This window comes from Manis javanica, chromosome 5 (genome assembly GCF_040802235.1).
Source record: "Manis javanica isolate MJ-LG chromosome 5, MJ_LKY, whole genome shotgun sequence".
NCBI classification, from domain to species: domain Eukaryota; kingdom Metazoa; phylum Chordata; class Mammalia; order Pholidota; family Manidae; genus Manis; species Manis javanica.
The window spans coordinates 141,149,706-141,406,655 of NC_133160.1; the positions used below are offsets into that span (position 1 = coordinate 141,149,706).

Below are 256,950 nucleotides of genomic sequence, written 5' to 3' on the forward strand. Positions count from 1 at the left end.
CTATGTCATTGAAAGACCCACAATTCTTGAATATTGCTGTCCAAGAACTATTCTTTTGCTTATTCGGATTAGAATTAATCAACACAATTCTCCTATCTCTTCCAAGCAAACAGATGTGATATTTCCTGGGATTTGAGGCTCATGACAGGGCAGTTAGCCAGGCTGCCAAGCCTATATCCTTCAGTAGAGATTTAAGCACTCACTTAATGCCAGAGCTCATGCTGAAGTACTGTTTCTTGTACCAAATCCCTAAGCAGAAAGAACCAGACTCTACTCTCCCTCACTCCCTCATTCAAAAGCAACAGAGATGACTTACTATTTAGTGAGAGTATTGATCAGAACCCCACAGGAAGCCAAATTTATTCCCGATGGTTCAGGTGATATCATCTGAATGAAGATTCTACTTGCAGAGGTCTGAGTGAAGGGAACACATGAGAGATGTTTCTGCTTCTGAGTCTAGCACCAGCAGGAAGCCATTACCAACTCTAGGACTGAGGGGCCACTGTCCCAGGTGCGGGAGGGGAAGCAGGGTGCAGTCTGGAGCCCAGTGAAAGGTGGATACATGGAGGAGAAGCAGTCCTGCAGGAGCTGTAGCCATGGAAGAACTCACATCTGTTGACAGTAAGCATCACAAAGCAGGAAAGGAGTAGGAAAAAAACACCCAACTAGTCCCTCCTCTTACCATCTGGCTTCCAGCCAGTCTCCCACTGGCTGTACCTAAGTGGAAGCCAACCAGGAAGAGATTCTAGGGCTGCCATCCACCACATTAGCCTCCTATGCACAGAGGGGGCAGTGAAGGGCAGAAAATGGAAATGGGGGGCACAGGGACAGCCAGCAGAGACTACCAGGACAGGGGGATATGAACCACCTGAAACATTTTCCCAGGAACCATGACAAAGGAAGCTCACACAGGAAGGCTGCTGAACCCTAAACACAGTGTGCCAGGGACCATTCTCACCATCTCAGCTAAATTAGCAAGCGTAATTGACATTAAATATAATTCATACCATTTTTAGCTGGTCAATTTAATTACACCAAATTATATGGTAAAACTGGGACATTTTGCAAAGTAACTGTATGAGGGAAATACCTACATATATCTGTCTGAGCCAAATAATATCTACCTTATGGTTATGTTTGAGGATTAAATGAGGTGATGTGTGTAAAGTGCCTACCTCAGGCCTGGAACCTATAAGCACTCAAATATACTTATTGTTATTATCAATGTGTGGCATTTTACTCATCTTATTCTATTTAACATTGCTACAAATGGCTCCTGTTTTGGTGTGGCTTTCCCATCATTTGGCCCACTAATGACAAGTTCTAGAATATTCTAATCTGATCTAGAATATTCAGCCTCTGTATCTGCATTGGGATCCACCAAAAACATAATGATACCACCATCTAAACAACAATTTACAGATATAAAGCGCTTCCACCATCATTATTGCACTAATTCTTAAAGTAAATCAGAAATTAGTATCTGTTTAAAGATAGGGAAATTGAGGCTTAATGACATATGACCCAGGCTTCCTGACTCCAGAATTATGTCACAACTGTCTGGTCTCCTATTCCTTTATTACTAAGTATCAAGTTCCATGTCAGGGTATATTTTAGAATCAACCAAAAAAGTTAATGTGGACTTTAGGTTACATCAGGAACTTTTTGTGAACTTACATTGCAGTAACTTCTATTGCTTATTTGACCTTTTCTAAGGAAAACCGCTTGAGATCTTGGCCAATGATCGTGGTTTTTTTTGTCTCTTTGAGATACTGAGCCTGGGTAAAAATAAGGCCCTACCCTTGAGTTGCTCTGATCTGACTCAACCCATAGGACTGCCTCCGGTATTGGGGATGAACACTCACAGATGCCCTGTCCCCTCTGTTGTATCACAACCTTACAGAGCTCATGCTGAAGGACCCTTTCTTGTACCAAATCCCTAAGCAGAAAGAACCAGGCTCTCCTCTCCCTCACTCCCTCATTCAAAGGCAATACCTGAACACTTGAGGGATAGAAAAGTGAGACAAGAAAAAGAATTTTTTCCAAGCTTTTTAAAGCATCAAATCATGAAGTATTTCATCTCTGCCAATTCATATGCAATCAATTTATGAAATTATACTTAAAAGCCAAGGGTTAGAGCAGGGACCTTTGCAAACAACAGTGACTTAGGAGGGTCCTGTTCTCACTGCCAGAAAGAAAAATAAAAAGGGAGGATTAGCATCAGACTTGGAATATTTTATTAAAACTAACTTTTAAAATGTAGGCCGCTTGACTGGAGGAGGGGGTTGCATATAAGGCTACATGAGATCAGATGTGGCATAGCCACAGCCAGGCTGCTCAGGGAGGAAGTGGGGCATAGCTGTTCGGAGCAGAGCTCTGGAGTCGGACAGAACTGTTTGAGACTCCGGTGCTGCCACTCACTTGCTTCAAGGCCTTGGACTTGTCACTCAACATGCCAAGCCTCAGTTTCCTCATGTAAGATGGCAGTTACGATAGTGTGGCCACCTGCACACGTGTGGTAAAGTAACGCACACACAAGTGCTCAGCACAGTGCCTGGCAGAGCTGAAGAGCTCGACAAACTTTGCCCATTAGGATGTTTTCAGCTTTCTTGTCACTCAGCCTAATTACATCACACTAGATTCTGCTGCCCCATGTAGTTTAGTATAAAGTAAAACAGAATAGGATGAATTATTCAACCACTCAAATTGACTCTTAGATAAACAAGAGTATATTTAATGTCACAACTTGGAATAATTAAGAATCGATATACAATTGTCTACAAAAAGGTACAACAAGTTTGGAGGTGTAAGAAACATATGCCTGAGTCTAGGCAGGCAAAATAAGTATCCACTCATCAACTCATGTCACGCATCCATTGCATGGATTCCAATAAAGTGACCTATTTTCACTTTTTACCCTGCAAGGCTGACCAGGGACTCCTTCCTTCCCAAAACCGCTTTGTGGCACAGCAGCCCAGTTTCAGTTTTTCTCTCTCCAGTTCAATTCAACACAACTTTGTTTAGCTATGGTTCCTTCCCAGTGCTGGGCCTGGGCACACTGAGACACATGAGAGGTGGCCCTGCCCTCAAGACCTCATTGTCTGGTAGTGGGACAAACATTGACTGGCCTCAATTTCTACCAGATTCCTGGAAAGAGTTTACATATGAGTTCCTGTTCTCAGATGTGAGGGCTCCCAGAGGAGCCTGTAAGCTTGGCTCTGCCGAGAGACAGGCTCATCTGTGTGTCTTTCCAGGTGAATGCAAAGCTCTTTGTACCCTCTCTGGCCTTCCTTTCTTCCTCCCTACCCACCACAGAATTAACTTCTCTTCCCTCACCTGGAATTAGATATCTGGGCCCTTCCCATTTTCAGACACTGCTCCCCCAACCCCCACAATCTCCTTTCAACAAGAAGACAAAAACCTGGGAACAGCCAATTTAGTGAGTAGAAATTCATTCCTGCTAATTTTAAATACACTCCACCCTATAGACAGGCCCTGTGGGAAAATCTGCATGAATTATTTACAGCTGTTTGCATGTTGGAGGAGAGGCTGAGAATCAACAGGGATATCAGAGGAGGTGAGCTCACATCAAGCCTGCCAACCCTCTGGATGCACAGTGAAGAGAGCTGGATATCGGGGCTCTCGAGTCCAGGGACACGGGTGACACGGAGGCAAGGACAAACCACAGGACTAAAGGGCTGGAGATGTCTCAGTGAAGGCAGATACAGCCCCAGGGAATTGAGGGAACCCCAGAGACTAAAATCCAGGTCCCAAGCTTTTTAGGCAATTGAATGAGAGAAGAGAAGGAAAAAGCAGTGTGAGGATGAGCATGAATTTGATTTTGATGCTGATTATAGCTCCTAAGAATTGACCACATAAGGAAACTGAAAAATTGGTTTGGTTATGTCAGCGTAAGTCTAATGCAGTCATTTATGCCAACTGCCTTACCATCTGTATGAAATGGCCATGGTATACCATAACAAAGATGCTCTGTAATCAGTGTGGCTCAGAGTGGTTCTAAGTTTTATTTGATTAGGTGAGTACATGATATACCTGGGTGCCAGCCTTCACAATTTCTTCCTCAAATGCATAGTCCTCTGTTCTCAACTTCAACAGATGACCAATACCATTGCTTTTAACTATTAGAATGGGCTTTGGGGTGTGGGTCCTTCTTTATTCAATATTTCCCCTGATAACTTTTTATTATCTGAGCAATTGCTATATGGTACAGTTTCTCTGCTCCCTGTGCTTGGAATGTGTGATTTTTTTTCATTGAAGTATATTATATTCATGAAATAGTAAAAGCTATAAATTCCACCTTTCCCCTCCTCCCCCACACATACGTAGACACCTTCCCAGTCATTCTGATCAGATCCTACAATTAATAATGTTGCCAAGTCAGCTCACTTTAGGCTCAAATAACAAATTCACAAAATTACCATCAAACAGAACGGTAAGCCTCCTCTCTTTCATAAGACCTACCCCCGACGAGGAACACCTGTGTCAGAAGAAGCAGGCGAGGGGCAACAGCTCCTGAAATGGAAGTGAGCCTTCCTTGTTTCTGTGCGAAGTTCTGCTGCTGTTACTTGGAGTTGGTTTCCACCTGAAAGGTTTTCCCTGTTTGGTGAAGAGAGGAGTACTTAGGGCATCCTGAGAGTTCTTTGGGGGAAAGGTAATAACATAAATAAATGTGTTTTTTTAAATAATTACAGAGAAATACAGTGATAGCTGTTTAAAATCATTAGGCACTGTTGAAGTATCTTATGTTATTAAACTATTTCATATATGACTGAATAGCAGGTGGGTAGAAATTTATTGCAAGGCTCAGCTTATGGCCACTTTAAAATTTGACTGCCTAGAAAATCTAGCAGGCAAGTAGTCTCAACAAAGTTACTACTTCAGGTGAAAATAATAACACTACAAACAAATGGCACAGCCCTGTAAGTTTATTTCACTCATACAGCAGTTTGTGCTTATGAACATATAGGAAAGGTATCAAAACTAATCATATGCAAGAGCTGTACATTTTGTTATTATTTAAATAAAATGTGTCTTTAAATATGGAATCCTCTGTCCAAAATTGCAGAGACGATTTTGGTTTTTTAATCGAAGATGTAATATTCATTACAGCTTCCCAAGGGATCTTCTGTTGGACTGGGCAAGGAGTCCATTTGTAGAGTGTATCTAGTGGTCAGGTCTCAACTTGTAGCAACAACTGTATCTGAAAGGAATCACAGCTCGGGGTTCCCCAGAAAGAGCATCAGTCCTTGTTGGCTTGCCTGCTCTCCCTGCCCCTATTCATCTTTGCAGTGAGTAAATGAGTACTCACTGAAGTCTCTCGGGGCTTAGAAGATCTTGCACTCATTAATAGAGAAGAACCTCCTCCTTCTGCGTCTCCTGGCTTGGTTGACAGCAGTTCGGACGGCACACTCAAACACCTGCTGTACCCCCCGGTTGCTGAGGGCTGAGCACTCCAGGTAGCCCTTTGCTCTCACTTCCTGGGCCAGTCTCTTTCCATCTATGGCACTGATGCAGGAGGCTCTGTGGGGCCCCACCTCCCGCTGGTCAGTCTGGGTGGCCACCACCAGCACAGGGGTGCAGGGCAAGTTGCTCCTGATTTCACCAATCCACTTGCTCTTCAGGTTCAGGAAGGAGTTATGGTTGGCCACGGAGTAGCACATTAGCACCACGTCTGCCTGCTGGTAGGACAGTGGGCGAATGCTTCTGAAGGCATCGTTGCCGGCCGTATCCCAGAGGCCCAGGCTGATCTGGATGCCATCCATGAAGACATCCACACCTGTGTTCTCATACACCGTGGGCTTGTAGGCCTCCGGGAAGGTCTCTGAGGTGAAGCGCACCAACAGAGAGGTCTTCCCCACGGCAGAGTCTCCCACCAGCACACACTTGATGGAACTCAACATCTTCCCAGCCTGGATTCCTAGTTACAAGTTCAGAATCCAAGAAAAAGAGCCCTCAGTGGGCTGTCGCAGCAAATGCCATTCAACACAGGGAATGAAAACCAAATAGATGGGTTTGTGTTCTCAGGACCTCTGATGGCAATTTGCAGAATGTTACTTTTCCCTGTCCATCCAAAGGAGACTCACTATTTGCTTGGAAAACCTCCAAAGGCCTGTCTTCAGCTGGAAGAGAAAGAGAAGGGGAATGACTGAGGCTTTTATTTTCCTATTTTGATGGCAGGGAGCATCCTCATTGGCAAACTGATTAAATGTGGGACCCACAGCAGTGTAGCTGTCCAACCCACTCTTCCCTTCCACAAGGAAGCCCAGGTCTGTTAACATGCACCCACAACTCCACCCAGTCAACGAGCAGGAGCTAATTTTATCTCTAACATCAGCTTAGCAATAGAAACACAAGCAACTGCTCTGATGGCAACATGAAAAAGATGTCAACAGCAACCTGATATGTGAAGGAGACGTTTTCAAACAGCTCTCCACTGGTTCCTGCTCCACGAAGGGGGGAAGGGAGCTGTCCGCACTCTCCACAGTTTCAGTTTCTAATAGATCCCTGCCATGGTGGGAACTGAAAGAAAGAGAGATGTAATGAGTGACAGATGCCATAAGCACTTCCTTTCATTTACTGATTAACCAGCCAGTCCTTGGTTTATGTGTGAATTCAGACTGAGATTAGAGAAAAGAAAGCACCAGAACTGTAAAACTTTGCTGTGGTTTTTTTCCCTGGAGGTTTTTCCAAAACCTGGCTGTGATGTACTGGAAAGGGCACTGTCCTTGGAGTTTTCTGCATCTCAAGTCAGGTTCCATTAACAATACAGAGACACGGTTTTGGGGACCTTGCTTGATCTCCCAGCCTCTGCTTATACATCTGCAAGATTGCAATAAATTTCAGAGCCACTTCTCAGAGACATTGTGAGGATTAAATTATTTCTGTCTGTCAAATATTTCTGGACAGCTATCTGTGTATCACAAATACTGCTAGGCCCCTCATTAAACAAAATAACTTGTTTAAAAGCAAACATATTCAGTGCCTGTCACTTAAACAGTGCTGCATAAATATGACAGAATCTGAATTTCATGAGAGGATCAAATAAATTCTCATTCATTGCAGGTAAGAGATCTCTAGATGATGAGATCAGCCTTGGAGACAGTGTTCTGTCTGCCAAGGGATGTCATCACAGGGCCAGCCCATCTTCAGACAAAGGTCTTTCAAACCAAAATTCAGAGTAAAGGTTATTACTACAATTTGGGCTTATAACCTCCCCCACTGGCGATCTTCCTGACATATTACATGTGATGCAATAAAAAGCAGAGTTACAGAACTGCTTCAAAAAACAATTTTTAAAATTCACTCCTCTAAATCCTGACATTCCCTTCCAAGAAATTTTTATCCTTGTCAACCCACAGTCTCTTTTTGTTTAGTTAGACATAAGAGCCTTTGCGAATGAGTTAATCAAATAAATAACACATAATTTTCACATATTCATTTTTTACACAGAACCTGGCACAAGGGACTTCTAGGGAGCCATCATCTATTTCCACTGTTATTTATTTAAGATGCCAAATATTCAAGGTCCATAGCCCAGGGGCTGGGATGTCAAATGTTCTGCTGGACATTATCTGAGAACTCACACTGGGTCGCTCATGCATCATGAGCCTGAATGCCTCTTTGTCCCCAGAACTGTGAGAAAGGTCTCCATCAGGTCTCAGGCTTTAGCTCCTTAGATCTACAGATGACTTATATATATCCATTTGCAACCCCCTGGTTACTTGGTCAAGAGCCAAGACCTCTTAAGACATTTTTAAGTTTTATTCTGATACCAGTGCAGCAGGACTAGAGGGTAGGAAATACATGCATGTGTCAGGCCTTTTTATTAAATAAAATCTTTCTAACTGATTGAGTAAAGGGCAGATTTCTTGAGTAAATACCTGCAAAAGAAGTCGATGTGGCAAAATTGTTAAGAACCCACCTTCAAAGTTGGGCATATCTGCAATTGAATCTGGGCTGCCCAACTGACCACCTGTGCAACTACCTTAGAAGAGTTGCTTGATCTCCATAAGCCTCAGTTTCCTTCTCTGTAAACCAATGTAGTAATATCTACATCATAGAGTCATTGAGAATATTGTGTGCTTAGATGTATAAAATCTTTAGCATAGCGCGTAATGTAAATGTACTATATGTACTTAGTCAATACATAGCAAATACACAATAGTCCTTATTATTATTAGTATCAATTACTAAATATAATGATGAACAATTACAAATTATAAGTGAGGTATTTGAAGTAGGACTAAAGAGGCTTCTCTGGCTGAGAGCTCTGTTTATCTTACACCCAGCTATGACATCAAAAAGGGGCAGAGGGGGGGATCTCTTCTTGCACCATAAAAATAAAAATATGATGTGGACAAAGAAATTCCTGTCTGAGCTTTGCCACCTAGAGAGCTCCAACGACTCAGCGCCCTTCATTCCCCAGCCAGTTCTGGTGCCAAGAGGCTAACAGGTTAGATTTCAGGGCTTCAGTTTACCAAACTGTAAAGTAGTTAGACAAGATTAGATTTGTTTTTGCTGTGATTCAACTAAAACCGAGGCCAACGGAGAAACCTTTGTTATCTGCCACAGCAAATACAAAAACAGGAGCCACTGCCTCATTCCATAGAGTAAACCTCAGTGGCATGGGTAGCCTTCAGATGACAGCTAAATATGGAGCTGGGAGAGGAGGGAAGGGGAGGAGCTGCAGGCCAGCTTAGGGCACTACCCTATATAGACATGAAAGATCATCTTCAGGCAGTGTGCCACATGTGCTCACGAGAGAGCTGCTCTGGGTTACATGGTCAGTGTAACCCAGAGGATGATGGGCTTGTTTTCAAGAGAATGGCTCCGAAAGGGAGAAATTCTTCCTAAAAGGGCATCAGAGTGAAAAACCAAAGCAGGTTCACAGTGGCGCTTCACAAGTGGCTAACTGGCAGGGGTCCCCGAACTCTATGTGTCTGAATACAGAAGAGTTGCCAAGAGTAACTGCAGGTAGCATAATGAGTAATGCCCCTGAGTGGCCCTTTTAGGATCTAAATCAGGCTGGAATTCATGAACATTCAATACCAGAACCTCTCAGGTCTCAATAACTTGATTTCTCTTCCCCTTTCTCCTCATTACCATTTTCACAGAAAGGAACACCTTCAACAGGCCCATGGTTTACACACAGACAGGAGGCAGGGAGGGAGGCCCCGTCTTGCAAAGGCAAGGGTGTCGGCCATTGCTGCCCACTCCAAGAAAGGGACAACAGCGAGGAAAGGAAGGGCAGGAAAGCGGCATCCTAACCACGTTCATCGTCTGGATGGCTGAGGGCTGTCCAGCTGGAAATCCTGGTTTCCTTTAGCCATGATTCTCTTCCCAATTAACAGATACCTGCTCTTCATTATCCCCTTTCTTCAGACACATTCTGCTCCCCTATTTGCCACCATCACCCTCAGCTGAAATGGCTGGTCCTCTTGTGCTTATTCTCTATCTGGACTTGGAATAAGGCCTGCCATACCTGCCCCCTGGGAGTTTATAAGGATCAAGTGGAAATGATAGTAATACGGCAATAACTCGTGATTGTATTTTACAAGTCTGCATACGTTTGGAAGGACTCTCTTGTTTGTTCTGTGAGAAAGCCCCTTCAGAACAACAGAGCACAATAGAAAACTAAGCTGAAATGACAACCATTATTAATTAATTGTCGTTATTGCAAGTTTTCAACTCCCTGGGCTTTGACTGAGATGGCTTACCTCTAAATGCTGATGGAATGAATCTTCAGCTATCTTTTTTCAAAAAATTCAAACTGATGGCTATTAGCCAGGGAAGGTCTGTCAATTACAGAGAATACATCTAAATATCATCCTCCCCAAAAGAGCTTTGGCCAAAGGACCTATGCTGGCAGCAGCCAATTCATTCACTAAGGAAATTGCCACCAATCTAACACACTAAGATGATTGGGAAATCATCATGCTCCTCATCTGCCAGCACCTTCCACCTGCCTAGCAGGGACATCACAGCAAGAGAAAGCCCTGCTTGGGACGGGAAACCCACGGAAAGCTCCCCGTCTGACAAGGGGCCGGGTGCTTCATTTCCTTCTTTTCTTTTTGGGGAAAGAAAATGGGTTCAAAAAATCTTAAGCAAGTTAATAGAAATAAAGCACAACCATCTCTAAATTTTGGCACTCCAAATTCAATTTAGATTTCATTCTCTAATAAATATCCACTTGTATATGTCACCTGAACATTTTTTCAGATTTTAAAACATTTTTATTTTCAACGTAGTCTGCACACTTGCCAGGTTTTATCGAAATAGCTTTTCATTGTTTCAACAACTTATAAATGTACAGCTATTCCCCAATGTCAGCAGCCTTTGAGTTAGTTTCATTATTTCACCACAGTCAACAACTGCACTGTTTTACATATAAAATACTTATGCATATATACATACATCAAATTACTTTTATGCGGGATGATTTTCTTGGGAGATATATTCACAAATGTGGCATTATTGGGTCAATGGGTCATTCTGTGACTTTCATTTACATTATTCAACCATCTTCTGGGGACTGGTCCAAATACTTTGTATATATTATTCATTAGTTTTATTCATTTGAAAAAACGTTTGTTTAGGGTTTCCTGTGTGGCGAGCCCTGAGAGCGTACTAGCTAACAAGAGAGTTGCTGTCTTTCTGAGAAGGCCACCATTTCACAACTACAAAGACGTTAGGAGGCTGAGAATCTCACCTACAGTCACACAGTGAGTAAAGGGCAGAGGCAAAGTTAGGCCTAAAGAGAGTGAACCCAACCCTGTGGCAGGGGTGCATGCCCATCATTTCGGTTAGCCCTAGATGAGGCATCACGGATAACACTATGCCTCCTGCTCAAACCCAGCTTCAAGAAACTTTTAGCCAAGCTAAGGTCCCTAGCCCTATTCTCCTCCTACAAATAAACCAGTTCTTGCCATTACACTAGAAGTATGCTATTTCTTGATCTGGAAGCTGGTTCCACAAGTTCAGTTTGTGAAAATTCATCAACTGTCGACCTGTGGTGTGTTCGCTTTTCTGCATGCAGATTATTACCTTCAGTAAAAGTATTTTTAAAAATCAAGTTACTGCTTTTGCAGTGAAGATCTTCTAAAGTAGTATTTTACCTTAAGTTTCATCTTGCTAGACTTCATTTTACTAAGTCTCAACCCTGCTTTAGTAACTCCCCTTAGCATGTTTCTAATGGCCACAAATAATGATTAAATTCCTCCCCAAAATCACAAAAGGAAATCACTTTATTTTTAGCACCATCACATCTATTCTAAATGGCAGTTGTTCTGAAAGTCTGTTTTCAAGATACCAGTTTACAACTTTTAATACACATGATGGCCAGAATCAAGGTTCTAAGCACTATTTATGTTCCTAAGACTAAAGCCTACTAGTTCCACCATGGTTGAATTAAAAGGGAACATCACCAAGCCCTGAGGCTGCCCAGTATCTCAGCACCCTGAGACACAAAGCCTCTCTGAGCCGTGAGCTCTGCCCCGCTGACCCACAGGGACAGTGCACCCTTCCCCTCCTCGGTTCCTGACACGCCATCCCGACTGGTCCCTTTCACTCCCAGGAGCACAATAATCAAATGGTCACCACTGGTCTAGAGTTCCCAGCTTGGTCCAAGGAGGGTCAAAAACAAGGCTAGTCAGCTAGGCAATTGACCAGAGCATCAGTAAGAGACAGCAGAACCTCATCTCAGAGTTAAGGTTATGGGAAAATGTGGTTATCACAATTTCTCTCCAAGTAATGGAAGGATTATTTTGAAAAACGGCTTGGAGTTGAGGGTATAATCCCCAAGGGGCATGCTCTAGGAAGGTCACATGGTCTCTGGACAGTCTAAGGAATGTGAATTTCATTTACCAAAGGACTCACATTTTCTCAACTGGGCATGCATGTTTGGGGCCAAAGATGAACTGTTCTAGGAAAGAGAGAGCTCTGTAGAACGAATAAGCTTTTGACATACAAAGAAGAAGAAAGGGCCTGGGAAGGGAGGGGAAGCATGTGCAAAGTGGCATGGAGGTACATATTTGGTTTGGGGTAGTGGGAAGTTGTGCAGGGAGGCCACGTTCCAGGATGTGTGGTGGGGATGGAATTATGGGGAATGAGCCTGTATTTGTTTTCATATAATCTAAAATTGCTTTAGGCATGGCAGCACCCACAGCATACTATTAGCTCTGCTACAAGTGAGAATCTCTGGGTCTTTTGCCTATATACTCTACCAGTCCATTCTCTTTTAACTTAAATAGTACCTATGCACTAGACTTCTTGAGCACCTATTATGCGTCAGACATCATGCTATACAAGGGAGCTGATACCAAGTTGAATAAGACACAGTCCCTTCTCTCCAGAAATGTAGAGTCTAAAGGAAAATATAAACCATAAACCTTTACAAGTGTCTAAAGGAGGAACAACAACAAAAAAAAGTGCCAACAAAGGAAAAATGTGCAGCTTGCAACAGGCAGGAACCAAGGAAGGCTTTGTGGAGTTTGGCACATTAGAGCACGTCTCTTAAAACAGCTGAGCTTGAGATACGCAGAGAGGAAGGAGGAAAAATATAAGCAATGACTATTTCAAGTATTTGAAGGAATGTTGGTGCATCAAATAACAACTGGTCTAAGGGTAGTCAGAGTGAGGAAAGGCTGATAGCTTGCCTCCCAGTGGAAGGGATGTGGATGAGGAACAGCCACAGCCCTGGGTAACAATCCCCAGGCAAGTCAGAAGAAGAAGAGAAACTTGAACTTCAAGTATAAGCTCTACCTGCATCCCAAAAGACATCACCATCTGTCCGTGGGAAGCAAGGGACACTTCTAGAAAATGTTCTAACTACAGGATGCTTCTGAAGTTACTTTGAGATGACCAGCTCTTAACTTCCTAACAGGTATAATTACATTCACTAACTTCCCTTGGCCCTCCTTCCCCCAGTTCTGCAGAATTAGCTTTTTGCACAAGAGCGAAAAGTCATAATGAGAATCACTTAAAGAGAAACGAAAAGAAACTCAAGAGTGATACCCATACAAAACCCGATCACAAATGAAAGCATAACTGAGAATCGGGAGGCCCTCTGCCCTGGGGATCTTTTTTGTCTACAAAGGTGAGGGGGCAATGAAAAGTTTCTGCTTTAGAATTTTACGTTTTCCCCTAGAACTTAAAGTAGCTCCCTATCTGATGTTTACTTATTGTGAAAACATGAAATCAGCCTTATGTCTGGACAGAACTCCACCAAGCCCAAGAGTCCTCTCAGCTCAGAAGACCCATCTGTGATGAAGAAAGCCATCACATGCCAGAGTTCCCTCAAGCCTCTCATGGGGAACCACCACCATCATTCAACACAAAGATTTAAGCCATTGGCGGTGAGTGATCCTGTTTGCTGATCTAATCAGAATGATGATGGCCTCCTCATTCTGGCTAACCTCTTCCTCTGGATCATTTCTACATACCCTTTGTGTCTGATTATAAAAGTAGTACATATACATTATGGAATATTTTGAAAATACTGACTGATCTAAAGGACCTAAAGGAGAAAACCAGCTGACACCTAGGACCAAGAGCTGCAAGGTTGTAGTGGACCCTGTCTTCTTCTTTTCCTTTGTGCATTTTTTAAAAAAAGAATGCCATACTTTGTATGTAGTTTGGCATCTTGATTTTTTAATTTAACATTTACATCATAAATATTTCCTATATCATTAAGATTCTTCAAACATACTTTAATGACTGTGTAATATTTTATTATATGAATGTAGTATTATTTATCTAGCCAATTACCTATTGTTGGGCATTTAAATTGTTTCTAATTTTTACTATAATAATATTGAGTGAACACTTAAAAATAAATTTGTATAAATATATGTGATTATTTCTTGGGTATAAATAGATATGAGTGCAATTACTGGAACAAAGGAGATGAAAAAATTGGACAGATTTATACTCCATAAGTAGTATGTGAGAGTATTCATTCCATCACACTACCAACTATCACTGGGTATATTTGCCAGTTTGATTCATTTTCATTTGCATTTCATTTTGATTAGTGAAAATGAAAATTCTCTCATCTGTTTTTTGGCCACATATTTTTTATTTTCTAAGTCATCTGTTTATCAATTTCTCTAGCAAGGTGGTCATGAATTCTTAATGTCTTTTGTTTCATCTTTTTAGAGATTAAGACTATTAATCCTTTCTTGGTTAAATATGTATGTTGCAAACTTTTATATATATATAGTGTGTGTGTGTGCCATTGAATTCTGGGAATCCCCCAGATTCCTTACACTCCCCCATCATTGAGCAACTCTTCAACAGCATGTAAAATAGCATGGGCCCTGACATGGAAAGAAACTTAGTATGATAAGATGCCTGAAAGGTCATCTAGTTCAACCCACTCGTTTCCCCCTGAGGAAACCAATGCTGAGAGAGAAGTGGTTTAGCTACTGGGCTGCCCAGAAGCCCAGAAAGTGGGTTGGCTGAGTCAGCACTCTTCTCATCTGCACAGGGTTTTCTAAAAATGTATGTTATGTCTACATCTTTCTCCCATACTTAATTTCCCTAACATTTTAAATGGGAAGCTTAGCTTGCTTATTCCAAATTGGTGGCTTTTTACTCAAAAGATCGCTCCCAGCTTTAATATAAAAATCCTTTTCAAACAGATGCTCCCTTTCTCATTAACTTCCTTTGAGATAGATCATCTCTCTTTAGGGGCATTAGTAAGCTTTCCAACATTCTCTAGGAATGACCTTTAATTTACAAATTGCTCATACTGTAAAGAAGTCAAGGTATTTTGTTCTGCATATTTAGACCAGAGCACTGAATGGAGAGAGGTGATCTCATTTCAGTTATGACATATAAAATTACCAATTTTCTATATTTTGCAAGGAGCCCAGGTTGGATAGTTGGGGTCTTGATGATATTCTCATCACTGATTACCAGTATAAACTTGGGCAAATACATAACCAGAACTGCAAAATGTAGACAATGATGCAGTGTGTGGGATTTTTAAGGCAATTAAAAAGGATCTATATCTCAATCTTAGTGAAGTGTCTGACCCTTTGTAGAAAAGGAGAATAAACACTCACATGGTACTTATCACTGGTCAAGCACTACTTGAAGTGCTTTATGAAAATTAGCTCATTTGGCCATCCTGCCTAAAGCAATGTACAGATTCAACGCCATCCCTATCAAAATACTTACATCATTCTTCAACGAACTGAACAAATAGTTCTTAAATTCATATGGAACCACAAAAGACCCCGAATAGCCAAAGCAATCCGGGGAAGAATAAAGCAGGGAGGATCTCACATCCCAACTTCAAGCTCTACTACAAAGCCACAGTAATCAAGACAATTTGGTACTGGCACAAGAACAGACCAGTGGAACAGAATAGGGAGTTCAGATATTGACCCAAGAATATATGGTCAATTAATATATGATAAAGGAGCCATGGATATGCAATGGGGAAATGATGGCCTCTTCAAAAGCTGGTGTTGGCAAAACTGAACATCTACATGTAAGAGAATAAAACTGGATTACCGTCTAACTCCATACACAAAAGTAAACTCAAAATGGAACAAAGACCTGAATGAAAGTCATGAAACCATAAAACTCTTGGAAAAAAAGTAGGCAAAAATCTCTTGACTATAAACATGAGCAACTTTTTCATGAACATATCTCCCTGGGCAAGGGAAACAAAAGAAAAAATGAACAAGTGAGACTATATCAAACTAAAAAGCTTCTGTGCAGCAAAGGACACACCATCAGTAGAACAAAAAGGCATCCTACAGTATGGGAAAATATATTCATAAATGACATACTGACAAGGGGTTGACATCCAAAATATGTAAACATCTCACGCACCTCAACAAATAAAAAGCAAATAATCCAATTAAAAAATGGGCAGAGGAGCTGAACAGACACTTTCCAAAGAAGAAATTCAGATGGTCAACAGACACATGAAAAGATGCTCCACATCACTAATCATCAGAGAAATGCAAATTAAAACCACAATGAGATATCACCTCACACCAGTTAGCATGACCACCATTCAAAAGACAGACAACAAATGCTGGCGATGATGTGGAGAAAGGGGAACCTTCCTACACTGCTGGAGGGAATGTAAATTAGTTCAACCATTGTGGAAAGTAGTATGGAGGTTCCTCAAAAAGCTCAAAATAGAAATATCATTTAAACCAGGAATTCCACTCCTATGAATTTACCCTAAGAATGCAGCAGCCCAGTTTCAAAGGACATATGCACCCCTATGTTTATCACAGCACTATTTACAATAGCCAAGAAATGGAAGCAACCTAAGTGTCCATCAGTAGATGAATGGATAAAGAAGATGTGGTACATATACACAATGGAATATTATTCAGCCATAAGAAGAAAACAAATCCTATCATTTTCAACAACATGGATGGAGATAGAGGGTATTATACTCAGTGAAATAAGCCAAGCAGAGAAAGACAAGTACCAAATGATTTCACTCATTTGTGGAACATAAGAACAAAGCAAAAACTGAAGGAACAAAACAGCAGCAGACCCACAGAACCCAAGAATGGACTAACAGTTACCAAAGGGAAAGGGACTGGGGAGAATGGGTGAGAAGGTAGGGAGAAGGGGAATAAGGGGCATTATGATTAGCACACATAATGTAGGGGAGGGCACAAGGATGGCAGTATAGCACGGAGAAGACAAGTAGTGACTCTATAGCATCTTACTACCCTGATGGACAGTGACTGCAATCGAGTATGTTGTGGGGACTTGATAATGGGGGAATCTAGTAACCACAATGTTGCTCATGTGATTGTATATTAATGATACCAAATTTTTTTTTAAATTAGCTTCTTAATCAGTATGACAATGTTGTCTCATCTTACAACTGGGGAAACTAAGGGATGGAAAAGTAAAGTAACTTACCCCAAATGACAAGCTCTTGGGAGAGCTGCTGGGCTTTCAACCTGGCCAACTGGTCTCTGAGCCCATTTGTGGCACTGTGTCACCTCCCCTCCACTGGCTTTCATTTGGGGGAAGCCTACTAACCTTTGCAACCTTGATGAAACTAAGCAATCTGCTGTGGTCTGCATCTTTGCATCCTCCTAAAATTGATATGCTGTAACCTAACCCTCAAGGTGTTGGTATTAAGAAGTAGGGCCTTTAGGAGGTGATTAAGTCACAACAATGGAGTTGTCTTCAATGGGATTAGTGCCCTTGTGAAAAAGACCCCAGAGAGCTCCTTCACCCCTTCTGCCAAGTAAGGACACAGTGCAAAGATGACTTCTAGGAACTAGGAAGCAGGCCCTCACCAGACACTGAACCTGCTAGCACCAGAATCTTGGACTTACCAGCCTCCAGAGCTGCAAGAAATAAAATATTGTGGAATTTTGTTATGCCAACCCAAAAGACTAAGACACAATCCTAAAATAAATATAGGCAGTGAGGAGGTAGAGCTGGAAAGACTCAGCTACTGGGTGATTTCTTTCTTAATACAATCCTGATTTCTAACATTTGAAAGAGTTCTCCCTAAAGTAAACATTGTCACCATTGACAGATATGGAAAAGAGTAATGTCTTTGTAGAGGGCAATTTGACAGAATCCAGCGGCATACTTAGTGTATTTGACACCTGGAGCCCATCATTTCTTAACCTCCCTAGTCTATATGACAAAATTAGTTTCAGTAATAATTTGGAAGAGTCAGGAACAATCATTATTTTCTTGATTCATTCATTAGCTTTAAAACAAACAACTGCAATTTACCAAAAAAAGTTAATTTCAATTTTTAAAGTACTGTTCAAATGTAGTAAAATATTTCACGTATGACCTAAAAGTTGCAGTTACACTTTGCAGTTTGTCCTCTGCTTCATGCTCATTCTCTATTTCTAATATACTGTTTAAACTCAAGAGTATCTAGAATCTAAAAGAGTATCTAAGAGTATTCCATGCCACTGGGGCAGGAATCTCAATCTGCCCCCAAAGTCATGGAATCCATACACACCACTGCCAACTTACTCTGACTTCATCACTGCCTCACTCTGTGATTATGAAAAGCACACCCACTTTGATTTCATTATCATTTTTTTTTAATTTTTATTAAGGTATGATTGATATACACTCTTATGAAGGTTTCACATGAACAAGCAATGTGGTTACTACATTTACATATATTATCAAGTCCCCACCCATACCCCAATGCAGTCACTGTCCATCAGTGCAAGTTACCAGAGATCCACCATGTCCCTTCTCTGTGCTACACTATTCTCCCCGTGATCCCCCACACCATGTGTACTAAACATAATACCCCTCAGTCCCCTTCTCCCTCCCTCCCCACCTGACCTCCCACACCCCTCTCCTTTGGTAAGCACTAGTTCATTCATGGAGTCTCTGAGTCTGCTGCCATTTTGTTCCTTCAGTTTTGCCTCATTGTTATACTCCACAAATGAGGGAAATCATTTGGCATTTGTCTTTCTCTGCCTGGTTTATTTCACTGAGCATAATGTCCTCCAGCTCCATCCATGTTGTTGCAAATGGGAGGATTTGTTTCTTTCTTATGGCTGAATAATATTCCATTGTATATATGTACCACATCTTCTTTATCCATTCATCTACAGATGGACACTTAGGTTGCTTCCATATCTTGGCTATTGTAAAAAGTGCTGCGATGAACATAGGGGTGCATATTTCTTTTTGAATCTGAGAAGTTGTATTCTTTGGGTATATTCCAAGGAGTGGAATTCCAGGGTCAAATGGTATTTCTATTTTTAGTTTTTTGAGGAACCTCCATATTGCTTTCCACAATGGTTGAACTAGCTTACATTTCCACCAGCAGTGTAGGAGGGTTCCCCTTTCTTCACATCCTCGCCAACATCTGTTGTTCTTAGTCTTTTCGATGCTGGCCATCCTTACTGGTGTGAGGTGATATCTCATTGTGGTTTTAATTTGCATTTCCCTGATGATTAGTGATATGGAGCATCTTTTCATGTGTCTGTTGGCCATCTGAATTTCTTCTTTGGAGAACCGTCTCTTCATATCCTCTGCCCATTTGTTAATCGGGTTATTTGCTTTTGGGGTGCTGAGGTGTGTAAGTTCTTTATATATTTTGGATGTTAACCCCTTGTCGGATATGTCATTTACAAATATATTCTCCCATACTGTAGAATACCTTCATTATCGTTTTTAAATTCTCTTCAGGTGGTGCACCCCTTGATTGCCTGTATCTGAGATGGACCCCTTCCAGCACCCTGCCCTTGGCATGCCCTTTGACCTTGCCATTTACTGTCAAAATTTTCAGCATACCTTTTAAGCCAGCAATGCCAATTTTGTAAACACATTGTCCTGTCATACCTGCACAACTAGTCGTGACTAATGTGCAAGAACTTCCATGCTGCATTATTCACACCAGCAAAAAAAGAACTGGGAATGACTGAAAGGTCCATCACATGGCAGTAGTTAAATTAATTCTGCCCTAGCCATACAGTGGAATCCACTACAGCATTAAAAAGAATTAGGTCTATATCTGTTGCCCAGGAAGGGAGCCCATGATATATAGGTAACTCAAAAAAGCAAGCAGTTGAACAATTTGGTAAAGGATCCCATTTAGGTAAAAAATAGATTTACAAACCTGGTCAGTTGCCCCAGAACCATCAGAATGGTCAGAAGGGTGCTGATGCAGGTAAAGGCAAGGTGCCTGTGCAATGGTGGGCTAGCCCAGGCTCACTGGGAATTCTCAGCTCATTTTATACACGTCCCTCGATAGATAGAATGCACTGGGGAACAGCAATTATTCCCCAAATGGTCTAAAGATGAAGAGAAACAAAGAGGAATAAACTAAGAACACAAATTTGTACAGCTTTTCTACGTTTTTTTAAACCTCTTTTTGGATTATAGCTGTGTGTACTTTCCATATTGATTACATTGCAAATTTGATACACAGCAGTGGGATTAAATACCTCTCTAGATGCTCAACTCCTGTTGAAGTACATACAGAAACTGGAAAAAAACAAGTTCATGAGGACCCTGAAGCCACCAGGACACTCCAGAGCAAAAATTTTCTTAACTGTTTAATTCATTGAGTATGCATGCATAATATTACATTAAGTTGAAAATTCATGGACATCTGAAAAAAATGACAGAATATCTGGTTTTAATTGGCTTTAAACTAGGCCTACTTTTATAGAGCCTAATGGGGACAGAAGATAATAAAGAAAATGTTAATATAGTTTAGACTAGGCCTAGAGGTTTTGTTAGAAAAAAGTTTCTTGCTTAGTAATCTCTCTGACCCTCACTTTTTTTTTTTATTTTTTTTTGCTGCCTACAGAAGAAATGACTTCGTAGAGGGAGTTAATATGATGGCTGTACTTCATCACAGTAAGGTTCCACATAGCTGGGACCCAAGAGAATAAAATCCTAAATTGAAATGAAAAGAAGCGACATTCTGCATATAAATGACCTCTTACTCAGCTTCATTCTACAACAAATTAAAATGTAAGAGGACAAATACTGTAATAAAAGTAAATGCAAAATGCCAAGAGAACACTGAAGATAGAGTGTTTAAATCTTCCAGGCAGGTGGAGGTGGAGGGGTGGAAAGGAATGACATTTGAAATGGGTCTTGGTGGAGGGAAATAAAATGGGATTGGTGGGTCTCATCCAGACAGAGGAAGTGGCCGGGGCCCAGGTGTGCATGTGGGAAAAGCTGCGTATTTAGAGGGTAGAGAGAGTTGCCTATTTTTTCTGAAGCCCAGATGGGAAATGACGTTGGAAGGGGACACAGGCCAATCTGGAAAAAGGACTTTTCTCCACATTACGTATAAAATGACCTCCATCCAGCTGTCTCTCTAATTACCTTTCCCCTCTTCCATGTCACCACTTCACCTATTGTCTGTTCCCATTACCACAATCTTCCAAACTATATAACATTCCCAAATTCTCCCTGCCTTTCCTGCCTCAATAACCTTAAGCATGCTCTTTTCCCTGCTCTGACTCTTCCTGGTAAATACCTACCTGTCCCAGAGCCCAGCTCGAAGGCCACCTCCTCCATGAGGCCTTCTAGAAACCCCCAGTAAGCATTAGTTTTCTCCTTTATGTGGGCCCATGTGTCATCCTAATGGTCTAACACTTTTTTGAATAGTTAACACATGACTTTAGTAAAATTCAAGGAGCACGAAAGTGAATGCCTCCCTCCCATGCCTGCCCTCCATGGCCCAGGCATTTCCCAGAGGCAGCCATTGTATTGTTTCTCATACATTCTTCCAAAACTTTGACATTATGACATGCATTCATGGGCACATATGCATGAATGCATATGTGTAACTACCATACAACACATTCTTTTTTTTATATGCAAACTATACCATTACTCTAACAGATTCCCCAGTACTTTCCTCAAGTCGCAATATATCATGAAACCTTTTCCTCATTGGTAGATTTTGAGTTGCCTCATTTTAAACTCCTTTGGTAAGTAGACTAAGCAATTGTCGTCAGTTACAGATAAATCTCAAAATACAACTATAATGCTAAATATAAATGGAGAATCAGTGTAGTGGTTTAGGCTTTTCCTCACTGTATTATATGTAGAGGCAGCTTGCAGTAGACATACCCTGGACTGAAAGTCAGGCTTGAATCCTGGCTCTACCACTGTGTGACTGTGCTATGACATTAGCCTCTCCAGAATTCTATTTCCTCATTTGTAAACTCAGGCACTAAACTCTAAGGGCTGCTCCATTGCTGATATTTCATGTTTCTATGAAAGCACTGATACGTGCTGTTTTGAAAGCAGATGTTAACAGAGAAGAGGCTGACAGCAATAAGTACCTGCGGCTGGTGATCTTTCCCTGCACACAGGCTTTCCCTCTTGCCTTCTTTGCTTGCCCTTCCTTCTTCGCCTCCAGTCTTGACCTGGAGGCATACATGCTAAAAAGCCCTCGGCATGAATGCATCAACCAGACTAAGTAAGCCCCCAGCAGGTGTCTGACTTCAAGACTGTTCAGGAGCAACCATCTTTGATATACACACAATAGAACCAGAATTTGGACCTCTTCCTGGAAACATGTCCCAGTCCAGTTTGGAGTTCATGGGTCTAATTTGTGACAGAGAGCTTACAAATGCTGAGTGCCTTAGAGAGTTTTTCAGAGACCGATTGGGAAAACACAACCCATTTATAGACCTCGGCAGCAGCACAACTAGGTGGCCAAGGGGCCGAGAGGTCCAAAGGTGAGTGTCAGGCCCCACAAAACCCCTTAGTTTTCTAAGGCATCCTCATGGCTTCTCAGGACAAAAAAAGCAGCTATTGGCCACATCACTCATTTGCCTCCCGAATGTCCACACCAAGGACAAAAGTTCTCAGACCTTGACTAATGAAATGACTCTGAACAAGTCCCAGACCCGTTCCCACCCCAGTCACCTCTTCTGTCAGATGAGAGGTCTTACTGGGCCTATGTGTGTCCCTTTCTTGCTCAGTCTGGAACTCCTCACAGCAGGTAGGACACCACTTTCAGACACCACTCAAGTCAAAACAAACAAACGAACCTTGAAATGTTCCAGTGATATGGTTGCACCCAGGCCACCCTGTTCAGCATGCTAGAAAAATTCCTGGGATAACTGAGATCCTGAGAAAAGATGTTTCTTGTGTGATAGAAATGGATGCCACTGTTAGGATTTATGGTAACAGCTTTCCTTTTGCCACTGCATACAGAATGGTCAAGAACATGATTAAGTCTATGGCTCATTTCCTCCTTATGGTCTTATGAATGTGACCAAAACACAGAAGTTCATCAGCCAAGGTTCTCTCTCTACTGACAATGCATGGATGGACTTTGCCAAGGTATGATTCTCACACTTGCTTGTTTTCTATGCTTCTGTGGATAACCAACCTTCTTCCTTCTGATTAACATCTTTTCATATAAATGCAACTTCTCTAGTCACCTTCATGTACTAGGCTACTTTAGTCTTGCCTCAGTGGCATAAGACCACCTGAAATTACTTTCAAGGAATGATAGTAAGACTCCCAAAGGAACCACCCCAGACATCAGCATTAGCCAACCTTCTTAAATCTCTAAGCCCACAGGGAACTGAAAGGCACCAGAAGATGATCCCCTCACTTCATTCCATTCTTCTCTAACCACCTCTTCACTTGTACACTGTGTCAATATCTTGTAACACTCACATAACACTCACCATGCAGATGACCATCAAAAAGCTTCCTTCTGTTTTGTCATCTGCAAAATGCTTACATAGTAATATTAAATTTGAAAACCTCCCAGTGAACTCTTCAGTGTTCCATTTCCCTTGAAGCCTTACTAGCCTGGACCAAGAGGGTGTGTGTGTATGTGTGTATGTGTGTGTACAATCAGGAAGTAGAAGAGTGAGACCCACACTTGCTTTTTTTCGAAAATAAGGTCCCAGCACAACATGGATGGACTTAGAGGGATTATGCTAAATGAAATAAGCTAGGTGAGAAAGACAAATACATATGATTTCACTTACATGTGGAATCTAAAAACAAAACAAAACAAAATGAACAAAATAGCAATAGACTCATAGACACTGAGAAGTGACTGGTGGTTACCATGGGGGAGGAATTGGGTTGGGTGGGTAAGATAGGTGAAGGGAATAAAGAGGCACAAATTCTCAACCATGGTATACATTAGTCACAGGGATGAAAGTATAGCATAGAGAATACAGTCAATACTTCTGTAGCATCTTTCTATGTTGACAGATAGTAACTACACTATGAGCATTTAATAATGTATTTAATTGTTGAATCACTGTGTTGTATACTTGAAACCAACATAACATTGTATATCAACTATACTTCAATAAAATAAATATATAAAGTAAGTTCTCTGGAAACTTCACTATCATAGAGACAACTCAAAGTGGGCAAACTCTGTCCCCTCCTTTTTGCTTCACTTTTGGACACATAATGAGATAGAAGTCTTCCTTTCTTTATCACATGAAAAGTCTATTATCTCCTCTTCTCCCTTCAATGATATTTTGGCTGAATTCCAGTGTTTTGTCAACTATGAGTCATCACTGCTACTGTTGCATAGAACTAAGTATTCTGGGATCCTCATTTTGAAGGACTGTAATTCAGAAGCATCTGATTAAGATCCCCACAACACAATTCTTTATCTGGGATCATCAAGAGGTCCACCTCATCAGCAGCTGCCCTCCCTGCAAGAAAGTCTGATCCCCAGGGTCTCCAGCCCACTGGCACAGCAGTCACCCAGCACCAGCACGTCCCATCCGGGGATTAGTGAAGGTACCCGCCTATGTGGGGTGACATCACGGGGGGTGGGAAATCCCCTCCCTACCAAACTCATTCCTACCCTCATGACAGCCCTTTCTCTGGAGGCTTGGTGCTTCACTGAAATGTGAATACCCTTGGAAGGTAAAGCCCTTTTTACCATTTGCCCATTTATATGAATGTGCTTCTAGTCTCATTCTTTCCTTAAAGCCAGTTTTGAGTGAAGGAGGAGAAAGTTTCACAAAAAACAAAAACTGTAAACAAAGAGAGGTGAAAAGACAAACACTAATGATTTCACTTAAATGTGGAATCTAAAAAATAAAAGACATGAACAACCAAACAGAACAGAGAAGTAGATTCACAAATTCAGAGAACAAACTGGTTGCCATAGGGGCAGGGGGTGGGGTGGCGGGTCGTGCTAGAGGAGAGATCGGCAAAACAGGGGAAGGAGATAAAGGAGTACAAAATTCCAACTATAAAATAAGTCATGGGGATGAAATGCACAGCTTAAGGAATACAGTCAATAATATTGTAATTACATGGTGACAAATGGTAACTATACTTACTATGACAAGCATTTCATAATGTCTATAATTGTTGAATCACTATGTTGTATACTGAAGCCAATCCAATACTGTATATCAACTATACTTCAATGAAATATACACATATGTATTTTTATAAAAGAAAAAATACAAAAAGAGGTGACACATTGGAAGGTATATTTTATTGGGTATTAATCCCATCGTCTGGGCCATTCCCATCTAAATCTGGGCCTCTCCTAAATTAGAATAGCACTGGTGGCTGACCAGTTTCCTTTATTGTTTGTAGATTGTAATCTGAAGTGTTATTGATCTGAATTCTCAATAAAATCATTCATGTCTTCATTCCTCCAATGTGTACTGCATTTTGATTACATGCTGGGTACTACAGTAGATGTTATAATAGAAGATGAAATAAACTGAGGCATTCTAACCCACCCTGAAGTCAAGTGTTCAGATTATGGATGAGGCTCATAATACTCATCACGACTAAGGTGTTTAGAAAGCATTTGGTATTCATTGCATTTGCTACCCAACCCACAACACTGTGAAGTACCATTAGCCCTGGGGAGTATTATTATTCACAATTTATAGATAAAGTGATTGAAGTCGATGATCTCCAAATTTAATCATCATCAGAATAACCCTGGGAGGTTGCTTCACATGTTTTCCTGGGCCCCTCATGGAGACATTCTCATTCAGTAGTAGGTCTGGGAAGAATCTGAGAAACTATATTCAAAACACTGGATGACTCAGCAGCACAGTGAAATTGGAGAAACGCTGTTATACAGCTAAGCACAGCTTTCTCAGACAGATTCACATTTGACCTTCACAATCTGAGAAATATGGATTATTATATTATCATCCTCATTTTACATGGGAAGCAGCTTTAGCACAAAAAAAATCAGCAACAAAACAAAATCTCTACCCATTTTCTCTCTTTTTCATCTGCTATAAACAAAGCAATGGAACTACTATAATTGATCATCTTATAAATGATCATTTATGACATTGCTGTTTGCAAAGGCTCTTTTGGTCTTTGAACCATATACATAAGAGCAATCAAACAGCTTGTTAAGAACCTAATAAAGCTACCCCAAGACATCAACCAACATTTTTCTTCATCACTTCATTTTTGCCATTAAAAGTAATCAACATTAGGGATACTTAAGAGAGATAACAACCATATCGGGGATGGGCTTTGGATACTGAATTGAATAAAACAACTATTAAATGTTTTTCTTTTTTTGAGACACTCAGGGAAATATAATTATGGATTGGGTATTAGAAGGTTCCAAAAGATTACTGCTAATTTTGTTAGGTGGGATAATAACAGCATGGTAGTATAAGAAAACATTCTTACAAAGGTAAACTTGAAATGGATTAAAGACCTACATGTAAGACATGAAACCATAAAACTCTTAGAAGAAAACATAGGCAAAAATCTCTTGAATATAAGCATGAGTAATTTTTTTTCTGGACACATCTCCTTGGGCAAGGGAAGCAAAAGCAAAAATGAACAAACGGGACTACTTCAAACTAAAAAGCTTCTGTATAGCAAAAGACACCATCAGCAGAACAAAATGGTATCCTATAGTACAGGAGAATATATTCATAAATGATTTATCCAATAAGGGTTTAACACCCAAAATACATAAAGAACTTATATGCCTCAACACTCAAAAAACAAATAATGGGCAGAGGACCTGAACAGACATTTCTCCAAAGAAGAAATACAGGTGGCCAATAGGCACATGAAGAGATGTTCCACATCACTAATCATCAGGGAAATGCAAATCAAAACCACAATGAGATATCACCTCATACCAGTTAGATGGCCACTATCCAAAAGACAAGAAATAACAAGTGTTGGCAAGGACGTGGAGAAAAGGAAACCCTCCTACGCTGTTGGTAGGAATGTCAATTGGTGAAGCCACGGTGGAAAGCAGTATGGAGGTTTCTCAAAAAAAATTAAAATAGAAATAACCATTTGATTCAGTAACTGCACTTCTAGGAATTTACCTGAAGAAAACAAAATCCCTGATTTGAAAAGATACATGCATGCTATATTTATCACCACATTATTTACAATAGCCAACACATGGAAGCAACCAAAGTGTCCATCAATAAATAAATGGATAAAGAAGATGTGGTACATATATACAATGGAGTATTATTCAGCCATAAAAATGAAAGAAATCATACCATTTGTGACAACATGGATGGACCTAGAGGGAATTATGCTAAGTCAAATAAGCCAGGTAGAGAAAGACAAATACCATATCATTTCACTTATTAGCGGAATCTAAAAACAAAACAAAACAAAATGAACAAAACAGCAATAGACTCAGAGACACTGAAAAGTGACTGGTGGTTACCATGGAGGAAGGGGTTGGGATGGGTGTTGGAGAGGGGAAGGGGGATAAGAAGGCACAAAAATCTCAACCATAATATAGGATGGTGGTGGGGATGGAAGTGCAACATGGAGAATATGTTGACAGATAGTAACTGCACTAGTTGGGGTAAGGATTTAATAATGCATATAATTTTTGAATCACTGTGTTGTATACTTGAAACCAGTACATTGTGTATCAACTATACTTCAATTAAAAAAATACACTTTAAGAAAATATTCTTGACTTTAAAGATGCATAGCATATATAGGTAAAGTGACATGATATCTGAGATTTACTTTAAGCAACTTCAGCTAAAGGCAAAAAAAAAAGATGAAACATTTATGGCAATATCTTGACAATTGCTGAATTTGGTTGATGGGTTACAGGGACTTTTAGATATGTTTGAAATTTTTATAATAAAATAACTTAAAAAAAATCAACAACCTCACTTCCCCAAAGTGCCATTTTTCCCTTGTATAGCCAACTTCTAATGCCTATCAAACAGCTTGCTAATAAGCATACTTATGTATCAGATATCCCCTACACATGTATTTTTTTCTAATTCATTCTCCAAACAGATTTTTTTCCCCTTAACTAATAGCCATAGAACATACTTACACTAAAAATTGTTTATCTGAAATTCAAAATCTAACTGGCACCCCATTTTATCTGCTAAAACTAGCAACCCTAGATAAGGAAAAGAAGACCTAATCAGGAGTCAGGATATCTGGATTCAGTTTCACCTCTGCCACTTGCCTTGTAACCAGGAACAAGCTATTCACTTTCTCTGGTCATTTCTTTCATCATCTGAAAAACAGGAGGCTTTCATTCCACGTCAAAATGTTATGAAATGTGGATACTACTCCCATTCCAACTCCTTGGATAGAAATACCTTTTACATAAGTACACCTAAGTGGAATGTTGAGAGGGAAATTCAGTGAAATAAAGGTATACTGCCCCCAAAACATCAGGTGATAAACCAAGCCATCCACAGCACATAGACTGAGAGCCTACAGGTGTCAGATCCTGAAGCAGGCCCTTTCTCATATGACCACATTTCATCCTCACAACAGTCCCACATGGTACATAATATGCTCCCTGTTTTACAGATGTGATGACTGAGACCCAGTGAAATTAAATAACTTGTCCCAGGTTAACTTTAATGCCCTGAGCTGTATATACCACAGCTCCATGCCTTCAGTTCTCCCATGCAGGAAGGACCAGAAAAGGGAAGGCAGAAGAGAGCTAGTGGACAGCATCTAGCTCCTGAGGCGGACCTTGAGATTTTCCCTTGTGAGTGAATCCCCGTGATGCTGGGTATAGCTATGTTAAAGCAAATACAATGGATTCTAGAACTGCAAAGCAAACAGAATTTCCAGCTACTTATTGGCTCTCATTTTTTTCTATTGATATTTACCAATTTTATCTATATCTAACCAGCTTTTATTAATCGCTTCCTAGATGCCCAGCAGTACACTGAGTACACTGGACATTGTGGGAGATTCCCTGTTCTTCTGAAATTTAGCCCATTATGGAGACAAAATACTGTTGCTTGAATCAGGCATCTCACAAGTAAAGACATTAGGTACACCTAATCACTTAATTAAGTACACCAAAGAATAAAGCAGACCAGAAACACGGTAGAATTTAAAGATGGCAACACACAGTCTGGGGACACTGAAAGAGCTTATGGAGGAAGCAGGACTGAAAGTAGGCTACGAAGGGAAGGATTTGAAAAGGTTGGAGAGGAAGGAAAAGGTCTTCTAGACAAGTGGAACCACTGGAGGACTTCCAGAGGAAGTAACTTTGAATAGTCTGGAGGGCAAAGGAGTTTGAAGGGTAACAAGTGCATGTGCAAAAGCACAAAGGATTGAGACCAAAGGTATGTTTAGGGACCAAGTAGATCAGTGTGCCTGGACCCCAGACTACGGTTGAGGAAGGGGTAGGAAATAAGAATGAGAAGTTGGGCCTTGTACCTGTAAGGAATTGGAAGCACTGAAGGCTTTTGGATAGGAAGAATGTTCAAATTAATGTTTGGGAGTAACTGATCCAGCTGGAAACATTAAGTAAACTGTCCCATGCAACCTACAAAATACATACATTGAGGGCCTAGTGTACTAATATACAAAGATGAATAGGACATGGTTCCTAGTCTTAAGAAGTTCACAGTCCAATGAGAGAAGACCACCAACTATGAGATAGTGTTAACTGTTCATTAATTTATGACATTATCTGTAGCAGGCATCATTAGTTTTCTACTCAATATCTGTTCTCTCTTTGACATTAGTAATAGGATCTAATTTTGTTTGTAAAACAATGTGCAAAGCTTCAGGCAATGGATCTTCCTCGGTCTGGACCACATTTTTTAACATTCTTTTCCATTTTCATAGTCCTAAGAGCATTCTAGCCACTTTTTTCCTAATTGCCCTCTCATGAAATTTTAATATGTCTGTTTATGTACTGCGTACATATCTGTGCTTTATACATAAAAAGAGTAAGATTTTTTTCTGCCTCTCTTCCCCCTTATAAGATCCTCCTTTTCAGAGATGGTATCAAGAGCACCATCCTCACCCACCTTCATCCTATCCCCCATGCCCCCCAGCCCCCTCCTCACCCACTCTCCCCTTTAAGAATGCATGATCTAAGGCAACTATGACAGTTCTATTTCCTGTTTCTCCAATTTCCTCACAGCTAGCCTGGCCATGGAACCCAGTTCTGGCAGTGACACAGAAGCTGATACCTGTTTGAGAGGTCTCTGGGAAAATTCTCATTTTCCTAGAAAAAGAGAGCCTCTGCCAAGCAGCCTCCTTTCCACCTCCACCCAGCCCTACACCTCTCCACGGATGCACAAGGCTTATGCAGCAGCCATCTTGCAACCATGATAAAGGTCAAGAGAATTGCAGAGACAGTATCACTGAGTCACTGGACTGGTGACAGAAACACAGACCTCCGGACTTCTTGCTACACGGGAGAAATGAATCTAGGTCTTTTTTAAAGTTACTATTAGACAAGTATCATATAACTTGCAGCTAAAAGCATTACTAATTGATATGATGTTTGTCTCAATGAACATTAGCAGCCCTGACATGATCATGAGTTATTATTAAACCAAAGCCAGAGGGAAGCACACACAAAAACAAACAAAAAATGTAATCAGGGATATTACACAAACCAAACACAAAATTTCACCCATGTTTAAAAGGAAAAATTTCTCCTTCACTAAACTATTAAATTTTCCAAATAATTGTAAAATATTCCAACTAATATTTGGCACTTGAAACTAACAAATGTTTTAATATGATATTCTATGTAGAAAAATAGCTAAAAGGTAAGTTAAACCTCTTAGGTGCATAAGGAAAATGTGCTTCTTAAAGGATCCTTATAGGAATCTTTTTTCCCAATGTTAAAAATTTTTAAATAGTCATCTGTATTCACCACTTGAATATTTTATATTTTGACTAAGTTCTAATACTATCTAAAGCTAATTCTCTCTTACTTTAAAAAACATAAAGCACTATAAACCTATGTGATAATTCCAACATCTCTTGTTAAAGGTGACTTTCTGTGGTTATCAAAGTTCAGGATATAAGAGACTCAAGATCCATTTAAATCTAAAGATTCTCTAACTCTCAAAAGATAAAATTTAATTATAGGCTTAGGGTTTCAAACCTTTACTTTTCCTTCAAAATATAATTTTCTTATCAAAGTCATTTGACTAGTTTCATTATTATCCTAATACCACAAATCGACTTTTTTAAATAAGGATTTTTGGCCTTTTTATTATAAAAATAACACATGCTTGTAAATTACAGAAAATACAGGGAAAATTTAGAACATTTAAAAATCATATATAATCTTATATACTAGTTGATAACTTTTACCATATTAGTTTATCTACAGATTCTAAATTGATGCATAAAAAATATACAGAATATACAGATCTTTTTAAACAAAAATATATAATTTTATACTTTGATTTTTTTCACATGTCATTAACTATTCTTCAAAAAATATTTTAGTGAATATTTAACAGGCTGAAATATAATATTTTAATCATATCTTTTTGTTGGACATTTTAGGTAATTTTTAGGTTTCTCTATTATAAAAAATTTTGTGTTGAAAAGCTTTGCTCTTATAATAAAACATTTATTGTTTTAGGAATAATTCTCAGAAATGGTCAAAGACTATGAACATTTTAAGGCTATTTATTCATACTGCCCATTCATAATTGCAGTTTTTCTGGAAAGAGGCCTTTCTAAAGCCATCTAAAAGAGTTCAAAGTAATAATTTAGAACAGAGCACATGAAGTGGTGAGAACAAGTTTCCATTCAACTTTTTCCCTGTCTGGCTGGTGATATTGTTTTTAAATTGTACTTTGGCCAATATTTTATAGGAAAAGGAAAACATGATAACAATTTAAAATGTTCTAATCAAACAAGACTGCAAAGGCAACTGAATTTGTTTTGTTATTTGACCTGCATTTTTAACCTAGTAATTAATTTGTTAAAGATTTAGTATTTCTAGGTAAAAATAGGTGAGGTGTATTAAGAGGTACAAACTTCTAATTATGAAACAAATAAGTTACAGGGACAAAAAGTATAGCATAGGAAATAGAGTCAATAATATTACAATAAATTTGTATGGCAAAAGATGGAAACTACACTTACCTTGGTGAGCATTTTGAAATGTATGTAATTGTTGAATCACTATGTTGGACACCCGAAACTAGCACTGTATGTCAACTATACTTCAATTAAAAAAAAGAAGTTTTTTAAAATAAGAAATGCAGGCAAAACAGAAACCGTAGGAAGAAAAAGAATCAAGTACTCAAGAATTGTTTAACACTCTCAAAATTGTAAAAAGAAACAAAAAGTTAATTATAACTGGTAAATAAAATAATGAGCTACATACCTGTTGAGAAATAAAACCAGTCATAATCAAACATATAAAGAAAGGAAGACGAATGTTTAAGCTCCAAGTAGTGTGAATGAATGTAGGGAAACTTTTAAAGTATGACCATTTCAGCCCTCTAAAGAAAGGACCAGTAAATCAGAGGAAGTTTAAAGATAATATAACTTCATGAGATTGGCTGGTCACAAGACAAAAAAAAAATTGAACATGAATTTAAGCTGAAAACACGGCGATTTTTTTTTTCATGAGCATGATTGCACTATCTAGTTTCTAAACTGAAAACCACAAAAGTCTAGCCCCTGCTGGAAAAAAAATTTTATTTTTCCTTCCATATATGTGTATATTGGGTCTTTACTGAATGAAATGTCAAATGGGAAGCCCTTGGGGAAATCCAAAACTATTGGTTTGGGTTTTGAACTTTTGATCCAAATTTTACTTAGAACTACCCTCACACCATACAAAAACTGTAAATGTACTGTCATGGCTCTAGAATTTAGTAGAAAAATGGCCACAATCTACATTTTGCAATTGCTTTTCCTGAGATGGATAGCTATAAGACCCAGAAACATACCACAGTTGCTTACCCTTCATTAGTTCAAGTGTTCCATTTAAGCATCAGCTGTATTTCTGTTAGATTAGGAAGTATGTTTACTTTAAGCTTCTTTCTATAGATTCTGCACATTTAGAGAGAAAACACTAGCATTTGGTGTTTATAATACATAAAAGCTTAATTAAATACTTACAAATAAAATGTATACACATGCCTCTAGCCCAACTTATTAAGAGAAAAAGAGAGTCAACACAAATCAACATAATCAGAAATGAGAATGGAAAAATCACGACAGACTCCACAGAAATACAAAGAATTATTAAAGACTACTATGAAAACCTATATGCCAACAAGCTGGAAAACTTAGAAGAAATGGACAACTTCCTAGAAAAATACAACCTCCCAAGACTGACCAAGGAAGAAACACAAAAGTTAAACAAACCAATTACAAGCAAAGAAATTGAAACAGTAATCAAAAAACTACCCAAGAACAAAACCCCGGGGCCGGACGGATTTACCTCGGAATTTTATCAGACACACAGAGAAGACATAATACCCATTCTCCTTAAAGTGTTCCACAAAATAGAAGAAGAGGGAATACTCCCAAACTCATTCTATGAGGCCAACATCACCCTAATACCAAAACCAGGAAAAGACCCCACCAAAAAAGAAAATTACAGACCAATATCCCTGATGAATGTAGATGCAAAAATACTCAATAAAATATTAGCAAACAGAATTCAACAGTATATCAAAAGGATCATACACCATGACCAAGTGGGGTTCATCCCAGGGATGCAAGGATGGTACAACATTCGAAAATCCATCAACATCATCCACCACATCAACAAAAAGAAAGACAAAAACCACATGATCATCTCCATAGATGCTGAAAAAGCATTTGACAAAATTCAACATCCATTCATGATAAAAACTCTCAGCAAAATGGGAATAGAGGGCAAGTACCTCAACATAATAAAGGCCATATATGATAAACCCACAGCCAGCATTATACTGAACAGCGAGAAGCTGAAAGCATTTCCACTGAGATCGGGAACCAGACAGGGATGCCCACTCTCCCCACTGTTATTTAACATAGTACTGGAGGTCCTAGCCACGGCAATCAGACAAAACAAAGAAATACAAGGAATCCAGATTGGTAAAGAAGAAGTTAAACTGTCACTATTTGCAGATGATATGATACTGTACATAAAAAACCCTAAAGACTCCACTCCAAAACTACTAGAACTGATATCGGAATACAGCAAAGTTGCAGGATACAAAATTAACACACAGAAATCTGTAGCTTTCCTATACACTAACAACGAATCAATAGAAAGAGAAATCAGGAAAACAATTCCATTCACCATTGCATCAAAAAGAATAAAATACCTAGGAATAAACCTAACCAAAGAAGTGAAAGACTTATACTCTGAAAACTACAAGTCACTCTTAAGAGAAATTAAAGGGGACACTAATAAATGGAAACTCATCCCATGCTCATGGCTAGGAAGAATTAATATCGTCAAAATGGCCATCCTGCCCAAAGCAATATACAGATTTGATGCAATCCCTCTCAAATTACCAGCAACATTCTTCAATGAATTGGAACAAATAATTCAAAAATTCATATGGAAACACCAAAGACCCCGAATAGCCAAAGCAATCCTGAAAAAGAAGAATAAAGTAGGGGGGATCTCACTCCCCAACTTCAAGCTCTACTACAAAGCCATAGTAATCAAGACAATTTGGTACTGGCACAAGAACAGAGCCACAGACCAGTGGAACAGATTAGAGACCCCAGAAATTAACCCAAACATATATGGTCAATTAATATTTGATAAAGGAGCCATGGACATACAATGGCAAAATGACAGTCTCTTCAACAGATGGTGCTGGCAAAACTGGACAGCTACATGTAGGAGAATGAAACTGGACCATTGTCTAACCCCATATACAAAGGTAAACTCAAATGGATCAAAGACCTGAATGTAAGGCATGAAACCATTAAACTCTTGGAAAAAAACATAGGCAAAAACCTCTTAGACATAAACATAAGTGATCTCTTCTTGAACATATCTCCCCGGGCAAGGAAAACAACAGCAAAAATGAGCAAGTGGGACTACATTAAGCTGAAAAGCTTCTGTACAGCGAAAAACACCATCAATAGAACAAAAAGGAACCCTACAGTATGGGAGAATATATTTGAAAATGACAGATCCGATAAAGGCTTGACGTCCAGAATATATAAAGAGCTCACACGCCTCAACAAACAAAAAACAAATAACCCAATTAAAAAATGGGCAGAGGAACTGAACAGACAGTTCTCCAAAAAAGAAATACAGACGGCCAAGAGACACATGAAAAGATGCTCCACATCGTTAATTATCAGAGAAATGCAAATTAAAACTACAATGAGGTATCACCTCACACCAGTAAGGATAGCTGCCATCCAAAAGACAAACAACAACAAATGTTGGCGAGGCTGTGGAGAAAGGGGAACCCTCCTACACTGCTGGTGGGAATGTAAATTAGTTCAACCATTGTGGAAAGCAGTATGGAGGTGCATCAAAATGCTCAAAACAGACCTACCATTTGACCCAGGAATTCCACTCCTAGGAATTTACCCTAAGAATGCAGCAATCAAGTTTGAGAAAGACAGATGCACTCCTATGTTTATCGCAGCACTATTTACAATAGCCAAGAATTGGAAGCAACCTAAATGTCCATCGGTAGATGAATGGATAAAGAAGATGTGGTACATATACACAATGGAATACTACTCAGCCATAAGATGTGGAAAAATCCAACCATTTGCAGCAACATGGATGGAGCTGGAGAGTATTATGCTCAGTGAAATAAGCCAAGCGGAGAAAGAGAAATACCAAATGATTTCACTCATCTGAGGAGTATAGGAACAAAGGAAAAACTGAAGGAACAAAACAGCAGTGGAATTACAGAACCCAAAAATGGACTAACAGGTACCAAAGGGAAAGGAACTGGGGAGGATGGGTGGGCAGGGAGGGATAAGTGGGGGGAAGAAGAAGGGGGGTATTAAGATTAGCATGCATGGGGGGGAGGGAGCAAGGGGAGGGTGGGCTGCACAACACAGAGAGGACAAGTAGTGACTCTACAACATTTTGCTAAGCTGGTGGACAGTAACCGTAATGTGGTTGTTAGGGGGGACCTGATATAGGGGAGAGCATAGTAAACATAGTATTCTTCATGTAAGTGTACATTAAGAATTAAAAAAAAGAAAGAAAGAAAGAAAGAAAGAAAAGGGGGATTACTCCTTAACAGGATAAAACTTTGGTAAATCAAAGATCAACGCATGCTTTAAATATCCTTAATGTTGATCACTTAAAGGGTGTCAGATGATCAGCTATGGAGGTACTCTTTTCTGATAATATTCCTTTCTCTTAATTTAAAAAAAAAAAAAAAGCAGTTACTGTGTGCTGACCTCCAATGAGTTCTGCACAGTGGTATAGAGGGCATGTCAAAGTGTGGGCAAAGGGTCTGTTTGTTTCTATGCAGAAGATCAAGGCCTAGCTTGGATACCCAGAAAATGAACTAAGATACGATATGAGGAGGAGCTTCCGGCATCAGCACTCTCTGGAGGACTTGTGCCGGGGGATGATCATCAAAAAGCCTCCACAGGGATCCGGACGATGCTGCGGTTGTGGCTGCATCCAGCCCACCGTCTCCTGGACTTGCCATAAGAATGAGGAGGGAGATGTCTAGGCTGGCATGTGCATACAGTGAGACAACGAATTTGACCGGATCTGTACTGTTGGAACTCAACCAGGAGTTGGGAGGGGTGCAAGTTGTAGCACTCCAAAATCTCATGACTATAGACTATCTATGGTTAAAAGAACATATGGGATGTGAACAGATCCCAGAAATGGGCTGCTTTAATTTGTCTGATGGTTCAAGTACAGTTGGACAATATCCATCATATCATAGATAAATTTTCACAAATGCCTAGGGTGCCTAAATGGTTTACTTGGCTTCACTGGAGATGGATGGTAATTATAGATTTGCTTTGTTTAAGTCACCGTATTCCTATTATGTTAATATGTGTGTGCAAATTAGTTAGTAGTTTAAAACCTACACATACTTAAGGTACTATACAAGAAGATATGTCAAAGAAATAATCAATCCTCCCAAGTTTCCCTCATATGCTACATCTATAGCTTTTCTTCTTCCTTCCTAATTACAACCCTTAAATAGAATTCGTGCCTCATATCGAATTTACCGAGTATCATAATTCCTCCAGGTGGTAAAGATACCTTGAGACAAGTGCTGGGCATAGAAGCCACAGGGCATAAATCTGCAAAGAAGTAAAAAGCTAACCTTTGCAAACAATATGGCTTCTCTCTCACTTACCAACTTTACATTTCCCTGTATGGCCCCGGAAGATGACTGGTTAGCCAGAGACGGGTAAGATTCCTCAAGGGAGGAACAACCTAAGACAGGCACAGTCGCAGGGGGGCCATCAGGTGAGAATTTGGGGATCAACAGAGGTGAGGCTCAGAACCTCACCCCCCCTGCTTTGAGAGAAATCTTCTGCATCCGTGGATGTCTTGCTGCCCTTGTCTAGCCTGGATTAATACTTAGTCCATAGGCACACACCTGATCATCTGATCATCTACATTTGCCCTCTTACAGCACTAAACTATGTTTTCTACCTTTATCTTGCATCTACCTACCACTTCAGCATTTTATTAAAAATAAAAATAATAATAATAATAGGAGAAATGTGGGATCAACATATAAATCAAGTACAAAAATCAAACGAATATTTATATTTGACCTGATTGTTTATAGGTCATATTGCATGATCAAAACCGAAAGTTTCTGTGATGACTGCCCTTGTACTGTTCACCATGTAAGAATTTATTCACTATGTAAGAATTCGTTCACCATGTAAGAACTTGTTCGTTATGCTTCAGAAGATTGGAGACTGACGAGAATTAGGCTTGAGATGGATTAATGATTGTACATTGAGCGTTGACCCCCCTATACTGAATTTTATTGTTGTTAACAACCATTTGATCAATAAATATGAGAGATGCCCTCTCAAAAAAAAAAAAAATGTATACACATATATTCAAAGTTAAAATGCATATGCCACATTTGCTACAATGAACGTGGATGGATTACTGTTATAATTTTAAAGTCAACATTATTACAGATATTTCTCTGATATTACCAGATATTCTGTGTATAAGAATATAATAACAATATTATTTCAGAAGATGTAGGAAATTGTGGTACTGTCAACATGTAAGCTTTTTCTGCCTTTTCCGCTATTTCCTGTATACACGTCCAACACCCTCTCCTATTCCTTTATTACAACCAGAGTAAGAGAGAGAGAGACTGTTTATATAAATTTCAGCAAGTTACTGCCTTAAGATATTGGAGCTTGAGGAAACTCAGGTCTTATCCAAAAAAAAGTATATCAATTTCTCGACCCTTTAAGAGTTTTTATAATAGATGGCAGTGATTTTACATCATTTCATTTTGAATCCAAATACATGGCTTTCCTTTTCCTTATTAGAAGGAATAATAACAAGCATTCTTACACTTCCCAATCATGGTTAAGATCATTTACAGCTCACAATTGAAATAAAGATGGGCAGAATTTGTTGTGCAACTGAGAAAAAGTTACCTGATAAGATATGTATACTTAGAGGTCCTCAAGAAAGCAACAGTTAGACTAGCAATGGGGGAAAGCAAAGGGAAAGTACAGATCCTGCCCAAAAGAAAGGATCCTCTGAAAGGAAGTAAAAGCATCCAGGAAGAGACACATGCTAGTCAGTTCCCTGCATCAGCACCTGGGTTGCTAGACCTAATGATGAAGTGGGTGAAGCAATCTTCAGGAGACAAGGGGCAGAGTTTGTTGCTGGCCTTTGGTAAACAAGAATGTTTCCCTTTTGAGGTTGTAACTGAGGATTCTATGTGCAGTATTATTATTAAATGCATGAAATATCTTAAATTAAAATACATTGAAAAATATAATGAATACATTGAACTGAAATAGGCAGAAGGCCAAGCCGTGGGTGTGCAATAATTAAAATTGTTGAACTTGAGGTGCACTAATTGCTTGAATATGTTTGTCATAGATTTTCCTTTTCTATATCAAGAAAGATGTGTAATCCTTACACCATTCCTGGCCAAGAGAATCTGACTCGTTTTCATAACTTATTTAGCCAACTGCACATGCTTTTTCTCTGGAGGGTTGATGATGGGGCACATGTCCTCTCCCCATCCTGTATCTCCCCACTCTGCTAACAAACATGACATGATAATACAGTCTTATCACTTTCAAAAGAGTTGGCTAATTAAAACAGATGGGTTTAGGGTAAATCTCCATACTCTGCCTGAGCCCCTATCACAGTTCAAGTGGACAGTAGATTAACAAACGCACAAGCTTTCAACAAAAAACACCCAGTTCCCCAAATTGCAAGTCAGGTACCACTAACAGAAGATGGCATAGCCCAAACAGTTCACAGAAAAAGGACTATCTCCAAAGTCATCCGGGCTCAAGCAGATGCTCAGTGTCAGATAGGAAAGCCTTTATTTTACACTCGGAAGCAAGCACATTATACACTGACTGATGCCTTTCTCCCCTAAAAGCAGCCTGACTGGGCATCCAGTATGTCCTGAGGGGCATCAGTTCACCCCACATCAGTCACCAGACTCTGGAGTTGGCCAGACAGGCATCTGCACCCTGCCTGCCCTTCGGGTACCAACTAAGGTACTGCATGACAGTAAATCAGACATTAAACTAGAATTTTGAGAGACTGCTTTCCCACATGGGAACTGACCCCAGCCGTACATTAGGGAATTCAGAATTAAGGATTTGGAACATCAGTCTTGTACACTCTGAAATGAACCAACTCCAGCCCCACATGTTTACTCAACTTAAGGATTCAGAGCTAGACACACATCTGTCATCTTGTCCTCATTATATCCATCAACTGGAGAGTTGGCATTTCTCTATAGCAGCTAATTCTGACATCAGCAGTAATCAGAACGTTCTCAGCCTCTGCAAGGCCTCCTCTGTCATACTGACAGCTTGTGAGCAGGAGTTCTTCATATGAGGCCTCTGCACTACTGGGAATCTATGAATGGGTTTTAGAGGGTCCCTGAACCCCCTAAAATTGTATGGCAAACATGCATGTTCCTATATTTATGTTTTTCTCAAGGTCTTTGGCTCTCATCAGAGTCTCAAAGGAATATGTGAGCAAAAAAGTGATTAGGAAACATTGCTCTAAAGCATGAGCCAATCAGTCCATGAACACTCCTGTTGAGTGGGGAACAGGACAGTGAGCAGGCGCCTGTGGAAGGAGGCCTGACTTCACGTGTCAGATCCTTCCATATCCAACAGACCCTGAGCTGTGCACCGGTGCCGAGAAGGGTTGTTGATTTATCCTTGGTTTATCATGCCAGGTCTCAAGAGACTAGTGACTCTGATGATAAAGAATTGGAAACTTTTTTAAGGTGAAAGAATCACCTCAATGTTAAGTTGGAAGAACCCAGATATTAAAGGCTATTTGCAAGCTTTGTAACAATCGCTAAAGTTCTTCTAAACCAGGCGAAGCACATAATCTCAGAACCTTGGCTTCTGTTACTGCAATGTCATTACTCTTGATATGTTTGCTTTGTGATATTTTGTCATTATGACATATGTCTAATTATTATTACTATTTTGAATGCTTAAATTTTAACGTTTCTCTCCATACCACCCCCTGTAGTTCCCTTGTTCATAGTTATTTTCAGTTGGTCCAAACGCCTGACCAAAGGTGTATATAACTGCGGAAGAGAATTTGGTGGTACAAACTGTTTCCTCCTGTTTTTAATTTGTTTCTACACTTCAATACAGTAACTTGCCTCTTGTGGGCTTTCTCTGCTGTCACACCACTTTTACATCAGAAGCCCTTATCCTAAGCTTCAGGGTAACAGCCTTACCCCCAATACACACACACACACACACACACAGATACACATTCTCTTGGCCAATCCAAACTATTACCTTAAATCTGTTAGTATTTCTCAAAGTTTGATCTGCAGAACATATTTTTGGAGATCTTTATGATGCAGGAGGGCTTGATAAAAATGCAAATTCCCACCAACCCCCACAGACCAGCTGAATCAGAACACCATGGAGATGGAATGTAGGAAGCTGCATTTGTTAGCATGTCCCACAGCCTCCAGGTGACTCTCAAACACACTAAAAATTCAGAGCCATGATATAGAGGAACTATTTCCCCTCTGGCTTGAGCCCTATTATTTTTGGACCTAAATGTGATTAGTTGCACATTCATCTTGCTTATTTCTGAGATTAGCATCTCCCCAGTCTCTTCTTAAGTGTCCTCTCCTCTTCTTCTGGCCTTTGCCAGTTGCTTTTCTCTGGGCTCTTTCTCATTAGTACCCAGCCTGTCACTTCTTTCCCGAGCTGCCCTAAATAAACTGCCTTAGCATTCACCACTCCAGACTCCAGACTGCCTGGATCCATACCACTGTTACATACCCTGCCCAGGATGCAGAGTACACAACTGCATGTCAAAGGCAAACCTCATCTGGTCCACAGAACTCCTCATAGGCTTCCCCTTCAATATTAACACTGCTTAAGACCACTTATTTACAGGCCTTCTCCACATTTTTTAATGCATACATGTACTACTACAATAAATGAAATAAACACAAAATTCTACCATTTCACCCCATTTCTAACACAACAAATGCTTTCATTTTTTTACACTCATATTTAATCTTCACTCATTACAAAATCAGAATGTAAGTGAAATTTTTAATCCTGTTTTTCTAATTTAATACCATGTCAAATATATTTTCATAGGTACTGTACCTATTACCTTTAATGACTACAAAATATTCCATAGACTTAATGCTGCCAGAACCCCTTTGCTTAAAAGATTTTCAGATTTTCTGTTACAAATGATAATACAGTGAGTGTGTTCATGTATGTTACTTTTTCCTTTTTTGAATTATTTATTTAGAATAAGTTCCCAGGGTAAAATTAATGGATCACAGTGTATGAGCCTTTTAATGGATCTTGACACATATTGCCAAGTTGCCGTATTTGTGTTTTACGCAGTTCCTTATGCGGTACTTGGAAAAATGTTTAACAGGCTCTCCTCAAAAAAACTGGGGGAGCCCTGATTTGCCATTTCCATGGTGTAAATACTCCTACGACGGGCAGTTTCAAGCTGTGAACATGACATTACTGAATGCAGAGTTGGAAAGAGATGCTCCGTAGTACACCATATTATGACATTCCTATCATACAGATACATTGAAATAAATAACTTCAAGGGCACAGATAATAGTAGAATGTAGGAAATAATTAGGAATTAATGAGGTTTGAGTATTACCTTTCTTTTTAATACAACTTACTTAACTTTGAGTTTTAAAATTTGATTTTTCAGGGTGGCTTTATTTAATGATTGGCTTGCAAAATTTCTGGAAATACTACTATCAGTTCTTGCAAGCAAGGCGGGTTCCCACATACCACTGCAGATAGCTCACTTGGTATTTTGCAAGAGCATGTCTTATTTTATTTTTAATTAAGCCATTGCAAATTCACCTGATTCCCATCTGTGTCACAAACAATAACCATGCTTTTAAGTTAGCAGATTATGCAAAGTACATAATTAATAAAACATAATGCAAAAGAGAGAGAGCAGGAGCTCTAGCTAGGTCAATAAATTCTGCCTACCTTCTCCCAACACTCTCATCATGCATTCATTTAAGTAGCATTTTTCCACCAGGTCATCCATAAAAACTACTCAATCATTTATTTACTCAAACGGTAATACACGTGGACCTCATGGCAACTGTGGTGAGAACAATACTGCAAGTGACTTAACCACTCTCTTCCTTGGTGTTCTTTTCTACGAAATGGGGAAGAGGTCACTGCTGACTTCAGTTTTACAAGAAACTCCATGTAGAGATAACAAGACTCAAACTTGTGCTTTAAGGAGCAACTGAGCATTCCTTTTGTAATGTTTTGAAATTTTCTTTCAAAAGTAATTCATTAGTATTCTGTCTTGTAGGAAGGAGAAATGGGAGGGTGATTAGGCACTTTCATTCTTGAGAGAAATTTCTTTTCTTGAGGCTTTTCCTGAGTAATGATGAATAGCCTCTCTGTGCATATAATACTTGAGGATTTTTCCCATGACAATGCTCTACACATCCTCACACCTTTGACTCAGTCATCCCACTCCCAGGAATTCTTCTAAGAAATAAATTCAAAACAAAGGGAAATACTTTTGTGTGATAATATTAATCACAATAAAGGGAAGATAGTTTTGCTTCATTTCAGCACTTACTCAATTTACCATTTCAGTGCTTGAGGCCCTGGTAGGAGAGTTCTGAATAAGTGGCTCCCAAATGCTCAGCTGTAGAACAACTGCCTCCAAGCCTTCTGGAGGGGAAGGGTTTGCATTTATTATCACACAGATTCCTGAACCCCACTCCAAGGCTGGGGTGCGATACATGAGAATTGCTAGTTTCAAAAATCTCAAGGGGTTTTAATCTCCAGCCAGCTTTAGGAACTACATTTTCAGGCCAGAACCAGACCAATCAAATCATCCCTGAACAACTGTCCACATCCAAGGAACACTATGACATCTTATGTCAAAAATTTACTCAGGACTTTCAAGCAGCTGCTAGATTCAAATGCTAAGAGCCCCATGGAAGGAGCCTTTGTTTCTGGCACCCTTCCTCCTCTTATTCCCCCTTTCCATCTCTGACCCCCTCCTTGCTCTCATTGCCCCCCACCCAGCACCCAATACCATCACATTGTCTTCCAGCAAGCTCCACTCTGGCACTCCATTCTGACTTGTGTCCAACCCTTTCCACACACACAGCCCCAAACCTTCCTCCCTATGTCATTAATGGGGCTCTAAAAGGAACCGAATATTATTATTTGACCAAAGTAATTTGCACATATAATTGAGAATCCCCTGCATAATGAACAAACCAGTTTTATTCGCATTTTTTAAGGGGGCCTTACTAACTGAAAAGAATTTCCAGCCTCGGAGGTGGAACAGGAAAGAAGGATGCTTTTTAATCTTAGCTTTCACTCAGATCCAAGCCTCTAAGAGCCCAAATGGGCCCTTTGGGCACTCGTTGTCAAAATGGTCCCAACTCCTGATTTTTAGGTATGCCTTGCTAGCATAAGACTAAAATATCATAAAAGTAATCATTTAATTTAAGCTAGCCAAGGAAGAAGGGTCACTCTCTCTGCCTCTAATGCCGTGTACCTCTATAATTCTACCCAGAACATTCAGAGAGAAACATCAGCCACAGATGCCCACAAACAACACAGCAGCCACTCTGAGTGTTGTCTTCTAAGTCTGAGAATTTGATGCGGAATGGCTTCAAATGTCAATTTCTAATCTTATTTTCCTTTTTTCACATACATTATCACTACAAAACATCCAACCTTGGGCTTATTTCACATTTGGTGCTCAAAAAATACTAATTTCGAGCCTCCACATATCAGCCCCATTTTCCTTTGAAAACAATATTGGCGTCAAAAAGGAGACTTTACAGATGTCTTGTTCCCGAGGCAGAAACCATATCATCCTCCCTCTAGTGTCCCCAGCCAAGTCCTTAGTAAAAATCATAACAACTACATTTATTGAGAGTTTACTTTTGCTAGGCACTAGGCCACAAGCTTTACATCTTTTCATCTCATTTTATCCCTACAACTTGCTGAAGGAGGTATTTTCAGTTGTTATTAGAGCTACTTTACAGACGTTTTAAAATCAGAGGATTGAGGAAGCTCTGCTCCCGGGTTCCCACAGCTCAGAAGCAATAGCATGAGGATTCAGCATGAGGCAATCTGACCCTAAAGTCTAGGTTCTTATTCAGTATTTTATTATATGTATTTTTACTATCATATAGATGCAGATATTTCACCATCCAGAAAAAAAAAGTGCTCTGAATCATCAGAGAGAAAACAGCAGCAAATCTAATGCCTCATTCAGACCTGCAAAGTGAGTAACGTACTTCATGGAATCTTTGGACTGGCTCTTGAAGAACAGAGACCTACATATAGTTGGTCAACCAATTTATCCACCCAAGAGGAAGACCGCTTTAATTACCAGATGATTAAAGCACCTCCTCAAACATAAAGGACTTTCTTAAAAAGAAATGGGGGTCTTACAGGTACCCCAAGCCACACAAACCTTTCTCTGCATAAATGGTAAACTGAGGGAAGACAGCAGAGGGATGGCAAGCGGAGGCTCAGGGTCACAGACATGGAGATGCACAGAGCAGACCCCAGGATGAGGAGGCGAGGAGCTCTAGGCACCCTCTCACAGGGAGTCTTGCTGGCGCTGTGAAAGCTGAGGAAAGGGGGCCCAGTGGCACAAGAAGACTAGGACAACTGGAGTCTATTCTCAGCAGCCTCTCAAGGTCCCTCGTAACAGCCTAATTTCCCAGGCGTAGTTCCTGCCGATGTGTGAAAGAAACTTTCGCCGTTTCGCACACTGGGCTCCTCAGATGGGTGGGCCATCTCCTGGTCGGTCTCCCTTGAGCCTTTGCCCACACACCTGCCAGTGTGAAGTACCCTCCAATTCTCTATCCACTCCAATCTTGTATCTTTCCAAGGCCCATGTCTTCCAGATTACTGGGTCTCCTAGCCCTTACAGCCTTTGTCACCCCATTCATAACTTTTGAACTGTCTTCCAAATTTTGCTTCTCACCACAACTACTAGATTACAAGGTCCTTCAAGTAGAAAATTATATTTCTTTTATATTCTCTACAGAACAAACTTAGGATCAATAAATTATTATCAACTCCTTGTTGCTTGCTTATTTTGATGGCACCTTTAGTAAAGCACTTAAAACTAGTGAGTTCCCAAACTTTATTTAATTACAACCCAGGCTACTCAAAAACGAAATTTAATTTATTTTTTAAAAATATACTTAGGCATCATGCACCACTTTCAGAAACAGGACTTCAGCACTGGCAATAGGTGAACAAAGAAGCTAGGAATGCCAGAGCCAAATCAACATCATTTGGATTTTGGCCTATTTCTTTTCTGAATTAGAAAATCTTAAAACTCCTACTTGTACAACTTATAGGATCTTTAGGTTTACTTCATCAAATATAGGGTGATAAACCCAAATATTCGAGCTGAGTCATCGTCAATCACAAGCATATGAATTCTCCAGGAGAATATATGGAAAACCAAAAGCCAACTATTAGAACTTTTAATGTTGTAAAAACTACATGAATCTTGTTAGGACTTGGGGAAGGGGTAGTTGGATATCAGAGCAACTTCCAGAGTAACATGGTTCCATACTTTACAACAGGTAGAACAAAGTAATTACTGTGTTTAGACTAGAGTTAAAGCTAAATAAGTTAGAAAGAGCTCTCTTGACACTGAAGAAATATTATTTAAAAAAGCAAGAGTCTTACCTGTTGTAGAATGCCAAAGAAATTTTTTTGACACCAAAATGACTGACTCCGGAAGTCAAATTTGTTTCGTGCAGGTAGGTAAGAACAAAAGGAGTCCAAGTCCTTTCAGAGTTCTGGTTTCCTTCTACCACCAACCTCTCCTTCCTCCCCAAGAATGTAACTGATTCACATCTGAAGAGCTAGAAATGTAAGAGGAGCTGGTAGAGAGTCCAGCCCAGGATGGTGGTGTTTAGTGTGCAGGATGACTGAGGCAGCAGGAACAATCCGAATATGACAAAAGAGATTAGCAAGTTCCTGTACATAAGTCAATTTCCTGTAGCTGGCTTCTCTGAAGAGGGGGTTTCATCTATGTAGTTTTAGACTTGTGTGTGTGTGTGTGTGTGTGTGTGTGTGTGTGTGTGTGTGTGTGTGTGTCTGTGTACGTGCTCGCGCAAGAATGTGTTTCTCTCCATGACAATATGAAAACTTCCCCACATAAGAGGCAGAGTAATGCCTTTGCTGCACGGCTGGATTTGTGTGTACCAAAACTCCTGGGCCATTTCCCTCTTCGTTTCCCATCAATAAATCACCTACGTGAAACTGAGGAAGGGAGGAGTGAAAAAACAAGATGATTCTTTAAGGAAGTGAAATAAAGCAGAAAAAAGAGAAAAAATGTCCACTGCCCTGACTGGTCTTGGTTAATTTAAGCTTAGGAAAAAGCACCTAAGAACTTACACATCAGCTTGTGAACATACTAACTGGGGGAGGGGAAAACAGTAGGCGGGAGGTTTGCTTTGCTTTGCTTTATTGATAACTACCAAATAAGAATTTGGAAAGAACTGACTCAGCCATAGGGAGAGTTCAAGCAGCACCCTGTGCATTCACCCTTTCACGGATGGGCACCTGCATTATGAGGTTCATGACTATGAGCCATTTTCAGACTCCTATTTCATTATTTGTCTCCAAACACAAATATGCTTATTTTGTCCTGGGCAATCCAGGTATAGAGACCATCTGCATTTAAATTATGTTTAAGTTGCCTACATTAAAATATGTAACTTTCATGATGTGGTCACAATCCCCTATGCCTCAAATTCCTGAATAACTGTAAATATTACTGCCCAGGGTGAAATCTTGGTCAACATACCTATGTGCCATAAGGATAAAGTCAAAAGCATTCAAGTCAACAAAAGCCCCATACTGTGTGTAAGATCCAAGGCTGGGTGCTAGGGTTGGGGGTGGGAACACAAAGATGAACAAGATGGACTCCCTCACTCATAGCAGTCAAAAGCAAGTGAAGGAGAAAGACATGGCTGTAAGGGAGATGCCGTGACTCAGAATCTATTCACAGATTTCATGAAAAATCCTGGGACACAAGTCAGATAAAGGGAAAGTGCGTGCAACCATTTGCCAGTTAAAATAGCTACTGGACATCGACACAGATTCCCTTGTAATATTCCAGGGAGCACCGGCTGGCTTCCAGGAGGCCTCACAGAGCAGTACGCCTCATTTGAGGGCCATCCTTATCACTGCAGACTCAGAACCCTGTCATGAGCCTGATCGGTGCCCTAAAGTAAAGCACAAAGACCAAGACAGACATGTTCCCTGTCCTCACAGTACCTACATCCTAATGAGGAGGGAGACAAACAAAAAGTTTCAAATAAATGCCATAATTACAAATTGTAGTGATTATCACAAAGGAAAGAAGAAGCTAAGCCAGAGAGCAAGACAGTATCTGTGTCCTAGATGCAGTGAAAGACAAACTCTGTGAGCAGCTGACATTTGAGCTGAGACCTAAAGCCATGACTCTCAGCCCTGGCTGAAAATTAGAATCATTTGAAAAACTTAAAAAAAAATAACAGTCCTTATGCTCCACCCCCAGAGACTAGTTTGTCTGGGCTGGGGGGCCTGGGCATCAATATAAACTCCCCCCATCATTCTAATGTGCCACTACCACTCTAATGGTAGCGTGGGGAGAACAGGTGGAAGGGCTTTCCAAGCAAAAGCAATAGTATGTGCAAGAGCCCTGAGGTGGGAAAGCACTTGGTATGTTCCAGAGATCAAAAGAGGATTAACATGTCTGGTGTGCAGTGGTGGCAAGGATAAACAGTGCAAGATGAGCATTCTTAGAGATGGACACACAGTTACCAAGCCCACAGGAGACTCTTACATGAACCCAAGTGTCAAATGTTAATGTGCAGTAAGAACTCCACCTGCCAGGTAAGATCCTTAAGCCCTCTGACAAGCACATTATCTCTTTCTAGAAAAGTCTCCTTGGAAAGCCAGATCACCAGCCTGATATTATCAGGTAAGCAGAGTAACTTACCTAAGCATATGATGTTTTGAAACTTTATTTACCACTGGCTTTGTTCACCAAAGGATTTAAGGCATCTTATAAAGATACATACATCTTAGCAAGATTAAATTAAAGACAAGAAATGAAAAGATGAGGCCAAGAGAAATGAAGGAAAAAATTAAGCCAAAACCAGGGATGAGGCTGATACAGAAAATGTATGCCAAGTGGTTGTAAGCTTGTAAGCAGCTAGTGTGATGTGACAAATGCTACTACCATCTAAAACACTGAGTGCCACTGAATAAAAATTAATGTATGGCTCAGGATGGTGAGACCTTCCTGGCTTCCCAGTGCCAAGACTAAAGAGAAAGCTGGCCCCTGGATTCTCATAAGGAAGACATCTTGACTGAAGTGAAACAACATCCTTAGACTGAACACAGCCGATAACAAGTTTCATTAAATGGTTTCTTACATTTTTCCTCAGTGTAGGCTGATTTCAACTCACAAAAGAGTTGACTGAAAGCAATCCCAGCGTATGTTTAGTGGAGGCTCTGGGGGGAATTAATACAATGCGGGCTACACCAAGACACTGCTTTGATGTGCCAATTTAATGCAGAGATAAAGATGTTGGGTATGCTTCAGGAAATTCAGGATAAAAGGGTTTTCTCATCCAAGTTGCTAAAAGATTTGGGACAGCAGAGTTCAAAACTGGTTGTATTTCCAGCATAGATCCAGTGGTTTCTTAGTGTCCCAGTGTCCTTGGGAAAGCAGAGGAGGCAAGGACAGCTGCCTGCACGGACAGCCCCCTCCCCCTCCAGCAGATAATGAGACAAGATTCTGCCCTTTGAGAAATGAAGCAAGAGGTGCCACAAGCATGACCTATACGTGCAAAGGCTCAGGCCTTGTGCATCTTCTCCACAAAAAGATATGTATCGAGAGTCAGGACAGATGGGCTGAGTCCCCAGGCCCAAGCGCTCAGGCCATCCTGGACGGTGGTGAGGACACTGCTGTGTCCAGCTGCAAGCTTCCCTTCTCCCTCGGGGCTCCCCGGCTGACCCCTTTCCCCTTCTGATGGGCTTGCTCTCCTGCGTGTGTAACTGTAGCTTCAGATGTTCTCACGGAATCAGGTTCTGGGCTTCCTCCTGCTCCTAACAGCGAGAAACAGTTCTTTTCCTATTGCCTCTTAGAATCTCTAATCTTCACATATAATTTAATCTCAGAGAGGATTTTCTTGGTTGGGAGGTGCACAGGGGCGGGGAGCAGCTATCTAAATACCTTCCTTTCCTGGAAGTCTTTCTCTTTTGGTTCTCTCTCCGTCTCCTGCTCCCTCCGTCTTCCTCTCAGTAACCCCCAAGTCATTCTTGTAACCAACAGGGTAGTGGTGAGGGGAGGAAGCAAAAGAGTCAAAATACCAGTACCCACTACATGCTTACACACACACACACACACACACACACACACACACACACACACACACACACACACGCACCCGCACCCCCACCCCCACCCCCAGTGTGTCGGTTCTGATGCCATGTAGTCCCACCTTAAGACAGAGGTGGGGAAAATCCTGGGGAATTTAGAGTGGAGGGAAAGAGGAAACTCCTGGTATGGAGTTCCTGGGAGGAAACAGACTTTTGTTTTAAGGCATATTCCGGGAAGTCTTCCCTGACCACCACACAGCCACCAGCCGGACTAGACATCCTCTCGTGAGCTCCCCGGCAGCTTTTGTCTGCACCACCAGAGCGCTCACCAAACTGTCCCGCAGCAGCCGGTTCAGAGGCCCTCAGAGGCCTAGGCAGATCTCTATATAGGCACCCTGTAGCCACCAAGGAACAATAGATTGCTGAACAGTAGATTGGTTCTCATCTAATCCTCACAGTAGCCTTACATGGTATACATTTTTAAATATATTTTACACCCAAGGAAAACTCAGCTGGTTAAATGAAACCACATGAGCTATGAAAAGCAGCACAAACATTCACCGTCCGTCTGTCCTGGCTCTTCACACCCGTTTCCCAGTGGAGAGAGCTGGCCCACACAGTCGGAGCCCCGAGCACTCCTCCTCTGAGATTCTCAGTCAAAAACAATCCCAAAAGGTTAACACTTGCTTTCTCAAAACATCTTTGTTTGAAATGTCCTCTGATATGGCATGAAAACAGTCTGTTTTTTCTTTAACAGTGTTCTAAGAACAAGGACCATTTTTATTGAGGATTTTTAAATCAGAGGACATGTGTGTCCCCTGAACTCATGCCTAAGTGGTATTCTTGCTCGTTGCAAAGATGCTCTGACATTACACCAGAGAGAACTCTGAATGACAGCGGTAACTGTAATGAACAGCAAATCTTGGAAACCTCGAGACATCAATCATTTCCTAAAGTCTTTCTACCCTGGGTTATTAAGATGTGTCACATTCCTCTTATTATTAGTTTATTAACTGAAATGAATTAGATCTAGTGGGCAATTTTTAATGTTTACACAGACTCCTATTTGTGATACGCCACCTAATAAAATGAAATGTTTCAGTGGGTTCTGAAGATGAAAAATATGTACTAAACCCTTGTCTGAATGCTTTGAATTTCAAACCCAGGGCATTAGTCATACTATATTCTTACCCAGCTCCCCACCAAGTAATAAACAACTGTATCAAACCAAACCATGCATTCTTTCTGTTGGAGAGCTTTCGTGATGGGGATTATAAAATATTAGCTCTTCATGAGACAAAAAGCTTAATTCTTCTGTATAATACATCAGTGTAAAATGCATTCATATAAAATACCCTTTAAATTCTAAATACCAAAATATCGTAGGTATGCCACAGGCTAGAAATCACATGAATGATTTCCTCCTTGGGCATTTTAGTTCATTATAAACAACAGCCTCCCTAACTAGATAAGAATATCATTTTAAACATCTTTAGCTTCCCTCTTAGAGCCATAAACATAAAAACATTATTTCCCCCTGCTGTTATTCTCATCATCTATTTCTCTTGAACTGTTTTAATGTAACATAACATACTGCTTTTTGTTTCAGTGAATATTAGGTTCTCTGGATTCTCAACTGACATTTTTATCCTGGTTTGCTTGCCCTGTATAACTGTTTACTGAGCAAACATTTACATCCTGCTTCTTTTTATTGCAGAGCCATAATTCATAACAGTGGGGGGTCTTGTTGCAAAAGATGACAGCACCCAAAGTAATTATTTAAACTCAAAGTAATCATTCAAGCTATGGCTCCAATGTTATTTACGGTACAACCTTTTTTAATTGTCAGAGCAGAGCTAATATATAGTTAAATGACCATTACCCTTCAAAGCAGTGCCTTGGTAGTTGATGCACTTTTCTAACACTGCAGACCTTAGTCAAAGCACTTTTAGAAACTTTTTACAATATCCTTTTTGACATCCTTTAATAAACTACGGAAGAAAACCACTATCACTGCCCTCTACTCACAACTTGTTTTTGACTCAGAATATCACCTGGCTTGGTCACCCACCTTGTTCAGTGGATGTTGCTCCAAAGTGCTGCCTCCCAAAATCAAATCCACCCCAAAAGGACAAAAACTTGCAAGGATGTGCTCAGGCTCTGACAGCAAATCGAGAGAAGTTTGAAGCATGATGTGCCTAAGAGCAGTGTCTTTGGGTCAAGTGAACAAACTTCCAGGGGACTCTTGCAAAGTGTACAGCATTCGCTATGATGTAGAAATTCTGGTTTGCTTAAAAAAGAGGAAGAAGGCCATCACTGCTTTTCTTGCATTTGTATTTTACTCTGCCTTGATAGGGATCTTAGGTTTGGGCACAAACATCACAGGGTAACTGCAACTCAGCGCACCTGCTCAGAGCAGTTGGTTGCAAACGTTTCAGTTATAAGGCAAAGCCCAGTGAGTGCTCACCTGCCATCACTTCGAAACAACAGATCTCCTGCACAGTTCTGGAGGGCACAGGTTGAAGCCTGAGCCCAAAGGCAATGTGTCAATTTGGATCCAGAGAAAGAAAGAAAGATTCAAATCCAGCTCCACTTATTAGCAAGGAAGAGGCCCTGATCTTCCCATCTGGAAAACAGGTATAACAATATCTACCTTGGAAGGGTTTTGTAAAAAAAAAAAAAACAGAATGGTATAGTCCTTAGAATATAGGAGACACCCAAGACATGATGGCTATTATTAAGCACTCCAGTTATAGATTTTTGCCTTTAGAGATTTTTCCCTCCATCCCTACCACCTCTTTGAATAACAAATGTTGAATTTTAGAAATTGAGAAGCTTTGCCAGTGCCCAAATTCTGCTCTAAAATGAAGTTGTACAAGCTTATATATCATGCACAGGATTCTAATTTTAATGTGTTTATTATCCCAACAGTTTAAAAGTATCTAGAAATTTTAAAACCAAGTTGTTGATACTTTATTCCTTATGTATAATCTGAACAATCACAGAATCTTCAGAAATGCCTTCTGAAGTCATGTGCTCACCACATTACATATGAGAATCTATCCTTTCCTTTCTCATTCAACAAATATTTACTGAACACTTCATATAATATTTATTTAGCACTGCGCTAGGCACAGTGAATAATAACAACCACGAGAATAAAATAGCCTGCTCTCATGAGCTTACATCTACTGGAGAAATAAGCAATGAACCTGATAACTTAAGAATATAGTATGTTATAGTGTGCTAATTACTTAAAAGGAAAATAAAATACGGAGGAGGCATAGGAAGCTTGGGTGGAGTTCATGTTTAAATAGGATGGTTAGTATAGTCCTCAGAGAGAAGATGAGGGAGGTAAAGTCGTTTTTAAAAATATCCAATAGCCATTTTAATGTTAGTCAGCCTATGTCCTCAATTTAATGAGCACTTACTCGCCTTCTCCTCGCTGATGGAAGGTCTGCTTCCTCTTCTGCCCGTACCTGGGAGAGACAGGAGCCTACTGCTCAGCTCTGCACAGCAGCCTCCCCTTCAGAAGGGGGTCTTCTGGGTGCTCACCTCCTAGCCCCAGCCCTCCACTCAGCCGCTCACTCCCCCACCTGTCTGGTCCTTTCTGAGTGTCTTCTCTGAATCTTTGTTAAGTCATTTTCATGATGGACTGCTGGCCCCTAGAGAGAAATATATGACCAGAGTTAAGTGTCTAATGGAAAATCCCAGGATAGTAGGAGTTGCCTTGTTTTTCAGCTTGCTATTCTCTACTCCTTTATCTTTTTAACAAAGTCATAATAAGTTAGTAATAATAGTCACAGTGGCCTACCATTTATTGAGCATTTAACATATGTCAGTAAAGCACTTTATATGCATTTTCTTACTTAACTAGACCAACAAGTATAAGTAAGGTAGGTACCATTGTTATGTTTGCAAAAGAAGAAACTGAAGCACAGAGAGCTTAAGTGTCTTGCTCAAAATCAGGCAGGCAAAAAATAGCACAGCCTGATTCCACAGCCCATCTTCTAATTTCTTTATGATAGTAGTCAGTTGAATTTTGCCAGTATATTTGATACCCTTGACTATGGGATACAGCTGTATTATTTAAATACTATTTATTAGGTCTCTCATACCAGGTGGAATTCCAACCTCCCAGTCTATTTGCCTGAATTCCACATGGGTTATTGATGAAGACTGACTTTAATCTTAAAAAAAAACAAATATTTTCCTTTGCCGTCTCCCTGCTCCTTGTGTTTTTAAAGAACAGTTCTTTGCCTGTTTTTGTCTTTTTATCGTATCTAAGATGCCTTTCATTTCCATGCTTTAGTTTTAAGCATGAATTTTAGAAACATTTGATTTTAGACACTATTTTTATTGGCTACTGCCACTTTACAAAGAGACGAGAAGAATTTAACCCACTACTGTATTGCTGACAATGTGAAGAACATGGAAAAATGTCTTCATAGGCATCCCTCTTGATGGTGTTCACTTGAATAGAAATATCATATTTGGCTCGTTGGCAAATCTGGAATAACTTGGCCAGAGCTTTGCAAAGCCAGGTACTCAGATTAGCTCATCCCTTCTTCCTTAGCAATTAACTTCTCTGGAAATATCCACTTGTTCAAATGATAAATGTTGAGTTGACTAAGTAGAATTGTGAATGCCACATACTTTATTACTCATGCAACCTTTATGAAGAGACCTAGCTTGAAACAACTGTGTGAATGTTTGTACTTACTTATAAACTGTAATTAGGTCCACAGACAAAAACAAGACATCGTTTCATCCATCTGAAACTTGACACATACTATTGGCATTACTCATCCAGGAAAATAGTTATGGGCTCAATGAGAGACAGGTGTGGGCAGTACAGGTAATCACTTTTTAAGGCACTGATTTCATCTCTGCTGCTGGTGCTCAATTCTAAGAAGCAGGCAACTTCAGCTCACTATAAATAAATAAAAAATTTAATGATGTGGGAACATGCTCACAATATACTGTTAAGTGAAAAAAGCAGAATACAAATCTTGAATTTGATTTCAAGTTGTTATTATATATACATATGTAAATATTAATGGAGGTAACCTTTAGGGGACAGGATATGAGTGATTTTTATGTTTTCCTTTTCCCTTTTCTAGATTTCCCGTTTTCTGTAATAAACATCTATTAATTATATGAGCCAGATGGGGGGAAATTATTTCTCTTTAACTGTGTTCAAGTTTACCTAAGTTTTCTCCATAACCCTTATCGCTGCTTCAGTCGCAATACATTTCGTGTAATAACCAGTGATTTTTATAGCAGTTGATTCTCAGAGGAGAATCACTGAACCACAGCTGAACCTTGCAAAGTCACCTTCCTCATCACTCAGACTATGTGGGGTCACATTTAGATGATTCTGACCAGATGCAAATTCCACTTCCATATTGACTCCAAAAGCAAGGCATTCCAGAGACTTCTGCATTAAACCTTTTAGAAGTCGTGCTTTAAATTTCTCTTAAAATGGAAATCATAGCTGGGAAGACATCCTAGGCTACCTAGTAGCTTTATCTGCTCATGGGAAAGATAAAGAAGTACTCAGAAATAAAGAGTGAGGTTTCCGGGAAACTTATTCAGTGTCTGAGCTCAAAAAGAAAGAGGTAGTGGGAAATGCTTGATGCTTATTAGAGGAAAACATGTTTGTAACAAGTGCAGTCAACGATTGCAAGATCTGGTTTCAAACTAAGCCTGCTGTTTTGTTATTATTGTTACCTAAATTATTATAGCTGTGCATTTTTTTTTAAATCATTTTGGAGAAGGGGGATTTTTTTTTCTGTATATCTTCTTTAATGAGCAACTTCTGTTTAAGTGACATTTTAAATTACACATAAAAATGTCAAGATTAGTCATAAATATCTATTCTTTTACTTTTTTTTAAAAACACATCTTTTAAAAAAGCAAAATTTCTATTAAGACATTTTTTTGCAAATAAATTTTAAGGTCTCAAAAATTTATCAAAAACAAAATGGTTTTTATAATTTTGAGCAAATCTATCTCTATAACATTTATTTAAAATATAAAATAAGATTGTTTTTCTCCCTATGCAATTACCGTCTTTTAAATTAATCTTCTAAATATAAAATAATGATTTTTTAAAGTGTTTTGGAAGAAAAAGATTAAATTTTAAGATTTCTTTTAGCTTTTAATTTTTGTTCATACTCAATTTACAACTTCTAAATACTTAATGTATGTTATATTTGATCCTCACAAGATCACTATAAAATAGAAAAAACCAGTATTATTATTCTCAGCAACTTCATTTTATAAATGAGAAAACTGAAGCTCAGAAAGGTTAAGCACCTTATATGGGGCCCTACAGCCAGTTAGTGAGTATAGATCCATTTACTTCTATAGCATTTCCCTACCAGAAAACAAATTACTTTTCCCTAATTGATTCATTAAAAGATTATAAGAGGTACACATTGAAGTGAGACATGTGAGAAAATCTGTTATTTTAAAAGGGTCATATATTTATAAATATAAAAAAGTGAGATGCAAAACTAAAGTGTACAGTAAAACCCTAATTTTACATAAAAAATTTTATTCATATCTGAAAGACTAAAATAATTATATCAAATAATAATAGTGATTATCTCTGAACAATGAAATTGGAGATGATTTTTTCACTTATTTTTCTTTAATTTTATACTTTGTTTAACAATCAGTAAAGATTAATTGTATAATCAGAAAAATAAACATTACAAACTTTTTAATAAAGTGCTATAAACATACAGTTCATTCTCTTCAGTAATTCTCTAATGTATTTGGTTTCACTTCAGTTTTTTGGTTTGCTGCTGGGAATTTTTTATTTTTTAATAAAAGGCAGATGTGGTTTCAACGTAATTACAAAAAAAGTAATGTGAAATCACAACGCTGAATTTTGAGGGCTTGGTTCTCGATTCTCACCCCTGTAGCAACATAGAGCAGGTTTTGAGAACTTAACCTGAGAAACCATTTCTATAGTTTCGTCTCCACAATAAATTCCAATCTTTAACTGTTCCCTTGGATGACTATCTGCCCCATAGCCATTTCTCCTTCCTTGCTAAAAGAACCTCTGTTTGGGGATGGGCAAAGTATGCCAAATCAAGAAAAGAATCATGATGTCTGGTCTAAGACAATGGAAGAGAATCTTCTGGTTCCTGGTTTCCCAGCTTCCTTTGCAGCTATGGGTACCATGTGATCCATTTTACTCAGTGAAATATTCAGAAGTCTTCTTGGGTGCTCCTGGGAAAGGTGTTCCTCACCCATTAGATCAAGGAGACAAGTCAGAAAGCATCTGTCTTCCTTTCATGCTTTGGGTGTTGTCATACCAGACTGTGATGCTCTGAGATCTCCATCAGCTATCTCAGGACAAGTGGGAAAGCCAAAGAAACTGCAGAGACATGGAGCCAGAACATTGTTGATCCATTCACCACCTCTTAATTTTTATTATGTGATATAATTAAATGTACTATCTAAGCCACAGTTCATTATTCTAATACTTGCAACCGAGCATCTTCTAATGATGGAGTAACAAAAAAAATTTGAAGTTGAAGCTATCAACATTTTACAGAATGTAAAAAAGTTAACTGATACCCAACCTACATGGCCAACAGTGTAGAATGTCATATAGAAATAGTTAGGTGCATACAGTATTATATATCAAATATATCTCAATAAAGCTGAAAAATAAAAAGAAATGATTTGGTAGGTTATTTTATTGGGAAATTTCCAGTTATTTAAAAGTAGTATTTAGGAAGACCATGGGGCCACATAAGGAGATGCTCATGATAAAAGATTATATGGGGGAAAAAGGAAAACAGGAGTTGGGATTATACATGTATTATAATTACAATAATGTTTTCAAAGTCTGTGAGGAAACTAACCAAACCACTAACAAAAATTTTCTTGGTGTTACGGAGTCCAAGCTGGTGCCTTTCACCACACAACATGCCAATTAGTCAGGAGACAAATTGTTGGGCAAGGAAAGCATCTTTATTCAGAAAGCCAACAGACCAATAAGATGGTGCACTAATGTCCTAAAGCACCATCTTAACTTAGTGTTGATTTTAAACTTTTTTTATATTAGGGAAGGGGAGAGCAGGAGGTGATGATAGATCTCAGACATCGGACATCAGAAACGGTCTGAGGAGGGCTGTGAAACTCCTTGTCCTCGGCTGGCTGACTCCAGTCATGTTGATGACATGGGTCTGGCGGTGATGTTCCTGTAAGGCCTGTCACTTTTGTACATACTTTATCTTCTCAGGGAAGTTAACTTTCAGGTAATGGGAAGGTTGTATCGATCTTAAGTCACGAGCAGAATTCCTTTTGATGATTAGCAAGCATATGTGCAGGGCTTTGGGCTGAGCAGAAGCTTTTTGACCAAAAGATTTAGGCAGCAAAGGAGACAGATACAATATGAAGGCAGAGATGCCAACTTTTTCACTCTGTTACATTGGGGTATAGGATTGCCAATAGATTGTTTTATCCATTCCTCTATTTTCTGATTATTGGGCCTCATCGGATACAATTTTTATATTAAAAATATAAAATAAAGTAACTCCTATAGACAAGCAATATAAATCCCTGAAAGAATTCATATCAAATGTAAGAAAATATTTGGCTCCCTATTGTCAAACTCAAATTTCCCAGCTGGACTTTCAAAGCCCTTCCTAATATGGCCCCTGCCCACCTTTGTAGCCCCATCTCCCACCACACACCCTGTTCCAGCCACAGTGAATACTCTTTCATGCCTTCATGCATATTCTTGCCTCAGCCTGAAAAGCCTTTCTTTACGTGCAAGGTAAACATTGGTGGTTGTGGCTGAGACTGCTGGTTATTCTCCAAAACCTCTTTCCTCAGTAATAGAAAATAATTTTCAACTTAAGTTGAAATTTTAAGCCCAGGTTAAGGGTTACATGTCTCAGCCTCCCTTTCAGTTGGATGTAGACATGAGGCTTTGTTCTGGCTGCTGAGGTGTGGGCAACATCGAAGAATAGAGGAAGAAGTGCTCTCTTTGTCCATTTCTTCTGAGATGCTTAAGTTGGAGCAACCAATCTGGACCATGAAATGAAAGCCAAGAGTTGAGCTTGGAAGAACAAGTTAGAAGAAGGCTGAGTCCCTGAAGATTGTGTTGTTGCCTCACAAGCCCTGGAGCACCTACCACAGGGTTTCATCTATGTGGAAGAGAGAAATAGACCCCTATCTTGCACATTCCACTGTTGTTTTGGGGTTTTCTGTCACATACAATCTAACCTAATCCTAACTAATATATTAATTTGTGACAGAGGCTAGTAGAAAAACGCTTTCAGAAGAGGCATGACAACAGTATGACTGAATTGCTATCTAGAAGAAATGAACAGAAAGTTGGGAATTTGGGGCTGGCATGCACAGGAAAACAGGCTGAAGAAGAGAGAGGAGGTTAGCAATGATAATCCAGGGCCACCAATGACTATTTGGGAGAGAGGATGGGGGAAAGATTTGGCCAAAGAAGTTTTAAGATGAAAGATGACTACAATTAAATATTAAGTCACCTACAGTACTTGGTTACAATGTAATTCTCTAATGTAACCACCGAATTTTAAATATGTTTAATATACACAACACCCTGGCATGAGCAGATGTTTTGGAAAATCAACAAAAAGGGGTCAAAGCAGAGTAAAACAACTGTAGAAGTAAAATGTCAAAAGGCTAGACACTGGAAATCAGAGCTTATAATAAACATAAGCTTCCCCAAATCTCCATAAAAATGGGTAGAAATGCTGAATTTCCCACTCAATATGGAATTTTTAGAGCCAATGTGGTACATATATTAGCATGTTTAATGACAGATACATATATATTTGCACCTCTTTTTTTGTTTACAGAATGTGTCATGCTAGACATATTTCTTTGCAGTTTACTTTTGTTTTGGTTTAATCAATCAATATGCCATGGACATCTTTCCAAATAGGTTAACTTCACCTTTTAATAACAGCATAGTATTCCATTAGATGGAAGTACTCTGATCAATTTAACTAGTCTATATTGATGTAAATTCATTTTTTTTCTATTGCAGAAAGTGCTATACTTGTCCAAACAATGTAACACTTGAATGCAATTGTGCATGACCAATTAAGTACTCCTGTGGATAAATGACAGGTCAGGAGACTGCACAATTTTGGAGTAGATGTATTTTTTATTGCAATAGCTATTACTGAATTACATTCCAGAGAAGCCCACCAATGATGTATGAGAGCATCTATTTGCCTGTACTCTCACCACTAAATACTACAAATCTTTTTCTTTTTGTTAGCTGAAAAGTGGTAACACACTAATTATTAGTGAGCTTGAACATCTTTTCACCATATTTGCTCTATTTGTATTTCTCTGAAATGCATGTTTATATCCTGTGTCTATTTTTTCTATTGCATTCTTTATTATTTTCATATTAACTTAGAAAAATTGTTTATAAATTAAAGATATCAATAATCTATGTATATTTCACAAAAAATATCTCTCGGTCTGTCGTTCATCTTTTAATTTTCTTCATAGTGTCTTTGGCCATGCCCAAGATTTTAATTTTAGACATTGTTTAGAAAGACTTTACCACTCTAAAATGTAAACGATATTTTCCTATATTTTATGATCATTTTTTTCAAAATTACATGGCAATAATGTAACAGTTAAAAGTACAACTTCTCCCACCAACCTGCCTGAGTTCAAGTCTTAACTATGCTGTGTAACTTCAGGAAAGTTTCTTTGTGCCTTGGTTGACTCAGCTTTAACTGGGGATATTAATAGCATCTAAACTTCATAGGACTGTTATGAGGATTAAAGAGTTAGTACATACAAGATGCTTAGAACATGCCTTGCAACCCAGAAAGTTTCAGTGAATATTAGCTACTATTATTTTGCTGTGTCTTAATGACAGTAGTTTCCCAAAATATTTTAATACCTAATATGACCCATAAATAAACACTCCAGAAATACATCCTATCCTTACAAATGATCTTAATCTTCCTGCCACCTGCCTATACCAGTAAAAATGAAACTGTAACTGAAGGCAGAAGGAATGAGAGGGGCAGGGTGCCATGCAAATCAAATAGAAATACCAGCTGCAAACACTCAACAAGCTATAAGCAAATAGAAAAACATATGGTAGCAACTATATGTTTCAGCTGTGGGTCTTGCCCTGACACCTCCAATTTGGGGAGGTTGGAGGCCTGGGTAGTGCTTAGCTGAAGCTAAGCTAAGCACAAACAGCAGCTACGCAAACCTGTCTTATCCCAGCTGAGACAAATGTGCCTTTCACATTCAAAAGAAGCTTGTCTTGTATATAGTTAGCCGACAGAGTTAGCAACTCTAAGGCATAGTCCTGGGCAACTTTACATTGCTATTCAGACAGCCTGATGGATGTCCTTGTTAGACATTGAACCTGAGAGACCAAGATTGTTCATTGTTTTTACAGGGCTAACATGTGTGCCCATGTTTTGTTTATCATCACTGAAATCTACCAGAAAGGCACATGCTGCCCCAGTATAGCCAGTTCTTCTTATGATTCTTTTTTCTCTTCCATATCTATGAGTACCTTTTTTGGCCTAAAAAATAATTTTTTTTCTTTTTCTTGGTGAGTCTTACAAGAGTTTTCTCTCTAACATTTATATATCTTGAGGAACAGCTTTTGGCTTTACGTATCAACTCTTGTTATATTTTACTTTCTAATTTATTTTATCTATTTCTGATTCTTACCTATCTCATTTGCATTGACACTGACAGGAAACAGAATGGTAAAGATGGCTTTTAGATTGTCCTCATTTCTGAGCAAACAATCTCCGTTACTTTCTTTGATTTATTTTGTTGTTTTCTGGTTGCTCAAGTTAAATATTCAGTCTTTTTCTTTTCAGCTACTCTCATTTCATAATAAAAGCATTTAGTTGTGGCTTTTTTTTTTAAATTTCCAAGGACAGGTGACCAGAGCAGACAGCAAGGCTACAAATGATGTATAAACTTAGAGTTGTTCTCTCAAAAAAAGGCCTGTGTGCCAGATAACTGCAGAGAAAATGGTAGACTGTTAATATTGAGAACAACCTTAAGGAGAGTCAAAGTCCTATGCTGTTCAAATGAGAAATCTGATGCAGATAATGATATAATATGTCTGATATTAAAAAGCCAGACATCCTCACACTAGGTCTCCGCTCTAGTTGAGCAAGAAGTATTAAAAAACAACGTAATGGAGAACTACTTCTTTCCCTATTTCCTTTCTCTCTGCATGATAGTACATCACCTAGTATCCCACAAAGAATCTAGTAAACTTTCCTTTCATAATCAACCCAAGCTCAAAATACTGTGCAAATTCTGTTTTCAAAGTTGAGCTTCAGCTAAGCACTATCCAGGCCTCCAACCTCCCCAAATTGGAGGAAAATTCTGGAAAGCAGAAAAACAAAGTCTACTGTTGGTGACATCTACTTTGTGAATTCTAGATGCAAGCACAGGGAGCTTTAATAATTAATGAACTCAGTGGGAAAAAGTATGTAACAATTATTTGGGCATTTATTACGGTTCTGATCCTTCTGTTTTCTCCCAGTAACCACAGAGTGACCTTATGGCCTTAATTTAATCCTGCAGTTCTTAACCAGAGCTTGGGGAGAGGTGGAGTAAGCCTATCTGCACCACCTTGGGAGTTTTTGTCAATATTATACACTCTCCACTCCTGGAATGATTTACAGTGATCTAATCAAAGAAGAGGGAAGACAACAAGAGACGAAAAGGAATCTAGGAATCTAGTTTGAAAACAATTCAAAATGAGGACAGATGTTCTGTGAGGAAAATTTTGATTAGCATGAATGTCCAACAACAGAAAAATAAATTATATTACAGGCATCCATATTGTGGAGTATGTTTATAACTATTATAATTACTTTTAATAACATGAGGAAAGATGTGTAGTTTAACTTTCATTGCAAAGTGCAGGATACAAAAATATATACATAATATCTCAACTATTTAAATGTTTATGTACACAACAAAAAGGTTGAATGGGAAAGTCATCAAAATGTTAACAGATTTTTGTTTTGAATGGGATTAGTGAAGAGTTTTTAAATTCTTTTCTCTTTATACCTGTCTTTGTATTTCCAGTGTTTTTCTCAGAAGCATTATTGCTTTTACAATCAGAAATAGATCAAGAAAGGTTTTATAGGTAAAAACTTCAAATCTGTGCTTTCTCTTTTTTAAAAATCAGTTCCAGAGAGAGAAAAGAAATAAGAAAAGGAAAATAGAGAAGGAAAGGGAGGGGAGGAGAAGAGAAAGTTATAACTTAGAGAAAAGGAAATGTTGGTTTACCAGTAGGGGTGATACTCAAAATCTTTAATGCGAGTCTGGTCCAGGCTCCAGAGCAAGAACAATTTGACTACAGCTAACTGGTTCACTTACGCCGGTGTACTCCCACTGCATGTCAGATTGTTTTCAGGCTCCCTTTAGAAGGGAGGTGTTGCTGGGAATATCCTGACCATCACTTTGAACCTTTGAATACACTGTCTCCTTGCACAGAGCGCATTTCCCTCTATCTGCCTCTGTCAAAACCCTGCTCAGGTGTTTTGTCTTCCATGAAGTCTTTCCTGGCTATCCCAGTCAAAATACACTTCCTTCTCTGTTCCCCACACCTCTAATGCAGTACTTACAATAAACACTTCCTCAGGGAATAGTAATTATGTGTCCTATTATCTTATCTGCTAGTCTATACAGCCCCAGCAGGGCAGGGGCTGTATCTCACAGGACCTAACATGGTAGAAATCACATTTGAATCCTCATCCAGCTATTTTAGCAAGGATGATATTATTATTGACTCTTTGTCATCACAGGGTACCTTCCAAAAAGTTCGTGGGGTTAGGGTAGCCAATTGCCTTTTGCAACTTTGGGTTGCAGATTTGCTCACATACAGGACCTGAACAGCTTACTGAGGTGGTAAAACAGACAGGTTTCCTAAGTCAGCCCCTCTGAAAAGAGAGGGGAGCTGGCCTAATTGCAATGGAATTCCTTCTACTGATGGTGAGAGTAGAACTAGATATACATGAAAATGCTCCTTTTTTTCTGGGGGCGAGGGAGAGAGCAGGAGGGAATGGGGAAGCAAAAAGGCTACATCAGGGAGGTGTCATCTGGATGTACTCTCAGAGGTACCTATAGGGAATACTGGGTGATGCTTTTGCAAAAAGACAAAAAGGTTGCAGTGAAATAGTCAGTCACAGACTTAAGCACAAAATCAAACCCACTACATTAGTTTGCTAGGGCTTCTGTAACCAAGTACCACAGACAGGGTGGCTTTAAGTTCAAGGTCAGGGTGGTGGTAGGGCTGGTTCCTTCTGCGGCCTGTGAGGGAAAGGTCTGTTCCAGGCCTTTCTCCTTGGCTTGTGGATGGCTGTCTTCTGTGGTCTCTTCATATCATTTTCCCTCTATGCATTTATCTCGCTATCTAAATTTCCCTTTTTTATAAGGATACCAACCAGTGTATTAGATTAAGGCTCACCCATATGATCCCATTTTAACCTGATCACCTCTGTAAAGAGCTGAATAAGATCACATCTGGTAGTGTTGGGGATTAGGACTTCAACAAATGAATTGGCAGCAAGGGGGCCGGGAGACAAAATTCAACCTATAATACCTACTCCCAGTTTAGGGGATAATCCAAAACCAAACCTAGACATCATCAGACAGGCTTGAACTGCTTCTCTGGCCATACTGCATGGGAACTGCCGCCCAGCATTATCCCTGGGAGCAAAGGTAGCAGAAACACAAATCATAGCAGCAGTAGGTGAGGTACAAGACAGCACTCATGTTGCCAAGGAGGCTGGCGATCTTCTGGAGCTTGGCTTCTGTTTTTCTGTCTAGCTTCTGGCAGCAGGGATAGGCCTGCCACAAACAGTGACAATGACATATGTCCTGGTACTTCAGTCTGGAGGGCTTTGCATGGGCAGAAGAGAGCCTGAGAAAAGTAGAAGTACAGTCCTTTAAATATGCAACCCAGCAAGATAGGCTAAACATATCTAAATGTCTCTACCCAACCCCAACATAACTGATTAAATCATAAAACTGGACACCACTGAGTAAAATACACTAATCTGCTTTCACCGCAATTAAAATTGAAGTCTCAAATATGTTTCAAAAAATAATTAAATATCTCAACTGTAAACATGTGATAAATATATTTTACATCACTATTCCCTAGTTTCAATCCTTTTCCAAAATACCAAAGAACTGACATACAAAAGACATCACAGAATAAAATGAGGATATTTTAAATATAGTTACACTGTCTTAAATGGCCCATGACACATTAACACAATCATTTAAATTAATGCATAACTTGATGTAGTGAACAGGAAATTATCTCATTTGGAAGTATCTCGCCGAAACGATAGACCACAGAAAATATATATAGTCAACAATTTCCAGTTAGAGCACAAAAATGGATGAGGACTGCTGAGCTCATATATGTATCCTTACTAGAAGTCTACATAGTTCATTTTGTTTTATTTGTAATCTTTAAATATATTACCACAATGAACAATTACATTGAGATGGTAAGTGTGTATAAGTGTGTACAGTGGGTAAGGAAGAAAAAAATCAATTTAGAGATTAATGATTGAGGGTGGATTGCAGTGAAGATTCCAAGTAATCCAGTTGCTAAAATTTGGTGTAAAAAAGAAAAAGTGGTTCCCTTTAAACCTCAAAGGTATCTGGTTAATGTTCTGAAAAATACATAAAACTTTTATCTACTACACTCTCTCAATGTTAGTTGTGCAGGATTCATGTGCTGGTTTCTGACCTCTAGTGGTAAAGTTGTAATAAGGTCCTCAAATATACTCAGTTCTGAATTACTGCTCCCACTGGGGAGAGAATCCATCTATAAAGGATTAAAAGGAGGGTAGTTATCCACAGTTACAGATGGCATTGGTCTCTTTGACCCTTGGTGGTTCTGGGATATTAGTGAACTCATTGGCTGACTTCCACGTAAACACTGATTTTAAGCCTATTCCAGCAAGCCTTATTCAAGAACTCCAGACAAAGCAATAGTCCTTGGGTTTGCGTTCAGACTCTTTTCTTTTCCTCTCTCCAACTTCTTCAGAGTACTGGTGATAATAAGAAAACCCAAAAACAAGCAAGCAAAGAAAGGAAAGGATAATCAGTGCCCATATAAGGTGCTAACAAAGGCAAACATCCAAAAACAAAAAGCAATACCGATACACCAAGGGGAATGATTTGGACATCAGAAAAAAGTCCTTCCACTATCACTGATAACTAGCCTTAAAATTCTGAAACCATAAAATGGATATAACCATTGCCCCCATAGGTCAGACATTACACTTCTAAAGAGAAAGTTTGCCAACACAGTATTTTTTTTTTTAATAACAGCAGAGCAAATATAAAATTTGGGGATAAGCATCTTTTTCAAGAAAAACAAAATTATTTCCCTGATGATAACAGGGCCATAATTTGATTCAAGTCTATTTCTGATAACGTAGGCGATGAAATTGGAAATTCTTCCATCTTAATTATAAGAGCTCCATAAAGATAGTGCTGCTTCTGAAGCTCACTACCTATGGTTCATATGATATCCCTTTCCATTGTTCTAAATTTTGTCCTCCAGAATCCACATACACATGCAGTATTACCATACCCACTCTCCATACTTTTATCTCTGCTACTAGCACTTTCTTGTATTTGTAAGTATGCAGGTAAGTATGCCTATACTTTTATCATTGTTTACCTCTGTTCTCCATCTAGTCCTTCAACCAAAGTACCTGTTTATCTTTGCATAACCTTCTTCCTGTTCATAAAATCATAAATACATATATCAGAGTTGTCATTAAGGTGCTATAAAAATAGAATTATATTGTATACACTTTTCTGATTTTATTGTTTGTTTGCTTAACAAAAATACATTGTGAAATGCCCTCAAAGTTAACTGGTATGGATCTGTGGCAAATTGTATTTTCCAAAAATAGCCACAACAATATGTCCTGTTGCTCTTCCAAAACTTCCTTCTCTATATAAAAATCTGTAGTCTAGTCCTACTTCTTGAACCTGGGTGGGTCTGCAACTGTCTTGAAAAACAGAAGAGTGGCAGAAGTGATGCTATTGAGTTCTAAGACTACGTCAGAGAGGATGGTACAGTTTCCACTATTCCTCTCCTCTTCTCCTCTCCCTCCTACTACTTCCTCATTTTCTCCTCCTCCTCCTCCGTTTTCATTTCTGTCTCCTTCTCCTTCCCTCCCTCCCTCCTCTCCCCTGGCCTCTCTCTCTCCCCCTGCCACCACTCTCTCCAAGCTGCCATGTTGGGAGGGAGCCCAGGTTACATTGGGAGTCCAAATGTAGACGTTCTGGCAGACATTTCTAGTTAAGTTTTCAACCAACAGCCAGACTGCTGAACATGTGAGTGAATGAGCCTTCAGATAACTCCAGATCCTTTCCATCAAGTCCCCCTCAGCTTTCTTGTCTTCCAAATTAAGCCTCAGACACCATGGAGAAGACAATCCATTTCCATGGTGCCTATAGTCTCTGCTGAGCCTTGTCCAAATCTCTGACCCCCAGAATGCATGAGCATGGTAAAATTGTTTTCTATGTCAGTAAGTTTTGGGGAAATTTTGTTACATGGCATAGATAACTGAAACAGGATTAACTCGTCCTTTCTAATGGCTATATCATGTTTCAAAGTATGGCTATAACACACTTTAATCATTACCTTTGCAAGGAAATTCACCTGTTTTCAGTTTTTTGCCACTATGAACATTACCACAATAAATATTCTTGAATATATATTTGAGGTTTATGCTTTTATTTCCCTAAGAATTATAGAGTAGAATTGCTGGATTAAATATGTATTTTGATTTTTACCTATTTTTTCAACCCTCTGATTCACAAGGGGTTTGTCTTTTGGGGGTAGGGAGATTTATCTTTTCTATTTTCTACATTTCATTAATATAAACCTTTCTTATTATAATTCTCTTCTACTGTCTTTTATGGTTCCTTTTCTGATTATTTAAGGTGAACATTGAGTTCTTGTATTTCTAATCTTTGTCTAACCCTAACCCTAACCCTGTCTGCACACAGCTTTCATTAGATCTTGTAAGTTTGGTTATGTTGGGTTTCCCTTTTTTGTTTTAAAGATCTTACAATTTCAATTTTAGTTTCTAATTTGATTCAAGGATTATTTAGGAGGATAGTCTTTAAGTTTCAAATAATTGGTTAAATTATCTTTTAAATTTTATTTGTAATTTCATCAATTTACTTCTAATTTTAACAGATAATGTGACCTAGAAAAGTCTCTACTTTTATTTTTATGTGTGCGGCAAAAATATTTTTGTGTATACCTGCATATATATGTAGTCTGTTTGAAGAATGCAAGATTCTGTGTATAATTATTTAAGCATATGTGTTGGTTACATTAGCCTTTGTATGTTCTTTGTTATTTTTTTAGATCTGCCTAGTTTTGAAAGATGTAGAGGAAAAATCTGCTGTAATTTCATTAAGATAGCCTTACATTGTTAATAATCTTTTGGTTTATATATATTTAGCTATTATGTTGTTTGGTACATATCTTCATACATTATGACTTTTATAAGCAATGTTCTTCTTCATTCTGTTCATTAATAGTTCCACCTGTCTAATGTTAATATTCTCTCTCCTAGTTTTAATTTCTTTACTTGCATTTGTGTGATATTGCTTTTCCAATCTCTTTATTTTAGGATATTTCTTTATTAAGTGTGCTTCCTATGGACAACATATAGGTGGGTATGCTTTTAATCTAATGTGACAGTCTCTTTCGATAGAAAATTTGAGCTCATTTACATTTAATACAATCACTGATATTCTTGATTTTACCCCTTCTCTTTTGCTTATGCTTACAATTGAACTTATTCTTATTTCATTTAATTTATATTTACCATATAATTATAATTCATTTTTCCCCACTTTCAAGATATGCTTTTCCATTCCACTAGTTATCTTTTATAGCATACATCATCAAACATGTATTTTACTACTATTCTGTGAAAAGATACTATTTCCTCACTCTGTTATTCTACTTTATGATACTTTCCCTCCACCTCAATAAAATAATACTTCTGAAATGCTTTTACTTTCCACTTCCCTTCTCCCAATTCCACCTCTTGGATTTTGCTGAAAAATTTTGCAGCTTTACTTCCAGGCTCTCATTAGGTATTATTTTTCTTAGGAGTCTTTTATGGTGCACGTCCCTAGGCCCATGTATATCACGGGGCTTATTGGTCATTCACCACTTTTTCCTTTCCACTTCACCTTCTCCCTTCTTAAGATCTCTATTCCCATCAATTTGGTGTTTTGAGTCCTCTTTTCATAGTTTCCTTGGATGGACTATATGGATGACATGTTCTTAGAATCCTTACATTTTTGTGTTCCTTTCACCCTGGCTTGTTGCTAGGCTGGAAAAATACCTCTCAGGTTGTGTTCCTTTTCTTTCAATAGGTATAGATATTATTCCTCTGTCTGATGCAAGTCTGATTCTTTTTCCTTTTTAAATAATTTCTTCTTTCTGTCTAGAAATGTATAAGATTTTTCTCTTCAGTCTTGGGATTCAGGAATTCCATCAGGATATGTTTAAGTGTGTACCTTTTCTTATCAATCCTGCCTAGAACTTAACAAGCACTTTTAAATGGAAATACAAGTCTTCGTTAGCTCAGGAAATAAGTTTGGCTTTTCTCTTGTAATTCACTCTGGAGTTCCTATTACACACATATGTGTCCTATATCTCTCCTGCCTTCTTCCAATAGTTAAAGTAGTCACTTCTGGGTTTGAAAAGGTATATTAGTGCTTTTCCTGATAATAGTGAATCATTACATATATGAGCTAAATTATCTGATTACATTTGGACTAGAAAGCAGCCCCAAGTGAAGTATAATAATACAACTTGCACATGATAATTCAATCAAGCATGATACTTTTCACTGTATTTTAAAATATGAACTTATTAATCTATTTCCATTTTAAAAAAATATTCTAAAAGCAATACATACTGCTTTTTAAAAAATCTGTTCATACAATGAAAGCAAAATCTTCCTCTACTACCCCACGCCCAACCCTAAAGTAACTTGCTCTTCATAGTTTCTTAAAGAACCTTTCAGAAATTCTTCCTGTAACAGGGGTAAAAATTATTACTATATTCACAGCCTCTTTCCATCATCCTACCTACTATCAAAAAATTCTGACATTTACACCCTGACACCTTCCCACCTTCTACATGCTTACTTCCTACTGCCTTACTATGCAGTTAGGACAAATTGGGGTTGGGGTGGGACTTACAGGTGAAGATCCAAAGGTGAGGTAACCTAAAGGCCCAGGCCTATTCACTACAGGTAGAAAAAAAATGGAAAGAAAGAGGCAGGGGGTGTTAGATAAAGCCTAGCAGTGCAGAATTTTGGTGAAAGGGGGAGAGTAAGAAATGTGGAAGATACAGAGTCTTTCTGGTATCTATGGGATATGAAAGAGTGAGACACAGAAAAACTATGTGGGAATGCAGATTTAAGAGGTATTCATACAAGTTGTTTTATATAGCTAGTGTTATATAAAATACAAGTGTTTCATATACTTTTCTTGAGGAATACAAATAAAGATTAGAATTACTTTTATTGAATCTATTCTGCTCACTTCATGTGTGCATTTGCATTCGTGTTGGTGTGTATGTGTATGTGTAGAAAGATGTATGGTATTTAAGTAGATTTATCTACACACTTTAAAAAAATGGGATCATATTGTAAGTACCCTTTTGCACCTTGCTTTTTTCCCTTAAACATGTAAGATTGATTTATTTATATCCTGCCTACTTTTTACAGTGAAATCACAGGCACATGACCTAAAATTGTTTACTTGATTTCAAGGACAAGAACCAAGAAATGTTAAGTGCCAAGGGAGAAACTATATTCATAAAATCAAGCTAATAATTTTATTTCATGAGTGTAATAAAAAGAAATTGATAAGGTACTTTAAAAGTAGATTCTTAAGTAACCAAATGCCAGATACTACTTTTGAAGGGAAGAAATTAATGTTAATTTTTTAGAAGAACAATGAAAAGAAAACTTAGGCCAGAGCTTAAAATGACAGTGCTTCTTAACATACAGAATATTCACAATCTTAGCAGAAATTCAAGAGAGTGCTGTCAACTCTCAGTTGTTTATATAAATGGAGAAACTGAGATAACCAAAAATAGTAATTTTTAAAGTAGATTTCATTGGTTTTCATATATTTAGATGGATAAATGATCAGGAAAGAACTGACTTCAAACAAAGCAGTTTAGTTCCACTGCAAAGAATTTTTCTGTAATGACTGATAAACTGTCCATTTCCCACAATACTCTCAGCTCTTCCAATGACCCCATCCATCTCATCCCTTCACTGGTGCAAAATAGTAGATTACAGCAGAGTAATTCTTATAAATCTTCCCTCAAAGTAGGGCTATGTGGAGTCAGATCCTATCAGTGTGAAGGATGAGGACCATGCAAATAAAGAAAACACTTTCTGATCCATCCATACTTTCTTCATCAGACTGGCTTCCAATCTTCCTCTCCACTCTTGTATCTGTCACCTTCCTGGACAATAAGTACGTAAGGATGATCCAGAAATTGGTATCAGTTCTGACCTCCACTCTGATCTCCATGCTCAGCCACAAATCAAACTCTGCTGGGAATAAATATCCACATCCCTAATATCTTGAATTACGAATCCTCTATTCCTATAATCTTACACTTTCCCACTCCCCCCACCCCCACTTTCTGAATCTGTTCTTTACTTCTACTGTAACTTCACTATTCACCACCATTTCCCCAGTTTATCAGTCCCCTCTGGATTCCACTTGACTATACCTCAGAGTCAACCTTTTCAGTTTTATACATACAGAACTCTATAAATTCCTTCTCCCCACCTTCTCTCATTGAACCCTTGCCAATAATTAACTTGCTTAACCCAACTGATGTCTCTGCTTTTCCTCCCTGACTCCTGAGAATTGCGTGAAAAAATCACTTAATTGATGCAATAAACAAGTATCAGGTGTTTAGAATATACAGCTCTCAATCTGAAACCTGGCTCTGGGTTTTGTTCTGAAACAAATCCTGGTTTAGTTTTCACAGGTCTGCTTCTGTTCTTTGCCCCTGCCAGTTACCACTCTTGGTGAAGCAATTCCTTGTATGCTTGGTTATTTGTTACTATAAACTGGTTTCCTTGGAAGTAATTTGCAGGATTTTTTTTTTAATCCTCCCAAATTTAAGGGTATTCTCCTTGAGATTTGCATTTGCCTCTGTCAAGCAGCTAATATTGGCATTATCAGGCTGGGACTTTAAACTGAATTCATAGGACTTTGGGCTGCTAATGTGTGAGGGCCAGTGCTGGTTGTAGCTTTTTAATTTGTTTTCTCTCCTGACAAGTCAACACTCCTTGCATTCTTCTGGGAGTGGGAAGGAGAGCAAAATTACTTCTGATTCATCCACACTGAGTATGAAACCCTTTAGGGTGCTGTCTTTATGGTTGTCTCTTACCAGTCTCCAGGTTAGCTGGCCATCATCTTCTGTTGCTACTACAAAAGACTGAAAACTGAAGCCAAAGGTGAGCCAGGATCATAGGTACCTTTTATAAATTCTCCTCAAAATGCTTTCTCTTATTGTCCAAGCCCTTATTATCTCATCAACTCTGCAATGCTTTTAGAGTATTTTTAGTTATTTTCATCCAGAATGTCCAGTCTCTCCCACCCCCCCAGTGGGAGCGCCACTGTATCTAACTACAAAACATATACACACATACAAGATATATATATCTGACACTCTGCAGGGAAGGCTGATGTAGCAGTGCCCAAACAGGCTTTGACTAACATACTTCTTTCCATAAGCACTGAAAGAGCTAGTCTGTTACTTGGTTTCTTTCCTAATTAAGAATTGAACAGTACAGATGACCCTCCCAAAAGAAATTTTCATCTTCACCCCCTGTCTGCTGCAGGTGTGACTGTCTCAAATCCAGTGGTTACACTGATGCTACTGGTGCATCTTGCTTTCCTTAGAGAGAACCCCAGACTTCTCAAAATTTTAGTCAAAACAACATTCTGGGGCCTCACCTGATTTATTATATACCATTGGTATAATAAAACACAATCTACATACTGAACTATTAAAGTCAAATAAAGGTTATTTATGCACACTTCCACAGTTTCCTGTATAAGAGTATTTTCATCTGATGCCTTTAAATTTGGAGAAGGAAAGCATATTCATTCATTATTTACTGCTTTGTTATCTTCTAAATTAATGATACAACATGTTCCAGTGCACTCCCAACCCACAGGTGAATGTCTTTCCTTACCAGATTCAGTCCATAAAGTTCAGAAGGGGTGACTGCTTCTCCAAATGTGTAAACCCTACTCAAGGCTACAGGGATAAGAATTAGAGAGACAAGATGTCACCAAAGACACAAGTAAATTTCCAGTAACCTACTCAAAGAAAGAGAGAACATAATTGCCCAACAAATAATTCAAAATAGTTCTTTTAAAGATGTTCAGAGAGCTTTAAGAGAGCACACATAAACAATTTAACAAAATCAGGAAAACAACACAAGACCAAGCTCAACAGAAATGTTAAGAGCTGAAGAACACAATGACTAACCTGAAGAATCAATAGAGAGCTTCAACAGCAGACTAGAGCAAGTAGAAGAAAAAAAAATCACTGAGCTTGAAGACATATCATTGAAATTATTCAGTCAGAGGAACAAAAAAAGAATGAAAGGGACTGAAGAAAGCCTATGGGACATACAGGACACCACTAAGAGAAAATCTATGCATCACTGGAGTCCCAGAAGAAGGGACTTTACAAGTGTGTTTTAAGTTTTTGGATGTAAATTTTAACTACCTTAAATGTAAATATTTTAAAGGCATAGCATGGCAATAAATGCCTTCATTTAAAAAAAACGTCTTAAATAAACAACCTTACACCTACAGTAACTATAAAAACTAAGTCTAAAGTCAGCAGAAGGAGGAAAAAAAAAAAAAAGCAGAAATAAGTGAAAGAGAACAGAAAAACTTAAGAAAGGATCAACAAAACTTAAGTTTGTTTGAAAAGAAAGCAAAATTGACAAACCCTTACCTTGACTCACCAAGCGAGAACTCAAAATTATTAACAAAAGAGGACATTACACCTACTATGAACAATTATGTGTCAAGAAATAGAATGGATTAATTCCAAATCAGAGATGGATAAATTCCTAAAAACATACAACCTACCAAATCTGAATCATGAAGAAATGGAAAATATAAACAGAACAAAAAGGAGATTGAGCCATTAATCAGAAACCCCTTGACAACAACAAAAAAACAGGACCACATGACTTCATGGGTGAATTCTACCAAACATTTGAAGAATGAATGCAAATTCTTCCTACACTCTTCCAAAAATTTAAAAAGGGAACTCCCAAACTCATTCAATAAGGCCAGCATCACTCTGATACCAAAGCTAGATAACAACTACAAGAAAAGAAAACTACAGGCCAAATCCCTGATGATTGTACATGAAAAATTCTCAACAAAATACCAGCAAATCAAATTCAGTAGTATATTAAAAAGATCATACCCCATGATCAAATGGAATTTTTCCTTGGCATGCAAGGATGACTCAAATCAATAAATTTGATAAACTAAATTAATAGAATGAAAGACAAAAATTGTATGTTCATCTTAAGAGAATTAGACAAAATTCAACATTCTCAGGATAAGAACTCTCAACAAAATAGGTACAGAAGGAACATACCTCAACATAATAAAGGCCATATATGACAAACTCACAATTAACATCATACTCAATGGTGAAAAGTTGCTTTTCCTCTAACATTGGTAACATGACGAGGTCCCACTCTTATCACTCCTATTGAACATAGTAATGCACTGAAGTCCTTAGAACAATTAGGCAAAAAAAAGAAGAGCATCCAGATCAGAAAGAAAGAAGTCAAAATATCTCTGCAAATGCAATGATCTTACATATAAGAAGTCCTAAAGACTCCACCAAAAACAATGTTAGAATTCAGTAAAGTTGCAGGATACAAAAATCAACATACAAAGCTGTTGTGTTTATACACCCACAATGAAATATCTAACAAAGATAAAAAACAGTCCCATTGACAAGTATCAAAATAACTTTGTATTTTTATATTTTAACCAAGGAAGTGAAAGATATATATACTAAAAACTGTAAGGCATTGATAAAAGAAAATGAAGACACAAATAAACTGATCAGAAGAGTTAATATTGTTAAAATGTCCACACTACCCAAAGCCTTCTATAGATTTAATGCAATCCCAATGATCACATTCTGTTATTTCTCCACCCCAAAATATAGTCATTCCTTGCATTAATTTATGCACATTTTGAAACTTTATTAAAATACTAACATTAAATCAATTAAAATAATTATGCCTATATAAACCTTTATTAAAAATTAAATAAACCTCTAGCAAATTGAATTCAAATTGAGATTACCTGGAAAAATGCCTCAGAACCTAAGAAAGGTATTATTGTACCTTTATAGTACATACACACAGAAGCTGGAATTTGAACCGTTTACTCTTTTTCTTACAGAAAGTCATTTAAACATTTTCATCAGGAGAGCAAAATTCAAATTCACCACCTTATCTACCCTGTCCCCAGCCCCATGTTTTCATGGTTCTCCTTTATGCAGTTTCTAGTCCTTAAGGTATTTACATCTCCCTACCTCAGTTTACTTGGCTTTAAATCACTTGTGTCAAGTTCTGAGCCTTCACACATGGATGTAATTCGTAAGTTACGTAATTCATAAGTTAAGAAAACACAAGTCAATATGCAAATATACTAAGCAGTATCACTAGAAATAACTTACATACCTAATCTAGTAGCCACACTGAGTTATCAGATCAAAAGTGATCCCATTAGCAGTTAACTCATCAACTGAAAGCCCATTCCATTAGCCATGTTGGTTAGTATCAGATGAATATTTAAGTTAAACTACAACTGTTTCCTTTTTATTATTCCCAGCATATAGTAGTCATCAACAAAGATCTGTTGAAGTAATGTATCAAAAGCCAATTTTCACATTATATGCATCTAATAAAAATTATGTGGCAGACTGCTATTCGTTCCCCTAACATCCATCTCTTTCTAAAGAACGCCGAATTTTAGCTGAACATATGGCAGTCTGACATAAAGTCACTTTTTCAGCCTTTCTTGCAGCTAGATGTGACCACATGACTAATTTCTTAACAGTAAGATGTAAGTGGAAGTGTCCTGTGGCAACTTCCAAAAATCTGTATCCCTGGCATTTGCCTGTTGCTCCCTTCTCCTTTGTCCTCCCTCCATAGTATGTAGATATGATGACTAGAGCTCTAGCCAACCACCCTAAGTTTAGGAAAATGGGGGCCATGTCTTAGGTATGATAGTGAGCTAAAACAATCCTAGATCCCCAAAAACTTCATGAAAGAGAGCATGCTCGTCAGTCCTGGATGCTATCTGTCTCTGGAATTTACTTTAATTCTTTGTCTTGGAAAACCCATAAAATCAACTTCTTTTGGATAAAGGACAGCAGATTTATAAATGGGAGACTTTCACAGACATATGCTGTGGGAGCACATCTCTCTCAGGGAAAACAGGATGATCTTTGTTTAAGTAATTATGTTTACTCTTATGATAGATGCTATTGCTCTTTACTAGGAGTCAGAATACCTAGGTTTAATTCTTACCTCTGCCACTAACTAGCAAACCAGTCTACTTCTTTAAGCTTTTTTAGACACCTATGTAATTAGATTTCTTTGAGTCTTAAAATACAATGTATATGAATGTGTTCCACAGTATAAATTACTATACACAAAATGGTTGATGAGAATAATTATAAGATACCTGTAGATAGAAGCTCTGTCTTATATTGTGTCCCCAGTAACAAGTATTCAAAAAATATTAGCTGAGTAATAATTTTTAAGTATGTGCTAAATAAGTGAGTTACTCTGCTTTGGAGTGGAATAAAATCCAAAGATCTTTGGCATTAATTAAACTAATACTTGAGTCCCTTAGGGATGCAATTCTTAATTTTCTTATCAGTCAAAAAGATACACGGGTGTGAAGAAATAAGCCTAGCTAATGCATTTATCTGGTTCAAAAGCAGACCCCTATTTGCTATAGCAAATGATTTAAACTAGAACAAAAGTGTGGTATAGAAATGAAATTTTTATGACACTTTTCCCTTGAAATTGTAAAATTACACATAAAAAAAGTTTTAATATTTAAAGTACTAACCCTAACATAGCAAATGAAGGATTTCTCCACACTGGACTGTGGCTAAAGTGTTTTATTAAATTAAGTACGTCATTTGCAAATGGTTTCATAAGAAATTTTAAAAGCAAAGTTATAAAACATTTTCAATAAAAAAGTACAGAGTCAACAGCAAAATTACATTTTCTTTATAGTACAAATAAAAACATTTTGTTTCTGATATATTGTCTGAAAATTTTATAATATATTTTCCAACTGATAGCTGCAATACTGTATTTTAATGAGAAGCCTTACAGTTAATTCAATCATCTGTTAATAACAGGTTCATCATTTGGACCATAAAAGTCAATTGCTCAACTTTTAGGAAAACAACAGTTTGTCATCCTATAATGGTGAAGTTATAAAAGGCTTTTCAGGATGTGGATGTATTCTAGCCTTGTTTTTCTATTAAATTCTGTAAAGAGGCATTAGTACTGTAAACTTGAATTACATTTTAAAAATAAGCACCATTAACATATACATTCTACATAAACTTACTTTTAAATGACATTTTTTTGGGCCACACAAACACTTAAATCTGTTTTCTTTACCATGTAAATAAATATAAGCAATATTTAACCACAACACAGAAAAATCATCAAACTTCACCTCATTGCACAGTGGAAAAGCACTTAGAAAAAGCACTTGGAAAAAAGCAGCACACATTTTGTGTCTTTTTTACACATTTTGTTATTTCCTTAAATTGAGAGCAGTTAAAACATTGTCAGAGCAATTTCCTGAGTTACAAAGTTTCCAATTTTCAGCTCAGAAATAACCAATCTTGCTATTATGTTTCCTTTTTCTAAGTATAAAAACACTTGAATTTAAAAAGAAGATGAAAATAAAAGACTAGAAACAATCCAACAAACTGTTTAGTTTTTCTTCTCAAAGTGTTTTATAAGTCAAGATTTCTACTATATAATATGTCCTGTATTTAAAGGCCATACAATTGCAAATAGTAAGGAAACACTAATAAATTGAAAAAATCTGAACTTGAAAATAATAGAGAGATATATGAACAGCCAATAAATGTAAGACCGCATTCTTCCATGACTCACACTGATAAGGAAGTAGATGGTTGAAAATACTGTTAAGAGTCTCCTCAGTCCAGCCCCACTTCCCCTGTGGTTTCCGCATTTGTTCTTTTTCCCCTGGTGAATACTGGTAAGAGACTACTGAAAGGATACAGTTGTTACTAAAACCATCCAAACTACAGAACTGCTGTACTTGCAATATATTAATATGTTTGCAAAGAGCTATTCTAATGCCTCATGTATAAGCACAAAATATACCAATACATGAAAACTTTGATAATCCCCACTATCATTACTTTTGATACACAGAATTAGAAATGGGCAGAAGAGAAAAAACTGATAATCCTTAAACTATGTTTCCTTTTGGCATACAGAATTTAGAAATGGGCAAAACAAGAAAAGAGCAATTATAAAATTTTCTTCCATAATTCTGTGTTGCTAGATTGCGGTAGAAAGTTTAGGATTAAACAACTTCATAAAAACATGTATGACACTCAAAATTTGCCTATATATTTATGAATGAATGATGATTAAGAAGAAATGCCCTTATCAAAATAAAGCATAAAATTAAAGTGAATACAGTATAAAATATAGATTCTTCATTTGGTTTCTGCCCACAAAATACATCCTCTTATTCTTTTTGACTGCTCCCTCCCACATTAACCATAATTATAGTAATACTGAAATAAGTCTAGCTGCAGTGCTCAAAAGCGATGTTTTTTTTCAATTGGGTGAGGAAATATAAAAACACAGAAAATGAGTATGCAGCTGTACACATTCAAACAATTCCAGTTTTAGCATTATTACATTTCTAATTGTTACATATTAACTTATAGATAGAAATATTACAATTGTAGTTTTATAATATGTTGTCAAAATGAACTGCTTTATTTTTAATGTGTATCACATTCTTCTAGATATCACAAGAAAGTATGCTAAACTGTTGGCATTTTTTAAACAAATTATTACAAACATAAGCATATGAATACTTCAATGCCAGTCACTAGCTATTTCTAAATAATAAACACATTTTTATTTTTGTGGAAATAAATTCAGTGATACAACTCTTATTTTAAAAGCATGCTTTCATGATATACAAAAACGTGTTTCTGAGTTTTATTTTCATTAGAATGTCTGTCCTTTTGGGAAACCATTCTCTAATTCAGGATTCTCTCAGTAATAGTTCAATCCTGTAATTCTTGATCCAGATGACTTTTTAAGCTTATCAAAAAGCAACATTGTTGTTTGCTAAAACTGTATTTATTGAAAATATTTTCCACATCCAAAGTTTAATTTGTTTAATCTACTGTCTTATACTGGAAAATTATACTTTACTACTGTAAGGTTGGAGGCACTGTAGGGAGGGGTGAGCACGTTGGACACTGATGACGTGTCAAAGTCCCCGGCTGCTGCCCCCTCCCAACCTGAAAAATGTGCCTTAGGCTAGCCAATCCTCAGGCTGCTATAAATCTAAGCTCTGCCTCCCCCTATCTTCTTTAAAAACTCCCCACCTGTCTAGTTGCACACGACTTCACCGGCCTGTAACTAGCCAGACCGGGGAACATCGCTCAGGATTGGGCTCAAATAAACTGCCTGGCCCTTTGTTGCCTCTCGTCGCCTGCTTATTTCGGTTAGAATTAATCTTACAACTACATTAAATTTGTGTAAAGGAAATTATAATGGACATACTAACAGAACTTTTTAGCTCACCAAAAAACAAGTCAATGGAAGTTTCCTTTCAGAAAGTTGGCTTTTTAAAAATAAAGGTAAAAAACTTAAACTGTAAGGATTCCTTTTATAATCACTATCAAAATTGTTTTTTTTAATTAATAGGATTTTTACCTACTGCAGCTTAGAACTTTCATGCCTCAAATATATGAGATAGCTCTTTAGTACTCTCCTAAATATCACTTACACAGATAGTTCTAGAAGCAGTTCCTATGAGACTGTAACACTTAATAGATATCTAACCATTTCCCGTTTGAAAACTTTTCTACCTTTGGAAAGGTATAAAACTGCAATGTAATATCAGACCCCAATACAATCTGAGATCTCCTAGAAAATGCATACATGGAGAACAAAGGAACAAAAGATTAAGAGATCAGGATCATTTACAAAGCAAAAGAAAAGTGCAACAGCCTAGCATGTCTTCCTGTAGGATATGGCAAAATGAAATAAAAAAGTATTCAAGTGTTTTTGTTAGATCTCCTTTGATTCATTACTACTAGGACTACTGCTTCTTTTTTCAGTATAAGCTATTCTAATGCCTCATGTATTAGCACAAAGTATACCAATCCATGACCCAGATCTCAAAGCACTCAAAAGCACCTCTCATAACATTTTTAGGACTTACTAAATGTCAAACAATTAGTACAAGTAACATTTCTCTCTAAGAAAGAATCAGAGTACTTCACACTTTAAAACTGCAGCTAATAATTTTCTTAGACATTTTGTAATCAATAAAAATTCTCAATATTTTTAACAGATAATGTATTTGGCATTTTGATTCAGTAAAAAATTAAACTCTTGAATTTTGTCAAATTCAAAAAATAAAACATCATCATAATGTTTTCCTGTTTTTTAAGTGGACATTTTTAATAAAACACATGTTTACAGTAAAACTAATCGCAAATAAAACTATTATTAACCTACAAATCTTCACACTTCTAAGTCAAGGTTGTTTATTTTATTTTAGCATGACTTTCAAGCACCCTGGTTTAATTTCAGAGAACCTGCAGAAATGAGAAAGAGAGTTATTTTAAAGATAAAAATTTCAAACTCATTAAGGAATATATCTTGTAATCAATTACAAGTGCCTGTGCTAAATATAATAGTTACTATCAAAGCACTCTCCTTTATTACATCAATATCCAAGACCAATATTTATGCTTATGCTCTTTTCTATTGTCAAAACAAATACAATTCTAAGGCTTGGGGCTAGCTACTCCTAACTTACTAGAATTTAAGATTTTTCAAAACTCTCAAGCCTGAATTTGACCTTCATGAAGAAAGTGTTGTATGATGGCTATGGTGATGTCTACATTACATTATTTCTATGCATTATGTCAGCACCAAAAAATCTCTAATATAATAGGTTAGTCTGACTCATCAGGCCATGAAATGCTTTCAGCTCCCTCAGGATAGAATTTACACACTAGTCTCTAAAATAGATCATTAATCCCAAAATGATAATGTTCTGGTCTAACTACTCCCTTTGTAAAAGTAATTCTAACATGTCATCTGTTTTCATGCTCAGAATTAATGCTACCATTTTCTATAACATAGCCAAACAACATTTTATTACATGGCATAAACAAAATATGCTATACTAATTGAACTACAAGCAGGAAGGGAAGTACTTAATGTCATGTACATCCTCAGGAAATCTATCCATCAATAGATCTTTATTCTAGGACTTTTCTTGCCATTTTATGTTATTGCATAATAATCTCTTAATGAAAAAGGACATTTCATGTTTGTCAACTGAGATCATTAATAGCATTTAACTTACAAAGATGTATAAATTCATATTAATGGAGTGTTTTCTGCTAAAGTTTAAACATATCCAAATTATAACTATATTTCAGCAGAAGCCCCAATTCCTTCAAAAATCCACAAATATTACCAAAGGAATAATTAAAGAGCAACCTTACACTCTGGAATGTATAATCTAATTATCTTGGATAACACATTATCAAAAAATGCAAATACACTTAATTTTAGATTTTAAATTTATGATAGAAATAGTTTTGTCAGATGATTACTTCAACAACAACCATATTTTTCTTTCATTTTTAGATTACTGGACATCATAAATCCAGCAAGGAATGTTATATCATAATTCAAGCATGAATTTAGGGCTAAAATCACATGGTTAAATTTACTTAACCATTTTAAGAAGTCATTCTGAGTATACTATTAATTTTACTATCTGTGTACAGGCTATTGCCATTATCAACAACAGAAATCTTTACTCACCTGAAGCTATGGCTTGTGAGGTATTTAATGACAGCTGGTTTGATTCTAGCAACTCCCCCCTGGCTGTGGTTTCCTCTCCCCGTAATCACAGAGAGATAGGGCTTACCACCACACTGCTTAAATTCTGTTATGATAGGAATTGGAACAGTTACAATTCATTTATCTTATATTCTCAATAGAAAACAAACTTCAATTATTCAAACATATATGAAATATTTGCATGGAGATTTAGAGATTTATTATTTCAAAAAGCCCTAGAATTAATGTTTTTGATGTATGTAAGTATGCAGGCATCATAACAAGTCACCCACCTAAAGATTTAAGTAGGATTTCTTCCCCTATGGGGAAAGGAGATTTCCATGTGCTACCAGAATTTTTCTCTGAAATAATGACAAAAGTAATATTAATGATACCTAACAATTATTACACACATGGCATCAGGCTTTACTTTTAAGTAACATTTATTAACTAAGAATCTTCACAACCCTTTTAATTAATAGCTCTGCTACTAATTGACTACATGATAGGACCATGGACAAGTTACTTAGCCTATCTCCGTTTCCTTGTCAGTAAAATGGGATATAAATCAACTACTTTACAGAATATCACCCTCAGGAATAGCTATTAGCAAAACCACTAATTATATCATGGACTGGGTCATACTGTTAATCAATTGTTAATTTAAGGAACTCTTCCAAATAGATGATTTTTAAATATTGAATGACCCTGAGCCTCCTAAAAGACTGCAGCTCTTGCTTTGGATATGACCTTGTGAGAGTCAAAATATCTGGAATAAAATGACCCAAGAAATTGTTAATAGTTAAGAATTTATTTAATGAATTTAATAAATACTTGTTCCTCATTTATAAATAGCACAAGTTTTGATCTTTAGCATAAAATACATATACACATAATAAAAAATTCCATATTCTACTCATAAAGTTACCCTAAGACTCTAGCATATACACAAATAGATGGTTTTTCAAGTCTAGTATCTCTAGGGCAATATCTAGCTTGGAATTTTTAGAGGATATGATGCTGTTGCATTTGTAATTCCTTTTTGCTTAAGATCTCCATTTCTATTCTAGTACATATCCATTATTTCAAGCACTATTTTGTTTAAACTTCAACTATTCTGGGCACTGGCTAAACAAGGGTATTCACTTTGTAAAAGATTTTATACTATATTATACAATCATTATTTGTGCATTGTTTCTTTATGGATGTGATGTCACAAAGCTTACTTAGAAAAAGACAAATGTCTTAACTAACCATAATTCACTCTCATCATTCATTCACTATTGCTTCCCTTACCAATTAGATCATTTATACCATCTCACCTTTCAATTGTTCACTTACTCTGAAGATGTTCTCTAGTTGAATCACACGCCTCAAATAAAGTAGGTATTCAAAAGATGTTTGCTGATGAATTAATGTATATGTTTAGGTTCTCAAATTTCAGGCTATTACTGTTTACGACCTTTAGAAAATCTCTTTAACTCATTTTTAAGCATAACCCAATTTCTTATCATGTCAACTGTAAATTTTCAAAATGTATCTCAAAAAGCTCTTTTAAAAAATCTAACAATGTCACCCTCATATCTTACAAAATTAAAAGCAGTTTCTTAATTTCTGAATGTAGATAAAAATTTTTCCCAACAGTCTCAAGAAAAACAATTTTATAGTGATTTGTTTGAAACAGAGTTGAAATAAGTCCACACATTATATTTGGTTGATATATTTCTTAAACAACTTTTAATGTCAAGATTCTCTCTCTCCTTGTGTTTTTCTTTAAAATTTATTGAAAAACTGGATCATTTATCCTAGGTTTTCACTGTCTGAATGTTGCTGATTGTATTCCCATGGTGCCATTTAACATGTTCCTCTGTTCCCTGTAAATCCCTATAATGTAGTCATCAGATCTAAAGGCTTTTCTTTTTAGATCTAGTTTATTTGGGAGCAAAAAAAAACTTCATAGGTGCTGTTGGTATGTATTTCAATCAGAAGGCACATAAGATTTTTTTTTTAATTCATCCCCAATTTTGAAAATTATCTTTTATGACTAAAAGTAATTCAGGGCTGAGCCACAGTTTCCCTTGGACACATTTCTATTCAACAATACTACCATCTGGTGGTAACTGACAGTAACTACAGATGTGGAACATCAACTGGAACATGCGATGTTTAACCGGATTCTGGATTGAGAATGGGCAGGGGGGTGGGTAGGGTAGCAGAGTGGGTAGCACAGCTATACGTGACATTTCCATACAACTGGAGAAATCTGAATATGGTCTGTATATTAGGCAATAATGTTGTAACAATGTTAAATGTCTTAAAAATGATAATGGTATTGTGATTACATAGGAAAATTAATTTTTTGTCAAGAGATAAACATGACAAAATATTTAAAGGTGAAGCACAAAATGTTTAACAACTAATGTTCAAATGGTTCAGGAAAAGAAATTTTTGAGAGATTAAGCAAATGTGGCCAAATGTTAACAACTGAACAATCTAGGCAAAGGATATATGGATCTTTATTATATAATTCTTTCAACTTCTCTGTAGGTTTAAAATTTTTTCAATATAAAATGCTAGGAAAAAAGATACTGTGATAGGAGTTCACATGGTGATATGCAAAATAAAGTTCACTGCAACATTGCAACTAAATGTCCATCAACAGAGGAATGGATACAGAATGATACATTAACAGAATACTATGCAGCAGTTACAATAAAGATAAGGAGATCTTATGAACTGTATTGAATGAAAATAAACACTTGGCTGATGACATAATATGACACTACATATGTTCATTTTTTAAAACTCACAAAGGGAATATTATAGGCTGATTATGGATGAATGTACACACAGTAAAGGTATTTTTAAAACTGGATAGGAAGAATGTAGACCAAAACTGAAGTATGTTTATTTACATTAGAAAGGAGGCAAGAAATAGAAAAGGACTGAGAAGAATACAAAGGGAGGGGGGGAAAAAAGGAAGCATACATGGTAAAATGTTACCACTTGTTACTTGGAGTCATGTGTACAGTAGATGTTTACTATATTACTCTGTGACCTTTCAACATGGTTTTCATGATAAGTGAATTTTCAACCTTTTATATCAATCACATTTAATCAAGTATTTAACTGCAAGTGATATGTGTTGAATTGATAAATGTGTATACAGTATAAAGCTTTAAAAATGTATACAAATCAATGAACTAGTACAATACAGCTATCAAAGACAGGGCAGGGCTATGGAGATATGAAGTAATAGCTGAGTCATGACCCTCCATATTTCCACAAAAAAATGGAAAGTGAAGTTCAAAACTCAAAAATATTCTAATAGGGGTGAAAGGAGAAGTTATCTAGTAGTAGAGTCTGGGGTAACTAAAATAGTTTGAATTTTTCTAAGTGTTACCATCTGGTGATGAAAAGGAAACTACATACTCAATCAAAAAGCTACGTTAATATATGGGAAGTACATGATATTGAATGGAAGCATGAAAAAGATTCTTATCCAAAGCTCTGGGAAGAAGTAGAACTTAGAAAAGATCTTATTGATCTGCAAAGAAAAATACAAGCAGAAAGGGAGAAGGGTGCACCACCATAATGCAAAGACTCAAAAATCCTATCTTTTGTAATAATTCTGTAGAAATCCTATCACCTTATTTACTTTAACTGACACTTAATAAATATCTATCAACTTTAATAAATGTCTATTGAACAAATATGTGCAATATTCCCAAAAGTTACCATCTATAAGTCACAGATGATACTCAGGTTACACCATGTCCTCCCTTTAATAAATATAAATATAACTGAATACAAATATAACTGAAACAGGGAAATATAAAAGAAAATGTAATGGCCATGCCAGTGAAACCAAGAAGGTTCTCTTGAAGAATGAACCCAGCACAAACATGTATAAATGAACAGATACCCTCAGCCTGCACATTCTAACTCTCCAGAATTTTTACATTTTACCAATATAAGCAAAGACATAATTTCAATCGAAAATCTGTCATCACCACAATCCTACCTTCAGTTTTCTGCTGTAAAACTGTCATCAAATGTTCTATAGCTTCATCCACATGCAGCCCATGAAGATCTAAAACATTCTGTGGCAAAAGGGAGGCATTGACTTTCTCAAAGATCTCCACAGCAGCAAGGTGATTGGCTTCTTTCATCTTCTGCTCATGGAGACTACCCTTTAATTATAAACATCACCAGGAAACACTATGTTACTCAATAGGCAATGAGGAAACAGTGCCCCAAATAAAAGACAGAAAAAAGGGAACAAATCTAAAATTTTAAATAAAGCAATGGGCTAATATACAAGAATGAACCAAAATTTAGATGAATTTCAGTGGATTAATAATGTCTCTCTTAAACTACTAATTCATCTTCCTAACATATTTCTTGATCCAAAAGTCATAGAAGAGGGAAATGTAAATAAACACTACCCACCCAACTCAAGAAGGAATCCACTGGTTTATCCTTTGATAATCTTGGGTCTCACCCCTTTCAACACCTTGTATACCTCAGAAGCCATCACCCAAGGTTTGCTATTAGGGCTTACAGAGTTACACCAGTATGGTATCTTTCTCTGCTCAACCACGAAAATGTTGGCCATATGGAACCACAAAAATAAAGATTAATCAGGCAGGGATCTTATAATACCATGTCAAATGAGACCAGGTAGAAAATTTTACCTCCTCAAAAGATACAATTCTAACTTTGTTTTTCTGACTATAAAAGTTATACATTAGGGGGAATCACAGGAAGATGGCAGCGTGAGTAGTTCAGAGGAAATCTCCTCCCCAAAACATACGTATTTATGAAAATACAATAAATACAACTGTTCCTAAAAGACACACCAGTGGATGCATTACAACAGCCAGGATACATCTACATCTGTGAGAACTCAACATCACACAAAGGGGGTAAGATACAAGCGGCGGCCAGGTGAGACCTGAATGCTCCCTAACCCCAAAACCCGGTGGGAAGAAAGGAGTTGGAACGAGGAGGGAGTGAAAGCCCAGGACTGCTAAACAACCAGCTCTAGAAATCTGCACCTAGAACACAGACACAAGGTGCACGGGGTGCTGGATATTAGAGAAATGGAAAAGCAAAACCTGAGGGCAGGTCCCCGCAACCGGCGCCCCTGAGACAGAAGAAAAGCGAGTGCTTTCTACAAGTCTTAAAGAGATAGGGACCCCATAGCTGGACGAAGTTGTCCCGGCAGCTGGGAATACTGGGTAAACTTAGGCGCCTTAAACCCTGGGGAGGCAGTTCAGCTCTGAAGCCCCTCACGGCACTAAGCAGCCTGCCAGTCGTTCCTCCAGCTGGCGCGGACCCCGACACACCGGCTCAGTAGCAGGAGAGTGGCAGTGCGTGCTGGGAACAGCAGCAAGGGAAGGGACCAAGAGCAGATCTGTGCGCCACAGGAGAGGCTTGTGCTAGCCCACAGCAGCGAGACTGAACAGCGCGGGCGCGGCTCGCGCACACCGTCAGCAGCGAAGCCAGAGGAGCCTGGTAGAAGCCTGTGCCAAAGAGCCCTGTGTGCACCTGCAGCAGAGCCGGAGGGAGCAGACGCACTCCCAGCAGCTGACCAGAATCCCAGCCCAATGCACAGCCGCCCGGGCCAGACCCAAAGGCCACTGTTGTTACACAGCCGCCCGGCAGGGTCGCTGCTAGCATGGAGGAGCCCACCTGGCGTGCCTGCCACTCCCCACAGGGCTCCGCACTGCTCTGACGGACACCCCACCGAGAGCAGCTTAGGGGACTAACCCGGTGGCTGCTCCAGGAGTGTGAGTAACCGTCACAGGCAGCAGAGAAGGGCAAAGCATCCAGCAAGCAGGAAAGGACTTTCTTCTCCCAGCTGACACACCTGCAACCTGCCTAGAGCCGCTGCTATCACCATGAAAAGGCAAAAAAATCTGGTCCAGTCCAAGATAGTTACACCAGAGAAAGGATCTGCAGAGGCAGACCTAACCAGTCTCCCTGAAAAAGAATTCAAAATAAAAATCATAAACATGCTGACAGAGCTGCAGAAAAATATGCAAGAGCTAAGGGATGAAGTCCGGAGGGAGATTACAGACGTCCGGAGGGACATTACAGAGGTGAAACAAACTCTGGAAGGATTTATAAGCAGAATGGATAAGATGCAAGAGGCCACTGATGGAATAGAAACCAGAGAAGAGGAACACATAGAAGCTGATGCAGAGAGAGATAAAAGGATCTCCAGGAATGAAACAATCTTAAGAGAACTATGTGACTAATCCAAAAGGAACAATATCCACATTATAGGGGTACAAGAGGAAGAAGAGAGAGAAAAAGGGATAGAAAGTGTCTTTGAAGAAATAATTGCTGAGAACTTCCCCAAACTGGGGGAGGAAATAGTTGCTCAGACTATGGAGGCACACAGAACTCCCGAGAGATGGGATCCAAAGAGGACAACATGAAGACACATAATAATTAAACTGGCAAAGATCAAGGACAAGGACAGACTATTAAAGGCAGCCAGAGAGAGAGAAAAGGTCACCTACAAAGGAAAACCCATCAGTCTATCATCAGACTTCTCAACAGAAACCTTACAGGCCAGAAGAGGATGGCATCATATATTTAATGCAATGAAACAGAAGGGCCTTGAAGCAAGGATACTGTATCCAGCACGATTATCATTTAAATATGAAGGAGGGATTAAACAATTCCCAGACTAGCAAAAGTTGAGGGAATTTGCCTCCCACAAACCACTTCTACAGGGTATCTTAGAGGGACTGCTCTAGATGGGAGCACTCCTAAAAAGAGCAGAGAAAAAAACACCCAACATATGAAGAATGGAGGAGGAGGAAAAAGAAGGGAAAGAAATAATCATCAGACTGTGTTTATAACAGCTCAATAAGTGAGTGAGGACAGACAGTAAGGAAGTAAACAAGCTAACCTTGAACCTTTGGTAATGACAAATCTAAAGCCTGCAATGGCAATAAGTACATATCTTTCAATTATCACCCTAAATGTAAATGGACTGAAAGCACCAACCAAAAGACAGAGTAATAGAATTGATAAAGCAAGACCCATCCATATGCTGCTAACAAGAGACTCACCTCAACCCCAAAGACATGCACAGATTAAAAGTCAAGGGATGGAGAAACATATTTCATGCAAACAACAGAGACAAAAAAGCAGGTGTTGCAATACTAGTATCAGACAAAATAGACTTCAAAATAAAGAAAGTAACAAGAGATAAAGAAGGACATTACATAATGATAAAGGGCTCAGTCCAACAAGAGGATATAACCATTATAAACATATATGCACCCAATACAGGAGCACCAACGTATGTGAAACAAATACTAACAGAATTAAAGGAGGAAACAGAATGCAATGCATTCATTTTGGGAGACTTTAACATACCACTCACTCCAAAGGACAGATCCACAGACAGAAAATAAGTAAGGACATAGAGGCACTGAACAACACACTAGAACAGATGGACCTAATAGACATCAACAGAACTCTACATCCAAAAGCAACAGGATACACATTCTTCTCAAGTGCACATGGAACATTCTCCAGAACAGACCACATACTAGGCCACAAAAAGAGCCTCAGTAAATTCCAGAAGACTGAACTCCTACCAACCAACTTTTCAGACCACAAAGGTATAAAACTAGAAATAAATTGTACAAAGAAAGCAAAAAGGCTCACAAACACATGGAGGCTTAACAACATGCTCCTAAATAATCAATGAATCAATGACCAAATTAAAACGGAGATCCAGCAATATATGGAAACAAATTACAACAACAACACAAAGCCCCAAATTCTGTGGGACACAGCAAAAGCAGTCTTAAGAGGAAAGTATATAGCAATCCAGGCATATTTAAAGAATGAAGAACAACCCCAAATGAATAGTCTAATGTCACAGTTATAGAAACTGGAAAAAGAAGAACAAATGAGCCCTAAGGTCAGCAGAAGGAGGGACATAATAAAGATCAGAGAAGAAATAAATAAAATTGAGAAGAATAAAACAATAGAAAAAAAATCAATGAAACCAAGAGCTGGTTTTTCGACAAAATAAACAAAATACATAAGTCTCTAGCCAGACTTATTAAGAGAAAAAGAGAGTCAACACACATCAACAGAATCAGAAACAAGAAAGGAAAAATCACGACAGACCCCACAGAAATACAAAGAATTATTAGAGAATACTATGAAAACCTATATGCTAACAAGCTGGAAAACCTAGGAGAAATGGACAACTTCCTAGAAAAATAAACCTTCTAAGACTAACCCAGAAAGAAACAGACAATCTAAACAGACCAATTACCAGCAAAGAAACTGAATCGGTAATCAAAAAACTACCCAAGAACAAAACTCTCGGGCCAGATTGATTTACCTCAGAATTTTATCAGACATACAGAGAAGACATAACACCCATTCTCCTTAAAGTTTTCAAAAATATAGACCAGAAGGGAATACTCCCAAACTCATTCTATGAAGCCAACATCACCCTAATACCAAAACCAGGCAAAGACTCCACCAAAAAAGAAAACTACAGACCAATATCCCTGATGAACGTAGATGCAAAAATACTCAACAAAATATTAGCAAACCAAATTCAAAAATACATCAAGAGGATCATACACCATGACCAAGTGGGATGCATCCCAGGGATGCAAGGATGGTACAACATTCGAAAATCCATCAACATCATCCACCACATAGACAAAAAGAAGGACAAAAACCACATGATCATCTCCATAGGTGCTGAAAAAGCATTCAACAAAATTCAACATCCATTCATAATAAAAACTCTCAACAAAATGGGTATAGAGGGCAAGTACCTCAACATAATAAAGGCCATATATGATAAACCCACAGCTAACATCATACTGAGCAGCGAGAGGCTGAAACCTTTTCCTCTGAGATTGGGAACAAGACAGGGATGCCCACTCTTCCCACTGTTATTCAATGTGGTACTGGAGGTCCTAGCCACGGCAATCAGACAAAACAAATACAAGGAGTCCAGATTGGTAAAGAAGTCAAACTGTCACTATTTGCAGATGACATGATAATGTACATAAAAAACCGTAAAGATTCCACTCCAAAACTATTAGAACTAATATCAGAATTCAGCAAAGTTGCAAGATACAAAATTAACACACAGAAATCTGTAGCTTTCCTATACACTAACAATGAACTAATAGAGAAATCAGGAAAACAATTCCTTTCACAATAGCATCAAAAATTATAAAATACCTAGGAATAAACCTAACCAAGGAAGTGAAAGACCTATACCCTGAAAACTACAAGATACTCTTAAGAGAAATTAAAGAGGTCACTAACAAATGGAAACTCATCCCATGCTCCTGGATAGGAAGAATTAATATTGTCAAAATGGCCATCCTGCCCAAAGCAATACACAGATTCTATGCAATCCCATCATATTACCAATAGCATTCTTCAATGAACTGTAACAAATAGTTCAAAAATTCATATGGAACCGTCAAAGACCCCGAATAGCCAACACAATCCTGAGAAGGAAGAATAAAGTGGGGGGGATCCTGCTCCCCAACTTCAAGCTCTACTACAAAGCCACAGTAATCAAGACAATTTGGTCCTGGCACAAGAACAGAGCCACAGACCAGTGGAACAGAACAGAGACTCCAGACATTAACCCAAACATATATCGTCAATTAATATATGATAAAGGAGTCATGGACATACAAAGGGGAAATGACAGCCTCTTCAACAGTTGGTGCTGGCAAAACTGGACAGCTACATGTAAGAGAATGAAACTGGATCATTGTATCCCATACACAAAAGTAAATTCGAAATGGATCAAAGACCTGAATGTAAGTCATAAAACCATAAAACTCTTAGAAAAAAACATAGGCAAAAATCTTTTGGACATAAAGATGAGCGACTTCTTCATGAACATATCTCCCCGGGCAAGGGAAACAAAAGCCAAAATGAACAAGTGGGACTATGTCAAGCTGAAAAGCTTCTGGACAGCAAAGGATACCACCAATAGAACAAAAAGGTATCCTACAGTATGGGAGAATATATTCATAAATGACAGATCTGATAAAGGGTTTACATCCAAAATATATAAAGAACTCACACACACCTCAACAAAAAGAAAAGCAAATAATCCAATTAAAAAATGGGCAGAGGAGCTGAACAGACACTTCTCCAAAGAAGAAATTCAGATGGCGAACAGACACATGAAAAGATGCTCCACATCGCTTGTCATCAGAGAAATGCAAATTAAAACCACAATGAGATATCACCTCACACCAGTAAGGATGGCCATCATCGAAAAGACAAACAACAACAAATGTTGGCGACGTTGTGGAGAAAGGGGAATCCTCCTACACTGCTGGTGGGAATGTAAACTAGTTCGACCATGTGGAAAGCAGTATGGAGGTTCCTCAGAATGCTCAAAATAGAAATACCATGTAACCCAGGAATTCCACTTCTAGGAATTTACCCTAAGAATGCAGCACTCCAGTTTGATCGCTGCACTATTTACAACAGCCAAGATATGGAAGCAACCTAAATGTCCATCAGTAGATGAATGGATAAAGAAGATGTGGTACATAGACACAATGGAATATTACGCAGCCATAAGAAAAAACAGATCCTACCATTCACAACAACATGGATGGAGCTAGAAGGTATTATGCTCATGAAATAAGCCAAGTGGAGAAGGACAAGTACCAAATGATTTCACTCATATATGGAGTATAAGAACAAAGAAAAAACTGAAGGAACAAAACAGCAGCAGAATCACAAAACCCAAGAATGGACTAATAGTTACCAAAGGGAAAGGGACTGGGGACGATGGGTTGGAAGGGAGGGATAAGGGCAGGGAAATAGAAGGAGGGCATTACGATTAGCATGTATAATGAGTGGGTGCCATGGGGAAGGCTATGTAACACAGAAAAGACAAGTAGTGATTTTACAGCATCTTACTATGTTGATGGACAGTGACTGTGAAGGGGTATGTGGGGGGTACTTAGTGAAGGGGGGAACCTAGTAAACATAATGTTCTTTCTGCAACTGTAGGTTAATGATACCAAAAAAAAAAAAAAACGTGATACATGACTAAAAATTCAAACATGTTAGCAATCACAGGCCCCTGTAATCCCACCAAGATGGCCAGTATTAACATTCTATTGTCTTTCTACCAGAAACCTTTTATCTGTTTAGTAGTAGTACTGAATGAGAGAATGTAACCTAAAAGAAAAAAATACGGATTTTCAGAAGAACCTGAAATTCATGTAAGCTGTAAATGCAAAAGCAACCATAGAAATTGAGCATTTCAAGAGATGAAATTCTCAGAATCATACATTCATTTTTTTTTTATTAAGGTATAATTAATATACACTCTATGAAGGTTTCACAAGAAAAACAATGTGGTTACTACATTCACCCTTATTATCGAGTCCCCCCGAATACCCTATTGCAGTCACTGTGCATCAGTGTAGTAAGATGCCATAGAGTCACCACTTGTCTTTTCTGTGCTACACTTTCTTCCCCATGACCCCACACACACCATGTGCACTAATCATGATACCCAACAATCCCCTTCTCCCTCTCTCCCCACCCACCCTTCCCCACCCCTCCCCTTTGGTAACCACTAGTCCCTTCTTGGAGTCTGTGAGTCTGCTGCTATTTTGTTCCTTCAGTTTTGCTTCATTGTTATACTCCACAAATGAGGGAAATCGTTTGATACTTGTCTTTCTCCACCTAGCTTATTTCACTGAGCATAATACCCTCTAGCTCCATCCATGTTGTTGCAAATGGTAGGATGTTTCTTTCTTATGGCTGAATAGTATTCCATTGTGTATGTAGCACATCTTTAGCCATTCACCTACTGATGGACACTTACTCAGATTACTTACATATCTTGGTCACTGTAAATAGTGCTGCAATAAACATAGGGGTGCATATGTCTTCTTGAATCTGAGAACTTGTTTTCTTTGGGCAAATTCCTAGGAGTGGAATTCCTGGGTCACATGGTATTTCTACTTTTAGTTTCTTGAGGAACCTCCATATTGCTTTCCACAATGGCTGAACTAGTTTACATTCCCACCAGCAGTATAGAAGGGTTCCCCTTTCTCTGCATCCTCACCAGCATTTGCTGTTCCTTGTCTTTTCAATGTTGGCCATCCTAAGTGGTGTGAAGTGATATCTCATTGTGGTTTTAATTTACATTTCCCTGATAATTAGCGATGTGGAGTATATTTCTATGTGCCTGTTAGTCATCTGAATTTCTTCTTTGGGGAAATCTCTGTTCATATCCTCTGCCCATTTTTTAATAGGGTTATTTGCCTTTTGGATGTTGAGGAATGTGAGTTCTTTACATATTTTGGATGTTTTTACATTTAGGGTTATTATCAATAGGTATGTACTCATTGCCGCAGGCTTTAGATTCATGGTTACCAAAGGTTCAAGGGTAATTCCCTTATTATCTAACAGTCTAATCTAACTCATTTAGTATGTTTTTACAAACACAACCTAAAGGTTCTTTTTTTTTCCTTCCTTTTTCTTCTTCCTCCATTGTTTATAGTTAGGTATCATATTCTGTACTCTTTGTCTATCCCTTGACTGACTTTGGGGGTAGTTGATTTGATTTCACATTTGCTTAGTAATTAGTTGTTCTCCCTTCTTTACTGTGGTTTTATTTCCTCTCGTGACAGCTATTTAGCCTTAGGAGCACTTCCATCTATAGCAGTCTCTCCAAAATACACTGCAGAGATGGTTTGTGGAAGGTAAATTCTCTCAGCTTTTGCTTATCTGAAAATTGTTTAATCCCTCCTTCAAATTTAAATGATAATCTTGCTGGGTAGAGTATTCTTGGCTCGAGGGCATCATACATTTATTTTATATTAAAATATAAATTCCCAGAATAACTCAATCTAGTCACAACACAGTATTTATCTGTTTCAAGATTATTCAGACATTGTGACAAAGGAAAAAAAATGCAGGTATCCCCCCTTTTTGAAAGTTTCTGTTACACCCATTTGTTTTTATGAAAGACCTATATTAGTACCTGTTTTCACTAACCAAAAAAACACAGAGAGGATTTTTGCCTTTATGAAAAAAGGTGAAAAGCAAAAATAGCATTCAGCATTTGTTTTACAACAAGCCATTACAGAGACATCAACACACCCAAGCAGTGAGAGTGGCACTGCCAAGCTCCTTCCCTGGGAACTACACTCAGCATCTCAGCTCAGCATCAGGCAGCCATGGCTTTGAACTGCATCTGTGAGTGTCTGCTTTAACTCAATTTATTTTGTGTATCCATTAGCAAAATGTGTCCTGAGGTATCAGAAAAGTCTAAGAGAGGTTACTTTTTAGGTCTAGGAATACTAAAATTTTCCATATAAAATAATGGTAATTGATTCTTCTTTTTATGCCATTTTGGCCTACAAAAGTTTTCTTAGGAATACTCTACTTTCAGTTATCAGGGTAACCTGTAATCAGTTTTCCTCTTTACCTGCTGGGCATAAAATGTGGCAACATTTTTTTTCCCCATCCGATAAGCTTCTTTGGCCTTGCTGTAGCATTCCATCCTCTTTTGTTGGTGCAGAAAAGCCTCTGCCCTATAGTCATTGTACTCTGGGTACTCAAAATCCTGGAAAGATGGTTCACTTGGTGTATCTTCAGTCTCTTTCAATTTCTTTGCCTATAGATGTTACACAAAAGTAAAATACAAAAAAGTAGAAAACAAAAGCTTTATTTTCAGAAAATGTATATGAAAATTGGCTCTACTATTTATCTTTCTTCTTAGAAAACAGACTCTCCCCAGTGTCTACCTAGTAAGTCATGCACTTAGAACTATCAGTAACTTTTTCATGCCACAAATGTACCCCCTTTTAAACTACTCTTTGTTAGAGCATGTTGAAAGTTCTGTAAAATGATCAAAATGTAATTAATTAAAAAATCAAGCCAAAAGACAGACTCAAAGATATTCAAAGAATGCAACTCATTTATGTAATGTAAAATCTTCCAAATTTTAGTTTGTAAATCCACTCAAAAGGTCCAGTCATTGAAGGTAGTAATGGAATATTTTAGTTTATATTTTTTAAAAAACAGTCAATAAAATAATTCAATAATATTCTTTGTACAGCAGAAGGCCATGTGGAGTGGAGGGCCTGGTAGTTAATAAAAATTAGAAGTAGGTTTATAGGGCAGTTCTCAGTCAGTTGGCTACCAACTAGCACTATGGTAGTGTTGACTTTTTGAAAAATTATCTATCAAGTAATTGTTACCCAAAATGGACCTATAAATTAAAGTAAAAGCAACTCTACTAAAACACAAGGTGATGAAAATAATAATCATGTAAATTTGCCTCAATGCTATCCACCAGATAGAAAATTATATTTTTCTGAAGAAACTTCTTAGATAGTACATCCACATATCTCTAAAATACCAAAAGTCAGTGTTAAAAAAAAAACTACAAATAAAATGACTTCTATATCCCACTTGGTTTTTCATTTATTCCATTCTCCAAAGTGTTATTTGCAGAAAACTACTTGCAAACAGCAACCTGATATTTCTTAGCATGTCATGGCAGGGGGAGGGATGGGAGATTAATTACTGTGATTTAAGTTGATTTTTTAAAAGCTTAAAAGAATTCCAAGTATCAGGTGCCATAACAAGTAATTTAATGAACATTTTATGAACATTCAACCAATAATCACCCTGAAAATATCATCTTCAATTTTTTAAACAAATCATGCTTTTCTTATATGATTAACTAAATTAAACAGTGTTGTTACTTGTTTAATTTATAAATGCTGAAAACTCATTACATTAGAAATATTATCAGACTGTAATTACAATATACTCTATAACAATCTTTAAATGCTAAATTTTTATGTAATATCATTTAATATATTAAATGCTACATAAACATATGTATTTTATATATTATTAATTGACAAAAATAATTTTTTAATTTCATGTCTGTGAATGAAGTTCAGAAGCCAAGAAACATTGGCCTAATATATAATAGTGATTGGTTGTATAATTTCTTCGCTCACTATTACATTTTGCTTACTTAGCCCTTAGAATTTAAGAGGTTTAAAAGAGTTAAAGAACAGAAAAGAATAAAGACATCACTCCTAACTCATTACCAGAGTCAAAAATCTGTAAATACACGTCAATTTATATTTGCAAAAACTACCCAGCTTATTTTTATGAAAGAATAAAAAGCTCTCACATAAGACTATTCATAGGAACTACATCCTTATGTCACTCTAGCCAGTACTTAATCAGTTTGTTTTCATACTAATGTTTAAATATTAAGCATATGGCTTGCATCCCTGTTAAAAATCAAAGATTTGAGGAAAAAGGATAATAAAAATGCTGTCTCTACTTTTGAAAAGCCCATAAATACCACACAGTATGAACAAAAACATTTCATACCATCAGTGTTAGTTTTCATTCTAAAAAATATAAATCATATTTGGTTCTCTGGGAAGACACCCTTAATTTCTTTTTCTTAAAAAAGAAAAAACAGTACATAATTAGAGAGTTACTTTTCTTTAAAATAAAACTAAAATTTATTTTTACATCTATTTCATAGTGATATGGTTTACTATAGCTTCATTAACAAGGGCCAAATAAAATATATGCTTACTAAGAATTCACCTAATTAGTGCCGTCTATTCTCTTGAAAGCTTGATGTACTGTAATAACCAAAACCATTTCCTATGGCTTAAAAAAACCTGTAAATTTTATTAGAAGCTAAAGGGAAAAAGCAGTAATATTAATAAAACACAGTTTTAAGTGTTTGTTTCTTGAAAACAGATAAACCAAAATGTTACTGGTATCATGATACTCCCCTTTAGTATTTGTGGTCCCTTAGGGTTCTGGGATATCAAAGACAGACTATTCTGCTCACAAATCTTAAATGATTTTTTTTTATCAGTGTTGTGAGACTTGTCTATACTTTGTGTGGAAGGCTAAGAAAAATCTCCAGAATAACTTCAAGCTCACATTTTAGCCAACATTTACATAACTCACAAAATCTTTTCTGATTCCAACATTTTCCAACCATCTCCCACTTTGAGCAAGCACACCTTCTCCCCATTGCCTCCTCTATTAACCTGATGACCCACAGTGCCTTGCTTTATTATCAGGAGAGAGAAGTAATCTTCATCCCCACTTGAGCCTTAAAGGTCTTATTATCATCTTGCATATTCTGTTTCTTACAATATACTGTACCTATCTATCCATGATGAACACAGGCATTAGTGGTATCACTTGGTTCCTATCTCATATACAGCACTAAAAGATCACATGAATACCAAAATTACATACACACACATAGGTCACACATATATATCAACTTAGTGACAGTAAAATATTAAAGAAAAAAGGGAGACACAATTTATCCCTGAGTGGTCTTATTAATTAGTATGAATAGCAGGGTGATAGAAGTCTGTTAAAAAAAAAGCTTACAGCTAATTCAAGATCAATCGTGTTTTTATGCATTTGCAAAGTATAATCCAAAAATAAACAATTCCATTTGCAGGAGCATCAAAAAGAATAAAATACTTATAAACAAATTTAACAAAAGACATAAACCTTATACTCAAAACTGCAACACACTAAAATTAAGACCCAAATAAATTGAAAGATACCTTATTTCATGGATTAGAATATAATATTGTTAAGATAGTGATACACCTCAAATTAATCTACAGACTCAACACAATCCCCATGAAAATTCCAGCTGGCTTCTTTGCAGTAACTGACAAGCTAATCATAATTGACAAGCTAATTCACATGGAAATCCAAGGGGACCAAAAAACGATCTTGAAAGAACATAGTCGGAAACCCACTCCCAACTTCAAAAATTTCAGTGCTACAGTAATCAAGACAGTGTGGTACTGGCATAAAGATAGACACACTGATCAATGAGATAGAACTGAGTCTAGCAATAAACTTAGTCACTTCATTTTTGACAAGAGTGCTAAGAAAATTCGATAAAGAAATAACAGTCTTTACAATAAGTGGTGTTTTGACAGACAACTGGATATCCACATGCAGAAGAATGAACTTAGACCCTATCTCATGCCACATATAAAAATTAATTCAAAATGGGTCAAAGATCTAAATGTAAGCACTGAAACTATAAAACTCTTAAAAGATAGGTGTAAATCCTCATAAACTTGGATTAGGCAATGGTTTCTTAGATGACACGAAATGTACAAGCAACGAAAGAAAAGACTGCAGACTATCAGAATTAAAAACTTTCACTGCTTCAAAGGATACCATCAAAAAAGTGAAGACAACCCTCAAAATGGGAGGAACTTTACAAATCTTATTTCTAATAAGGAACTTGTATCTTTATAAAATATATAAAGAACTCATACAACTCAAGAACAAAAAAAATAATAATTTTAACAGGCAAAGGATATAAATTCATTTCTTCAAAGAAGATACACAAATGGTCATTAAGCACATGAAAATTTGCTCAACATCACCAGTGGTAAGGGAAAAGCAAATCAAAACTGCAAAGCGATACCACCTCTGTATTAATCATGTCTTTTAATTGCTATATTCTGATGATTTGACATCTGTGGCATTGCTCACCCCTAGAAAGACAGCCCCTCACCCCTCTAATTCCTAGAGATAGCCAAACAACTCACCTGCCAGTGCACTTTACATATGCAAACCAACCAGTCTAGAGCCCATGCCCCCAAGCACCTCCTTACTGGGGTTCTCACTCTCCAGGCCACCATCCATACACCTGCATCACTCAAGCCTCACTCAAGCCAGGTACCAGAAAACTAGAGACAGTTTCTATGCCTTGGAGCTTGCTGAAATTATGTAAACTAGCCAATCAAAGTCTGTTACCTTGCCTCAGAATGTCTTCCCACAGAAACCACAAAAAAGGCTCCTACCCACATTTCTCGTGACTCTCTCTGCCCCACTGACCAACCCTGGTGCTTCCCCATTTGTCCCTGGGTGGCAGGCAATGCCTCCTGTTTCTAGGGCCCTGGGAGTACAATGAACTTCTTCCTTCATGACATTTTCAAGCCTGGGTACTTGCCATTCCTGATTAAAACAAATCCCAGGTACCCTTAGAATAACTTTATACTCACTAAAATGGCTATAATCAAAAAAACAGATAATAACAAGTGTCAGAGAGGACATTCAAAAACTAACAAACATAAAATGGTATGGCCACTTTGGAAGAATGTTTAGGAGCTTCTCAATGGTTAAATATTTCTGGCGAATATTTATACCTAAGACTCATCATATTACCACCCCACTGCTACTCATTTAAGTCTCATGCTCTACTGTGTATAGTCTACACAGAAAAAGCAACAGGAAACTTAACTGCTTGTCCTACACAATGATACTGAAGAAAACCAACTATAAATTATTTTAAGCAAACAGATATTAGAAACCAAATATGTTATTAGCAGTTAAATTCTCAGTCTAGTCAAAATGATGAAAAATAGTTATTAATTGTCAACAAACATTTTCATACACAGTTATTTACCATTAAAGTAAAAAATAAGTAACTCTATACCTTTTTCTCCTTAGACTTCTGTGCAGTCTGAGAAGTGACATTCTCATTTTGGTGAACAAACTCTTGCGCTACAACTGTTTTTACAGGGTCTCCTTCAAGAACACAGTTTAGAAATTGTACTGTGTGTTCTAATGAATAGCTGTAGAGAGTTTAAGTACAAATATGATGTCAATAAATAAAAATAAAATTTACATGGTAACATTAACATAAGTAATCCTTCAAGTATATTAGAAGAATATGAAAAATTAGCTTACTTCTAAGTTTTAAATATCAAAATTAAGTGCTCATTATGTATCTCAAGGCTAAAGAGTGACCAGAGAGAAACTGTCAAGTAATAGGCTCTCAAAACTAATTCTTTAAAATGAATACCAAAAGGAAACATATTAATAAGTAATTCACTTCCCAATCTTTTATTCCAGGTAGATTATCCACATTAAATCTTTCTTCCATGTTAATACCTATACTCCTTAAGTCCTTTGTTGGATTCACACATGGTTTAAGTTTCCTTTAAACATCAAACAATTATCTTTAAACTGACATTTTTATTGTGTCAAATTTCACTTTTTACTTACACCATGGAGTTCTTGTCAACAAAAATCTAAGCAGGGATACAGAAAAGAAAAAGTAAAACACTACCCCTACCTTCCACCTCTATATTATTCAGATATATTTTCATGGTGATACTCTACAAATTGACAACACTCATGTTCCAATATCTAAAGAAACTCATTCCAATGGAAATCACACTTGACCCTTGAACAACACAAGGGTTAGGGGTGCCAACTCCCCATGCAGTCCAAAATCTGCATATAACTTACGATTCCCCAAAAACTTAACTACAAACAGTCTACTGTTGACCGGAAGCCTTACCAATAATAATCAAGTAACACATATTTTGTATGTTATACGTATTATAAACTGCATTCTTTCAATAAAGTAAGCTAGAGAAAATTCTTTTTCAAATTGTCACAAATATCCAAATTTTCCACACATTTATTGAAGAAAATCTGTATCTAAGTAGACCCATGCAGTTCAAGCCTGTGTTGTTCAAGAGTCAACTGTACAAATGATTTTATACTGCTCATTATTTCAGACTATTTATGCCTCTGATCATTCCAATGGCCAGATGATTAAGAGCCACAAAGGAGTATTGTTGAAATGTAATAAATAGTTATTCATATAGTGTGATATTTTGCTATTCTTCAATTTATTAAAGACAACCCTTGAAGGGGAACCATTTGGGACTGCCAATTCCACTTTAGTCCTTTCATCATGTTGCCTCAGATACACTCAATAAATAGGGGTTTTAGGGTTTAGAAGCCACCAGCAATTACCACATCCTAAGTAGCCCATAATAATTGCCTGACTTGCCCACTCATGGAACTGGAAGCCACTGGTGGTGTTACGAGGAGTATGGCCCTGGAAGATTATACCACAGACATATACTGCAGTAACTGAACTCACCTACCCTTCTTACCAGGATGAAGCTGAAATTACCGCTAACTGAGAAACTATCCAGTTGCTGGCAGACAGATGGAGGCAATCAACAGACCCAACTAACCAATCACTCTGGGCACCCACCCCCAGGAAGGAGTCATTCAGTCCCCTTACCTTGTGTCTGGGTTTCATATCAGATCATCTTGCCCTGGGTCCCCAATAGAAAAGGGTTGTCATATGCCAGCACCACTCCCTTAACCCCTATCCCCTTAGGAGATTTTAACACATAACTCTACGAAAATTGTAGATAAGGCAGCAAAACTAAACAGGGACATTGTGAACTGGAATAATACCATTAAAAACCTGATTCAAATGACATATTTAGAACTCCACATACTCTGAAGAGAATACTCTTTTTCAAAAGCACTACCATGTAAAATTTATTTTTAAAAGCTGGTCATGTATTATTAAACCACAAAGAAAATCTCAAATTCTAAAAAGCAGAACTCTTCCAAGACACATCCTTGTACCCCAACACAAACAAAACATAATAAACAATAACCTTCCCCTCACCACAACCACTACCAAAGCCATTTACTAAATTCAAAACACTTGGGTAAATGAGGAAATCAAACTGAAATAGAGATTATTTAGAAAATAATTAAAATTAAAATACTATATATCACAATCAAAACATTACATACGTATTTAAAACACTATACAGAGAAAAATTCATACCCTTTAGTGTATTTAATCATTGAAAGGAAACTAACTAAAGAGTTGAAAACAACAAATTTTAAGAGAAAGGAACCATCAAAAACAGAAGGGAATCACCAAAAACAAATGATTTTTTTTCTCTAAATCATTAGATAAAGTAAAATAATGGACTTTAATCAATAAACCAAAAGCTGTTCTTTAAAAGGGCCAATCAGATAAAAAGCAAAAACAAAGATAAAACAGTAAAAAAAAATTAGGAAAGGAATAAGGAATATGATCAAATACAAAATAATGTTTCTACTTACCAAAGAATATTACATACTACTTAACAAAAATAAACCTGAAAACCAAGGTAAAATTGATGATTTTCTGGAAAAGAAACCACCAGAAAAGACTCATGAAAAACACAAACAGCTGAATAAAGCAATAAATAATCTTAAAAAGATAGTGAAAGGTTCTAAAGACCTCCTCCCTGAAAAGACACAACCTCAAAACCTTCAAGGTATTAATTTATTTAAATTTCCCAGAGCATAAAGAAAAACAGCAGTTTTACCAGGTTATTTTATTAAGCCTCATATGGAAAAAAAACCCCTAAAACCAAAATCTGAACAAAGATAGCATAGGAACAGAAAATCACAGACCAATCTCATTTAATAACTGTTGTAAAATTCCTGAAATCAATTCCTACACTCCATTAAAGGAAAAAAAAACAAAACAAAAATCTGAAGGTAAAGTAGGTTTTATTCCAGAAATCTATTATTGTGGCTGATATGAAATATACTAATAAAGAAAAAAATCTGTTTTAGATTCCCAAAAATTTTTTAAAGGATCTATTTAAAACAACTCTGGCTATATTAGGAATTTATGAAATACATAAAATCAAAAGTATGTATTCTTCAAATCAGAAGCTCTCCTACCATATCAAACATCCAATCACACCATAACATTTAATAATTTTTAAAATATGGTGGAAACCCAGGAACAAACAAATAGCTCAATGGAACTGAAGTCTTTAAAAGGAAATGTGTACTTGGGAATGTAGTAAATGCTAGGGATTATATTTTATATCAGTGGATAAAGATGATCTATCCATCCAGTTAATCATTTGGAAGAACAATTAAGTTAAATGTCTACCTCATATCATACACATAAAAAGGCTAGACAAATTAAAAATTGTTAACCACTAAAAATAGTCAAGAAAATATTTTTACAATATTGGGGTAGGACAGACTTCCTAAAAAAGTAAAGAACACATAAAACTTGGAAACAATAAAGGAAAATATTTTCTCATAAAACATATAAATTAAAGCATGTATATGACCAAGGAGATTGAGAGAAGTATAACAGCAGGAAAAATAATTATAATCCAAATTAGCAAAGATAACTATACATAATATATAAAGAGCTCTCACATAACTAGAAAGAAATACAAACCACCAAAGGAAAACAGGCAAAAAATAAGCAATTAACAGAAAAAGAAATTAATAAAAAAAAAAGATCAACCTTACTAGTATTCAGGACAATAAAAATTTAAACAATAATAAAACCTTTTCCCATCAAATTGGCAAAAGTTTTAGAGAATCTTAATAACCAGAGTGGGTTACACTATCAGTGCACATAACTAATAATGAAAATGTTTTACCATCTGAGGAAATTTGGCATTCATTGTAAAAATGTTAAATGCACACACTCTGAGCCAGCATTTCTTTGAGGAGCTAGCCTATACTAGCATTCACCCATGTACACAAAAATGTATGTTCAAGGATGCTTACTGCCAACCTGGTTTCCAATTTTTCTAATAGTCAAAAAGCTCATAAGTAGGAACATGTTAAAATAAATTACAGGACATTAAGAATACTATGGAATACTCTGTAGACTTTAAAAGGAAAAGAGCAGATCACTAAGTATGGACAGGGAAAATAAGTAACAGCGAATCAACACAACCATACATAAAATACAATCTATTTTGGTGAAATATGTATTTATATATAGACAAAAAAGCAAATAGGTACACATGTATGTAGGTACACATCACTATATGAGAAAAAAATGAGGAATATGAACCAATTGCCAGAAACTGCTCACTTTCTACATTATATACATTGCATTTAACTTGTTTAAAATATAACATTATCTTTATGAGAAAAATTAAACTAAGAGATTAAAATGCAGGACATATACTTCCAATGGCTTAACAGAAGAACCCACAGACAATCCTTCTAACACTCACTTGTGGTCCTTGAAAATGTCTACCAGAAAATTTTGGTTAATGGCCGGAAATATCTTAAAAAGCTGCTTCTCTTTTAGTTTAGTGGCACAATCTTTTTCAAACATAAGTGGCTCCCTTTTCTAAAACAAACAACAACAACAAAAAGACAAAAGTTATCCTTAAGATGGAGTTCATAATACTAATTGTGCTGACCCAAAAGCATGGTTATTTTGTTGCTAATAATTTATGACTAATAATTTAAAAGCAATCACAGACTTTCTTCACTGATTAAAGGCTGAAATTAGTAATATAAGCATTCTTGCATTATTTATTTATATCCCATTTTTTCAAAGTATTTGAAGCTGCTTCTTAATACACACTCATACATACACATGTATGTGTGCATGTGTATATAAATATATACATTCATACTCTCACATATATACACCCAACACATTCAATCATATGTAAAAAAGGATGAAGGTACATATATATACACATAAAAACAGGATATAAATAAATGAAGAAGTCAGAAAGTAGAGAAAAGTTAAGAATACAGGATGATAAAGCTAGCAAGTAAAATTAGTAATATAAACGCATGCCACAATATCCTGTACAATTGCTAAAGGTGGGCCATAAATTCAGTTCTGAGCTTCTTAGTGGCCAAAGCAAAGGGGGAAACAAAGATTCTCAGTGTCCATAAAATAAAAACAAACCAGTTACTCAGGAGAAGTACAGCTTTTTCTGGTACTGAGACCTGAGAGAAATTTCTCCCATGGGTCCTCATAAAAGGGACACTGTGTGATGCTCTGAACAACGTCCTCAAAAACATATTCTCCTCAATGAGCAGAAACTACAATGTACAAATAAGTTGCAAATTCAGGTTGACAGAATATCTTAAAATTCACAATTTAAAAAATTTTCACAAACATGTATTATTCCAAAATAACTATATGAGAATTTTTACTAATTGTTATGTTTTACAAGTCATATTTGGATCTGATTAAATTGCCAGAACAAAAGAACTTTCCTAAAATGTGCTTTTTTAATTCTAACAGTGGATTATGGTAAACATTCTTAAGTGATTTTTAACTCTAGGATAGTTTGTTAACCTGTGATATTGCTAAATACTTCTGATGCTACAAAAATCCTAATATCAGAAAAAAACTTCCTATAAAATTTCAAAGGTGATTCTGAAAATATAAAAATTACACTTAATCTAAGACAATCCTAGATTACTGGTTTTTCAAGTCTAACCATAGGCCATTTGTAACATCAACAACAATAAAAAAAGAACTACAATAGGTAACAATCCGATCAGTGAAATGAACTGGTAAAGCTAAACATATCACACATCACAAGAGTGACATAAACAAACCATCTCAAGAAATTAAAAATATTTCCCATTTTAGGATACCCATTATAACCTGAACTTACTAAAAAATTTTTGTGATCAGATTTATTAGCAATCTAACAGATCAGATTCTAAACTACAAATTCTAAGTTCTCATTAATAAACTGAAATCCATGACCTTTAACATCTTACTATAAATTCTTCTATTCATATATTATGCATAAAGTATATTTCATATTCTTTGCTTTAAAATATATATAGTGTATTTTTCTTCTGGGGACAAAGAGTGAGGAGAAAGCATCAAGAAATTCTCTTCCTGAAGCTCTACCTAAGGGGGGGTATCATTGGGACCAAAAGAGGACAGCTTCTATTACCCAACCCTTAGAAAGACAAGCAAAAATCACTGATAGAAAAAAAATGCATTAAGTTGGGACGTCAAAGATACTCATTTATTCACTACTACACTGAGAAATTAAAAGTCAGGTTAGAATCATAAAGATAAGTTTCAGTAGTGGAAAATGACATTTAAACAAAAAAATGTCACATCATTTGGATGTAAGTCCTAGGCTTTCCTTATTTTTTAAGAAAATCCATTTCTCCAATTTATTATACATATAAATTGAAGAGGATGTCTGGAACAAACTAAACTCCAAGATCCTAGTGCAGAGATTGTTCCTTGGATTATGTAAACATGCAAAGATGGGAATGGTAGCATACTTCCAATTTAGTTAACAAGATAACTAGGGAAAATAAATATGAAGGTGGGGGTGTCCCATCATTTCTCCTATGTCCCAATTATACATATATTAGCCAAGTATGAAGGTATTCCTGTGAGCACTCAAATGGGTAAGAAAGAGAATAAAATGACTTAAGATCACCAAGGATTATTTTTTTCTTGAGAATTGGACTAAATAACCTCTAAGGTCTTTTTCCTTTTGCTTTTGAAATTTTCTAATACTAATTTTCAAATTTTCAAAAAAGGCCAAGAAGAAGAAATGCAAAAGAAACTAAATTATGGTTTCATATAATTAGGTATGTTGATTAAGGAACAGAAAATATAAAAAGTTCAAAGTAAGGTGACATTTCTGTTTGAATTTGTTTAAAAGAAGTGGATAGAAAAAGGGTACTTAATTCTTAATTCAAATTCATAAGTTTCAAAAATATTTCTTTAAAAAATAGTTTCAAAGATGGACATTTCTTTAATAGCAAGACAGACATTTCTTATTACTAATTTATAAATGAAATTATCTTTAAGTGAGTTCTTTCATAATCTTTCAGAATCAAAAAATTAGAGGTAAATGCTAAAAATCAGGAAATATGCACCTCAATCACCAGCAAAATTAAATCTAGAACAACATATTTCACATAGATTGGCTTACTGTTATAGATACCGCAGAAGCAAAACCTCCACCTTCAAAATATATTTAACACATTTGTTAATTTTAACACTAACTTCAATCAGTTAAATAAAGTTCATTTTGCAGACTAGGAAATGCAGAATCAAATGAAAATCACAAAATAAGGACTAATCATACAATCAACCTAGAGTCAGAGACAAAGACTTAATTTTTTACTAACTCATACCAAATCATTTTTTTCCTGTAAGGCAATTTCTTCTGACATTATTTCTCTGAGTGATACTTTTTTAGTTTGAATATTCCAATGATCCAATAAGGGTAGCATTTCAGGTGCTGCTAAAGTCTTCAGTAATTTTTTGCCTGTTCTCTGAGATGATTTTTGTTCAGGATTATCAAAACCAATAGGCCCAACTAGGGAAGGATCTACAAAAGCATATAAATAAGTATCAGATCTTCCACAATAATGTACAAATTAAGCATTATTCACATCTAACTCAGTGACCCAGGAAACATGATTTTTTACTTTTAGCTTATCAATACCACACAACTTCAAAGCTTCAAGATACATTACATAATTGCAAACAAAAAAATACATATATATATATATGTAGGAATATTTCAAATGAGCAATGATCTGGGTATCACTGTCAAACAACTCAATACCTCCCATTCTTTTTCATATCATACAGACACACAGAAAATAGTGATACATGTATACTGGTAAGTGGAGGAAGCTGGGACCAGCCGGAAGTGACCAGCTAGAACATATTTGATTGTCAGCTTTGTTCAGCCACTCCAAGGGCTGAAAGGATCATTTTGGCAAACCTCTAACCTACTGGAGGCACACAATAAATTTTGAACAAATGATATTCAACATAAGGACAGAATTAAACATTCTAAGAAGCTCACAATAATAATATTTAATATATAGTACTTCCACATCTCTAATGGATATCAACACATTTTCTTATGTTCCTTTGCTTTCCTTGAGAGTGAAGAAACAGCAGATACTATCATCCACTTAACTCTGATACCCTTTAGGCACCTCTAGCCCTCAAACAGCTCTAGCTTTTAAAGCTACAACATAAGCACAGGTCTGAACTAAGCACACCCTAAGAATGTCCAACCTGAATTCCTAGTGTGAAATAAACAAAGGAGGTATCTGGAAGAACTCATGCACAAAAGGAGGACCTTATTAACAGGTATGCCACCCTGCATTAATCACTGAGGACAATGCTATCAAAGAAGTCTTTTGGTATCAAATATTTTCAATTTGGCAGATTGAAATTTATTTTTGGTATCAAAAAAGCTCTAACAATACTGACATCAATGAAATTGTGAACAATCAAATAGTATTTCAACAGTGTTCTCAATCAAACACATGAACACGTTACTGCTCTCAAATCAGGTTTCTTTCATTCAAAGCAAAATCTTAAAACAGGAAACCTTTTAACAATATGTATTACAGGACACCTTAGGTGTTTCCATGGCAGTCATTAAAGTTAAATAAAATAGAGGGGCTTTTATCTTCTTTAAGTTTTACTTTATTTTATGTCAATATTAAATTTCATATACTTTTCCAAGAACTTTTATTTGCAAATCAAAATTCTTGGGTAACATTTTGTGGAAGTATATTTAAAATGAGTTGAAATTTAGACACATACAACAAGTTTCAAAATCAAGACAAAAACATTGTAAGTAAAAATATGTGCTTTACCTTGCATAAACTTGCCACAGGAGACCTCTTCTTGTCTTTGTCGCTCCTAAACACAAATGCAAAACAGGGAATTGGCAAAGGAAGGTGCATTAGAAAACAAGACTGTATTTTTTTTCTCTAGAAATCATCTCCCCTTGTAAAACTATCAATCCTTCTTGCTAAATCTAAGTGAAACAAAATTAGACAAATAAAATTATAAAGTATGACTAATAGTTTTCCACTTACAGAGCTCTTATGCTCTGTTTTTTTAAAGTATTTTTGAAATTTAATCAATCAGTACTCCAAGTCTTTAGGAAGGAAAAAATTATGATTTTTTTTTCCTTAAAAAAAAAAAATCAACAATCATGGAGCTTCATTGTTAATCACATAGTTTGACCACTCTGGAAATCATCTAAAATACAGGAAAGATAAAAAAAAAATCAGTCATTTGTTAACTGGTAAAAGTTCACTCTCTCTCAACATCAAAATTAAATGGAACTGTTTCATATAACAGATTTTACTGAAAAGCAAAGGTGACAAAATGGGCACAGGAGGAGCTCTTTATAAAAAGAAGCCTACCAACCATTACAGATTCTTTCCATTTCTCATGAATCACTTTAGCCAGATTCAGATCTATATGAACCACACAATCCTCAACTGTTAGAGACCCTTGTGAAGGGGAAGAAAGAGAAGAAAATATATTCATTACTCATTAAACATTTGCAGAAAACATATTCAACCACCTTACACACCAGAAAATTAATTTGTATTAGGAATTACTAACCTATAGTCCTCATTCTAAATCTCTTGGAATATTTTTCTTTATGTAATATGTTACTGTCTTAACACTTCTTAGTATGTGCAATTATACAATGCTTCATATGTTTAAGTTATTCATGTCCATAAGTCTCAATATATTCAATTTAGCCATTTCCATTAGTCAAGAATTTTCAGTAAGAGTAGCCTAAGAAATTAGTCTTGCCTTAAATGTATCTGGAGTAGAACCAGATGATTTTTAAAAAGTCATCTGTGCAAATAACTCTAAGGCAAATGCTGGAGAAAACTTCTAAAATGCATGGGATGAACATAAACTCCATATAAATTCTATTTCTTCAAATTATATATATTTTTAATTCTCAACAAACACATTGTATCAAAAATGAGGTAGGCAATACAAATTACTTTGACATTTCAGTGAACATATGAACATTTTTAAATTGAAACAGAACCCTCCATCTATATCCAATTCACAGAAAGACACATACAGGTAATTTACTTTTTCCCTACCTGAATCAATACCAACAGGGCCAAATAATTCATTGAGCTGAAAAGCCAGTTCAGGAGGTAAAGCCAATTCCAGACAGTCTATCGTCAGAGATTTGGCCATCACTGGTGTAGGATTCAACATCTCACTTTTGTCTTCATTAATTCCAGCTGACAAAGTACTCCCTGCCATTAGAATTTTTTCCATTTCTTGTTCATCCTCATTCATAAATTCTTCTGTGTTTGGAAATTTCACATAATCCCTTGAGAGATTTTCATTTTTCTTTATTTCAAAAGAGTCAGTAAAATCAATTTCTTCATTTAATTCAAGATTTGAAGTGCTTGATACAGAATTTAAAATACCAGACAAATTCAAAGACGAATGTACACTGTCTCTAATCTCCATGACTTCTACATTCTTCTCCATTTCATTCACATCCTTAGCAATAGTAGCTTTTAGACTACCTGGAAAAAACTGCTTAATGTTATATAAACCTGAAAGTTCTGTTTGAGAATTAGGAAGTACATCATTAGTATTCTTTAGATCTACAGTGGCATTGGGAAATATAGTTGTTATTAATCCAGGTTTTTCAGTATTTATAGCTCTTACTTCTTCCTGCTCTGAGTTTCCCTTTTCTGAATCACAGGGAGACTGCACGTCAATGTTAGTGATGCCAATTCCATGGCTAAATTCTGGCAGAGAAGAATTAGAATCCTCTAAGGTACCTCTTTGGCTAATAATTTCCTTCAAATTCAGTCCCAGAGAAAATGGCCCAATTTGTGCTTCACCATATGATCTTTGGATATTCTCAAATTCAGTATCTTCACATAATTTAGTTTCAGAATCCAACAAAAGGCTTGTGGCCCAAATAATATCTTTGTTACACCTCTCATATAAGTCTTTTAGGGCTTCTAATGAAAAGGATCCAAACAGTTTACAAAGAATGTTAAGATTTTCAGATTCATCAGCACTGGTAAGCTCACTTTCTTCAACATATGTGCTTTTATCATACATTACCCTATATGGAATTGTTTCTTGAACATCTAATTTTGTGTTAATATTGAAAGTTTTTGGTTTAAATCCATCTAATCTTCCTGTTAATACTCTCACAGAATCTGAAACATTAATATTATTCTTTTCTATTTTCCATAAGAGAGCAAAATCCTGTGGTTCAGTCTGGGTACACATTCCTACTTCTATTCCAGGGAATTCTTGAGGCTCTCCTGGAAATTCAGCTAAAGACTGTGGTCCTACTACTCCAGGAATAGTTGGTACACTATTTGTAAGAGACAGTGTGCATTGCCTATAAATCTTTTCACTTGGACAAGTTTTATCCTCCTGGGCCATTTCATTGGATAGCATTTCAGAACTTTCAAGAGTGGAACTACCCAATGTTTTTAGTTCTTCAGGGCTTGTGCCCCAACAGGCCTCATGTGCCTTATATAAGGATATTTCATTCATACTGTCATTAGTTCCAAATTCTAGCTTGGGTTCATTTAAACCTGCTTTTGGCATTCTTGATTTGTGCTCTCTCTGAGCTAAAGAATCAGATGATGGCCAGTCACCCACGATGTCAAATAATTTTTTTTCAGTATTTTTGCAAGTATTATATTTACAGCTATTGAAAGATTCTGAAGTGTCATCACCCTGTGTCATCTTGTCATCCTCTACACTTCCAGGTGGAGATCCTCGTTGCTGGATATGATCTATACTTGCACATAGGCTATTATCTAATACTTTGTGTGACTGAGTGCGATTATACTTTTTGTCACTTTGTATAGATGAAGCTTTTTCAGTTTTCCGGTTCCTTTTTGTCCTTTGACCAATAGTCTTATCAACTGGCCAGTCACCAACAAAATTTGTTAACTCGTGTCTTGGGAACTTTTCCAAAGGTGATTTGCTCTTTTGTTTTCCAAAGGCTTTTTTCTTTACTGTTGTTCTATCTTCCAACATTTCACCAGGTGAAGATTTTTCATTTTGAAGAGGTACAGTATTTGAAAGATCACAGACTGCTTGGTTATTTTCATCACAGAAAATACTTGGTGACTCTCTCTCTACACAATCTACATTGGTTTTACTACATTCTTTTTCAGAAGACATTTCTACTTGCTCTTCTTTTTCACTTTTGTCTGTTACTTGTACTTGGCTTTCAGATTCAGAAAAATATATGTCTGGAACTTCCTGAATGAAAGCACTCTGAATGTTAGGATTCATACCACCAATTTCTTTTCTTCCTGGGCTTAAATCTGCACTGGGGAGATATGTACTCTGAGGTACCATAGTTTCTTTGGTCATTACAAGTTTCTTCTCTTCAGTTAACTCTACATGCTTCAAAGATGAGGATAAAACATTTTCTTCTTTTTCAAAGGAAATATCTTCATTGTCCTTTGGGCTGTAAGATTTTTTAAAAAGTATTATAAGGAAGTCTCAATGTTGCCATTAGTATTATGATTTAAATTAAAGCATTCAACTGAAATACAGGGCACTTAACATTTATTTATTATAAAAATTCCATAAAAGCTAATCTTGATCTTTCCATAATACACTCTGAACACATTCCTTTACTGTAACTCCAACACTTATTGGCATATAAGAAGCAAACTTTTTTTTATCCATTAGATATTAAATTAAGGTTCTAAATTTGTTCCCAGAAGAGGACACGACCTCCCTGGCTTCTTTCTGACCTATTTAAGCTTAATATGGTGAACTGAAAGTCTGCTTCTTTACCACCTGACATTTGTTACAGAGGCAAAAGTTTAAGCTTCATTTACAAAGTTGCAAAGAATCAACCAACATGACCTGCACAATTAAGAGAGGTTAAAGGGAGGAGAGCTCTCCTTAACATGTTACTTGTTAAATTTTTTAAAAGACATCCTTGGTATTAATTTCAGACTCAGAACATTTTTGCCTAATCATTACACTCATATAAACTTCAGTGCTTTTTCCTTATTCAATTTGTTGACTCATCTTCCTTTCTTTCTTTATTCCAGGAGCTCTCAATGTCCCATCTCTCCCATGAAGAATTCCTAAGTGAACTCACATCTATCACTGAGTTTCCTAAACGCCATATGCTATTCTAAGTCCTTTGTAAGTATTAATTCATAATCCTTATGACAACTTCATGATCAAAGTGTTATTAATGCCATTTTAGAAATGAGGAACTGAAGTTATAGGAGAGATTTTAATCAAAGATTACAAAGCTTTCAGATTCGAAGCCAGGAAATACAGTTCAGGAGCCCATGCTCTTAACCACATTGCAAAACTGCTCTTCAATAAAAAAGCATTTATGAATATCATCTCCCAACTCCAGCTCCTTTTAACAGAGGCTCTCCATCCTTTACCATCAAAAAATGTGGGTGATTCACACCTCTTCATATGCTTAAGGTTCTTTATTTACTCACTTATTTATTCAACTGTTTACATGTCCTAAATGTATACCACCATCAGTACTATTCTGAACTGCTAAATTTCAAAAGGCTGTGGCTTGTACTACTTAGTCAAAGTATACCATTCATAATTAACTTTTATGATACTAGCTTGAAAGTGACTCTTACTAATACCTAAGGAAATTAAGAAGTGATATGACTATATACAAAATAATAACAGAGCAGAGATAACAGATAAATAATGAAGAGCAGTATAAAGAAGGCAGGAGTATTCAAGTATAAACATGGATCCACAAAACGCTGAGGACAATGAAAAAACTCCCATGCCATCGCTCATAACTTCTACTTCTCTTGCTAACCATATATATCCTGCTTTAGGAAAGACTACATACTTAAACCCTACAAATAACAAGTGAGTGTTATTGTTATTTGTAGGGTTTGGTATGTCTAAGAGACACAAAGGTCTAATATATATCTAATCTAAGTCGCAGAAAGAGAAAAGAAAGTACATGGGACAGAGAGAGCACAGACCTTATTTTAGTTATTTGGCAGTGATTTCACAAGTTCCACATTTTTTCAGTTATGCTTCAAATTGAGTTTTTGTACATAGGGACTTCAACCTACCTAGTAATTCTGTCCTCACATGAATATGCACACATCTCAATACGTTCAATTTTCTCTGGAACCGAAGAACTCATGATTATTGGCACTGAAACAAAACGTTGGTAGTGTTCCAACATTCTTGTTATTTTATCTTTGCTTACCCCATGAATATTACGCCTAAAAATTCCACAGGAGAAAACAGTAGAAGAGATATTGGTAATTAAGTTTAGAAAATAATTGGAAACAAAATGTCAAAAAACACTGATATATTTTTCTAATACATAAAAATATAAAAGCTAGTTTGTTATGACATAACATATACTATTTGATTCCAATTTTCATTTTATTCAGTATGTCTTACATTATCAGTGTCTCAATCATTCCAAACAAACCTTTATCAACCTGAAAAAACTAGATTCAGTAACTTTAAAAGATGTTATTATAAAGCTCTGCAAAAAAAAACAATCTCAAAAGAATATAGCCATGATTTCAAGGTTTTAATTGTTGACTAGTAAGTAAAGAAATTCCACTACAGAGGCTTACATTTGTGCCAGTAAGGCCAACCAGATGTCTCAGAAGGCCCTCCTTTTGTAATAAAACTGGATCACAAGTGAATTAAAGCAAACATACATTTTAACACATTTTAAGATGAAAAGAGAAGAAAAAAATTCCTTAGTATTTGAAGTTTCTGGATGTCCAAATGTGAAGTTTGTTACATTGTGCTTTCACTCAAGCTGGCATATTTCTTTGGGTTTGGTTTATGAGCTCATACTTAGTTTAATCTAAAATCCTTAGGTCTTAAAATTGAGGCTCGTTTCATTTATACAACATCTGGATTTATATCTGCCAAGAACCAGATGGTGTGCTTTAGTCCCTCAAGAGTCCTGCCTTAATGAAAACATCTCATTGCAACTCTCCTATCTTGGGTTGGATCCTGGGTTGGATCCAAGACTTAGTGCCAAGATCCCAGGGCTAACATTCGCATTAGCCACCCAGGCAAATCTAACTTCTGTATTTACCTACCTCAGTCTTGTCTGGTTTCAGATCACAGAGAAGCAGAGATAGAAATATGAAAGACAGGTTAAGAGACATGGACATTGAAGACAGCAAGAAGGTCTAGTAAACATCTAATATAAGTCCCAGAAAGAGAAAACAGAGTACATGGGACAAAAGTAGTTTAAAGAAAATGGCTGAGAATTTTCCAGAACTGATGAAAGACATCAATACCCTGATCTTGACTCCAAACAAATCCCAACCCAGATACATAAAATCCACAGCTAGAAACATAATACTGAAATTGTCACTCATTCACCAAAGATAGAGATGATATTAAAAGCAATCAGAAATTTTTTTAAAAAGTCATCTACAGGGGAGGGGCCAAGATGGCGGCATGAGTAGAGCAGCAGAAATCTCCTCCCAAAACCATATACATTTTTGAAAATATAAAAAATACAACTATTCCGAAAAGAGAGACCAGAAGATACAGTGCAACAGCCAAACTACATCTACATCTGAGAGAACCCAGCGCCTCACGAAGGGGGTAAGATACAAGCCATGGCCCGGTGGGACCTGAGTATCCCTCATCCCAGCTCCCAGTGGGAGGAGAGGAGTCAGAGCAGGAAGGGAGAGGGAGCCCAGGACTGCTAAATACCCAGCCCTAACCAACCGTGCACTGGGAGCACAGACACACAGTGCATGGTATGCTGGATACTAGGGAAACAGGACAGTAAAACCTGAAAGCGGGTCCCCGCAGCCGGCGCCCCTGGGACAAAGAAAAGTGAGTGCTTTTTGAAAGTCTTAAAGGGACAGGGACCTCACAGCTGGATGGAAGTGTCCTGGCACACTTAGCCCAGCAGCTCAGAATCCCAGGGAACTCCAGGCGCCCTAACACCGTGAGCAACAGGGCAGCTTGGAGGCCCCTCACAGCGATAAACAGGCTCCCGTCCATTCCACCTCTGACGGCCCCTCCATAGCGGAGCAGCAGCCTGAGGCCAGGCACACCCACAGCAACCATGCGGCGCTTACTCCACATCGGCCGGGCAAGAATCAGAGACCCCATCTGCGCACAGCTGCCCAACACAAGCTGCTACCAGTCCCCGGACTCACAGGAGAGGAAGGCCACAAACTAGCAAGAAGGGACATTCTCCCAGCTGCCACACATGCCAACTCCCCACAACTATGTCTATCACCATGAAAAGGCAGAATTTGATCCAGACCAGAATCATACAAACATCCTCTCCTAAGAGGAAACCTGGGGAGATAGACCTAACCAACCTTCCTGAAAAAGAATTCAAAATAAAGGTCATAACCATGCTGATGGAGCTACAGAGAAAAATGCAAGAGATAACTGACAAAGTAGGGAGGGAGACTACAGAAATAAAACAGTCTCTGGAAGGACATAAAAGCAGAATGGATGAGATGTAAGGGGTCATTAATGGAACAGAAACCAGAGAACAGGAACGCATAGAAGCTGACGCAGAGAGAGATAAAAGGATCTCCAGGAATGAAACAATATTAAAAGAACTGTGTGACCAATCCAAAAGGAACAATATCCACATTATATGGGTACCAGAAGAAGATGAGAGAGAAAAAGGGATAGAATGTGTATTTCAAGAAATAATTGCTGAAAACTTCCCCAAACTGGGGGAGGAAATAGTCGCTCAGACCAGAGAAGCACACAGAACTCCCAACAGAAGGGACCCAAAGAGGATAACACAAAGACACATAATAATTAAAATGGCAAAGATGAAGGACAAGGACAGAGTTTTAAAGGCAGCTAGAGAGAAGAAGAAGGTCACCTACAAAGGAAAACCTATCAGGTTATCATCAGACTTCTCAACAGAAACCTTACAGGCCAGAAGAGAATGGCATGATATATTCAATGCAATGAAACAGAAGGGCCTTGAACCAAGGATACTGTATCCAGCACGATTATCATTTAAATATGAAGGAGGGATTAAACAATTCCCAGACAAGCAAAAGTTCAGGGAATTTGCCTCCCACATACCACCTCTACAGTGTATTTTAGAGGAACTGCTCTAAATGGGAGCACTCCTAAGGCTAAATAGATGTTACCAGAGAAAATAAAATCACAGCAAATAAAGCAAACCAACCAAATACTAACTAAAGGCAAAAAAATAAAATCAACTACTCACAAAGCAGTCAAAGGAAACACAAAATAACACAGAATAAAACATCCAGCATTTAAAGAATGGAGGAGGAGTAATAAGAAGGGAGAGATATAAAGAAACATCAGTGTTTATAATAGCTCAATAAGTAAGTTAAGTTACACAGTAAGATAGTAAAGAAGCTAACCTTGAACCTTTGGTAACCACAAATCTAAAGCCTGCAATGGCAATAAGTACATATCTTTCGGTAATCACCCTGAATGTAAATGGACTGAATGCACCAATCAAAAGACAGAGTAATAGAATGGATAAAGAGGCAAGACCCATCTATATGCTGCTTACAAAAGACTCACCTCAAACCCAAAGACATGCAGACTAAAAGTCAAGGGATGGAAAAAAATATTTCATGCAAACAACAGGGAGAAAAAAGCAGGTGCTGCAGTACTAGTACTAAACAAAATAGACTTCAAAACAAGAAAGTAACAAGAGATAAAGAAGGACATTACATAATGATAAAGAGCTCAGTCCAACAAGAGGATATAACCATTATGAATATATATGCACACAATATAGGATCACAAAATATGTGAAACAAATACTAACAGAATTAAAGGAGGAAATAGAATGCAATGCATTCATTTTAGGAGACTTCAACACACCACTCACTCCAAAGGATAGATACACCAGACAGAAAATAAGTAAGGACACAGAGGCACTAAACAACACACTAGAACAGATGCACCTAATAGACATCTAAAGAACTCTACATCCACAATCAACAGGATACACATTCTTCTCAAGTGCACATGAACACTCTCCAGAATAGAGCACATACTAGGCCACAAAAGGAGCCTCAGTAAATTCAAAAAGACTGAAATTCTACCAACCAACTTTTCAGACCACAAAGGTATAAAACTAGAAATAAATTGTACAAAGAAAACAAAAGGGCTTACAAACACATGGAGGCTTAAAAACATGGTCCTAAATAATTAATGGAAAAACTACCAAATTATAATAGAGATCAAGCAATACATGGAAACAAATGACAACAACACAAAGCCCCAACTTCTGCGGGATACAGCAAAAACAGTCTTAAGAGCAAAGTATATAGCAATCCAGGCATATTTAAAGAAGGAAAAACAATCCCAAATGAATAGTCTAACATCACAATTATTGAAATTGGAAAAAGAACAAATGAGGCCTAAAATCAGCAGAAGGAGGGACATAATAAAGATGAGAAGAAATAAATAAAATTGAGAAGAATAAAATAAGAGAAAAAAACAAACGAAACCAAGAGCTGGTTCTTTGAGAAAATAAACAAAATAGCTAAGCCTCTAGACAGACTTACTAAAAGAAAAAGAGAATCAACACACATCAACAGAACCAGAAATGAGAAAGGAAAACTCACGACGGACCACATAGAAATACAAAGAATTATTAGAGAATACTATGAAAACCTACAGGCTAACAAGCTGGAAAACCTAGAAGACATGGACAACTTCCTAGAAAAATACAACCTTCCAAGACTGACCCAGAAAAAACAGAAAATCTAAACAGACCAATTACGAGCAACGAAATTAAAGCAGTAATAAAAAAATTACCCAAGAACAAAACTCCCAGGCCAGATGGATTTACTTCAGAATTTTATCAGACATACAGAGAGGACATAACACCCATTCTCCTTAAAGTTTTCAAAAATATAGACCAGAAGGGAATACTCCCAAACTCATTCTATGAAGCCAACATCACCCTAATACCAAAACCAGGCAAAGTCTCCACCAAAAAAGAAAACTACAGACTAATATCCCTGATGAACGTAGATGCAAAAATACTCAACAAAATATTAGCAAACCGAATTCAAAAATACATCAAGAGGATCATACACCATGACCAAGTGGGATGCATCCCAGGGATGCAAGGATGGTACAACATTCGAAAATCCATCAACATCATCCACCACATAGACAAAAAGAAGGACAAAAACCACATGATCATCTCCATAGGTGCTGAAAAAGCATTCAACAAAATTCAACATCCATTCATGATAAAAACTCTCAACAAAATGGGTATAGAGGGCAAGTACCTCAACATAATAAAGGCCATATATGATAAAGCCACAGTCAACATCATACTGAACAGAGAGAAGTTGAAAGATTTCCCTCTGAGATCGGGAACAAGACAGGGATGCCCACTCTTCCCACTGTTATTCAACATAATACTGGAGGCCCTAGCCACTGCAATTAGACAAAACAAAGAAATACAAGGAATCCAGATTGGTAAAGAAGCAGTTAAACTGTCACTATTTGCAGATGGCATGATATTGTACAAAAAAACCCATAAAGATTCCACTCCAAATCTATTAGAACTAATATCAGAATTCAGCAAAGTTGCAGGATACAAAATTAACACACAGAAATCTGCTGCTTTCCTATACACTAACAATGAACTAATATAAAGAGAAATCAGGAAAACAATGCCATTCACAATTGCATCAAAAAGAATAAAATACCTAGGAATAAACCCCACCTAGGAAGTGAAAGACCAATACCCTGAAAACTACAAGACACTCTTAAGAGAAATTAAAGAAGACACTAACAAATGGAAACCCATCCCACGCTCTTGGTTAGGAAGAATTAATATTGTCAAAATGGTCATCCCGCCCAAACCAATATACAGATTCAATGCAAACCCTATCAAATTATCATCAGCATTCTTCAACAAACTGGAACAAATAGTTCAAAAATTCCTATGGAACCACCAAAAACCTGGAATAGTCAAAGCAATCCTGAGAAGGAAGAATAAAGTGGGGGGGATCCTGCTCCCCAACTTCAAGCTCTACTACAAAGCCACAGTAATCAAGACAATTTGGTCCTGGCACAAGAACAGAGCCACAGACCAGTGGAACAGAACAGAGACTCCAGACATTAACCCAAACATATATCGTCAATTAATATATGATAAAGGAGTCATGGACATACAAAGGGGAAATGACAGCCTCTTCAACAGTTGGTGCTGGCAAAACTGGACAGCTACATGTAAGAGAATGAAACTGGATCATTGTATAACCCCATACACAAAAGTAAATTCGAAATGGATCAAAGACCTGAATGTAAGTCATAAAACCATAAAACTCTTAGAAAAAAACATAGGCAAAAATCTTTTGGACATAAAGATGAGCGACTTCTTCATGAACATATCTCCCCGGGCAAGGGAAACAAAAGCCAAAATGAACAAGTGGGACTATGTCAAGCTGAAAAGCTTCTGGACAGCAAAGGATACCACCAATAGAACAAAAAGGTATCCTACAGTATGGGAGAATATATTCATAAATGACAGATCTGATAAAGAGTTTACATCCAAAATATATAAAGAACTCACACACACCTCAACAAAAAAAAAAGCAAATAATCCAATTAAAAAATGGGCAGAGGAGCTGAACAGACACTTCTCCAAAGAAGAAATTCAGATGGCGAACAGACACATGAAAAGATGCTCCACATCGCTTGTCATCAGAGAAATGCAAATTAAAACCACAATGAGATATCACCTCACACCAGTAAGGATGGCTACCATCCAAAAGACAAACAACAACAAATGTTGGCAAGGTTGTGGAGAAAGGGGAACCCTCCTCCACTGCCGGTGGGAATGTAAAACAGTTCAACCATTGTGGAAAGCAGTATGGAGGTTCCTCAAAAAACTAAAAATAGAAATACCATTTGACCCAGGAATTCCCTCCTAGGTATTTACCCTAAGAATGCAGCAGCCCAGTCTGAGCAAGACATATGCACCCCTATGTTTATCACAGCACTATTTACAATAGCCAAGAAATGGAAGCAACCCAAGTGTCCATCAGTAGATGAATGGATAAAGAAGATGTGGTACATATACACAATGGAATATTATTCATCCATAAGAAGAAAACAAATCCTACCATTTGCAACAACATGGATGGAACTGGAGGGTATTATGCTCAGTGAAATAAACCAGGCGGAGAAAGACAAATACCAAATGATTTCACTCATATGTGGAGTATAAGAACAAAGAAAAACTGAAGGAACAAAACAGCAGCAGAATCACAGAACCCAAGAATGGACTAACAGTTACCAAAGGGAAAGGGACTGGGGAGAATGGGAGGGAAGGGAGGGATAAGGGTGGGGAAAAAGAAAGGGGGCATTATGATTAGCATGTATAATGTGGGGTGGGGCATGGGGAGGGCTGTACAATGCAGAGAAGACAAGTACTGATTCTACAGCATGTTACTATGCTGATGGACAGTGACTTTAATGGGGTTTGTGGGGGGGGGGACTTGGTGAAGGGGGGAACCTAGTAAAAATAATGTGCTTCATGTAATTGTAGATTAATGATATCAAAATAAAATAAATAAATAAATAAAAAGGGGAAAAAAAAGTAAGGCAAATAAAAAGTCATCTACAAAGAAACCAAGTATTAGAATAACAGCTGATTTAACAACAATAATGGATGTCAGAAGAGAGATAAATGTTATCTTCAGTAATGGAAACTGTCAATTTAGAATATACATATCTAGCAAATGTATGTCACAAGAATGAGAAGAATTTTAATCTGAAAAATTGTTAAAAAGAGTTTGATATGAAGCAGGCCTACACCATAAATAAAATCCTAAAAGATGAATGTCAGGAAGAGGGAAATTCCCAGATGAAAGGTCTATAATGAAAGAAAAATTAAGCACAAAGCAATAGCTACATGAATGAAAACAAACACTGCTTGTACATTCTGGACAATCATAGAATGTTAAGTTGGAAGGGTATTAAGTATCAAAGTTAAAATGTTTCAGAGTCCTTGTGTCTGTGAGAAGAAAGCCTAGGAAAATGGTTTAACTTTAACTTTAAAGTGTGCATGATAAAATATTTAATGTAACCACTAAAAGAATAAAAATGTGTGCACAGTTTCCAAATTGGTAGAGAAGGTTAAAATTAATTTAAAAAACTTTCATTCAATCAAAAAAATCCAAAATAAGGCACATAAAAGGGAAAAACCATCATATATATAATTTTCTGTGATAGGAGAAAAAAAATCACAGAAAAGGTGACATAAATAGAAATCACATAGCGACTGTAAGAAACAAGACCACTTATAGGAATAACTAAAATAACTGTAGAAGAACTAAGCTTATCAGTTACAGCCAAAGAGAGCAGACTGGACTTTTAAAAACCTAGCCACACTGGCTATGAGAGATACACCAAACAGAAAGCAACTGAAGGGCTGAAAGTAAAAGTACAGGAAAAGAAATGCCACTCAAATACTAACTAAAAGAAAGCTGGTGTAGTTCACTAATATTAGACAAATTAGACTTTATGACAAAAATTAATATTAAGGATAAAAGAAAATCACTAGATAAGGATAAAGGTTATTAGGGATTCATTATTAAAAATTAAGTAGTGATATAAAAATCTTAAGCATTTACTATGCACTTCAAAAAATATCCTCAGAATATATAAAGCAAAAATAGGCAGAATTGTAAGGAGAATCAGACATAGTCAATGTAATAGAGGGAAATTTCAGCACACCTCTCCAAGTTTTTCTCATCCCCTTCCTAAACATTAATCCATCAAGCAAATTTTTTTTAAAAAGTAAAGCTATAGGAGATGTGAACAACAGAGTTAATAAGCATGACTTAATGATCTATTAATACACTGGAACCAGTAAACATTCCTATCAAACTGACAATGAACCAGGCCACAAAATGCATCTTTAAAAATATCATATAATTAGTATCACACAAACTGCACAATCTTACCTACTGTTGTTAAGTTGAAAAATAATTTTGAAAAATATAAACTTAAAAACCATCTGTTCAAAAATTTAAAAACACAGCTCTGAGTTAAGGAATAAAATTAATCATAATATAAATTAGAAAATAAGTGAAAAGAAGAAACTATTATATGTTAAAATTCTAGGAGCAGCTAAAATACTACTTAGGGAAATATATGGCATCAGATGCTTTCAGGTAAAGCCTTTTAAAAAAAAAGAACTAAACAAAATAGATTTTTTTAAAAAACAAAGACAGTAAAAGAAATGTAGAAGTGAATTAAACATAAAACAAACTTATAATAGAAAGACCATCAAGCAAGAGATGTTTATTTGAAAAGGCTAATAAAAAATCTGACCTCTGAGAATAATCAAGAAAAAAAGGAAGATACACATAAACATATTAGGACTAAAAAGGGGAACTTAAGTTTAGATGCAGCAGAGATATAAACTAGTAAGAGAATACTGTAATTGTTTTAATAAAGTGTTCATACATTTGAAATCTTCAGCATAATGGACAAATTCCACCTGAACATTCTCACAAAGATAACACCAGATCCAGTTTCATAAGTAAATTCTATCAAACATTCAAACTTGCATAAACTCAGAAAAGAGAAAAAGAAATACTTCCCAACTACTTTTATGAACCAAAAATCATAACATGAAAGCCAGGCAAGGTAGGGCAAGGAAGAAAAAAACCACAGGTCAATACCACTCATTTATACAGATGCAAAAATTCTAAACAAAATATTGGAATGTACCAAAAGGATAATAAAAAGAAATCAAGTACTGATATATGCTACAAAATGGATGAACCTGGAAACATGATGCTAAGTGAAAGATGCTAGATATTAAGGTCACATATTGTATGATTCCATGTTTATGCAATGTCCAGAATAGGCAATAAGTTCCCGGAAAAGGACTTAGTAATTGCCAAGGTGAGGGCAGAATTAGAAGTGACTAATAAAAGGTTTGAGGCTTCTTTTTGAAAGGTGATGGAAATGCCTTTTAATTAGACAGTGGTGATAGTTGCACAACATAGGGAATATACTAAAATTACTTGTCTTTTACTTAGTATTGAAATTGGTTAAAATTACCAAGAAGAAAATACCCTGACCAAAATTAAGTTATGGCTATCTCTATGGGAATACAAAACGTGCCCTAAGTAATATTTCTATTCAAATCAAACAATCAAATTTTTAAAAAGAAGTATAACTTTCTCGGGGAGGGCAGGGAAGAAGGTAGTGAAATACCCAGACAGCTAGACATTTGCTACCATAACCTCCTCAAATCCTTTCAGGATTCTAAATCTCTAGGCAGCTCCAATAATTTATTCTTTCCAGTAGCACAAGGTTTAGGTATGCCAAACCCTATGGTCTGTTCTACTTTCAGAGAGTGACATTATATTATTAATAAGTAATAAGAACTGACTATGTAAGACAAATGGAATATTTCTGTTGATTCAATTTTAGGAACAAAAGACACAAACTCTTCATAAACTGAAAAAGAAATCCTTTAAACAATACAAAATTTGTTTTCAATTTTTAAGTGGCAAAGCTTCAGTCTAATCCATTTTGTTCTGTTCATTACTTACAAGGGTGAAAAACCCAGATGGACTTTCTGTCACTGTCATGAAATTAAAAACATGTTAGATAACTTCGAAGTTTTACCTTGCAAGTTCCTTTGGTTTAAACTTCCACCATGTATCTGGTTCCCGGAAAAGGACTTTATATTTATGTTTCTGAGACTACATACAAAAAAGACAAACATATTTAAAAATAATTACTTCCATGAAATTAAATTGATTGTTTCCAAATTCATAGTATTTTAAAATTTAAAGAACCTAAAACATACTAACACACTTGATGAGTGTTTATTAAAATTGAAAAAAGCACAATCTCTTTGACATAGCAATTAACTTCTAGAAATCTATGCTACTGATAAATACTTATGTAAGAGTGCAAAAATATACACCAGGATATCAGGTTCATCATTATTTGCAATTGCAAAAAAATACAAACAACTCAGTAGCTATTAATATGGAACTGGTTAAATAAATGAAGGTACAACCATACAATGAAAATATATACAGTAATTTTTTAAATTCTGTTATTGAAAAAGTCCTTAGTATAAATTGTTAAGAAAGTAAGAAACAGAATTTCCACTTGGGTTTAAAAAAAAAGAATTATTCACACATTTATATATTCACAGAAAACTTCTGGAAAGAGTCTCAAAAATACTACTAAAACAACATAGAAAATATAGTTAATAATATGTAACAATTTTATACGGTGACATATGGTAATGAGATTTGTTGTGATTATCACTTTTTTATGTATATAAATGTTGAATCACTATGTTGTACACCTGAAACTGATATTATACTGTATGTCAGTTTTTTTCAATAAAAAGTTAATTGTTCAAAAAAGCAAGATGTACTCTTCCTGTCCTTTATCCCTCTACCAAAATGATGCTCTAAAAGAAAAAAAAACTACTCTTCAAAGCATCTACTTCAAGGGAGAACTTTAGGCATTCTTTTTTATGGTTTGTGTATTTATCATATACATGCATGACTTTTGTAATTTTAAAATTATTTTAAGTAATAGCTCATTCTATTTTTCAAAATTCTAGTATGGCTATAATCTAAAGGCCAAGCCCTACACTTGTACAGTAATCCATCCTCTCTCCACCTCAAGAATAACTGAGTGCGGCAATTCTCCCCTAACTTTGAAGCATCATTAATTTTTCCCTCCCTCCTGAATCAATCCCATCATATTCACTTATTTCTCCCATCTTACTTTTAACCTCACCTTCCAGTTTTCTTCTCATTTTCCTGCTACCATTTACATTCTCTTCTCCAATTCCTTTCCTTCTAGCCTCTCTTAAACCCACCCCAGATGGCTACTCTGCTGAAACTGGGCATCAAAACCATAAGTCACTTCCAAACTGAAAAATGCTGTGGTTAACTCTGAGTCCTCTTACTTGCCTCTCAACACGTATCAGTTCATCACTCCCTTCTCCTTACACTGTCTTCATTACACACTATTGCTTTTCCTCCTACTCCACTGGGTGGTGGTCTTAGTCTTTTTTGATAGTCCGTCCTTTCCACGCAGACCTCTTCTCACAATGGAACACCCGAAGACTGTTGGTCCTCTACTCTTGATCTACATTCACTTTCTTGGTAATGTGATTTCATTCCCTGGCTTTGAACAGCATCCAAATGGTAATGACTCTCAAATATATGTCTTTAGCCCTGAATTCACTCCCGAACTCCAAACCTGTAGGTCTATCTATTCAACAAACTTAATATATCAAAACCTAAACTTTTGAGATGCTTTATTCCACACAACACTTCTACCTGAACTTTTCTCCATCTCAGATGATGACACCCTCCAGTTACACAGGCCAAAAACCAACCTTAATGACATACGTTTAACTCCTCTCTTTTTCACATTCATATCAATCCAACAAGAAATTTCAGCAAGTTGTCTCTATTTTCAAAATATACCCAGAACCCAATCACGATTTATTGTTACTGTAAGTGTTACCAGGTTGATCTGAGCCACATAACCTCTTATAATAACCACCATTGCCCTCTCTAAGTCTCCCTGCTTCCATCCTTGCCACCCCCAGCCAAATCTATTCTTAACACTGCACTTTGGTGATTCTGTTAAGAATTCTGCTCAAAATCTCCTGTTACAAACTCAATGTCTGTTGTCTGTATCCCCTCAAACCCCATGACCTTGAAACCCCAATCACACCATATAACTATGTTTGGACATAGAGCTTTTATGGAGGTAATTTTGGTTAACTGAGATCACAGGATGGGGCCCTGATCTGTTAAGTGTCCTCGTAAGAAGAAACACCAGAGAACTCTCTGCACCATGTGAGAAGCAGCTATCGCACTGCTTCCCACCGTCAAAAAAATGCAGATGGCCTAGAGCCTAATTCAGCCCAACAACCAGTAGCCTAGGAGCTAAAGACAGTTTTTGGAAGTTAAAGGGTTGTTTTAAAAGAAAAAGAAAAAAAAAATATGCAACAGGGACTGTATGTGGCCCCACAAAACCTAAAATATTTACTATCTGGTGCATAAGGAAAATGTTAGCCAGCCCATGGCCAACATAAAAACAGTGTGTTCAATGCTGTGAAGAAGTAAGCCAGGGCACCAAGAATGCAGAAAGAGTCCCAACTTAGCTTTTTAGTAAATTAATGAATGCTAACTTCCTGAAAAGGTGACATCAAGATGAGCAAAAAAGGAATATGGCAAATTTGGAGAACTGAAAATAGTTGTTTACAGGATTCTGAATTTCTCAGAATAGCAAAATATCAGGACTAACAAAGGACAAACAAATTTTGATTCTGCCAAGTAAAAGCAATAAGAAAAAAAATTGTATATGTACATACACACACACACAAACATAAGATTATAACCTGTGTATACACACACAATTTAATACCACCTTTTCATAGAAGACATTTAAAAAATCTCATATTTTAAAAATATCAGCATTTAAAAATTTAATAAATTTAGATTTATGAAAAAAACTATTCCTATTTTTCTTATTTTGCTGAAGATAAAATGGGAGAAAGCTCAGTTAGACAATCCAAGGACTAACTGAGATTCATTTGTGTAATTAACATCCCCTAGTAATTTCAACCCCATTATTATAGATAGGACGATTTATGGTACAAACCAAAGCAACATATGGCTTCATTTCCCATGCCTGTAGGTTTGTATTATCTATTATTATAGGAGAAACCTTCTTCTCAAATGCTTCTTTTGCTGAAAAACACAAACAGCAAATGACAAATCACTTTTAATAATGACCTTGATATTTTAAAAATCTGATCTTGTTTTCATAATTTGAAAATCATAAATATGTGCTGATTTTACTCACTACTGTACTTCTAAGTACAGTATAGGTCACTGTTCACTAATACTGTTGATTAATAAATACTAAATAAATACCAAAGTTATAATCAGAGAAAATTATTAAAAAGTCTGATTTAAGTTTTATGTGGGTGTTACATTTATAAACAGCATAAATGTGGGAAAAAAGGTATCATTAAAAACAAGCAACATGGTATCCTAAATAAGATTCTGGATTGGAAAAGAACTTCAGTAGGAAAACTAAAATCCAAATAAAGTCTGCAGTTTAGTTAATGGTAATATACCAATGTTAATTTCTTAGTTTTGACAAGTGTACCATGGTTATACAGATGTTATATTAGAAGAAAATAGGGGAGGGGTACACAGAAACTGTAGTACTTTTGCAACCTTTCCATAAATCTAACATTTTTCCAAAATAAAGTTTAAAAACAAACAAGCCAAAAATAAATAAAAACACCAAAAAGAAAGGAAAAGTAATGATTTGAAATAAAGAAAATATATACTGTCATGCAAGAGATTTTCTTATAAAACTACCTTTCTTCCTAAGGAATTAGAACATTCAGAAAATTAATGATGAACCATGATAAATAAGCCTTGCAAGGAAATTATTCGGATGCTTTTAAAGTTCTGTATATGCTCTTACAACTCAATAACAAAAAAGACAAATAGTCCAATTTAAAAAACAGCAAAGAATTGAATAGACAATTCTCCAAAGAATCAAATGGCTGATAAACACATAAAAAATGCTCAACATCATTAGCCATCAGGGAACTACAAATCAAATCCATATGAGATACTACTTGAAATCCACCAGGATAGCCATAATCAAAAAGACAGATAATTACAACTGTTGGTGATAATGTGGAGAAACTGGAACCCTCATAAACTACTAGTAGAAATGGAAAATGGAAAATGGAAAACAGGCTTGCCAGTTCAAAAAAAGGTTAGACATAGACATATTTTCACAGCAACATTATTTATAATAGCCAGTAAGTGGAAACAACCCAAATGTCCATCAACTGATGAATGGATTAACAAAATGTGGCATAGCCAAACAATGGAATAGTATTTACCTATAAAAAATAATGACATACTGATACATACATGGATGAACCTTGAAAACAATATGCTAAGTGAAAGGAAAGCCATTTACAAAAGATCACATTATATGACTCATTTAGATGAAATGCCCAGAATAGGCAAACCCTGTAGAAACAGAAAGTAAATTAGTGGTTGCCATGGGCTGGGAGAGGTTGGGGAGAAATGAAGAGTGACTTACTAATGGGCACAGGACCTTTTGGGGGTGATAAATATGTTTAAAACTGATTATGGTGATGGCTGCACAACTCTGATATGCTAAATGCCTTGATTTGTATCTCCAGAAAGTTGTTTAAAAAAAAGAGTTCTGCTATTAACTTAATATTATTGCTGTCATTGTTGCTGCTATAAGGGTATGTTGAACCATTGCTAAGCACTTTTCATTTTCATTTAACCTTTACAATACTCCTGAGAGGTAAATATTATAAAGCCCTTTTATAGATTATGACATGGGGCCTTGGAGAATGTAATTGCACAAGATCACAAAGCTAATCACTGGCAAATCCAATATTGCTCTTTACCACATCATACTGTTCCCTTTATTTTCATTTGTGTTGGTATCTTCATATTTCTGAGTTCTTACTTTAATAATTAGTTCAAGAAAGAATATAGAAAAATTTAACCATGTCTGCAGATGGCAAGCTCAAGAATTGCCCTCATGGTGCACTTATCAAAAAAAGGCTAAATATTGTTTATGTCTATCAGGAAGAATTGCCCATATAAAATTCAAACTATTCATAAATAAATATTTCTTGATAAAACCATCTTCAGTGAATAGTTGCACTGATAAAGAAATGAAGGTTTTACCTATGCTGCCCCTGCAGATTCAGTTTGTGGAGACCCATTTTTACTTTCACACTATCCTCCATAAAAATTTAACCAATCTGGGAAGACTGGTGGTTAACAGTGCAAATTCCATTTTAGGAAACAGGAACCACAGCATACCAGACAACTCTAACCATCCTGAGCTATTCTGAGACCCACATAGAAAATCTGATCTACTTCTGATAAGATCTCCACTGATTAAATAAGATGTAAACGTGCCATGCAATGTTATAAGCATTTTACAAAAATTAACTCATTTAATCCTCATAACAATTCTATATGACTACCTCTTTTACCTCTAACTATGTAATGTAAGAATTGTTTTAATTTTATATATACTTATACAACTACAGTGAATTATAACTTTTAAAAAGTTGTATGTCTCCCAAAATACAAATACTAAGTGGATTTTTTTTATATTGCTCTTAGTATTACCCAGAATCTGATGTCAATTCTTACCACGATTCTGGTTCCATTCATGTGCTTCTCCTAAGTACTTTACATCAAATTGGTACTGTCCATTTATGTAGAAATAGTCATCAGTACTAAGAATGACTCCACTTGGATTATCCTCTTGCAAAGTCCTGCAAATGACAAATGGAATTATTTTCATTATCTTTTCTTCTAAATTCTCTCTTAAATTTTACAAGGTCATAGTCCAAATAAAAAACACAAAGAAGAGATTTTATAATCTAAATAAATCATATTGGAAACCCTCAAACAGTTTGACTCTCAAGAAACGTGACCTAAGGCAAGTCTATTTTACTTTATTAAGTTATTATTTCAGAAACTTTTTTAATGTTATGAAGTCCATTAGCCTTAACTATAAATGTTTGCAGATTAACAAATTTTTAATTATCAAGAACACCTGGTAACTGAAAATGCTGAAGAACTCTAATCAGTCACAGGCATCTCCCTGACCTGACCATTTGATAAAAACTGATCTACTTCACCAGATCTAAATTAAAGGCCACGTTCAGATAGGCAAATACCTTGATATTTAACAAATCTTCTCAAGTAGATATGCAGATCTTTGTATATGGCATTATAAATTCAGTGAGTATGTCAAAAACACCCAGAAATATAATGTTAGTAGACTGTTTTTTGTTTTTCTTTTAATTTTCCCTATTTATTTTTACATTGTTGAGTGGAAGAAAAAATTTAAAACATAATCTTCAATTTGTTTTTTTGTTTTTTTGGTATCATTAATGTACAATTACATGAGCAACATTATGGTTACTAGACTCCCCTTATTATCAAGTCCCCATCACATACCCCATTACAGTCACTGTCCATCAGCATAGTAAGATGCTATAGAATCACTACTTGTCTTCTCTGTGTTATACTGCCTTCCCCATCTCTCACCCCTATATTATGTGTGCTAATTGTAATGCCCCTTTTTCCCCCTTATCCCTCTCTTCCCACCCTTCCTCCCCAGTCCCTTTCCCTTTGGTAACTGTTAGTCCATTCTTAGGTTCTGTGAGTCTGCTGCTGTTTCGTTCTTTCAGTTTTTTCTTTGTTCTTAGACTCCACAGATGAGTGAAATCATCTGATACTTGTCTTTCTCCACCTGGCTTATTTCACTGAGCATAATACCTTCTAGCTCCATCCATGTTGTTGCAAATGGTAGGATGTTTTCTTCTTACGGCTGAATAATATTCCATTGTGTATATGTACCACATCTTCTTTATCCATTCATCTACTGATGGACACTTAGGTTGTTTCCATTTCTTGCCTATTGTAAACAGTGCTGCAATAAACATAGGGGTGCATATGTGTTTTTCAAACTGGGCTGCTGCATTCTTAGGGTAAATTCCTAGGAGTGGAATTTCTGGGTCAAATGGTATTTCTATTTTGAGTTTTTTGAGGAACCTCCATATTGCTTTCCACAATGGTTGAACTAATTTACATTCCCACCAGCAGTGGAGGAGGGTTTCCCTTTCTCCACATCCACACCAACATTTGTTGTTGTTTGTCTTTTGGATGGTAGCCATCCTTACTGGTGTGAGGTGATATCTCATTGTGGTTTTAATTTGCATTTCTCTGATGATTAGCGATGTGGAGCATCTTTTCATGTGCCTGTTGGCCATCTGAATTTCTTCTTTGGAGAAGTGTCTGTTCAGCTCCTCTGTCCATTTTTTAATTGGATTATTTTTGCTTTTCGTTTGTGGAGGTGCGTGAGCTCTTTATATGATTTGGATGTCAACCCCTTATCTGATATGTCATTTATGAATATATTCTCTCATACTGTAGGATGTCTTTTTGTTCTACTGATGGTGTCCTTTGCTGTACAGAAACTTTTTAGTTTGATATAGTCCCACTTGTTCATTTTTGCTTTTGTTTCCCTTGTTCAGGGAGATATGTTCATGAAAGAGTTGCTCGTGTTTATGTTGAAGAGATTTTTGCCTATGTTTTTTTCTAAGAGTTTTATGGTTTCATGACTTACATTCAGGTCTTTGATCCATTTTGAGTTTACTTTTCTGTATGGGGTTAGACAATAATCCAGTTTCATTCTCTAACATGTAGCTGTCCAGTTCTGCAAACACGAGCTGTTGAAGAGGATGTCATTTCCCCATTGTATATCCATGGCTCTTTATCACATATTAATTGACGATATATGCTTGGGTTTATATCTGGGCTCTCTAGTCTGTTCCATTGGTTTATGGGTCTGTTCTTGTGCCAGGACCAAATTGTCTTGATTACTGTTGCTTTGTAGTAGAGCTTAAAGTCAGGGAGTGTTAATTCCCCCTACTTTATTCTTCCTTCTCAGGATTGCTTTGGCTATTCGGGGCCTTTTGTTGTTCCACATGAATTTTAGAACTATTTGCTCTAGTTCATTGAAGAATGCTGTTGGTATTTTGATAGGGATGGCATTGAATCTATAGATTGCTTTAGGCAGGAAGGCCATTTTAACAATATTAATTCTTCCTATCCATGAGCATGGGATGTGTTTCCATTTACTGCTATCTTCTTTTAATTTCTCTCATGAGCATCTTGTAGTTTTCAGAATATAGGTCTTTCACTTCCTTGGTTAGGTTTATTCCTAGGTATTTTACTCTTTTTGATGCAATTGTGAATGGAATTGTTTTCCTCATTTTTCTTTCTGCTAGTTCATTGTTAGTGTATAGGAATGCAACATATTTTTGTGTATTAATTTTGTATCCTGCAACTTTGCTGAATTCATATATTAGATCTAGTAGTTTTGGAGTGGAATCTTTTGGGTTTTTTATGTACAGTATCATGTCATCTGCAAACAGGGACAGTTTGACTTCTTCCTTATCAATCTGGATGCCTTGTATTTCTTTGCATTGTCTGACTACCGTGGCTATGACCTCCAGAACTATGTTGAATAAAAATGGGAGAGTGGGTATCCTTGTCTTGTTCCCAACCTTAAAGGAAAAGCTTTAAGCTTCTCACTGTTAAGTATGATGTTGGCTGTGGATCTATCATATATGGCCTTTATTATGTTGAGGTACTTGCCCTGTATACCCATTTTGTTTAGTTTTTATCATGAATGGATGTTGAATTTTGTCAAATGATTTTTTGGCATCTATGGAGATAATCATGTGGTTTTTGTCCTTCTTTTTGTTGATGTGCTGGATGATGTTGTTGGATTTTCTAATGTTCTACCATCCTTGCATCCCTGGGATGAATGCCACTTATCATTATAGATGATCTTTTTGATGTATTTTTGAACTCAGTTTGCCAATATTTTGTTTAGTATTTTGCATCTATGTTCATCAGGGATATTGGTCTGTAATTTTCTTTTTTTGTGGTGTGTCTGCCTGGTTTTGGTATGAGTGATGTTGGCCTCATATTCCCTCCTCTTCAACATTTTGGAAAACATTAAGGAGGATGGGTATTAGGTCTTCACTAAATGTTTGATAAAATTTAGGAGTGAAACCATCTGGTCCAAGTGTTTTGTTCTTAGGTAGGTTTTTGATTACCAATTCCATTTCCTTGCTGGCAATTTGTTCAGATTTTCTGTTTCTTCCTGGGTCAGCCTTGGAAGGTTGTATTTTTCTAGAAAGTTGTCCATTTTTTCTAGGTTATCCAGAGATTGTTAGCATATAATTTTTCATTCTTTGTATTTCTGTCATGTCTGTAATGATCTGTCCTTTCTCATTTCTGATTCTGTTTGTATGTGTAGACTCTCTTTTTTTCTTGATAAGTCTGGCTAGGGGTTTATTTATTTTGTTTATTTTCTCAAGACCCAACTCTTGCTTTCATTGATTCTTTCTATTGTTTTATTCTTCTCAATTTTATTTATTTCTGCTTTAATCTTTATTATGTCCTCCTTCTACTGACTTTGGGCCTCATTTTTTCTTCCTTTTCTAGTTTCATTAATTGTGAGTTTAGACTGTTCATTTGGGATTGTTCTTCTTTCCTGAGGTAGGCCTCTATCGCAATATATTTCCTTCTTAGCACTGCCTTCGCTCGTCCCACAGATTTTGCAGTGTTGAATTATTATTGTCATTTGTCTCCATATATTGCTTGATCTCTGTTTTTATTTGGTCATTGATCCATTGATTATTTAGGAGCATGTTATTAAGCCTCCATGTGTTTGTGGGCTTTTTCATTTTCTTGGTGTAATTTATTTCTAGTTTCATACCTTTGTGATCTGAGAAGCTGTTTGGTACAATTTCAATCTTTTTAAATTTACTGAGGCTCTTTTTGTGGCCTAGTATATGATATATACTAGGCCACAAATGGATATATGAGATAAAATATTAAGCACTGAGCATACATAAATGAACAAAAAAGACAAAAATTCTTGCACTACATTCTAGTGAATGTTCACTTGGTCTTACCTTTTATTACTTCTACATTTATCCTCTCTTTCATCACTAAGTTTTCCCTTCTCTGTCACTTCTTCCTTTCCCTTTAAATACATACCTATCTCAGCTATCTTCAAAATTTTTAACCACACTCTAAGGACCCCTTTCAGCGATTACTCGACTTCTCTCCTTCCCTTAACTGCTTTATTATCAATGCTTTCTTAACCATTTGTATTCCACCTTTGTAAAAACAAAGCTGTTTTTAAGATCGCCATTCGTGACCTTATTTTCAGTAAATCCAAAGCCTTTTTTCATAGCTTTTGTCCTTGGGTTGGCACACTAGCTTAATACTGTGGGCCATTCTCTCTGAGAAAACTCAGCTTCTATGTCTCTACACTTCGCAGTTATTTCTCTCTATTCATTCAAAAAATACATGTAAGTTTCTAGTGTGTGACAAGCACTTCTTTCTCTTCCCATTCTCTAAATGTACTTACTGCCTTTGGCTCCAAGGTCCCTGAATCCTAGTTTCTCAAATCTCTGTCACAGCTATATTACCTTTTAAGATATACTCCCCTTTCATTCCAATCTCTTTCACAAAATGCAGCACCATGACTGATTGTAATATCCATGATATTACACTAAAACATTTTATTATTGTTGGTGTTATTAAATCAATTGAGAAAGCCTGTAATATGTCTATAGAATATGCTTATAAGTATATGATTAGAGTATGTGTAAATTTATTGGAAGATAAATCCAGACAAAGAAAATCAGGAAAACAACTAAAAATGAGCTCATCAAAGACATTCCCAAGTATATGCATACTCACTAATTCTAGATGCACCCAGGATCAAAGAGAAAAGACCCAGCTAAGAATAAAATAGGGCAAAGAGTTAAAATTTGGAAGAAAAAGGGAAAAAAAAAAAAAGAACTGGCAAGTAAAAGATATTAGATGTAAATCTTCTGGAATTTAAAAAGGTGGGTAGGAAAGACTTTGGAAACAATACTCTTAAAAGTGCCACTGGAAAACACAATAAGGCTGCCTCTAACCCCAACTCCATTTTCCCAGACCAAGGTAGGCACAACCCACCTTACCTACAAAAGAGACACAAATGGATATATGAGATAAAATAATCGAGGGTGCTTTTGCAACAAATGAATCATTGAAAATTTGAAATTCTCTGACTACCAGTGATTCATCCCATGCTTTCTTCCTTCAAATCACACATACCTAAAAGCATTATTTAACAGCATGTCACAATAACAAATTTCTAACTCAGTAGAACTCATATTTAAAACATCTTTGAATTTAAAATCAATTATGGACCTTAACTCTATAATGAAAGTTGAATTCATCTTTCTCCCACTCAAATTAGTTCTCTTCCACATGAAGCTATTTCTGTTGATTTCAAAAGCTTACAAATTGGAATCATCTTTTTTTCATCTGTCTCTCAAAATAATATTCTGAGATGAAAGAATTCAATAAAAATTTCTGGAGAAAACATTGGTGTTAGTTATAAAGATTTAAAAAAATCAGTAAAAAGAAAATATTTTATGGGTTACTAAACATCTCTATTAAGCATTTCACCTATCCATACTCTGTTATAAATGTTTAAGTTCATGCATTATATATTTTTTAAAACTCAATTAAATCTCATACCTTGCCAGAAAAGATTTTCCTGATCCCGGAAGCCCTCTGAGAAGAACAAGAACTAGTCCAATATAAGATGATGTCTTCTTTCTTACAACCTGAGAAACTGAAGTTTCTTGTACTTGATAAGCATTTGTTCCCTCTTTATTTCTCCATACCTTTGTTGGAGAAGTGTGAGAAATAACTGGGGGAGGAAACGTATAGTTGACAGGTCTCCAGTGTGTAGTTGTGGTTACAACAGGAGATACAAAGCCATGGTTTCCTTGAAAGAGGTCAAAAGCAGGAATCATTGGATTCCACAATGGTGGAGGTGGAGGAGGAGGCAGCAGGAGAGGGAGAGGGGTAAGTACTGGGCAGTAATTCACATCCTTCCCCTTTGGTAGCAGTTCATTATGTTTGTGTGGCTTGAAACTGAATTCTTCAGAAGGCACAAACACATCAGGGACAGAAGGAGATTGCTGATCCCCCCCTATATCTAGCAAACCATGCCCCGGATTTTGCACAATAAGGTTTAAAGGAGCCTGAGGTTCACTGGCATCCAAATTTACATGGGCTTGAGAGACCTGAGTCTCAACACACTCAGATTCTAAAAGCTCTTTCTCTCTTTGATTGAGACTGCTACAACCCACTATACTGTCATTTGCTACATTTAAAGAACTGCTGAGAAGGCAATCTTCCAGTGCCAATGTGTTATCCTTTATAAAACTTTTGGACTCATTCAAAACTGACTGTGACATTAAGGGGTCTGAACTTAACAGAGAGGCTGAATTCTCTGAATTTTCACTGCTCAGATCTATGTTTTGTGTAGAAAGAATGGGAGTCGTAATACTTGAATCTGAATTTATAAATGCACTTGGGTCACTAAAACTGTTAACATCTTGCAAAGGCAAAAATGGGTATACTTGGTCATTAGGAGAAGAGTTCAGTTTCTCAAAAGCATTCTGTATTAAGGAATCCAAGTCTTCAGTTAGCTGCATATCCAAAAATGAATCCATTTTTGAATCTTCATTCTCTTCTTCAGGACACTTTTCCATTATTTCACGTCCTACAGCACTTACTCGGTTCTCAGAAGCAATGAAGCTTTTTGAAGATGATTCTTCTATCGTGGCATCAGTAGCAGATAATTCTAATAAACAATCCATGGCATTTTCAACTGTATAATAACAAGAACAATAACAACAATAAAATATATATTTATGTACTGAAAATAGTAAAATATGTTTGATTAAAATCCACTTAAAATTATGCTGGATTTTACAGTGAATGAAATACAGAGAAATTTATAAATATTGAACTCATTTTTTAAAGGTTAATCTTTTACTAATATACCAGCCTGTTTTAGTGAAGGGCTAGATGATGGAAACATGCAATGTGTTAGTTTCAGATAATGTTAGTTTCAGGCACATAAACCACCATCAAGTAGATATTCTCTGATGAATTTATTGAGTAAATGCAAATATATCTGTAATTGTATATATTAGGTTTTATTTATAAAGATCCTAAAACCAGCTGATTTATTAAACAAATACCTACTGCATGTCCTTTTCCTTTTAAGTATTAAGTGTTTTAAGTACTCTCTTAGTAAATCTAATCTGTCAATATGGTCCATGCTATGAATTTCACTTAATACAAACAAAATAAGTATGAGCATGTACTATTATTTATCAGGCATACTCTGTGCAAAGATGAGTAAGACACAGTTTTTACTACACTCAAAGGATTTTTTCAATCTAATGGAAGTAATTAAAGATAATTAAATTAGATGACAATTAGATATAATAATATATTAAATGCACACTTTTAGTACTATACATATGCCATAGCAGCCATATATAGGAGAGCAAGGAACATTTCACATAAGTTGATATGTGAACTGGGACTTAAATATTAAAAAGAAACTTGTCAGACACAGAAGGGAAAGACAAAGCCAGTCTTTAAAACACAAAGGATGTCTTAATACAGAGAAACTGGTTGGAGTGTGGGCACACAATAATATAGTGGGGATAAGAGAACAAATTGGACAGGGATATTAAGTGAAATTGGGTAAGATCCTGTATGTCATGGTGAGAAATATCAACTTTATTTTTTAATGGAAATTGAAGGAAAACTACCAGTCATAGATAGCAATTGGGCTAGAAGCCATATACATATCACCTTGCTGAATCCTCAAGTAATACTAGGAGGTATAATATTCCTAGCAAATAGTTGAAGAAAATTAAGTTCAAAAAGTTCATTCACTTGGCCCAAGTCACACAAATAAGTAACAGAGCCAGGACTGGTATGTCTGACTCCAATGCTGAGCTCTTTCTTTTATAACAAACAGGAAGTCATTAGAATTGTTAAACATTTGAAGTTTGGTTTGTTTTTGTGTTTTGTCATGTTTTATTTTAAGGAAGATAAATATGGAAAGCATAGCACAGTAGGTTAACAGCTCTGGTCTGGAGTCAGAACACTGACATTTAAATCTCTACTTGCTGGCTATGACACTCTGCACAAGTTACTTAACTTTCCTAAGCCTTGATTTTCTCCTATGCAGTATAGGGATAATAAAAATACCTACCTCATAGGGTTGCTGTGAGGATTAAATGAGATAATCCATGAAAAAGTGATGTACACAAGGAATGGCACCTAGTAAGCACCCAATTAATGTTCCCTTAAGAAGAAAAAAAAAGAGGGATTGAAGGGGGCATGCCTGGCAGAGAGACCAGTTAGGAGACTATAGCAATATTACAAAGGCCAGAAACCCTAAATATGGAAAAAAGAAAAAAGAAAAGCAAATATAAGATGTATTTCTATGAAGAAAAATTGTATGATAGAAAACCACAAGAGAAAAGATCAACCAAAAAAAATTTGTGTATATAATGAAAAATAGTATTAAGTAAATATAAGTGAACGATCAAGATGTATGTATGTGCATGTATGTATGGATATGTGTGTATACATACATACACACATATGTGAATATGTGTGTATGAATATGATATATATATATCACACAAATGTCCTTACAAAGTGTTGGAAAAAATTAGATGGTATAAAATGGTATGAAACAATGAAAAACAGAAGAAACATTAATAAAAATTATTTACAAAATGCTCAAAATTTCTTTTTATTTAGAAAAACACAAATTAAGGAAAGGTGAAATTTTATTCCTATTAAATTCTTAAAATACTACTTAATGCTATGGTTAAACCATTATACTTATACAGTGCTGGTGGTTTACCAATCACCACACTTCTTTGGTAAGCAATTTAGCAGTGTTTCCAAGAGGTGAAAACTGTTCTTACCCTGTGACACAAGAAAATAAAACTCTGGGTCTAAGAAAAAAAGCCAAAGAAGGAAAAGAATATATATACCAAGATACCCTCTGCAATTTTAGTTATCATGAAACATTTAGATATAATTAAATAAATTAGAGCACAACTCAGTGGAATATTAGAAAGCTTTAAAAAATAAATTTAAAGATTACAGCAACACTGAAAAAATGCCTCTTAAGTTTAAAAACCAGAATATAAAATTTCATCAATGCTATTATTCAAACTATTCAAGATATCAGTATTTATGAACAAGGTGTAGAGAAGATCCTGGAAAAAAGAAATGTTTTTTATTAGGATGTAAGGGTAATATATTTTTTTTGCAATTCCTCATGGCTGTTTGTATATGTGCAACAAATTTTAAACACATCAAAATTAGGAAATAGATGTTGAAGTCATAGATAGAATTCTATATACTATCATCTCTGAGCATCACATGGACTGCTGAAAACTGATTTTCTGCATACATATCAAAGCAGATAGATAAGATATGATCACATCAGAGACCACATAATGAATAAAAATGGAAGCTTATCACACATTACCAGAACGTCCCACGTCTAGAATAATTTTATCATATACTAATCAAGGTTAACAGCAATACTAAGAATCAACATTTAATTTACTCAGGCAGTCAACTTTTGACAGTTCCCCCTCTGAAGAACATACTTTAAAAGAATTCAACAATTCTTTTAACTGAACAATTCTTTTAATTGAAAACTTTACCAAAAAAAAAGATCACTCAATCCTCACCGAAAAAATCCTATGAGTTACATATACTATTATTTTCCTCATTAACGGAGAAGAAAACTGAGACCCAGAGAGGTTAAGTGGCAGAACTGGACATCCAACCTAGGTTTTCTGACTCTAAAGCCAATGTTTTGAAACCACTCTACTTTACTAGCCTCAACTCTTTATCAGCTCTCATTCCCACAATTATAGTTACCTTTTCACTCAATAAATATTTACTGAAGTCCTACTGTGAGTCATTTGACAAAGCAGTTTTTAAAATTTCTGTGTTTCTGGAGCTTATATTCTAGACAGTGGTTCTCAACTGGGGATGACTCCGCCCCCCAAGAGACACATGACAATATATAGAGGCCTTTTCAATTGTCACAACTGGAGGGGGTGCGGAGACTGTGTGCTACTGGCATCTGCCAGGTACAGGCCAGGCATGCTGAACATCCTATGAGGCACAGGAAAGCCACGCACAACAAAGGATTATCCAGTCCAAAATGTTAAAAGTGCCAATCTGTTCTAGAGGGAAGATAAAAAGAAATAACATAGAATATGATATCTATACATACATCTTACATCTAGTACTGTATATTTCTTGAAAGTAAAAACCATGCTTTATTCTCCTTCATATCCCTCATAATGCCAAACTTAGTACCTTGCCCATAAGAGATGTTTAATAAATGATGAACAAAATAGAAATAAAGCAGTTGTTTTTCTGTATTACTACAGTCATGGCATAATACATGAAGTCTTCTTGTAAGATGCAAAGGGTTCAAACTAAACTTTTTCTCACCTTTGAAATCACATTCAGAAAGCATCAAATACACTACATCGGGATCCAGAGCAGAAAACATCTCTGACATACTGGTGAAGAGTTCTTCCTGATCAACTTTTGTCTCACACATGGAAAGAAGAGTAGTGGGTGGCTCCTCATGACTAGCAACACTGGATACAACAACTTCCTTAGAGTTTGCAGTCTTCTGAAAAGGATTTCCCCCAAGGCTTTTCCTTCTCCTTGGCATTTTGACTTCCAAAACTAAAATGTTTCCCCTTTCTTACTTAAGATGTTTGATATTTAAGTCATACCTCAAATAAAACAGGGTTAATTATCTTGCACAGTCCAGCAGTAATAGGACCTAAAATAGAAAGTAGAAACACTCAGACTATATAGTTATAGTTCCATCTAAAATTGGAGTAGCATCTTTATTTAACTCTAAGAGAATACCATCTACTCTGGCAGCAAAGCCAAAAAGCAGTCAAAATATTTCTCTCTCCAAAATATTCAAGTTTTGCCAGAATTGAACATGTTAAAAATTAGGATATTAAAAATGTATTTCCAGAGCAGTGCATATACTGCTTTAATATCATTACTTTATTTTTTTTAAACATAAAACAGTATTCATAATAAGAACATGACTGAACACCAACATCTGATGTCTAACAGGCATCATAAAATTAACATGTCCAAAACTGAGCTCCTGATCCTTCGTACCTGCTCTTCCCAGGCTTTCTCATCAATTAATGCAATCTTTCTAACTGCTCAGGTCAAAATCTTATAATAATTCTTGACTCCTCTTACCCCACATAAAATTAGTAAGCCAATTCTGTCAATGCAACCCTCAAAATGTAACCAGAATATGATCATTCTTTACCATCTCCACTGCCACCACAGCCTCTTACCTGGATTACTGTTAAGTCTCCTACCCAATGTCCCTGCTTCTGCCTTTGCCCCTTCAGTCTATGGAGCACAGCAATCAGAGTGACTAAGCTAAACCACAGGTCAGATCATGCTTCTGTTCAGCTAAACTATCCACTAGTTTCCCACCTCACTCAGGGTAAAGACCAGCGCCCTTAAAATGACTTATAACCCAGACACGTGTTGCTTCAGTGCTGCCACCCCAATCCTCTTTCCCTTGCTCGCATCACTCCAGCCACACATCACCTCCTTGTTCTTCAAACACACCAGCCATGCTCCCACCTGGGAACATTTATATTTTGTTCTATCTAAATCACTATTCTCCCAGGTATCTAGATTTATTTCATATCATTACTTGTGTGTTTCCTTCTCAGGAAATCAGCCCACTAACACCACTTATCCTTTCCTTACTTGAATTTTCTCCATTAAAGACTCACCATCTTCTAACATAGTATATCTGTGTATGTTTGACTGTTTGTTGCTTATTTATTTACTATCAGTTGACTGCCTGATTAACTGTATTTACTACTCATATTCTAAATAAATAAAGTGTAAGCTCCACAAGGGCAGGAACTCATAGATCTGGAAAATACTAAACAATCTATTTGGTTACTTTTCTTGGATATGTTTAATAAACATTTCAAACTTAACATTTCTTCAACTAAATGTTTCTCCCAAATTTGATCTAACCATATGGTCTGGCTACCATCATCTTTCACCTGTATTTGTCTCCTAAATGGTCTCCCTGCTTCCCAACCTTGTTCCAACAGTCTATTTTCAACATGCCAGTCACCAAGATCTTCATACAATATAATTCAAAATGAATCAGGGTCTGCTCTACATCTTCAAGTGGTTCTCCACGTCACTCAGAGTAAAAGCTAAAGTTCTTACAAGAGCCCACCTGTCTGCTGGTCTTTGACATTCTCTTCCCTAAGTCTGCATTGTTAATACTCTTTTTTAAATTATTATTCAAGTGTCACATTCGATTTCTTCCTTGATTACCCAATTTAAAATCATATTCCCCACTCCCTCTGTCCCATCCTCCCTCTCCTATTGATAACCACCCACTGCCCTTAACAATTTCTTACATACTACATAATTTACCTTTTAATTTAATTTATTATGTCATAGCTCTCTCCAACTTCCAGAACTGCAGTCAATATGGCAGCCACCAGCCACTTGTGCCTATTTAAACTTAATTAAAATTAAACAAAATTACATTTTTATATATTAATATCAAAGAAAGTAGAATTTCGGGCAGAACAGATTGCCAGAGACAGAGAAGTACATTATATAATCATAAAGGATCAGTCCACCGACGTGACATAGTAACACTTATGTGTATTCATCAAACAGAGCCATCAAATAAACAAAGCAAAACTGACAGAATTGAAAAAAGAAATAGACAAATCCACAATTATAGTTAGCGACTTCAATACCCCTCTCAACAATTGATAGAAGAGAGAAAAAGATGACAAAGTAGGAAGGCAAAGCAGAACCCTCCTCCCAGGGTACAACCAAAGCAACTACAGCAAATACAACTAACCCTAAAAATGACTTGCAGATTGCAAAACAAGCCACCTACATCTGGGGAAGAAGAGAAGATAACACTGAGAAGGGTAAAGTGGCAGAATCACAATCAATCAGAACCCAAGCCCTTTCCTCCATCCCAGACCACAAGAAGGAGGGAGAAGAACAAAATGGGGAGAGGATAAGTGCTCAGGAATCCTGCACACCAGGCCCTGGAGATCCGCTCTGGGAACACAAGTCCACAGTGCATTGGGATTTGGTGATTAATGGGGCTAGACACCAGGCAAAGTAACAGTCATAAAGATGCTAACTGACCTGGAAAAAAAAAATAGAGGTGATCTCAGTGAGAACTTCAACAAAGAGATAGAAAATATGAAAAAAAGTCACTCAGAGCTAAAGAATACAATAACCATAATTAAAAATATAATGAAGGGAAGGAAAAGTAGATTGCTACCTATAGTGAAAAGAATCAATAAGATGGAAAAATAGAGAACAGGAAAACAACTAAGATGAGGAACAGAAAACTAAAAGAATTTCTAAGAATGAGAGGATGCTAAAAGAGCTGTGTGACAAATCACAACAAAACAATATTCATATTAACAGAAGTACCAGAAAGAGAAGAGAGAGAGAGAGAAAGAAGTAGAAAGTCTCTTTGAAGACATAATTGCTGAAAACTTCCAATCTGAAGAAGGAAACAGACACCCATGTCCTGGAAGAACAGAGAGCCCCTAACAAAAGGAACCAAGAAAGATACCACCAAGACATATAGTAATGAAGAAGGCAAAGATTAAAGATAAAAAGAATTTTAAAAGCAGCAAGAGAGAGGCAGGCAGTTACCTAAAAAGGCAATCCCATAAGGCTATCAGCAGATTTCTCAGCAGAAACTTTACAGGCCAGAAGGGAGTGGCATGAAATATTTAATGTATTAAAACAGAAGGACCTTCAACCAAGAATCCTCTACCCAGCCAGCTTATCATTCAGAATTGAAGGAAAGATTAAGTTTCCTGATAAACCAAAGTTAAAGAATTCACCATCACTAAACCAGCCTTACAGAGTATGTTAAAGGGATTTCTGTAGCTGGAAACATTCTTCAGCCTGAATACTTTTCATCAGTTAAAATAAACACACCGTAAAGGCAGTAAACCAATTCCTTACTAAGCAACTATGAAGTTAAAAAAAAAAAGAAAGTAGTAAAATCAACCATCCACAAAATCAGTCAAAGAATACACAAATAGTGCAGATTATAACATTTACTACATAAAGTGTGGAGGAAGAAAAAAAATAAGAAAGAAGTACTTTTAGACTGTGTTTGAAATAGAGCAGCCATCAACTTAATATAGACAGATATACAGGAAACTATGAACCTTATAGTAAACACAAACCTAAATACTATAATAAATACACAAAAAAATTTTTTAAATCCAAGCATAACACTAAAGAAAACCATCAAATAACAAGAGAAGAGTATAAGTGAGGAAGGAACAGAGAGAAACTATAAAAACAACCAGAAAACAATTAATAAAGTGACTATAAGTACATACCTATCAATAACTGCCTTACATGTAAATGGACCAAATGGACCAAAAGACATAGGGTGGAGGAATGAATATAGGCTGCCTACAAGGAACTCATTTCAGACCTAAAGACATATACAGACTGAAAGTGAAGAGATGGAAAAAGATATTTCATACAAATAAAAGGGAGAAAAAAGCAGGAATAGCAGTACTTATATTAGGCAAAGTAGACTTCAAAACAAAGAAAGTAACAAGAGACAAAAATGGACATTACATAATGATAAAGGGATCAGCCTACCAAGAGGATGTAACAATTGTAAACATGTATGCACCCAACTCAGAGCACTAAAACATATAAAACAATATATACTAACGGACCTAAAGGGGGAAAGAGACAACAACACAATCATATTAGGAGACTTTAACACTCCACTTACATCAAAGGACAGATAATTCAGACAGAAAATAAAGAAGCTGAGGCACTGAATGACATATTAGAACAGATGGACTTAACAGATATATACAAGACTTCCACCCGAAAACAGCAGGATACACAGTTTTCTCAGGTGCACATATAACATTCTCCAGAATAGACCACACAGGATACAAAAACAGCACCAATAAATTCAAAAAGTTTGATGTAACAAGAATCTTTTCAGATCACAATGGTATGAATCTAGAAATCAATTACATGAAGAAAACAAAAAAAAAACCCCATTAACACATGGAGGCTAAACAGTATGCTTCTAACCTCCACAAATGGATCAACAAACAAATCAAACAGGAAAGTAAGGAAGAAAGGAACAGACAGAAACTACAAAAACAACCAGAAAACAATTAATAAAGTGGGTATAAGTACATACCTACCAATAACTGCCTTACATGTAAATGGACCAAATGGACCAAAAGACATAGGGTGGAGGAATGAATTTAGGCTGCCTACAAGGAACTCATTTCAGACCTAAAGACATATACAGACTGAAAGTGAAGAGAATGAAATGAAATGAAATGAAATGAAAACACTGTTTACAATAGCCAATGGAAACAAATGAAAACAAAATTACAACAGTTCAAAATATGTGGGTTTTGCCCCAAAAGTGGTCCTCAGAGGCATGCACATATGCATAAAAGCCTACCTCAAGAAACAAGAACACTCCCAAATAATGTCTAAACTCACAATTAATTAAACTGGAAAAGAACAAATGAAACACACAGTTAGTAGGAGGGACATAATAAAGATCAGAGCAGAAATAAAGAAAATAGAGAAGATTAAAACAATAGAGAAATTCAACAACCAAGAGCTGGTTCTCACAGAAAATAAAGAAAATAGATAAACCCATAGCCAGACTTATCAAGAAAAAGAGAGTACACAAACAAAATCAGAAATGAGGAAATAGTTGAAACAGATACCACAGAAATACAGAAGAAATTATTAGAGAATTCTATGGAAAATTCATATGCTAATAAACTGAACAACTAGACAAACTGGACCAATATTCCAGAAAACTGTAATCTTCCAAGACAGACCCAGTAAGAAACAGAAAATCTGAACAGACCAGTTACCAATAACAAAATTGAACTGGTAATCAAAAACTCTCAAGAAAAACACACCTCAACAAACAAAAAGCAAATAATCCAATTAAAAAATGGTCAGAGGACCTGAACAGACACTTCTTCAAAGAAGAAATTCAGATGACCAACAGACACATGAAAAGATGCTCCACGTTGCTAGTCATCAGAGAAATGCAAATTAAAACCACAATGAGATATCACCTCACACCAGTAAGGATTGCCACCATCCAAAAGACAAACAACAACAAATGTTGGTGAGGTTGTGGAGAAAGGGGAACCCTCCTACACTGCTGGTGGGAATGTAAATTAGTTCAACCATTGTGGAAAGCAGTATGGAGGGTCCTCAAAAAACTCAAAGTAGAAATACCATTTGACCCAGGAATTCCACTCCTAGGAATTCACCTTAAGAATGCAGAAGCCCACTTTGAAAAAGACATATGCACCCCTATGTTTATCGCAGCACTGTTCACAACAGCCAAGAAATGGAAGCAACCTAAGTGTCCATCAGTAGATGAATGGATAAAGAAGATGTGGTACATATATACAATGGAATGTTACTCAGCCATAAGAAGAAAACAAATCCTATCATTTGCAACAACATGGATGGAGTTAGAGGGTATTACGCTCAGTGAAATAAGCCAGGCGGAGAAAGACAAGTATCAAATGATTTCACTCATCTGTGGAGTATAAGAACAAAGCAAAAACTGAAGGAAGGAACAAAACAGCAGAGGACTCAAAGAACCCAAGAATGGACTAACAGTTACCAAAGAGAAAGGGACTAGGGAGGATGGGTGGGGAGGGAGGGATAAGGGGGGTAAAAAGAAAGGGGGCATTATGATTAGCATATATAATGTGAATGTGGGGGGGCACAGGAAGGGCTGTACAACACAGAGAAGACAAATAGTAATTCTGCAGCATGTTACTACCCTAATGGACAGTGACTGTAATGGGGTATGTGGGGGGGAATGGTGATGGGGGGAGTCTAGTAAACATAATGCTCCTCATGTAATTGTAGATTAATGATACCAAAAAAAATGCAAAGTACAATATTGTCAAGAAATGTGAGTTGGAGCTTAAGTTTGGTGTAGGATTATCTTCTGGTAGTAGAGCTGAAATGACAAAAAAGCAGTCTTAGGTAGTTATACAGATTAAGGAATTCATGCCATGAAATACATTAACACACTGGTTCATCAATGAAGTCTTGTTATTAAAAGACAAAACAAAACTACCAAATGAACTTAACAGTGTGTATAGTGATGTAGTAAGAATTTTCAATTATGTAAAGGTTAATGTATTAAATTTGGGTTATTCATTTCATTTTATGATAGTATGGAACTGATAATTAACAACTGTTATGACATTCTGAAAATGCTTAGAGGGGAAAGTGCTATCAAAAATGGTTGAACTACAAAGAGGCAGTTTGATCTCAATGTCTTAATGATTTTTTAAGCAGGCTTCATTAAAAACAAAAATGGCCATAAAATTAACATTTAATAAAGAGAAATAAATGGTTAAAAAAAAACTCTCAACAAATAAAATCTAGGACCAGATGACTTCACAGCTGAATTCTACCAAACATTTAATGAAGAGCTAATACCCTTCCTTTTTAAAGTATTCCAAAAAGTAGAAGAGGGGAGAATACTTCCAAACATATTCTATTAGGCCAGAATCACTCTAATACCAAAACCAGTAAAAGCACTACCAAAACCAGATAAAAGCACTACAAAAAAAGAAAATTTTACACTAATTTCCTGATGACCATAGAGGCAAAACTCCTCCTCAGCAAAATATTAGCAAACCAAATTCAAAAAGACATAAAAAGGATCATCCTTCTGACCAAGTGGGATTTATTACAGGGATGCAAGGATGGTGTAATATTTCAAAATCAATCAATACCATAAACCACATTAACAAAAAGAAAGATAAAAACCACATGGTCATCTTAATACATGCTGAAAGGGCATTTGACAAAATTTAACATACATTCATGATAAAAACTTTCAACAAAATGGGTATAGAGGGCACATACCCTAACATAATAAAGGCCATATATGACAAACTCATAGCCAACATCATACTCAATGGCAAAAAGCTGAAAGCTTTTCCTTTAAGATTGGGAACAAGACAAGGATGCCCACTCTCACTACTTTTATTCAACACAGTAGTAGAGGTCCTAGCTAAAGGAATTAAACAACACAAACAGATAAAAGGTATCCAAAATGGTTAAGGAAAAGTCAAACAATCACTATGTAGATGACATGATATATTATACATGAAAAACCCTAGAGACACCACCAAAAACCTAACAGAACTAATAGCTGAATTCAGTAAAATTGCAGGATACAAAGTTAATATGCAGAAATCTGTTCCATTCCTATATACTAACAACAAACTAGCAGAAAGAGGTATCAGGAAAACAATTTCATTTACAATTGCACAAAAACATTAAATACCTAGGAATAAACCTAACTAAGGAAGTGAAAGACCTATATTCTGAAAACTCATGGGAGAAATTAAATAAGACATAAATGGAAAACTATCAAATGCTCATGAATAGGAAGAATTAATATTGTCAGAATGGCCACCTGCCCAAAGCATTTTACAGATTCAATGCACTCCCTATCAAAATACCAACAGCGTTTTTCAATGAAATGGAACAAATAGTTCTAAAATCAATACAGAAGCACAAAAGACCACGAATAGCCACAGCCCTCTTGAGAAAGAAGAACAAAGTTGGGGGGAATACACTCCCTAACTGCAAGCTATACTACAAACATACAATAATCAAAACAATATATTACTGCAACAACATAGATGGAGCTAGAGGGTATTATTCTCAGTGAAATAAGCCAGGCGGAGAAAGACAAGTACCAAATGATTTCACTCATCTGATGGAGTATAAGAACAAAGCAAAAACTGAAGGAACAAAACAGCAACAGACTCACAGAACCCAAGAATGGAACTAACAGTTACTAAAAGGAAAGGGATTGGGGACGATGGGTGGGAAGGGAGGGATAAGGGGGGTAAAGGGAGCATTACGATTAGCACACATAATGTAGCAGGGAGGCACGGGGAAGGCAGTACAACACAGAGAGGACAAGTAGTGATTCTATAGCATCTTAGTACGCTGATACACAGTGACTGTAATGGGGTATGTGGTGGGGACGTGATAATGGGGGGAGTCTAGTAACCATAAGGTTGCTCATGTAATTGTAGATTAATGATACCAAAATAAAATAAAACAAAATATAGTACTGGCACAAGAACAGGCCCATAGATCAATGGAGCAGATTAGAAAGCCAAGATAGAAACCCACACATATAGGGTCAATTAATATATGATAAGGTAGCCATGAATATACAATGGGGAAAAGGCAGCCTCTTCAGCAACTGGTGTTGGGAAAACTGGACAGCTACAAGTAAGGGAACGAAACTGGATTACTGTCTAACTCCATACACAAAAGTAAACTCAACATGGATTAAAGACCTGAATGTAATACATGAACCCATAAAACTCTTAGAAGAAAACATAGGCAAAATTCTCTTGAATATAAACATGAACAAGTTCTTCATGAACATATCTCCACGGACAAGGGAAACAAAATAAAAAATGAACAAATGGGACTACATCAAACTAAAAAGCTTCTGTACAACAAAGGACACCATCAGCAGAAAAAAAGGCAGCCTACAGTATGGGAGAATATATTCATAAATGACATCCAATAAAGAGTTAACATCCAAAATATATAAAGAATTCACATGCCTCAACACCCAAAAAGCAAATAACCCAATTAAAAAATGAACAGAGGATCTGAACAGACACTTATCCAAAGAAGAAATTCAAATGGCCAACAGGAACATGGAAAGATGCTCCACATCGCTAACTTTCAGGGAAATGCAAATTAAAACCACAATGAGATATCACCTCATACCAGTTAGGATGGCCACCATCCAAAAGACAAGGCACAACAAATACTGGTGAGGATGCAGAGAAAGAGGAGCCCTCCTACACTGTTGATGGGAGTGTAAATTATTTCAACCATTGTGGAAAGCAATATGGAGGTTCCTCAAAAAACTAAAAACAGAAATAACATTTGACCCAGGAATTCCACTCCTAGGAATTCACCCAAAGAATGCAGGAGCCCAGTTTCAAAAAGACATATGCACCCCTATGTTTATCACTGCACTATTTACAATAGCCAAGATATGGAAGCAACCTAAGTGTCCATCAGTAGATGAATGGATAAAGAAGATGTGGTACATATACACAATGGAATGTTATTCAGCCATAAGAAGGAAACAAATCCTACCATTTGCAACAACATGGATGGAGCTAGAGGGTATAATGCTCAGTGAAATAAGCCAGGCAGAGAAAGACAAGTACCAAATGATCTCACTCATTTGTGGAGTATATCAACAAAGCAAAACTGAAGGAACAAAACAGCAGAAGACTTGCAGACTTCAAGAAAGGACTAGTGGTTACCAAAAGGAAGGGGGGTACGGAGGGGCTGAGAAGGGAATTAAGGGGCATTATGAGTGACACACATGGTGTGGGTACGTCACGGGGAAGACAGTGTAGCACAGAGAAGACAAGTAGTGACTCTGTGGCATCTTGCTACACTGATGGACAATGACTGCAATGGGGTGGGGGTGGGGGACTTGATAATATGGTGAGTTAGTAACCACAATTGTTGCTCATGTGAAACCTTCATAAGATTGTATATCAATAATACCTTAATAAAAATAAAATTAAATTAAAATTAAAAAGTGATAAAATTCTTGGGAAGAGTGATCTAAAAAATCAACAGAAGACACTAATAACTGATACCAGAAATGAAAAAGCATACCTCATATGAAGCCTGCAGAAATATTAAAAGAGAACTAAGAGGATATCATAAACAATTTTATGTCACTAAATTTTAAACTTTACATAAAATGCACATATTTTTTAAAAACATATCTCATTCCAAATTTGATATAAGAAACAAGATCTGATAGTCCTTTATCTATTAAAGAAGTAGAATTTGTAACTTAAAACCTTCCCACAAAGAGAACCTCAGTCTAGATGGCTTCATCCCCTAAATAGCTTCTAAAATCAATCTTACACAAACTCTTTCAAAGAATAGAAACAGATGAACTACAACTCATTTTATGAGGCTATCATAACGGATACCAAAACTTGGCAAGGATATTAAAAGAAAGAAAAAGTACTGGCCTATTTCACACATAAATATAGATTTAATTCCTAGACAAAATATCAAAGTAGTAATGCATACATTATATGAGTAATAATGGTAACATAAAAACTGTATTATATAAGAATGTATATATATAAGAATAATGCATAAAACTAACCTGGATTTATCTTAAGAATATAAGATTGTTGTGGAGTGTAACAACGAGGCAAAACTGAAGGAACAAAACAGTAGCAGACTCACAGACTCCAAGAAGGGACTAGCAGTTAACAAAGGGGAGAGGTGGTGGAAGACAGGTAGGAAGGGAGGGAGAAGGGGATTGAGGGGTATTATAATTAGTATACACGGAGTGTGCGAGGGTCACAGGGAAGACAGGGTAGCACAGAGAAGACAAGTAGTGACTCAGTCATCTTACTACACTGATGGACAGTGACTTCAATGGGGTATGGGGGGGACTTGATAATATGGGTGAATGTAGTAACCACAATGCTCTTCATGTAAAAGCTTCATAAGAGTGTCTATCAATGATAGCTTAATTTAAAAATTTAATTTAATTTAAAAAACACAAAAAAAAAGAATATAAGGTTGCTTTGATATATGAAAATATCAATGCAATTTCTGACATTAACAAAATGAAGAAAAATTACATAATCAACTCAATATATGTAAAAAATACATTTGAAAAAGTCAGCATTTACTCATGATTAAAAATTAGAAACAGAAGGTAATTAATAAAGGATCCAATCATTTTTAGACACACCTGGTTTGAAATGTCTATTAGATAGATACACAAAGTGAGTATGTTTAATGGGTAGTTTGATGTGGGTCTGGAGTCAGGGAAGATGCAGGTCTTTACCCAAAAAAAACACCTTGTACTTAATCAAGAAATGCTGAAAGCTTTTTCTCTGCAATCAGAAATTAGATAAGAATGACTGCTATTATGACTTCTATTCTATATGGCTAAGTGTACCTGAGGACATAGCCAGAGCATTAAGACTTGAGAAGGAAATAGAAGTTACAGGGATTGGAAAAGAAGAAATGAAACTATTATTATTCACAGAAAATACAACTGAATGCATATGAAATTCAAAAGAATTTACTGATTATCTGTTGGATTACCCAGATTAATTTATCAAGGTTGCTGGACTGTATTTCTAGATACACCAGTGATTAGAAAATAAAATTAAATCTAATGGTGTAGACCTATATAGCAGCAGTTACATAACTGGTAAATCCCTCCTCCAAAGAACATCCTAAAAACATAATTTTTTTCTAAGGACATTGCCACTCTAAGGATTTTCTCATTACTCAACTTGGAAACAATGGAGTGCTCAGGGCTTAGCCCTAGGTTTTCTTCTTTTGCCTGACTTACTCCCTTTGGTGATCTCACCCAGTTTCATGACTTATATCACTAACAAAATGTCAACTCACTTACATGTCAACCTGCATCTTCCCTGACTCAGACCCACTTCAAACTACCCATTAAACATACTCACTTTGTGTATCTATCTAATAGACATTTCAAACCAGGTGTGTCTAAAATGATTTGATCCTCCACTGCAGACCTGCCCTAAACACAGTCCTCTCAATCTCAGCTAATGGCAATTCCCAATTGCTGAGGTCAAAAAACTAAGAGTCATTTTTGCCTCCTCCTCTCCCTCATACGGTCTGATCATTCAGCAAATCTTGCCGGATCTAAATTAAAATTTTATTCAGGTCATATGGCAACTCAACGTTTAAACTTCAGAGAAACTGCCAAAGTGTTTTCCAAAGTGACTGCACCATTTTCAATTTCCACCAGCAAAGTATGCGGTTTGCTACTTTTCTACATTTTCATCAACACCTGTTATTGTCTGTCCACCTTTTTTATTATGGCCTAATGGCCACTGTGATTTTTTTTTTTTTTTTTTGAGAGGGCATCTCTCATATTTATTGATCAAATGGTTGTTAACAACAATAAAATTCAGTATAGGGGGGTCAATGCTCAATGTACAATCATTAATCCATCTCAAGCCTAATTCTCGTCAGTCTCCAATCTTCTGAAGCATAACGAACAAGTTCTTACATGGTGAACGAATTCTTACATAGTGAATAAATTCTTACATGGTGAACAGTACAAGGGCAGTCACCACAGAAACTTTCGGTTTTGATCATGCAATATGACCTATAAACAATCAGGTCAAATATGAATATTTGTTTGATTTTTGTACTTGATTTATATGTTGATCCCACATTTCTATTATTATTATTATTTTTATTTTTAATAAAATGGTGAAGTGGTAGGTAGATGCAAGATAAAGGTAGAAAACATAGTTTAGTGCTGTAAGAAGGCAAATGTAGATGATCAGATGATCAGGTGTGTGCCTATGGACTAAGTATTAATCCAGGCTAGACAAGGGCAGCAAGACATCCACGGATGCAGAAGATTTCTCAAAGCAGGGGGGGTGAGGTTCTGAGCCTCACCTCTGTTGATCCCCAAATTCTCACCTGATGGCCCCCCTGCGACTGTGCCTGTCTTAGGTTGTTCCTCCCTTGAGCAATCTTACCCGTCTCTGGCTAACCAGTCATCTTCCGGGGCCATACAGGGAAATGTAAAGTTGGTAAGTGAGAGAGAAGCCATATTGTTTGCAAAGGTTAGCTTTTTACTTCTTTGCAGATTTATGCCCTGTGGTTTCTATGCCCAGTACTTGTCTCGAGGTATCTTTACCACCTGGAGGAATTATGATACTTGGTAAATTCGATATGAGGCACGAATTCTATTTAAGGGTTGTAATTAGGAAGGAAGAAGAAAAGCTATAGATGTAGCATATGAAGGAAACTTGGGAGGATTGATTATTTCTTTGACATATCTTCTTGTATAGTACCTTAAGTATGTATAGGTTTTAAACTACTAACTAATTTGCACACATATATTAACATAATAGGAATACGGTGACATAAACAAAGCAAATCTATAATTACCATCCATCTCCAGTGAAGCCAAGAAAACCATTTAGGCACCCTAGGCATTTGTGAAAATTTATCTATGATATGATGGATATTGTCCAACTGTACTTGAACCATCAGACAAATTAAAGCAGCCCATTTCTGGGATCTGTTCACATCCCATATGTTCTTTAAACCATAGATAGTCTATAGTCATGAGATTTTGGGGTGCTACAACTTGCACCCCTCCCAACTCCTGGTTGAGTTCCAACAGTACAGATCCGGTCAAATTAGTTGTCTCACTGTATGCACCTGCCAGCCTAGACATCTCCCTCCTCATTCTTATGGCAAGTCCAAGAGATGGTGGGCTGGATGCAGCCACAACCGCAGCATCGTCCGGATCCCTGTGGAGGCTTTTTGATGATCATCCCCCGGCACAAGTCCTCCAGAGAGTGCTGATGCCGGAAGCTCCTCCTCATATCGTATCTTAGTTCATTTTCTGGGTATCCAAGCTAGGCCTTGATCTCCTGCATAGAAACAAACAGACCCTTTGCCCACACTTTGACATGCCCTCTATACCACTGTGCAGAACTCATTGGAGGTCAGCACACAGTAACTGCTTTTTTTTTTTTTTTTAATTAAGAGAAAGGAATATTATCAGAAAAGAGTACCTCCATAGCTGATCATCTGACACCCTTTAAGTGATCAACATTAAGGATATTTAAAGCATGCGTTGATCTTTGATTTACCAATAGTTTTATCCTGTTAAGGAGTAATCCCCCTTTTCCTTCTTTCTTTCTTTCTTTTTTTTTTTTTTAAATTTTTAATCTACACTTACATGAAGAATACTATGTTTACTATGCTCTCCCCTATATCAGGGTCACCCCTAACAACCACATTACGGTTACTGTCCATCAGCTTAGCAAAATGTTGTAGAGTCACTACTTGTCCTCTCTGTGTTGTGCAGCCCACCCTCCCCTTGCTCCCTCCCCCCCATGCATGCTAATCTTAATACCCCCCTTCTTCTTCCCCCCCCTTATCCCTCCCTGCCCACCCATCCTCCCCAGTTCCTTTCCCTTTGGTACCTGTTAGTACATTTTTGGGTTCTGTAATTCCACTGCTGTTTTGTTCCTTCAGTTTTTCCTTTGTTCCTATACTCCTCAGATGAGTGACATCATTTGTTATTTCTCTTTCTCCACTTGGCTTATTTCACTGAGCATAATACTCTCCAGCTCCATCCATGTTGCTGCAAATGGTTGGATTTTTCCACTTCTTATGGCTGAGTAGTATTCCATTGTGTATATGTACCACATCTTCTTTATCCATTCATCTACCGATGGACATTTAGGTTGCTTCCAATTCTTGGCTATTGTAAATAGTGCTGCGATAAACATAGGAGTGCATCTGTCTTTCTCAAACTTGATTGCTGCGTTCTTAGGGTAAATTCCTAGGAGTGGAATTCCTGGGTCAAATGGTAGGTCTGTTTTGAGCATTTTGATGCACCTCCATACTGCTTTCCACAATGGTTGAACTAATTTACATTCCCACCAGCAGTGTAGGAGGGTTCCCCTTTCTCCACAGCCTCGCCAACATTTGTTGTTGTTTGTCTTTTGGATGGCAGCTATCCTTACTGGTGTGAGGTGATACCTCATTGTAGTTTTAATTTGCATTTCTCTGATAATTAGCGATGTGGAGCATCTTTTCATGTGTCTCTTGGCCATCTGTATTTCTTTTTTGGAAAACTGTTCAGTTCCTCTGCCCATTTTTTAATTGGATTATTTGTTTTTTGTTTGTTGAGGCGTGTGAGCTCTTTATATATTCTGGACGTCAAGCCTTTATCGGATCTGTCATTTTCAAATATATTCTCCCATACTGTAGGGTTCCTTTTTGTTCTATTGATGGTGTCTTTCGCTGTACAGAAGCTTTTCAGCTTAATGTAGTCCCACTTGCTCATTTTTGCTGTTGTTTTCCTTGCCCGGGGAGATATGTTCAAGAAGAGATCACTCATGTTTATGTCTAAGAGGTTTTTGCCTATGTTTTTTTCCAAGAGTTTAATGGTTTCATGCCTTACATTCAGGTCTTTGATCCATTTTGAGTTTACCTTTGTATATGGGGTTAGACAATGGTCCAGTTTCATTCTCCTACATGTAGCTGTCCAGTTTTGCCAGCACCATCTGTTGAAGAGACTGTCATTTTGCCATTGTATGTCCATGGCTCCTTTATCAAATATTAATTGACCATATATGTTTGGGTTAATTTCTGGGGTCTCTAATCTGTTCCACTGGTCTGTGGCTCTGTTCTTGTGCCAGTACCAAATTGTCTTGATTACTATGGCTTTGTAGTAGAGCTTGAAGTTGGGGAGTGAGATCCCCCCTACTTTATTCTTCTTTTTCAGGATTGCTTTGGCTATTCGGGGTCTTTGGTGTTTCCATATGAATTTTTGAATTATTTGTTCCAATTCATTGAAGAATGTTGCTGGTAATTTGAGAGGGATTGCATCAAATCTGTATATTGCTTTGGGCAGGATGGCCATTTTGACGATATTAATTCTTCCTAGCCATGAGCATGGGATGAGTTTCCATTTATTAGTGTCCCCTTTAATTTCTCTTAAGAGTGACTTGTAGTTTTCAGAGTATAAGTCTTTCACTTCTTTGGTTAGGTTTATTCCTAGGTATTTTATTCTTTTTGATGCAATGGTGAATGGAATTGTTTTCCTGATTTCTCTTTCTATTGATTCGTTGTTAGTGTATAGGAAAGCTACAGATTTCTGTGTGTTAATTTTGTATCCTGCAACTTTGCTGTATTCCGATATCAGTTCTAGTAGTTTTGGAGTGGAGTCTTTAGGGTTTTTTATGTACAGTATCATATCATCTGCAAATAGTGACAGTTTAACTTCTTCTTTACCAATCTGGATTCCTTGTATTTCTTTGTTTTGTCTGATTGCCGTGGCTAGGACCTCCAGTACTATGTTAAATAACAGTGGGGAGAGTGGGCATCCCTGTCTGGTTCCCGATCTCAGTGGAAATGCTTTCAGCTTCTCGCTGTTCAGTATAATGCTGGCTGTGGGTTTATCATATATGGCCTTTATTATGTTGAGGTACTTGCCCTCTATTCCCATTTTGCTGAGAGTTTTTATCATGAATGGATGTTGAATTTTGTCAAATGCTTTTTCAGCATCTATGGAGATGATCATGTGGTTTTTGTCTTTCTTTTTGTTGATGTGGTGGATGATGTTGATGGATTTTCGAATGTTGTACCATCCTTGCATCCCTGGGATGAACCCCACTTGGTCATGGTGTATGATCCTTTTGATATACTGTTGAATTCTGTTTGCTAATATTTTATTGAGTATTTTTGCATCTACATTCATCAGGGATATTGGTCTGTAATTTTCTTTTTTGGTGGGGTCTTTTCCTGGTTTTGGTATTAGGGTGATGTTGGCCTCATAGAATGAGTTTGGGAGTATTCCCTCTTCTTCTATTTTGTGGAACACTTTAAGGAGAATGGGTATTATGTCTTCTCTGTGTGTCTGATAAAATTCCGAGGTAAATCCGTCCGGCCCCGGGGTTTTGTTCTTGGGTAGTTTTTTGATTACTGTTTCAATTTCTTTGCTTGTAATTGGTTTGTTTAACTTTTGTGTTTCTTCCTTGGTCAGTCTTGGGAGGTTGTATTTTTCTAGGAAGTTGTCCATTTCTTCTAGGTTTTCCAGCTTGTTGGCATATAGGTTTTCATAGTAGTCTTTAATAATTCTTTGTATTTCTGTGGAGTCTGTCGTGATTTTTCCATTCTCATTTCTGATTATGTTGATTTGTGTTGACTCTCTTTTTCTCTTAATAAGTTGGGCTAGAGGCTTATCTATTTTGTTTATTTTCTCAAAGAACCAGCTCTTGGTTTCGTTGATTTTTGCTATTGTTTTATTCTTCTCAATTTTGTTTATTTCTTCTCTGATCTTTATTATGTCCCTCCTTCTGCTGACTTTAGGCCTCATTTGTTCTTCTTTTTCCAGTTTTAATAATTGTGATGTTAGACTATTCATTTGGGATTGTTCTTCCTTCTTCAAGTGTGCCTGGATTGCTATATACTTTCCTCTTAAGACTGCTTTCACTGCATCCCACAGAAGTTGGGGCTTAGTGTTGTTGTTGTCATTTGTTTCTATATATTCCTTGATCTCTATTTTGATTTGTTCATTGATCCATTGATTATTTAGTAGCATGTTGTTAAGCCTCCATGTGTTTGTGAGCCTTTTTGTTTTCTTTGTAGAATTTATTTCTACTTTCATACCTTTGTGGTCTGAAAAATTGGTTGGTAGAATTTCAATATTGTGGAATTTACTGAGGCTCTTTTTGTGAGCTAGTATGTGGTCTATTCTGGAGAATGTTCCATGTGCACTTGAGAAGAATGTATATCCTGTTGCTTTTGGATGTAGAGTTCTATAGATGTCTATTAGGTCCATCTGTTCTAGTGTGTTGTTCAGTGCCTGTGTGTCTTTACTTATTTTCTGCCTGGTGGATCTATCCTTTGGGGTGAGTGGTGTGTTGAAGTCTCCTACAATGAATGCATTGCAGTCTATTTCCCTCTTTAGTTCTGTTAGTATTTGCTTCACATATGCTGGTGCTCCTGTATTGGGTGCATATATATTTAGAATGGTTATATCCTCTTGTTGGACTGAGCCCTTTATCATTATGTAGTGGCCTTCTTTATCTCTTGTTACTTTCTTTGTTTTGAAGTCTATTTTGTCTGATATTAGTACTGCAACCCCTGCTTTCTTCTCACTGTTGTTTGCCTGAAATATGTTTTTCCATCCCTTGACTTTTAGTCTATGCTTATCTTTGGGTTTAAGGTGAGTTTCTTGTAAGCAGCATATAGATGGGTCTTGCTTTTTCATCCATTCTAGTACTCTATGTCTTTTGATTGGTGCATTAAGTCCATTTACATTTAGGGTGACTATTGAAAGATATGTACTTATTGCCATTTCAGGCTTTAGATTCGTGGTTACCAAAGGTTCAAGGTTAGCTTCTTTAGTATCTTACTGCCTAACTTAGCTCGCTTATTGAGCTGTTATATACACTGTCTGGAGATTCTTTTCTTCTCTCCCTTCTTATTCCTCCTCCTCCATTCTTCATATGTTGTGTGTTTTGTTCTGTGCTCTTTTTAGGGGTGCTCCCATCTAGAGCAGTCCCTGTAGGATGCCCTGTAGAGGTGGTTTGTGGGAAGCAAATTCCCTCAGCTTTTGCTTGTCTGGGAATTGTTTGATCCCACCATCATATTTAAATGATAGTCGTGCTGGATACAGTATCCTTGGTTCAAGGCCCTTCTGTTTCATTGCATTAAGTATATCATGCCATTCTCTTCTGGCCTGTAGGGTTTCTGTTGAGAAGTCTGATGTTAGCCTGATTGGTTTTCCTTTATAGGTGACCTTTTTCTCTCTAGCTGCCTTTAAAACTCTTTCCTTGTTCTTGATCCTTGCCATTTTAATTATTATGTGTCTTGGTGTTGTCCTCCTTGGATCCTTTCTGTTGGGGGTTCTGTGTAATTCCATGGTCTGTTCGATTATTTCCTCCCCCAGTTTGGGGAAGTTTTCAGCAATTATTTCTTCAAAGACACTTTCTATCCCTTTTCCTCTTTCTTCCTCTTCTGGTATCCCTATAATACGAATGTTTTTCCTTTTGTTTTGGTCACATATTTCTCTTAGTGTTGTTTCATTCCTGGAGATCCTTTTATCTCTCTCTATGTCAGCTTCTATATGTTCCTGTTCTCTGGCTTCTATTCCTTCAATGGCCTCTTGCATCTTATCCATTCTGCTTATAAATCCTTCCAGGGATTGCTTCACTTCTGTGATCTCTTTCCTGACATCTGTGATCTCCTTCCGGACTTCATCCCACTGCTCTTGCATTTTTCTCTGCATCTCATCCCACTGCTCTTGCATTTTTCTCTGCATCTCATCCCATTGCTCTTGCATTTTTTTCTGCATCTCTGTCAGCATGTTCATGATTTTTATTTTGAATTCTTTTTCAGGAGGACTAGTTAGGTCTGTCTCCTTCTCAAGTGTTGTCTCTGTGATCTTTGTCTGCCTGTAGTTTTGCCTTTTCATGGTGATAGAGATAGTTTGCAGAGCTGGTACAAGTGACCGCTGGAAGAGCTTCCCTTCTTGTTGGTTTGTAGCCTTTTCCTGGGAGAATAGCGACCTCTAGTTGCTTGTGCTGGGAAGCTGTGCGCAGACAGGGCTTCTGCTTCCTGCCCAGTTGCTTTGGGGTTTATCTCCGCTGTTGCTGTGGGCTTGTCCTGGCTGGGGCTGTTCCTCCAAAATGGTAGAGCCCCGTTGGAGGGGGAGCGGCCAGGAGGCTCTTTATCTCCGTAAGGGGCCTCTGTGCTCCCTGCTGCCCAGGGGGTTAGAGTGCCCAGAGATCCCCAGATTCCCTGCCTCTGGTCTAAGTGACCTGTCCTGCCCCTTTAAGACTTCCAAAAAGCACTCTCCAAACCAAAACAACAACAGCAACAATGAGAGAGGGAACAGAAAGAAAGAAAAAAAAAAAAAAAGGAAAAAACAAGCGATTTTTTTTTTTTTTTTTGTCCTCAGGTGCCGGTCCCAGGCACCCGCTCACTGGTCCTGCTGTCCTGTCTCCCTAGCACCAGGGTCCCTGTCCTTTCAAGGCTTCCAAAAAGCACCCACCCACCGGTCCCGCAGGGAAGGAACGCTCGATATTCTTTGTCCTCAGGCACTGGTCCCAGGCACCCGCTCACCAGTCCCGCCGCCCTGCCTCCCTAGCACTGGGGTCCCTGTCCCTTCAAGGCTTCCAAAAAGCACTCGCCAAAAAGAGAAAAAAAGGGGAAAAACGCGCGATTTCTTCCGTCCTCAGGTGCCGGTCTCAGGCACCCACCCACCGGTCCCACAGGGAAAAACCCGGGATATTCTTTGTCCTCAGGTGCCGGTCCCAGGCACGCGCTCACCAGTCCCGCCGCCCTGCCTCCCTAGCACCGGGGTCCCTGTCCCTTTTAGGCTTCCAAAAAGCACTCGCAGAAAAGAGAAAAAAAAAGGGGGAAAAACGCGCGATTTCCTCTGTCCTCAAGTGCCGGTCTCAGGCACCCGCCCACCGGTCCCGCAGGGAAAAACGTGGGATATTCTTTGTCCTCAGGCGCCGGTCCTAGGCACCCGCTCACCAGTCCCGCCACCCTGCCTCCCTAGCACTGGGGTCCCCGTCCCTTCAAGGCTTCCAAAAAGCGCTCGCCAAAAAGAGAAAAAAAAAAAAAAAAGGGGAAAAACGCGCGACCTCCTCCGTCCTCAGGCACTGGTCTCAGGCACCCGCCCGCCGGTCCCGCAGGGAGAAACGCGGGTTATTCTTTGTCCTCCGGCGCCGTTCCCAGGCACCTGCTCACCGGTCCCGCCACCCTGCCTCCCCAGCAACGGGGGCCCGTCCCTCTAAGGCTTCCAAAAAGCGCTCGCCAAAAAAAAAAAAATCCGCTCCGGTTTCTCTCCACCCGCCAGGAGCCGGGGGGAGGGGCGCTCGGGTCCCGCCGGGCCGGGGCTTGTATCTTACCCCCTTCGCAAGGCGCTGGTTCCTTGCAGGTGTGGATGTGGTCTGGATGTTGTCCTGTGTCCTGTGGTCTCTATTTTAGGAAGATTTTTCTTTGTTATATTTTCATAGCTCTATGTGTTTTTGGGAGGAGATTTCCACTGCTCTACTCACACCGCCATCCTGGCTCCGCCTTCTGGCCACTGTGATTTTATTTTGTGTTTCTCTAAAAACTTAATGTTGCTGACCATCATTACATGTGTTTACTGGCATCTGTATGTTTTATTTGAAGAAATATCTACTTATATCCTTCGTCCATTTTTAAATTAAAAAATTATTAGTTAATATTGAACTATCAGAGTTCTTTATACACTCTGGATATGAGTCTCTTATCGAATATTTTCTCCCATCATGTGGATTGCCTTTTCCTTTTCTTGATGGTGCCCTTTGAAGCACAAACTTTTTATCTTGATGAATTTTTTTTTTCTTTTGTCACTTAGACTTTCACTGTCCAAAGAAACCACTGCCTAAACCAATGTCACAAAATTTTAGGCTGTAATCTACTTTGAGTTCATTTTTAATATATGATAAAAGATAGGGATCAAAGTTAATTCTTTTCATATGGATATCCAGTTGTCCCAGCACCATTTATTGAAAAGACAATTCTTTCCCCATTAAATGGTCTTAACTCCCTTGCTGAAAATCAACTGTTAAGTATAAAGATTTACTATTGGACTCTCAATTCTATTCCATTGATCTATGTCTGTTTTTGTATTATTATTAAGGTATCAATATACAATCTTATGGGGGTTTCACATAAGTAACACTGTGGTTACTACATTCACCCATATGATCAAGTCCCCCCCACACACACCCCATTGAAGTCACTGTCCATTATCATAGTAAGATGCTACAGAATCACTACTTGTTTTTGTGCTATACAGCCTTCCCTGTGACCCCCAACATTATGTGTGCTAATTGTAATGCCCCTTAATCCACTTCTCCCTCGCTCCCCACTACCTTTTTCTTGGGTAATAGCGAGTTTCCTTCTTGGAGTCTATGAGTCTGCTGCCATTTTGTTCCTTCAATTTTGCTGTTTTGTTCCTTCAGTTTTTCTTTGTTCTTATACTCCACAAATGAGGGAAATCATTTGGTACTTGTCTTTCTCCACCTGGCTTATTTCATTGAGCATAATACCCTCTAGCTCCATCCATGTTGTTGCAAACAGTAGAATGTTTTCTTATGGCTGAATAACATTCCATTTTGTATATGTAACACATCTTTATCCATTCATCTACAGAGGGACACTTAGGTTGCTTCCATATCTTGGCTATTGTAAACAGTACTGCGATAAACATAGGGGTGCATATGTCTTTTTGAAACTGGGATCTTGTTTTCCTCAGGTAAATTCCTAGGAGTGGAATTCCTGGGTCAAATGGTATTTCTGTTTTTAGTTTTTTGAGGAACCTCCATATTGCTTTCCACAATGGTTGAAATAATTTATGTTCCCACCAATAGTGTAGGAGGGTTCCCCTTTCTCTGCATCCTCACCAGAATTTGTTGTGCCTTGTTTTTTGGATGTTGGCCATCCTAACTGGTGTGAGATGATATCTCATTGTGGTTTTAATTTGCATTTCCCTGATAATTAGCGATGTGGAGCATCTTTCCATGTTCCTGTTGGCCATTTGAACTTCTTCTTTGGATAAGTGTCTGTTCATATCCTCTGCCCATTTTTTAATCAGATTATTTGCTTTTTGGGTGTTGAGGGTGTGAGTTCTTTATATATTTTGGATGTAAACCCCTTGTCGGATATGTCGTTTAAGAATATATTCTCCCATACTGTAGAATGTCTTTTTGTTCTACTGATGGTGTCCTTTGCTGTACAGAAGCTTTTGACGTAGTTTGCAGATGTGTGTGGGTTTATAATTGGGCTCTCTATTCTGTTCCATTGATCTATGGGTCTGTTCTTGTGCCAGTACCAAATTGGCTTGATTATTGTGGCTCTGTAGTAAAGCTTGAAGTTGGAGAGCATAATCCCCCTGGCTTTATTCTTCCTTCTCAGGATTGCTTTGGCTATTTGGGGTCTTTTGCGGTTCCATATGAATTTTAGAGCTATTTGTTCTAGTTCGTTGAAGAATGCTGTTGGAATTTTTTGATAGGGATTGCATTGAATTTGTAGATCGCTTTAGGCAGGATGGTCATTTTGAAATTACTAATTCTTCCTATCCAGGAGCACTGGATGTATTTCCATTTATTGGTGTCTTCTTCAATTTCTCTCATGAGTGTCTTGCCTGCTGGGAGGAAAGAGTTCTTTCCTGCTTCCCGGATACAGTGTCTGCTTCCACTGCCGGGGCCAGTGGGCCAAGAGCACAGGGAGGAGCCTCTGTGCTATGTTCCTGTAGCTGCCGAGGCAGAGCTGCCCTTCAGGCTGGCCTGGCATTATGGTGAGAGGAACAGGTGAGCAGACAGGTGCCTGCCAAGAGGAAGGAGTGGCAGGCTGAGTATCGCGGTGGGGGGCCTTGGTACTGCATTGCCAGCCAGGGGGATGGAGTACCTGAAGCTCCTGAATGTTCCCTACCTTCTGGGCTGAGTGTGCTGGGAGGATTGTGCCCACTTGTCCTTCCTCCTGAGCAGCAAGCTCTCTTCCTTGGCCCTTTAGCAGCCCTCTCACTGTTGAGAAGTCTTTCAAAGTGCCTGCCATTCTTTTGTCCTCAAGCAGCTGGTTGTGGGTACCTGTTCTCTGCAAGCAGCTGGAATGTCAGTCTCTCCAGGTACTCTGTCTGTCTTTGCTTTCCGACCTCTCTAATCTCTAGAGCACCATGTAATGTGGGCTCATGCTCCTAGAGCAGATCTCCAGGGGTGAGTGTTTAGCTGTCCTGGGCTTCTATTCTCTCCCTGCTCTGTTTCTCTTCCTCCTGTCTGTGAGCTGGGGTGGAGGGAGGGCTTGGGTCCAGAACAAGGCTTTGCTACTTAACCCTTTTCTGTGACGTTTTCTCCAGATGTAGGCAGTCTATCACAGACTTCTTTCAGGTCACTCTTTCAGGAATAGTTGTATTTGCTGTATTTTCATGTTATATGTGGTTTTGGAAGGAGGTTTCTGCTTCACTTCTCATGCTGCCATCTTTTCCCCTCTGTATGTCTGTTTTTATGTCAATATTACATTCTTGATTATTGTAGCTTTGTAGTAAGTTTTAAAACCAAGAACTTTATATTAAGCTTTAAAACTACCAACTTCATTCTTTTCCAAGACTGTTTTGACTATTCTGGGCCCCTTGCATTTCCATGTGAATTTAATAGTCAGTTTGTCAATTTCTGCAAAGAAGCCATATGGAATGTTGATAGGGACTGTGTTGAATTACTAGATCTTAAGTCAAATCAAGTCTCTCCTTTGCCTTAAAATCTCCAACATCTCTGCATCTCATACAGAGTACAAGTCCAAGTTCTTAAAATGGCCCAGTTAAGATCCTCAACAGTGTAGTTCCCTAATAACTCTCTCATCATTTCTTGCTATTCTCCCTCTTGCTCTTTCTTAAACTCACCCAGTATTATTCTGCTCCAGTGCCCTTATACTTGTTAAATTCACTTCCCCCAGATGTCTATCTGATTTAGTCCTCATAATACTTTACTCATAGCATCTCTGCAGTAAGGCTTTCCCTAACCACTCTATGTAAAACTGCATACACACACACATTCTCTCCACCTCCCCTTCATTATTTATCCTCCAAAGCAATTATCACTCTGTAATTTAAATGTTTATTTTGTTTAATGTCTGTATATCCTAACACTAGGAAGTAAGCTCTTGCAGGCAATTGTTTTTTGTTAATTCTGTTCAATCCTGCATTGCTATTACTAAATAAAATAATAATAATTGGTATTTAATTTACCAAAACTAAATACCAATACTGAAATACTACCTAGCATAAAGTAAGCACACATAAATTTCTGCTGGATGAATGAAAGATTAAGCTAGGGAAAAAGAACAAGAAAGCAGTAATTACAGAATTCTAAAAAAAAACAGAAACACTAATTATTAAAAGTTTAACCCCATTAATAAAATTGAATTAAAAGAGAATATTATATTGCCTTTTAAGTAAAAAATAATTTAAAAAATAATAATAGCCAGTGTTGGCAAAGCTATAATAAAATAGGAATTCTCATACATTTTGATGAATATAAAATGGTATAAACTTTTTGGAAAACAAACTAGCACTATGTATTATGAACTTCTAGACTTTATCATAAAAAATAGTCACAGATTTACATAAATCTCTATATAGAGATACTCAAAATAAGTAATATTTTATAACCAAAAACTCAAAAGCTAAACATTTAATGAGAAAGAAATGATAACTTCTGATGATAATAAGTATAGTTTACTAAAATCATGATTTTACTTGATTTTTAAAACAGTGAGTAGTTACCTATTTTTGCAAACAAGAAAACAAAAGGCAAAAAAGTAAGTATCAGTATTAAGGCTCTTAAGTAGCAAAACCTTGAGTTTTAACAAACCTAGTTTCAGATCCTATCTCTTCAATTTGTAGATGGAATTTTATACAGCCATTAAAGACTATATTTTGGACATTTAGAGTTCTTTCAAGACAATGTTAGAAAAGGAAGGCACAATACTAAATGTAATTTATACAGGCACTAAATGGGACTGGATTAAATTAGCCTGGAATATTAGACTGTAAAGGAAGTCTCTCAGCAATGAGATTATATGTAACTTTATTTTTAATATACTACTTTTGCATTTTCCAAATAACCTATAATATAGACATTTTTTCACAATTAGAACAAAACAAAAACCACTACTAGCAATTAAACTGAATTTTGGACTTGCATCTATACTTCCTCCAGCTTGCAAACTATATTATCTCTTAAACCTTTTTTTCTCATTGTGTCTACTTACATGGTAAAAGACCTAAACATATAGGCAGTTTGAGTGTCTAAACAATATTTAATGTAGGGAAGAAACCCTTGGATATAAAAACATGTAGCTGACACTACCTCCCAATTACCAGTTTTACTTTGTATATCCAGTATTTCAATCCATTTATTCACTTATGTAATGTTCATGTTTAATTCTTTTATCACCGGATATTATGTAATTTCCTTTTTCCATGAAGACAGCCTTATTAATACAATAGTTTAAACAAGTTTGTGTAGCTTCTCCACATTCATACCTGACCTAAACAGAGAATGTATTCTAAAAGGATATAGGAAGTAAGGATGGGTAAATAAGGTTTGATACATTATGGAGAAAGAAAAAGGACTGGATCAAACAGAGCTAAAATCAAATAATAAAAATTTTTATTAATAGTGATACCATGAATATATAAATTTCATATATACACATTTTCCAAGCTCTTTTACCCTGATTATTCACTTTTAACCTGGTAAAGAACCTTACCAATACAACTTGCTCACTGATTATCATCAAAATATTCCAGCATGCATGGTAAGCCGTGGACTTATCAACTCTATAGTGTTTTTTTTTTTAACAAATAAGGATGTATGTTCTTTTAACCATTAAAAAAAATTTAGGGTAAATGTTAAATCTATAAATAATAGAATGAACACAAAGTCTAAACAGTGGAAAGGCAGTGGTCAATACTCTCATTAGAAGTGGATATACCAATAAACCCAGCTCCAAAAAAACCTTCCTAATGAAAAGTATATCATCAACACAACACTCAAAAAATTTCCCATGTCATTTTATGAATAAATCTGCTATATATATATATATATATATTATAAGGACAAGTAGTTTAAAATAACTTCATGGAGAAATATCCAGAATATAATAAATTCCTGAAACAAATAAAGGTATTTGATTTAATAGTCACTATCAGCCATGTAGTAAAAACAGGCCTAGGAAAATTGATACTAACAATCAAATATATTAGTAATACTTCAGCTCTTTAAAACCATCAAAAAAGGAACAAAGCAAAAAAACATCTCTCTATAAAGAATATGTAGGGAAGTTATAACTCAAAAAAAATGACCCCACAATATCAGAAAACATCTTTCTCAGAAATAAATGCTATCAAGAACCAATACAAACAATACCAGAGATTAAGTACCTACAAGATGATTTTAAGTGTACTGCTGTGATAATGGTAAGGTAGATACTAAATCTCGTCAAGATACCGAAGGGTGTGTCATTAAAAAAAATGGTATTTATAGAAAATGAAACCAAACTAAGGTAACCAATAATCTTAAAAATATCTGTCTGTCATAAGAACCATTATAACTGATAACTGAAGACATCCTAAATATTGATGGATAAGAGTAGAGTTAAATAAATTATGACAAAAATTACTCTTTGGAATATTAAGCAGCTATTAAACAGTTTAAGGCAGAATGTAAAAACCAGATGTGGGTGGAGACCAGAAAGACCTCCAAGACATATTCTTAAGCAGAAAAGCCAGTTGCTAAACAAATATACAGCTTTTGGCCAAAAGAATGGCAAGAAGGCATTTCTCTAAAATTCTTCAACACTTTCTATAGTCCTTCATTACTTACTGACAGTACTGATCTTGCTGAGTTATTTTAGACATTCAAATTGTTGGTTTTACTGACGTATTTTCATCTGTATATGCATATTTCCCCCAATTAGTCATGTTCCTTCAGAACATGGATTATGACATACACTCCAATCTGGCATTTATCATAGTCCCAAACATACAACAGATGCAATAATATTTGTAGATGGCTAACAATATGTACCATATGAAGGAGCAAGAAGCTGCATTTTAGAAGCATAGAAACTAAAACACATTAAATGAGAAAACCAGGAACACAATACAGTTCTTCAGACTTCACGGTCAACATGGTTTATGCAACCACATATTCTTTGAGAGGTTCTAGTAACAAAACCTGTTACAGTCCCCTCTCAAGAAAGATTTTTTTTTAATCACTCAAATATGTAAATAAAAGCTTGAAAAACTCCTGTGTGAAATATTCATACTCTATGACTTTAATAATGCTTACTTACCATGTGTCTAAAATTGATGCTATCAACCTGCTTAACAAGGCCACAGATATCTGCACAGTCTACAGCTCTTGGTTATCCAGCATGTCTTCTTACTATTAAAAAAATATAAATTACATACTATACATATAAAATAAAAGCAAAGTCATATCAAACTATAATTCTAAATAAAACCAAAATCTAAAATATATAAATATATATGATATTTGAAAGAAATCACAGAAGAAACAGAAAAAGAAAAAAGACTGACTTCATTTGGCACCATTGGAGGTGACTGCTGCCCTCTGGAAATCGTTATACAAAGGGTAAGAACTAAACATTTACTCTGCCTTTTAAGTAAGACATTATTTCATGGTAAAAAAACAATAGCCCTACATCTTACTACACTCATGGACAGTGACTTCAATGGGGTATGGGGGGGACTTGATAGTATGGGTGAATGTAGTAACTACAATGTTTTTCATGTGAAACCTTCATAAGAGTGTATATCAATGATAGCTTAATAAAAAATAAGTAAGTCCACCTCAAAAAAAAACAGCCCTAATTGCTTAGGGAAACAAACCTATTTTTTTTAATAGAAGTATAGTAGACATATAGTATTACATTAGTTTCAGGTGTACAACATAGTGATTCCACAATTATGTAATTATGAAATGCTCACCACAATAAGGGTAGTTACCAGTTATCACCATACTAAGTTATTACATATTATTGACTATATTCCCTATGCTGTACAAATTGTCCCTGTGACTTATTTTATAACTGGAAGTCTATGCCTCTTTATTCCCTTCACCTATTTTACCTGTCCCTCCACCCCATTCCCCTTCGGCAACACTTCAACAGTCCACTGGTTTGTTCCCAGTATTTATGAGTCTATTTCTATAGTTTTGTTTTTTAGATTCCACATGTAAGTGAAATTATAAAGTATGTGCCTTTCTCTGTCTTATTTCAGCTAGCAAAATACCCTTTAGGTCCATCCATGTTGTCACAAATGGCAAGACTTCATTCCTTTTTATGACTAAGTAATATTTCATTGTATTTATATACCACACCTTCTTTATCTATTCATCTATCAGTGGACACTCAGGTTGTTTCCATATCTTGGCTATTGTAAATGCTGCTGCAATAAACATGGAGATGCATATATCTTTTTGAATTACTGTTTTTGTTTTCTTCGGGTAAATACATGGAAGTGACTAGGGTATATGATATTTCAGTTTTTAATTTCTTGAGGGACCATCATACTGTTTTCCATAATAGCTGTACCAACTTACATTCCTACCAATAGAGCATTAGGCTTCCATTTTCTCCATATCCTTGCTTAGTAGTATAGTTTGAAATCAGGGAATGTGATACCTCCAGCTTTGTTCTTTTTCAAAATTGTTCAGGGTCTTTGTGGTTCCATATGAATTTTAGGATTCTTTGTTCTAATTCTGTGAAAAATGCCATTGCTATTCTGATGGTAACTGCACTGAATCTGTAGATTGCTTTGGGCAGTATGGACATTTTAACAACATTAATTTTTCCAATTTAACTTTCCATTTATTTGTGTTGTATTCAATTTCTTTCATCAATGTCTTATAATTTTTAGAGTACAGGTCTTTAATCTTCTTGGTTAAACTTATTCCTAGGTACTTTTTCTTTTTGATGCAATTATAAATGGTATTGTTTTCTTATTTCTCTCTGCATGTTTGTTATTAGTATTATAGAATCACAACAGATTTCTGTATTTTGATTTTGTATTCTGATTCTTTACCAAATTCACGTATTAGTTCCAGTAGTTTTTTGGTGGAGTCTTTAAGGTTTTCTATGTACAGTATCACGTCATCTACAAATAGTGACAATTTCACTTCTTTCTTACCAATCTCAGTGTCCTTTCTTTTTTTTGTCTGATTGTTATGTCTAGGACCTCCAGTACTATGTTGAATAAAGTGGTAAGAGTGGACATCCTTCTCTTGTTCCTGATATTCAAGGAAAAGCTTGTAGCTTTTCACCAGTGAGCATGATGTTAGCCATGTGTTTTGTTATATACGGCCACTATTATGTCAAGGTATGTTCCCTCTATAGCCACTTTGTGGAAAGAGGGAAACCTCTCCTTTATAGAAGAAAACAGTGTAAAAGAACAATAGAATCCAAAACTACCTACCATTTTGCAACCCTTAATTAAATAACAGATCAAGAATCATCAGCAATCTTCAATGAAGGCTAAAATCATTAGGTGAAAGGCTGATAAGAGATTTACCTGGTGCCAAAGTACCATGGCACAGATTGCTTGCTAATTGCAAAAAGAAAAACATAACTTTACAATAAAATGATCTGGCTGTCACCACCTTAGGCTGGTGATCAAATACAACATCAAAATGAAGAGACAACTAAACATTACATGCCTTTTAATGTACAACAATGAGTGAACAGCATTTCTAAATGAACTATTCTTGCAAAAATGTTTAGCCTGAATCTGAAACACCTTTAGATCTAACTCCCAGTTTACATGAAATATAGGAGACAGAGGTAGGAGTTATACTACACCATGAGGAAATAATCAGCAATACAAACTGGCATTCTCAAATGAGCTAACAAGTGTACCATGGAGTGGAAGGAGGATGGTAAAGGCAGGTGGGTAGGTAAGGTTTATTTAAAAATAAACCTCAGAAGAGAGCAACCAAATTCAAAGGGTAGAAATTAGTTGGGTTTGAATATTAGAAAAAGCAATGAAGCAATGAAAGGTTGTTAGAACCATTGGAGAAATATGAATATGGTGTGTTTAATATATTAGCGAATCAAGGATAATTTTGCTAAAAATGATGATAATGGTTTTGTGGTTCGATAAGAGATACATGCTAAAGGGAATATGTCTTGTTACAACTTTTTTGAAAGAGCAAATTTCAAGTTAAATCCTTAAATGAAATTTTATCTAAGTGCAAAATATATACATTTATAACACAAATGCATAGTATTAAAAAAATCTCATTTGTCCCCATTAACCATTAATTTACTTTTAAATGGCTCAGGAAATTTATACAAACACATAAATATACATATATGTATAATGAATGTGGCAACATTATTACCAACTATTGAATCAGGAGGTATGAATATATTAAGTCAATGTACTATTCTAATTTTCTATATATCTAAGTATTTTGCTAATGAAAATTTTGAAAACATTATGCTTCAAGTAAACTGGTTTACCTCTACAAGGTAAAAAGCCATTTTTTAATTCAAATACAAATTCTTAATTTGAACTTCTGATTCAAATATGCCAAATTTTTATAAGGAAGGGTACACTCCATATTTTAAAGGTCATACCTGGTTACCTGTCCATATGTGTTCTGAGAAGAAGAAGAAAAATTCAATCGTGGTGCAAGTAAAGGGAAAGAAGATAAAAAGAAATTTCTTAAAGGATAAAAATTAAGAAAAGGAACTTGAATAGCCAAACAAGCTTGAGAAAGAAATACAAAGCTAGAGGCTTCACATCTTGAATTCAAAATGTAAAATTATAGTATAAAAACAGTATGGTATTGGCATAAAGACAAACACAAGACCAATGGAACAGAATATAGAGCCCAGAAATAAATTCTCATATATGGAGTCAAATAATCTTTGACAAGGATACCAAGGGTACACATGGGGAGAGGACTGTCTTTTCAACAAATGGTGCTGGGAAAACTAGATAAACATATGCAAAGGAATGAAGTTGGGCCCTTACTTTACACCTTATACAAAAATTAACTCAAAATAGGTTAAAGAGCTAAACATAAGCCCTGAAACTATAAAACTACTAAGAAAACATAGAGGGAAAGCTTCATGACATTGCATTTGGCAATGACTTCTTGGATCTGGCACCAAAACCACAGGAAACAAAAGTAAAAGTAAATAGGACTACATCAAACTTAAAAATTTGTGCATCTGAGGAAACAAACAATAGCATGAAAAGGAGACTGGCAGAATAGGAAAGAATACTTGCAAACCATCTCACTTTGGGTTAATGCCCAGAATACATAAAGAACTACAATTCAACAACAAAAAATAGTAACTCAATTTTTAAAATGGGCAAAGGACGTGAATAAACATTTCCCCAATACAAATGGCCAACAAGTATATGAAAAGATGCTCAACATCACTAGTATCATGGAAATACAAATCAAAATCACAATGAGCTATCACCTGATACCTATTAGGATAGCCACTATCAAAAAAAAAAAAAGTTTTGGCAAGGATGTGGAGAAATTGGAAATCTTGTGTACCATTGGTAGGAATGTAAAATGGAGCAGCCACTATGGGAAACAAAGATTCCTCAAAAAAGTAATAAATAGAATAATATTAATCCAGCAATCCCACTTTTGCGTATATATCCAAAAGAACTGAAAACAGGATTCGAAGAGGTATTGTACACCCATGTTCACTGCAGCCTTATTCACAATACCAAGAGGTGGAATGTCCACACAACCTACATGTTCATTGACAGAAGACTTGACAAAAGAAAATGTGTATGTGGGGGTGGGGGGTGGGGGGTGGCAGTACACATGCATGCACACACATGCACACACACACACACACACACACACAAAATTAAATACTACACAGCCTTAGAAAAGAGAAAATCCTTTCATATGCTACAACATGGATGAACCTTGAGGACATTATGCTGAGTAAATTAGGTCAGCCACAAAAAGACAAATACTGTATGATTCCACTTATATGAGGTATCTAAAGCAGTCAAGCCCTTAAAAACAGAAAGTAGGATGATGGTTGCCAGGGGCTAGAAGGGAGGCAGAGTGGGGAAGCTGTTCAATGGGTAGAGTAGATTCAGCTTTTCAAGATGAAAAAGTTCTACAGATCTGTTGTGTTAATGATATACATATAGTCAACACTACTGATTTCTTTTTTTTTGCTCACTCTTTCAATATCATTGCTGATACGGGCTCTGTCCCCAATCTTCTGCTCTGCCACCTTTTTTCTAGGTCCATCGAAACTCATGGCTTCAGTACCTGTAGCTGTGACTCTAGACAATAATTCTCTCCCAAACGCCAATATTATTAACTGCCTAACAAACATATACACTTGGTATAAAAATCAAATGAATAATTGTATCTGACTTGATTGTTTATAGTTCATGATGCGTGATCAGAACCAAAAGTTTCTGTGATATGACTGCCCTTGTACTGTTCACCATGTAAGAACTTATTCACTATATAAGAATTTGTTCACCATGTAAGAACTTATTCGTTATGTTTCAGAAGATTGGAGACTGTTGAGAATTAGGCTTGGGGTTGATCAATGATTGTGCATTGAGTCCCCTATACAGAATTTTATTGTTGTTAACAACCATTTGATCAATAAATATGAGAGATGCCCTCTCAAAAAAAAAAAAACATATACACTTGGATATTACATGAGTATTTCAAGAATGAGAAGTACAGCTTAAAATCCTTCAACGGTTCTACAGCTTTCAAGATCACGTTCCAACTCACTGGTAAAGCATTCAAGGACTTCTACAATCTGGCCCTTTATCTACCCCTAACCACCTCCTCTTCTACTTCTCCTTAGGTAATCTCTAATGCTCTTATGCCTAATTATTTCTTTTTGACACAAAGTAGGTCATTTCACATCTGTGTTTCACATATATTCTCCCCAAAAGTCCCTCTACCCCAACCCACCAACCCATATTTCTTGGCTCAATTCATGTTCCTACAGGGAAATTTTCCACTATCCCAAGATCCAATTTAGACACAAATCTCACTGCACTCAATATACCTCTATCTTAGCAACTTTGTATTTATTTGTTCAGACTTTTAGTCTATAACCACTTTGCAAATAATGTGTTCTTATTCAGCAGACAAGAGGACAAGAAATATTGGTTATATGCCAGCACAAACCAAAAATCCAATTCAGTTCTTTGTAATATTGAACTTAACATTTCAGTACTTGGAATACTCAGGTCCATATACAAGGCATCTCTTTCCCACAGAAAAAGTAACTAGGAAAATAAATTTATAATCAGAAGGGTGATTAAGAATTATAATGCATATTCTGTGTCTGCCCCGAACTCATCCCTCTCCTTTCCTACTCTACCAGCGGTTTGTCTTTTGCTAACAGACCACTGCCCATGTAAGTGAGTACAGCCCCTGATCTAGTCTGCGCTAAGTAAGCATAGTACTCATTCCCTTAGCTGCAGGAATTGGTCAAGGGATGGGCATGGGGTCAAATCTATCTAGAGGCTCTGACATCAGGCTCTTATCCATATCTCTGCTGTATGGTTACTGAACAACTAAATTTTCCCTCCACAGGCTATATCAAACTGCATCTCCATTACTTGCAAGCCAAAAAGTCCTAACAATAGGGAAACTGAATAGACAGAAATTATATGTAAGGATATATTGCACTGAAACTGTAAAACGGCCCACCTTTGTAAGTCTTTCCTGACTTAAAAAGCTTTCATCTATCAGACATAACGTCTTTTTTTATTCCCTGCTAAGTAAACCCCTAAATTATTATTTAATCCCATTTTCAATACACTCCATCCAAATCACATCATTTTTAAGACAGTCAATTTACCTCTTTCTTTTGTTACATCCTAACCAGTACATGGTGAGTTGACAAATAAGCAAGCAATTACAATATAGGAGAATACAGAGTGCGAGGGAAACAAATAGAAGGTGCATGTAACCCAGGATACATTCCCAGAGTTATTGCCTCAACTGAGACCTGAAAGTCAAGTATGAGTTAACAAAACCAAAGGAGGGGGAAGTTAAGGAACTAGGGAAGGCATTCCAGAGAGAAGGAAGCTTCTGTAGAAGGCCTAGATTTAACAAACTTGGCATCTTGAGGGAGAAATGCAAGTAAATGAATACGACTAGTGCATTGAGGGCAAAGGGAGAAAGTGACAGAGGATGAAGATGAAGTGGTAAACAGAAACCAGATCATGAGGGCCCTGAAAGCAAAATTAGGAAGTTCTTACTTTATCCTGAAGGCAATGAAAAGCCACAAAAAGATTTTAGCAGAATAGTTACATGTTGAAATGTGTCAGATTACTCTGGCTACAGTGGAAAAAATGGATTGGAAAAATGGGCTAAAAGCAGGGATAACTACTAAGATGGCTACTGCAGCAATTCTGGTGAGAGATGATAACTGTGGAGCCGAATGGTATCCTGGGAATAGAGAAAAGCCATGGATTCAACAGATACTAAGGACAAAGAATCCAACAGGGCTCAGTAATTAATCAGAATATGAAAAGAAAAAGAGGACAATAGCCCATGTTTCTGCCAAGTTATTATTAGCAGTGTCTACCATTTAATGAATTCTTAACACACATGCATTATCTCATTTAATCTTCCCCTAGAAAAATGACAGAAAAGAGGCAATATGTTCGATATTTTGGTTTAAGGATGAGAGAGGAAAGGTTGATAAGGACTACAGTTTGGGATATGCTCTGTTTAAGGTATCTGGGGGAGCACACAGATGACATCTTATAAAGAGAGGGGACATGAGTCCAGTTAGCAGGAAAGAGCTTGGTGTTGGAGACTGCAGAATTGTCATACAGAAGATGACTGAGAGAATTATCTTTAAAAGTAAAATATCTCCTTTATTCATGCCAATATTTAATACCTACAGTGTTGGGAGCAGTGTTAGGGGAAGAAAAAAAAAAGGGTAAGAAAGAGGAAAGTTCAGTTACCAAAGCAAGGAGGTAGCTCAAGACAGCAAAAGGTATATAATGGAAATAGATCAAAGGTTCAGAGGAAATACAAAAGGTGATTATCTTTGCTGAGGAAAGGAAGACTTTTTACAACAAATGCCACCTAAATCTTGCAATATGTTAGCAGAGAATTTAGGGTAACGAAGACAGAGATAACAGTGAAGACACTCCAGAGAGAAGAAATAATAAACTCAAAAAAAGAAAAGAATTTTTTTAAATGCCCTGCTTCAGAACAGAAAACTTAAATATTCCTCATGTCAGTCTCCCAAATGAAATCTTAAATTGAGTGAATACAGAGGATGCATAATTTTTTTTAAGACATCTGGGGAAATTCACTCTCCTAAATACTGTATTTTGAAAGTAACATACAAATATCCAATAAAAGATTGAAGAACTATTATGAGAAGAGTCCAGAAACAGTCATAACTATATCTCAAAATTTACATTCAATAAGATAGGCTTTCTAAAATAAGAGAATTTTTTAATAGTGTCAAAACTAAAATGATTCTACAGCAATTTATAAAACAAAATGGTGTTACACTTTATATTAAAATAAATTATGACTATAGTTAATTTTAGAAATATTAGAAAAAACTCATCACATTTGTAGAACAATGACATTTCTTAATTTGAAGTATAGAACAATGGCAAAAGAATGGTAAGATTCATATATGAACATTTTAAGCATACAACAATTAAAACTAACCAAAAAGTAAAACAGCAAACTAGAGAAATATTTTCAAGAAAAAAGACACTAATAATCCTATGTTTGGGTCTTAAAATTTCATTAAAAAGTTAGACCCAGTATATGATCAAAGTATAGAACAGACAACCCACATTTAGAAAAATACAGTGTCCACCAAGAGTCTGGTGAGGTTTAGTGAAACTGGTACACCCAGAGCCAGTGCCCAGGCAATTGCTATATGGGAGCTCTTTGATCAAGTAATTCCCCTAATAGTCATGAAAATCTAGCTGGCTTAGATTAAAACAGTGCCTGTCATGGATGTGTGTCACACACACACACACACACACACACACATACATAAATACATGGTAGCCATTTTTATTACTATAGCATAAGAGTGATGAGGACAATGTTTGACTTACTGTCTTGTATGGTAAATATTTTTTTAAATGTACAATCTCTTCTTTATTCTCTCATTCTCCCATGAAAATCAATGAAATGCTTTTTCAATTTTTGAAGTTATATGAGTTTGGACACCGCAAACTGATTAACCAAAATCTAGATGTACTAATAAAATAATTCATAGAGGACAATGCTGAGATTCTTCCATTAGCCTGCCAATCTAAACATATCTTAAATCTTTAGTACAATGGGTAGGAAGGTTAAAAGTAAATTCAACTAACCAAAACTGAGAGTATTATATAAGCAAACTAAATTATTCATTGTGATGTAGAGGAAAAATGTTCAGGACAAACCAATATACCTTATTTCATCAATCCTATGACATTTTTATTTCTGCATTAAGGATACATCCTAAAATCAACGACATGACACAGTTTACTTGGAGCACTTTTGTTTTTTGATTTTGTGAAAGTACATAAAATAATAGTCCATCTTACAATTGATAGGACAAATGGTAGATATTTGGAAATGTAATCAATTGATGTCAAAGGTTGTGTTTCAGAGGACCATGAAAAGAAAGTACTAAGGGTAAGGTTTGGGGTCACAAAGATCCAGGTTGACTGAACCCTGGGCTCCGCCAAATACCAGTTAGGGGACCTCAGGCAACTTTCTTCACATTTCTCAGATTTTCTGTTTCATTTCTAAAACAGTGTCAATAATAGTGCAATACTCATTGTGAGAAATACAGCAGCATACGTAAAGTGTTTAAAAACAGTGCCTATCACTCACACATACACACATATCTATATAAACATATGGTAGCCATTTTTATTACTATGAGGGTAAGGGTGACGAGGACAATGTTTGACTTATTGTCTTGCACGGTAAATATTTTGTTTAAATGTACAATCTCTTCTTTAATTCCTAATAAAACTACATCTAAAGGTATTTAATAGTCGTCTGTTAAGATTCATGCTGGATCTGTCAAACTGAGATTCTTCTTAAGACAAGGTGAGTATGCATATAAAAAACTTAAGGAAAAGAAAGCAAAGAGAGCAGTTTTCTAAAATTCACATTGACTAATAAACAGTATTGCTTTGCATATCAAAAGACATGCATAACCAGAATAATCATAAAGGGAGATTTTAAAAGAAGGAAAATCTTCAGATGGTGTTTAAAAAATATATACATCTACATTGTTATTTCGTTAGCCTCTGTGTACAACATACTATGACTACTTTAATAAAGAAACACATTCCTTTACCATAACTTAAGCCCACCTTTTCTATTAAGGCCAGTACTCGGTCCTCTTTACTCTGCCCTTCAAAGCAACTGAAGTCAACAGGTACACAAATTGACATTCCTAAATACTGTAGGCTGATTTGTACTGGGGTTGTTTTGTTTTGTTTTATACGTTAGCCTTTTTTCAAGATCTTAATTGTAGCCTCCTTGGAGAAAAGCTGCCATTTCTTTCCTATTCTTCCTACCATCTCCATCACTGCAGCCCCTCCGCCCACCATCCTAGCACAGTCACTTAAATAATAAAGGCTCTGGCACAGGATCTTAAAAATTGTTGACTTAAATTCTGACCTTTAAAACCGGACAATGTGAGAAAAGAAAACTGAACCGAGCTGATTACCAAAACATCAAACACATGATGTTTACATTTCTTACAACGTGTAAGGATCCTTTCACTGAAAATTGAAGGATGAGATTAAAACGAGCTCCAGAAAAGAGCTGGACATTTGAGAGAAAAACAATGGAGATAATAAAACGGAACAAAAGGTTGACGTTGGGATGAAAAGATAACATTAAAAAAAATACTGGGAGAAGAAAGGAAGCTGCAAAATCAGTCATTGTTTTCTGAGTCCAGGTTCATCCAGTAGTTTCTTCTCTGAGATCAACCAATCCCCACCTTTCCTGAGTTAACCAGTCTCCAGGCAAAGAGCGCTTCTTGATTGGCTTAAAAATGTCGAGTAGAAAAACCGGCCAATCCTGCCTTCAAGTCAGAACTGCGCTATGGAGGCACTACAACCCCTGCAAGGCGAGAATGTGTACAAACCTGCCAGTGCCACAAATACCAAATCCTAGTTCTAAAGGCTGTTTCCGAAAGTAAGATTCTTTTCAAGTCAACACTGAGCGTGATCTGGCAGCTACACTTTATATTACTCCAGCAATCTTTCTGACGGGGGAAAAAAACTGTTTTAAGCAAAAGAACCGAAGGAACAAACCGTGTCCCCGGTCAGATGACTCATTCTATCGAAGACATATTTCCAAACGGGACACCTGGGCGAGGGTCCGCAAAGACGGCAGGATTCAAGGAGGGTCCCAGTGAGGATTAAAGTTGCGGGGGGAGTGCAGGGGTGGGGAGTCTATGAGAAACAAATACCTCTGACGGGGAATGTCTCCCTGCAGTATCCAAAATCGATACTTGTGGAGTGAGAGAATGCGTGGATTTGAAGGCGTAAATAAACGGCTCTGCTAGGACTACGTGCTCTAGGGAGGGTAGCCCAAAGTTCCAGGGCTCTGCCTGGGAAACGCTGAAGGTGCTCCAATGGGCACGAGGTCAACTCCCGGCGGAAATCTCCAGACAAGAAGCCCGGGGGGTCGAAAGGGGTGTGTCTGGGGCCTGGAGGCCCGCCAGGGACAGGAAGACCGGCGAAGCGGCCGCGGCCGCTGCCCCCGCCTTAGCCCGGCCTCGGGCGGTGCGCCAGGATCCGCCTCTCACCGACGCCTTACTTCCCTTCCGTCCGGGTGGCCCGGCCCGCGCCGGGCACCCACGTTCGAGGATTTGGTTTCGGTCGCAGATCCGCCCGCCACTGCCTCCGGCCCTCCGCTTTGCATCGGGATACCGGGATCCCTACCTTCCGAGACCCTCGACCCGGACCGGCCGCCCCGCCTCCCTCCCGCCGCCTTTACCTGCTCCGGGAGCGGGCGGAGGGCGTCGAGGCCGGGCCCGCGTCGTCGAGGGCGCGACGCGGGGCCGCGGGTACGCAGCCCTTTCCCGCCGCTGCGCTCTCCGGCGCGGCGCTGGGCTGGCAAGCAGCGGCGGCCGCCGGTGGGCGGGGGTGGGGGGGAACGCTCGGCGCGCGCCGGGCAGAGAAACACTGCCGCTCTCCGTCCGGCCAGGGAAGAGCAGACTTACAGCGGCCAGCCGCGATAGGGCGGGCGGGAGGCCGAATGGGGAGGGGTCTCGGGGAGATGGGAATGGCTGCCACGTCGTTCAGGTGGATCGCCGCTCTCCGCCTTCCCCGCACCCGCCGGCTCCCAGCAGCGACCTCTGGTTCGTCCCGGAGCTCCAGCGGAGCGTCGGCCCGCCCACGGGGCCGACCCTGCGACCCGGACCCCCGGACGCTCTCGCCCCTCCCTCTCCTTAGGATCGCCAGTCCCGGCGTGGCCGCTTCCGCGGCCCTGGGCCAGGTTCACACTCTCCAGAAAAAAGGCTCGCTTCAAATCCTGACGTGTTTCCCCCTTCCCTTGTCACAGGGTCACAAGGAAAAGCAAGTCCTTTTCACTGGGTCGGGTTTTCGGGGAAGATGGGAGCCGTTTTGGGCTGGTGAACGTAGCAATAAGGGGCTGGAAATTGCTGCCGAAATAAGCGGAGTGGTAAACCACAGCTGTTTCTAGCTCTCTTCACTCTCCCAGCCCTAAAAGCTAAACAGAAACACAAGATTGCGCTCGCTGGTCAAGACGCGGGAGGAAATGAGAGCCTGGGCGGGCCCGCCAGTGCGGGGGTCCCACCCGTAGGTTGGGAGGGACCGCAAGGCCAGCCAGCCGCCCTCAGCGTTGCCGGACTGAGCTGCTGACTGACGGCGGGGACGTGAACCCCGGCTCAGGCGGCGGACACACCGCGGCTGCTGGGGAGCCGGGAGACAAAGGGGCCCGCGGCTGCTGCGGCCGGGGTGAAAGTTGCCTAGTCTCAACCCGCGCGGCCAACGTGCCGACTCAACATGCTGGCGTAAGCGCAAAAACGAGTGCACGTTTGCAATGCAGTGCCGCAGGTACAGACCTTTGGTCCGGCTTAGACCAGATTTCAGGCGCCAAGACAAAGCAACAAGGTTTCCCTTTTGCTTTGACTGTTACTAGCCGGTTCCCCAAGCCTGCTCCATTTTTTTCCCTCCGAAACTCTGCTTTCCTTGGTGTGTTTCTTCTGTGTTCTGACGTGAAATAGGCAAAGTTTTCAGGTACACCAATTTTTTTTAATTTAAGGTGATGGTGGTGGTTTTCCTTAAATGTCTTTTCCTCATTTCCCCTTCATTTGCAATTATTTTTATTCTATCGCTGCTTTTTATAAATACCTTCCTGACACAGTATTCCTTTGCATTGAAGAGACAGACTGTTGATGTTGTTACAGTAATTGCTTTAAACTGAGTGGAAATTGGGGGGAAGTGCAAGTGGATTTTTGTCTTCATCTAGGTATAATTGGGACATCTACGCACACTCAATGAAAACATTTTAGTGGCTTTTTTTTGAACCAGAAATGTTTAACCAGATACCTGGGGATAAACTTTCTATTGAAACCAATCACATAGAGAAAATTACAAAAGAAAAAAAAGGGTTTTTTTCCGTGTGATTTTTGTATTTTTAGAGATCCGTCGAGTCTAGATATTTAAAATTAACAATACACCTTTATTGCTTTTGTAAAATTTCAAAACAGCAAAAATTTTAATGAAGGACCCAGAATGAAGTTATAAATAGCTATTACTGAGAACCTAACATTAACTCTGCCTCTGAACAGCCATTAAAGGAGACTAATAAGTGATACATGCCACTTTAGAAATGAAAGAACCCTAGTAATTATGAACTTCAAACAAATCCAGAAAATTAATTTTAATTTTGTTCATATGAAATATGTTCACCATGATAATAAAAATTGGCATTTAAATTCTTGGTTTTCCTTTGAACATTATTAAAGATTCATCACATCTTGTCTGAACAATGAGAAATGACACTGAAAAATACATTTCAAGCCACCAAGACCTAACCCTGGCCAAAAAATTTTGCCTACTACATCAATACTATAAAACTCTGAAACTCAGTCAAAGAACAAAGCAATTTTTACTCAACATTCACAATGCCAGCCTTCCTTTCTGAATATTTATAAAGATTTCCTTCTTCCTTATTGGTTTAAATTCTAAGCCAATAGAAAAAATACAACACATCTTTTAAAGGATGAGACGTCAACAGTAGATCAACACCCTGGATGAATGGGTTGTGTATCATGCCCATTCTCATTCAAGATCATGAATTTTTAATTTCAAAGAAGCTTTTTTGAAACGAGTATCTTAATGTACCTTAAATACCAAACTGCTACTCCAGATCACACTCCAAATCTTCTAACTGGTTGGGTTACAATATTTAATTCTCAAAAATGCCAGATTTCTCACAGAATGGCAAAATACCTACTACTTAACACTTTAAATAAGATGAACCCTGTCATTTCTTTAGGTGAAAGACTGGCCTTTAAGAAAATAATAAAGTTTATATGTCTTGGATGTTTTTGTCAATAAAATGACATAAATCTTTTATATTTGTCTAAATATATCATAAATCTTTATATCATAAATCTTTTATATTTGTCTAAAGCCATCTTTGATTCTTTGGTCTATTTAATGGCCAAATGCTAAACATGCTTGTTTACATTGATGTTTAGAACATAAGAAACATAAGTTTGGTTTCCTCCCAATCAAAAGTGATCTATGCCATCCTCATCTTCTGCATTCCTATACTTTGATTTTGACTTGAACTATCTTGCTTCATTATAATTATTTACTATTTATAATTTCCCTTAGTAGATCATCAGTTCCTTGAAGATAGGTTCTGTTTCCCATTCAGCACTGTATTCCTTACTGCCAAACTCAGTACCTTGTACAAAATAAACATTACATGGGTATTTGCTGAGTAAAAGAATGAATGAACATCACTCCATAACACAGCATATGGCAAATCAAAAGAAAATCTGGGGATTTTTTTCCTCTATACATAGCAGATAAATACTTGTTTTCACTCCCAAATAAACTTAGAATAGCATTGTTGCAAGAATTTACCAAAAGAAAGTAGGACTAGCATATGCTGAACTCCTGTGTTTTTCATTTTAAATCTGGTGGAAACCGGATAGTGGGTAATAGTGCTGTTATCTAAAGTAAATAAGTATCAAAGGGCTTATATTTATAAAAGATTGCTTTACCACTCTCAACAGGAACTGCAAGCTCTGTGGCCTTAAAAAAAGTCACTTAAAGCCCTCTAAAACCCAGTTTTCTCATTTCTCAAATACATTCATTATATCTACTTTCTGATTATAAAATAATGAAAGCATGTAAAAGTAGAAGTTCAATAGACAGTAGTTAATACTTGCAGTTATTAGTGGACTCAATCATGAAGAAAAATAATTTGTGCAGTTATTTATAAAAGGTAGGCATAAAGTGCTATTTTTAAAAAATGAAGAAACATCCAGAGGGAAGAGATAGGATACTAAGGACATCTACTGAGACAAGATAGCTTTTAAGAATTGAAATTTGCTAACAGAATAGATCTTAAGTATTCTCAACACACACGTAAAGGTAACTGTGAGGTGATGGGTATCTTAATTGTGGTAGTCATTTCACAATGTATATCAAAACAGGTGTAAAGTTTAAGTACATACAGTTTTGTCAGTTATACCTCATTAAAGGTGGGGGATGGGAAATGAAGGGAAAAGAAACCAATCTACTCCTGAAAAACTAACAACAAAAAAATAAACAAAAAACATAAGCAAACTAAAACAAGAAAACAAAATTGAGAGTGATGGCATTCCAGCCTAAGTGAAAACCTGATGAAAAATCGAATCTGTCTCTCTCAGAAACTTCACAGCTCTCCACTGTTAGCTTTTCTCAAAATTGTAATAAGCATTATTTGAGAAGATGTGTAAATGAGGGATAATGAAATTTTACATTTCTTTTAAATTGAAGGCTTCTCATTGTACTCTGTGCTTCAACTTTGATTAAATTCTCAGAGCTTTTAATATGACAATGTACACTATAATCTCTAAGAGAGGGATATAGAATTAAATATTTCAAACTAACTTGACCAAAAATCCTTTATTCATGGAGAATATCTCAGGACATCTGCTCTTATATCATTCTTTGGGAGGAAACATTCATCTGTATGTTTGAAGATAAAATCCAAACCCCTCAGCCCATGCTTCCAAGTCCTGCCACTCCTACAGAAATAGACTTCAAATAGACCTCAAGTCTACATCCACTAAGGGATACTCTTGAGAAATTTATTTTGTTTTACCCAATTTCTCCATAAGTGAATGGGCAGACATGAAGCAGTCTGCAACCTGACAGGGACAGGAGGAAACAGGACTGGCAGAGTGTTAAAAAAACAAAAACAAAAAAACCAGCCTGAAAGAACTAGAACTGCAGAGTGGCGAGGATAGCTTCCTCATGCCTGGTGGAATCCTCCTGTGATTATGACAGCAACCACAGTCCTGTGTCTGTGAGGGATTTTTACAGGAAGCCATACTTAAGTATATTGTGGTAGTTCCAGCTATCTGTTACTGTAAGATTTTATATCATTTGCTGATAAGGAACCGTTACAACGTCTAACCGTATGTGTTGACATCTTTCTGTCAGTCACATTACTCTTCCATTTGTGACAATCCCAATTCCCAATACATCCAGTTCCGATGATGCTGAAACATTAGCCAACCTAGTCATTCTTTTTCACTTATTTGACTCTTTACAGACCAGCTGAAATGCCCTTTTCTCCTATAAAGTTTTCCCAGATGCCCCAAACATAATGAACTCTTTCTTACTAGGCCTCAAACAATTTGTATTTACTTCTCTTACTCAGTTGCCATGGTAACTGTTTGTTATGGTGTATCTTCACTAAACTTGTGAGGTCATATCCCCTAGACAAAGAGATGTGTCCCCAATGACAAGAAAATGTTCTTAGATATTGAAATATAGTAGATACCTTTTAGCATAGCTCATAATTTCCTTTTTAGTTTTTACTCACCCCCATTCCATAGGGCAGACTCCAGGGTATTAAAAAATGACTCCACCTCCCTGGTGACAGTTGATTAACCAAGGGTCTTTAGCCAATTAGCACCTTCCTGGGAATCTTTAGAATTGCAACAAAGATGAAAGCACCATTAGTATAATCAAATAACAAATGATAACAAAATGCAATTCACATCAGAAATAAAGGACTGATTTTTCTAATATACAAATACCTAGAAATTAGTAAAAGAGCAACAACCCAAAGAAAAAACTGGGCAAAGCATAGAAAAGACTGCTCACAGAAAAAAATATAAATTACTCTCTAAAATTATATATGTATATATGTGTGTGTGCCATGTGTGTTTCTGCTTTTTCATTGCAGCATTATTGTAATAGCAGAAAAATGGGAAAAACTAAATATCAGTGGGGAACTAGTTAAATATAGTATGCTACATTAAAACATGGAATCCTATAATATTAGAGAATGATGATTTTCTCTGCTGATACTGTACAGATTTCCAGGATAAACTGCTCAGTGAAAAATGTGTATATGGTCCAGTTAGAAAGGCCACTATCCAAAAGATAAGAGACAACAAATGCTGGTGAGGACGTGGAGAAATAGGAACCCTCCACACTGTTGATGGGAATCTAAGTTGTGCAACTGCTGTGGAAAGCAGTATGGAAGTTCCTAAAAAAAGAAAAACCACCTGACCCAGTAATTCCACTCTCTGGAATTTACCTGAAGAAAACAAAATCCCTAATTGCAAAAGATACAGAGATACAAGGAGATGTGTCCCCAGTGACATATATATATCGTGACATATATATGTTCATTGCACTATTTACAATAGCCAAGACATGGAAGCAACCTAAGTGTCCATCGATGGATGACCAGATAAAGAAGATGTGGTACATATACACAATGGAATATTATTCAGCCATAAAAATAAAGTTTGCCATTTGCAACAACGTGGATGGAGCTAGAGGGTATTACGCTCAGTGAAATATAAAAACAAAGCAAAACAGAACAAAACAGCAGTAGACTCATGAACACTGAGAAGTGACTAGTGGTTACCAAGGGGAAGGGGTGAGGGCATGTGCAGGGGGGAGGGGGAGGGTATAAAGGGGCACACTAATTTGCAATCACAATATAAGTTGATAATGGGGACTGTTGAACCACTGCGATGTACAGCTGAAACCGAGATAAGATTGTATATTAATGACACTTTAATTTTTAAAATGTGTGTATGATATACTGTCATTAATGCAAAAAAAGTGGAGAAAGAATAGATAATTAGGTAGATGATAGATAGATAGATTAGATAGATAGATAGATAGATAGATAGATAGATAGATAGATAGATAGATAGATAGATAGATAGATGTATTTTATCACATACTTATAATATCTCAGGAAGGAAATGGAATAAACTGGTGCCACTGTCTTTGAGAAAGGGAACTGAGTAGCTAGAGTAAAGAGGCTGGAGAGACTTCACTCTACATTTTTTAATCAAAGACTATTTGCTTTTTTAAAAATACCATTTATGTAAGAAAAAAATATATGGGATTCTAAAGAGATTCCATTTCTTTGTGCAACTAAGCCTTATGGGGTTAACTCAGGAGTTGGAGGCAGCTATATTCTGCATGAGGCCAGGTGAGCAAAGCAAACTGTCCTAGAGAAAGGAATAAAGCAAAGAAGCGGTAAATATATATTCCTGAAATTTATATCAGGGTCTTGAGGGAGCCCAATAATAGCTTTGTTCTTCTCTGTCCAAATTGAGAATAAAATGCAAGCATAGGTAAATGATGGGTCAGATAGCCCCTTGAACTGATCAGGAGTGCCTGGGGCCCAGTGTAAGACACAAGTGCCCCAGGCACTTCTGCCTTCATGAGTTCCTTCCTCCACAAAAAAAAATATATTTTATGTCTCTGCTGATATAAATAAAAATATATTAATATTTTTAAACATTTTCTTTGACCAACAAACTTATTTTTTTCCTTCTGATTTTAAACTAAAACAAAACATTTTAAGGGCCCCTGAAAGTATCTTGGACCTTACACATCATGTCCATTGTGCCTTAATGAAGAATTTGGCCCTGAGTAACACTCTGGACCAAGTAAGAAATATGCACTCTGAGAGCAGCCTTACTGAAGAAAGAAAAATAGAGAGAAAATGAAGCAAGATTCCTAGGTCGTTCTTCTTGAATTTACCAATCAGATGTCACTCTCTTCACTGGGATGGGTAATGGGATAGTGTGAAACTAGGAATTATACCATTCTAGCTTAATCTACGTGAAAAGAGGATAGTAGTGAAGAAAAAGAAACCCTCTCTTGGCAAATCTGTCCTTACCACTGAAATGGTTGCAGTCAGTTATCATAATTTGACAATCATACATTTAGATTACCCACCTAATTCTTCTTGCTCCAAGTTCCTATTTCTCAGAAAACTTTCTGATTATAACTATATAGCTTCCCATACAGATTTTCCTGCCAAGAAAGAGTATATCAAGTAGCTAGTAAAACATACAATCTGTTCTTTGGTTACATTTATCATTGTAAATTAACAAATTAGCATTCTGGTTTACATATTATTCTCACAAGAAACAGTTTGGCATGAGAATCCATGGATTCATTTAACTCATTCATCAAACTGACTTAACCAGGTTACTAAACCAGAAAAAAAAAATTCAAAATCTGAACTATTGATGGCTTAATCTAAGGTACCATAACATACCCCACTGCCCTCATGCTACTTCTAATAATAGTATGTCCTCACAGATGAATGGGAGGAAAAAAAGGAAGAAATACTCTGGCACATTTTCCCACAGCTATTATTTTCTTCCAGTTCTATCCAGTGTCAGGAGATTAAGAATATATGACTTTTCTCCCAAGAAGGGACTAGCAGTTACCAAAGGGAAGAAAGGGTGGTGGAGAGTAGGTGGGGAGGGAGGGAGAAGGGGATTGAGGGATGTTATGATTAGTACACATGGTGTGGTGGGGGCATGGGGAAGGAAGTACAGCACAGAGAAGACAAATAGGGACTCTGTGGCATTTTACTACACTGATGGGCAGTGACTGCAATGGGGTATGGGGGGCACTCAATGATGTGGGTGAATGTAGTGAGCACGTTTTTCATGTGAAACCTTCATAAGAGTGTATATCAATGATACTTTAATAAAAATAAGTAATTTCAAAAAAATAACGAATGTAAGTCTTTTCTCCATGGCTCATAATTAGGAAGAACTAATCGTCATTAGTTCTGTATAAAATAAATCATATACTTTACAACAAATCATCCACTGGAAATTGTCATTTGGTCTTAACCACTTTTGTAGCCCCATGATATGTCATCCAGAATCAAGAAAAGGAAGAACTGATGACACAACAAAGATTGTAATAGAATATATCCATAGTTATATTCTTTCATTAAATATATATTGAGAGAGGCGGAGCCAAGATGGCAGCATGAGTAGGACAATGGGAATCTCCTCCCAAAAACATATACATTTTTGAAAATAAAACAAATACAACTCTCCCTAAAAGAGAGACCAGAAGATACAGGACAACAGCCAGACTACATCCACACCTGCGAGAACCCAGTGCCTGGTGAAAGGGGTAAGATACAAGCCACAGCCCGGTGGGACCTGAGGCCCCTCACCCCAGATCCCAGCGGGAGGAGAGGAGTCGGAGCAGGGAGGGAGAGGGAGCCCAGGACTGCTAAACACCCAGCCCTAGCCATCCGCACCAGAGCACACACACAGTGCATTCATGGGGTGCTGGAAATTAGGGAAGCAGGACAGTAAGACCTGTGAGTGGGTCCCACAGCTGGCGCCCCTGGGACAAAGAAAAGTGAGTGCTTTTTGAAAGTCTTAAAGGGACAGGGACCCCACAGCTGGACGGAAGCATCCCGGGTCACAGTCCAGCAGCTGGAAATTCCAGGAAACTCCAAGTACACTAACCCCCTGGGCAACAGCTCTGAGACCCCTCATGGAGGCAAACAGCCAAACAGTCCCCCGTCCATTACCCCTCCAGGGCCCCGCCATAGCAGGGCAGCAGCCTAAGGCTGGCCATGCCCACAGCAAGGGAGCTTCCTGCATACCAGCAGGGCAAGATACAGAGACCCAATCTACATGCAATTGCCCAACACAAGCCACTAGGGGTCGCAGTTGTCCCAGTAAAGAAAGGCCAGGAGCCAAGTGGAAAGAGTCTTGACTCTCCCAGCTGACAGATGAGTCAATAGCATACCACTGCACCTACCAACATGAAAAGGCAAAAAAATTTGATCCAGACAGGACTAAACCAGACAGCATTGACATCTACATCTTCCCCTGAGAAGGAACCTGGGGAGATAGATTTAACCAATCTTCCTGAAAAAGAATTCAAAACAAAAGTCATAACCATGCTGATGGACTTGCAGAGAAATATGCAAGAACTAAGGAGGGAGAATACAGAAATAAAACAATCTCTGGAAGGACTTCAAAGCAGAATGGACGAGATGCAAGAGACCATTAATGGACTAGAAAACAGGGAACAGGAACACAGAGAAGCTGAGGCAGAGAGAGATAAAAGGATCTCCAGGAATGAAAGAATTTTAAGAGAACTGTGTGACCAATCTAAAGGGAATAATATCTGTATTATAGGGGTACCAGAAGAAGAGAGAGAAAAAGGGATAGAAAGTGTCTTTGAAGAAATAATTGCTGAAAACTTCCCCAAACTAGGGGAGGAAATGGCCTCTCAGACCACAGAGGTACACAGAACATCCATGACAAGGGATCCAAGGAGGGTAACACCGAGACACATACTAATTAAAATGGCAAAGATCAAAGACAAGGACAAAGTATTAAAGGCAGCCAGAAAGAAAAAAAAGGTCACCTACAAAGGAAAACCCATCAGGCTATCATCAGACTTCTTGACAGAAACCCTACAGGCCAGAAGAGAATGGCATGATATACTTAATGCAATGAAACAGAAGGGCCTAGAACCAAGACTACTGTATCCAGCACGATTACCATTTAAATATGAAGGAGGGATTAAACAATTCCCAGACAAGCAAAAGTTGAGGGAATTAGCCTCCCACAAACCACATCTACAGGGTATCTTACAGAGACTGCTCTAGATGGGAGCACTCCTAAAAAGAGCACAGAACAAAACACCCAACATATGAAGAAGGGAGAAGGAGGAATAAGAAGGGAGAGAAATAAAGAATCATCAGACCGTGTTTATAATAGCTCAATAAGCGAGTGAAGTTAGACAGTAAGATAGAAAAGAAGCTAACCTTGAACCTTTGGTAACCACAAACGTAAAGCCTGCAATGGCAATAAGTACATACCTTTCAGTAATCACCCTAAATGTAAATGGACTGAATGCACCAATCAAAAGACACAGAGTAATAGAATGGATAAAAAAGCAAGACCCATCCATATGCTGCTAACAAGAGACTCACCTCAACCCCAAAGACATGCACAGATTAAAAGTCAAGGGATGGAGAAACATATTTCATGCAAACAACAGAGACAAAAAAGCAGGTGTTGCAATACTAGTATCACACAAAATAGACTTCAAAATAAAGAAAGTAACAAGAGATAAAGAAGGACATTACATAATGATAAAGGGCTCAGTCCAACAAGAGGATATAACCACTATAAATATATATGCACACAATACAGGAGCACCAACATATGTGAAACAAATACTAACAGAATTAAAGGAGGAAATATAATGCAATGCATTCATTTTGGGAGACTTCAACACACTACTCACTCCAAAGGACAGATCCACCAGGCAGAAAATAAGTAAGGACACAGAGGCACTGAACAACACACAGATGGACCTAATAGACATCTACAGAACTCTACATCCAAAAGCAACAGGATACACATTCTTCTCAAGTGCACATGGAACATTCTCCAGAACAGACCACATACTAGGCCACAAAAAGAGCCTCAGTAAATTCCAGAAGATTGAACTCCTACCAACCAACTTTTCAGACCACAAAGGCATAAAACTAGAAATAAATTGTACAAAGAAAGCAAAAAGGCTCACAAACACATGGAGGCTTAACAACATGTTCCTAAATAATCAATGGATCAATGACCAAATTAAAATGGATATCCAGCAATATATGGAAACAAATGACAACAACAACACAAAGCCCCAACTACTATGGGATGCAGCAAAAGCAGTCTTAAGAGGAAAGTATATAGCAATCCAGGCATATTTAAAGAAGGAAGAACAATCCCAAATGAATGGTCTAGTGTCACAATTATCGAAATTGGAAAAAGAAGAACAAATGAGGCCTAAGGTCAGCAGAAGGAGGGACATAATAAAGATCAGAGAAGAAATAAATAAAATTGGGAAAAATAAAACAATAGCAAAAATCAATGAAACCAAGAGCTGGTTCTTCTAGAAAATAAACAAAATATATAAGCCTCTAGCCAGACTTATTAAGAAGAAAAGAGAGTCAACACACATCAACAGAATCAGAAACGAGAAAGGAAAAATCACGAAGGACCCCACAGAAATACAAAGAATTATTAGAGAGTACTATGAAAACCTATATGCTAACAAGCTGGGAAACCTAGGAGAAATGGACAACTTCCTAGAAAAATACAACCTTCCAAGACTGACCCAGAAAGAAACAGAAAATCTAAACAGAACAATTAGCAGCAACAAAATTGAAGCGGTAATCAAAAAACTACCAAAGAACAAAAACCCCGGGCCAGATGGATTTACCTCGAAATTTTATCAGACATACAGAGAAGACATAATACCCATTCTCATTAAAGTTTTCCAAAAAATAGAAGAAGGAATACTCCCAAACTCATTCTATGAAGCCAACATCACCCTAATACCAAAACCAGGCAAAGACCCCAACAAAAAAGAAAACTACCGACCAATATCCCTGATGAACATAGATGCAAAAATACTCAACAAACTATTAGCAAACCAAATTCAAAAATACATCAAGAGGATCATACACCATGACCAAGTGGGATTCATCCCAGGGATGCAAGGATGGTACAACATTCGAAAATCCACTAACATCATCCACCACATCAACACAAAGAAAGGCAAAAACCACATGATCATCTCCATAGATGCTGAAAAAGCATTCGACAAAATTCAACATCCATTCATGATAAAAACTTTCAACAAAATGGGTATAGAGGGCAGGTACCTCAACATAATAAAGGCCATATATGATAAACCCACAGCTAACATCATACTGAACAGCGAGAAGCTGAAAGCTTTTCCTCTGAGATCGGGAACTAGACAGGGATGCCCACTCTCCCCACTGTTATTTAACATAGTACTGGAGGTCCTAGCCATGGCAATTAGACAAAACAAAAAAATACAAGGAATCCAGATTGGTAAAGAAGAAGCTAAACTGTCACTATTTGCAGATGACATAATATTGTACATAAAAAACCCTAAAGACTCCACTCCGAAACTACTAAAGCTAATATCAGAATTCATCAAAGTTGCAGGATACAAAATTAACACACAGAAATCTGTGGCTTTCCTCTACACTAACAACAAACTAATAGAAAGAGAAATCAGGAAGACAATTCCATTCACAATAGCATCAAAAAGAATAAAATACCTAGGAATAAACCTAACCAAGGAAGTGAAAGACCTATACCCTGAAAACTATAAGACACTCTTAAGAGAAATTAAAGAGGTCACTAACAAATGGAAACTCATCCCATGCTCCTGGCTAGGAAGAATTAATATCGTCAAAATGGCCATCCTGCCCGAAGCAATATACAGATTCGATGCAATCCCTATCAAACTACCAACAGCATTCTTCAATGAACTGGAACAAATAGTTCAAAAATTCATATGGAAACACCAAAGACCCCGAATAGCTAAAGCAATCCTGAGAAGGAAGAATAAAGTGGGGGGGGGATCTTGCTCCCCAACTTCAAGCTCTACTACAAAGCCACAGTAATCAGGACAATTTGGTACTGGCACAAGAAAAGAGCCACAGACCAATGGAACAGAATAGAGACTCCAAACATTAACCCAAACATATATGGTCAACTAATATTTGATAAAGGAGCCATGGACATACAATGGGGAAATGACAGTCTCTTCAACAGATGGTGCTGGCAAAACTGGACAGCTACATGTAAGAGAATGAAACTGGATCACTGTCTAACCCCATACACAAAAGTAAACTCCAAATGGATCAAAGACCTGAATGTAAGTCATGAAACCATAAAACTCTTAGAAAAAAACATAGGCAAAAATCTCATGGACATAAACACGAGTGACCTCTTCTTGAACATATCTCCCCGGGCAAGGGAAACAAAAGCAAAAATGAACAAATGGAACTGTATCAAGCTGAAAAGCTTCTGTACAGCAAAGGACACCATCAATAGAACAAAAAGGTACCCTACAGTATGGGAGAATATATTCAGAAATGACAGATCCAATAAGGGGTTGACATCCAAAATATATAAAGAGCTCACACACCTCAACAAACAAAAAGCAAATAATCCAATTAAAAAATGGTCAGAGGAGCTGAACAGACAGTTCTCTAAAGAAGAAATTCAGATGGCCAACAGGCACATGAAAAGATGCTCCACATCGCTTGTCATCAGATAAATGGAAATTAACACCACATTGAGATATCATCTCACACCAGTAAGGATGGCTACCATCCAAAAGACAAACAACAACAAATGTTGGCGAGGTTGTGGAGAAAGGGGATCCCTCCTACACTGCTGGTGGGAATGTAAATTAGTTCAACCATTGTGGAAATCAGTATGGAGGTTTCTCAAAAAGCTCAAAATAGAAATACCATTTGACCCAGGAATTCCACTTCTAGGAATTTACCCCAGGAATGCAGCACTCCAGTTTGAAAAAGGCAGATGCACCCTTATGTTTATCACTGCACTATTTACAATAGCCAAGATATGGAAGCAACCTAAATGTCCATCAGTAGATGAATGGATAAAGAAGATGTGGTACATATACACAATGGAATATTACTCAGCTATAAGAAAAAAACAGATCCTACCATTTGCAACAACATGGATGGAGCTAGAGGGTATTATGCTCAGTGAAATAAGCCAGGCAGAGAAAGATGATTTCACTCATATGTGGAGTATAAGAACAAAAGAAAATTGAAGGAAAAAAACAGCTTCAGAAGCACAGAACCCAAGAATGGACTAACAGTTACCAAAGGGAAAGAGACTGGGGAGGACGGGTGGGAAGGGAGGGATAAGGGCAGGGAAAAAGAAAAGGGGCACTACGATTAACATGTATAGTGGGGGGAGCACGGGGAGGGCTGTGCAATACAGAGAAAACAAGTAGTGATTTTACAGCATCTTACTATGTTGATGGACAGTGACTGTGAACGGGTATGTGGGGGGCACTTGGTAAAGGGGGGAGCCTAGTAAACATAATGTCCTTCATGTAATTGTACATTAATGATACCAAAATAAAATTAATTAAATATATATATATATATATATATTGAAAGCCATTAATGTGCTGATCAGGATGTGCTTAACATAATAGGAGGCTGGGAAGCATTACCTAGTTGTATGCACAGCAAAAAAAGAAAACAGATTTTGGTGAATATATATATGAATTTCTGACTTAACAACTGGGATTATTACTCCCATTTTCCAAAGAAACAGAAGCACAGAGTGTAAGTAGCTTGCCTAAGGTCATATCTAGACATCATGATATAATCATAAAGGAGTCATGACTCAAATCCAAGTTTTTTCAGTTCAATAAACATTTGTTGAGTCCCTATGATGCGGCAGGCAGGCCCTGTGATAGGCACAGAGAGAACATCCATGGTCTTCCCTTGAAGAACTCCATCAGCTTCCTGCCAACAAGCCAGTACACCTACTGCATAATCATGCTTTCTGCCAGCCTTATTGCTTCTATGGGAGAGGCATAGCTCCTCCTAACAATTTTTCCCCCTGTGCTCTAGATCCTACCCCTCACCTGTATTTTTTTTGACTTTTTGTTTTGAAATAGTTTTGGACTTGGAGAAAAGTTACAAATATAATACAGAGTTCATTTATACCCTCCACCCAAGCTTCCTCTAATATTAGTAATTTATATAACCTTAGTACAATGATCAAAACCAGGAAATTAACATTGCTACAATACTATTAAGTAAGCTGTAGACCTTATTCAGATTTTAGCAGTTTTTCTTCTAATGTCCTTTTTCTGTCCCAGGATCCAGTCCAGGATCCCATACTGAGTTTAGTTGTTATGGTCCCTTAGTCTCCTCCAAACTATAACATTTCCTCAGTCTCTCCTTGTCTTTTATGACATTGACCCTTTTGGTAAGTATCAGTAGTCATTTTAAAGAATGTTGCTCAAATTGATTTCTCTGACTTCTTTCTAATAAATAGACTGGAGTTATGCATTTTTGCCAAAAAAAACACAGAAGTGATACTATGTTCTCAGTGCATTATCTTGGAGGGTACATAATGTCAATACATCTTATTAGTGGTGATATTAACCTTGACCACTTGAGTAAGCTGATACCTACCAGGTAGTAGAGTGACTACTTTTTTTCTTTTGTATTGATAAATATTGTACAGTAGTTACTTTGAGATTTTGCAAAAATCCTATTTCTCATCAAACTTTTACCCTCAAAACTTTACCGTCAATGAATTTTGCCTGCAACAATTATTATTATTATAATTGCCAAGTTAAGATTATATATCTCTTTTATTCATTCTACACTGAGTAGCTGGAATTTTTCTGCAAGAAATAGTTATTCCTTTCTTCTAAATAATTTATTTATATTTAAGTCAGTGTGGACTCATGGATATTTATTTTGTTCATTAGGGTATAATTCAGTATTATCATTATTTATTTTGTTTCTCTAATTGTACAACTTTGGCCATTGGGAGCTCCTTTGGCCTAGTTTCCATGTCCTTTTGACATGTCCACTTCCTTTTTTAAGCACTTCCTTATTTTCTGGTACCACAAATTGTTCCAGGCTTCTCCTGTCCCAGCCTGGAATCAACCACTTCTCCAAGGGAGCCCCTGGTTCCTTCTCTTAAAGAATGGCATTTAGGAACCAATCTGGGTGCTAGATGTGCTCATCACTACTGTGGTATCATTGCTCCTCGGCCCTCTTAGTGAACAGAGCTAAGGAATTATATGTATATATATATAAATCTGCACATGCACACACATTTATATTTATTTCTAGCTATTTGTATATATATTAAAAACCATGAGTTTATTCTGACACCATTGATTCCAGTCCAGCATGACAAGGTTTGTTCTAGCCTTTTCCCTTCCCTTATTTGTACCTTCTTTCTCCAACAGTGAGGAACTTGGCTCTCAGTATCTACGTATACTTACTCATTTGTTCAATTCTAATATACACATAAAATAGTGTGCTAACCCATACCAATGTGAGAAACAGATTTACTAAGTACAGTATTTGTGTAGTTTCTTCCTTTAAGTCTTATAGTATCTAGTCCATATACTGTTCACCTGTATTTTTAATATATTTTTATTGCCTACTTCTTGTCAGATTTTGAACACCTCAGCCCTCATAAGAAAAACACTCTTTTCTCATCCCACATTCTCCTTCCACTACAGTCCCTGGTTCTGAAAGTACTGGAACATTTCTATACTCCCATCTGTATTTCCTCTTACATCCACTCTTGAACTCTGACTTCCATCCTCACTACTCTCCAGAAACTCCTCTAAGATCACTTCTAATCTCTTTGTTCAATTTTTTTGCTTGACCTCTCAAAAAACTATGTCACACTATTGAGCTCTCTTCCCTTGACTTATATGGTATAAACTCTGTTTTCCTGCTCTCTCTCTGACTAATCCCTTTTGTTATTTTCAAGTTCCTGTTCTTATCCCTTAAATGTTGATGCTTTCCTGATTCAGCACCCTCTTGCATTATTACTATCTAGTACTCTGAAAAACCTCAGTGTATCTAGTGATTTTAAATTACCATGATATGAAAATGACTCCAAAATCTAGAACGGCAGTTTAGGTATTTCTAGTGGGCACCATAATCATATATGCAAATGCCTTTTAGCCAATCTTCACTTGAATGTGTCCTAGGAACTTCAGATTCAACATGTTCAATTACCAACCTGTCATCTGGTTGGTACCAATTGGTTCCTCTCAATAAGCCTATTTTCCAACACTCTTTAAAACTCTTTCTCTTCACTTAGTCCAATTTTTCAAATATAAATGAATTAATCCTTTTTCATACTTTGTTCAATAATAATTCTGAAATGTGACACATACCACTAAAAACACATCTTCTAGTATTTAAATCATACTTGTCTGAAACAAATAGAAATTTACATTATAACACTTTCAGAGCAGGAAAACATTTATTTTCATAGCAGTGGACTGCTTGCATCCAGACATCATCTCCTGGTTTCTCTCAATAAAAAATAATATATGTATGTTCCATTTAGATTGAATTCCTTTCAGTTCCAGAAATTAGAAGTTTATATATTTAAATTTTGTTTCAAGTACCAACAACTGAAGAAAATCCATCTTTAGTGTTCCTTTATAAGTGCAATGTGTCCTGAAGTTTCCAAAGCCAAAGATACCTGGACTTGATGATTTTTTATTACACCTTTCATATTTCTCATCAGTAGGCAATCATTTCCAAATCCCAGGCATTCCAGCTCCTACTAATCCCCATTTCTCTCTGTTTTATTACCGAGAATTGCTATTTTCCTGCCCCATTCTAGGCCACCTCTATCTTTTCCTTGGATTACTGCAGCTGACTCCTAACTGTTTTCAACTTCTTCAATCTTGCTCCCTATACACAATTAGCAATAGTGCAGCGTATTCTTTCTAAAATGTAAATCTGGTTGGGTCACTCTCCTATTAAAACTCCCCCCTTTGTTCTTCAAAAGACACCATCATGAAAGTGAAAAAATCCACGGAAAAGGAGACATTTTTTGCAAATCATAACAGATAAGGGACTGATAACTAGGATGTATAATTACAGCAAAAAAAAGAAAAAAAGAATTACTGCAACCCAGTAATAAAAAGACAATCCAATTTTAAGTGGGCAAAGGATCTGAGCAGACACTTCTCCAAAGAAGATATACAAATGGCTAACAAGCACATGAAAAACTCAACATCATTGACTATCATGGGAATTGTATTAACCATGTGTTTCTGATGCTTTGACATTTCAGGCCTTCCTGACCCTGAAATACCTGCTGCTCCTGGGCCTAGCCAATTCTTACATATAGTAAAGGACTTGCGTGCAAGCATACTTTTCATATGCAAACCAACCAATGGGAGCCCATATCCCAACCACCTTCTTTATCAGGCTCTTACACTCTAAGCTACTATTTCCCTTTCCGTAATTACCCAGGGCCAGGTACTAGACAACTAGGAGCTGGCCCTATGCCCCAGAACCTGTGGAAATTATTCAACCTACTGAATGCTAAACCTCCTTACCTGCTTCCCTGTTTCTTCCCACAGAAACCACAAGTATAGCTCTGGCCCACATTTCCCTCTCCTCCCCTCCCAACCAAACTTGGCACTTTCCTTTGTGGCTCCCTCTTCCATGCGTGGTGTGCCACCTCCTCTAGGGATCAGAACTGGAAATCTGATTTGTTGACCTTGCCATACCTGAGTAATAACAAAACCTACATTTAAAAACAAATGTAAATTAAATACAATGAGATGCATGCTACACACAACTAGGATGGCTGTTATCAAAAGGATGGACAATAACAAGTATTGACAAGGATGTGAATAAACTGGAACCCTTATACATTGCTGGCAGGAATGTAAAATGATATAAACAGTCTGGAAGTCCCTCAAAAAGTTAAACATATGGTTATCATATGCTAGTAATTCTACTCCTAGGTATAACCCCAGAGAAATGAAAACATGCTGTGGGGTAAACTTCCAGAATCTCCCACCTGATCTTAGCCCATTTATATATACTGCTGCTCCCTGCAGCCTCAGGGACAAGGGCTACAGAGAGGCTGTTCTCTCCTCCCCTCTGATGCATAATTGGTCTGGTGCTTGTCAGTTGCAAGGGACCCACCCTGAGGGTTCCTTCCAGAAGGGGCTGGTGGGGAAGTAAGCACGCACCTTAGTAGCAGAGGAGAGCACCAAGTGGGCTTTTGCCAGTGGGGACTGGGAAAAAGAGAGAGCACCCTGTGAAGGGAGCCAGGCCACATTGTGAGCAATAAAAGGGTTTATCCCAATCTAGCTTTTCCCTTGACTGATTTAGGTCACACTGGTTTATTCACACCCCCCCCAGAAACACACTTCCCCTGAACCTACACATGTCCACACAAAAACTTGTACATGAATGTTTATATCAACATTGTCCATAATAGCCAAAAAGTAGAAACAACCCAAATGTCTATCATCTGATAGTTAAAAGGTGGTATATCCATGTAATGGAATATTATTCAGCCATAAAAAGGAATGAAGTATTGACACATGCTGCAACATGGATGAAACTTGAAAACATGGTAAGTGAAGTAAGTCAGTCACAAAGAACCACATATTATATTATTCCATTTATATGAAAGGCCCAAAATAGGCAAATCTATAGAGGCAAAAAGATTAGTTGTTGCCTAGACACAAGGGGGATGAGACATAACAACTAAGGGTTATAGGACTTCTTTTGGCAGTAATGAAAATGTTCTAAAATTGATTGTGGTGATAGGTGTACAATTCTGCAAATATACTAAAAGTCATTGAATTGAACATCTTAAATGGGTAAATTATATGCTATATGAATTATATCATCATAAAGTTGTTCAAAACAAAACTCTTCAATGGATTCCCACAGCCCTTAAAATAAAAACTAAATCACTAAGATTAATAGGGCAATAAGGAATCTGGCTCCAGCTAATTTTTCCAATGTCATCACTATCCTCCTTTACTCTAATTCTAGCCATGCTGAGCTTTGTGTCATTTCCCTGAATATGTGTGGTGTTTTTAAAATATGTTTACAAAACTCTGATACTTCTTTCAAAAATTTGAAGCCTAATTCTCCCTCCTTCATTATGGGGGTAGACTTAGTGAGTCACTTCTAATAAATAGAATGTGGTACAAGTGATATTGTATAACATCAAAGACTAGGTCATAAAAGGGATTGTGGCCTCCTTGTTCTCTCTTGGATCATATGCTCTTGGGGAAGCTGCCATTTTTCAAAGATACTCAAGCAGCCCTGTGGGGAGACTCATGTGGTGAGGAACTGAGGCCTCCTGTCAGTAGCCATGTGAGTGAGCCAACTGAGAAGTGAGCGTTTTAATCAAGCACTGTCAAATGCACAGATGACTACAGCCCCAACCAATACCTTGATGGCAACCTCATGAGAGACCCTGAGCCACAACCAACCAATTAAGTCACTTCCAAATCTCTAACTACAAAAACTGAGATAATAAAAATTTGTTTAAGCCACTAAATTTTAGGTCTTAAAAAAGAGATAATACAATATCCATCATCATCTCCAAGCCAAATATCATAAGACGTTTACCTCATTAATCCCCACTTATCCTTATCAGTTTCAAAACCATTTTTTCAGCCTTCCTTAACTATTGATTAGGTCTGTCTGCTACTTGCTAACATAGAACACATCCACTTAATTGAATTCTTTGTACACTCCACTAGACTCTACATTTAATAAGGTCCCATATAAGATCTGTCTTGTCAACACTGTGTCCCTAGCACCTGCCACAATGCCTGCTATATGGTAAACTATAAATAAATCTTTGGAGAATGAACAGTTAAATGAATGAATGAACTGGGTAGATATAAGGAGATAAATGCAGTGAGATAACACATATGCAGAGACAGCTATGCGAACACAGAGGAATGGCATTTAATTCAGTCTGTGTCACTTCCTTACCATGTGACTTAAAAGGAAAAATACTTTTAAAAAGAGTTTAAAAGTAGTGTTTTCCTGCTCATAGAAAACATTTTAAAAATATACATAAGGCTGGAAATGGGACCAAATAAGTAATATGACATTTACATACTTTTTAAGTGGGCCAAAGCAATTTCATTTCTTTGAAAAACTAGAATAACTACCTTATTCTCATTATGTACAGTTAAAAAGATAAACATCACCACACAATTTTTCCCCCTTCCAAGTCTACCCTATGCCACAAGTCCTTTAAGGTATTTGATGACTTTCAACAAAGGGAGAAAGTTTTGGCAAGCAGAATTCCAAGATGGCCCCAAACATTCCAGCCCTCAGATGTATATGCTTTATATGTAACCCTCACCCCTTGAGTGAATATGATGAAGTATCACTCTCATGATTAGATTACTAATCAGGAGACTCTGAGTTAATAAAAAAGAGAGTATCTTGGGTGAGCCTACCCTAGTCAGGTGAGTTCTTTAAAAGAAGGTGAAATGTCAGAGAGATGCTCTCTTGGTGGCCTTGAAAATGAAGCAAACTGTCATGTTGTAACATGGGGCCTGAGAGCAGCCTCTAGGAGAAGACAGCAGTCCTTATCCAACAACTAGCAATAAATAGGAACCTCAATCACATACCACAAGGAATTAAATTCTACTAACATCCACAGTGAATTTTAAAGAGGACCCCAAGCCTCAGACAAGAAAGTAGCCACAGCCAACACGTTGATTTCAACCTAGTGAGATCCTGAGCAGAGGACCTAGCTAACCCAGGCCAGGCTCCTGACCCATGGAAACTGAGATACAAAATGTGTGCTGTTTACACTGTAAGCTTGGGATAATTTTTTATACAGCAAAAATAACTAATACAGAGGAAATAAGAGACAAGCCAGCTTCCTGTAAATTCTCTTTTTTTACTAAGGTAAAAAAACCACATGACAAAATTCACCATCTTATCCATTTTTAAGAGTGCAATTTAGTTGTGTTAAGTTTATTGACTTTGTTGTGAAACAGATCTCCAGTTTTTCATCTTGCAAATCTGAAACTTTATTCCCATTAAACAACAACTCCCCTCTCTCCCTCCCCTCAGCTTCCAGACACCTCCATTCTATCTTTAGTTTCTATAAATCTAACTTAGATACCTCATCTAAATGCTTGTTTCCATGACTATCTGGACACAGATAGATAACACTAATTCAAGAACTAACTCCAGTCCACAGTGCATACTCTGAAACTTTGAGTTGCACTCCTCTAGAACTTCCTCGACAATGTGATATGGCAAGTAACGTAAGGTAACCACAGTGTCTTTATTCAGCCATGGTGCCTCCATTGCTTACAAACAGAGCTTCCCAAAATACTTAGGTGTAAATACACAAGAACTGAGAATGCCTTTGAAGGAGAGCAGAATATGCAACCCCTAAATGTGCCAGTTTGGCATGTGGATTATTTGAGCTTAAGTCAATCAATACCTAGCAGATTCAAGAAAAACTTTACCTCTCCCTTAACTACCTTAAAGAAATTACTAAAATTCATATGGAACCACAAAAGACCCCAAATAGCCAAAGCAATCCTGAGAAGGAAGAATAAAGCAGGGGGAATTATGCTCCCCAACTTCAAGCTCTACTACAAAGCCACAGTAATTAAGACAAGTTGGTAGTGGCACAAGAACAGAACCATAGACCACTGGAACAGACTAGAGAGCCATGATATAAACCCAACCGTATATGGTCAATTAATATATGATAAAGGAGCCATGGACATACAGTGGGGAAATGACAGCCTCTTCAACAACTGGTGTTGGCAAAACTGGACAACTATGTGTAAGAGAATGAAACTGGATTATTGTTTAACTCCCCACACAAAAGTAAACTCGAAATGGATCAAAGACCTGAAAGTAAGTCATGAAACCATAAAACTCTTAGGAGACAACATAGACAAACATCTCCTGAATATAAGCATGAGCAAATTCTTCCTGAACACATCTCCTCAAGAAAGGGAAACAGAAGCCAAAATGAACACATGGGTCTACATCAAACTAAAAAGTTTCTGTACGGCAAAGGACACCATCAACAGAACAAAAAGGCATCCTAGAGTATGGGAGAATATATTTGTAAATGACATATCTGACAAGGGGTTAACATCCAAAATATATAAAGAACTTACATGCCTTAACACCCAAAAAGCAAATAACCCGATTAAAAAATGGGCTGAGGATATGAAGAGACAGTTCTCCAAAGAAGAAATTCAGATGATCAACAGACACATGAAAAGATGCTCCACATCACTAATCATCAGGGAAATGCAAATTAAAACCACAATGAGATATCACCTCACACCAGTAAGGATGGCCAGCATTGAAAAAACTAAGAACAACAAATGCTGGCAAGGATGCGAAGAAAGGGGAACCCTCCTACACTGCTGGTGGGAATGTAAGCTAGTTCAACCATTGCGGAAAGCAATATGGAGGTTCCTCAAAAAACTAAAAATAGAAATACCATTTGACCCTGGAATCCCACTCCTTGGAACTTACCCAAAGAATACAACTTCTCAGATTCAAAAGACATATGCACCCCTATGTTTATCACAGCACTATTTACAATAGCCAAGATATGGAACAACATAAGTGTCCATCAGTAGATGTATGGATAAAGAAGAGGTGGTACGTATACACAATGGAATACTATTCAGCCATAAGAAAGAAACAAATCGGTCTGTGCATACAGTAAAACAACAAATTTGACTGGATCTATACTGTTGGAACTCAACCAAGAAGTAGGAGAAGTGCAAGTTGTAGCGCTCCAAAATCTTACAACTACAGACTATCTACTGTTAAAAGAACATATGGGATGTGAACAGTTCCCAGGAATGGGTTGTTTTAATTTGTCTGATTTCTCTCAGACTGTTCAAGTACAGTTGGACAATATCCATTATATCATAGACAAATTTTCACAAATGCCTAGGGTGCCTAACTGGTTATCTTGGCTTCACTGGAGATGGCTGGTAATTATAGATCTGCTTTGGTTATGTAACTGTATTCCTATTATGTTAATGTGTGTGCGCAATTTAGTTAGTAGTTTAAAACCTATACATGCTTAAGTTACTCTACAAGAAGATATGTCAAAGAAATAATCAATCCTCCCATGTTTTCTTCCGTCTGCTACCTCTATAGCTTTTCTTCTTCCTTTCTAATTACAACCCTTAAATAGAATTTGTGCCTCATATCGAATTTATCGAGTATCATAATTCCTCCAAGTGGTAAAGATACCTCAAGACAAATGCTGGGCATAGAAGCCACAGGGCATAAATCTGCAAAGAAGTAAAAAGCTAACCTTTTCAAACAATATGGCTTCTCTCTCACTTACCAACTTTACATCTTCCTGTATGGCCCCGGAAGATGACTGGTTAGCCAGAGACAGGTAAGATTCCTCCCAACACAACCTAAGACAGGCACAGTCGCAGGGGGGCCATCAGGTGAGAAATTAGGGATCAACAGTGGTGAAGCTTAGAACCTCACCCCCCACCCCCGGTTTTGAGAGAAAGCTTCTGCATCCGTGGATGTTTTAATGCCCCTGTCTAGCTTGGATTAACACATAGTCTACAGGCACACACCTGATCATCTACAATTGCTCTCTTACAACACTAAACTATGTTTTCTACCTTTATCTTGCATCTACCTACCACTTCAGCATTTTATTAAAAATAAAAATAATAATAATAATAAAGGGAGAAATGTGGGATCCACATATAAATCAAGTATAAAAATCAAACGAATATTCATATTTGACCTGATCATTTATAGTTCATAATGCGTGATCAAAACCGAAAGTTTCTGTCATAACTGCCCTTGTACTGTTCACCATGTAAGAACTTATTCACTATGTAAGAATTTGTTCACCATGTAAGAACTTGTTCGTTATGCTTCAGAAGATTGGAAACTGATGAGAATTAGGCTTGAGATGGATTAATGATTGTGCATTGAGCATTGACTCTCCTATACAGAATTTTATTGTTGTTAACAACCATTTGATCAATAAATATGAGAGATGCCCTCTCAAAAAAAAAAAAGAAAGAAACAAATCCTACCATCTGCAACAACATGGATAGAGCTGGAGGACATTATGCTCAGTGAAATAAGCCTGGTGGAGAAAGACAAATGCCAAATGATTTCCCTCATTTGTGGAGTATAACAATGAAACAAAACTGAAGGAACAAAATGGCAGCAGACTCAGAGACTCCAAGAATGAACTAGTGGTTACCAAAGGGGAAAGATGTGGGTGGCGGGTGGGGAGGGAGGGAGAAGGGGATTGAGGGGTATTATATTTAGTACACATGGTGTGGGGGATCTCAGGGAGAACAGTGTAGCACAGAGAAGGCACATAGTGAATCTGTGGCATCTGCACTGATGGACAGTGACTGCATTGGGGTATGGATGGGGACTTGATAATATGGGTGAATGTAGTAACCACATTGCTTTTTCATGTGAAACCTTCATAAGAGTGTATATCGATCATACCTTAATAAAAAATTTTTTTTTAATTGAGGAAAGAAATTAAGTAGGTGGCCTGGCCCAGAAGAGAGCTATTACCAGAGACAACTTTTTGTCTGAAAGACCTATCTGTAGGGCTGTGCAAACATCTAACTACCAAACACCTGTTCTTATTGTCCTGTGAATTACCCTCCTACCTTTTGAAAGCCCTGGCACCTATCCCATTCCTTAGCTCAGGATGGCATATAAGCCTCAACTGCTCAATTTGCCTTTGAGTCTCATATCTTTGGGGCTCCCATATGTACAAAATCAGATATTTCTCTCCTGTTAATCCACCCTATGTCAATTTGATTATTAGAACATCAAAGAACCTCAAAGGGATAAAGAGAAAATTTTCCCACTCTTACACCTTCAACATAACTGTTTTTCACCACAACAAGCACAATGATCTAAAGACTCCCCTACATTACCATCATTTGTTAAAACAACAACTCAAAAGTATTTTTAAAAAAAGCACTTCACTCTCATTGCATCATAGCACCCTGTAGCAGTCAAAATACTTTGCTCTTCCATCCCACATTTAGCCAATAAAAATCTTATAATTAGCAAGATCCTTTTCTGACACTGCCTATGTGTAATGGGGGTATAGAATTACCTGACAAATTTTTACTTATTTTACTTCATCTCAAGGTTTTCAATAGAAAAATTGACACCAGAAGAATTTAGAGGAAATAGTTCTGATTCTGTTGATGTCACACCTCTTAGTAAGAAAAGCTTTGAAACTGATTATTGTGGCAGTGCCACACCTGTCCTTTTTCATTTTGCAGTGTGTATCAATAAAGCTCTATCACCTCAATTATACTGAGAGGAACTCATTTTGACCCAATCCTATATTTCTAAAAGGGACCAACTCTTGCTATGAAAAGAGAAAAGGACTCAGGAATATTTATGTAGGAAATCTCAGGAAGGCAAACTGATTAGAAGTGTGACTGTGGGGTTCGTCTTGAAGCTGAAAGTTTGCATAGCACTTAGACTTTATGTGTATTTGCAGTGATGGAAGGGGGAATAAGCTGATAAAGAATGTACGCCCCCTAGGGCCAGGAATAGATGAATCAAGTAAGTCACTCAACTAGGGTTAAAATTGAAGGGGTCCCAAAAAACTCAGTAATCAAGATAAATAATAGTTAAGCACAATATTTTAAACAATCAAAATAGGTACAGAAACCCCCATAACAAACAAAATATCAAAATTTTAAATAAAGACAGGATCAGCATTAGTAATTTTCTCTTCTGTATCAGGCTCCAATATAACTAGGCATAGCACAGGTTGGCACTGCCACTGAGAAAAAAAATACGTGCAGACACAACTGCCTTCAGGATGCTCTTGTGTTTTTGCAAGTAAGTTTTGTATAGTGATGATCAAAGTAAATGCTAGGGTGTCACCTCCACAATTTCCAGGATTAAGATGGCTGAGCCCTGACCTTCCCAACCTCTTCTGAAAATCTCCGAACATAATCAAAATGGGAAACAGAGCATCTTCAACAAAAGTAGGAAAGATCTGTAGCCCCAAACCCACAACATCTGAAGACAAAAAGCATGAGGAGGAATGGTAACTAAATTAGAGCAGGACAAGACCAAATTTTTTTGAAGAATACTCATAAGAAGCAAGACAGTTCACCCCAGGAAGCCTGTTCCTTGGAAGGCAGTGGTAGGAATGGGACATTGAAAGTCATGAGGGGTGTGTGAAAAGATGGAAACGGAAGCAGTTAACCATACAAGCCCCTTTTCCATTCCCATCAGTTAGGTAGCCACCCCTCCTCCACTCCCACAAGTACTTTATCTGGGAATAAACACCCTGCCTGGGGAGCACCAGGCAGGAAGAGGGCAGGGGTGAAAATATGATGAAAGTCTGCATACTGAACTGTGAGATTCCTCAGTCCCTTACCTTTTCCTGTGCCACATCGCCAACAGCCAAGCTATCCTTCCCAGGCAGCAGATAATAGGTTCTTTCTCTAGATAAACTAAATTGCTACAGAGAAGATACCTCCGCATACAGACATTTGCGGGACCACACCCACACCCACAAGCTGGTAGACTACCTCCTCAATCTAAAAATAAACCCACAAACTGACAACCCTGTCCACTCAGACACAGAGCTTCCAATAGCTTTGCAGTGGTTCATTTAAAAATCTGAACAAGCATCCAAGGATCGCCAGATCTTTGAGGAAAATTTCCAACGGTAAAGACAGAGACCAAAACAAATAAACCCGAGTGGGAAGAGAAGAACTCAAGAGGAAACAAATAGTGCAGATAGTGGAGGAAACTTTCAAAAAGTAAAATCACGGAGATAAGATTTTGCACTCATGAAATAAGACTGGAATTCTCTCAAGAAGGAAGAAAGAAAGGAAAGAAAGGAAGAAAGGGAGGGAAATGAAAAGGACAGGATGGGGATTAGAGAACAGAAGTTTCTATTTGAAATTAAAAATGAAAGTTACATAAAAAAGATAAAAATTGAAGGATCAATTCAGGAGGGTCAACATCTAACTAAATGAGTTTCCCCAAAAGAGAAAAGTGGGAACATAATTGTCAAAGAAATAGAACAAGTATATTTCCCAGAAATAAAGATCAAGTCTCCAGTTTAAAAGAGCATATTGAATATACAAATATGGAATCATTATGTTGAAACTAATATAATGTTATATGTCAAGTATGTCTATTTTAAAAAGAGATACTGAGTGCCTAATATAACAAATTTAAAAAAATAACAACACTAAAACATATCAACTTGAAATTTTGGAACATCAAAAAAAAAAAAAGAAGAAGAAGATTCTAGAAGCTTAAAAAAAAAAAGGACCACATACAGAAGTTTGGGAGTTAAATGTTGAATTTCTCAATATTTCATGCCAAATCATTGTCCTCAAAATTCAGGATTAAAAAATGATTTTGTGGTTAGATATATTTAGACATGCATTGTATCAGAATGTTTATCATTTTTGCACCCTTTGCCAGAATGCTATTTGTAACTCCTGGGGGAATACACCTTCCCAGCCCAGGGCAAAATACCTTTGAAACTGAAATCAGTCAAAGGGAGATATGAAGTGGGAGAAACCCGTTTATTGCTTACAAACAGTTGTCCACTTCTGCTAGCCTGTGTCTCTCACAACCCAGCTGCAAAAAGGGGACTTCACCAACATCTCTGGTCCAGATATGTCCTCACCCTCTTGCAATTACATATTGATGTGGAGATGGACTACTTCTTTCCACCCCTTGGAAACACCTATTGATATGGTGGAGACGCACTAAGGTCAGGCAAGAGATTCTGGAAATACTGCAGTTTTATCCACACTATTGAAGGATGCACTCCAGCAAAATAAGAGAGTAAACCAAGAAAGAGTAAGTCATCAGATCCAGGAAACTGGGCAGTCCAAGGATGACTGCTATGCAGTAGATCTAGAGAGAAATCGATTAAGATCCAAGCAGGAGGACAGATACCTCCAGGAGGGATGACTACACTGGGAGGAAAATGGAATTCACAGGCATTTCCAGAGGTCCGAAGTTCAAAGAAAACTAAGTAGAGGGGAAAAAAAGGGCCAGGGAGCTAATGTCATTATTCTGTGCTTTTAGGCTCAGCAGTAAACAATATTTACATGGTAGTGTTATTGAAAACTCTGGAAAATTAAAGAGGAACCCAATATTTTCATAAATATAGAAAAACTTTTATATGTAAATATATCCTTTACATTAATTAATTATAAAATCAAACATTGAAAATAATCTAAATGTCCAAAAGAGGGGAATGGTTAAGTACATTAGGACATATCACTTGATGGAATTTAATTAATAACAGTACAGTCTTTTCTGCACAACAAGGACTTATTACAGATCCTGCCTTGAGAGTAGCTTGTTAAATTGAAAGGAGGAATTGAGAAGAAGAGAATGAAAATTGCTGTGTATTACTGTTAAGGGAAACTAAAACTAAATGCCTTGTAGAAATATCAGTCAAGTAAACCCCTAAACAGGCAGCCTAAATACATGTTGTATATAGTATAGTCAGTATAAAGTAGGAAACAGAAGGTAAATATTTTGGTAAACCTGTGTCTGATGGCTTTGGAAAGAAAGACACAAGGGTCAGTAATACTGTGATCTCTATATGCTACAGCCTGAAAGAGATGGATGATTGGGGCAATGCTGACCTACTTCAAAAGTGACCCAATTCACTATGCAATAGGAAACAAGTGTGGAAAGATCTTGGCGATAATGAAGAATGGAGGCCTCACATTTCCATTTTCCTAGGACAGGACCCACAGCTCCAGGCATGAAGTCCTGGCTGCTTCTGAACAGGGTCAGTGAGGCAATCCTTGGAAAACCTGCTGGTGACTCCAAACCCTAGAGGCTCCAAAGTCATCTGCCAGAACTCTAAGCCTTATGTAATAGGGTTTTTAAAGGGTTTCAACAGAAATGCCCTAAATGCTTGAAAAAATTACCACCTTTAGCTCTACATTAGCCCCCCACCACCAAAACAAGGCAAACAAAAGCACGATATGAGAAGTACAACAGTCTGTATTACATATTCTTACCTTAATTAAGACTTTTGAAACAGAAACTGCCCCACTTCCCTTCAGCCAAAAAAGAAAACTCGCTATAAGCACACAGGGGAATCTCTTGAAGAAAGCTGTCATGAACCACACCAAATGCCCTTTTACTCTCTCTCTCTCTCTCTCTCTCTCTCTCTCTCTCTCTCTCTCTCTCTCTCTCTCTCTCTCTCTCTCTCTCTCTTCCCCCTGTATCAATCCAACAGTTCATATAATCTAGATGTGTAGCTACATGGCTGTGGACATGGGAGAAAACCATATTGTACAGGCTGGTATGCTTGGGGCCACTCTGAATTCATGGTCTCCAAAATCCACTGGGCTCTTACCACCACCCAGGAATTCTTTGGCTTCCCTTTTCTGCTCACACAACCATTCTTCATAGATCTTTTCCACACTTCTAACATTTCCAACCCCACTGCTTCTTTTCCCTTTCTTTGGAAAGAAAAAGAAAGTAGTAACAATAGATTGTTAAAAATAAATAATGGAAGATAATAGATAATAATAATAGAAGAGAACTCTGTTATCTCACCTATTAACCACTCTTTGATCTTTCTCCTGTTAAATAGACAAAACTTTCTTTCCCTTACCTGAGGCTAATCCCTTCACAGTGCTCTTTTAACCTCCTCGGGCATCTCACTCCACTAATTACCCTCTTTTACATATCATAGTGGAGACTTACACCCTCAGCCTCTGAGTCCCTACCAGCTAATACCCTTTTTCATTTTTAATTTAAATAAAAAAGGGAAAGGGTGTCTTAAGCACAAACTTTTAGATTATGTGCTGGAGGGTATTGTGAAATAGACAGATGTGGTCTGTGAACTTTCCAGCCCAGAAGACAGACTTAGAGTAAAGAATTACAAGTCTGATCTAGGTTAACTTAACAGGAAGTATAGGGTGCAGAAGAAAAAAAAAAAAGCAAGGAAATTTAACCTTTTCTAGGAAGTCAGGTAAGGCCTTCTTGAGGAAGATAAATTTAAAGCTGCCACTTAAGGAATGTATAAAAAGAATTCAATTAGAAAGGGGTTTACATTCTATGCAGTACCAATCAAAATCCTAACAGAGATGTTCATGCAACTTGACAGGCTGATTCTAAAATTGATATGGAAAAGAATAAAGTCAGAAAGAGCCAAAACTATTTGAAGAGGAATAAAATAAAGGAGTGTGTCCTATTAAGAGCTATTATACAACAATAGTGATTAAGACATTATGGTTGTATCTCCGGCGGAGGGGAAATCCCAGGGCAAAATACCTTTGAAACTGAAATCAGTCAAAGAGAGAAATAAAGTGGGAGACACCCATTTTTGCTGACATGCAATCATCCACTTCTGCTCGCCCGTGTCTCTCTCGACCTGGCTATTGAACAAGGAGCCCCATCTAACCTCTCCAGCCCGGATATGCCCTTGCTCCCTCTTGTAAGTACCTATGGATACAGAGATGCACTAAGGTCAGGTGAGAGATTCTGGAAATATTGCAATTTTACCCACAATGATCTTGGTGTAGAAATAGAATCATAGCAATGAAACCCTCTCTGTGCTTGTGATTTCCTACTCATCCTTCAGGGTACAGCATGAAGATCATTTCCTCCAGGAAACTTCTGACTGCCCCCTCTGTTAAAATCTTGACTAGTTTCTGTCTTGTGGAGCTGCCATAACACTCTTCCTTCCCCAAAACAGAACTTAACACGTATCTCTAATATTTTCCTCCCCCACTAACTATTAGGACAGAGACCGTTACTTTTTTTTCACTGTTGATCCTCATCCTACTGGCATTCCTTTAAGGGAAAACTTAAAGTGCTATTTTAAAAGTAGAATGAGACAGTACTACCTCCATCCCAGCCTGCCCATTTCTTGCTACTGCTGACTGCCTGGCCACTTTCTCCCATTTATTGAAGATTTTAGCACTTTGACCATAGTATATTCTCCTAAAGCCATCCAGTTTTCTGGGTTTTAACATCTACACAATCTACCCAAAATTTGTCTTTTCAGTTTCTTGACATCCCCATCTTTCAACACTTCTTTACCTCACACTTTCACTCAGAGAGTCATAAGCCTAGCTTCAAAATCATGAGTTCAGCCTTTCTACAGTGGAAATAAATGAAGATCACCCAAATGAGAACAAACCATGGTTATTTATTCAGAGCTTGCTATAGCAAAGGGGTCAGCCACCTTTTGGTGCTTTGGCAGAGACTCAAAGGCAACAGAAGAGCTGTATAATAAAAAAAGAGAGAGAGAAAGAAGGCTACAGGTATGTTCTCATTGGTGGTTGTTGGCATGAGGAAACTGGAGGCCAACTAACTAGAAATGAGGCAACTTACATGATTGGTTTAGGGAACACATTTAGCTTTCTCTTCTTTCATGTTGGAAAGAAGGACCCCCAAAAAAGGCAAACTGGCAATCATTGACCAAATCTTGATCATTCCATGCTTAAAACTGCAGAGGCTGTGGTCAGAGTTCTGTTGCCATATATGGTTTGTCCATTTGTATATTCAATTTTTCACTACTCATTAACCATAATCTTCAATCGTTCCAGCTTTCCTGTTCGATTGTTCCTATTTTGATGGTTCTTCACCTTGCATTTGGTCTAGTTACTATCTCTCTTACTGGATTTTCAACATCTCTCTACCAGATACTTTCCTTCAACCTTTGAAGAAGTTATAGTCTTTCCCAGCATAATAAACAAAAACAGACAAAACAAAACCCCATCAGAGCTACATCTCTCCATCTTCCAACTCAGGTCCCATTTCTCAACTAACCTTTGCAGGCAAATTTCTCAATTTTTCTATGCATGCTTTCTGTTATGGATCCACCAAAAGCCTCATTCCCATTTCTCTCCTTTCCCCTAAGCAATCATTATTCAAAAATTGATGTGTATCATTACCGTACTTGCATGTATTTGAATGTTAGCATTAACTATACAAAGTTTAAATGTTTGATAATTTTTTATTGTTTTAAAGTATAAAATAAACAATTTCATTTCATTCAAGTTAATATAAATGTATGTATCCATAAACAATATATACTATGGTTTTTGTGTTAAAATTTTACATAACTATATCATAGCATATATATACATTTCTTATAATATATGTAGTATTCTTAATAGATGTATGATAAATGTGCATGTATACTTCTTGCAACTTGTATCATTATATTTTTTTAACTTTTTATTTTAAAATAATTATGGAGTCACAGGAAGGTGCAAAGGTAGTACAGAAAGATCTTATGTACCCTTCAACCAGTTTCTCCCAATTACATTTTACAAAACTATAGCACAATATCAAAAACAGGAAATTGACATGGTACAATGTGTGTGTATAGTTTTGTGCCATTTTATCACTTATGTAGATTGGTATAACCACCACTGCAGTTGAGACACAGAACTATTTCATTACCACAAAGATATCCCTTGTGCTACCCTCTTTTATTCACATATATACACCCTATGAACCCTGACAACCACTAATTTATCTTCCATTTGTTTAATAATTTTATCAGTTCTAGAAACCTATATAAATGGAGTCCTATAATATGCATACTGTTGAGATTGGCTTTTTTCACTCAATAAATGCCCTTGAGATCCATCTAAGTTGTTGCATGTATTAATAGTTTGTTCCTTTTTATTGCTGAGTATTCCATGATATGGATGCACTATTGGTGATTTCCAGGTGATTTCCTGTTAACAAATAAAGCTGCTGTGAACATTCATGTAAAGTTCATTTGTGAACATAAATTTTCATTCCACTAGGATAAATTTCCAGGTATGCAAGTGGTGTGTTGTGTGGTTAACATATGTTTGGTTTTTTAAGAAACTGCCAAATTTTTTCTAGTGTAGTTGTACCTTGTACATTTCCACAAGCAATGTATGAGAAATCCATTTTCTCTGCATTCTCACCAGCATTTGCTATTGTCACTATTTTTGGTTCATCGTATTTTTCTAATAGATGTGTAGTGACATCTCATAATGGTCATAATTTGTATTTTGTTAATGGCTACAGAATTCGGACAGCTCTTTTGCATCAGTATAGTATATCTTCTTCGGTAAAAGTCTTTTCATTTTCTAATTGGATTTTTTCTCTTTTTCCTGTTGTGGGTTGTCTATATATTCTAGACATGAGTCCTTTATCAGGTATGTGGTTTGCAAATCAGAATAAAAGTTGTTAATTTTTTGGCATGACCAGTTACCAAATTCTTGTGTGGATCATGCTTTTGCTTTCATACCTAAGAATTCTTCACCAAGGCAGCACAGTTTCCAAAGATTTTTCTCATATATTTTCATCTAGAATTTAGTTTTACATTTTACCTTTAAATCTGTGATCTGTTTTGAGTTTTTAAATGTATCCATGTTGATACCTGTAACTTTAGACCATTTATTTTGATGACTTTTTGGAATTCCATTGTCTGACTAAGTCATAGTGCATTTATTCTTTGAGGTACTAGGAGTCAGTCAGGTTTTTTTCCAGGAATAGTGCTGCAGTGATCACCCTTATTCATTTCACTTGAAAATATTTCATTTTGTTTACACGTTCATTTATAATTCATCCCAACAATTTCACTTGCTAAATTTAACCACTGCCTTTCATTTTTCATCTTACTTGATCACTCAAAAACTTTTTACTTTTTTGACAGCTTTCCAGTGAAACACTTTTTTCTCTTGAGTTTCCATTTCTACACATGCTCCAGTTTGCCTCCTTCTCTGGTCACTACTTTTCACTTTTCTCATGGAACTTCTTCTTTAACCAGTCTTTTGACACTGGAGACTTCCAGGCTCAGTCATAAGCCTTCCCCTTTTTGATACGCTATACATTTTTGTTTTGTTTTTATAGTAAAAAGAATATTCTTTAAGGAAATGCATTTTATTATACATTTTTTCTCTCCACTATACATTCTAACCATTCCCATGATTTCAAGTATCAAATTAATTTCTTTATATAAGACTTTATACAAGACTTCTTTATACAAGGGATCTTCTGGGCTCCAGATCCCTATCTCTAACTCCCAACTCAACATCTCCATTCAAATGTCACACAGTTGGTCATTTCAAAACTTAATATTGCTAAAACCATTCCCTTGATGATCTCTTGCAACTACTCTTCCTCCACTATCCCCCTGTTGATCAATGACATCATTCAGCCATTCCTTTATGCCAGAAACCTGGGACCCATTTTGACAATGTCTCTTCCTTTATCACTGTTATACAGTTAATCAACAAGTCCTATAGATCAACTTCCTAAATAAACTATCCACTCCTCACCATGTCTACTGACACTACTTTGAGCTGTCAATCATCTCTTCTTGCTCCATCTCCCTCATGAACCACTGCAAAACTTCTTAGTTCATACTTCTTCACTCATTCATTCTTTACTTCATTATATCCATTGCCATATTCTTATGACAGAAATCTAACTTATGTAACTTTCCAACTTCTCCCATAACTTTAAACCTTTGTATATCCAATTTTTTCTGCCTGGAATGTTCTCTCTTCTCTCTGATAGCTAACTCCTACTCATTCATCAAGCCTCATTAATATCATTTCCTCAGTAATACCTTCGTTAACCATCCTCAAACCAGGGTTATATTCCCCTTTATTTTTCCTTTATAGGCCTTACCACAGTTATATTTTAAGTATTTTACTTAGATAATTATTTGCTTAATATCCATCTCTTCTATGTGTCTTGCTCACTGTTGTATTTCAAACCCTTAATACATGACAAATATCTAATAAATATTTGTGAAAAGATTGCATTATATTAAGTGAATATTTGAGTAGCTGAATGAATGAATGTTTGAATGAAACATATCAACATTCTTAAAAATATATGTATCATTGATTTACTAATCATTCTTCTGGGACTCATCCTACGTAAACAATACTAAATATAGACAAAGCTTTGTAAATGACCATCTTTATTGAAGCCTTACTTATAACAACAAAATGTACAGATATTCCAAATGTCCAACAAAAGGAAACATAAATATATTAAAATGAAGTTATGTTTTTCCAAATTTAGCTGGTCATCAGAATGCCCTTGGGAACTATTATTGAAGTAGAGACTCAGAATAGAGACCTCACTCTGGACCTACAAAATTAAGCTCTTTGTGAGTGGACACAGGAAAAAAGTTCCTTTGATTCCTCTGATGATTAGCCAGGTTTGGGAACCACTGGGTTCAGAGGGAAGAATACAAATTCTTAAGTAAGACTAACCCTGCTGCTTATCAGCACTGTAAACTCAGGCAAGTAAGTTTTCAGACTTCCCTGAGGCTCAGTTTCCTCATCTGTCAAATACCAGTCCCTGGGGGTTGCTGAGGAATGAATAAAATAATGTCTATAAAATATCTGATATATATATATTAAATAATAGCTACTGTTGTAAAGTACATTGGCACTATAGAATATTATACATCTACTAAAATAATCTTTCTGAAAAAAATTCTTATTCTGCTATGTACTAGTCAAAGTCCTAGAAGAAAGGGCATAGTACACTCAAACTGGGTAGTTTGAGGGGATTTAATAAAGGGATTATTTACAAAAGGCTTAGGGACTTCAATGAAGGTTATTGCAGTTTTTCAGTCTATCAACAGCTGTTACCTATCCTAGGCCTGAAGGGGAGATTCCAGAAAGGGTAACTACATGGAGAGAGAGAGAGCCTTTGACAGGAGCTCCTGAGTAGCGAGGAGATGCAGCCAATGCAGGGCAATCCTTTAAAGAAGGAAGACAGATAAATACCCTGCCTGGTGTTCCCTATACCCAATAGAACCTATTGATGGAGTGCTTACTGGTCAGTCTCCAAAGACTCAAAGCAGAATAGAGAGGGGAGGGAAGTAGATATGGACTCAAGCAAGATACAAATCATATGCACAACTGTGCAAAAATATCCACAACAATTAGATTGTAAGTAAATATACCAATATTTTAATATTGGTTGTTTTGGAGAAATAGGATTATAGATTACCTTTCCTTAGTTTTTCTAATTTTTAGAATCTTCTAAAAGTTTCATTCATAAACAATAATAGTTAACATTGATTGAGCACTTACTATTGTATGTGCTTATATGTATTACTATGTTACATATTTACAGCAACCCTACAAGGTAGGAACTATTACTCTCCTCATTTTACAGATGAAGAAATTGTGGCTAGAAAGGTTAAGTGACTTATCCAAAGTTACACAGCCACAGCAAGTAAATTGTTGAGCCATGATTTAAATATAGACATTTTGCTCTTGAGTCCATGCTTTTTAAAACTCCACTGTTATATTCACAGCAGGTAACAAGAAAAACTTTCACAAAGGAAAAAAATGAATAAGCATTTTATAGTATATTTTCCTAGTAGTCAATTAATATTAAAACTGCATATTAAAATAAAATAATATATATGAACACATAATATTATATATAATAAACATAGTAATGTTCAATAAAAATTAAAATATTTATGTTTTTGATTCACTAATCTCACTTTTTCTTCCTCTTTAGAATAAAATCCCTGATATCCATCTGGGTATGAAGCCACCCAGAATAAAGACTGTATTTTCCAAATCCCAGTGTAACTAGGTGTGGTCATGTCTGAACTCTTGACAGTGAGATGTAAGCAGAACTTAAATGTTCAACATCCAGAAAGTGTCTTTGAAGGAAGGGAGTAAGCACTTATTCCCCTTGTCCTTTCTGTTGACAGGAACGAGGACAAGATGACTGGAGGTTAAGCAGCCATCTTCACTCATGAGTCTGAAACCACATCTTAAGTCTAAATAACAAGATAGGAGGAATTTATGAAGCCCTTGCCAGCCCTGGAATACTCACTTCCAGACTTCTTACATAAGAGGAAAATAAACTTCTCTCTTCTATAAGTCATTGCTTATTTGAATTTTCTTTCAATCACAGCTGAACCTAAAACTAATTACTACACTTGGCCTTTACTTCCATTCCTTTAAACCTTCTGTCTGTGTATGTGTTTCCATCTTCCCTCCTATGAGCCAGGCACATCCACTTTTATCTTCCTCTCTCTTCATCACTTTCCTTGCTTTCTTGTTCTTTTTCCAATAAATATTTATTGGGGAATGCCATCTACTAGATTTTGGAGAAACTAAAATGCAGAAGATACTAACTGTATCCTTTATACATTCATAGTCGATTAAGGAGACAACCTGTAAGCAGGTACAATACAGTGTAAAAAATAATATAAAGAGGCATGTACAAAAGACATGGAGAGTCCTTCAAGGCTCCTCTCATGTGTAGGCTTCCCCAAGAGCCTTCCCTGAGATTTTTAAATAACCCTTTTCTGTACCCATGAGCAGTCACCATACTGAATGATTCTTAAGGATGTTCCTGGAACTTAATCTGTATATTTCAAGCAAAATATTTTATGTTCTTTTCCTTTTTTCTTCATGTCAACTGTCTCCTCTAATAAGTTAAATATCATAGTGATGACATACAAAGACTGGTATGAAGTGGATAGTACTCAGCCCTTGGGCATACTCTTTTCCTTTTGGACCCTAAGACCTTAAAGAGGAAATGGATGTGAAATTGATGTTTATAGATATCATCAAGAAGCCTTAAAAATTTTGCAGGATGACAGAAAACTTGCACATGTGAAATGTGAAAATGTGGGTCAATCGGCAGGTTTAGAATCTTTTTTTAAATTGTTTTATGTCTATTATGTGCCATGTGTATAACAGCAGCCATTCAGAGGACTAGAAGACTAAATAGAAAACCATCCATACCCTCAAAGGGGTGTATAAACTTTTTTGTACTTAATGGATGACAGTAGACCATATGGTAAGGAATATTTCTGGGTGTCTAGAGATTATAAGGACATGTACAAAATCCTCTGTGAAGTTTTAATTATTTTATTATGAAATATGGTAGACATAAAGGTACAGATAGTAATATAAAGAGTACTCATGTCCCTATTCAGCTTAAGAAATAAAGCATTATAGTGTTGAAACCATCTGAGTGCTTTTCCCTAATCTTAGTCTCTCCCACTCTACCAAAAGCAGTCTCTATCCTGAATTAATGATTATCATATCCATGTACATCTTTATGTTTTTACTACAGTCATATGTCTCTAAAGAATAATAATTATTTTTGCCTACTTTTAAGTTGTATATGATTTATATAAGTGAAATAATTATCTTGTATTTTTCTGTAACTTTTTTTGGCTTATTATTACATTTTTTAGATTTGTTCATGTTGACTCATGTAACTATACTTGATTCCACGTACTTGTATTTTTTTAAATCCTAGCACCCCAAAATTAAGATAGTAATCAGAAGAGTGATTGCATCTGGGAGGTTGGAGCACATGGTTTAGACACACGGGAATGTGAGACTAATAAATATATTTTATATCTTCTTTGGGACAGTGGTTACTGAGTGTACAGAACTATCAAAATTAATCCAACTGAACATTTAAGATCTATGCATTTTATTCAAAAGAAAAGAAATAGCAAGTGTTAGTGGAGATGTGGAGAAAAGGGAACCCTCCTGCATTGTTGGTGGGAATCTACATTTGTGCAGTCACTATGGAAAGCAGTATGGAAGTCCCTACAAAAACTAAAAATGGAAATACCATACAACCCAGTAACTGTACTTCTAGGAATTTACCTGTAGAAAACAAAATCCCTGATTTGAAAATCTTTATGCATCTCTTTGTTTATTGCCACGTTATTTACAATAGCTAAGACATGGAAGCAACCAAAGTGTCCATCAATAGATGAATGGATAAAGAAGAGGTGGTACATATACACACTGGGATCTTATTCAGCCATAAAAAAGAAAGAAATCCTGCCATTTGCAACAGTGTGGATGGACCTGGAGGATTTTATGCTAAGTGAAATAAGCCAAGTGGAGAAAGACAAATACCATATAATTTCACTTATTTGTGGAATCTAGAAACAAACAAAACAAAATGAGCAAAGCATCAGTAGACTCATAAACACTGAGAAGAGACTCATGGTTACTAAGGGGGAAGAGGGAGAGTGGGTGAGTGGAGAGGATGAGGGGGATAAAGGGGCACAAAAATCTCAATCATGATATGAGTTGGTCACAGGGATAGTAGTCCAGCATAGAGAATATAGCCAATAGTTCTGTAATATCTTTCTATGTTGACAGATAGTAACTACACTAGTGGAGGTGAGGATTTAATAATGTGTGTAACTGTTGAACCAGTGTGCTATATGTTGGAAACCAATATAATACTGTATGTCAACAATACTTCAATTTGAACAAAGATTTATGAATTTCATTGTATGTGAATTTTGTCTTCATAAAAATAAAAAACAAAAAAAAACAACATAAAGAAACTTCAGTCTCAGGAATTCTAATTTAGTAGGTCTGTCATGGGAATGGGCATGTGTATTTTTTACAAAGTTCTAGATATTATTCTGAGGTATGCCCCCAGCTGAGGACAACTGCTCTGAAATGACACAAAATGGAGCAGGAATTAGGAAGAAAAAAGTCACTGTCCAAGACCTAGAAAACTACTTAAGGTATTTTATGACCTCTCCAAACTTATAGTAAAAATGGAGTTGGCATATCTCACAAGAGCAGAAACAGCGGTGCTTGACCTCATATCAAACATTAATGACAGTAAAGTCTGACTGCAGTAAAGCTGTTAGTACAAGTTAGTAATGGACAACTTAATTGAATTTAATTCTTTCTCATACATTGATGGAGGCACAATTGGAATTATATATATATATATATATATATATATGTCTTACATATTTAGGAGCTATGTCTCTCAAAATTACCTAGTCTCCCTCCAATCCCTTTCTTTACTTGTTATTTTTGTTGCCTTTCTTATGGTCCTTTCAGAGTCAAGTCAAAGAAAGGATCACACAGTTCACTCTTTCCACATGACTTGTTATTTTTTAAATGCAATTTTCAATGGAGATTTTGAAAAGCTATTTTGTGCATCATGCCACTTTAAAGATCATATGCCTGCTTCCCATAGATTCAGGAGATGTCCCTCCCCAGTGATGCCAATTGAGGGATTAAATTCAACCTAAATGAAATGTATTCTTCAGAAAGGCCTATAATGTGTCATTCCTTGAGTGCATTTTGCCACACTGTCTTGGCCAGAGGTCTTTTGCTTCTTGTGTTCTCATTTCATTATTGAAAGCCCTCTTCAAATTTCAGCTTTACCATAATAAGTGAATGTGAAGATTCTCACTTTGCTCAAAAACAGCTCCCTAAAGAACAATTGGAACCTATTTATATCTCCATTGTAAAAAACATTTTTCACATTATAAAAGCAATATATGATTGCATCATTTAGGAGTCTATAGTTGCAAGCAACATAACACAAATTTGACTGACTTGAGCCAAAAAAAAAAAATTAATCATAAAGCTATCAGTATTTCATGGAGTTAAAGAAAAAAACAGAAGATCTGAGTATCAGAAAACATAGGAGCAAAGGCAAACCCAGGGATCTGGAACTAATGACCAATCCTTTCAGGGCTGCCTTTCAACAAGTATTTACTGAGCTCCACCTCCACACCTTGCTCCATCCTGGGTCCAGTACAATCAGACATGATGCTTGTCCTTCAGGGGAGAAAAAGACAAGGGGAGAGACAGGCAAGGCTTTACCCAAGAAAAAATGTTTGATGTAGGTCTTAGAGTTATCCAGGTGGACAAGAGAAAAAAACAGAACGGATAAATATGCAAAGATATCAGAAAGAATGGATGGCATGTCGGGGGAGGGACTGGGGTGAGGAAGGAAGGGAAGGATACTGGAGGACTTTATGCTCCAAAACTGAAGTGGAATTCTGGGTGTAGAGAGGCTGGGAGTCAGGAGGAGGAATTCAGTCTAGATTGTACTCAGACAGTGTTGATTGTTCAGAAGGTTTCCATCTGAAGCTTTAACTATACCAAAGTCACATACGAATGTGAAATTAAAACCAAGTGGGGTTGACCTGAGACTGGCTGGGTGGTGGAATGAATCCAAATCAGTCGGAAAGACCCAGAAGTCTGACATAAATTTAGTGAATAAGAAGTCAAAGGATCAAAATGCCCATACAGCAAGAACAACAATGTTCTGGGTGAATGCACAGACAGGAGCTCAATGCTCACTGGTAAACTATTTGTGAACAAGCCAGTTCCATTTTAGAGCCAGGGATGTTGCAGACATCTTTTATGCCATGAAATGTTCAGACCTAACCATAGGTGATTAGGAAGAAGAAAGGGAAAGAAGACACTAATCATTAGTTGTAGTATATGTTAATGCCAGCCGCTGTGCTAGGGACTTGACACACATTATATCATTTAATGTTCATAATAATCTTATGAGATAGATAATATTATTTGTCTCTGTTTTATAGGAGAGAAAGCTAAAGGCCAGAAATGTTAAGTAAGTAGTAAGGTATGAAACCAGGGTTTGCTGGCCCTAATACTCAGGCTCTAACTCAACATGATGTGACTTTAATCAGGGAATATAATCAGTTTTGAATTTTAGAAAGATCCCTCTGGTGACAGTATGAAAGGAATTCGGGAGAGTAAAGATTACAGCAGTGGCAAGGAAGTGCAGAGCAGTATGAATGATGAGTGACTTTGACCTAAACAAACAAACTAACAAAGTATAAAATATAGAAGAAATGCACCAGAAACAAAAAGAATGTGAAATGTGAAAAGGCCTGCAAGAAAAATTAGTCTCTTCTCAAAGGAAAAAAATACTTCAAAATACAGTTTGTTTACCTACAGAAATAAAAAATGTGTTGAAGACTGATATTCTTAAAACTGTCATGTTTGTACAGTGTCATACTTCAATTTAAAGTCACAGATGCAGTGACTTGGGTTGGAATAATTGGACAGAGATGCATGTGGGAGTATCAGTTGACTTTCCATAACAGGTCTCAACATGGGAGTTGTTTTAATGCTGAGACTGCTTCAGCTAAATATGCAGTTACACTAAAAGTACGACGGGGTTAATACAGTAAAGCTAGAGTTATAGTTCATTGCTGTCAGGTCAGTTTTTTGGGGGAAGTAGGAAAGGGACAAGAAGAAGTAGGATTAAGACCATTTGGCAGAGGCTAAAGAATCTCTTAGGTAATTATGGATTGATGGTTCCCCACCCTCAGGCATTAGCAAGTAACTTTTCCTACCTGGACATCCTCCCTCTCAAAGTATGGTTCCTGTATCACATGTTGATGTGGAACTCAGTCCAGGCTGCTGCTGTGCCTGTGTTGAATTACCTGACCCAGCTCTTCTTATCTGTAGATGCTAGAACCCAGTTACCTTCATGAGGTCAGCGAAAAGATCAGGTAGGTATTAAACTACTTTGCACTGTTATTAAACCTTCAGTACAACACAGAGCATATCCTTGCTTCTACGCTGTAGTGAAATGGGAAAAATTGTGGACTAAAAATACCCATCTCTTAGACAAGAATGTTCACAGCAGCTCTGTTCATAATGGACAAAACCTAGAAATAATGCAAATCTCCATCAACATATGAATAGATAAATTGTGCTGCATCCTTACAATAAATTGTGTTCAACAACAAACACCTACGAATACATACAACAGCAGAGATGAAATTGAAAAACATTATGTTAAGTTAAAGAAGCTGTATTCAAAAAGCTTCTGTTGTATACTCTAAATTTCACTTATGTGAAGTCTTAGAACAGGCAAACTGATCTGTTGGACTCATTCACCACTTCCCCCACATTTTAGGACAAACTAGCTACACTGGATTCTTTGGGTACTTTGAAGTCAACAGGTACATTCCCAACTCAGAGCCTTTATTCCGTCTCCTCCCTCTGAGTAGGATATTCTTCCTTCCTCTTTTAATTTGGATTACTCATCTGGTTTATATTTTTTTCCCAAGGAAACCATCCCTAAAACCCAGGCTGAGATTAGCTCTCAGAGCATCTTTTATCTCAATTATCCTAGTTACAAATAAGTATTGATATTATTACTCATTAGGGGCATGCTCCACCTTCAGCTATGACTGTCTTGATGGCAGGAACTATTTATGTTTATTCCCTGTTCTATTTCTAGCCCCTACCACCATTCTTGAAAATATAGTAGGCAAATAATAAATATTTGTGGATTAAATAACGGCCAAATGAATGAATCTCTCCATATTCCCATATTCTTATTTTACAAAAATTTAGTGATCTTTGATTACCTTTTCATATGACAATGGTTTTGTAATGTTATTTTCTATATGGAGAATGAAGTATTCTTTTCTCTAATCTGGCTATTCAATTTTTTTTCCTACTGCCAGTTTTAAAAGGATCATTTTGGCTCTATAAATTTGTTTTGGTAGCATCATATAAATTTTTAGGATCATTGTCACATTAGGGAACCCCCCTATCAAGTTTCTTTCAGATATTAAATGCAAGATTACAAGGCATCTGAAGCTCTTTTCTTGCAGTGTCAAACCTTAAAGACTCTGCATTGTCAGCATTCATTGACAGCTTGCAAAAGGAGAGTTCCTGGAAGCCTTTCGTATGCTGAGACAACTGGCAATAACTACACACAAAAGTGATTGCAGAGTACATAAATATATTTCACTAAATCCAAACTAAATGTGTCCCAAATTTGGCCAGATCCTCAAAATTCCTAAGGATACTCCCATGCCTCCCAACATGAGAGAAGTGCTAAGGAGGGTAGTCAGAGTGGTAGATATGGTAGTCTTAATCTGTTGTGCTTAAAAATTTTGAAAATTTTAGAAAATCAAATGACCATGTGACTCTACTAAGGTCCTTCCCAGAGGACCCTGAAACTTAAACTTCATTAGCTTTATAATGAATCCATCTCTGTCTACCTCACTTGGTTGTTGATAGCGTTAAACAAGATAGTGAATGTCAAAGTTCTTTTTAAACTATAAACACCTACCCCCAGATTAGATGATGATGATGATGATGGGCTCTCCCAGCCTCAGCCCAAGCGTTGGCCACTGTATATATGTCTGGAGATACCTAGTAAACTGGTGGGAAGAGCCAAAAGAATCCTATTTGAAAGAAAGCAAAGGAGCTCCTGATGAGAAACTTTATCCTAAGAGAACCAAGACTGGTACATTTGACTAGCAAAGCACCTGGCATCTATAGTAAGAGGTGATTATTTTCCAGCCAAGCCTTCCATGGACCATGTCTCTTCCCTTTGTGGGAGTCAGTTGAGGGGTGCATTATCAATAAATAATACTAAAGAACTACTTCATTGAAATAACATTTTATGTCATCGGGCCAGGGAAATTTTGTTGCAAAACCTTCCAAAACTTTACTCCAGAACTTCTTAGAAGTTCAAAAGTCAGAATGATATCCGCAAACTTTAGAAAAGTTCAGTTGACTTAATAATAAAATACCCTTGATCCTACCTATGCAATTTTAGGTTCAAATACAACAAGAAGCTATTTATTTACATGCATTGTTATATTGTTATGCACAATTAAAGCAATGTATTTTTAGTGAACATTTCTTTAAGTCAATATGTAACACTTCCCTATTACTCCATGGTCTTCTGTTGAGCCAATCTGTTTCAGAGTTAACATGATTGAATAAACACTGGGGAAAGGGAAGAAGAGAACAGCAGCTTCTTTATCTTTTAATTTTAAAATAATATTGGAAAAATCTAGTTCTATTCCACTGTTGATCCTAATTCCTCTTCTATCTGGAATGGAGTCAAAGATAATAGCAGTAAAAGTCTAATATGTCTAGTTGTGGCCTGTAAAGTAACTCTTTCTCCTTCTCCTCTCCTTATGTATGTCACTTGACAGATGTACTGGTTTGTTTCTAGTGAAACACTAGAATTATACCTTGAATAGGGAAGGCAGGAGTGTTACAGCCAAATATTAAATAACTATATTGTTAGGTGGTCATGCATAGAGATGGAAGTCTAGACTTTTTCTATTCATTTGGACAAAAATTTATTGAGTGCCTATAAGTGCTAGGGACTCTGTTCCAGGTATTGGGATACATCAGTGAACAAAGATTCCTGACCTCCAGCTTATATTATAGCAAAATGTACACAATAGTGCTTAGCTTCAAGATAGTGTCAGATCTCCTAACTCAGAGTCACAAGAGAGTAAAGGTTTAGAAAGGGTTCCTCTACTTTTTTCATATCAGCTTCCCCACTCCTCAGCAGGTAGGGGTCCTTCCATGAAGTCTCACTCATCTGCCCTACTTGGCTATCCTTCTCTCTACCAACAAAGAAAAAGCATCCTCCCCTTTGGCTCTTTCTTTTCTTCTTCCTCCAAGCCTCTGCCATCTTTCCCTAGGATCCTATCTTCTCTACCTCTGGCACAGGATGTGAGCCATTCAGCTCTATGAGACCTGGGGTGTGTCAGATCCTTTCAGTCAAGTATATATGATCAGACTTTTCATACTGCCAAGATGACCTCCTTCATGTGCTAATATTCTAATACTATTCTATCATACCTAATATTCAATCTCTGTCTCTTTCTCTGCATTCAGTCACCTTGCCAACTGCCCCTTTTTTCCCCATAAGAACTATGCCCCAGGAAAGGAATGGCATATATGAAGGAAAAGAATATCTGTCCTGCCACATGAATGGTGAGAGAATCAGGGATGCAGATCAGGGTACAGAAATGGAGTTTCATGTAGATAATAGTTTTCTGTCTCATGTTATGAAAAAAAGATAGATTCTGTATTATAAATTTTGAACTTATTAATATATATTAAATACTATTTATTAAAACATGAATAATGTATTTGATTTTTAAGATTAAGGAAGTCAAATCTCTGAAAATTACATATAAATAATTAAATCTGATGCTAATGTAGAATTTTCTTTTTTTAACAGATTGGTGGGTACATTGTGAATGTTGTGTGTGTGCCTAAAAATAAAGAATACTGCTTTAGTGGTACTTTAACAGAGATAAATTTTAGTGGAAATCTTTTGGAGTATATGCTTGGTCCGTGACCCAGTGATCCTTGCTTACCAGTGGAAATTGCTATTGGTCTCCCAATTCATTATCGCTGGCTCATCTAGAGGTGCGTTTTGGACATGATCCTGTCCACCTAGTCCCAGTTGATGGGTACCTGGTGAAGAGACAAGCCATAAACAATAAACATACCAAATAAGCAAGTTATTTAGTATGCTAGATGATAAGTGCTATGGGAAAAAAAAGAATTAAATCTGTTGTTCTTGGCATTTGGAATTTGAACTAAGAAATTCTAGTTTAGTCTTGGCTGATCTAAGATGAAAGAGATTTAAACTCAGAAGATGAGGAGTGGTTTTTTTCTGCGTGCCATGTGAACTGAAAAGTGAAGAAGAAGTGTCTTCAGAGAATAAAGCAGGCATTCAGAGGGAAGTACACTGCATCCTTATAGTTTTTGAGTTCTTTCTTCTTTCCTTTCTTGAGACATAGCTATAATTTTGCTCTTGGGTTCTCTGAGATACCACCTTATCTACCTATCTTTTGCTTAAGCTAGCTTCAGTTAGTTTCTTTTATTCCTTGCAACCAAAGGAAACTTACAGCAGACAATAATATTAACAATAGCAGCTAACATTTATTAAGTAATATTAGGTGCCAGACACTGTACTAAATACTTTCAGTTACTTTATCTCAGTACATGAAAATTTTGTCTATCACATTTAAAAATAAATTTATTTTACAATTATAAACATTTCGGTAACTTTTTTCTGAACAACTTTTTCAGAAAGTTTGGGAAGTATGTGAAAGTATGAAAAAAGAGAAAAGTGTATCCCATAAACCCATTGAAGACAGACAGCAATGGTTAACATTTTCTCCTTGCTTATACCTAAGAAAATTCTTCACTACTCACCACCCAACAATTCCATTGTATTCTATCCAACTTCTGCTTTCCAAATTAGTAAGTTAAGACAGCACAAATACATGAAAATCTACTAATAGCATAGTAGTAATACAAGAAACTTTTCAAAATGACTGTTGAATTCAGGGACAATATCTTGCCTGCCTCTGTATCTTCAACAGTTTAGTATAGAACCTGTTAGACAGTAAATGTTAAGTGAATAAATGTATCAAAACCCAATTTAACAAAAGTTATAAACTGACTTTTCCCCATTGTATTTTTAAAATTGAAGTATAGTTTGATGTTCAGTCTTACATTGGATTTCAAGTATACAACACAGTGGTTCAACAGTTACCCATATTATTAAATCCTCACACACACACACACACACACACACACACACACACACACACACACACACACACACCAGTGAAGTTACTGTCAACAAAGAAAAATGTTACAGAACTATTGGCTATATTTTCCATTCTGTACTACCATGCCTATGACTAAGTTGTATTATAGTTGAGAATTGTTGTGCCCTTTTATCCCCCTCACCTTCCCCCTTATACCCTTTCCAACCCCTCCCCCATGGTAACCACCAGTCACTTCTCATTATCTATGAGTCTACTTTTGTTTGTTTTCTTTTGTTTTGGATTCCACAAATAAGTGAAATCATACGGCATTTGTCTTTCTCCTCCAGGCTTATTTCACTTAGTGTTAATACCCTCTAGATCCATCCATGTTTTTGCAAATTGAAGAATTTCTTTTTTTATGGCTGAATAACATTTCATTGTGTATATGTACCACTTATTTATCCATTCATTTATTGATAGACACTTAGGTTGCTTCTATATCTTGGCCTTTGTGAATAATGTGGCAATAAACATAGGGATGCGTATATCTTTCTGTTTTCTTTGGGTAAGTTTCTAGATATGCAATTACTGAAGTATTTCAATTTTTAGTTTTCTGAGGAACTTCCATACTTCTTTCCACAGTAGTGGCACCAATTTACATTCCCATCAACAGTGTAGGAGTGTTCCCATTTCTCCATATCCTTATCAACACTTGTTATTTCTTGTCATTTGGGTAGTGGCCTTTCTGACTGCTGTGAGGTGATATCTCATTGTGGTTTTGACTTGCATTTCCCTGATGATTAACAATGTGGAGCATCTTTGTTGGCCATTTGTATTTCTTCTTTGAAGGAATATCTGTTCAGGTCCTCCATCCATTTTTAATTGGGTTATTTCTTTTTTTGGTATTGAGGCATATGAGTTCTTTATATATTTTGGATGTTAACCCCTTATCAGGTGTATCACTTACAAATACATTCTCCAGTACTGTAGTTTGCCTTTTTGTTCTGCTGATGGTGTCCTTTGCTTTACATAAGCTTTTTAGTTTGATGTAGTCCCATTTGTTCATTTTTACTTTTGTTTCCCTTGCCTGAGGAGATGTGTCCAGGAAAAAATTGTTCATGTTTATATTCAAGAGATTTTTGCCTCTATTTTCTTCTAAGAGTTTTATGGGTTCCTGTCTTATAGTTAAGTCTTTCAACCATTTTGAGTTTACTTTTGTGTATGGAGTTAGATAGCAATCCAGTTTCATTCTCTTACATGTAGCTGTCCAGTTTTCCCAACACCAGTTATTGAACAGGCTGTCATTTCCCCATTGCATATCCATGGCTTCTTTATCATATATTAATTGGCCATATTTGTATGGGTTTATATCTGGGCTCTCTATTCTGTTCCATTGATCTATGGGTTTGGTCTTGTGTCAGTACCATACTGTTTTGTATGTATAGTATATTTTATGTATGTATAGTATATTTTATGTATGTATATTGTATGTATGTTTTAGTATAGCTTGAAGTCAAGGTGCATAATACCCCCTCAAGATGGCTTTGGCTGTTTGGAGTCTTTTGTGGTTCCATAGGAATTTGGGGATTATTTTCTCTGGTTCATTGAAAAATGCTGTTGGTATTTTGATAGGGGATTGCACTGAATCTAAATTGCTTTGGGTAGGATGGCCATTTTGACAATAATAATTCTTCCTATCCATGAACATGGGATAAATTTCCATTTATTTTTGTCTAATTACTCTCATGAATGTCTTACAGATTTCAGAGTACAGGTCTTTCACATCCTCGGGTAGGTTTAATTCTTAGGTACTCTATTCTTTTTGATGCAATTGTAAATGGAATTGTTTTCCTGATTTGTCTTTCTGCTAGTTCATTGTTAGTATATAGGCATGCACCAGATTTTTGTGTATTAATTTTATATCCTGCAACTTTGCTGAATCCAGTTATTATTCTCATAGTTTTTGGTCGAATCTTTAGGATGTTCTAAATATAATATCATGTCATCTGCAAATAGTGACATTTTTACTTCCCCTTTGCCAATCTGGATGCCTTTTATCTCTTTATCTGTCTGAGTGCTGTGGCTAGGATCTCCAGTACTACAATAAATAAGAGTGATGACAGTGGACATCCTTGTGTTGTTCCTGATCTTAGAGGAGAAGCTTTCAGCTTTTTTCCATTGAGTATGATGTTAGCTATGAGTTTGTTGTATATGGCCTATATTATGTTGAGATATGTACCCTCTATACCCATTTTGTTGAGAGTTTTTATAATGAATGCATGTTGAATTTTGTCAAATGCTTTTTCAGCATCTATTGAAATGATCATGTGGTTTTTATCCTTCTTTTTGTTAATGTGGTTCATGACATTGATTGATTGACAAATATTACACTACCCTTGCATTCCTCAAATAAATTCCACTTGGTCACTTTGGATGATCCTTTTAATGTATTTTTGAATTCAGTTTGCTAATATTTTGTTGAAGAGTTTTGCACCTGTATTCTTCAGGGATATTAGTCTATAATTTTCTTTTTTGTAGTGTCTTTGCCTGGTTTTGATATTGGAATGATTCTGGCCTTATCAAATGTGTTTGAAAGTATTCTTTCCTCTTCTACTTTTTTGGAATACTTTAAGGAGGATGGATTTAGCTCTTCTTTGAATGTTTGATAGAATTCAGCTGTGAAACCATCTGGTATTGGAATTTTATTTGTTGGGAGTTTTTTGATTACCAATTCAATTCCGTTACTGGTAATTGGTCTGTTCAGATTTTCTGTTTCTTCCTGGGTCTGTCTTGGAAGATTGTACTTTTCTAGGAATTTGTACATTTCTTCTAGGTTGTCCAATTTGGGCATCAACTTTTTCATAGAATTCTCTAATAATTCTTTGTATTTCTGTGGTATTCATTGTTACTATTCATTTTTATTTCTGATTTTATTTGTGTGCTCTTTTTTTCTTAATAAGTCTGACGAGGGGTTTATCCATTTTTTTTAAATCCATGAACCAGCTCTTGTTTTTGTTGATTTTTTCCTATTGTTTTATTCTTCTGTATCTTATTTATTTCTGCTCTGATCTTTCTTATGTCCCTCCTTCTACTAACTTTCAGTTTCATTTGTTCCTCTATTTCTAGTTTCTTTAATTCTAAAGTGAGTTTACACTGTTTATTTGGAAATGTTCATGCTTCCTAAGGTGGCCCAATATTGCTATGTACTTGCTTCTGAGAACTGCTTTCATGGCATCCCACAATGTTGGCAGCCGCGCTCAGAAAATAGCGCCCAATGCAGGGCAGCCGGAAGGCCCCGAACTTCCTAATGACAAATCATCCCACACCACTAAACTACATGCTAATTGCGCCTTGGCATAAGGACCAATGAGACCCACCAAATGGTTATGCTAATAAGGCATATGGAGCCGCACCAACCAGGTCAGAGCATGAGAACTATATAAGCAAGCCTCTCCTTCCCCTCTGGGTCCTGCCCAACTCATTTGTTTCACAAAGAGCTGAAGAATAAAGCTTTCTGCAGAAGAATTCTGCTGTTGTTGCATGCTGTTCTTGCCGGCGAGGACAGGGCACGCGACAAGTGGTGCCGAAACCCGGGAACCAGAACATCACCGGCACAGGGAGGACCCTTCAGACATCTGGAGAGGATTCAGAACTGCAGGTCAGAAGAAAGCCCGGAGGGGTAAGTTCCGAGAGGCCCCTGCTTTTTAGGATGATGGTTGATGGTTCTCTGTAAATAAGGAGGCACCATGGGGAATGCACCGTCATTAGTCACGGCACTGCAGACAGCTCTCAAAGAGCGAAACTTGAAGGTCTCCAGCAAAGTCTTAGGATCTTTTGTGAAGGAGATAGACCGTGTGGCCCCCTGGTTCATTTGTTCAGGGTCCCTCTCAATCCCGAGCTGGGACAAACTGGGGAAAGATCTTGATAGAGAGGAGGAGGAGGGTAGCCTGAGGGGAGGCACCAGGCCCCTCTGGAAACTGATTAGAGCTTGTCTGCAAGATGAGAGATGTGAAAAGGTAATAAAAGAAGGTCAGAGAGCATTGACAGATATCCAAGAGAGCATGTCAGAAACGGAACGGGAAACAGAGAGCGCGCGCGGCCGAAAAAAGGCCACAAAAACAAAGGTAAAGAAACCTCAGAGTGAGGGAGAAAGCCCGCCTAGGGCAAAAGCGAAAGAGCCCCGAGAAGCGAGTGACAATCGCCTCGGAGAAAATAGTAAATACCCCTGGAAAGAGTTGAGGGACCTCCAACTCTCCAATAGGGAATCTGAGGAGGAATTAACGTCCGCAGAGGAAGGGGAAGAAAATAAAACCGCAGAGTGTAGAAGTAAGGGAACCAGCAAAGTTGAAAAGTGGACCAAGGAAAAAATGAAAGCAGGGTGTCCCCCGACGCCCTTTGCCCCGCCACCTTACGTGAGTGGCGCACTCTCCTTTTGCCACCCAGATACTCTTCAGGCAATTAGACAAATGTTTCCTGTATTTGAGGATAACGGTGTACGCTCTCACCAGCCCCTGAGCCATAAACAAGTTAAGGAGTTAGCAGAATCCGTTCGGGCTTATGGAGTCAGTGCTAACTATACCATAGCACAAGTTGAGAGATTAACAGAGACAGCCATGACACCCGCAGACTGGCAATATGTAACTAAGGCATGCCTTTCTAGTATGGGGCAATACATAGAATGGAAGGCATTGTGGCATGATATCAGCATGACCCAGGCACGCGCAAACGCGGCCGAAGGACAGCCTGCATGGTCATATGACATGCTGACAGGCCAAGGACAGTGGGTAGCCGACCAGACCGCCTTCCCCTTACAGGTATATGCACAAATAAACACGTGCGCCGCCAAGGCATGGAAAGCCCTCACCAACAAAGGAGAAGTATCAGGCAATTTGACAAAAATTATTCAGGGGCTGAGCGAGCCATTTTCTGACTTTGTCGCTCGTATGATGGAGGCCGCAGGCAGAATATTTGGAGATCAGGAACAAGCAATGCCCCTAGTGGAGCAATTAGTGTTTGAACAATGTACCAAGGAATGCAGACAGGCGATAACACCCTGGAAACAAAAAGGGATACATGCCTGGTTGAAAGCCTGTAGAGAAATAGGAGGGCCACTCACCAATGCGGGCCTAGCCGCGGCCATATTACAGAGCCACAAACAAGCCAGGATCACTAACAGAAGTATCAAATGCTTTCAATGCGGGAAATTAGGACATATAAAGAGAGAGTGTAGGAGCCCAGCTTCAGAACAAACAACCCAAAAGACCCCTGAGTTGTGCCCTAAGTGTAAGAAAGGCAGGCATTGGGCTAATGAGTGCCGGTCTATTAAAGATATAGAAGGGAAACCCTTAGAGTTGCCAAAAAACGCCCAGAGGGGCCCCCGTCACCAGGGCCCGCAAATATATGGGGCAACCAGCACGCAAGTGTCATTCGGGAACAACCAGGCCCCCCAAGGAGAGCCACTTCAGGTTCCGCGGGATTGGACATCCGTGCCACCACCAGAATAGTGTTGACTCCACAGATGGGAGTTCAGCCTATCCCTTCAGACTTTAAAGGCCCCCTACCACCAAATACCATTGGGTTACTCCTAGGGCGCTCTTCTGCTGCATTGAAAGGCCTGGTAGTTCATCCCGGAGTCATAGATCAAGATTATGAAGGACAGGTAAAAATCATGTGTTCGGCTCCCAGAGGAATCTATCCTATATCCCCGGGAGACCGCATAGCCCAGCTCTTAGTTTTACCTAGTCTCCACGCCAATTATCCTGCTACCAACACGGAGAGGGGAGAAAGGGGCTTCGGCTCCTCTGACTGGGATTCAGCCTTCATAGTATTAGATTTAGCAGACAGACCAAAAGTAACTCTTCAAATAGAGGGAAAGAGCTTTGAGGGAATCCTAGACACTGGAGCAGATAAAAGTATTATCTCTGCAACCTGGTGGCCCTCCAAGTGGCCTGTGACCCAATCCTCACATTCATTACAAGGTTTAGGATATGAGTCAAGCCCTTCAATTAGTGCCAAACCATTGAAATGGCGAGCCCCTGAAGGACAAGAGGGTACAGTCACCCCTTATGTACTCCCTCTACCGGTCAATTTATGGGGGAGGGATGTCATGAGAGACTTAGGCCTCAAACTCATTAATGAATACTCCACCCCCGCCCAAGGCATGATGATGGACATGGGATACATCCCTGGCAAGGGGCTGGGGAAACACCAACAGGGACACATAGAGCCCATCCTGCCCAAAGTAAAGAATGACCGTCACGGCCTGGGTTTTTCATAGGGGCCATTGAAGATGCCATGCCCATACCTTGGCTCACAGAGGAGGCCGTATGGGTTCCTCAGTGGCCCCTATCCTCTGAAAAATTAGAAGCAGCTCATTGCTTAGTGCAAGAGCAGCTCCAAGTGGGACACCTAGAACCCTCTGTGTCCCCATGGAACACACCCATATTTGTAATCAGGAAAAAGTCAGGATCATGGAGGTTGCTTCATGATCTGAGAGCAGTAAATGCTCAAATGAGAATGCTTGGACCCGTACAACGGGGACTGCCACTCCTCTCTGCCTTACCCAAAGAATGGAAAGTGCTCATAATAGATATTAAAGATTGTTTCTTTTCTATACCTCTAAGCTCCAAGGACAGGGAAAGATTTGCTTTTACTTTGCCAGCTATTAACCATGAACAACCCGATGCCAGATTTCAGTGGAAGGTCCTCCCTCAAGGAATGGCAAATAGCCCCACCATATGTCAACTGTACGTTCAGCGAGCGCTAGACCCAATTCGTAAGACCTATCCCACGCTAAAGATCATCCATTACATGGATGACATCCTTCTTTGCTCCCCACAACCAGCGGAAATAGAAGAAGCATATATAGATCTCACTAGATCCCTAGAAAATTGGAGACTGAATATAGCAAGCGAGAAGGTCCAAAAATCTAGTGTTAGCAAATTCCTAGGAGCAACCATTTACACAGATGTAATTTGCCCCCAAAAGCTTGAGATAAGACATAATCAATTGCGAAATTTGAATGACTTCCAAAAACTCCTAGGGGATATTAATTGGTTGCGCCCATACTTAAAGATACCCACCACTGAATTGACTCCACTATTTAAAACCCTAGAAGGAGACCCACAACTAACGTCACCGCGCTCCCTCACACCTGAGGCATTACAAGCCATTCGCAAAGTAGAACAGGCTTTGATGACAGCACAATTAAATAGAGTGCAATCGAATGAACCCTTTGAGTTGTGTGTCCTTCCCACCCCAGAGCTGCCAACAGCAGTCTTATGGCAGCACGGCCCACTGATCTGGATTCATCCCCAAGCCTCTCAGGCTAGGACAATAGAGTACTATCCAGCAGCCGTGGCCAAACTTGCTTTGAGAGGAGTAAAAACCTCCATGACACATTTCGGAGAGGCTCCAGCTAAAATTATAACCCCTTACAGCGTAGAACAGATACAAGTATTATGTGCTATGAACGATGATTGGGCCATACTTGCTTACAGTTTCTCAGGAACCTTTGATAATCATTTCCCTAAACATCCCCTCATCAACTTCACCAAAAATCATCTCCTAGTATTTCCTCGGGTCACTAGCCTAACCCCGCTGCCTCATGGAAAAACAGTTTACACGGACGGGTCTAAGACAGGCACAGGTGCCTATGTCCATGATGGCAAAGTTGTGACAAAAGGCTACACGCCTGACACTCCACAAATAGTGGAATGTCGCATAGTCTTAGAGGTCCTACAAATCTTTCCTGAACCTTTAAATATTGTGTCTGACTCCTGTTATGTAGTTAATGCAGTCAAATCTCTAGAAGTGGCCGGGCTAATCAAAGCGTCCAGCCCAGTAGCCACTTTGTTCAAACAGATACAATCAGCACTACTTCATAGGCAATCTCCTTTGTATATAACTCATATCAGAGCACATTCAGGCCTTCCCGGGCCTATGACCCAAGGCAACCACCTGGCAGACCTCGCAACCAGAAATATAGCTTTTCCCCTGCTAGACCCTATCACCACAGCTTCAAAATTCCATACACAATTTCATGTCACTGCCGAAACACTGCGCAAGCGGTTTAGCATAACCAGGGCCGAAGCTAGGAACATTGTCCTTAGCTGCCAACATTGCTGCAGCTTCCTTCCCACACCTCATGTTGGGATCAACCCCAGAGGTATTAAGCCTTTACAAGTTTGGCAAATGGATGTGACGCATATTTCGTCTTTTGGGAAACTGAAATATGTACATGTATCCGTGGATACTTGTTCAGGAGTCATCTTTGCCTCCCCATTGTCAGGAGAGAAAGCTTCCCATGTCATCCAGCACTGCCTTGAAGCTTGGAGCGCATGGGGGTTACCACAGATTCTGAAAACAGACAATGGCCCAGCCTATACCTCTACAAAATTTGCTCAATTTTGTCATCACATGGGGATAAAACATATCACTGGCCTTCCCTACAACCCACAGGGTCAAGGGATTGTGGAACGCGCGAACCGCACGCTCAAATCCTATTTACTTAAACAAAAAGGGGGAATTGAAGATATACCCCCCACACCAAAAACTGCCATAGCCCTAGCACTTTTCACTATAAATTTTTTGAATCTGGATGCTCAAAGCCATACAGCAGCGGATCGCCATAATCAGTGGCCAAAAGACCCACAAGAACTAGTAAAATGGAAGGACGTGTTATCTAACCAATGGAAGGGCCCGGATCCAATCATAATCAGATCCAGGGGAGCTGTGTGTGTTTTCCCCCAGGGTGAAGAAAATCCCTTCTGGATCCCGGAGCGCCTAACGAGGAAAGTCCTAAACAAAGGAGATGACTTCGCTGTACCTCCTGACCCTGCTCCTGACACTGGAGACCCCGACTCAGGGAGTATTGAGATGGGGAATCCTGTCTGCCTTTCCTAAGCCTATGCCTGTCCGTTTCAATGCAGCCGTTTTTCCGCGCTTTTTCACTACCAATACTAGTATGAACTTGCCCTACTTAGTTAAAGACACCCTAGTAGCTCCCCTGGGAGAAAACCGATCCTTCGTAACTAATGGGTCATTATGCTTCACCACTCAGAATCTAGCTGGCTGTATCTCCCTGAAACGGAGGAAATACGGATGGTTCAGTGACATAATTCTAGAGGCCAGTAGCCTCCCCGTTATGTCAGCTAAATTTGAAGGGCCTAATAAGGAAGGGAGCCCGTCCTATAAGAACATGACTATCCACCAGATGGTTCTCTGGATCAATGGCACATTTGTACACTCTCCCAGGAACAATTCCACCGACAGGCCTCGTCAACCCAAATATGCCTCCCATTGTGTGGGCGACTATGAGGGAGAGCTGTGGCCCTGGACTGACTGTCAGTCAACTGTAGTAACGTGGGCAACTGAGAGGCAGGAGTTTACCATCTCCCCAGATATGGAGGGACGGCCAGCCAATGAGGCTTGGTGGCCAGTAAAGGTGCTCGAAGGCGAGTTTCGTCAGCAGCTGAGCATGAACCCCTTCCATAAATGGATGCTGTGTGGAGTCAATGGCTCGTGTACCGACCTCTCCCCCTTTTCCGCCCTCCAGGGTGGGGGAATCGGTGTAAAAAATATCACCTTTTGGTGCGAGAATAACCACATGCGCGCACACTGGAACATGATCATGACCCATAACAACGAGAACTACACGTGTTCAGCAAAATCAGGTCCAGAGTCACCTAATTCCCTTTTTCCACCTTCTCCAGTATGCGTATACCCCCCATTTCTGTTTATCTTATCCAATAGTAGCTTTGACTCCTGCTCCAATGAAACCTGCTTTCTGTCTCAGTGTTGGGATGCGCGTAACTTTACCAATGCTTTGGTAGTCCGCATCCCCCGTTGGGTCCCTGTTCCCGTAGACGCCCCTAACACCATGACTCTGTTTCGAGAAAGGCGCGATTTCGGTGTTACAGCCGCCATAGTGCTCCTGATCTCCGCGACCGCGGTCGCAGCCACCGCCGCTGGTATAGCTTTAGACACCTCCATCAAATCGGCTACAGAGCTCAATAACCTTGCAGCCTCAGTAGCTTCTGCCCTGGACCAACAGTCCACACTTGATGGCAAACTGAAAGGAGGAATAATGATCCTCAATCAACGCATAGATCTCGTGGAGGAACAAATGGAGGTGCTCTGGCAAATGGCCCAGTTGGGATGTGAGCGGAAATATCGTGCCCTCTGCATCACTAGCATTCAATATAAAAATTTTACACGGGCAGCTAATCTGTCACGAGACCTGTCCCAGTATCTTTCAGGAAACTGGTCCCAAGACTTCGATGGGACACTAGAAGAGCTGCGGCGAGAAATTATCCACATCAACTCCACCCGTCTAGATATCTCCGTAGCGGAAGGACTCTCTTCCTGGTTCCTCAGAGCTCTCTCCCACGTCAAGGAGTGGGCGGGCATGGCTGGGATGGGCGTGTTCCTGCTTGGAGGTCTCATGCTCTTACTCTGGTTGTTATGTAGACTCCGCAACCAACATAAGCAGGACAAGGTGATCCTTGCTCAAGCCCTAATGGCGATAGACGTTGGCGCCTCTCCCCAAGTGTGGCTCAACATGCTTAAGAAGGAAGCTCGGCTTTAGCTTGAGGTAGCTCTTGCACCCTGAGCCCATGTGGCACTGCACCAGGCCCGAGTACCTCAATGCTTAATCACAGCTTTCTTTAAGAAGCTCATGGTGCAAGAGGGTTGAGAAAAAGGGTCCAAACCCTTTGTACCAAGCGGTCCCAACGCCAGCCAGAGGATGCGAGGCAAAGCACTGCAAGAGGTCTTGGACCCCTCTGAGAGGCATGCCTGACTGCATAGGGGTAGATGCCCAGAACCCCTCTCCAAAAAGGGGGCATCAGGAAGTATGATGGAGGTCAGGCCTCTGTCTCCGCCTCTGCTGGCAAGTTCCGCCTTGAGCTTCTGTTAGACAAAAAAGGGGGAGATGTTGGCAGCCGCGCTCAGAAAATAGCGCCCAATGCAGGGCAGCCGGAAGGCCCCGAACTTCCTAATGACAAATCATCCCACACCACTAAACTACATGCTAATTGCGCCTTGGCATAAGGACCAATGAGACCCACCAAATGGTTATGCTAATAAGGCATATGGAGCCGCACCAACCAGGTCAGAGCATGAGAACTATATAAGCAAGCCTCTCCTTCCCCTCTGGGTCCTGCCCAACTCATTTGTTTCACAAAGAGCTGAAGAATAAAGCTTTCTGCAGAAGAATCCTGCTGTTGTTGCATGCTGTTCTTGCCGGCGAGGACAGGGCACGCGACACCACAAATTTTGGACTGTTATATTTTTGTTTCACTTATCTCCATGTATTGCTTGATTTCTGTTTTGATTTGTTCATTGATCCATGGATTATGTAGAGGCATATTGTTTAGCCTCCATGTGTTTGTGGGCTTTTTTTTCCTCTGTAGTTTCATACCACTGTGGTCTGAGAAGTTGCTTGATACAGTTTCAATCCTTTTAAATTTATTGAGGCTCTTTTTGTGACCTGGTACTTGATCTATTCTGGAGAATGGTCCATGTACACTTGAAAAAAATGTGTATCCCACTGGTCTGGAGTAGAATGTCCTGCAAACAATCTGCGAAGTTCATCTGATTTAGTGTATTGTTTAGTGCCTCTATTTCTTTATTTATTTTCTCTGGTTGATCTGTCCATTGATGTAAGTGAGGGTTAAAATTCCCTAATATGAATGAGTTACAGTTTATTTCCCCCTTAGCTTCTGTTAGTATTTGTTTTACATATTTAGGTGCTCCTACGTTTATAATTGTTATATCCTCTTGTTGGACTGATTCCTTTATCATTATGTGATGCCCTTCTTTGTCTCTTATTACTTTCTTGGTTTTGAAATCTATTTTTTCTGTTGTAAACACTGCTACTCCTGCTTTTCTCTCCCTATTATTTGTGTGAAATATATTTTTCCATCCCTTCACTTTTAGTTTGTGTATGTCTGTGGGTCTGAAATGGGTGTTTTGTAGGCAGCATATAGATGGGCCTTGTTTCTTTATCCAACCTGCCACTCTGTGTCTTTTGATTGGTATATTCAGTCCATTTACATTTAAGGTAATTATTGATATGTATGTAATCATTGCCATTTTATTAATTGTTTTCGCTGCTTTTGTAGTTCCTCTCTGTTCCTCTTCCTCTCTCATACACATCTCTTGTTATGTGATATTTTTCTTTAGCATTGTGATAAGATTTCTCTTTATTAACATTTTGTGTATCTACTATAAGCTTTAGGTTTGTGGTTACCATAAGGTTCATGGATAGTTTCTTAACTATATAACGGTCTATATTAAGTTGATGATTGCTTTATTTCAAACACAATCTAAAAATACTTCTTTTTTTCTTCTTTTTCCTTCTCCACACTTAATGTGTTAGATGTCATAACCTGCATTTTTTGTGTATTCCTTGACTAATTTAGTATATAGTTGATTTTACTACTATTTTTTAAAATTTCATACTTGCTTGGTAAGTTATTGGTCTACTACCTTTACTGTGGGTTTATTTTCACTGGTGGAAACTATTTAGGTTTAAGAACATTTCCATCTACAGAAGTCCTTTAACATACCTCATAATGCTGGTTTAGTGGATATAAATTCCTTCAGCCTTATTTATCTGGGAAATGTTTGATCTCTCCTTCAATTTTGAATGATAATCTTGCTGGGTAGAGATTCTTGATTGAAGGTCCTTCTGTTTCAAAACGTTAAATATTTCATGCCACTTTTGTTTGGCATGTAAAGTTTCTTCTGAGAAATCTGCTGATGCCTTTCCTTTATAAGTAATCTTTTTTTCCCCTCTCAGGTTGCTTTCAATTATCCTTAATATTTGTCATTTTAATTATTGTATGTCTTGGTGTTGTCTTTCTGGGGTTCATTTTGTTAGGGGCTCTCCATGCTTGCAGGACCTGGGTGTCTATTACCTTCTCCAAATTAGGGAAATTTTCAGCAATTATTTCTTCAAAGAGACTTTCTATCCTTTGTTTCTCTCTTCTTCTGTTACCTCTATTGTGTGAATTTGTTTCATTTAGAGTTGTCACACAACTCTCTTAGCATCCTCTTGCTTCTAGAGATTCTTTTTTCTCTCTGTTTCTCAGCTTTTTTGTTTTTCTGTTCTCTAATTTCCAGCTCATTGATTGTCTCCTCTACCTACAGCAATCCATTATTCATTCCATCCATTGTATCTTTTCATTTTAGTTACTGCATTCTTCAGGTCTGAGTGGTTCTTTTTCAGCTCTTGTATCTCTTTGTTGAAGTCCTCCCTGAAATCTTCAATATTTTCCCACAGATCAGTAAGCATATCTATGACTGTTATTTTGAAATCTTTATTAAGATTGGTGATCTCTGTTTCTTTAGCCCTCTTTCTGGTGTCTTATCCTGTAGTTTTGTATGGAACATATTCCTCTGCGTCCTCACCTTGTCAGACTTTCTGTGTTTCTTCCTTTGTATTAAATAGATCTGCGATGCTTCCTGGTCTAGGGTAATGACTTTATGAAGAAGGTGTCCTGCTTTGCCCACAAGCTCAATACTCTCTTTACTCTCCAATGTCTGGCTGTCCTTTGCAGAGGAGCCCCAGTTGCTGTTGGTGGACTATGGGCAGGGCTGCCTTTCTGTCTGTCTGCAGGCTGTGGCCTATCTCCATCCATCATGGATGGCAGCTTGCTGCAGCTGGCCCTTAGTGAGCAGTATAGCTGTGCTTCTTCTGGAATTGTTGTGGGTAGGGTGCAGTCTGCCTGCCCTGTAGTGATGGTGGTACTACTGGACTAATGGAGTGGGCAGGGCAGGTGCTTGGGTCTGGGGCAGATACACAGTGGCAGGGCACACAGGTGGCTTGGCACACAGGTGCAAGGGCACATGACAGTGGGCTGAGCTGCCTGTGAGGAGGAAGGAGCACTTAGAACATCTCCTGCAGGTGCACTCCATTTGGGATGAGATAGGGCCAAAAAAACTGGAAAAGGCTTCCTCTACCTACCAGGCAGCAAAGTCCATGCTGCTGGACCAACTGGGCTTGGTTACATGTGCGGGAAAGAACCTTAAGGCTGAGCCACCAGCAAGGGATATGAAGTATTTGAAGCTCCTTCAAGCAGCCAAATAGTTGGGCTGAGGGAGAGCTAACGAAGTGTTGCCCACATACCCTTTCTCCTGTAAAGAAAAGTCCATCCAACCTTTGCCTCTCTGGTACCCCTCCAGCTGCTAGTAAATCCCTTAATCCCCTCTGTTTTGGTTCTCAGTGGGACCAATGGAGTGTGCCTATCCCCAACAAGCAGCAGGAGTTTCAGCCTCCCAGAGTGCTCCAACTCTCCCTGGAGTCCAGGCTCATTAATCACCAAAGCTGGTGCTATGTGGACTCCTGATCCCAGAACAGATCTCCTGGGCCAGGTGTGAAGAGTTCCTGAGCATTTATCCCCTCCCTGCTCCATTCCTCTTCCTCCTGCTTGTGGGATGAGATAAAGGAAGGGCTGGAGTTCTGATGGATCGTGGTTCTTTCACTTTACCCTTCTATGTATGGTCTTCTCTTCTTCACCAGATATTGGTGGTTTGTTGTGAAGTCTTCAGGTCATTTCCAGGGTAACTTGAATTTGCTGTAGTTGCTTCCTTGGTGTGAATGTGGGAGGAGATTTCTGCTTTGCCTTCCTACTCCACCATCTTTTTTCCCCTCCACCAAATCCCCCGTTGTATTTTTTTAAAACTCTATACACATAGAGATGAAACTAACTTCAATTGAATTTTCTAGTCTCAGCACATGTTTGGCTCAATTAATCTCTAATTCTATACCTACAATTTTGCAGATTTAAAGTGGCTTTCAGGTTGACAGCGCTGAGGCATTAGGGTATGTTCAAACATCAAAGATTCTTTACTATGTTCACTATGCTGTGCTTCCTAGAGACCAAAAAGCAAACTGATATATTCTACCTTCAATGGAGTGGAAAGAAATGGAATTTCCTGGTTAAGTTTCAATTGTCAAAAAATTCAATAAACAGGAAACTTCCTATCCCCTGAAAATTATGATAAATCTGTTGTGATAAGAAGGTGGAACAACTCTTACTAAATTTTCTGCAGACTTACTGTTTAATTTTCTTTAGTCTCTGGACACGTCTATGCATTATCAAAATATGAAGAGATTTTCCAAAATAGTATTTATCTAGGTAGACCATATTCCAAGAACTGTTCAGTTTCTGGAATTACTTACAAAGATTGTGAAGGCAAATGTTACACAAATTCTAGGCACATTCCTCATGTAGGCTTGCTACCTGGTTACCTTTCCAGTTAAGCCTGAAATTTGAACTTCAGCAACTTATTCTTACAATCTGTCACACTTATTATTAGAATGACATTTGATGATTATAAATCATAGACAATATTGCACTTATAAAAATTCTTAGTTGGGCTGCTCCCTTTCTCTGGGTGCAGCCATTTTCTCTTTCAGATAATAAAATCTCTTGCATGAGAAAAAAAATGTTTAGTTGAAGGGACATAATAAAGATTAGAGCAGAAATCAATAAAATTGAGAAGAATAAAACAATAGCAAGAATCAATGAAAGCAAGAGCTGGTTCTTTGAGAAAATAAACAAAATAGATAAAACCCTAGTCAGACTCATCAACAAAAAAGAGAGACTACACACATAAACAGAATCAGAAATGAGAAAGGAAAAATCACTATGGACACCACAGAAATACAAAGAATTATTAGAGAATACTATGAAAAAGTATATGCCAACAAACTGGATAACCCAGAAGAAATGGACAACTTTCTAAAAAAATACAACCTTTCAAGGGTGATCCAGAAACAAACAGAAAATCTGAACAGACCAATTACCAGCAATGAAATTGAATTGGTAATCAAAAAACTACCTTAGAACAACACCCTGAACCAGATGACTTCACTGCTGAATGATATCAAACATTTAGTGAAGACCTAATACCCATCCTCCTTAAAGTTTTCTGAAGAGTAGAAGAGGGAATACTTTCAAACTCATTCTATGAGGCCAGCATTACTCTAATACCAAAACCAGACAAAGACCCCACCAAAAAAGAAAATTACAGACCAATATCTCTGATGAACATAGATGCAAAAATACTCAACAAGATATTAGCAAACTGAATTCAAAAATACATAAAAAAGATCATCCATCATGATCAAGTAGTATTTATTCCAGGCATGCAAGGATGGTACAATATTTAAAAATCCATCAGTATCATCCACCACATCAAAAAAAGGACAAAAACCACATGATCATCTCTATAGATGCCGAAAAATCATTTGACAAAATTCAATATCCACTCATACAAACACAAAATAGGTATAGAGCGCAAGTACCTCAACATAACAAAGGCCATATATGACAAACCCATAGCTGCATTATACTTAACAGTGAGAAGCTGAAGGCTTTTCCTTTAAGATTGGGAACAAGACAGGGATGCCCACTCTCCCCACTTCTATCCAACAGAGTACTGGAGGTACTAGGCACGACAATCAGACACCGCAAAGAAATAAAAGGCATCCAGATTGGCAAGGAGGAAGTTAAACTGTCCCTGTTTGCAGATGACATGATATTGTACATAAAAAACCCTAAACAATCCACTCCAAAACTACTAGATCTAATATCTGAATTCAGCAAAGTTACAAAATTAATACACAGAAATCAGTTGCATTCCTATACACTAATGATGAACTAGCAGAAAAAGAAATCAGGAAAACAATTCCATTCACAGTTGGATCAAAAAGAATAAAATACCTAGGAATAAACCTAACCAAAGAAGTGAAAGACCTATACTCTGAAAACTACAAGACACTCATGAGAGAAATTAAAGAAGATACCAATAAATGGAAACACATCCCATGCTCATGGATAGGAAGAATTAATATTGTCAAAATGGCCAGCCTGCCTAAAGCAATCACAGATTCAATAAAATTCCTATCAAAATACCAACCACATTCTTAGAGCAAATCATTTTAAAATTCATATGGAACTGTAAAGGACCCCAAATAGTCAAAGCAATCCTGAGAAGGAAGAATAAAGGAGGGGGGATTATGCTCCCCAACTTCAAGCTCTACTACAAAGCCACAGTAATTAAGACAAGTTGGTAGTGGCACAAGAACAGAACCATAGACCACTGGAACAGACTAGAGAGCCATGATATAAACCCAACCGTATATGGTCAATTAATATATGATAAAGGAGCCATGGACATACAGTGGGGGAAATGACAGCCTCTTCAACAACTGGTGTTGGCAAAACTGGACAACTATGTGTAAGAGAATGAAACTGGATTATTGTTTAACCCCACACACAAAAGTAAACTCGAAATGGATCAAAGACCTGAAAGTAAGTCATGAAACCATAAAACTCTTAGGAGACAACATAGACAAACATCTCCTGAATATAAGCATGAGCAAATTCTTCCTGAACGCATCTCCTCAAGAAAGGGAAACAGAAGCTAAAATGAACACATGGGACTACATCAAACTAAAAAGTTTCTGTACAACAAAGAACACTATCAACAGAACAAAAAGCCATCCTACAGTGTGGGAGAATGTATCTGTAAATGACATATCTGACAAGGGGTTAACATCCAAAACATATAAAGAACTCAACATGCCTCAACACCCAAAAAGCAAATAACCCAATTAAAAAATGGGCTGAGGTTATGAAGAGATGATTCTCCAAAGAAGAAATTCAGATGGTCAACAGACACATGAAAAGATGCTCCACATCACTAATCATCAGGGAAATTAAACCACAATGAGATATCACCTCACACCAGTAAGGATGGCCAGCATCGAAAAGACTAAGAACAACAAATGCTGGTGAGGATGTGGAGAAAGGGGAACTCTCCTACACTGCTGGTGGGAATGTAAGCTAGTTCAACCATTGTGGAAAGCAACATGCAGGTTCCTCAAAAAACTAAAAATAGAAATACCATTTGACCCCGGAATCCCACTCCTTGGAACTTACCCAAAGAATACAACTTCTCAGACTCAAAAAGACATAGGCACCCCTATATTTATTGCAGCACTATTTACAATAGGTTACAAGGAAATAACCTAAGTGTCCATCAGTAGATGAATGGATAAAGAAGATGTGGTACATACACAGTGGAATACTATTCAGCCATAAGAAGGAATCAAGTCCTACCATTTGCAACAACATGGATGGAGCTGGAGGATATTATGCTTAGTGAAATAAGCCAGGTGGAGAAAGACGGGTGCCGAATGATTTCCCTCATTTGTGGAGTATAACAATGAAGCAAAACTGGAGGAACAAAATAGCTGCAGACTCACAGATTCCAAGAAGGGACTAGTGGTTCCCAAAGAGGAGGGGGTGTGCGAGGGCAGGTCGGGAGGGACGGAGATGGGGATTGAGTTGTATTATGTTTAGTACACATGGTGTGGGGGTCAAGGGGAAAACAGTGTAGCACAGAGAAGGGAAACAGTTAATCTGTGGCATCTTATTACACTGATGGACAGTGACTGCACTGGGGTATGGATGGGGGACTTGATAATATGGGTAAATGTAGTAACCACATTGTTTTTTCATGTGAAACCTTCATAAGAGTGTGTATCAATAATACCTTAATAAAAAATTAAATTTAAAAAATGCTTAGTTGATAAATGAACATAAAAGAATTACTTGATTATTAAATAAGCAGACCTTGGCTTTAGTCCATGCAATTTTGCATAACCTCATGTAGCACATAATATATTCCCCTTTCTAAACTGATTTTAAATTCCACTTGTGGACTTTGCATATCAACAGACAAATGCATACTTTTGAGCCAAAGCTTTGTGGAGCTGCCAACCAACAGTCCCATTTTTGCAGTTTCTCCATCTTAGTTTTTTAATTATTTAAATATTTACTTGCATATTGTTCTTATTTCCTAAGGATGTGAGAAAGTAGAAAATGAAAATGTAGATTCTAGAGATAAATTGAGGGTCACAATCTTAATACAGCTGAGAAAAATATAGAAATAAGACAAGCTGTTGGTCACAGCTTTGTAAATGTTATACATCTTTCAAAACAAAAATTTAAGTTCCAAAATAAGAGTGATGAAATTTGTCTCTTAGAAGCTAAAATGCTTTTGTTTTCTTAGAGCTACTAACCAACCCACTTTAAGATATATTTCACACATGCTGGTGTATTAGTTCCCTAAAGTTGTAACAAAACACCACAAACACAGTGGCTTAAAAGAAGAGAAATTCATTCTTCTACTCTTCTGGAGATCAGAAGTCCAAAATCAAGGTGTCAGCAGGGTCATACTCCCTCTGAAGGAACAAGGGAAGAGTCCTTCCTTTCCTCTTTTCTTGATTCCAGTTCTTGCTAGCAATCCTTGGTGCTCTTTGGTTTGCAGCTGTGTCACTCCAGTGCCTGCCTCCATGTTCCCTGGCTTTCTTCCCTCCATGTCCTCTTTTATTTTTTAATAAAGTGTAGTTGATACATAATCTTATAGTAGTTTCAAGGGTGCAACACATTGGTTCAACAGTTACCCATATTATTAAATCCTCACCCCACTAGTACAGCTATTATCTGTCAACATAGGAAGATGTTACAGAATCATCAACTATATTCTCCATGCTGTACTACTATCCCCATGACCAACCTACATTATGATTGAGAATTTTTGTGCCCCTTCATCCCCCTCAATTCCCCACCTACCCACTCCAACCCCTCCCCCATGGTAACCGCTAGTCACTTCTCAGTGTTTATAAAACTGCTATTTTGTTCATTCTGTTTTGCTTTGTTTTTATATTACTCAAGTAAATGAAATGATATGGTATTTATCTTTCTCCACCTGGCTTAATTCAGGCATGGATAGATCTATCCATGTTGTTGTAAATGGCATGATTTCTTTTGGCTGAATAATATTCCATTTTACATATGTACCACATCTTCTTTATCCATTCATCTACTGATGGACTCTTAGGTTGCTTCCATATCTTGGCTATTGTGAATAAATATAGGCATACATATATCTTTTCAGATCAGGGATTTTTTTCTTTGGGTAAATTTCTACAAGTGGGTTTACTGGGATGAATGGTATTTCTATTTTTAGCTTTTTGAAGAACCTCCATACTGCTTTCCACAGTGGCTGCACCAATTGATATTCCCACCAACAGTGTAGGTGGGTTCCCATTTCTCTACATCCTCACTGGCATTTGTTATTTCTTATCTTTTGGATAGTGGCCATTCTGACTGGTGTGAAGTGATGTCTCATTGTGGTTTTGATTTGTATTTCCCTGATGATTAGTGATGTGGAGCATCTTTTCATGTGCCTGCTGGTCATCTGTACTTCTTTGGGGAAATGTTCAGGTCCACTGCCCACTTTTTAATCAGGTTATTTATTTTTTCTTTCATGTCTTCTTATAAGGACACCAGTCATTTGATTTATGGCCCATCTTAATACAGTATGACTTCATTTTACCTAATTACATCTGCAAAGACCCTACTTCCAAATAAGGTCACATTTCAAGGTCCCTGGTGGATATGAATTTGGAGGGCATGTTTGAGTCCATAAAGTTGTGTTCATGTATCATGATTAAGAAAGAGTTCATGAAGTACAATTGTTAATTTCAAATCAGGTCATATCTGCTGATTGAACATCAGAAATTTGCTCAGGTTAGCTTTTTAAATAATTTGTAACAACTTCAAGAAAGCTAATATAACTAATGATGCAAATCAGACTTTACACTTTAAGTTGAAAAGAGATGTTCATGGAGACCAAGATATTAAAAATAATTCAAATAAAGTCTTTAAATTACTCTGACCAACAAGTTAATCAGTACTGTCTTGGTTAGACTAGGCCAAAATGATTCAGACTTCATAGTTTTTGTCTTTATCAGTCATCAGTCAGACATGTGAAACTCATTTTATTATCTACAGATGATGTTATTATCCTATGCCTAAATATATTTGAGTTTTTGCAAACCTGGAAAGGAGCTAAAAATAAATTAAACCCCATCTTTTTTTGTTTACTTCATAATGATTATGACATACTGTTAAAATTTCTCTGTGAACAGAGGTACATGGATTTATAATCTGGGATATTACTCAGCATAGATTTAGTTTGTTACACTTCAAATTAAAGAGCAAAATAAGTAATTTCAGATAAGTAGAATAAATATTTTTTAAACTGATTTAAATATATTTGCACTTTTATCTGGTTATTTTTTACTTTAGTTCACTTTCACTATAAATGACTTTAGTCTCCTATCATCAAATTCATCCTGTTAAACTATCATTCTACTTAATGTCTGCAGCAGTCAGTATGAAAACAGTTTATTTCCTGTCAATTGTCTTACAAACTCTGTACTCAAGAACTATACTGTCCAATGTAATAGCCACTAGCCACATACGGCTGTTTAGATTTCTAAATTAATTAAATTAAATCTAATTTAATTAAAATTTCAGTCCTCCAGGTTCAGAAGTCACTTTTCAAGTGTTGTATAGTCACATATGCTAGTGGCCACTGTATTGGACAATGCAGGTATGGCACATTTCCATCAATGCAGAAATTTCTATTGAATAGAATGGCCCTAGAATTTGGATCTAGAATTTCTATATAGGAAGAATTTGTGATCTGCTGTATGGCTGAAATAGGGGGTCAGGGGTTTGTCCTGAAGCTACATTTGATTTCATTTTGTACATAGATTTTTGTACATGTATGCTTGTATGTGCTAGTATATGGGAGCAGGGGCTGATTTAAATTATGTGGGGGTAGAATTAGGCTAACAAAGCCACTCCTTTATGCAGTCATTTTCTAACTACAACAAACTGTTCCTGCATCAAAAATTGTACTTAGTTACCTCCAGGCCTTTATCGCCTTACAATTATGTCTATATGTTGCCCTCCTCACAACTACTCATCACAACTTACCCTTCAAGGAAAAGTCTGAAATGCCCCTTCCTTGAGAAACCCCTTTTCTAGGCTCCCAGAAAATGAGGTTGAAATCTCTAGTATAGAATATGACACAGCCTTGCCTCAAACTGTGGTTTTTTGTATGTCTCTGATTCCTCTAATATATCTGATCCTGTCAGAGGACTTTTCCGCCAGTGTATTTTTCCCTAGTACATTACCTTACCCATTGCAAGAGCTCAGTAACTGTTTGTTAAATTAACCTTCCAAGATCTAAGATGTCTAAAACATATCTTGACCTTAAATCTGCTTCAAGCACAGTGTTCTCCACCTCACTTATTAGTAACTTCTTCTTGTTATTCACCTTTAGAGTCATCCTTGATTTCTTGACTTCTCTCTTTTTTTTACACCATTTTTCAACACCTCCACTGTTATTACCTGGTCTTTATTATCATCTCTCTTTGGGGTTTTTGCAGTTGTCTTATACTTGGTTACCCTACTGTGGGTAAAATTACAATATTTCCAGAATCTCTCTCCTGGCCTTAGTACATCTCCTTATCAGTAGGTGTTTCCATGGGATAGAGAGTAGTAGTCCATCTCATATCAATAGGTAATTAAAAGGATGAGCAAGGGCATATCTGGATCGGAGGGATTGAATGGTGTCTCTACTCCTGCAGCTGGGTCATGAGAGACACAGGAGAGCAGAAGTGGATAACAGCTTGTAAAAAATAAATGGGTTTCTCCCACTTTATTTCTCCCTTTGACTGATTTCTGTTTCAAAGATATTTTGTCCTTGGAATTCCCCCCCAGAGTTCTATCTGGTGGTGGTCAGCAGGACCTCTGAACCCAAAATCTGTCTACATGGGTGCAACCCGTGGGTGGGCTGCCTGTAGAGATGGTGGGGAGATGCCTGGAAGGCCCCCTGTGGATAGTGTGAGGCCCCAGCAGCTGCAGCAGTAGAGACTGCAGCTTCACATGGGAGCCCCCAATCTGTAGGGCTTCCAACTGGGGAGCCCCCGGTGGGGAATTGGTCGAGGGTAAAGCACATCCTAGAGGGGTGGGGCCTTCCCTAGAACTGGGGAAGGGTGGAGACACTGGAAGCTGTCCACAGAGGGAATTAGCCTGCTTAGAAGACTGCTTAGAGGCCTTGAGTGGCCCTGTAGCAGCTGGGATTATAGGATCTCCTTTTCTTTTTCTTTTTTTTAAATTTTTTTTATTTTGGTATCATTAATCTACAATTACAGAAAGAACATTATGTTTACTAGGTTCCCCCCTTCACCAAGTCCCCCCCACATACTCCTTCACAGTCACTGTCCATCTATGTAGTAAGATGCTGTAAAATCACTACTTGTCTTCTCTGTGTTGCACAGCCCTCCCCGTGTCCCCCATGCACTATACATGCTAATCGTAATGCCCTCTTTCTTTTTCCCCCACCCTTATCCCTCCCTTCCCACCCATTGTCCCCAGTCCCTTTCCCTTTGGTAACTATTAGTCCATTCTTGGGTTCTGTGATTCTGCTGCTGTTTTGTTCCTTCAGTTTTCCTTTGTTCTTATACTCCACATATGAGTGAAATCATTTGGTACTTGTCCTTCTCTGCTTGGCTTATTTCACTGAGCATAATACCCTCTAGCTCCATCCATGTTGCTGCAAATGGTAGGATCTGTTTTTTTCTTATGGCTGCATAATATTCCATTGTGTATATGTACCACATCTTCATTATCCATTCATCTACTGATGGACATTTTGGTTGCTTCCTTATCTTGGCTATTGTAAACAGTGCAGCAATAAACATACAGGTGCATCTGTCTTTTTCAAACTGGAGTGCTGCATTCTTAGGGTAAATTCCTAGAAGTGGAATTCCTGGGTCAAATGGTATTTCTATTTTGAGCATTCTGAGGAACCTCCATACTGCTTTCCACATGGTTGAACTAGTTTACATTCTCACCAGCAGTGTAGGAGGGTTCCCCTTTCTCCACAACCTCGCCAACATTTGTTGTTGTTTGTCTTTTCAATGATGGCAATCCTTACTGGTGTGAGATGATGTCTCATTGTGGTTTTAATTTGCATTTCTCTGATGATTAGTGATGTGGAGCATCTTTTCATGTGCCTGTTGGCCATCTGGATTTCTTCTTTAGAGAACTGTCTGTTCAGCTCCTCTGCCCATTTTTTAACTGGGTTATTTGCTTTTTCTTTGTTGAGGCGTGTGAGCTCTTTATATATTTTGGATGTCAATCCTTTATCAGATCTGTCATTTATGAATATGTTCTCCCATACTGTAGGATACCTTTTTGTTCTATTGATGGTATCCTTTGCTGTATAGAAGCTTTTTAGCTTGATATAGTCTCACTTGCTCATTTTTGCCTTTGTTTCCCTTGCCCGGGGAGATATATTCATGAAGAAGTCACTCATGTTTATGTCCATGAGATTTTTGCCTATGTTTTTTTCTAAGAGTTTTATGGTTTCATGACTTACATTCAGGTCTTTGATCCATTTGGAGTTTACTTTTGTGTATGGGGTTAGACAGTGATCCAGTTTCATTCTCTTACATGTAGCTGTCCAGTTTTGCCAGCACCATCTGTTGAAGAGACTGTCATTTCCCCATTGTATGTCCATGGCTCCTTTATCAAATGTTAATTGGCCAAATATGTTCGGGTTAATGTCTGGAGTCTCTATTCTGTTCCACTGGTCTGTGGCTCTGTTCTTGTGCCAGTACCAAATTGTCTTGATTACTGTGGCTTTGTAGTAGAGCTTGAAGTTGGGGAGCAAGATCCCCCCCACTTTATTCTTCCTTCTCAGGATTGTGTTGGCTGTTCGGAGTCTTTGGTGTTTCCATATAAATTTTTGAACTATTTGTTCCAGTTTATTGAAGAATGCTATTGGTAATTTGATAGGGATTGCATAGAATCTTTGTATTGCTTTGGGCGGGATGGCCATTTTGACAATATTAATTCTTCCTATCCAGGAGCATGGGATGAGTTTCCATTTGTTAGTGACCTCTTTAATTTCTCTTAAGAGTGTCTTGTAGTTTTCAGGGTATAGGTCTTTCACTTCCTTGGTTAGGTTTATTCCTAGGTATTTTATAATTTTTGATGCTATTGTGAAAGGAATTGTTTTCCTGATTTCTCTATTAGTTCATTCTTAGTGTATAGGAAAGCTACATATTTCTGTGTGTTAATTTTGTATCTTGCAACTTTGCTGAATTCTGATATCAGTTCTAGTAGTTTTGGAGTGTAGTCTTTAGGGTTTTTTATGTACATTATCATGTCATCTGCAAATAGTGACAGTTTGACTTCTTTACCAATACTCCTTGTATTTCGTTTTGTCTGATTGCCGTGGCTAGGACCTCCAGTACCACGTTGAATAACAGCGGGGAGAGTGGGCATCCCTGTCTTGTTCCCGATCTCAGAGGAAAAGGTTTCAGCCTCTTGCTGCTCAGTATGATGTTAGCTGTGGGTTTATCATATATGGCCTTTATTATGTTGAGGTACTTGTCCTCTATGCCCATTTTGTTGAGAGTTTTTATCATGAATAGATGTTGAATTTTGTTGAATGCTTTTTCAGCATCTATGGAGATGATCATGTGGTTTTTGTCGTTCTTTTTGTTGATGTGCTGGATAATGTTGATGGATTTTTGAATGTTGTACCATCCTTGCATCCCTGGGATGAATCCCACTTGGTCATGGTGTATGATCCTCTTGATGTATTTCTGAATTTGGTTTGCTAATATTTTGTTGAGTATTTTTGCATCTACGTTCATCAGGGATATTGGTCTGTAGTTTTCTTTTTTGGTGGAGTCTTTGCCTGGTTTTGGTATTAGGGTGATGTTGGCTTCAGGATCTCCTTTTCTTGAGATAGTGGAAAGCATTATCGAGGAGAGAGAGTACTTTGGCAGGAGAGAGACACACCTCAACATTGCTTGGAAGAGCTGGGTGACGACCTATGGGATGCTCTTAAGAGAGACAGTTATTGAGAAGACAGGTTCCACTCCTGGAAGATACATTAGCAGCCATGAGGGAGGAAACATCAGGAGAATCCACACTGCAGGAGGCCATGGGGTTAGGGAGTGGAAAGAGTGGTGCCTTCAGCCCCGGAGATGGTAGAAGAGATATTGGGAGAGGATGAGGGGGTGGGGACGAGGGCCAGTATATTGCCAAGGCCACCACCCAAGGCACCAGCCTCTCCTATATGAAAGGACTCCTCAGGGGGAGGAGCTTCCTCCTCCCCAGGTTGTGGAGCACTCCATGCTCCACCCTTATACCCTGGATGAGCTGGTGGACATGAGCATCCGGTATTGGCAGAAGCCATTGGAACCTCTGCCTACATGGCTTTTGTATCTCTGGGATATGGGGGTGGAAAATATTGTTATGTCAGGTTCTGAAATGGGTGGAGTGGCTTCCCTGATGACTCACCCTTCCCTCCAGCAGCGGTTGTAAAGTGCCCATCATACCTCAGGGAATCGGTGCTTCCAGATTGGCTGACAGCAGCCATCAGGGCAGTCTGGCCTAATCAGGGTGATTTACCATACTTACCCACTAGCTGGAAAACATATGCAGAGCTCCAGCAGGTGTTATAGGAGCTAGGCATGAAAAATATCATCTATAATATGGAGCCCCAGGGCCCTGATGAGTTGTTCATTGTAGGAATGAGAAATCTGTTGCTCTATACAGTTCCCCCATCTCTTTGGGTCCCTAGTGACTATTCCTGGCTCCCACATAGGGCAACCCATAAGTTAGGCTACTAGTACTTTAGCAGATCTGGGAGAGGTTGAAACAATAAGGGCATGGAAGGAAATATGGGCTATGACTGAAAGGAGCGGTGCAAAGGGCCCTGTGAAGGTCTCAAGGACCCAGATGTGGATTGGTTTGATAAAGGCTGGGGAAGTGAAAGAAAAACTTGATGGGCAGCCCAATAGAATCTTATTAGAACTGGGGCACCAATTAAAGCCAGAGCAGCAGTTCCAGCCACTGAGGTCCAGGACACAAAAACTGGAGGCAAAGTCCCATGTCTAGCCAGTGTCCCTGCAAGACTTCCTGGGGGAAAGTACTTAGGCTCTGCCTGGGCCCTCACCCCCACAGGATGACAATTGGGCATTGCAGTTTGACTGAGGGGCCCTTGGGGGACATAGCGGGGATTGGAGGCCACATATAGAATTAGCAATTCGTTGTTCCATTAATGTACAATGTGTCCTGGCACTGGTGGACATAGGACTGAATGTTCTCTGTTTTATGGCAATCCTCAGTGCTTTCCTGGGACCCCTGCTGTGATAGATGTCTATGGGGATAAGGCAACTAGAGTGAAGAAAGCCCAAATCCCATTGGGGTTAAGGCGTTTACCCCCAAAGGAGTATACTGTGTACATTTCTTCCTTCCCAGAATATATTTTGGGGGTAGATATCCTGAAGGGCTTGTAGTTACAGGCCATTGCAGGTGAGTTCAGACTG

General features: G+C 37.6%; 2 protein-coding genes across 22 annotated transcripts; both read right to left on the reverse strand.

The window, feature by feature from the left end:
* Window positions 1–4,928: 4,928 nt before the first annotated feature.
* On the reverse strand, window positions 4,929–53,267 carry RHOH (ras homolog family member H). Of its 5 annotated transcripts, none has more exons than XM_073237724.1 (4): window positions 51,872–52,035; window positions 19,625–19,799; window positions 6,418–6,540; window positions 4,929–6,140 (listed from the first exon to the last, which is right to left on the reverse strand). In XM_073237724.1, exon 4 carries the CDS (start codon window positions 5,919–5,921, stop codon window positions 5,346–5,348), a length of 576 nt encoding a protein of 191 aa, XP_073093825.1. In that variant the 5' UTR covers window positions 5,922–6,140; window positions 6,418–6,540; window positions 19,625–19,799; window positions 51,872–52,035; the 3' UTR covers window positions 4,929–5,345. The 5 variants fall into 5 exon arrangements, with proteins under 5 accessions (XP_073093825.1, XP_073093824.1, XP_036858990.1 ...); XM_073237723.1 differs by lacking the exon at window positions 51,872–52,035 and adding an exon at window positions 46,108–46,441; XM_037003095.2 differs by lacking the exons at window positions 19,625–19,799; window positions 51,872–52,035 and adding an exon at window positions 53,232–53,267.
* A 3,264-nt stretch (window positions 53,268–56,531) lies between these two features.
* On the reverse strand, window positions 56,532–181,993 carry N4BP2 (NEDD4 binding protein 2). 17 transcript variants are annotated; one of them, XM_037002605.2, is made up of 21 exons: window positions 181,559–181,734; window positions 169,860–169,951; window positions 143,721–143,810; window positions 142,007–142,056; window positions 139,429–139,521; window positions 136,878–138,021; window positions 130,899–131,023; window positions 128,320–128,408; window positions 125,296–125,372; window positions 114,732–114,887; window positions 110,745–113,113; window positions 110,041–110,126; window positions 109,479–109,524; window positions 107,988–108,184; window positions 105,071–105,189; window positions 100,687–100,825; window positions 95,632–95,820; window positions 86,158–86,326; window positions 82,427–82,495; window positions 82,116–82,239; window positions 56,532–64,756 (listed from the first exon to the last, which is right to left on the reverse strand). In XM_037002605.2, the coding sequence occupies exons 6-21, from the start codon at window positions 138,008–138,010 to the stop codon at window positions 64,537–64,539; spliced, it is 5,307 nt and encodes a 1,768-aa protein (XP_036858500.2). In that variant the 5' UTR covers window positions 138,011–138,021; window positions 139,429–139,521; window positions 142,007–142,056; window positions 143,721–143,810; window positions 169,860–169,951; window positions 181,559–181,734; the 3' UTR covers window positions 56,532–64,536. The 17 variants fall into 17 exon arrangements, 15 of the variants coding, with proteins under 15 accessions (XP_036858500.2, XP_073093821.1, XP_036858495.2 ...); XR_012131758.1 differs by lacking the exon at window positions 139,429–139,521 and adding an exon at window positions 78,162–80,869 and having other exon boundaries at window positions 64,623–64,756; window positions 141,714–142,056; window positions 181,559–181,733; XM_073237720.1 differs by lacking the exons at window positions 139,429–139,521; window positions 181,559–181,734 and adding an exon at window positions 181,785–181,993 and having other exon boundaries at window positions 141,714–142,056.
* Between the last annotated feature and the right edge of the window lie 74,957 nt (window positions 181,994–256,950).

What these genes read in the sequence shown, in the direction of transcription:
- RHOH (XM_037003095.2), bottom strand. Translation starts at nt 5,921, where the DNA reads ATGTTGAGTTCCATCAAGTGTGTGCTGGTGGGAGACTCTGCCGTGGGG.
- N4BP2 (XM_073237720.1), bottom strand. Translation starts at nt 141,942, where the DNA reads ATGCCAAGGAGAAGGAAAAGCCTTGGGGGAAATCCTTTTCAGAAGACT. An exon ending in TGTGAGGACAGAATTACTAG is followed by an intron (nt 113,114 to 114,731) that starts GTAGGTTGAAGT and finishes AAAATCTTACAG; the next exon opens with CCCAAAGGACAATGAAGATA. An exon ending in CTGTGGCAAGTTTATGCAAG is followed by an intron (nt 108,185 to 109,478) that starts GTAAAGCACATA and finishes ATGCTTTTGTAG; the next exon opens with ATCCTTCCCTAGTTGGGCCT.